This window comes from Aspergillus undulatus, assembly GCF_047715775.1.
Source record: "Aspergillus undulatus strain CBS 261.88 unplaced genomic scaffold BDV17scaffold_37, whole genome shotgun sequence".
Taxonomy (NCBI): domain Eukaryota; kingdom Fungi; phylum Ascomycota; class Eurotiomycetes; order Eurotiales; family Aspergillaceae; genus Aspergillus; species Aspergillus undulatus.
This window is the reverse complement of record NW_027396641.1, coordinates 1-254,604: the sequence shown is the minus strand read 5'-3', so window position 1 is coordinate 254,604 and position 254,604 is coordinate 1. Positions and strand designations below refer to the sequence as shown.

Genomic DNA, 254,604 nt, shown 5'->3' with positions numbered 1-254,604 from the left:
ACCAGAGGAAAAGGGTAACCGGAAGTTCCAATTGTATAGCAACGTCGCGCCATTTCTTCGAGCTGTTAGTGAAGATACTAGCAACCAGATTGATAGGGCCAGGCAAAAGTTTAGCAACAATCTGTTATCACACGTAAGCTTATGCGCATAGCACAGAATGATCATGAGGATGAGCAAGGCGTTGTAAAACATACTCTTCCAGCCCACAATGTCAACCAGACGATTTCCAACCAAACCGAGAACCAGAGTAGCTCGACACCACCAACACTTGCGTCTGGATAAGCCAGTGCACCCACGAGAAGTGGGATAAGTAGGAGCAAAACGAGGGGCACAATGTAGGTAAAGTAGCGAACGATGAAGCTAGATTCGTGTAGTTTCTTGATGAATTTGGAGACACCAGTGGAGGGATTGTCAGGAGGATTGTAAACAGCAGCCTTCTCGTGCAATGGATTTGTGGCCTCGTCGAACTCATCGATGTCTTCGTTCCTGCGCGAACGGGAGCGATTTAACTTCAGGGAGTGACCATCGCCTCCGCTCCGAGCGTCCTTCTCGGTTTGTTGAGTAGAGCGCGAAGCTACTCGTTCAGCTTCGAGGACCGCGAGATCATCTTCCAGTCGCATACGTTGTTCGCGCGCAGCTGACGGTGAGCGGCTATGCTTGTCAAAATCTTGGAAAGTGGTATCAACTTGGAGGTGATGGGTATGACCCTCATTGTGAGGTCGCGAGCCATCATGGGTGTAGTTGTCCTCGTCGATGGTCGGAGAAGAATCACTACCAGACCTGCCCCTCCTCTCAGGCTCCGGACATGACGGTTCGCGTATTTCCTTCACAAAAGTCGACATGATGGCACCAGGCCAGGCGAGCCGACAGAAGGTGGTGAGGAGAGCTGTCTATGACCGAGGAAGACGGCGGCTTGTAAGATGATTAGTGGTGGAGAAATATAGGAAAGTGAGTAAGACTATGGAAAGAAGATATGGAAAAAGGAGAGAATGAATGAGGGAGGCAGAAAAGAGAAGAGGAACAAAGAAGATACAAAGGACTGAGAGGATGATGCAGGGAGAGATGCAGGAGAAGAGATTGACACAGCGCAAAGCAGAGCAGAGGCGAGACAAACGGAGATGAGGGTGGGGAAGCTCCCGAAAGTGTGGCTCGTATACTTACTCGTCTGTCGAAGTCTCGGCTTCTTGGTCGATGGCTCAAGCTCCGTTTCGACCAGAAAAAGACTGAGAAGGGCATGGGAAAAGGTTCTGCTTCCTGCAGAAGAGGGGTTCCTTGCGTGATATGAAGTTCAGGGATCGGACTGCCACGACTCGCAACTGCGCGGACTGAAGATGGAGGCGAGCGGCCGAGGAGACAGCCGATCGCCATCAGGAGGTGAAGCATTGGCCCAGTTTAATCTGGTGGAGACTAGGCCGAGATTTTCGGTTCCAGAACGTTTAATATTATTTGATAGCCTCTGCTATAAGCACCTTGGATCTGGCTTCCCATGGATTGGGACCCTCGATTGGTCTAGGCTTTGCATCGTCCGGTTCTGTGGAAGCTGTGCAGTCACTCTGTCGGCTCGTACTCGGGCCACGCAAGTGGTTCTCTGTGAGACTGAGGTTCTCGCCCATCGACGTAATGGTGCTGCGATCTGGAGCCAATTGAACGGTCTATCTCAAACGATCGTACGCGGCGTCTCAGAAGTGGCGAACGCCAAGCAACGCCACCTCAGGCACTCCCGGCTTTTCTCGACGGCTGCTCTCTCCCACGCGCTGTCAAAGTCGTACGGAATCTCGAGGTATGAACGGTGTAGAAGGTAGTATGAATGCCCGTTATTGAACCGGGTTGTTCTCGAATGAATTGTCCTCGGTGAAGAGAAATCAAAGTAGGGGGAAAAAGAATGTTTAAGCTCAATGTCTTGGCGCCAGGGTTACATCACTGCACATATACAGTAAGCATACAGCACAAGTCAGCTGCATAATTTTTCGATCCACACCAATTCTGGGACCCTGACTCATTTACAGCGTGGGCCGCGAGATTGCTTCCTTGACTAATTATAGTTTCGTCTACATACGTATACAAAATATAGCAAACAGAAAGGATAGTAATCTCGATCCCGATAGTTCTAACTCTCAGAGATGCGGTAGATTGGTCCGTGAGCAATCGTCTTTCGGCTCACAAGTGTGTGCCTCACAGGCGCTAAGGCTGCCAAGCAGGACCTCTACTCTGTACTTCGTAGTTACTCCGTACTGATGCGACAACGAGGTCCAATAGACCATGAACAATTATAATTATAAGACAGCCCCAACGTCCAACGTCAAATTAAACCTGGTATTCTGTTCTTGGTCTTCTACTGTCCCCAACCTTTACCTGTGGCCTATGGCCTATGCGGACGCAGTGACACTGGATCGAGTCCCGCATTCCACGGTAAATCGCACGTGGTGGAGCTCAACAACAAAGTAAGGTTACAGAGTCGTAACGGCCGTTCCAAAGATGGGATGAAGACATGAGTAGAGCAGTTCTGTCAAAAGTCGTCGTTACATGCGAAGCTTGGAAAGTGCAAGACGGCAGCCACAGTAGCGTGATGATTGGCGGTGCAATCCCTTCTCTTTGAGGCTAGTGACGAACCCCTACTAAGATGATCCCGACTCCGACCCTCTCTTCCTTTCTCCTCCTTCCCATCTCCCCATCCACCAACAACATCCTCCCCCAACTTCTCCCGTTTGTCTAATTGAAGACTCTCCGGGAACCTTTCGTCTTCTCGAGTGTTACTACTACCGTCGGATCTATCATCCATAATGAGAGGCGAGGTACGAATGATCCCCTGCTGCTTTATTTACCTTTTGTTTCCCCCGCACTACGTGTTGGCAGCCCCTCCCCTGAATATCGGGTCGGCGGATACACGCTCTTTGCCCAACTTCAGCCCTATCGCGACCGGTCGCGCTTTTGCTGAATTGAACTCATGATATATACGGCTACTGACTATGATTTAGATTTGTCACGTTCACATCGGCCAGGCTGGTACTCAGTTGGGTAACAGTGCTTGGGAGCTGTAAGTCCTCACCGCTTTTTACCCCAACATCAACACAACGAAAGGCGCTCATCACTTTTGCGTCAACTCTTTAGGTATCTCCTTGAGCACGGCCTTGGTGCAGATGGTCGTCTAGACCCCGAGAAGGCCGAGGAAATCAACCAGGGCGGTTCTTTCGAGACCTTCTTCACCGAGACGGGCAACGGCAAATACGTCCCCCGATCTATCTTTGTTGATCTGGATCCGTCGGTAGGGGAATCTTGGACCTAATATTCTCAAAGAAGAGTTGATTCTTACTGATATTGTGGTAGCCGATTGACGAGATCCGTACCGGAAACTACCGCCAGCTTTTCCACCCCGAACAGCTCATCAGCGGCAAGGAAGATGCCGCTAACAACTGTATGTCCTTGATATTGAACGCCAGTCTGAGCCGCGAACGAACACTAACGAAATTACCACAGATGCCCGTGGTCACTACACGATTGGAAAGGAGCTTGTTGAAACTGTTGTTGACCGCATTCGTCGCCTTGCCGGTAGGTCTCAATAAGCTCAAAAACAATATCAACGGCTTATATTGACACACATCAGACAACTGCAGCTCGCTTCAGGGATTTTTGATCTTCCACTCCTTCGGCGGTGGTACTGGTTCCGGTTTCGGTGCCCTTCTGCTTGAGCGTCTCTCCACCGAATATGGTAAGAAGTCCAAGCTGGAATTCTCCGTATATCCCTCGCCCCGTGTTGCCACCGCTGTCGTGGAGCCCTACAACGCCGTTCTCTCCACTCACAGCACCATTGAGAACTCCGACTGCACATTCTTGGTGGACAACGAGGCTGTTTACGATATCTGCCGCCGTAACCTGGATATCCCTCGCCCTGGCTACGAGCACCTCAACCGCCTGATTGCCCAGGTTGTCAGCTCCATCACTTCTAGTCTTCGGTTCGATGGTGCCCTCAATGTGGACTTGAACGAATTCCAGACCAACCTGGTGCCATTCCCTCGTATTCACTACCCCCTTATCTCGTATGCCCCGGTCATTTCGAGCAACCGCAGTTCTCACGAGAGCTTCAGGGTCCAGGATCTTACACTCCAGTGTATGTGTTGCATTCTCCTACTTCCCATTTACGCCTTGAGTGCAGGTTCAAGATGACTGACAACAAAATTCAGGTGCCGAGCCTAACAACCAGATGGTTGTCTGCGACCCTCGTAACGGCAAATACATGGCCGTGGCTCTTCTGTACCGTGGTGATTGCGTGCCTCATGACTGCTCTCAAGCCATCGCTTCGCTTAAGGCCAAGGCTTCCTTCAACCTTGTTGAATGGTGTCCTACTGGCTTCAAGTTGGGTATCAACTACCAGAAGCCTGAGCGCGTCCCGGGAAGCGAGCTTGCCCCCGTCGACCGTTCCGTCAGCATGCTTTCCAACACAACCGCCATCTCCGAAGCATGGGGCCGTCTCGACCACAAGTTCGACCTCATGTACTCCAAGCGTGCCTTCGTGCACTGGTACGTTGGTGAGGGTATGGAGGAAGGTGAATTTTCCGAGGCTCGCGAGGACTTGGCTGCGCTTGAGAAGGACTACGAGGAAGTCGCCGGCGACAACTTTGACGGAGACCTCGAGGAGGAACCCGAGTATTAGGCAGCAGGTGCTTTCCGCCTTACCTTGTCTGGTTCAATTCTTGGTATGCCTGATGTCTCTTTGTCAAACCCCAGTTTTATTGCGTTATTCTGCTTGCGACAACCCCCTTCTTTTATGCCTAGCGTTCGTTGATTGCTCGTCCTTTTTTAATTCTCCCAATAGCCAAAACGCTAGATTCTTGACGGACAACCGTGAATTACAAATGAATATAATTTCCATTATTGTGTTCAAGCAAGGCGCCAAACGCCGAACCGTAGAATCTCCGTGTCCCCACCCATTTGGTCTAGATATACGAGGAGATCTATGATTCTATCTGTCTAATTCTATCCAGTAGAGTCTGCAGCCACTTCATACTCTTGAAGCAACTTTAATGCCCTCTCGTAAGTCCACATGGTCACCGCACTCGCCGGAGCCGCCTTGAAAAGGCTCACAGTCAAACCACGGTACAGTCCACGCACGCCTTGTGTCCTGGATATCATCCGCATGGTATTAAAAACACCCCGATACTCAGGAATGTTCCGATGCACATATAACGCACGCGTAGGCCCTTGAACCTGTAGCCGTTTCCGCACAAGGTCAAGCGGGAAAACACCCGTTTTCGCAAGGACACTCGCAACCACACCAGCCGCTGCGTCTCCAGAACCCGGTAATAGCGGGATGGGCGCGAGGTCCGGTGCAGAAGCCATCACAGGCCGGAGAGTCTCATACGTTGCAAAAAACAACCCCATATACGGCACAATCTGCCCCACAGCAGCACTGCACCCGCGGAAAAACCCAGCAGCCCCTTCATGCCTGGCAATATCCTTAACGGACGACAAAAGCGACCCGTAAACGCGATGCTCGCCGGACCCCTGCGCCGCGAACCGCGTGCGCAGCAAATCAAGCGGGTATGTCGACGCCGTCGCAATGCCACCCGCCACGGCACCTGATATAAACGACTCAACGGGCTGCGGGAATCGATGCGGATCGAGCTGGGCCAGGAGCTGCGTTGTCGTGCGGTACGCCGTGAATTGCATCGCGCCGTAGCAGACGTACATTAATTCTGCGGGTATGTTGCCCTTCCATAATCCCGTGAGGCCTTCTTCGCGCAGGATGGTCTTTATTGTGGATAGGGTGCCTTTGTAGACGGGACCGCGGACGTGGGCGTGGGAGGTTGGGTCGGAGAGGGAGTGGATTTGGAGTTGGAGGCGGATTTTCACGACGTCGAGGGGGGCTATGCAGAAGCTGTTAGGGGAGCGACATGTTAGCTGGGTTTCAATGAGAAGGAAGAGAGCAGGCAGACTCACCGTGAGATAAGACCGGCTACCCCGCCCGCCAGGACGACTTGTCGCCGTGTGCCCTAGGACTGTCAGTATAGATATTATTAAAAAGTAGAATGATTGGGGCACGTACTTCATCCTTGAGATGCTCGCCCCCGGCAGACATGCATGTGATAGGCGTGAAAAAGACGTGGGAGGTCGGGGGTTATCGGGGAAGGGCGGTTAGATGTTGCGCACAGCTGCCTCGGTCATCGAGTAAGGACTCAGGACTCAACTGAAGAGCGAATGTCGATGTGTCAGACTGTCGAAGGGTGTGACAAGTGTGTTTGTACCCTGTCCAAAGAAATTTGGGGTGCCAGATACAATATATAGTGGTATTTGTGTGACAATACAGAATTACACGATTGCCTCGGTTGGAAGGAGGGATGAACCGCGCTTAGGTGGCTTGGCTCCGCGTTGGACGGTCTCGAAGCTCCAGCTCCATGAGTTTCCCCTGATAGACAACCCCGCCATTGGGACTCATGAGTCTCACTCTTCACTCTTCACTCTTCGCCATGGCCCGCGCCCTACTTCGCGCTCGACTGCCCTTCCGCGGAGTGACTGTACCCAGAGTCCCCGTGCTATATGGCCGAATCCCCGTTAGCCCATCGGCCAACTACGCCAACCTACGGTCGTTCATGCATTCGCGCAGATTCAACCAGGAACTTTCAGCCGCAACGGAGTTGAATATAGATATGGACGAAGAGAAAGTTACATTCACGGGCTGGGGGCTGAAGCCAGTGGTAGTGTCATATATTGAACTGCGTGACCGCTGCAAATGTCCGCTTTGTGTGGACAGGTATTCCAAGCAACGAAACTTCCGGTTGTCTGATATCCCGCTCGGGATCAAACCCAGATCAATTACACCGAACGGAGATGTCTTCGAGGTAACCTGGAAAAGCGACGTGCCGGGATATGACTCTTCTCACGTGTCGAGGTTTTCGAGAGAGCAGCTCAAAAAGCCTTGGAAGCATTCCAGTGCACGTAGCACGACCTATGTAAAAAGACATCGCTATCTATGGAACCGAGATCTTTTGGAATATATGCAGCCTTGGATTTCATATGAGGACTACATGCACGACGATACGAAATTCACACGGGCTATGCGCTACCTTTCTTGTCTGGGAATTCTATTTCTGCGCGATATCCCCGACTCACGAGAAATGGTTGAGAAGATTGCCACGCGTATAGGGCCGCTTCGAAACACCTTTTACGGACCGACATGGGACGTCCGCACAATTCCCAAGGCTAAGAACGTAGCCTACACCAACCAGTTCCTTGGTTTTCACATGGATCTCATGTATATGAATGAAGCACCAGGCTATCAACTGTTGCACTGTCTTCGGAATTCATGTGATGGTGGAGAGTCGCTGTTTGCAGACACATTTAAGACTGCTGACTATATGTGGCGCAACCAAAAGCGCTACTTTGAAGCCCTCTCAAATTTATATATCCCATACGAGTACATGCACCCGGATCACCAATACTCGAAATGGCGACCAGTTTTCGAGAAAGGGCCGTTTTCTACCGATGGCGACGTCAAGGCTGTCAATTACTCCCCTCCTTTCCAAGGTCCCTTACAGTCGGTGACTACAGGCTCGAAATTAGAGATTGCACAACAAAAACTGGAGATGGAAGCCCTAAATTTTTTTGCCAACAGTCTTGAACGCAAAGACCAGGTATTTGAATTGAAACTCGAACCCGGCGAATGTGTCATTTTCGAGAATCGTCGCGTTGTCCATGCCCGCCGGCAGTTCAATACTGCATCCGGGGAGCGGTGGCTTGCTGGTGCCTATCTTGACAGCGATGAACTTTTATCTCGTTTCCGTGTGTTGGAGGATGCGAACCCAGACGCGTGGGCTTGCGGTCTTGGACAGTCTATTTCTGTCACCAAAAGGAACGCCCGGGAAAATGTACGTTCTCAAGTGAACCGGAACCTGAGATGAGCACTGATTGTTTGTTGAAAAGGCTCCTAGGAAAGCCAGGGAAGTCATGGAACCCGGCGAAGTACCTCAATAGCACTTCAGGTTCAAGCCCGACTATACGTACAGAGCGGCGGGGAATTATGAAGAAGCCAGGAAGTATCAACTACTTTCAGAGAGCTCTGAAAAAGTCAAATGAGGACATTGGGAAACCAAGAGGGGGCCTGAGATCTGACGCGTTTCATAAATTCAAACGGGGCAGGATGTTCCAAGGCAGACCGGGAATTTATAATAGCTGGGGAATCCGTAGAAATTAGCGAACCTGGAGAAGTCAGGGAACTGAGTGAAGTTAAGGGGCCTGGGGAAGTTAGGGAAACCGGGGAGGTTAGGGGAGCTAGCCAGCCTTGATCCTGAGCACTCCGACATCACTGGTAGGGTCGAGCATTGCTAGGGCTTAGTGCATGGGCTTAGTCTGCTTGGTTGATTTACGTATGATGTGCTTGCATATTACCCGTTCATTTTATATAGCGTCTGCTTAGCACTAGCCACGTAAATAAGACACCTGAAAGCGTGGTAGGATGATCCCTAAAAGTCATCGCTCGGTTCTGTAAATCTAAGTAACAATTGGAAGGAAGTGAGCTAAGCCCATAAATTGCCCCATGAGTCTTTTGAATCAGCTGTCTGCACTCAAGCAGCAGCAGTTGCCTTGTTAACGGAGTAGCTATCGAGGAAATTGGGGTCATTCTCGAGTTCTTCCTTGACCTGTATCAGAAACAAATTAGTCACGACGAACTTGATTAAATGCGGTACGGGAAGGGGAAGCGCCGATAGTTAAGGGATACATACGATATCTAACCCACCAACCAGCTCCCCACTAACCCACAACTGCGGGAAAGTCGGCCACTCCGCATACTCCTTCAGCCCCTGTCGTACATCCTCATCGGCCAGAATGTTAAAGAACCCATACTTCACGCTCCGCTCACGCAAGATACCAACCAACTGCCGACTAAACCCGCATTGGGGCGCACTAGGCGTTCCCTTCATAAACAGCATAACCGGCGCAGCCTTAACCAGATGCTCAAGCCGAGCAAACAGCGCCTCCTTGCTCTGCTCGGGCGTCAAGGCCGGCGCAGCAGCACCCGCGCCAGCTCCACCAGCCACAGGCGCCTGCGTAGCCGTCGCCGGCGCATCCTCCCTCGGCACAGCAGTCAAAGCAGGCGGGATCGTAGTCGGGCCCGCGCCATTCGCAGCTCCACCACCAGTCCCGGACCCGGCGTATCGCTCCACAGCATCGCGCACCTTCGTCGCCTCGCTGCCGCTGATGGATTCGAGGACTTGACCTTCCTTGAGCAGGACGACGTAGGGGACGGCTGTGACGTCGTACTCTTCGGAGATATCGGGAAGTTCTTCGGCGTTGACGCTAATGAAGGAGACGGTTGGCGGGGAGGTAATGGGGTATTGGGAGGCGAGGGCGGATAGGACGGCTCGCATTTGCGCGCAGGGGGCGGCCCATGGTGCGTGGAAGTAGAGGACGATGAGGGTTGAGGAGGGGATAGAGGCGAGGTGAGGGCCGAAGCTCTCCTCTGAGGTTATTTCGAGAAGCGTCGACATCGTGTGACTGAGGGAGGTGACTCTGCTCTGATGTGGGGTGGGTTGGAGAGCGGCGGGGGAAAACGGAACGATGGAAAAGCGAGAGGGGTCGTTCTCGAACGGCTGTTGGGGGGTGGTGAGCGAAGTAATATAAGAGGAAAGAACAAAAGAAGGAGGGTAAATACGCAAGAGAGGCGACAGGAATTGATGAGTTAAGACTCGAGACAATGAAGTAGGAGAAGACGAGAGGAGAAAGCGAAATGACGATTCGATCTGATAAGCGGCCAAACTCGCCTCCGGTCGCGGATCCGAACTTTTTTTCGCCTGGGACGTATTCCGATTACACAATTTCTTACACTCAGCCAACCATTACGCTGGGAAATCAAGGGACATTGCCACAGTCCGCGGAATTGGCGGTCTGCTTAGACGCAAGACCACATATTGGGCTTACGGAGCAAAAGATCACGGAGAGCTCCCGTGGTGATTGATCGAGGATCGCTGTCAGTCGTGGGGGTTCAGCCCAGCTGCCCAGGATCAGATAACGAGCACAGGATGCATACGACATGTTACCATATTGATACAGGTCGATCAATCTGACACTGTCACGTGAACGCCGCAAAAGTTGCCCGACCGGTCCTCTCACCATTCACCATTCAGAGTGCCTCGCATTGAAAGAACTCCCGACAGGCACAATTGAGCCGCTTCCCTCTCAGAGATGCCAAAGCGCAAGCACACAGAACCTGGGTACTCAGACGATCCGGACCCGGTCATGACGAACCCTGACTCACAAGGATTTGGTTTAGGCCAGACTCTCTCGCTGCTGTCGAAGAACGAGGCCGCGCAGGATGGCAGCAGTAATCCAGCAGCTGCGCAGCCGGATAACGGCCGTCATAGCCCGCTTAATGACGCCGATGACGGTATAGATGATAAACGCCCCGCGAAGAAGAAACGGCTAAACGGCGAGAAGGTCAAATATCCCGCCCTCACTTTTGTCGAAGGCCGACAATTGCAGTCCCCAGTTCGCATCGCCGACCTCCAGCATTTGCTCCTCTTTTGCTTCGCAGATGGCATCGCGCCCCAATGGGTTGCTGTGAAGAATGTGACTCGTTTCCGGAAGGCTGTATATATGATGGTCCCTGGGCTGGAGTTGGGGATGTTTGATGGAACGATTTCGTTTAATGCGTCGCAAGCCAAAGAAGTCGCCCAGGATACAGCTGGCGAAGATACGGTATATACGAAGGCAGCAGATTTCGCTAGATGGAAAGAAGGGCTTCCGCTTGAGGACCGGTCTCACCTACACAAACCTCGCCCTCTGTCCCGCAGTGACGTTCCTGAGCCGTTGCAGCCATTAGCCGACATGTTCCCCCATGCTTGGCCTATCCGGGCCCCTGGTGACTCAAAGTATAACAAAGTTCACTCCCCTCTGCAAGCCATTCTCATGGCACCCTTGCCCAAAAACAAAGAAAAAAGCGCGAAAGGCCCGAAACCGCCTCGAGTTGACAAGAGCCTTGTCTTCAAGCGAACGCCTATTACGAATTATATCAGTACTGCTATGGAATTGCGGGAAAATGAGTATCCTCTACACCCCGCTCTTTCAACATCTGAAGACGAGAAGCTGGCCCTAGAAGAGACTCGCAAACGGCTGGGCCAAAATGTGAGTGATGGATGGGTAGACACTCGTGTAAAAAGCCTGGAAGATGGCACTGTCCCTGATGCCGAGATTGAGCAAGGGAGCATGACAGCAGGACGTGATGTATTTGCTCTAGACTGTGAGATGTGCATCACCGAGGGCGGAAATTCAGAACTTACCCGCATCAGCGTGGTCCGCTGGGACGGGGAGGTTGTGCTTGACGAGCTCGTAAAGCCTAAGCTTCCCGTCATTGACTACTTGACTCGCTTCTCGGGAATCACTCAGGAGATGTTAGATCCTGTCACCACTACCCTCGCCGACATCCAGCAAAAACTCCTCACCATCTTCACTCCTCGCTCCATCCTCACCGGCCACTCAATCAACTCAGACCTCAACGCCCTCAAACTCACCCACCCCTTCATCGTCGACACTACCTTTCTCTACCCTCACCCCCGCGGTCCACCACTCAGAGCTAGCCTAAAATGGCTCTGCCAGAAATACCTCGGCAGGGAAATCCAAAAAGGCACGACAGGCCACAACTCCATCGAAGACGCCCGCGCCGTCCTCGAACTCGTCAAGCAGAAATGCGAAAAGGGCGAACAATGGGGCACAAGCGACGCCTCTAACGAGAGCATCTTCAAACGCCTAGCCCGGCATACCGCCCCCGGGCAACCTGTGTCAAATGGCGAAGGGACAGGAACAGGGCGCACCGGTGCCGTCGTCGATTGGGGCGCTCCCGAGCGTGGCCTCGGCGCCCACGCGACCGTCGCGATCGGCTGCAGCAATGACGAAGCCGTCGCAAAGGGCGTCGCGGCCGCTGTAAACGGCAAGGGAAGCAACCCCTCCATCCCCGGCCCCGGAGTCGACTTCGTCTGGGCACGCATGCGTGAGCTCGAGATCCACCGCGGCTGGTGCAATCGGCTTCCCGATCCCAAGAACGCGAATGAGTCCACGGCTGTTCCTGAGAATGAAAACGAGCGGTCGACGAAGACACTATCGGACGTCGTCTCACAAACTGTCTCGCGCATAAAAGAGGTCTACGAGTCTCTTCCGCCGTGCACGCTGTTTGTCGTGTATTCGGGGACTGGAGACCCGAGGGAAGTCAGCCGGCTTCAGTCGATGCAGAAGGTCTTCCGTGATGAGTATCAGTCTAAGAAGCCTTGGGATGAGTTGACTGTTAAATGGACGGATACGGAAGAGCAGGCGTTGAAGAAGGCTTGTGAGAAGGCTAGGGAGGGGTGTGGGTTTATGTGTGTGAAGTAATGCCGCTCACCGTCTGGGTGGTTGTTAAAACCGGATGCATGTTCTAATTGATGTTGATGTTGATGTTGACGTTGATGTATGTGTAGATAGCCTAGTCTACCTCTTACGCATGTCTAGGATACCCTATGTGAAGCTACCTTATACTACAGCCAGCTACTCGAAACCTATCCTGAAAAAAGGTGTTATATCAACTTCAACATATCGTCAAAGCTAGCCAAATTCATCATTCAAGTACTTATACATCGTAGAAGTAAATGTGGTCTGTATATGGCATACGGCACTTTTTTCCCTTTCTCTAAAAGTTCAAGATACCTATCGTGTCTCGGTATCCATAGCCTCTTCGCGCTGCATGGCTAGCTTGGCCATGTTATCCCGCGCAGCGGATTGCGCTTTTCTTTTCTCGTTCATTTCGACCTTGTTTCCATTCTCGGCATTTGTATTTTCTTTACCGAGTTCGACGATAGGGTGAGTGGTTGATTCTGCGGAGGTGTTCTTGCCTTGCTGTGGTTTTTCTGCGCTCGACTCCGCATTGCCGATTGATACTCTGTGTCTTGTGTTTATAGATGTGGCGCGCGAACGGCCGCGTTTACTGCGTGAGCGGGTGGGACGGTTCTCGAGCGTTATCTGCTGGTCGTTAGGTGTGGAGTTTGGGTGGTTGCCGTTTTGTTCGTTTAGCGGAACTGTCTTGGTAGTTGAGGTGAGGTCGGGTTGTGTGGTCTGACTGATCAATTTCCGGGGAGGACGTCCCCTTGGCTTCTTATTGCCGCTCGAGGTTCCGCTTGATGAGAGACGCTGTCGTTTTGCAGCGGGTTCGTCAACAGAGAGATGGGGAGGTGTGTGGTGGAGTGAATGGCCGACTTCAATCTGAAGTCTCGGAGATTGCGAGGAGGGATCGTGAGATTCTGCTGGTATTCGATTGTCTTTCAATGGAATTTTGACGGAGGGTATGCTGGTCTCTGCCAGAGAGAAATCGATCATGCTGTCTCCGTCATCCCCCTCATCGAAAGAGTCTGGAACCGGTCGTTCGCGGTCACCTTGATCGTGCTCTGGAAAAGGGAACGGTCGTTTTCTGCTTCCCTGAAGCAGTCCTGGAGATGCAACTTCTGGAATAGGCGCTTCAACGGTCAACGTTGGGAGTGCGTGCCTTGCCGCCGTGTGTTCCTCCACATAACGGTTGCGGAACTTCAATGCCTCGATTTCAAGCTTCAACTTCTCAATCTCGTCCGCCTTCGATTTAAGCTCCTTCAGCACGGTCGAGACCATATTGAAATTGGGGTTTGCGAGATCATGTTCATTGGGGAGACGGCTGGGACCGTTCAACTCAATACGCATGGCGGTAAATGCGTTCTTCAACTCGTGCATCGTATCATGCAGATTACTGACAGAGCTGGAAATGTGGTCAAGGCTTACACCCTGTTGTTGAATTTGATGTTCCACAGAAACATCGTATGCGCCCATTTCGTTCGAGTCGGTTGGTACTAGAGCTCCGGGCTGAGTCGTAAATGGAAGCGTCTTGGGTCTGGGGAACAGGAGGTCTTCGAGCACGCCTTCTCCGTCTTTGAATGCGGCATCTACCGTGCGCATGGTGACGATCTCAAGTAAGGAAACTTTCGATAACTTCCAGAAAACATTGGGGCTAATCAATAAGCATCTTCTGAATAACCCTCCTTGAGGAAGACACCTTACCCATTATCCAAATCGCATATAACACCCAGTTTCTGTTTACATAGCTTGCACCCGATCTCTTGAACAATGCGTCCACGTATTAGGCTGAGCTCGGACGAGTGCGGAATCTGTTTCTTGTCGGGAGATATGGAGATTCGGTGAAGCTGTATACTCAGCCATCCAGCGACAACTGAGTATGAGTTCGAAAGCTTCACCCACTCGTTCTCGAGGACAGCGAGGGAGCTCAAGCATTGCGAACACTGGCAAAGAATGGCCGGGCGGGTAAGTTTGGAGAGATCCATGGTGGTCGACATGATGCTAGAGTGCAGGAAGGTTGCGGGTGCGGTGTGCGCCACCTGTCGTGGGGAGATTTGGGAGCATTCCAAGGTTGCTCGTTGCAGAGCGAAGATGTCTGCAAAGATTCCGGAGGGGGGTCTGGACTGCTGACTCAGCCACTTACTCGAACACGCTGGCGGCACTTTTCCGTTTGCGGCATATCGATAAGAGCTCAGGCGCGTGGTGGTACGGCGCTAGTCTGTATAGGACTAGGCAGTTTCTTTCCAAGTTCCAACGACCTCCCTGAACGGATTTAAGCCCGGAGGTGGAGAAATTGTTGCTGGCGCCTGGTCTTCCTCGGTTGACGCCATACTTTGATGTGCTTGACTCCTAGAAGAATGCTATTGTCAGTAGGTTCATAGTACAATGGTGCTACATTTGTAGGTGTGTCTCAGTAGGCATGTGCCATAATATCTCAATTTGTGCTGTCAAATAAGCCAGCGGAGAATCTCCGAGGTTCTTCGCGAAGCAAGAGAATACCCCACATCAGCTTCGATCATGAATGTGACTCCTGTTGACTCAACTTTTGATAGGAGTTTCTTTCTTAGATCAGAACCCCTCCCTCTCATCGAGTCTCAACCTTGAGATTGAACCTGAATGAAGCGCTTCGCTTGCCCTGTCATCCAATTTCCACGCTTGTTCCGACCGAGCGTGTCCGCTCTACAGACTAGGAACGGCTTGAGACCCATCGCGAACATGGCGACATCATTAAGTGCAGTTAATGGCAAGACATCATGGCATGGTGCAGGAACGGCGGAATTCGATCTAAGGAGTGAGTAAAAAAGCTCGCACCTTAGAAATAATGTCACTCATCTGCTAAACATCTCGTTGACAGGTGACACCATGACCAAGCCAACGCCGTCCATGCTCGAAGCGATCTGCCAGACAACACTGTTAGACGATGTCTTCGAGGAGGACCCGGTGACAAATGGCTTGCAAAATTATGTTGCGCAGCGCACAAACCACGAGGCTTCCCTCTTGGTCATGTCCGGTACAATGGGCAACCAAGTCGCCATCCGCACCCACTTGGTCGAGCCTCCATACTCAGTCGTCTGCGACTACCGCTCTCATATCATCTGCTACGAGGCCGGGGGCATCAGTGCCTGGACCGGGGCTACAGTCATACCCATCGTTCCCAAGAATAACACCTACCTTACGCTCGAAGATGTCCAGAAGAAAGTCGTGATTAGCGATAACGTCCACACATGCCCTACGAAATTGATAAGCCTCGAGAATACTCTAGACGGAATGATTATGCCGCTGGAAGAAGCTCGCAGAATTACAGAGTGGGCGCACAAGAACGGAATCAAGGTACATTTGGATGGCGCTAGGTTGTGGGAAGCCGTCGTCTCCGGGGCAGGGAGTTTGGCAGATTATACTAGCCTCTTTGACAGCGTCAGCTTGTGCTTTTCGAAAGGTCTAGGTGCACCAATCGGCAGCATCATTGTTGGTTCGGAGGCTTTTATCAAAAAGGCGCGCTGGTTCCGCAAGTCAATAGGAGGTGGTACTCGTCAAAGTGGAGTGATAGCTGCAGCCGCGAGGGTCGCGCTGGACGAAACATTTGGGCCAGATGCTTACGGCCAGCAAGGGAAGCTGCGAGAGACTCATATCAAAGCAAAGCGCGTTGCAGATATGTGGACGGACCGTGGTGGTAAGCTAGCTTGCCCGGTCCATACCAACATGGTCTGGCTGGATATCGAAGAATCTGGCCTTGGTCCCAATGACCTGGCTGAAATCGGGAAGGAGAAAGGGTTGAAACTTCTGGGGAACCGAATTGTTGTCCATTACCGTAAGTCCTCCACGACCAACATTCGTGATTGTGTGCTTGGAAAGTTCTAACATATCCCAGAGGTATCGGATGATGCCATCAAGCGCCTAGAAGAGGTATTTGACTTGGCATTCAATGGCCAGTACCAGCAGAGTGCCGACACGAGTAAGCCTTATGGGAGCCGATAACCGCCCTCTGCATATCCTCTCGATTTCTGCAGCCTTTCCCTCAATGCATACATACAGATAGCCAACATAACAGACTAATTCTCATCAGAAGTTGAAAGAGGGATACAAAGAATGGACAATAGACATGAATACTCCGTAAGAACCAAAGCAATTATCCCATCTTCACGAGTAAGAGCAAGTGAATATAGAGTGAAGGCTGAGGCGCCCCGGAAAAACCTACGACCGACTGAGCTTCAACAAAGAAACCATGGGCCGCTCCCGTGAGCCCCATGGAGAGTTTGTCTGATTCGCTCTCGCCCATTGCTGTGGCCTCAGGAACCATAATTTGCTGCCTGATTTCTGCTTTGGGCTTTCGTCGAGACAAAGCTGAGCCATCTCCCGCGTCTTCCTGTGCGTTTCTCGGACGACGAGTCGGCGACTCGAAGACTCAGAACCAGACAGTCTCTTGTCTCGTCCCCGTCTATTCCGCCTGCCAAGCAGAACCCATCGTCGCAATCAGCCTCGCTGGTTTTGGGTGGCTGAGGCGGATTTGTCAACTGTGTACGTTCAAGCTTCCTTCATCTTCTGTGAATTGTGAAGCAGCGCATGGACTAACAGGCAACGACTCACTACAGAGATAATCATTTTCCTCCCTGAATTATTGTGTACAATACTACCGTCGTCGCTCCCTTTTTTGAATGACATTTCGCTGCCGTCGAAAAAAAAATAGTGTTTGGAAATAACGGATCATCGCCATTGTTGGAGTCAGTCAATTATCTTGGTGAACAAGTCCATTCATACCAAACCCCCGGCATCCTTGCTTGTACCCCCGACCTCTTGCGTCCTGCTTGGTGCATCGCAATTCCTCTCAAACTCGCTGGTGAACTCCCTCGACGTACCTTTGCGACTGGCTACAAGTAACTTTTGGCGTGGGGTGGACGTACCGCAGAACCTTTTTTTTGGTATTCCTAAAGGTAAAGTGACCGGCTGCCGGGGTCCTAGGAGCTATCTGCGTTGGTATCAAGATCTCGAACACTGATGCGTGGTCAGATCTATGATATGGACAACTAGTTGGATCAGAACATCCAGACTTATCTCAGGTCTACCCATATGTCAACAACCTTCCGTTTTGGAGCGTACATTTGGTTAATCTGCCGACTTGCGACCACTACCAGCCCAGAATGGAGGCAACTCAAGAATCGACTCAGCCATACACGGATCCTCGACGCGGGGGCCTAAATAATTCTGGTCTGCTAGAAGAAGACCTGACAGACGTCATCTGTATTCTTCACCCCACCTCCCATCTTGCTCTTGAAGCAGTAGCCGCAACCGCTCGTGCTGCGCCTTGGCATATTCTGCAGCAGGATGCATTAAAATATGGCATCTCCGGCATCGCTGCTCTAGACATCGCTCTTAGATTGTCATCCAAAGTGATCGACCCAAGCAAAGGATTTTGCTTTGGGCGTAACCTCGACCGTTCCGACATCCTTCTTGCAGCGGATCCCACATCCAGGCGTATCTCAAACACTCATTTCCGCATCTACTTCACCGATGACGGGATTCTCATGCTTGAGGATCTCTCGACCAACGGCACTGTTGTAGACGACTGCCGCCTCCGCAAGCGAGAGCAAGAAAGAAGCCGGATGCTAACAAATGGCTCCGTTATCTCAGTCGTCAATGGTAATGTTGCTTCAGAAGAGGTCAAGTTTGTGGTACGCATGCCCAATAGGGATGGGCTTACGGAACTATATGCCAAGAACCTCCAGAAACACATTGGTCAAACCCAGCCTGGCACTGTGCAACCCGGCAAAGGTCAATTGTCCGGTCCTGGTTTTCAGTCCTGGAATACCCACGGAATGCATTGGTCGGGTAGCCCAACCTACAATGTCACCGGGCAGATCGGGAAGGGTGCGTTTGCAGTGGTCTACAAACTAGCTACCAAGCAAACTGGAGCTGTCTATGCCGCCAAGGAACTTGATAAACGCAGATTCATGAAGAACGGCGTATTGGATCGAAAGGTAGACAACGAAATGAAGATCATGAAGGACCTCAAGCATGTAAGTGGATAGTTTCTCAAGGTGACCACTCATCCAGCTAATGCCATTACTTGACAGCCGAACATTGTTCAGTATATCGACCACCATGAGCATGACCGCTGGATCTATATTATCATGGAATTTGTTCCTTACGGGGAGCTGTCAACATACCTACAAAACATGGTCAAAATATCTGAGGATATGGTGAAGACTATCGCTCGGCAAGTACTTCATGCGCTGAAGTATCTTCATAAGCGAAACATCACACATCGCGATATCAAGCCCGACAACATATTGATCTCATCATATGAGCCTTTGAAAGTAAAGCTGTCAGATTTTGGTTTGTCCAAGGTCGTTCAAGAGGAGACATTCCTTAAAACATTTTGCGGCACACTTCTTTACTGCGCACCAGAAGTCTACCCCGAGTACGACATGTATCGCCGCGGCGAGGTGAGGAAGCGACGCAGGGTTGGCGATCCGTAAGTGACTCCGTAATTGCTGTTTTGTCGCCTTCTGACCATGATTAGGCAACCCAAAACTTCTCCGTATGATCAGTCAGTGGACATGTACTCGCTCGGTGCCGTTCTTTATCATCTGCTTGCTGGGATTCCTCCATACACTGGCCGGGGTGATGACCGAGGGGCGCAGATGTTGCGAACCATCATGACAACAGAGGCAGACTACGACATTCTCCGCGGCGAGGGCGTATCTGAAGAAGGCATTGACCTGATTTCGCAACTCTTGAATCGTGACCCTCACCTTCGTCCGAAAGAGCGGGACTGTCTGAGACATCCTTGGCTAGTCGACGTCCCTGATGTGGATGAATATGAAGATGATGATTTGAAGTCCGATTATTCAGACGGTCTTTCTGCTATCGGTGAAGACGCCGAGGACGATCTGGACGCCTCTCAACTCTCTCTAGAAGAAAACCAGGACTTCGACGGCGAGATTCCTGAGAATGACAGTGATCCGACTTTGTCAAAAAGGCCTAGGATTGATCCTCCCCCTGCAGAGATTCCATACCCTTCGCTTCCACCCCTTGAAGCTTCCCAGCATCCCCAACAAGTTCCCCAGTCCACAACCAGACGTCTATTCGGAGAGATCACTTCATCAGCTTTACGCAGCTCCCATGCCCTAGGCGCCAACATGGATGCATTCGAGGATGGCAATTACAGCATCCACGATTTCGTTTCTTCAACCGGTGAGTCGATGATCAGTTACGGCGACAGCCTCAACTCCGTCCTATCCCTTCCGGACAATCCCACCGCTGGATCGGCACTTAGCTTACTGGGGGCTGAGAATCTCGTCCGGCAGCTCAATATGAACTCGTGGCACCCTGGCACTTCCAGAAACCCGCTTCGCTCCACCGAGACAGCAGACCCTCAACCCAATGAAGGTTTCGAGGCTGCTGACGATAAAGCTCAGGAAGAAATTCCGCAGCCGAATTCTCTTACGACCCCCAAAGCAGCCAAATTCAGTCGACGAATTGAGTTGCCGTTGCCGGATACTGCTAGTGAACGTTCTAGCTCGGATGATAGTAACACACGATATGTAGGCGGCCAGCAACAACAACAACAGCAACATGAGAACAACACGGGCGAACCAGGAGAAATTTTCGACGTCGAACTTGCAACTACAATGGACGTCAAAACCGGTCAGCCGGTCTCCGATGATACAGATTCGAGGGGCTTCGAACCACCCGCCGACCCTACACAAATGGGTGGGCCTGTCGCAATCCCGAGGCCTCTGCCGCCGATACCTGGTCAGTCGCGCCCTCTATTAGGAAAATTAACTACTTTACCCGGATCTATTTTTGACCTTACCCTTCGACTGGAGGATCGCTTGACGTCTTGGGGTCGCGGTCCTCAAGCAAGTATCTGTTATCCCGAGCCATTGGATACTCGCATTCCTGCCTACGCCCTTGAGATTACTTTTTGGGCATCAAGACTTGAAGAGCGTATAGCTGCAGGCCAAGACTGGATGACCATTCCCGGGACGATGGCTCATCTCTCGACGAAGACGCGCAAGTGTATTTGGGTCAACGATATCGAGCTTCACAAAGGCCCTGAAGGAGGTATGCATTTCGGCAAGTTGTATACGGGCGATATCATCACGGTCTACCGCCACCGCAACAAGTTCTTGAGGTTCAGGTGCGAGTTCTACCATGGAGACAGCGTGCGCGAGCGACCAGAGCATGAGAAAGGATTCTCGGTGCGCAAAGTTCTCACTTCTAAAGACGCCGCGGCCAATCAACAACCGGTGCGGCGGAACACTGCCCTAAAGGAGTAATGCCATGCGCCTAAGAATTGGTTGAAGAAATCTCAGCATTAACTGGTCTGGATTTTTTTTTTGGCATATCCGCTTGGGTAAAGAAAGTAGGCGTCGGTGCCTTGGTTTGCTGCCGCCTTTTGGAGTTCCCCGCCCCGAACATGCAAATACAACAAAAACACGCAAACAAAAGAAATAAAAGGATAAAAAAGGCTCGGGAAAGCTAATTGTACCTTTACTCGTCATATCTATCTAGAATAATGTCAATGGCATGTGTATTGATAGGGTCGTCCATTTATGATGCCATTCTAAGTATAGCGCGTGTTATTCGCAAGCGGAAATCGACCATCCAGCTGGAGCCCGCGGCCCAAAGCTTGCTTCAAGCTTCATCTCTGCATTCTACAAAAGCCGCATGCGTGGAAAGGTCGCGAATCGGACCAAATGCGATGTTCGCAGGCTAATTCTGGCGTCTGGATTGTCCAATTGACTTGTCCAATATCGACGGCTGCCTATAGTCGTACAATCCTGGTTGTCCATTCGCTCGTTGTGATGACGATGTGAAGTTCCAGCCATCGCCGCTTCATTCCAACATTTACAAGAAGGCAGTAATGGCAGTCATCGAAAGTTACTTTAAATAGCTTCTCGACCCACAGGAGCTACGGCCTGGACCCTGAGTTCTGAGTCCCTGACCCCAGGCTCCATTCCTCCAGTGACGAAAGCGGGACATCCAACCGTTCGCGGCAAGCTCTCCCCAGATCCTCACGGCCTTTGCAACCGGCAACTTTCCTTGTTTCTGCTGCTGACTTTTTATCTCGCTTGTGTTTAGTTCAGCATGTCGCCGGGTCTGATTGCTTTTGAGCCACTACGGAGTACAAACATTCCTGCAGGTTGCTGCTCCCACGAGGACTGCAGATCGCTTTGATGATCTGCGATCTTGTTGTCTTCTGCATGCTCTGTATAGCTCGAGGAACTGAACTGCAGCACCTCTCATATTGCGCGCTCTCTAAGAGCGCTTGGTGACACTTTAGCGTGTCTTTTCCGGGGATCACGACTCGCCTCGCACCGGATCGCTTCCCTGCCGTTCGGACCTTTGCGATGAAGTACCTCCTCTCTCAAAACACCAGTATCACGAAGGATTGACTTCTTGGCTGACATTACCACGGATTTCGCCCTTGAACTTGAACCATGTCGCTGACCCGATTACCCTCTCCCCGTCCGGGTGGAGGGTGGTCTAGTCCTGGTTCGACACCGGGAAGTGACAGATCAACTTTTCACAAAGGCCTCTACCCACCCAGCGCAACTGATCCATGGCTATCTGCTAAAGCGAAAAGCGATGAGGTCCGGGGTTACCCATCCTTCTCTACGAGGAACAACGGATTCTTCTCGCGCTCCAAACGTCAGATCTCCACAATCCTTCCAAAGTCGCGTACTAGGTCTAAGTCGCCCAAGGGATATGCTGAGAAAAATCATATTGTATATGGGCGTGGACGGGGTTTGTGCTCATTATTGCCGGTGAAGATGGTTCCGCGACGTAGGAGGTCACGGCTCTTACTTGCCCTGGTGTTCTCATTCGTTGGGTATCTATTTCTTTGGCTCTGTAAGTGCCCCTATAACACTTCGAATTGCATTGGGTGCTGAGTATTCTCTATCTAGTCTTTGCCGAAACGTTCAGGCGATCTGCTCTCGGAGGCGGCCGTAAGTTTGTGATAATTGTGGAGTCGAACGTTGAGGGCGGGGTCATGGAGTGGAAAGGAGCCAGGGAATGGGCCATTGAACGAAACAGCATCACGAATAAGAAGGAGTACGCTAGGAGATGGGGATACGAACTGGAGACTGCCAATATGTTAGCAAAGAAACGCTATTCACATGAATGGCGCCAAGGCTGGGAGAAGGTCGACATTCTGCGTGAAGCCATGCGGAAGTATCCCAACGCGGAATGGTATGTGAAGTTGAAGAGTCAATGATGACAAGTACTAATGGTTTATAGGTTCTGGTGGCTTGATCTCAACACTTATATCATGGAGCACTCGTACTCCCTTCAGGGCCACTTGTTTAACCGCCTGGATGAGATTGTTTACCGCAATATTAACGAGTACAACCCTCTGAATATAACCCACCCACCAACCGAGCCATATCTGGATAAACTAACCAGGTCGGCCGAGGGCGACAACAAGCCATCATCAATCCATTTTCTGCTTTCACAAGACTGCGGCGGCTTCAACCTGGGCTCGTTTTTTGTCCATCGGTCTATATGGTCAGAGTGGCTGCTAGACATCTGGTGGGATCCTCTCATGTACGAACAAAGGCATATGCAATGGGAGCATAAAGAACAAGACGCTCTCGAATACCTCTACACCAACCAACCCTGGATCCGCAGCAGCGTCGCCTTCCTCCCCCAGCGGTACATAAACTCTTTCCCTCCTGGAGCCTGTGGAGACACACTCGACCCAGCGGTCCATTATACTGAGGATGCGCGAGACTTTGTTGTCAATATGGCTGGTTGCGATTATGGTCGAGACTGCTGGAACGAGATGTACCAGTATCGCGAATACAGCAAGTGGCTGAACCGGACAGCGTGGGAACGTATACGAGACAACTTGACTGCCTTGTATTATGTATTATTTGGGGGAGAAAGCTCCCAGTATTTCGCTGAAGCGCCGCAGGAGTAATGTTGCATTTGTTGCTTGTTTTACCAGCGCGATATGGCGTTGTTTCGTTTAATTTTTCTCATTGGCATGGTGTTGGGGCTTGTATTGTAACAGCTACAGCTGCCCTCTTGCATACGATTATAGAGATGAGGCATTGCAATCATTTGAACGCTTACCACCCTTAGAACCGGATTAATTCTCTGCTTGTTACCTCAAGGCTATTTACATGTCTATAAGTCACGTGATAGCATGGAAAGGCCTGCAATTGTGGATTACTCCGCCCACCGTACGCACCGACCGCCAAACGCCCACCCAATCAAATCACCCCAATTGCACATGTAACCCGCGGGCATCACCAACCTTACCTACCTGTCTCCGGCAAAAGCCTGGCTCGAGCAGCTCACCTCCATCTCAAGCTCCAAGCTCAATCCACCACAGAAAACCCCCAATCGAACGTCCTTTACATCCACAAATCCCACTCGCAACCAAAATGCCTACCCCCGAATCCGCCTCCTTCCTCGCCAAAAAGCCCACGGTGGCCCCGACCTACGACGGCGTCGACTTCGAGGACAACGTTGCCGTGCACAATGCCCGCGACGCTATCATCCGGGAGCAGTGGGTGCGCAGCATGATGAGCCGGCTTGTTGGCGAGGAGCTGGGCAAGTGTTATGCGCGCGAGGGGGTTAACCATTTGGAGAAGTGTGGGAAGTTGAGGGGTATGTTTTGTAACTTTATCCTTAACCTGGTCTTGTGGGAGGGTTGGTTTGGTGGGAATTGGAGGATGGGCTGTGCAAGAATGTGGTATGCTAATTGGTTTTTTTTTACGTGCAGAAAAGTACTTTGAGTTGTTGAGCGAGAGGAAGGTCAAGGGTTTCTTGTTTGAGGAGAAGAATTACTTTGCTTCGAAGTCGACGTAAGGGACGGATTGTCGAAAGAGAGGAGGGAAAGTCTGGGTAAATTTGGAGGAGGAATTGGGGGTCGGTTGACTAAAGAGGATAGACCGGGTTTTTCTTACATTTTCCTTGTGTGCATTATTTGAATGATATTGTGTTTTTAGCAGTTGATGTACTATCAATGTACTCTTTTACATTTCTATTTGTGGGCGCACCTTATTGGGAATATATGAATCGAATACGGTGCTTTGAGTACACCTGTCTCTGGCCAATGCAGCTGTTGTAGACTTCGGCTTATGTATATCCAATATACAAGAACTATCAACCAACATAACAAATTAAACCAGAAACTAGATATCCAGAATAATAGGATCGGTTATCAATAGTAAGCACTGTCCGTCCGCTCGGGAAAGCCGCCGGGTGCGTCCCCAGCTACGGGGCTTTCAACATCACTGTCCTCGATATCACTACCGAGACTCAGTTCAAGCTCCGTTGGCGGGGCCTGCATCCGGCTGAGATGCTCCTCGTCCAGGACGGGAAGCTTGAACGGCGGTTGAGCCGGAAGGATGTCTCTGCCTGAAGGCAGATTGGCAACGTGATCCGCTGAGGAGGGCACCAATTGCGTGTTTATCTTGTGTCCAGGTTAGTCAATGTATACCGGGAGTATCGTCGACTAGTTGAACTTACAGTATCGTTCATCCGCACCCACTTCGCCTCCAGCATATCAATTACATGCCTTTCTTCTTCTCGGCCGGCATTATCTCCAGGTCCAAGCTCTCCCTTCTTCAACCGCTCATCTGCCGCCCCAGCACCCTTCTCCATCCGGCGCTCCTCACGCCTGTCTCGGAGTCCTTGTTTCAGTCTCGACAGTCCTCGGCTTTTCGCGGGCTCTTCTGTAGATGTAGACCCTGCAGCTCTCAAGCCGAGGGCCCCTTTGGCCGCTCTCAGCCACGCAATGCCCTCTCCAATCTTCCCCGCGAGTTCCGCATCGACCCCGAAAAACCGACACGCTCTCGCACGCGCAACGAGCCCAAGGACACCAGCATAATTGACAATGTCTTCATCAACCCCTGCTCTCCGGCCTTCTCCACCAACACCTACAGAGCCCAGCCCTGTAGCCGCTTGCTCAGCGTACTCCGCGGCGCGGATACACAACCGCGCAAAGAGGTGCGCGCGGACCTTCGGGATCTCCGGCGCCCGCACCATCCAGTCCTTATCATTGGGGTTCCGAGCTTGGATGCACGCGATAACGTACGAGTCATCTTTCAGGACAGCGAGTAGAGTCGCCTCCGCTAAAGCAAGTGACGAGAGCGCCGCCTGCGTGGCGGGCGCTAGATCCGGGGCGATTGCGCCTTCTAAGCCAACTGTGAAATAGGACGAGGACGAGAGGAGTCTGTGTATGGAGCTCGCTTGGAGGAGGTGCTTAGTCGCCGTTTGAGTGGCAGCTGTGCGTTGTTCTGCGCTGGGTGTCGAGCTAGCGTAGAGAGTGCGGGTGACGCCTGAGCGGGCGAGGGAGGAAAGTACATACCCGAGTGTTGTGAGAGTGAAGGCAAGTTCGTAGGGAATCTCTGGTCCGCGGGTTCGGTTGCTTGTTGGACGAGCCGATTTCGACTTGAGAGATAAGGAGCTTGAAGCTAATGTTACGCGCCACTCGGGTCGAAGCTCGGCGGTTTGCGTGACTTCGATCTCCTCAAACTGAGAATTCACGGTGGGCGCGCTGATATCAATTGGTTTCCTGTTGAGTCCTTGGGCTATTGCGACTAGGTATGGGAGGTAGTCGTTGAGTGCGGAGAGGACGGCGTTCAGATGGGAGTCGCGTTGGGGGCCGCGGGGTAAGCGGTTGTGGGCTTTGAGCGCGAGACGGAAGGCATGGCGAGCTGTCGTAGCTGATTGCGGAAGAGATGGATGTGTGCGAGAGGACAGGGCAGTCTGAAAAGAGAGATGTGAGGTTGTAGGAAGGTCGAAGGAGTAGACCATATCGACGGGTGAAGTTGAGGTAGTTAAGAGAGGGGAGGGAAGTACTTGGTTACGGAGTACGGAGATATCGATGTCACCCAGCCCGCAGCCAAGAACGCACTATCAGCTCAGTTTGAATAAATACGCCTATTTGTGCATTTCGCTTTGAAGACATGACCCAGATCTGTCTATACGCGCCTTATAGCTCAACACTACGCTCGTCAAACTTCCCAGTCCTGTATCCCCCACACCCAACGCCGCCTCCGCAGCCACCCCGTCCTGAAAGCCTCGGCTCAACACAGGCATGCCCCGGTGAGGCTTTTGGTCATGCTCGCCGTATATTCGCGGGAAGTGCTTGGTTTGGGTGCGATTGTTGGGTTGGGTATGTGCTCTGCATGCCCGACTTCGAAGCCTAGCCAAACATACGCATCGACGTACTCGAACGCTGAGGAACGGTCTATCGGCGAGCGAAATAGATGCGTCTGATAAAAAGCGACCTGCGCTTTGTGCCTCGCATAGTCTCGTGTATATTGAACAGGCCTCTCACACTGTGAGACAGCGCGTACTCTCCAATCACACGTCCATGCCTTCGGTGTCGGATAAGTTGCTCGGGGCACTGCTGACGCCCGATGAGTCGCTGTCCGCCATATACGGCGCTCGCGACCGCATTTGCGAGCTCCAGTCCTGGATCGTAGGAGCACCGCCTTCGATAATAACCGGGTGCTCCTCGGCATTCTTCCCAAGAATCGTCCCCGCGTATCGAGACTCTTCTCCCGTTTTACTATGTTTCTTCTTCAGAGCCATAAGGAAATCCTCTTTCTCGAGTGAATCAGCGTCGACAACATCGCCTTCGCTGGGGACGAATCCAGCAATACGCCGAATTTCACGATTGGCTGGGCCAGTGAACCACGATAGAAATCCCTCTAGACCCCGTATATCCTCCTGGCCTTCCCACCATTCCTCCCACTCTCGTAGTTGCGGTCGCAATGCACCAGCATCTTGTAGCGCTTGGTAAACGTCTTCTAGCACGGGTACTGGGTCCTGTGGGTGGGCGTTTGCGGCGTGATCTGACGTTGAGGAGGCGAGAAGCATTATGTAACGGGCAGTGAGGTCCGCGATCGTATCAAGAACCGATGGACGCGTGGAATGGAAGCCTGTTGCGCGTAGGATCTGGATGATCGGTGGACGGAGAAGAGCGTTGTGGAGGTTCGCGCCGGACATGGTGAGAAAGGGCTCTGTAGCCCGTAATTCAAGGAAACAATGAAATAGTGACTGGAAACCGAGCGGCGGCTCTCGAGCAGAGAAGGGAATAGAGAGTGAGATAATGGTCAGTTGTGGTGAAATAAAGTTGAAGTGAAGAAAAGGCGGACCCCGAACTTGGACCTCTGCTCCGGGATCAAGGCTCCTGCCTTCCTTGGTCTGCCGCCTGCATTATCCTCTTGAGTCTTCAACACTCTGCTGCACCACACCAACGCCGTCCACTCCTTTCTCATATATTACTGACACGCAAGTTATTACGCTTGCGACCATCAGAACAACATGTCAGACGCGCCTCGGCCGTCTCTCAAGCTCACGTTTGGCAAGAAAAAGGCGCCTGAGCCGCCGCAGAGCCGACCACCACCACCACCACCTCCTCCTTCATCAGATCAACCTCCTCCACCTCAACGCAAACTCACGCTGAAGATCGCCCGAAAGCCCACCGAACCTGTACCAGAAGAAAAGCCAAAGAAAGCACCAAAGATCACTATAAAGAAGAAGAAGCGACCAGCAGATGAAGCCGCTCCAAACGAACCGTCCGCCGCTGGCGCGTCAGCACCGACTGGACCGAAGCGACTGAAGCTAAATCCATCCAAGAAACCGGGCCTACAGTCGATCAGAATAAAGAACAAAGGGTCTGTACCAGTTAGGCCAGTCGGTGTTGGCTATGACTCCGAGGCATCCGATACGGAAGCCGACCCTGCAATTGAAGAACAGTTCATCCTACGTATGTTACCTGGAGACGACTGCGAGTATCTCCGTCGCGCTATCAACGAGCGCCGGTTTGACAAATCCGAATTTTGTTTCAAACCACTATCTCGCGATGGCCGACGATCTATCTTGAAAATCCGAGATAAGCAATATGCCGCGGTGTTGGTGGACTTGCCGTGTATTATCGAGGGAATGAAAAGTTGGGATAGGCGAGGCTGGTATAAATCAGCGGATATATGTCAGATGCTTCTAATCCTAGGGCTTGTCAACTCGGAATCAGAAGCTCTGGAGTACCCACTACCTACTGAAGTTCAACGCCTCGATGACCAGACCTTGCAGTACCCTCATGGTCTAACGCCTCCTCTCCGGTGGGTGAGGAAACGGCGTTTTCGGGACCGAGTCAGCACGCGAAGCATCGAGCAGGTGGAAAAGGCTGTTGAGGACTTGATAGCTCAGGACGAAGCTGCTATCGAGCCCCCTCGTTATGAGCTAGTGGATAAGACATCGCTCGACCGTGCCGAGGGGCTCGTTCAAAGCGGGGAGTATGACGACTATGAGTACGATGATGAGCAAGACGCTGAAGGCGAAGTGGACGAAGCCATGGACGAGGTCGACGGTATGTTTGAGGATCTGGAGGACACTCTTGCTGCCGAGATGGAGGCCGCTCTTGCTGCAGGAGCAGATGGGACAGAACTTGAGGCCGAAGTCGTGGAGGAAGCGCCTGACTCCGGTGTCTATCAAGCTGGTACGCCCATGGCGACCAAGCCCTCAACTCCAGCACCCGACGCAGGTGCAGAATCATCGGGCGACGAAAGCGAAGGGTCAGGCGATGATGAAACGCCCGAAGATGAGCTCGACGAAGAACAGCTCGAACAACAGCGGCTGGTACAGCAAACCCGTGAAGAGATTGCAGAGTTGGAGGCCCTTATTCGCACAGAGACCGCGAAATGGGAGATGCAAAAGAACCAGATTCTTAAAGGCAAGCTTGCCAAACGTATCCATGACCTGAAGACAGAAGTATCTCTCAAGAAGGTCTCGATCGGCGAAGGGGATGATGCCGATAGCTGAGTCTACTGAAATCGACTATACTCGTTCTGATACCCAATATGAATAATGTCTTGACTTCGTTTAGGATTCCATATCTGTATAATACATTCAAATCATATACCAGCCCCTCGAACTCTCCCTTCTACTCCTAGTAGTGATCCATCCCTTACCTCCCAACAACCGGCTCGCCCGTCGCCTCCCTCACCACATCCCCAGGATGCAACCTCCGATCCTGCTCCAACTTCCTCTCCCTCACCTTCTCATTCTCGACGCTCACCCCATCAGGCACAGGCGGACTACGCCCGACCCGATCCCCCAAAATCTGTTCATGCAAAGTCGTCTTCTCCTCCAAATTCTGCAAGTTACTCTCCCCTTCACCCTTCGGCGGCGCCCCAGGACCCTGCGGACTCCCTACGGCACCAGCATGCGCACCCGCCTGGACTCGGTGCCTACTTCGGCCTTCGACCGCTTGCGCGATTGAGCCTTCAGAGGGCTGTTCCTCGACGCCGTACTCTGTGTCGACTTCGTGGTCTTGCATGGATTTCTGGGAGTCGGTGTGTTTTTGGTGTGTTGCTGAGAGGGAGGAATCGTTGGATGGTTGCGAGGATGCGCCGCGAGTTATTGAGGCGGGGGGTGTGCCGTATGAAGAGCCGGAGTTTTGGGAGCGTTGCTCTTGCTCGCCCAGGGCGGTTTCGGCAGGGTTGTGTGAGACTGGGTTGTTGGGTTGGGTGTAGGCGGAGGATTTATCGGGTTGAGGGGGTTGTTGAGTTTGGGTTGCGGCTTGGGAGCGGGTTGTTGGTGCCATTCTAGATGTCGAGCTTCGTTTGTTCTTCTTGCGTGACTTGGTTGGTTTCAATGGATAGTTGTAATAGTAGATTGGTTTGTATGATTGCTGAGCGTAGTGCTGGTGGTTTATATGATGGTGATGACGTCAAGCAGGCAGGTCAGGGCTACGACGGATCAACCGCGTTGGGGGAATGGAAGAGGGCAAAAGTGAAGTCATCTTCTCTTATCGCTTTGTGGTTGGTCATTGTTATCAGTAATCATGGATTCCTTTTCCTTTTCGAAGTCTGGTGGTATTGAGTTGAGAGTTTTTTACTATATATCTACATGACTAGATAGATCTACAAAGTATATAAACGTTACATGCCACCAGGCATGGCCATGGCCAGTCCTACCTCTCAAAGAACTCCTTCAAAATAGCATTGACCTCATCCATAGCCTCCAACTGCACCCAATGCCCTGAAGTACTCACTCTTTTGAAACTGAGATCCCGAGCAACCTGTTTCATCTGCTTTTCGACACCCGGTAACTCCAGCTGCGTTGGCTGCGGGCAGATCATAAGAACGGGCATTGAGAGCACCGGCTTGATTTTCGCTTCGATTTCTTCTTGCACGCTTATATTTCGTACCAGAGCTTGGTACCATTTTAGCGCTGAACCGTGGCTGTTTTGCATGATGGCTTGGTGGATCTGTCGTTCCTGGTTTGTTTGGGTGATTAGTTCTCATTGACTGAATAATAAAATAGGCGCAAGTAGGACTTTTTTTTTTCTTACAGTCTCTTCAACGTACTCCGGCTCAGGGCCTTTGCCGTTCCGAAGAAGCCATATCTCCATGGCACCCGTCAGGCCCACGTTTTCTACCCACAGGCTGGGATCTCGGGGATAGAAGAGGGTGAAGAATGAGTCGGACTATGGCCGTTAGCGGACACCCAAAGTGATACCAACAATCAACCCCAACCGACATGGTAAACTCACATGCTGATCAAGAATGTCTCCAGCACCCTCCCTAGCAAAGAACTCAAGGTATCCGAACCTCTCATAGCCCAGAAACTGCTTCGTGAGTGCATTCACAACCGCAAGATCAAAGTGCTCTCCTGGTTTGGAATAGGGCACGTCCAAGAAGGTCGCCGACAGAAGACGGGCTGGAAAGTAATCCGCAAGTCGAGAGAGCAGGGTACATCCTGTATCGTGGCCGACTGCATGGACTTTATCGATGCCTTCGTGATCTAGTAGCTCGATGATCTCAGAAGCCATCTTCTTACTTTTGTACTCTTCCAGCGCGGCGGGCTTGGCTGTATCGCCGTACCCTAGGAGGTCGGGTGCCAGCACGCCGTATCCTTGCGAGGAGAAGAAGTGGATCTGGTGTCGCCAGTCGTAGCATGAGGATGGGAAGCCATGGAGGAAGAGGATTGTGGGAAGAGAAGTCTTAGATGGAAATTGGTAGGCGTAGCCGTAGGTATGGAAGGTCGAGAGAGTATGGCTCTTTGCCAGACTGGGGAACGCGATACTTGCCATGTTTATGCAGTAAATGGAGAGATGCTGGTATTTCTCAGTAATAAGCAGCGGTCATACCGGTATTTATGCATTCCTGCGTGATACGGAGACTTTCGGAAACTTTCTTTCCTGGTGGCGTTGGCATCCATGATGGCTGCTTGGCCTTCCTTTCGAGACCGTGCCTGATTCCATTTTGATTTCCACAATAAGCAGCATACAGGCTGTATTTCCGTTCCAGAAAGTCGATGACCAATTTCATGCTTTCTGCCCTTGAGTATGAGCCAAGACTGAGCTCAATACAAACGTCTGCCCCAACTTCTGGCTGCAACTGAATGCGAATAACAGAAGCTAAGGTGAGGAAATCCAAGCCAGCGCTGCTAGGTAAATAGAGAAGCAAGCGACGTAAGTAGCCCAAAACAGGAAGCGCCATATAGGACTTGGGAACCATGACTGCTACTGATACCGGCATCTTGCATATGCTCCCAATCAGTGGGTGAGCGTTCATGACAGACGGATAACCTCGTTTCATCTGTAGCTCAAATTGAACCCATGCGGCTCATAATAAGGCATAGAGCTTTCGGTGTTATTGGCCCGTCGTGGTCCGACGATGTTTAAACATCGCGCTTCGAGGTCTTCGGCATGGAGGTTCGGCTATATCGCTAGTATAGACAGTGCCGCGAGGATGACGCTGGCCAGCTCACTATGAACAGATGAGGACATGGTTTTAGTCGCGTACGATGATTGTTTATAGTCAGCAGATTGTGGGTTATCTGATTCATGGTTCCGTTTAAGATGGAACACTCCAGTGGTGTGAATGGAGGACGGTAGTATATTAGTATATTTCTGGCTTTGCTTCCTGTCATAAAGCCTGAAAACTGCATAATCATACGGAACGCTGGCTACAAGGTACTGATGGTCTGCATGAGGTGAGGGAAAGAAGTTGAAAAATGAAGCTCATTTGGTACCAGTTCCTTCCACAGGGATTGGTGATCAGGTGCCGGGTATCTTGGAATCTCTCACTTTCTTCCTTTTTTTTTTATTCCTACATAATTAAACCACGGCGCTCATCATCAATCTCAGGACATAATTTGTCCAATACTTCACTCTGCCATTGATCGCGTTCAAGGATAGACATCGTTGACAAAACCGATCCATTGACCACTCACGAGAATCTTGATGAAATGAAGCTTCCCAAGACTGGAGACGAGGATCTTGATTATGCTTGGTTTTGGCTTCTTGTTCTTGGCTTTGGTTTCCCACGTAGCACGCAAGCTCTCCCGTGTACTCTAAGATTGTATCTGACGAGTAGGCCAATAGCAAAGACGCTTACCGCGACGATGCAGATGAACCTGATTTTTGCTCCTCAAATGGGCCTTTTCCTACACCTTATTTCCACCTCGAGTCGTGTTCTCGACTCAAGCTCTCCAAATGTTGTTCCGAAAACAAGAACGCCGGTGGTGGATTGGTGTGGTTCGCCATAGCGTTCTCCTGGCACGCAATCCCACTCCCTCATTGCTCACCTCGAGGCACTTCCATGAGAGCCAATCTCCAACAAATCTGAGAGCAATGTATCCACTCACAGAGACATCTCCGCGAATTGATCTTGGTCTAATCCTGATTCTCTATTTCTCGGCCGGGTCCCGCATAACGCGATATCAAACTTATACTGCGTGACAGCTCCAGCTCCAACATACTAGCAAAGGCGTTTCGGATTGCATCAGAGAGGCATTCAGCTTACCCATTCAGCCATGTGCTCTGTCCAATATAAATTTAGCCTTTTCCTCCGAGATTTGCGATTCCTGTGCTTTTCAGAAATTGACAGCCAATCTTTTGGACGCCCGTTAGAGCTCTTTGACAAGTACATTGTCACCTCATTTGAGCACCATGTCTACTGCGGGCCATGAGATTGACCTTATCTCGCAGGGAACAGCCTATGGCCTGCTTATCGGCCTAGGCGTCCTCTTCTGTGGTGTGATTCTCATCGCCATCAAGGTGCAGAAGGCCTACCTGTCCGAAGATTCGGCAACCTCAGAGATGTTTATGGTCGCCAACAGATCTGTTGGAACAGGGCTAACAGCATCGGCGGTGTTTTCGTCATGGATGTGGATCAATGAGACGGTCCTCTCGGCTGCTATGTGCTACAGATATGGATTGGCCGTGCCGTTGGTACGTTGCTGTCTTCGCTGCATATAAAGAACCGAACTAACAGGAACAGTGGTGGGGGTCAGGTCTCTGCTTTCAGATTGCCCTGATGGCTGCTCTTGGGGTTATGGCTAAAATACGAGTCCCTTATGCGCATACCTCACTGGAAATTATCCGGATGCGATATGGCACCGTTGGACATCTTGTCTTCATTGTTTTGAACTTGACCAACAACGTCTTCGGCTGTGCTTCCATGATTCTTGTAGGGTCTCAACTGGTGTCTGGAATTTCTCACATGCATTTCGTGGCTGCCACCATTTTAATCCCGTTGGGAGGTGGGTATTTCTTCAGTCTGTTCTGGGGTACATAGCTAACCAGCCTAGTGGTATTGTACACTGCCGTCGGAGGTCTCAAAGCCACCTTCCTGACCGATTTCCTGCACACTGCCGTCGCATTAATTCTGATCATCTACTTTACAATGTCTGTTTTAACCAACGAACATGTCGGAGGACTGAGTGGTCTATATGACAAGGTTATGGCTACAGCTAGCGAGAACTACATTTCTGGTAATTACGAGGGATCGTTGCTTACAATGAAGTCTAAGGAGGCTATTATCTGGGGACTGATCTTGAAGTTCGGTAACCTTGCTCTAGTTGTCATGGTATGGGCCAATGAACAGTAACCGTCAATAACGTGTATGGCTAACTTTAGCAGGACACTGCGTTCTGGCAAAAGTCTTTCGCCAGCGAGGTCAACTCGACTGTGCCGGCTTACAATCTCGCTGCAGTTGCCGTCTTTGGTATCCCATGGGGCCTTGGAACAGTCATCGGATTAGCAGCTAGGGCACTCCACCACACGCCTATCTTCCCAACCTACCCTGGTGATATCACCGCCTCGGAAGTGAGCACAGGCTTGGTGATGCCATATCTCGTCAAAGCTCTCATTGGAAACGGCGGTATCGTTGCATTCTTTGTGCTTCTGTTCATGGCCTTGACCAGCACGGTCTCGTCCTCTATGATCGCTGTTAGCAGTATCTTGTCCTTCGACATCTACAAGACGTACTTCAATCCCAAGGCAACGGACAAGAAGCTGCTCAAAGCGAGCCACATTACCGTGGTATTCCATGCATTTTTTATCACCGGCATCTCGATTGCTTTGAACTACGGTGGTGCCAATATGACCTGGATCGGCTACTTCCGGCCAATCCTAACATGTCCTGGAATCATACCACTTGGACACACTCTCTTCTGGAGCGGCCAGACTAAACTGGCCGCGGTCGTTTCTCCTGTGCTGGGCTTTTTCACAGGGCTTGCTATATGGCTGGGCACTGCCCACGCGCTGTACGGGGAAGTAAATATGACAACTACAGGAGAAGGCCTGCCCGCTTTATACGGAGCAATCGGTTCCTTTTTCTCCCCGGCCATCTACTCAGTCGTGCTCTCTCATTACAAACCTTACAGATTCGACTGGCGCATCTTCCTCCGCATCGAGCTCGCAGACGAAGCGCAAATCCACGGCGACGACCGATCATCCATCATCGAAGCTAACACCGAGAAACCCGGCACCGAAATACCCAAGACCGACATCTCCGCAACCACAACCTCAACCGCAGACCCCGAGCATACTGGCGCCCACGATAAGCCGATCGCTGTGGCTACAACGGCATCAAAGCCTCCATCTGAGCTCAGCCTAGATGATATCCGTCACCCATTTGACGAGGAAACGCTGAAGGAACTCAACCGCTGGATGAAGATTGCGTGGGCTGTATTTGTTGTCCTTGTCCTGGTTACCTTTGTTGCCTGGCCGATGCCGCTGTATCGCAACTATATTTTCACCAAATCGTTCTTCTCGGGTTGGGTATCTGTTGCTATTGTTTGGCAATTCTTTGCCTTCTTTGCTGTTGTTGTATATCCGCTGTATGACGGTCGGCATGAGATTGACAAGGGTGCAAGAGGAATGTGGAGGTCGACAAAGGAGTTTTTGGGGAGGAAAAACTCGAAGCCCCCGCCTTGAACAAGATATGATAGAAGCTGGAACATACAGTCGACAACCTGGATATAGACAATAGATCTTTTCTCACTGAAACCATATCCTCCCATCCAACAGCCAATCAGCAGAACGGAAGTTTGCTCCGTAGAACCTTATTATTAGGTAGGAATAATGACACGAATTTTTCTTCAGGATTCTCTTACTATATTATCCTGCTCCCTGTTGTCACGAACTCCATATGATATACCTAGACTGAGCCCGGGCGCCCGCAGAAGGTGCCTCTTCCCAATTCAGGGCAAAGCACCTCGCCCCCTCGGTCTTGTCTGTAGTAGCAAAAAACACCCACAGCCTGGTCGTCTAATCCCGCGAACAAATCGTCCTCATTTCCTTCCAAGGCGAAGTAAGAGATGAAAGAGGCCTCCAACATGGAGTGCGGGAGGTGCAACCATCAAATGCACCGTAGCAGAGGCTGATACTGCAGTCCGTGACCCCGTCTGCCCATTTAGATGTCAATCTGTCGATGGTGACAGTAGTTCTGCTTCAAGATACAATATCTGAAGAAGTTAGGGTTGATGAACTTCCAGCTAGCGTCGGCTACGAATGGAATGGCACTATGCGCCAATTGCCACTATGAATATGACAACCATTACGACCCGCAGCTTATTTTCTACCCATGTGACATTCAATTCTTTATCCGCTTCGAGCTACGCGATAGACAAAGACGCAAGAACGATGGATCGGCTCGTAGAGCACCAACCTCTGCCCAGTACGTGCAATGGTGCGGCCTATATAACCGCATACATTTCAACGACGATGGAAAGGGCAAGGTTGTAGTACACGAGTCGGCCGAGTGGAAAGGTGCGCCTATGGCAGCCTTTCAAAGGACATTCGGCATCATGGGCGGTGTCAGGGCAGCGGGGATCCCGGAATCAGATATGGAGGACCTGCGAATGCTGTGGAACCTTTATTCGACGTGGAATGATGACGATGGGAGTCTGCCCAGTAGTTGGGTAACGGATCGATTCCCTCCCGGAACAGACGGTCTTTCGCATTGGGCGATGATTTTGACGAGAGACACGGAGAAGAGCGTGATGGCGGCAACGATTCTGAGAATGGGTGAGCTCAAGATGTCACAGAGAGGGGCCAGATTGATTTGGAGGCTGTCGAGGATGAGAATGACGAAGACAAGATGCCGCCTCGGAGGAGGCAGGCTATGTCAGGGACCTAGAAGATATCCTGTTTTGACTATATGCACTGGAGATGGAACTTTGGGCCCTAGGCAACGTCCAACGACAAGGCCAGGCGACGTCCTTAAGAGACAGACCATGACGTCTGATTCACCTTGCCCAGAATAGCCACCTCTAGGTACTTCATTCGCAATGCATATCCATATTTACTATCACTTGTCTCTTTTTGGTCCTCTTGAAAGAGCGAGCTGGGTGCCGCTCAAATTCGAAGTGTTGAACTCAAAAATCCAGAGAGGGCAAATGACAGACAAGGTGAAACTTATATTTAACCAAACTTAGATCAGGTGACACTAATGCTAATAATGCCATGCTCCACGAGGCGATCTTGACCTATAATGCCCTAAGGATATAAAGTAATATTAAGATCAAGTATGTTAAAAGCCTATATATATGAGGACGCCAATGCTGACACCAAGGCCTCATAAGGTCATCGTTCCCTCACGGCAAGTTAGAGCTGATTGACATGATTCCAGTCGTGTTGGTGGAAAGTAGATAAGCATCGCCCGAGCCTGTCGTCATAAGCTCTTACACATCCTGAGCCGAGGCATTTCCATTTTGGAATTCTAATCAACGACCTCCAACCTTTATTCTCTAAACTGTACCCACGTGGAATTCGCAAAGAAAATACTACATATACTCCTTTGTTCCACAATTTCACTTCTCTCAACTGCTCAGAAGAATTGTATCTCAATCAACCACAAAATGGCAACCACCCTCTTCACCGTCCCCATCCCCCCGCCCAACCCGGCCAAAGAGGGAAACCCACGAGGCTCTATCACAGTCACAAACCCTCCATCATCAGATTCCAAACTCGACACAAAGAAGATCTACATACTAACATTTACCTCACCACCCGACAACCGCCTCACACCCTCATTCATAACAACCTTCCTCCTAGCCCTCGATATCCTCGAGCACCGCTACCCGAGGGGCGTCCTGATCACAACATCCGGCATCGGAAAGTTCTACAGTAATGGCCTGGATTTACAGCTTGCGAATGAGACGGAGGGATTTCTAGAGAAATACCTATGGAGGATCTTTAGGCGGTTGATTACGTATGGACTGCCCCTTTCCTTCTCTACTGACCGCACCTTATGATTCTATAGATGCAGTACTAACGATATCAGGTATCCGATGCCCACAATCTCCCTGCTAAACGGCCACGCCTTTGCAGGAGGCTTCATGCTTGCCATGTACCACGACTACCGAATAATGAATCCCACCCGGGGCTTCCTATGCATCAACGAGATTGAATTCGGGGTTCCGTTGCAGGGGCCCATGATGAAAGTCTTTACTGAGAAACTGTCCGCTTCTACGGCTCGAGACCTCGTGCTTGAGGCGAAGAGGGTTGGTGGCGTTGAGGCTTTGCAGAGGGGGGTTGTTGATGGGGTTGGTGGGGTAGATGAGGTTTTGGCGTTTGTTAAGGAGCGCGGGTTGACGGGGAAGGTTAAGAGTGGGATTTATGGTGTTATGAAGGAGGAGATGTATAGAGGGATTTTGGGTGTTTTGGATGATCATGAGGGGAATTTGAAGTGGAGGGGGGGAGTTGAGGAGGGGAAGGTCCGTGAGGAGAGGGAGGGCGCCAGGCGGGTTGAGGAGTGGGAGAGGCAGAGTGGGAGGGGCGGAAAGTCAAATCTTTGAGAAATGGAAGTGAGGAAGTGTTTGTGAGACTACGCCAAAGGTGATCTAGAACTGTTGGTGGCTTGGGCAAGTTGAAGTAATATAGGGCTTTCATAGCGGACTCATTTACACCTAACTAGTCAATCTATGCATGAGCCTCTTAAGATTTAGGTGAAATGTATATAAGGTGCTGTATAGAAAGCCTCTTCATCCACCAAAGCACTCCCAAGTCCCAAGTATAAAAGTGAATGAACTTCAGTGTCCCTCACCAAACATGTTATGAACCCAAACATATCCATATTTGAAACATGTCCCATTCACTCTTTAAATATACTCTTTGTGTATTCACCAATCTGGGCCTGAATCAAGCTCTCAACACAACTAGCTCTCTAAACCCTAACTCTAAACCTAGCCTGCCAGTTCTGGACCTCACATTTATGGACATGCTGGGCCTTAGAAGACCCAAAACAAGGCAAATATACCGATACTGTCGGTAGTAACACGAATGTTCTTATTCCGAAACTATCTCTATTCGAGTCTCGATACAATCCTCGTCAACTCCATCAATCCCGTCCACAACCTACCTAACCACTCTATACCCTCGACATCACCATTATCTTTCTCCTAGCAACACAACCACTGTCAATAATCATTTTTTCTTTGGGTTTCATCTGCCTATTCCCAAAATCATACGTCATAAAGCCTGCTCTCTCCGTCTCTTCTGAATCTTTTCTACGTTGTCTCTTTATATAATACTCTTCCGCTCTATTGCCTCCAATATACCCTTCCCTCAATCAACACAACATAATCCACATATCTTATCTGATATACACCATTACTGAAATAAAAAAAAAAAAAGAAAATTTGAAAGAGAAAACAACATACAAAAACAAACAATGAACCACCACCTTCCCCGTCAAGCACCAGCACCAGCACCACCCATCCGCCGCAAGCGCACCAGCCCCCGCCGCCTCTACACAAGCAGCTGCATGCCCGTAAAGCGAGGCCACTCAGTCCTCGACGTCTGTACCTCGTCATCCCCTCCAGATTCGCCCTTGAAAATCGATATTATCTATGATCCCGAAGAAGTGCATCCTGGCCCTGCCCATGCCCACAAGGTTAGGCGGGTTGCAACTGCAACGGAACACAATATCGATATCAAGCAGAACTGGAACTGGAAGCATAAGACGTATGCGCAGCGGTATCAGGAGCGGCTGGCTGTGTATTGGGATGCTGAGGATGAGAAGAAGAAGGAGGAGGAGAGGAGGTTAGGGAGTCCGTTTGAGTCGGATCTGGAGCGATCTGAGGCTGATACTGAGGATGAGTGTGAGGGTGATTTCGATATGGAGATTACGGAGGTGGAAATGGAGGATTTGGATGCAGATGAGGATGATGAGATGCTACTGTTGCCTTGTGGCTACGAGGGCAAACAGGATGGATATGGATGTGGCAAACCCAATTCCAAGGATAAGAATGATAAGATTGGTGATGCTGTGAGTCCGTTCATATTCTGCTTTGTTGCATTATCCGAGGCCATGGCTAGACGTGGCCGGCGGCGCCCGGGGTACTAACACGGCTCCCATGTCGAGATACAGAACGAAGATCGCCAGGCCCAGCCCCAGCTTCAACCAAAACCCCCACAACCAACCCATTCACGACCTCGAATCGCTCCATACCCACTAACACAACATCATGCGCCTCTCTCCAACGACACAATATCAAACATCTTGCTCCAGTGCAAGCCACAATCACCACAAGCACAGACGTGGATTGCCACGCATGAGGCGAACAAAGCAGCCCAGACCCAGGCGGCAATGGACAGGGAGAGGATGCGAGTGAGAGGGCGCCATGGGCTGCGGAGACAAGTATTGCAGTTAAGGCCGAAGAGTGAGTGGAATGTTTGGCGGAATCGGAATATCAAAGTCGAGGACAAGGAGGTGTTGGATGATGGTGAGAATCAGGTAGCCAGCGCCAGTGTCGAGGAGACTAAGTCGGCGGCGAGGGACGAAGGACAGGATCATGATGCGGTTTGGAACCAGGTGCATCCGGGCAATGCCTGTATCCCAGCAGCAGTCAATGGGGGAGGGGCCCGGGGCCAGAAGCAGAGCCAGCCGAAAGCCGCCCTTTCCATGGCTGGATTTAGTCACCGCGGAGCGCCCTATTTCTTGAACGACCAAGATAGAAAGACGCTCGGGGTGCTGAAGACCAGTGCGAGGTTGCAAGTCGCGGCGAGTGATCGTGAGGAATATGACGATATTTCTGGACGCGTGAAACAAGAACTGCGAACGCAGTTTGGTATCCCCGGTGGGTAAGAGACTAAGATCATGGATCCAGCTGGTGTTGGTTGTCTGTTGCCCAAAAGATACTTGCTGCCTTTCTGAGTTCGCCCTTGAATAGCGAGGATATGTCTATGTTTTTAACACTTCTGAGGGCTGTATCGTAGATAGTACACTTCTAACAGTCAACCTGAACCTTTTTTATCCTTGCTAGCCCCCTTGGCTTTCGTGGGACTCTCCAGTTTATCTACCAGGGGCCGGTATGGCGACGCAAGCATGTATTCTGGCGCCGGCGCCTCATCCCTTCTCGGCTCACCAAGAGAAGGACGACGCAGCTGTTCCTCGTGCATCTTGTCCAGACTGTCCCCAACGACCTGGTACTTCGCCCAGTTAACAGGGGGCATACGAACGACGTTCTGAGCCGTCGGAAGGGTCCCTAGCCCTGAGCCGTTTCGATCCTCATTCTCAGCTCCACCCCCACTCTCACCCTCGTCGTCCTCGTCGTGATTAAAGTCAAGAAACCCACCCTGCTCCTTCCTCGTCAACTTCCCCTCCGCAAGATCCCTCACAAACCTCTCCGGATCCTCAGCTGCAGCAATCTTCATCTTCTCAAGCGTCCGTATATCCCGCAGACTCTGCTGCTTCTGTAGCTGGAGTATAGAAATCGCCGAGCGCAGCGCAATGGCATCCGGATTCTCGCTCTCGGAGATCGGAACCGGCGATGGCTCCGGCGCGAAAGTGGGTGGTATGGGTGCGGGGCGAGACGGAGGTATTGAGCTTGAGTTCAAATGTGAAGGGGCATTGTAGGAAGGAGGAGCTTGTGATGTCGGCGAGGGCGACGTCGCTGGCGGGACGATTGGGTGTGAGGTGCCGTTTGTGGTGGGGTGGACGGGCGTGAGATGAGCGAAGACGGGCGTAACGGGGGAATAAGGCGGTTGAGGGGGTGTTCCTGGGCGGGAGGGTTCATTGTTCGTGTTTTCTTCTCCTGGTTGCATGCTGTTGAATCTGTAGGGGCTGTGTTGGTGTTGTCGGTTCCTGGGTGGCGTATCTTTGTTGATAGCTGACGCGATGACGTTTGTCCGTCGCGCAGGTTATGGAAGTGATATGAGCTCAGATGGGACTGAGAATGAGTTCTTCGCAGAAATAGAAAAGAGCTGTAGAGCTTGCGGACCAAATCAAAGACGTATTTCACTGACAGAGGAAGACGAAGGTGCTAGAGGGTGGCTGATGTGATGTGACGGGGGTGGAGGCCGGTCCTTATCGGGAGCCCGATAGTGATAGCAAATCAATCGGCGATCGCGGCCGTTCTCCGCGATTTTAGATAACCGTGGAGGTCAACACGGTGGGCTTTGGAGATAACCTATGTCTAGGCTCTAGATTTAGATATTAGTGTAATCGATTCCTTTAGTCCATTTAACTATGAATATGAATCAGGTTAATTCCTGAATCAAGTTCTGCAATAGCTCTATATGGCCTGATTGCTCTCTCACCGCCCGGGAAAAAATCGCCAGCAGCCAAATTTTCTGGGATTTCTCAATTGTCCTCTAACCAACTAATCACAATTCAAGCAAAATGAAACGCAAGACTGATAGCAGAGAATCACTGAACGGCAATGGCCAGCCTGACACCAAGAAACGGGCTCTGTCGAGCGAGGAGGTCGCATTGCGCTTCCGCGACGGTCTCTTCGAGCCCTCCGTTCAACAGAACTATACCAAGGCCTATGCCCAATCGCAGCCGTATGTGATTTTCGATTTTCATTCTGTGGCCTGGGAATGCTAATCGAATTAGATACCTGCACGGCGTCATCCACCCTCTGATTGAAGACTCTCTCCTGCGCTCCGTCCGCGACGAAATCCAGGCGCATCTCCACTTCACCGAGAAGGAGACCGACATCTACAAAATCTTCCAGTCCGGCGATCTCGCAAACTTGGACGGCTTAGATGACGGGTCGTTATCGCGGTTACCTTCGATCCTCAAGCTCCGCGATGCTTTATACTCTGCCCGCTTCCGCGAGTTCCTGTCCGCGGTCACGGGCTCGGGGAAACTGAGTGGGCAGAAGACCGACATGGCAATCAACGTCTACAACGAGGGATGTCATCTCCTCTGCCACGACGACGTCATTGGGAGTAGACGTCTCAGCTACATCCTATATCTGACCGACCCCGACACTCCATGGCAGGCGGAGTGGGGTGGTGCACTGCGCCTCTACCCCACGGCGACGAAGAAAGACGCCAAGGGTGAAGACGTCAAGGTTCCCAGCCCGGACTTCAGCCGTAGCATTCCTCCGGCTTTCAACCAGCTCAGCTTTTTCACTGTCCAGCCCGGAGAGAGTTTCCACGATGTCGAGGAAGTCTATCACCCCGCGGACAACGACGACAAGTCCAAGAAGCGTGTCCGAATGGCCATCAGCGGCTGGTTCCATATCCCCCAGAAGGGCGAGGACGGGTACGAAGAGGGTTTAGAGGAGAAGCTCGCCGAGCGCAGCAGTCTTTCTCAGCTCCAGGGCCGCGCGGATATCTACGACCTCCCCCAGCCAAAGACAGTCGTCTGCGACGACGATGACAACGCCCAGGACGATAAAAAGGATCAGACCGAAGACGTCAAAGGCAAGGGCAAAGCCAAGGCCGAACAAGAAGAAGAAACCAGCGCGGTCTTCACCGAATCAGACCTCAACTTCCTAATCCAATACATCGCCCCATCTTATCTCACCCCGGACATCGCCGATGAAATGTCCGACGCATTCCTCAACGACTCCTCCCTCAACCTCGAACACTTCCTCTCCAAAAAATACGCCGCCAAAGTCCGCGCTTATATCGAAGAGCAAGAAAAGGCCCCACTTCCCGCCTCATCCGACGAAATCCAGTCCAAGTCAGACTGGACCGTCGCTCGCCCCCCTCATAAACACCGCTACCTCTACCAGGAGCATAACCCCGAGGCTCAGGCTCAGGCTCAGGTCTCAGCAGGCAAAGAGAAAACGCCCATCCAAGAACTTATCAACGACCTCTTCCCCTCTAAACCTTTCCGCAAATGGCTTGCCCTCATCACCGGCTCGGACCGCATTACCAGCTACAACTTCCTTGCTCGTCGCTTCCGTAGGGGCCAGGACTATACCCTCGCTCACAGTTACGAGGGCGAGGAGCCCCGTCTTGAATTCACTTTGTGTCTAACACCAACACCAGGCTGGGAGAAGGAAGACCCCGAAGACGAAGATGAAGGTGAGGGCGAGGGCGAGGGCGAGGAAGCCGCTAAGTCCAGCGAAGCGAACGGCAACACCAATAATTCAACCTCCAAGCCGGAACCCTCCTCCTCCAAACCGCCCGCCACCGAAGAACCCGAAGTCTCTGTCGGTGGCTACGAAATCTACATGGCAGGCGAAGAAGATGACAAGCAAGACGCAGCAATCTACCAATCCGCAGCGGACGACGAAGATGACGGGATCCTATTCAGTACCGCGGCGGGCTGGAACAGACTGAGTATTGTGCTGAGGGACAGCAACACGCTCAAGTTCGTTAAGTATGTTAGTGCCGCGGCGAAGGGGGACCGGTGGGATGTTACGGGGGAGATGGGGGTTGTGTTTAGTGAAGGGGATGATGAGGATGATGATGAGGGTGATGAGGATGATGGGGAGGAGGACGATGGTATGGAGGAGGATTAAGATGATATAAAATAACATCAGCGCTGAGATTGTATTGCAGGCTTTTTTGCTCTTGATATATAACGACCCGTATCTAACAATTATTCATGAATGGATGGTTCTCGAGATACCTGATTGGTCTACCTACCTGACCTATCTACCATCTAGCGCTTGGCTTCGCCTGGTAGGTAGGTAATAATATGTTTAGTTAGCTTAGTATAGTCAGTATTTTGCACATGGGTGTGGTCCAAGGTCGCCTAGCCCAAACAAACACATTCAACACTTCTCCAGCATAAGACCCTTCCCAGCTCCTGGAGCTCTCAGCTCCACCTCTAGCTCCTGCGCGGTCTGCTCCATATGACTCACAGTAGCGTGACTATCATCCCCGCTGGTCAGGCCATCCAAGCCATGGAACAGCACAGCCAGAAGCGATGTTCCCAGCAGCCGCAACCGTTGACGTCGATTTGTAACAATAGTTAACAGCAGGAAAGACACGCTGAGTACCATCGGTGCTGCTGGTAGGATAATCCAGAGCCAGTTCACGGAAACGTAGACCTATGCTGAGGACACAGTGCCGTTGACCGTGGTGCTGCTGCGCGCCATTGCTGACCTAGTAAACGAGGCAACGAGTCTCTCTGTTGCGTCCTCTAGTTCTATTTTGGGGATTTGGAGAATTTTTGGATCTGGCTCTTCAGATCCGGGGGACTGTTAATGAATCCTGATGGATTTGTACTTGTGACTCGGCGTTACCCTCGATGTATTTCCAAATTTTGCCATCGCGGGCAGTCGAAACGCGAATTCAGGCGCATTCACCCAAGTTGATGTTGTGTTGGTCAACGTCGTGTTCATAAGAGTCCCTGGGGTCCTATTGACTTGGTTCCCAGGCAAGTCCAGTAGTGCTTATAGATTTGCCACCGGGGTAGTCGTAATAGACGCTTCCATTGGTAGTGTTGACATAGAATACTTCACCATAGTCAACCGAAATGACGTCGGATGAAACAGCGCCGTTCGAAATAGAGATGTTGTGTGTTTGAAGGCAGAATGACAGGGCACATTGCGTGGCTTTTTGGATCTTGATTCCTTCCGCATGTCCAACCGGGGCAAAGAATTCATTGTGGCATTCGTGATGAGACTGAGTTCCGCGTGGGAGTTCACCGTCTGAGGATTAGATACCCCAGCATAGGTATAGTTGTTGAATGAAGAACCTAGCCCATATTCAAGACCGAAAGGAGACCACACCGTGTGTTGAGGAACCATTACCTGAAACCACAGCTCACCACGCTTGTCAAGCACCGGTATGCCATTACTTGTAGTAGATCTATAAGTGATAGTAAGACCGGAAGATATCCCTCTAGTGCTGTAACCGAGCTTGATTGCTCCTCCGAAATAATCGCGCTCGAGACTACGGAGACTGACTCACAGCTGACCCTGGTCGAAGCAGTAATGTCTTCACATTTGCGGCACAGCCCAACTGATTCAAAGGGCGGCCATGTGCAGTTCCCCGTTAGGCATGCTGGAGTTGGGATGTCGCCAGCACCCTCAGACCATTGTGCTTCAAAAATGATGGACCGAGGCAAGTCTCCAGACTCAAATTGGGGAATGTAGGTTGCCTTCTTCGCTGCAGCAGAGCGAGAATCCTCGACATTGACAGTGGTTCGAATCGGATAAGTCAGGATTTGTTGAATGAAAGTGAAGGTCAACGCGAGAAGTGTAATGAGTGCACCAAGGGGCACGAGGGATTGTCCCCTGTGCTGAAATATGACGATGAGTGATCCAACTGGCCCTCTGCTGGCGCTGTCAAACAACTGCATGCCTGCAAGCTGCTTCGGCTTCTTGTAGAACTAGACCCATTTCAGTTGCTCGATGCATTCTCCAATAACGAATATCAGTGAGGACTTTGGCGACGTGGCTAATGTTGAGATAATCGCGTTGAGTGTCAGCCCGTATGAGAGGCTAGGGGCTGGTTTCTGGTTAAACACCAGATGAACACAGACAATAGAAACAAAGCAGACCAAACTGAATACTACCGCCAGGATTTCGTAGAACCAGGTGCCAAGAATTTGGGATAGACGGTCTATGGGCTCGACGGTTGGTTTCACTATCGGCTCGAGGCTGTCAGCGTCAGGCTCTTCCACCTCCAGAGGGCTTACAGATCGAGGAAGGAGCTCTTGATCAAAGCCGTGGTACTGATTGGCTGAAGGTTCCTCGTTGTTTCCAGGTTCGTGAGACATCTTGGGGCAGTGACTTCTCGATTCTTGCGTGAAGTAGGCCTACGAAAAGAGGCAAGAGGAAGTGATCGCGGGTAAGCAATCAATATTGGTACTTTCCTGGGCTCGGTCCATGATGCCCAGCTGTGAATGTGAAGTAGCCCGACTCTTAAAGACCGGGCTGCCACGAGAGACATCTCTGAACTCTGGAGGGGATGAGGCTGATTCTAGCCATAGTAGCGCTCCAGCCTTTATGGTTCATCCCCCCCCCCCCCCCCCCCCCCCCGGGCCCGAGTGTCCTGCCAATGCTGACACGAACTTGGCCCGATGATCTGTGCCCTCTCGTCTTATCCTATGCTGTACCTATCTATCAGCTATAGTATATAAAAACAGACTCTCATTATGATACTCTTATGGAGCAGTCCATGTTTGGTGCGGCTCACAGTCACGCCCAATACTCGCCGGCCATCTTGAGTCTCTTGGGAGGTTTACGTAGGTGTATACTAGTATGGTGTATAGGCTTCCATGCATAAAGAAAAAGTCATGTATTGTTTCTGATTGCAGCAAGTGAAATGAGATGCTTCCTCTATATGGATTATCATTACTCCGTAGTTTATACCGTACAACTCCAAACATGCACGCAATATGTATACATCAAGGGCAAAAGCACTGTATCAAACAGCCTCAACCCAATTAACCCACTCACAGCCACACCCCCCAGAACCCCCATCATACCCGCCATGCTCCTCTTTATCCTCATCCTCATGTTCCCCATCATCATCACCCGTCGAATTCGGGTTCGAGCCCGAGCTAAAAATCCCCGGCGCCTGATTAACAATCTCCCCACCCCAGCCCCGATCTTCAACCTGCAACATCTTTTCCGTCCCGTTAATGCGCATTCCTTCTTCCATCCCGTAGCAGTACACCATTTTCTTCGAGACGTCGCCGCCGTGTCGGTCTAGCGATATGCTCACGGGGTACGGGAAGGAGCCGGGGGATGTGAAGTCTGTTGCGGAGGATGTTGGTTCCCATGCGGAGGATGTGTCGTTTCCGGACTTGGTGCTGGTACTTGTACTTGTACTCGTACTGTTCCCGGCGATCTTTGTTGAGTTCGTCTCGCGATCAATAAGCCTCCTCCCAATCCTATCCTCCCTCGTCCAAACCGCAACCTTAAATCTCGTCTGCGCCCACGTACACCTAACCCTCGCATCCTCCTTCGTAGATCCACCAATCAAATCAGACTCTTTATTCTTGCTCCCCTGCGTGAGCGGCGCATCCGAGGCCAGGAAAATCGATTTGTCAAAGTAGCTGTAGAACCCGTAGTGCTCGTCGTCTTTGCCGCGGTTGTAGAGGCGGAGTGGTTGGGAGATGGGTAGCGGGTGTAGGATTGCAGGGGCGGCGGTGCCGTCGGAGTCGATGGGGGGTGTAGGGATTAGGGAGGAGATGTCTGGGAATGTTGAGGTGTCGTTTTTGTTGTCTGTATCGCTATCGCGTTTGTGGAGATTTGATGACGAGGAGAGATGTTCCGTCGAGAGGAAAGTGATATAGAACGGCGTCTCTTCGCCGTCGTACGGCTCGCTTGTATTATCGGTGGTTTTCCCCATGAAGACCTGGTCATCTGAACTCGGCGGTTCTGGGCTCGGATTAAAGAGCTGGTTCGTCCCGCGTTCAAACAGTTGCACTTCCCTCTTATCCAGAGAACCCGAAGCATTCACAGGCACAGTACTATGCTCATAACTCCCATTCTGGAACCGAATTTCAACCCGAAAGTTCGGGCGGTCCGCATCATACGGCTGATTGGCACCCTGCTGCTCCCTGGGCAACGCACAAGACCAAAGACTCGACGGCTGTATACAACCAGATTTTTGCACCTGCGCTTCGGGCCCCGCGATTGTGGATATCCCCGTCGGGATGGGCGGGTAGCCCGTGAGATTCAGCCACTGCGATTGCACTGGAGTGCCGTCGCCTTTCCTTGTCAAAAAGACAGCGAGGAGGATCGCTCCTACGACGATGGCGATGAAAAAGAGCGCTATAGCGGCGTACCAGCGGCGGCGGAGGCGACCTTCTCTCCCTGATCGCCCGAAACACCCCTTGTTGGAAAAAGGGCCGCGGCCGCGCCAGAACCCGCCGGCTTTGTGGGCGGCCGCGTCTTCGCGCTCGTAGCGCCGGCGCCGGGCTTCGATGTGGGTTCTTGTGTTGTAGGGGTGGGAGATGTCGTCGGTGGTTATGGGGGCTGCGCGGATGCGCGGTGGGAGGGGTTCGTTCGGATAATAGGAGGAGGCGGCGTTGTCGTGGGGTGTGTAGGCTGGTGCTGGGCCGGCGGGCATGCTCACGTTGGACATCCGGATTGCGCCTCTGTCCGTGGATGATTGGAGGCTTTCTGGAGAGCGCGGGTAGGGCGAGTATGCCTGGGCGCCGTAGTTTGGGGGAGGGGTCTGTTCTGGGGATGGCATCGTGATAGGAGCGGGGGCTGTGCGGGTAGCCTGTGCTGGAGGATCTGGCGTGGGAGTTCCAGATCTTTCGAGTGGGTTATGCGAAGCCATGGAACCCCGAGGCGCCTCATAGAGTCTGGGATTGTCGAAGGGGTTAGGGGAGGGCGCGGGACCCCTAGACGCTCCATAAGGATCTGGAGCATCGAGCGCCATAGGCTGAGCAGGAGGCGCAGGTGCTTCATAATGATAGTTCGAGGGTTGAGCGGTCGGTGCCTCGATGTGGATGTTCGCCGGTGGTGGAGCAGCGACACTCTCAACATGAATATTGTTAGGTGCGGGCTGAGCCGGAGGGGGGTATTCTCTAGGCTGCTCAAGGTAGGGATTCGTTTGGACCGGTGTGGGGGGTCCTCTGGCGCCCCCGTACGCATCTGCCCCGGGAGAGTTGATAGCTGGACTCCCACCTGCCCGTTCACTAGGTGTCGCTCGCGAGCCATTCAACGACGCAGATAACCTGCCTGCATCATCTGAGGGACTCGAGTTGATCGAAGTGATCCCGGACGCCGGCGACTCAAGGTTATTAGAGCGAGGCATGTCGTCGACGTCGATGAGCAGGTTTCTGTTCCCTTCCCCGGTATCCTCAAACGATGGCTCACCACCAGCAACAGCGATCTTATCCTTCAGCGTAATCGAACAGACGTGTCCCTCGCATTCGAAATACGGCGTCCCGCTGAAGAGTTCATGTGCGCAGGCCTGGTAGTACTCAGCCGCAGCACCCTGGATCCTCTGACCCGAGAACATCATCGACACACCCCGGTCTTGATCCTGCTCCCCAGGGTTCTGTCCCTGAGATTCCCTCTTCGCCTGCCCCTGTTCGTCGATGCTCCAGTCAAAGTCAGCAAAGGGGTTGGTACCATTCATACCCCTCTGCCAGCTTGATATTCGCATCGTGGCCTCGGGTGTATCCGGTGAAAAGTAAGATCTCTCAATCCCTTTATCCTTCTCCTTCTCGACCCATTCTCGCTTTTCCTCCCACCATTCATCCGTCAAACCCGTTGAGCTGGTCGAGATGGTGGGCAGTTGGGGCCGGATCTTGGTTGTCGTTGGGGTCTTAGGGCTCAGAAGGGAGCTGGCGCTTAGTAGAGGTGAGAGCAGGTAATTCCACCACCCTTGCGACGCGCGGGCGTTGAGCGCCGTGTTAATCGTGAGTCTCTCAGACGGTTTGGAGAACTTCGTCTTCTTAGAGTCGATTGAATTAGATCGGGGTCGTCCGGCGGGTTTCTCATCTTCCGCATCATAGTCGACCTTCTCGTTGACGACACTTGCGGACATCGAGCGGCGCTTTCGAACGGTGTTCGTGATTCCTGGACGGGCAGTACTTGCTAAAGTTGAGCTGTCATTCCCGGTAGAGTACAACGCTGGGAGCGCAGGGACGGGAGGCGCATCAAATGGAGCATGCCCTAGGTGCGGCGACGGCTGCGAATAAACGCTCGATGCAGCCCTTGGGCGCCGTGGCTGTATATCCTCCGGACTGAGATGGTTCCAGAAACCACCGTCTTCGCCGTCCTCTTTCGCGGGCGTAACTATAATCGACGGCGTCGGCGGAGTAAAGGTAAACTGTGTCCCTGCGCTATTCAGCTCCTTCTCCTTTGGCTTCTCGTGCCCGTTCTCGTCTTCACCGTTCATCAGTTCGGGAGAGTCATATGGTACGGAGAATCCGATTACGATAGGTCGGTCTGTAGGTGAGATGCCGTCTGCCCGATCCGTGACTTTCCTCTTTGCTCCCCTGGAGCCCGAAGCCAAGACGTCGAGAAGCGAGGCCCTCTTCCTGCTTTCTCCCATATCTGCTGCATCATCCTGTAATTGCTGGAAACCGCGCGTATCGCCTTTTGCCTTCTTTGTGTCTCCCTTCTTCAAAATCCCCTTGAGCTTTGCGGCAGTGCGCTCCTCCTCTCGCGCCTTGGAAAGGACCTTGAGATCGTTTAGGTCGATAAACGGCCCGGTTGTCTGTTTCGTTTGCGGCGTCGACCTGGGAATGTCCAGATTCAAACCGACTGGTCGCCTCGAGCTTCCTTCTCTTCCTTCCGTACTTGTAGTCGTCGTTGTAGCACTGCTCGTGGACGCTGTATGTGTATGTGTAGTCGCCTGCCCAACTCCAACAACCTGGACCCTCCGGGCAGCAGTACAGTCCCAATCCCGATCCCTATTCTTGTCTGACATCTTTGCGAGAAAGTCAAACGGTCTATTCCTTTCCATCTCGTGGTCTCGACTTTGGTCCCGCTCGCGCTCGCGCTCCTCCTCATCTGATTCACTCGGACTGGCAATCTCATCTGTTATCGGCGACGAGAGAGGGAATTTGGGGACAAGGGGGATGGTCAGTTGTGCGCACGGCCGCGGCCTCTCCCTCTCCCTATCTGGGCCTGAGGCAAGCGGCATCCCTATACCGATTCTTCTCTTCAGGCGTCTGAGCTGGATGCTCTCGTTTTTTCTGGGCATGGTGAATTAACATCAGTATTAGTTCTGTTAGTCAACAATTCAGGGTTGAGGGAAATGTCGATCATATGGAGAAAAGAAATAAAAGACCAACCTACAAAAGGAAAGAAAGTCAAGAGTTGCACTCAATAAAGTCCCCTCAGACAAAAAGAGTAAGGGCTCTCGAGATAGATCTAGATCTAGACTCTTCACTCCGACTCTACAACTCGCAGTGCAGATGACGCAAAGAAAAGGACCCTGAAATGCACGGGTTCTATACCGGGTGACGAAGGAAACGGTTGATTGATGGCGAATAAAGGATTGAAAATGGGAAGAAAGAATGGATGAAAGGACTGGAGTGGATTAATGCCAACCATGAAACAGAGCAACCCTCCTATACAAGGCCAGTCCGAACCCAGACCCAAGACAAATCCAGACCCAAGCCCAAGCCCAAGCTCACCTGCAACAGAACCAGCTATTGTCATTCAGGTGTGAGGGCCATGAGTCATAGTCCAGTAGGTTGAGGAGGTTGGATTGGATGAGGAGATGTAAGAAGTGCTCAAGGAAGTAAAGAAATAGAAAGAAAACGAGCAACTCCAGAGCTACTCCCGTAAAACTCAAGAACAAGAAAAGCCAACAACAAAAGATAGTAGAAGAAAGAAGACGCACAGAAAGCAGCGGCACGCGCCCGTTTTGTTGGCTGTCTGGCCATGCCATCTTCACCAGCAAGCTGCAAGTCAAGCACTCTCGACGCAACCTGCCAGTGAGATGCCATCTCGGTAACAAACTCTGCAGATTCAAATCTCCGGAACCCACGATCCCTGAAGACAGACTAAACACGACCCGATCATTGGACATGGTCTGAAGATGGAAGACGGTTGTCCTGTGGCAGGAGACGCAGATTGGCTGGTGGTGAGTGTGTAAGCGCCGGGTTTCGGGAGCGACGCAACTAAGAATGGCGGCGCCGTCGCAGAGCTATTTTTGTTACGATGTACTTGATTGGTTAAGACTGCGTTTCAGGTTCAATCGGATTGTGGATTATTGTCAAGCTGGAGGAACTCTGGAGCTATGGTATACGGTCGTTGGGATATCTGAAGAATCTATTTATGTTGTTGCTGCTGATAAAAAATGGTCTCAACGGCGCCTACCCAAACCCTTCCAATCCCAAGTGCCCACCGTGGAGCTCCAGCCTAAGCCTAACGCCTCGACCCCATCCGTTCTGCTGAAAAAAAAAAAAAAAAAAAAAAAACCATAGCCAGTATATACAAACCCCGAAACGAACAGATAGATCTTCTTTGAGAGAAACCCCAAAAACCCCAGCTCCAATACATCCAGTTCCCAGTTCCCAGTTCCCAGTTCCCAGTTCCCAGTTCCACAGCGTTTCCTGCCCGACAAAAGTACACTAGTACAACGCAGCCCCGTCAAAATGAGAAGTGAGAAGATATGTAAGTAGGTTAGGTGTATAATAACAGTCGTGGCTTAACTCATCAACTTGAAACCGCCACGCACACAAATACAGCGCTTGTTGAAGAAACTGCCACATTTCAAATGTACAAGAAGCGTCAAACTGGAACAAAATAGGTATCAATGTCGTAACTGATGGACCGTAACGGTTGACGTAAGTCGATCGTGGATGCATTCCGAAGAGTTTATCAAGACAGCCAGTGATGCTGCAGCTACCGAGAATTATCAGTATACTGCACGCCTTGCATCGGTGCAACAGAGCCATTCATTAATGGAGGTAACGTCCGCGGCTGCTCCTGTCCCATCGCCGGGCCTGCATTATAATTCGTGAATACTGGCGGATGTGCCTGGCCATTCGTCGGTGGGGGAATTGCATGATGCTCAAATATGGATGGTCGAGGCTGGCCATTCGGTTGTTGCTGATTGAACTGCTTCCGCATTTCCTCAATTTCATGTTGAAGCAGCTCATTGTCTCTGCGCTGTTGTTTGATTGTTGTCTCCAGTTGCGAGATGTACTCGATTGCTGTCAAGCATCAGCCACTGCTCATATTCTCAAAACGTAAAAATCGACATACCTCTTGTAAGCGTCTCCCATTTACTAGACTTGTTGGTCTGGCCCTGTGGAAGACGGAGTCGCAAGGACTCGAAGCAGTCCTTCATCTCACTGCGGCGCTTTCTTTCCGCCAATTTATGCGTGACTCTGAGCTCGGGCGTTCTGCTATAAGGAGTGCTGCCGGCATGCGGATCCGCATCAATGATATTGCGGACCTGTTTGTGTTGCAGGCTGTGATGGTGTACGCTAGGAGGAAGTTCTACAGTCAATTAGTTCGCGTCCAACCGTACAGCTTGATCTGGAACTTACCATGCTGACCGTGGGGTAATCGAGATTCCGAGTACGCACTATTCAAAGATTCAGTAGCACTAGGTTTACGAGAAAAGGAAGACCTGTTAAAGGAATCTGAGCGCGTCGAGACGTCCGGATCAGGAAAGGCATAAGCTAAACCTGCAGTGGGAGCTTCCGCATTGTAGATCTCGGACCGTGGGTTCGAAGAAATCGCAGGCGCAGTGCGACCAGCCGCAAATCCACGATTTTCCCGCGACGACATCGGAGACAAAGGCGAAGTCCCTGAGAATCGAGGCCCTCGGTAGTTGTTGTCCCCCGGAATCCCTCGTTCTCTTTGCAAGCTTGATACGATGGACGTTTGGGAAGCGTTCGTGCTGTGGTATGGAGAAACAGGATTAAGCGCTAATGAGCTCAGGCCCTGGTTCACCCTACTGTCGACACTGCTCCGTCGCGATTCCACCGGCTCTGCGACACTACTCCGATGAGAGGGGGCCTCGTAGTTCTGATTAATCGATGGCAACGCGGGAGGCTGTGACGAGGCAAAGTTTGGGGACGGTTGTGCTCCTGCTGATGGGGGCGTCGTCGTATTCGATTGGTCACCTGGGTATGGCGATCGGTCGGACAGGTATGAGCCGCGTTGCGGCGACGGTTGCGATGATGTGAGGAAGGAGATGTTTGGCTGATTCCCGGTGCCATTCGTTGCTGTTGAATAAGTCGAGGACCCTAAAACCCACTGATTAGAATCTAAGGCGGTTAATTTCCCGGGTATTGTTCGCCCGAGTGAGGCATGACCTACTTGTACTTTGAGGCATGGACCAATTGCCCGAGTCACGCTCAATTGTATTCAGAGAGGCGTTTCCAGGCGACTTCTCCGCCGGGACCGGGGTATGGCCCATGCTAGCCGTCAGGGTAGATATCGAAGGCAGAGTTTGCGCTGAGCCTGTGGTTGGAGGATACGGCGCCCCCCATGGCCGGTTGTTCATATTCGGGTCCATTGTAACGTAGGTAGGTAAATGAGCGTCGAGATTGAGTAACGAAAGATCCAAGTTTCCACGGCGAATACACTATTTCATGTTCCGGGAACGCGATAGCGAGTATGAGGATTCTTTGTCGAACCCGTTTCGTTGCAAATTTTACGATGGGTTTGTAGCGTCGGTGCGGCTTTCGTTTTTGTTTAAGCGTGCAAATCGTCAAGATAGCAGCCACGTGGGTATATTTTGAGAGACGCAGATCCCATGCAAACGCGGAATCAATCACAAGCTCCCCTTTCAAAGGGCCGAATCGTGTTTCCTCGAGTAGATGTCCCAAATCGTAATGCGCCTATCGAGATATCCCTTCCGGCGGACCACGGAGGTCAACGTTGACGGACGGCGATGTGCAGGTCGAAAATCACCGGGGAACGAACAATACTCCGTAGCAAGGACGGGGAAGTGGTGATCAGGTCAGGCCGGAGATAGAGTCTGCAAGGGAGGAAGGGTGCATGAACGAGAGAACGCGCATCGATGAGCGTCGGGTAGCGGAGGGCGACGAGTGAAAAGAATTCGACAGGTCAAATGGTGCTAAATGTCGACTAACAGCAAGAACGAACGAGAGCAAAAGAAGGTGGGGGAAGGGAAACTGTTCGAATCGAGTAGGGGCGGATGTTAGTGTACGACAGTACGGCAGGATAGAAAAGAAATGAGACTAGGGATCATCTTCGAGATCTTGGGCGGGTTCGGAGGTACAGAGAGCGGGTCGCTTACCTGTGGCAATAATTAGTGCAAACGTTTCGGGGGCAGAACGTGGCACGAGATCTAGAAGGACGAACAATTGGGCAGGGCGACTGGTTAGGGCAAAGACTCCGAAAAGCAGAGACAAGCCAGGCTGAGGTGCGGGGAGCGAGACTTGGTCTAGGAGACTTAGTCTAGTCGAAGAGAATCAGAGAAGGAGTGCGAGTAGTGGAAATTGCAGAGTCGCACTTGGTCAGAGTGTCAGTGACAAATTTCCGTTCTGGCCCTTCTGGGCTCCGGTCCGCCTCTGCAAGAAGTTTGGCACGAGGCTAGTTGTGAAGACACGAGTTATGACGCTTGTGCAGATAACAATCTTTGGGATATTGAGAATCCAGGATTCCTGGCTCTGGATCTGCAATTTGTAGTCTGAGTGCAATAATAATGACCAGAGAAATTCTCAGAGCCTGTTGCACGAGAGTCGAGAGAGTCGAGAGATAAATGACAGGACCGATCGAGGGCGGAGTCACCTTTTCTTTTTCCCTTCCCTTCTTTTAAATAATCGGGGTAGGATTTTCGTTCTTTTAAGATTTATTACGGCCGAAATGAATCTGATGCAGAGTGGCTCCTGCTTCAATTCCGTCTCTCAAGCCACGATAGAGTCCAGAGTCCAGGCGTTTCTGGGCCGGTAGGTTGATGGCTCGTTCTGTGGTGAAGTTTATCTAACTACTCGATGGCCTGTGTCCTACATATGTAGTCACTGGCATTGAGAGAAGACGTGACACTGACTGCGGCAATAAGAAATCCCACTACCGCCGTAGCCAGGCACCTTCCCGAGAGATAGTACTTTACAGCCCTTACTAGTAGATGCATAGATACACCCCAATTTGAGCAGGCACAAAACTGATAGGTTTTCCTTGGCGTCTCCAAGCTTGCCTCGTGGGCTCGTGAGTTGAGAGTCGTGGCCTGTCCATCATTCAGACTCTTCCCTAGTTGAGTTTATTGCTAACCACGCCTATACTTCCCAGCCAACAAACCTAGTGGTCTGTACGGCTCAATCCGAGGACGACAAACCCGTGGTGGTCCGGATTTCCTGTCGAACCGTGAAAGACAAGTACTACGTAAGCGGCCAAGCATCCGAACTGTCACTCCTGCGGATTGAAAATTATAGAATAAATTCGACAGCCCACCGCCACGAGGCAGTTTTTCTGGGTTGGAATTGGGCTCGTATCCAGCCTCCGCTGGTGGGTTGACTCGTTCCAAAGTCTCCAACGGGACGAGTGACAAGGACAAGGATAACCTGGATCGCTGATCACCGCAAATGCCAGGCACCAGAATTCGGGACTAGAATTTGGCTCCGTTTGACTGACTGAGCCTTCCATGGAGTCCACATGGGAACGGATCGACAGACAAAGAATGTGCACTGCCATGTTCTTTATCCAAAGCAGAATACTCCGGAATCCCGTACAATTTGGGGTTTTATGCGCCGAGCATCATCGTCGTGGATTGGCGGTAATCTTCACAACTAGTAGGGGGGCTTTGCCCCGTAGGGCCCGTCTTCCTGATCCTCAGATCCTTAGCAGATGTGGGTGGGACGAGCCGTTGAACAGAGGTCATCAGGCTGTCTTCTATCTTGATCACATCGACATCGTCAAGCTAGAGTGGAAGAGACTTGCCGGACTTGGGTAATCGTGAGGACTGACTTGGGCAATCGCAACGCCGATCTGCCAAGGGAAGCTCGCATCATCCGTGGACCGTGGCAGGGACAGGGTTGCCATGCTCTGCGCTGACACTGTTCTGCTGCCTGTATCCTTTAAGCCACACCCCACACCCATCTGGATGCAGCATGTGGGCGCGAGCGAACGGAGGCAAAGAAGGCGAATAATGCTCCTCGAAGTCGGGAACAGATCCTTGACCCTTGTGCGACCGGCGAGCTGCGACCAGATGGTTTTGCCTCTTGACTCTTCAAAGAGCAGAACACTTGAATTTGATCCCAGCTAGCGCGATGGAGGAGCTAGCATCGGGCGTCGGGCTGACCCGCTTTCTGACTTTGAGTCTGGAACAGACGAATAACGATCTGAGCTCGAGATAGAGCATGGGATGGGTCAACTTGGCCAAGGCTCAAGCACTGGTCGAGGCCATCTTAGTCATAGTAGGTGTTGCCTAATTAGGGAGGTGCTACGAATGGAACGTCAACGTCGCTCCCCCGAGCTGAGCTGGACTGCTGAAGCCTCTTGAGTCTATCTCGTCCGGAGCTGAGAGAACAGGCACGCAGTTTGCGCAGTCAGACGGGAAATGGGACTCTAGGAGGATCGGGGCGATCTCCAGAGTACGTTAAGGTTTTCCAGCTTTCCAAGCCAGTCAAACCGCTCACGATGCTGAAGCTATCTCTATGGACGTTGATAGCTGAATTCCGAAGAAGTGCAACCATGGGCGGCAGATGAGGGGGGGACCACGTTCAACGTCTCCTGCCATAAAGCCACCTGCAGGGATGGACTCCCGCTAACAAGGTTGGAGCGGAACGCATGTGCTAGCTCAGTTCAAGGTTGGATGGAATTGGAGTATGGTACAACTGCGGACTGCACCTTTGGAATCGACCTTTGGGTCCAAAGAATGGTACGGGCCCGCATGATCAGGATTTATCATTCGCCTCTTAAACTCTACTCTGTAGAGTGCCGTCGTATTGAGTCTATCGATGATGGCATCATTGATGACGTGAAAGGCTTGGGCTCGTGGAGGCCATCCGCGACCGGCACGATCTCGATACAGGCTACATTCACGTGGCCAGACTGGGCGATCGGCTCCAGGGGTTCAAGCACTCCAAGGGATGCGAATAATGCGAACTGCCACTTCGTCAGCCACGTAATCGGGTAACGGTGTTGCTCCGGCATGGCCTCCTTGCAGGTGCAGGTAAGACAAGACAGTGCGTAGTGCCAGTCGCAGTCAGACCGTCAGACGCCTGAAGAATGGCCGATCAGTTCGCATCCCACTGTTATCCATCAATACCCAAGTGGAGGCCATGCTGCTGGGACTGGGTCCAGCGCTATTGACGCGGGTGGTCAATAGATGGATACGTCGCTGTCGTTTTGACGGAAGAACTATTCCAAACTTTGGTTGCAAACATTATCTACCGTGATGGTGTTCACTGTCGATCACCTCATTAATTTGACTTTTTGTGCAGCGGCACATGGCAGTGGCAACCGTGGCATCCATCCATTCCAGCATCCGTCCGTGGGAGGAAAAGGTGGAATGATCGCCCACTAGGAATGATGGCTCTGATGACGCTAGCCGCCCGGGCCAGTAGCACTGCTTTCCCAATTCTTTCCCAAGGGTCGATTACGGGTGACGCTGCAAAGTCCTCTGTCGGAGACGAGGAACTCGCCCTTGCTTTTGAGCCTTATGCCCACGGCAGCACTCTTACTCACACTGCTCTCATGTCCCGCCCTCCAGGAAGTGACCCAAAGACCAGGTCGTGATGCATCTTCTCAGGATTTTCCCCTTCATGTCTGAGACCTTCGATGCCGGCGCCGCCTCATGACTGTCCGGAGAACCCCCCTTTTACCACTGTTCTACATCATTTGCGACTGGCGCTCGTTGATCGACCTACGGAGGAGACTTGCCCTTACTTGCCTTTGTCCGCGGCTATGCTACCCTGCACTAGAACCCTACGGTACGAGTCAGGAACTCCAGACTCGAGTCATAACAAAGACCAAATAAGGTTCGAAGATCAGTGATGGCACTGATGGGACCTCGAGACAAACACGAAGATCCTGATTCACACTCTTGCCATTTTGCTTCTGTCACTGGCCAAGGGTCTGATCGGGAAAAGCACAATCATCAAGCTTCTTTTGCCTTCTGGCCACTCCAGTCGCCAAGTATGACAGCGAGACCCAATCAGCCTGGCTTTAATAAAAACTCCGCGTTTGCCTCCTTCGAGAATGAAATCCGACGGATTTCCTGTTCAGCGAGATCAGACGGATATGTACTGTGACTGTCATTTGTGGCCGAGACGCCACTGCATGGGACTGGAGTGACACAACTCGCAGGGCATGGCAAACCAACAATATGACTGATCCTGACGATCCCCACTACTGCCTCATTATTCAAGCGGCCATTGAATTGTGCGTCCATAGTCTCGACGATCAACAAGGGTTTCCCCGGCCGCGTGTTTGCCCGCCTCAAATTTGGGCTAACGGCCAATCTTCGGCTGCTTCCAGGCATTTACTTCAATCAAGGAGACAATCTTTGGCCGTATACGACACAGCGGATACAGCAACGGAGTGTTCTTCGGAGAAGAACATTCGCCGAGCAGTGTCCACGCAACACCCGCTACTGTGTATTGTGAGAGCAACGACATGATAAGCAGCCAATGGACACAAACAGACTCCAGCTGTCTGATTCGGATCACAACCAGTCCCGTCCCTTCCATTCCAGGGGATTTTCGAAAAGAACAAGCGAATCAATGTTCTGCCGTTTCTTTTCCCGCTCCGCATGGAGTGGAGAGGTTCTGGCTGGGTGATACAGAGTACCGTGTCACCACAACGAGGCCGGGGTCATACAGACACAGGGTACACGATGCATACATACATAGTCGGCCGCATGCACTGCAGCGGTGTGACGGGGCCGGGGAGGGCCCTGTTTATGTCGAACTCTATCTACAATAAGTAGGACTGCCAATTGCTGAAGTGCATGTCGTGTTCCGGATCGCATTTCAGCCGAAGCTCCGAGCCAGAAATACGGGGGAGGCCGCACAAGTCAACTGACAAGGCTTATGGCGAGCCAAGAATGGCGGGGAAGTGCCGTCGTTGAACAGCTGGAGATCCGGAGTACTTGAGCGGAGATAGCTCTGGGCTTAGAAGATGGAACAAAAATAGATAGTCACGCTTCTATTGTTATCTCGTCGACATAATGCGGCAGCTCTCGGGTATAGATCGAGCCCGGGGCGAGCTCCCATCGCTTTTTCTTTCCCGCTCACAATCAGGTTCAGGTTCAGGGCATTATTGCGTGGCTTCACAGCCGCGCAGCTGCTAGGAGGATGCGACTGCCTAGAAGGAGTACGTTGCAAGTTACACAGCAATATCGGAATTTGGATTCTGGTCCAGTCCCGCTTGCAATCGTTTGTCATCGCCTCCGGCGGGTCCGGTTTGGTTTACAATATACCTAGGTAATTGATCCGAGCGCCCGCGTTGGAGGCTGGAGGCTGGAAGCGGGCTAGAGGCTGGGCCCGTGGGTGACCCTTCGTAACCGTCCACATTGGAACTTCATCAATCGAGCTATGGATTGTCTATCGAAATGTCTACGGAATATCTACAGCTGGATACGTAGACTTATGGCAGGGGTACCATTCCTCTACCTAAAATAAATATCTAAAGCACGGGCATCTGGATATACCCCCGTAGTGTCGGGCTCGGCATCCGCAGTATATACCTTGTAAATATTGACTCCGAGTCTGAAGTCTTTGTCCTGAGGTTACATTATATACTCTGAAAGTACAGCCACCACGCAATCGCAATAGTAATCTGATAGATCAACTCCACTTCATCCCAAAAACTAGACAGCATTATTTCGTTTTTGGCGTTGATTGCAGGGGCCTCGTAAGATATTACTAACCCGTAGAACAAACACACTGTATATATGTATTATGTGATTACCAGGGGCGGACGGCCCGAGGCAAGGCTCGAAGACCTGACTGGTACGTACCCCGGTGTCTCTTAGGGACTTTTTTGGGTGGTTCATGATGCTGACGGAAGGTCGTCTGGCCGCTCAGGTACAGGTATAGGCTTAGGTGAGATACAACCTCAAGGTGAGGTGAAATGAGATGAGGTCGCTCCCATCTGATGGGTATCATATCTCATTTTCTGACTGACTGGCTGACTGGTATACCCCGTACTACTACGGAGTAGTACTCATCATTCTAGTCAATATAACTCGACTACCTAACCTGTAGTCCCCACACTATGGACTAGATGTATATAGTTAACTAAAGCTCTACTTTTCTCTGAAAGACATGATCAATCCACATATGTTCTCGCCAGACTTTAACTCTCGAGCCCTGGTATTAACTATCCATAACCTCTAAGAGGCAAGGCAAGGTGAGGCTTGGCTTGCTTGTTCTTTTATTCTTATCTCTCTTTCTGTCTAGCCGTAGGGCTCGGTCTTGATGTCTTGGACCGGGTCGGACGTAACGTTTCTCTGTAGCTAACCGGTTAGTTACTCGGCTGGCTAGGTGCTTTGAATACTGTAGGAGACTATCTATCCACTGAATTGAATAGAATCAGACCAGGTAGACGGAGTAGATGGGTAATGCCAATGATATATGTTCACTAGCGTAGCTCAGTCGAGTGATATGATTACTGTACGCTTGTATCTCCATTACATTTGAATGTCTAGGTATATATAGATGTATCTTTTGCAAGGTCTCATACGGTTTATATACTTCTTTACGGGATAGATAGACATTAAGGTATTAACTGACATGCTAGGGGGATGGCAACAAATTATAGTCTTACTTGACTGGGTAATTGTTACGACGATATATATACACACATATGTATTCGCCTGACTAATGACGAAAGCGAATTTGCAGATGGATTAAAACGTAAATGAATACTCCATTATGCCACTGCGTATGATGAACTCAAGGTAGATATTAATATTAGACGCGGACAAATCGCAATGGAACCAAAACCAGCCATACGCCGTTCCCATTCTCACGGGGTCAACAAGACAAAGTATATATCCATATGGTCGAACATGTAACACAGTACTCAACCGGTCAAAATCAAGCCATGTAAATCAAGCCCATCGCCACACCAGCCAACGTAGCTAGGCCGGGAATAACCAGCTTAGAGCCCGGATTGGTAAGGTCGTCAGTGGGCTCTGGCGCAGGCGAGATATCGTCTTCTTCATCCTGCTTGCTGTCCTCGTGCGAGGAGGTCGAGGTAGGTTTGTGCTGAGTCGAGGACTTGTGCGCCGACGAGCTAGGCACAGTCTTCGAGGCTGCGGGCGTGGACTTGATGAGCGGCGTGCTTGTCGCAGCGGGTGCGCTCGAGGGGATAACGGGGGCGCTGGATGCAGCGGGGCTGGCGCTCGGAATCTGGCTCTGGCTCTGGGCAGGAGCACTGGATGCAGAAGCAGATGCAGGACCCTTGTATGCGGGAGCGCTCGACTTGACGACGGGGATGCTGACACTAGGCTGCTTAGCTGCGCCGCTGGGGTGAGCGGCACTAGACTGAGGCTGAGGCTGAGGTTGAGCGGGATTGCTGTGCTGAGGGCTAGGGCTGGGGTAAGGTACAACCGCCGGGGTGGAGGTGTGCTTCTCGGCGCAGGAAGACTTCTCGCAGACGGTGGTGGTTGTGATGACCCAGGTGGTGTGAGAGGCATAGACTGTCTCTATCTTCTCGGGGACGGTCGTGATGGCAGGAGAGACACTTGTGTGAACCACCTTCGAAGGTGCAGAGGTAGTGGCAGCGGAGGCCTCAATGGTGGTGCTCTCATCAGCAGCCTCAACCTTCTCCGAGGCATGGCCGCTGGCAGAGCCTGCCGCGAGGGCCAATGCCATCAGGGTATAGGATTTGGATAGATGCATGTCGGTTCTTTTCTTGAGGGGGGTAAACGTGGCCAACGGCTTGTTGACTTGTTGACTCGGATGTATGAAGAACCAAATGAATGAAGACGATAAAGCGCTCGAATCCTGGGCGAGCCCTTTGGCCTTTATTTATAGACATGACACTATATCTTGATGCCGAAAACGACCTTGGTTCTTCAGGCTGTATTTCCGTGTTTATCGACATCGAGCGCTCCGTTCGTCAGTCGTTGGCGCGTCGTTTGGAACCGGAACAATGCATTGATGGGGTGGAGCCGTCAATCTCGCACTGCATCCGGGTTCCAGCATTGTGCGCAAACACCTTGAGGCTCCTTATTGTCATTTTATCGAGGTCGATTTTGACAGCTGCAGAGCCTTGCCCATTCCGAATACCAACATTCCAGCAAGAAGCAGGACCGGAATCACGTGATATCCGATTTCAGCAGTCCAAGAGCTCAAAAACAGCGAGCCGTAGCGGAGCTGCATGAGTGCAATCAGAAGCTAACAGTATGCTTCCGGCCATGCTGTTCAATAGCACAAGTCCGTGCGTGAAGACGACGTTCATCCTATGTTGAGTGCGGACATTGAAGCAGCTTGGCGGCATTTCAAGGAGCCGCGGGAAGGAGGCTGCAAAACTGAGCATTAGCACTTTTCTTTACTACGTTCTATCTGTACGCATTTCGCGGCTGTGCAGTGTGTAGAAGATTCGTAGATATAGATTGTTACAGCGTCAACCATGATGCCGAGCCTGTTTGAAAATAATAACCCATTTCATGAGCAGTTATGGCTGTATATAGATGGACCTTGTTGGTGAAGGAAGAGGAAGAAGGAGTTAGGGATCCTGATGGGTGGTCGTGTACACGATGGTGCTGGATATCATTTCTTGGCAAGCCACACCTCCGCCGGTCGAGACTCTGACCAGGATCCCTGTCCATCTTTCGACACACTCTCTTCTCCTCGATCATGCCCGCTGTCCTCGCCGATGCCGTCGAAACGTGAACTCCTTTCCCCGCGCGACTACGATGACGACGCCGAGTCGTTACGGTCGCCGCACTCAGAGCAAGACTCTGACAGCGAGGACGATGAATTCCTAGCCCGGTCACGCACCACCCTAGAGCTCGCCGAACACGATCGCACCGTCCTCGACGACGAAGAGGAGCTCGAAAAACTACTCACCCGTTCCGGTCCCACTCATGATATCCGTCGACTCTTCAGCCCGAACAGAAGTAATGTCAGAATCGGCAAGAGGGAAGAAGCTCGGCGGCAACGGAGGAAGGAAAAGAGGGATGCTCGCAGGGCGCGCCGCGAGAAGCGACACGACCTTGACGATGAGGAGATGTATGAAATGGAGGAGGGACACCCGGGTGATGAGACTTCTCTGCTGAGTGCTTCGTCATCTGATCTAGATGAGCGGATCAAGGAGCAGTATGCCGATATTCAGGTATGTTCGCGCCATTTACTTGGTCCTCTGTCGTCTGTTCTAACTTTGTCTAGGACCGCCAAAAAGTCTCCTGGCGGAGATTGGCCCTCATTTTCTCTGGCATCTTCGTTCTCTTTTTCATTCTCCTTCTTGGAGCCTACAAAGCCTCAGCCGGTTTCCGCGCCTCTCATTCTCCCAAAACACTACTGTCCAACGGAACGGCTTTGTTCGCGCCTACGACTATCGTAATATCGCTCGATGGATTCCGCGCCGACTTTCTCAACCGCGGGTTGACACCTACCCTTAACGCCTTTATAGCCGAGGGGGTCTCTCCCCGCTATATGTTGCCCAGTTTCCCCAGTGTCACCTTTCCCAACCACTTCACCCTGGTTACTGGGCTGTATCCGGAGAGTCATGGAGTCGTCGGAAATACTTTCTGGGACCCAGAGATAGAGGAGCAATTCTACTACACTCATCCGACCATCAGCATGCAGCCAAAATGGTGGAACGCGGAGCCTCTTTGGATGACCGCCGAGAACCAGAATGTGAAGAGTGCTATTCACATGTGGCCTGGATCGGAAGCGCATATTGGAGGTATAGAACCAACGTATCTTGATCAATACAACGGCTCCGAGGTGCTCTCTAGGAAGACACAGCGCATCCTGGAGTTGTTGGACTTGCCTGGGCTCGAGCAGGAAACGGCATCCGGCCCCCAGCGACCGCAATTTATTGCTGCATATGTTCCGAACGTCGATGCAGACGGCCACAAATATGGTCCAAACAGCACCGAAATACGGAGCACCATCTCGAAAGCAGACGATATGCTAGCGAACCTTTTTGCTGGTCTTCAGGAGCGAAACCTCACTGAGGTCGTCAACATTGTGGTCGTATCCGACCATGGCATGGCGACGACTTCTACTGAGCGTCTGGTTCAGCTTGACGATTTGATCGACCTGGACTTGACTAGCCATATCGACGGCTGGCCATTACGCGGGATCCGCCCCAAGCGCCCTGAAGATCTCCAAACACTACAAGACCAGCTTGAGCTTGTTGCTTCCAAATATGCAGATGCAATTGAGATATACACACGCGAGAACATGCCGGAGCGATATCACTTCAAGAACAACGATCGCATCGCACCGCTTTGGGTAATTCCAAAGACAGGCTGGGCTATCGTTGAGCGACCGGAATTTGACGTCCAAGCAGCGCTCGAGACGGGTGAAGTCTACCACCCGAAAGGTATTCATGGATACGATCATGAGCATCCGTTGATGCGGGCAATCTTCATAGCTCGAGGCCCTGCATTCCCGCATGCCCCTAACAGCCGGCTTGATGTTTTCCGTAAGTGTTATCTCTATAGATTGGATTGGTCACATACTAATAGCGCAGAAAACATCAATGTCTACAACATTCTGTGCGACTCTCTCGGAATCGAGCCGCACCCAAACAACGGGACACTGCGCCTTCCGCTGAAGCCAAGCGGCCTTCACTCGGATGAAGATGCGCCAGCTCTCGACAGTCCATCAGATCCTCCAACCACACAGACTGCAGCGGGCACCGCTCCCGGCTCGACCGCCGTTACGGCCCCATCGGCGTCAGCCTCACCTAGCGCTAAACCCCACGAGACTAAACCCGAAGGATCCGCCGAAGACGAACCAGGCACAAGCTGGTGGGGAGATCTCTGGGACAAAGTAGAGGATTTTGCGGAAGATACAAAAGATTGGGCGAGCGATCTGTTTGAAGACGTCAAGGACGGCTTCTCAGACAGCCGGCGCGGCTAATTGTTGTGCTGTGGCGAAGTCAGCCTTAGCGTTCCTGTTCAACTTGTAAACCCAAACCAACCATAGTCATCATCGTTAGAGATACCCCTGTCACAATTGCATTTATTGGATAATCGTTGGAGGCGTTGATTCTTTTGCTGAGTCCTTAGCCACTTTTGCGAATCCAGCCACTTACTCGGTCCGTGTGTTGTCAATCTCAGCTGAAAGAACCGCATCAGCGAGTTAGCCTCATGCACCAGCGCTGTGACTCAGAAAGAGGTGGAGAGATGATTCACCCCCAACGCTGTCGGTCTGTCAGAGCTTTTCATGCAGCCAATACTGGGTATGCTGAACCTTGGCTGCCTGAATGCGGGGAACAGATGCAGTAGCCATGCCTGCCTGATCAGCCATGAGCTTCTTCGAGTATAAAGAAACCCTCGACAGAACCTCACCAGCTCTCTCCGACAACACAACAACTCCAATAAGAGAAGCTCTGCCTTTCTCTGTCCCTCGCATGCCTTTTACACAGAAAACGAGAATCCAATAATATTTACACCGCAATGGCATCGCCCATAACAAACCCAATGGGCAACGCCACCCTAGACACAGCCCTACTGGAAACCTTCATCCCGGGGTACTCCATGGCCTCCAAATTTCTAACAACATACCTCCAAATCGATCTCTCCCTATACCTCCCCTACCTCCTTGTCGCCGCCGCGCTCGGCGCAGCCCTCCGCTACATCTACTACCAGCTCCGCGGCCTCTTCCAAGAACACTGCATCTCGACGGCCGAAATCCGACACGATGATGAAGTATACAATTACCTCATGTACTGGCTCGCGCAGCAACCATTCACGAACCGGACGACGCATTTCGTCGCGGGGACGCGCATTTCGGGGTCCTCGCGGTACTACGATTCAGACGATGAGGATGAGTGGGGTGAGGCCGATGAAATCGACGAGCACGGGAATGTAATCGTTGACTTTGACGAGTACTGGGCGAAAGCGACGGCGCGGGACAAGCACAAGAAGTTGAGGTTTACGCCGTCCGACGGGACGCACTATTTTTGGTTTCATGGAAGGCCGTTGGCGTTTATACGTGAGAGGGAGGATAACAAGCAGAGTGGGAATTACTATGGGTATGGGAAGATGGCGAACGAGAGGCTTTATATTAGTTGTGTGGGGAGGGATCCGACGGTGCTTAAGGAGTTGCTGCTTGAGGCGCAGAGGGCCTACGTGGGCAAGGATAGCAATAACACTGTTATCTACCGCGGGCAGAAGAGTGGTGGGTACACGGAGTGGTCCAGGTGTATGGCGCGGTCGCCTAGGGCACTGTCTACGGTCGTGCTGGATCAGGAGCAGAAGCAGGGCTTCATCGATGATATCAAGGAGTACCTGCATCCCCGAACGAGGAGGTGGTATTCGAACCGCGGAATCCCATACCGACGAGGCTACCTACTGCATGGCCCGCCCGGAACAGGGAAGACAAGTCTCTGCTTCGCTGCGTCCGGCTTACTAAGTCTCGAACTATACCTGCTAAATTTAAGCTCAAAAAGCCTAGACGAGGACGAACTCATGGCTCTCTTCTCCGAGCTTCCGAGGCGCTGCATCGTCCTTCTCGAGGACGTCGACTGCGCCGGCATGTCCCAGAAACGAACAGCCGACTCCCCATCCCCATCCACCGAAACCACCGACGAATCCACCGAAGACATTAACAACAACAATGTAGCCGGCCCCACCCCCGGCCCTCTGGAAAAACAAGGCGTCTCCCTCTCGGGTCTCCTAAACGTCATCGACGGCGTCGCAGCCTGCGAAGGCCGCATCCTCGTCATGACAACCAACCACCCCGAGAAACTAGACCCGGCTCTCGTCCGCCCTGGGCGAATCGATATGTCCGTTGCCTTTGGCTACTCGACTGCCGCAGACATCAAGGAGCTTTTCTCGGCGATCTACTCTACCCTGGAGGGTGACTTGCGCGCGTCGCGCGTGGAGCGTGAGAACCCGAAGCTGCAGAGGAAGTTGCAGTCTGGGTCAGCGACTAAGGTGAACACAATCGTCTCTCTCAACCCGAAGATGGCCAAGTTCTCGGAGGAGCAGGTCAGGCGCTTCGCGGAGAGATTTGCGGACAGGGTTCCCGAGGGCGAGTTCACGCCTGCGGAGATCCAGGGGTTCTTGTTGAATCATAAGACGGATCCTGAGGGGGCGATTGAGGGTGCTGAGAGGTGGATTGTTGAGACGAGGGAGAAGAAAGCGAAGCTTGCGAATGTCAAGGTTGAGGAGAAGGATGAAGGCAAGAAGGAGTCGAATGAGACGAAGAAAGAGGAAGTAAACGGGGTGAACGGAGTGAACGAGGTGAAGGTCGAGGAGAAGGACATCGTGACGACCAAGACCGAGACCAACGGAGACACTGCCCCTGTGGTCAATGGGACTAATTAACGACTCGTATGCCATATCACATCATATCATATCATAGAATACTTGCATGTTGCATGAAGATTAATACCCACTTTGCATAGTCTGTCAGATAGAAAACAAATCTCACTTTTATACGATATATCCAAGTTTCCTCCCATATCAAACTCCTAGGCATATATGGGACAAGGCCACAGGGTGCTTGAAAGTCTAACCAGCTGGTTCTTATTTGATCGCAATTGCAGCCGAGTTAAGACGCATCATCAACGATTTTCTAGGGCTGGGCTCTGTATGTACGTTTATGGCAGACCTCGCAACCAAACGGAGCTGAACTCAGGTTGGCATAACACAATGAAGGTAGGAGACCCAGAAGAAACTGTTCATATCGAAGGGGCCTGGCTCCGGGCAATTCTATCGTAGAACGTCACATCATCATATACAGCCCCTAAAAACCCGATCCAAACGCCAGCCCATATATACCCTCATATATCATAACACCATGCAAAACCCATTTCCAGATTGAAACCCTTGCCTATCCCATCCCAAGAACCCAATCAGCAAAAGCCACCCCCCTCTTCACCCTCACCCCCTTCCCCTTCCCACTTTCCTTCTTACCAGTAGTCCTCTCAACCTCAAGCAAAGGCTCAAACCCACTAACCCCCCCATAAGCCCGAACCAAAGCCCTCCAATAACAACTCTCCGCCGCAGGGCTCAAATACCTCTCCCCGAACGTAGCGAAGGCATTCACCGCAATCCGCTCCGCAACCTCCGGGTTATCCAATAGATGCTCGATCTTGCGCTCCAGATCACTAAAGTCCCGCTCGACCTGTACGTAGTTCGCCTCCGGACCCGAGGAAATCAGTGCGCCGTGGTGCATCTCCGCCCATAGTGGTTTATGTGCGATGACGACGCTGCCGCAGCTGAGGAGGTATTTTCCGCGCCCCGAGAACGAGCGGCCTTCAGTGTGAGCGAGGAATTGGTATGTGCAGTGGGATTCCATGGGGAGTATGCCGTTGTCGGCATCCTCTTGGCTGGAAGTGTCCCAGTTTATTTCGCGCGTCGAGGACCATGGTTTCCCGCGCGTTGCGGAAAGTAAAGCACCCCTGATCTCGGGATTCGAGGCGACGCTGCCCCGCCAGAGGAGTTGTTTCTTCTTATTTTTGAAGCGGAGCCCGCCGTCAACATCTGCTATGCGTCGCCGTATATCACTGTACGAGCCGACCTTGACTTCAGGCCAGGACCAGTACCCAAAGTCAGGCATTAACCAGATGCCGCTAGCACTGCCGCTGCTGCTAGTCTGTTCGTTCCAATCTCCATTTCCAACTTCATCCCCATACCGCCTCGAATACGACCAAATCGGCCCCTGCTCCTGATCCGGTACGAAGTCATCCGTCGACAGGACGAACTCGATATTCGGCAGTGTACGCCTACCCGCGTACGCCGTAAGAGCCCGATTAAGCGAATGGAGCGTCGCCTTCCCTCTAGAGAATGTGAATGGCTGCGGGCCAAAATCGAGAATGTATAATTTCCCGTCCACTATCGCAGCCCTGACAAGCCCGTTGCCGTTCCCGTCTATTCCGCCGCGTCTATGGACATCGTCCACGTCCTGAAATGTAATCAGTTGGTTTTTGGTGAGGTATTTCTGTGCAACACGATCGATTTCCCCAAAGAGTTTTGGGAATGCAAGTAGGCATTGTGCCTCGGATAACCCGTGGTTATTGGCGTCGCGGTGGGGGGTGAAGGACCATTCCTTACCCTGTCCCCATTCTGTCTGGTTGGAGGTGTTTGTTTGTGTGACAGTGTTTAATTCTGAGGCTGTATTCCCGCAATGTGAAGAGCTCTTCAGGGTATATGGTCCCGGTTGTGCATCTCCACCTAATCCTTCAAAGCCTAAAGACGACCCGCGCCCGAGGCCGAAAACGAGGAATGTAAGGAGGAGGGAGAAGATTGCACCCGCGAAGAGGAAGCGGAGGGAAGAGTGGTGGAGGATGTTGAGCATGGTTCAATTGAGTTGAGTGGTGTGTGGAATGGAGGGGAGGGTTGTTGCACGAGTATGTATGCAGGATGTAGCTATGTTTGTGGTTGGTATTTCGTCGCTGGTGCTGCAGCTTGGTTGGTTAGGGAATTGCGGTTAAGGGAGCATGCGCTGCCATGTCTATATTTTTCTGAAAAGCGTTATAATTGACTGATAAATCGCGGCGTTCTTGAAGAGTCATGGTCAGTAGTATTCCGTAAGGTGCGACTTGGTTGTGGTGGTGAGTCGGTTCCCATGGCAACAATCAGGCGCGACTCGACAGTCACAATTTACAAAGCTGAGCAACGTCCATACTACAGAGTCGCATACTCGATCTTCTGAAGGAGTATAGAGATTACAGACAGGAATGGAATTATCAGTCGTCAACCATTGATCTATGCGTGGGTTCCACTCCCGAATATGTACATGGGGAGGTCAAGTGCTATATAAGTAGGACAGGGCAGGTGTATTCGGGGTATCTCAAAGCCAATCAACATGTAGGTAGGTATGTAGAGAACGAAAGTCGGGCATTATCAAAGCCCGTCGAGTTAACGAATGAAAAGGTATGGTAGCATAGCTTAGCCTCCAGCTCCAAAACTGACAAGATCCAGAGCGGGTTCTGACTTGAAGAGAAGAATGGGGATGGCGAATCCAATCAGTCGGTATATCGCAAGCAAGCAGGCGCGCAAATTCGTGCATATCTTCACCGTCGATTAGTTGTAATATTAGACAGGTAGGCATGTAGGCAGCAGGCAGGTAATCATCTTCCGGTGCCAGGACCGGATCCAGACCCGTTAGTCGTCGCGCGAGGGGCATTATTGCTGAAATAGCTCTCGTCAATCTTCAAGATCCACTCGACCTTCTGGGCCTCAGTTCGCGCGGCGAAAAGGAAACTATTTTGCGGGCCATACACAGCAAACACGTTCGGTCGACCTCTCGCCGACCCATCGGCACCAGGGCCGTCAAGGAGTCTGGCGAAATCAGGCGCATGGTCCACGCGCGCATTGCGCAGGTTGATGGCGTTGATCTCGTCGCCATCTGGGACTGAGTAGATGTGGAGGTACGGTAGGCGGAGTTCGACGAAGCGCCGCGCCCAGTGGGTATAAGTATCGTCAGGGGCCAACAGGTATCCAGTCTTGGACGTGGACGGGTTCTTCGGAAGCGTTTGAACGGTAGCGTAGAACCGCGGAGTCAGAGATTCCTGCTCTTGACCATAGTTGGCACCATCCCCTGTTTGTATCTTCCCGCGAGAGGCAAATGCTGCACCACGCTCTGGAGGCTCAGTGTTGCCTCGAACGAGGATAGCATCGACGGGATCCGTCCGGGCAGTCCAGAGGTCAACGTATTTTTGCAGCAATCTGACCCTGCGATCGGGTTCTGTGTTGCGGAGAGGCGTCGATCTCCCACTCCGTGGCGGCGAAGCGACATTAAGACTGTTGGCACTAAGGGCTCCTTTGGCGGCGTGCAGGTCGGCAATACGCCGGCGCCGCTTGCGAGAGCTGATATAGTCGCGCACAAGTGAAACTTTTCTCGGGGCCCACTTGGCCAGAAACTCCTCGCCTTTGACATAATCATTCTGCGTATTCATGCGCCAGAGATCGGCGGCACGCTTTGCAGATACTGGGCGAACTGCGACAGAGTACATGCGAACGGTGGAGTGTACCACGCGCGTCGTGCTGAAGAAGTTCTTGAACATAGACTGTGGGCGTATATACGTCCGCCCTTGTACTTGGAGCGTCAAATCGATCTCAAACGAGACAGGATCCTGCAAGCGGGACGACTGAAGATCCCAACGAACCGTTACCTGTACCCGGTACTTCTCCGCAGTCACTCGGTCCAGAAGAAGCGACCCGTGTAAGCTAGAGTCCCACTGGCCTACGAGGGTGATGTTGGACGTTCCATCGGCATTGTCCTTGACCATGGGCTCTTGAATAAACTTCAGAGGGACGTCCGGGGTTTGAAGGTCCTGGTCAGGTATCTTGCCCCAAGGGTCTAGCAACCGCACAGAACCCACACGGATGTTGGTGAGGTCATCCCAGGGAAGGGTTTCCGTAGAGCTGTAAGTAAGGTTCACAGAGACCCGGCGCTGAAGTCCTTGGTGGAGCTGATATGTGCCGATGTCAGTGACGCTGCTTTGTACGACCTCCACGGGCTTGTAATCTCCCGTCTCAGTCATCTCCAGCACCTGCACTCTCGCAAAGACGTCATGCCTCTCCTCCGAGAAGTACTCGGACTCAGCGATGCGTGGCGTCTTGGGGTCCTGAAGCCCTTGCTCCGCGGAGTCACGCATATCATCCCAGCTAAGAAGCTTGTCGAGATGCATATGGGTCACACAGGCATAGACACATATTTTCAGAGCTGCATTTCGCGGGCTAGATAGCGGCAGGCTCATGCTGTGGACGCTTTCGAATCGCACCGGCGTTTCCTCGAAGCCGTTGATCATCTGGGTTGTCGTAGCTCCACCCTCTTCAGAGATTCCTGGCACAAAAAGCTGGGCGTGCACGTCTGTCCCCTCCCATTCGGCAAAGCCGGCCATGTCTCGCATGACAACATTGAACTTGAGGGTTGATGACGGCGCCTGCGCCAAAGATGGCTCCAATGATAATCGGATGATGCCAACTACATCCTGTGTGTAGGGCGAGATCACATCGACTGAGAAGTCCTGCACTCGAGTCTCAAAAACCGCAGTCAGCGGAATATCGGCGTCACCAACAAGAGAGTACTGGGGCGAGCACGGCTCGGAGAACGGGTTCTCAAGCTTGAAATGTTGAATGTAGTCCGGTCGGTCAATGTATTGGTGCAGTTGGCGCATAGCTTGAACGCGACGTTGAAGTTTCTCGATAGACCAGAGGTGGATGACGCACTGCTTGAAATCAATGACACGAACCGCAACGCACGGCTTCTTCGCATCATCAAGAATGATGTCTTCATCCCCAGATATCCCGTTCAGCACAAGATCGTAAGAAGAAGCCATGTTGTGACCGTGGTCAACGATCGCAAACTGGAACACAACGTTCTTGTCCATTATATGACTCATTACCTGAGCCTCTTTGATCAGTGAAGCATGCTGTAAGACTTTCTCTGCCATGCGGACGTAGTTCTGTTGAGACCAGTGTCGTATAACTGAGCGCGCGATCTCTAGCTCCCTAGGATCCAATTTGGGATAGCCATTTTCGTAGATCCTAGGTATCGGCTGGCCAATTTCCTTCATATGAGTCTCAAAAGCTTCTTTTTGCTTCCTGAGTTGCTCTTCGTACTCATTCTTCGCCGCTTGAAGGGCTTCCTCCATCCGGACCTTCTCAGAGCGGAGATCCTCGATTCCTTGACTCGGAGACGCTTCCGAGTCCCGCAACTTATCCAAGTACTGCTCCTTTTGTCGCTCTAGCTGTCGCTGCATGTCCTGGCGTACAGACTGAAGAGTAGAATAGCCGTTTTGACCATCTTCTTCACCTTGGCGAGGCGTCCCTGGCATAGTGATAGCGGTGTCCAGAGAGAAATTGTCGATAGTGCCATTTGACATGTACTTGTCGCGGACCGGGTATGAACTGAGAGAGTCGGTGTCTTCTTCATTGTCCATCAAACCACGACGAGTGGCCCTGACTTTCTGCACGTCCTCGAAAAGTGCATCCAATTCATCATCAGGCATATGAGAGATATGGTCCGGTCCCAGCACCGCACTCACAGCTTCGCGACGCGCTTGGAACCAATCTGATTCCCTTCCTCGTTGCGAGGGCATGGGCGAGTCAGCTCTACTTGAGTCCCAATCCAAGTCTGAAGCTTTACTCAGGTTTCTCTGGTGGTCTTTTCCAGGCGCAGGAGAGCCAAGCTGGCTCGTTGTGACTGAGTGGCGAAGTAAGCTCTGTTCTACTCGCTCAGCCCGTGCTTCCTGCGGGTGGTTGAATCGGAAGATATGAAAGTCACCCAGAATGATGCGGAAACCACTCTTCAACCGCTTGGGCTTGTCAACGCGAACTCCGTTAACCATAACCGCAGCACCCTCGCTAGGTAAGATTGTAACGACATTATCGACGTTCTCAAATTTGCAGTGGTCGGCCATGATTTTCGAACCGTTCAATCTGATCTCAACGTGACTTCCCTGATCCATGTTGCCAACTTGAGTGACTCCTGGTTTGATGTTGTACACGAGACATTCTGCAAGTAGTGGGTCATCACTCAAGTTGACCAAGTGAGGCATCTTCTTGGGTGTACTGAGACCAATAAAGCCTTTCTCAATACTGATACCGAGTTCTTCCAGTGCCGCTTCACGCTCTTTGTGAATCTGTTCGGTCTTGACCAGTTTCTCTTCCCACGTTTGATTCAAATCCTTGTAGAGTTTCTCACTCTGATTGAGCTGTTCCACAATCTCGGCTTTGCTCACTTTTGTCACGGTGCCGTCAGGTTGCTGAATAGAGACCATCTGCTTCTCCATAGGTGTGTCCGGTGGATATTCTTCTGCGACGATGCCACCACCACCTCCCCCGGCTGCACCACCTGCTGCTGCTCCACCACCAAGTTTGGCTCGAAGCTGTGCTAATTCATCCTTGAGTTCTCTGATCATTCGCGCGTTGGGATCTTCGTTCACAACGGCGTGGTTCTTGATTCGCTTTGCAGAGTCGGCATAACGCAGGGTACCGAGAGTCTCGTCAAAGTTGATATCGGCGGGTGAGATTGCAGCAATCATTGCCGTCATCGAGTTACCTCCAAGGGAGTCTTTCAGCAACCATGTGAGAACTGAATCACGATATGGCACCATCGACGCGGCCTTTTTCTTTGTGGTCTTTCCAGCGGCCAAATCAGCCAGGGCTGCAATGACACGACCAAGTGTCGAAAGTGATCTGTTAATTTCAGCTCCTTCCTTCAACCTAGCTCCAGTAGCTCCAGTCGACGTCGCTCGCTCGGAACCCGCAAGATCGACCAAACTAATCCGCGACGCCTTCTCCGTGTCCATTGACGTCTCGGCATCGTGTCGTTTCTGTGTAAGCGTCAACGTAAAGACAGCATGTGATCGACTAGACGTCTCGTTCATGTTTGTTGCAGCAACCGTTCGAGCTTTGTTACCCTCGTCCATAAGGTTCTCAATTTCTTCGAATGAGCGAACCGCAAGCTTGGCGAGATCCTCAACGTATGGACCTGTGGACGGGTGTTCACGAACTTTCAAATTTCCTTTATTGGAGGGGTTGAGCAAGTCACGAACCCGCTCATTGTAGATTTCGAGATACGAAACTTCCACCGTGCAACTAAGGTTCTTATCCTGCTGTATCGTATTGATACGCTGAAACATATCCTGACAGATTCGCGGGATCACACCATACTCCTTGCCGTATCCCATCATCGAATACGACTTTCCCGAACCAGTTTGGCCGTACGCGAAGATACAGTTGTTGTAACCCTGGAAGGCATTATCCAGAAGCGGCACACCCAGATCCGTAAAGAGGTTATCCTGGTCCGCATAGTTCGGAGCCTTCTTGTCGAAAGACCAGTACGACCTATCGAAGGCGAAAGTCTTGGGCCCTTCAACGGCACCCTTGCCTCCACCTTTTCGCGACGATTTCTCTTCGGCTCCCGGCGGCGGCGTGAGGACCGTCTGGTTGCCGTTCATAGACACAATACATTTTGCACCTCGTTCGATTTCTAGGTTACATCGTGATCCGTCAGTCAACCAAGTCGTCCGAGGCCGTCAGGGCCACCCTGTTCCAATTTCAAACGCAAAAACTCACCTCGACTGTTGAACGGCCGCACTCTCACCACCACCTTAATATTTCCACCACCTCCTGGCGCCATATTGACCTATGCCCCATGCACTCGGGGGTCCTGGTCGTGGCTGGCTCGGGTTCTAGGCGCTGATGCCGATAGCCAGGGGTGGAGCGGAGGCGGACAACAAAAGTTGCGAGCGCCGCAGGAGCGCCGCCTAATGTTTCGCAAGCTGACTGTTCCCAGAGCTCTCTCGCCAACCTCTAATGATGTTATCCCTTATTCTGTGAATATTCCCTCGAAATTCAACGGTTCGTGGTGGGGTGTCAACAAAGACGTCATGTAGCGGTATCACTATCGTGTGTTGACAGGAATGTGGCGCGTCGAGGGGGTAGATAGTAAATTTCGTGATGGGGGGTAGGGCTCGATACGTTCAGCGGCGTCGGTCGCGCGACAATACCGAGATCCGCGGGGTTTGCGAGAGTCTGATTGAAAAGGGAAGGGTGGGAATTGGGAGTGTAGACCTCGTAGAGCGCGGACCCTCCTTCCCCAGGCACCGCCGGAAGGCCACCTGAGATATCGCGGGATATTATGTAAGCCGCTGTCCCCGTCCACCGCAATGTGCACGTGCCTCCGCGGGCTTTCTCTCGCGGACTACAGTTACGGTGGATGATTGAATCTTTTAGGCTGGTAATGAGGCTTCATTATATTGAGGGTCGGGTCTTCGCTACTGTATAGAACCCTTTCTGTCCTCTTGAAACCCCTTGGGCGTTTGACAAGACATTGTCGAACCCCAAACACTGTTCTTCATCCATCAAGACGTGGATACAATATCCGCATGAGCCTTTTCCTGCCCACAGCTCCAAAATATCCATAATTTCTCTACTGTACCCTACCTTTTGGTTGTGACCAAAGGTCTGAGCATAGGAGCTCGCCAGATCTAGGCACATATAAACACGCCGATCCCTCTAATCGCATGCATGCGGTACCTCAAGTGCTCTGCTGCATGCCCCAGGGTATACACCAGGCTCACCATCCACAAAGCAAGCCAAAGTGAATTTGATCAACCTCCAGCTTTGCCATGCACAGATTGCCATTAATGTCATCTTGCCGATCTCCTTCCCTTCAACCAGTATCAGGGTGTAACAAGTATCTCAAGTAGGTAGTCGCGCTGCCGTCACCTTGAGACCGGGAGCTCGTTCATCAATTAACAGACGTGTCCTTGCGTGTCCACGCCTCGCTAAATATCAGTCGTAGCCGCTTCTATGGTTGGAAGTATGCATGTGACTCGTAGGCGCTAATATATCGGAAGGGGTCGTCGCGGCGTCAAGCTTCGCTCGCCGAAGTCGAATGCAGGGTAGGAACCGACATTCGTCCCGTCGAGGCCGTGGCTCTTTGTTTCTGAGACTAAATGTACCTCGTAGTATGGAAACTCTCCTAATCATCATCGATATCATTAATACGGTCAGTCATCATCGCTTTGGCCCCGCGTGCAGTCCCCTTATCAAAATAGTAGCATACCTATCGAGAACAAACAATCACATTCTAACCGGAGCAGCACCTGAGAATTTTCTAAGATAAATTAGGGTGCTCGAAGGCCGTCATGGTCGTTGACTGTCCTGTTCCTGGCCGCTTCACAGTTTGTTGGCCTCCGTCAACGCGTTGAGGGAGGATTGGCTCCGCTGTGCACAGCGGTACCCATATTGGATGAGAAGAAGAAGCATGGTTGTCTTTCCTTCATCTTCCTTCCTCTATCCTACCATTCAAGGTTCGTATTTCTCCTTCAGCCAGGTCAGGTTGGGAGAGACAAAGGTTGATGAAAGAGACGATGCTCGTCCTCTTGTCTTTTCATCGTCTCGCCCGTAGTCAACTATCCTCCCTCCTCAGCACAAACAGACCAGGGAGATGGAAAAACCACATAAGAGTGGGAACCTAGGAATGAGATGCCAGAAGTCAAAGGAGAGCGAGGCATCGAGCATCGAGGTAGCTTCGATGGAGTTGTTTGTCAGCTAACGGGTCCATACAGAGTTCGTTCATGCCATCATCCAGCGTCCACTCAGTTGGGCTGCTGCCTCTCAAGTCTCCCGCCTCCTCGTAGCAAATAAATGCAATGCCGACATGCAGTATGCATCGTGCAAATACTACTAGTAACTACGCAGCAGACTCTCAAGCCTGGATTTCCAGGGCAGGCTGCCTAATGGATGGAATACGCAGCTCGTGGACATCCTAAGCCTCCATCTAAACCGATGGGGTAGCCACGATTATCAAATCCCAGACACCGTGACTAGAGACTACCAAATCCCTCGCTTCATGCCCATGTCCTACCACGTGTTGCACAATCTCTACGGAGTACGGAGGACTTGAAAGCCTCAGCAGGACAACCAACCCAGCCTCACACCGTCTGTCGTCACAGCCGGCCAGTTGGGATGCCATCGCATCGTCGTACTCATCGCAGGCTAGCAGGCATGCAGCCTGTGAGCGACGAACAAGTAGTCCAGTCCGGTCCAGTCTAGTCTAGGCCAGCAATGCATGCATTGCATCGACGGGTATAATTCGCCTCATTATACCGTGAAGCGTCGACAAGGCGTCGAGGGGACGCGGGATCGAGGCAGGATTTGAAATCTGGGATTAAATTTCTGGTTGAATCAGGAATGACGATGTGCAGGATGATCTGTAGATACGACAGACGAGACTCGAGAGACTGGGAGTTTGATCCACACTCATGCAGAAGAATGGGGAGTCCAGCAGCCGCGGGATTTGATGCCCAACAGTCGGTTAAGCAGGTGCGAGTGCTAAGGGTTCAGCCCTCAGACACGGCACGCTGGAATCGAGGTACCAGTCTTCTGGGTGACTTTTCTGCAAAGCAGAGGTTGTTTCGTAGTTACTTTGATCTATCTAGTTTGTATGCATGTCACAGATGTGTTTCGTACTTCTAAGTTTGATGGGGCTAAAAGCCCACGATTGTTGGACACGGCCCCCATGACGGGCATGCACCCACATAGTCCACGGGTATGCCCATCTGGAGCGCCTGTTGAAATTGCTTACAGCGGTGGGTCCAATCACTGAAGAATAGAAAAGTTGATAGATAGACGCTAGAGTGTCGCAGCTCCTTCCTGAACAAGGAATAGGGGACAGAGCATACTCCGTACAGTCAGTTCTTATGCAGCAGTTGCAAGGGTGCGCAAGTGCGCTGCATGACACACAAGGTATGATGTCGACTAGCGAAAGTCTCTGGCTATCCGTCTTCACTCAAGCGAGTTTCAGAGTCCTGCATAATCGCTAGGCACGTTCTCACTCGTGAGGTTGTGACTTGTGATAAGATGGCGGCTGGGGTTGAAGCTCCTTTCACTAGTAAGACAGGGGTTATCGGTATCAGATTCAGAAGGCGCCTCCACAGAGGGTCAATTTCCTGAGTACTCTGTATATCTCCTGAAGTCTAGCCTTGATCATCAGGGCTAGCAGCCTCAAGGATACTCTATAGATAGTCCTCATACCCGAGACCTATAGCGATTCACGGTTGGAATCTTCAGCTCTGAGCAAACTTCGACGACCCCGTTCCAGTCGTCTGCGTAAACGTGTGATAGTGACGACTGATACTACCCAGATGAGATGGCCCAGAAGAGCTAGGGTGAGTAGCAGTCACTCTCGAGTCTCGAGGCACGCCTGCTTCAGGCGGCAAGAGACCAATGGGGCGGTTGTTCTGTAGGCTCCACACCCCGCGCTGACCCATCGCAGCCCGAAGAGCTGCATGGCAAGTCCGATTGGGTATCCGGTTCAAGTGACGAGATCCTGCGCATACTCAAATAGGCCTTTAGTTGCCTCATAGTGTCGGACTCGGCCCCCCTGAGCCGACCTCCAAGTTTGAAGATGTGACAGAATAGCAAGAGCAAGATAACAAGCGTAATACGATTTCGCAAGCTGGTAGGGGGTACTTGATCGTGAGCACGTACGTTATCAGCCTAGGTAGGCCCGGCCTGGCCTCAGCCACGTCACGAAAGGAGCTGCTTCCATCGAATGATATTGCAGGGATTGAATACTAAGCATGACAATTGCTGCGTGTCCGCACTTCTCGATGCATCTTGTGCTCCCCACTGAGCAAATCTGGCTTGTCAATCTTGCTCTTGTGTTTCATATGGAAAGCTGGCATTCGAGCGATTGGTCGTCAACTCGGCGTCTTGAGTTTCGCGATCTTGTCCGCATAGAAATGGAACGAAGCCCATAATCACGACTCCGCCATCATCGGCCAGAGCTAGGGCTTCCAGGCGGAACCTTGTCCGCGTTAGGAGAATGCATAGGCTCGGACAATAGACTTGATGTTCATGTCCAGTCCTTACGCAGCGATGGCCCTCGAGAAGAGTCACGCAGACGGTCGTAGCCCCCAACTAGCAGCAGATGTGAAACTTCCATCGATCTCAGTAGCAATCTTAGACTGGAGGGCCGGATTCGAAGTCTATCTGTCAAAAAGTCAGTCTAACCTACGTAAGACTCGATCTTGGGAGTGGACTTGATATGGCGGATGAGTTTCAGTTACCACCGTTGTGTGACCTTTGCCACGGAAACACGGGGAGTCCGAGTCCAAGTCATCATCCTCGCATCAAAAGCCCTTCCGTATAATGAGACGATTTAGGTGGTGCTCATTTCCGATCTCAAAGTTCGGCTCTAATGTTGAGAGTTTTGGCCAGAAGGTTTGGCCAGAAGGTAGACCTCACCGCCATGTAGCGAAAGCCGATACTCAATACTGGAACCGGCCAGAGTTGCTCTAGAGAGTACTCTGGAAGATGGTCGATGAGATTGTACTCCATCGAGAGCCATGACGTAGTGGAGTAATCCAAACAAGTGAACCGTGCACCAGTGATTACGGAGGAAAAATCTCGGAGGTTGATGTTTGCAGCAAGAGCCACGAGTATGTTCAGAGTACATGGCTTGACGAGAAGGGAATAACGCTGTTGGTAGAGCACCCGCGCGCTCACTTGAGCTACCAGTAGCAAGCCAATTCTGGCCAAGGAGCTTTGCACGGCAATCGGCAACTGGTAAAACTAATGAATCGAAAAAAAAAAAAAAAAATGGAGGCTGGCAGTTGGAGATCCTCGCGATTTCTTTTTCTGTGAAGAGCGGACTCGGCAAGTTCGCACCTGAGGCTCCACTTTCCAGATCTATGACAGGCGCCATCAGTACGGACAAAGAGAGCGCAGGCGCCTTGACGACGGCTGAAGACATTTCCCCTGAGGTGTTTGAGTTGAAGTCAAAACGACAGAGAAACAAAGTATCAGGCACTCGAGCAAGAATCAGGATTTCCTCCGGCTTTCTATTTCGAGCAAAACAAAACTTAAACCACATCTATGCAGCGCGCACAGGGGCAATTGATGGAGCGGTGTGATGGTCGGAGATGATTCAACGTGACGTCAAAGATCTGAGCACGTTCAACTCGCTATACCCGCAATAAGATACAGAGTACAGAGTAGATACGCCAGTATACAGGGTACAACAACCTGGTGGAAGACAGTGGTCAATCCCGCACGTGGTGTGGCACACCTTATATCAAGTCAGATATGCTACTGGGTTCCTGTTCCATGGCAAATATCTACACCTCGTGTCCTCTTTTCCTCCAGAATATAGTCTCGGCAGCCTGGAGGACAGGACAGTATCAAACTACGTCGCGGAATCACAGCGCCAACATCAACTTCATAAGATATTCCAAATCAGTTCAATTGGTATCTGCGTGGCTGGGGTTCAGATAATGGCCTAATCGCCGAAGGTGTGCTGGCTTTTCAGTTTGCTCGTATTGAGACTCAGTTGCACATAGCAAGGATCTTTTGACAACTTGAGACCCGATTTCAAACCGCGACACCATCTGGAAAGGGTGTCCATGCCTCGTGTCAGCCGGCTCTGGCCCCCTTGAACCATCCTCTTCGCCCCAGACGGCATATTTCACGGTTTTCACCGCTCTGCTCTTCCCAGCTGAATAAACGGACAGGGGAGATAAAAGTTACTGTCGATATACATCGGCATATTCTTTGGCTGCCCGACGTTGACAAGGCTGCAATCCACGGTTCTCCCTAACAAGGAATATAACCGAAAGCGCGCACTGGTTACCGCAAGTTTAGTCCGCCTCCCGATTTCCAAGCTCAATACGGAGCATATGTCCGTGGAACAAACTTGCAGTGCTCTTGGCCGCACAGTCCTGGTTATGCTCGCCGTGCAGCAGAGCGGAAATTCATACTCAGCACGGTTGGCTAGATGGCAAGGCTCGAGCATGGAGCCCGATCACGCCTCGTGTTACACATTCTAGCTGGGGAGAGCGCTATTACCGCTGTAGGGCCAGTCACAAAATGAGGTTGCGAAATTGAACTGTGATTCGCAAACAGGCGAGCCGCCGATGGCTTTTTGTTTTGCCAGCCTCCAGCTCCAGGGCCTCCACGGGCTCCAGGTGCCAGTGGTGCCAGTGGTTTTCCTCGCGGCGGCTAGAGAGCGTCACAATTTCGGAACTGCCGGACTTCCCGCAGGTAAGCGTCAGAGCAGGGTAAAACAGGGGAATGAAAAAGAAGCACCCATACTTGAAGTCTCTGGCTGACTATTGTCTTACTGCCTTACTTCCTCCGGATTATCCCGTATCAATCTGACAGCTCGATTTGAGGGAGCTGTGCTGACGGAATATCAATGCTGGTGGTTGGTATGGCTCGTGAAGTCTCAGGTGTAAGTGTAGCAGGTTACAGTACGATACCGTATTAAAGGCTCCACCGGTACGGCGATACCGCGGCATGCCTGGCTATATCTCGCAAGAACTCATGGACTTATCCAGAACGCGCAATGATCCTTACTGTGAATCTAAGGAGTTAATTTGCCTCATAAGACAATTTAACTCGCAATATAAAGAAAATAATGGGTGTGTTGAGTGACCAGAGTTTATGTCGCAGTCTCGCAGTCGTAGACTCAAGTGGGGCGCAATACACACAGTGATTCATGGAACAAATCACTGCCACTGCGCTCGCTCGTACAAATATTAGCCCCATCCCGCCCCCTTCGTCGCTGCGGCTTCTTCCCTCTGCTCCCTCTCGTTGGTCATCCAGCCTCCAGTCCTTGCGTTCCCTCCAGTCATCGACTCTGTCCTCCGCACCACACTGCCCATTGGCCTTGCTCTGCTGTCTTTTTTTCCTACTCGCTCGCGCTGGCCACCCCTTAAGACCGCTGCCCAACCGCATCACTGCCTCGCTTCCCACCCCATCTGCTGTCCCTCTCCGTGATTGCTCACTTTCCACGGTTTGTGGTCGAATCACCATCTCCAGGTACGTCAAAATAACCCCCTTGCTCGACCACCGTGCTTCCTGTGGTATTTTTGCTCCTTGTGCTCCAATATCGACACCTTAATTTGGCCGTGCCCAATCCCGTTGCATCCTGTCTCCCCTCGAGGCCTTCCCCAGCAAATCCCATCACTTTCCAACTGCTCTGCTGTGTCTGCATTCCCCCGCTGCAGTCTTTCGTTGGCTTCCAAACCGTCGGTTGTTTCCCTTCCACAAATCACATTACTTTGACCTCATCCCTGAACCCTCCATCCTCCACATTTACCGCCGACTGTCCTGTTACTCGCGCGTGCTATCGCCTGCCTAGCTTGTCGCGGTCCCTGCCCGGCGAGTCCTGACATCAGCGACAGCCCGCTGTCGCGCAAGAGCCGTGCTTTGGTTGGCACAGCGAGCGCGCGCTGCGGAATTGGCTTTTGCGACCAAGCATTGTGGTCAGTTTTACCGCGCTTTTTTGGCTACGTCCATTGTTCTGCACTCTGCGCGATCGCTCTGCCAGTCGCGGAGAATAACTAGTTGCCTGACAACGTCGCTGAATTGACAGTCGGTGCTGACTTGGCTTCCACCACCACCGCGGTCCGGGAACACCGCGACGGCGCTTGCACTCCCTCTCCCTCTAGACACACACCTCCCTCCCACTTGGACAGCATTGCAATCTTGAGTCAAGTGTGCAACAAGTGCGCACGGCGCTCCATTTTTACTTTTTCTCTCTCACATTTGCATCTCCTCTGGTTCTCGTGCTTGTGAAAACTTGAGTTTCTGCGGTCTCTCTCTGCACTGTTGTTTTCTGTCGCGTCCCGCCGCTCTGCGACCCAATCACCACGCGTCAACCTTCATAGTTTTCTGCTTCTGACATATCTCTTCTACTAGCCAGCAATTCGTCTTGAATTGGCGCGATCGCTCTTCTGTGCATCCGCGCGCAGTCTGAGAATTGACAGTTTACTCTGGTTGGGCGCTGCATCCCCATTGTGACGAGGTATGTCATCGCCTGCATCATAATTCCCGCTTGCCAACGCATACATTCCTCAGCCCTGGAGAAACTAAACCATGACCATCTTGGCCTTTTCCCTTTCCCCCCGCCACCTTGCCCACTCTCTTCACCATGACAACGCACAATTTCAGTGCCAAAAATAAATCTCTTTGTAGAAAATACAGCTGACGATCCTTTACAGTTGCCGCTTGCCGTTAACGCTCTTTGAGGGCGTCTTCTGACATCAGTCTTCGCGGACCTGTCTACTGCGGGCTGCATTGAAATCGACTCCAGCGCCTCAGGGAACACGCTGTTTGCACCGCCTCAAGATCTCTGACTCCTGCCGTGTCTCTGCCTCGTACGGACTTCACCTGGCAGCCTAATTGATTCGGAATCTGGACGAAGGTAGCCTGCCTGCCACCTGGCCTCTCAGATAAACTGTGTAGCTCCCACGTCCCCGGCCTTTCGCCTGTTCATCTTTGTGGCGGCGATAAGCAGTAGTGCGTTTCCATCAAGCGATCGCGCTTTGTCTGACAACACATCGAGGACGAGCCTAGTCGAGGGCACCCTGGCTAGCTGCATCCGAGCCCAACCACGTTACACTTCGAGGTGAATGTAAAAAAAAGGCGGACCCTCCGAAAGATCTTGCTAGAAGTGAATTTGTGGAACAAGCATCTCCTCGGACTGATCTTATTGACCCTGGAAGTTGAGAAGCTCAAGAGGACGTGCGAACGGAATCAAAGGTAAGCGCCCAAGTCAAGCGCACTCTGACCCCATTCAACCCCACCAGTTGATCCAGTGACCGTTCGCTCCTGCGCTCCAAGTCCACTAGCTAACTACCGTCTGCAGTCCTTGCACATTTGATCTACAAATCATAAGTTACAAGCGGCGCCTGCTCTGTAACTGCCCCCCAGCCTTCCCGATTACCTTAAAGCGGCACAGTTTTTATATCCTATCATACTGCCGCGCTTTTCTGTCTCTCTATCTTACTGGGACATCTATCTACCAATCATCCACCTTTATCACTACCTATTGGATCTGGTTGGCCGGTTCCTGACAGTTGAGATTCACTAACAAGACTAACTAGGAAGCGTGACGGACGCGTCTCTCCGCCGCGACTTTACCATGGAATACTCCCCACAATATCAACAACAACATGGCCAACATCCGCACCCATCTGCTCATATTACCGGTCCCTATCAGACGGCGCCGCAGAACGCCGGGCCAGCTGTGGGATCAATGACGTCCCCGACCAACCCTCAAGCACACATGCAACAAACCCATTCAACCCATCAGGCCTCCCCTGTCGTCCCAGCACAATCGCATTATCAGCAGGCGCAAAATGCCCCAGGCGCGATGCACCAGCAGATGAACTTTCCGCAGTCATATGGCGTCACAACAGCTATTCCGCCGCAACCTTATGGCGTATCCCCCGCCCAGGCTGCTGCCATGGCAACTGCGGCAGCTTCCGGACAATTTTACCCTGTACATGGTGACTCGATGGCTGGTCAGATGCAACCAGGCCCGCGCGGCTCGCCACGCATGGCAGGAGTACCGGTAAAGGCTGACAGGAATCCCCGGTCACCGCCTCAAATGCCTGGTCAGATACCGCCGATGGGTTCGCAGGTGCCGCTTACTCCAACCGCCCAAATGCAGCAGCGTCGTATGAGCCACGTTGGTAGCCCACACGTGCAGAACGCCCAGCCCGTCCTCAATCACGTCGGTAGACCTTCGGTAGCTCCTCCGATGCCGCCTCCTCAACACCCTGTCCAGCAGACTCAAGCTTCACCGGATATGGTCCCTAGTGGTGCTGAAGAGTCTCCGCTGTACGTGAATGCGAAACAATTCCACCGCATCTTGAAGCGACGCGTTGCCCGGCAAAAGTTGGAAGAGCAGTTACGACTTACCTCCAAAGGTCGCAAGCCCTATCTCCATGAGTCGCGCCACAATCATGCCATGCGACGTCCTCGCGGCCCCGGTGGTCGCTTCCTTACTGCAGATGAAGTGGCGGCCATGGAGAAGAAAGGACTCGGTATGGGCCAGGAGAATGCGGATCCGAACGCACCGAAATCGCTCAGTGACAACTCTTCTCCCTCCCAAAAACGCAAAGCGAACGATTTGAGTAATGACAATTCCAACTCGGCTAAGAAAACAAAGACCGGTGCGCGGAAGCCTAGTACCACTGCCGATGACAGTGACCAGGAATCCGGTTTGCCTTCGGATGAGGATGGTTGAACGTTCAACAATCCGCCTCTCTGATTCTGCCATCTACTGTGGATTTCGTCCATAGAAATTTGTATCTTTCCCCCTGTCGTTTCACTATCCCTGTTTATATTGTTATGCCTCGATGAAGTCCGATATCACATTCTCCACGATTATCAGCCCCCTCGGCTGACGATTGCATGTATCATGTGTTGATGGTTTTACTCTTTTTCTTTTTTTGTTTTCTCTTAGCGTGGTGGATGAGCTTGATTCCTGGTTGGGTGACATGGCCGATACCCCCTATCATTTTCTGTACTTGGACCGAGCCTCGTAACCGGCTTGGTATTGAAATGCAGATATATCGCTGATACTACTCTCGCCCTCGCGGGCATCGTAGGTGCTACCCCTGTGTGGCATCGCGTCTTTTCCTTGTACTGTCTCTTATTTGGTTATTATCATGTTGTTCCGGTCGTATGAGGTATAGAAGGAGGTTCTACTAGAGGGAAATTGTCATGATGATTCCTTTGTCTTGCGCGAGTTCGATTTCGCTTGGGATCTTAGTGTTCGTTCGACCAGGCTCCTTTTGGTTGGGATGAGGATTTGTTGTTCTGTGGATTTGTTCTTGATGCGTTGGTTTCATGTTTTAATCTAATGATTCCCCTTCGTTTTCTTGTTGTCGTTGTATAGTACATTGAATTGAGTTGGGCTATTCTTGAAATGACTACAAGTGTTTTCAACGTAGCTGATTGGAGACTAGTTTTGTAGTGGCTAGGGCTTTTGTGGCGAGAGTGATAATATGGCCCCGAGTTGTATGCCTTGTTTGACATATCTATTGGGGTGCTCAACAAACATATCTTCGGATACAAGTGGGCGTCGTGCTGCGAGAGTGAATATACATTTTGGTTTGTCGTAAACCACTTACCCTAGACTATGAGCCCTTGTCCTACTAATCTCTAGGTGCTGCACATGAGCTTCTATAGGCATTTTTAGAGCCTCATCAGTGCAAACATTTCCTCACGGAGGACCGTACTACACAGTAACCAGAGTCAGGGTGGTGTTGCCGGCGGTGTCCCGTGACCTGCCATCCCCAAGCAGTGCAGTTCCAATGCCTAACCAGCCGGGGTCAAACAACGCTAATCCAGCCTGGGCCTAGCTCTCCCATCAGCTCAGGCTCTGGAACTTCCAATGATCGGATTCTCTCCTCTTGCTCCCGTTGATCTCTCTGCTTTTAACTGTCACTCCATCTGACTTTTGTCGGACTGGACTTTTTAGAGATTGATTCGACAACTTTCATTCTCTTTCAAGGCTTCTTGTAGGTTGCCTGCCTTTGCTCAAATCCTCATTGCGTTCTCCCGAGTCATCATTACCCGCCCTTGTCTCTCTGCTTCCCCTGCCCTGCCAGACTTGTCACTTTCACTCGAAATAGCCCAGCCATTCTATCATTCTTGACCCAGCTATACTCTTCAATATTTTCGCTAGCTGCTGTTCTTCTTATACTCTCTCTCGTCCGCCTCCTTGGAGTCATCAGTGCATTGTCGTGCCGTCCGTGGCCCTCGAGACCTCCGGATTCTTGTCACTTTGTCCTCACTACTTGCTCTCTTTCTTCTGGCTCTCATGAGCGTCTTGTCTTTTATACCTCATTTATTCCTAATGCCGCCATGGGCATCTTTTCGATTTACTCTTCTGACGCTTTGCGGTCGTCGCTCTTCCTCTTACCTACCTTCCGCCCCTTGCACCCAACGATCAGATGAACACAGTTCATCAAACGATCTTCAAGAACATCCTCTAATGTGATGGTCTCAGGTTCTAGCCTATCTCTCGCCCTCTTTCTCTTACCAGAATCGCAAAACTGCCACTCGGAATATTGTCGCCGACGTTCGCATAACACAACCGTTCTGGAGTGCTTGGGTACTAACCTGCAATTGAAGTCCGGCATCGCGATTCCTGTTAACGATGGATTCGCTCGATACTTACGGATCACCGGGGAGGAGCCGCGATGGAGGAGACCCATATATGTCCCGGGCGTCAATTGATTCGTATAGACGCAGATCTCCTGGTGAGCTGCTTTCCCAACTGATTTCAAACTAATACCGGCTAACTAGTCCCTTAACATAGTATCCCAAGACCGGCGGCGCGGACGCGGGCGCTCGCGCTCTCCGGTCATGATCGATCGGTACGAACCTTCAGATCGCAGAGCATCCCGGGATGACTACTACTCCGCTTCGCGCGAACACACCGCTCGAGAACGTGAAGACCGCCGACGCCCTCCTTCGCCAATGGCTGCGAATATTGACCGCTATGTGCCGGGACAGGACGGAGGAAAGCGACCGATTCCATCTAACCCTTTACCGAATCCCCTAAACCTTGACTTTCAAGTTGGGTTCAATTGGTTTGCGGAATGGTGGCGAGCTGAGCAATCTATCAAAGAAGAGAAGGAACGCGCAAAACATGGTGGACGCCGGCCATCCGACCGTGTGAAAGGAGAACGTGAAGCACGTGAAGACAGGGACAGGGAAAGAGCCCAGATCCAGGCAGCGTACGACACCTACAAAGTAGATCTTCAGGTCAAAATGGCCAGGACGTTTGTCCAGCACCATAAGAACGAGGAATGGTTCAAAGAGCGATACGTTCCTGAAGTGCGAGATCCTCTTCGTCGGTCACTTATGGACTTCCGTGTGGGTGCTTATCAGCAATGGGAGCGCGACCTCGAAGGAGGTCTCTTTGATGACTTCACATTGGAGGGCATTTACAAGAGCGAAAGCGATGGCGCTGGCGGTGTGATAGAGAAAGAGGAAGGCGAAACGACAGCTGTTGGCGAGACGCTTGGTGTTTTGGACTTGCTTCCAGCCAGGGGCGGTGAATTGCGTGATGAAGCCTTATCTCAACCGGCCTTGCTCATCAAGACGTTAGCACCAAACGTTAGCCGTGAAAAGATTGAGGAGTTCTGCAAGGAACATCTAGGAGAACATGATGGTGGCTTCAAATGGCTCAGCTTGAGCGATCCGAACCCGTCAAAGAAGTATCACCGGATGGGATGGATTATGCTGCACCCTGCCTCAGAACATACAGTTGTCGAGAGAGGAGACGGGCGTGAGGAAGAGGGAGAGGAGATGGACCAAGACAACGAAGCCAATGGGTCAGGGACTGTTAGCGTCGCTGAAAAGGCTCTTGAGGCGACCAACGACAAGACAATCCATGACCCAGTCCATGGGGATTTCGTCTGTCATGTTGGTGTTCACGCACCGCCTTCTCATCTCCGAAAGAAGGCGCTTTGGGATTTATTCTCTTCGCCTGACCGTGTTGACCGCGACCTCGAGCTGGCTAGGAGACTAGTCTCAAAGCTTGACTCTGAGATGGGTCGCGGTGTCGATGGATATGCCAAGGTTGAAGACCGCGTTGAAGAGCTTCGCGGGAAGGGCTGGCTACAGCCGCCAGTCACTGGGCCTGTCAGTGTCAAGAGAGGGAAGCCCGACTTTGACACAGACGATATTGATGAAGGCGAGGCTGAGGAAGGCGAGGAGCAGGAAGAATGGACAGACGATGATATCGATGATGAAGAACTCCTTTCAAAGAAGAAGAAATTGGATTTGATGGTGGAATACCTCCGCAGGGTCTATAACTTTTGCTTCTTCTGCGTTTTCGAGTGCGACTCCCTTCATGAGCTGACCCGGAAATGCCCTGGCGGGCATCTTCGTCGCCCGCGAACCGGTCTCACCACACAGGCAAAGGCTGTCGCTAGAGCCAGCGCTCTTGGACAACCTTTCCCCGTTAAGAAGAGAGACCCCAGTGAAGAAGGAGAGGAGCAAGCACCCCCCAGCGAGAAAGAGAAACGCTCCCACAAATTTACCTCCAAATCAGAGCAGCAACTTCAGCGTGCTTTTAATTGGGTCAAGACATTTGAGGACAAACTCCTGCAGCTCCTCGAGCCAGAAAGCGTGGACATTATCAGACTTGGTGGAAAGCCTGTTGACGAGGCCTTAGAAGAGGAATTGCAAAAACATGTCAAGCAGGAGGATGAGTCGAAGTACCGGTGCAAGGTACCCGAGTGTACCAAATTGTTTAAGGCGGAGAACTTCTGGCGCAAGCACATTGAAAAACGGCATGCGGATTGGTACGAGCGAGTCAAGAATGATGTAAGTTGATATTGACTTTGACCTGATATTGCTCAAGCTAATCCTTCCCACCAGCTCTCCTTGGTCAACGCTTATGTTCTCGACCCTGCCCGCATCGCACCTTCGCGCTCAGACGCCAATAGCAATGGCCACTTCCCACTTAACTCTGGCCAGAATCAGACCGGCACTCCTCGTGGATTCAGCTTAGCGGCAATGCCTCCCTACGTCGCCAACGGACCGAACGTTCCCCCTGGCTTCCAAGGAGTGCCAGGAGGTCTTCCAGGCTTCATCGGAATGAGCAATCAATCCTCCTGGGCTGCGAATGGCATGGCCGACCATCCTCTGCACCAACCCGGCGTCATGCGTCGTGGAGGAGGTCGCTTCAACAACCGATCCGGACCCTACGACCGACGTGGCAACCGGCATGGACAGGGCGCTGGCCGCCTAAGCCCAGGCCGTGGCATGCCCGGTATGCACGGGCCCGGTGGTCGTCCCCCGCCGGCTGCAGGCGCTCCCTACATTCCCGCTGGCCATCCCGCTGCCGCAGCTTTCGCTGGTGCGGGTGGATTCCTCGATGTTGGCCCTGCTCAGCAAGCCATGGGGCCGCGCGAAGCCGTTCAGGGCCGTAGCTTGAAGAGCTACGAGGATCTCGATGCCGTTGGCGGCGCGGGGAGTGGCGAGTTGAACTACTAAACAGTTCGTAGGCTCTCAATTGATCTTTCGAGCCCGTCAATCATTTTCAAAGCAAACCTTCCCTTCGGCTTCAACCGGCCAGCACTGCTAGACAATTCTTCCCTGAATTAAGCACAAGCAATCTCTGTATACCGGGATCAAACCGGATCAGCCTCAGCATTCATTTTCCGTTTCTCGTCTTCCGTTTCTTATTTCTTTCCCGCTCTTTGTTTGTACCGTTCAATCTGCCCGGCGATTTCAGTCTCTTCTAAGGCGCGCAAAAGACTAGCTTCTGAGTTCTGAACTGTTCTTTTTTTTATTTTTATTTTTTTTTTTCTCTCTTCGTCGTTGTCTACATTTTCGACTCTATTAGCTCAAGCAATTCTCCACCGTTGTATTACAACCATACATTTTACATCTTATTCTATCTTCCGTGCGTCTTCTTTCCGCCCAGACCCAGCACTGAAAACAGACAGACAGGGATCTCAATCGCAGATGAATGTACCATACATACATAATTTTCTTTTCCTTAATTTTTTTCTCCAAAGCAGTACGTACAGACTTAAGAGCTCGAGCTAGCTTGGGTTAATGGAGTTTAGTTTCAACTTCCAATTGTTCATACAATACAGTATTTAAATCAGTTCCAATTTCGACAGAGTCGTAAGTTATATACAAGACTACATGCTATATACATTCATTCTTGTCCCTAGACGCGGACTCGAGTCGAAAGTAGGTAGTCCAAGGGTCCAATGAGGCTAGTTCTCTCTGAATGAACAACAATGGAGATGGACGGAATGCACCCACCTATGGCATCTGAATAACCACCGCATCACGCGCATCACGCCACTGCGCGCCCATTGTGCGCACCCGGCGGTCGCTTGCTAGGAAGAGGAGGAGGTATATATGGCAGGCGATTTCACCCCAGGCGTAGACTTTTAAGGAGAGGGGTTGGGATTGGAGTTCCTTGGATTCGGGGTGTTCTGTTGATACAGATTTATCTGTGTTTATACCTGTGCCTGTGCCTATGCCTCTGTCCGCGGCTGCTTCTTGAGGGTTCTGTATCTGTGTCTCATCTTCGAAGATACACCAGACACCCCAGCCAGCTCGGCCTTCTTTTGAGATGAAATTTGTAAGGAAGGTCCTGAATTTGGTGAAGAGGGCGATGTCCCAGGATGTGGGACTCGAGGGCTTGGTTTTGGGTCCTGTCTCTGAGCCTGGCTCTGGCCCCGAGGCACGGGAGACCAAAGTGAAGCGGAGGTACCAGTATCCCCGTTCGAGGGGATCAAGGGCCCTGGTTTGAGTAGTGGGGTTGTAGGTTCGGTTTGATTTGAGACGCTTTGTTAGCATCTCAAGGGTTGGTGTGATGTGAGTTGTGAACGGAGACTGTGAGATTGGGGGAGGGGGTGGTTTGATCTCTATGGGAAGGGAGAGGGAAAAGAAGGCTGATGCTGATGGACTTGGCTTTTCTTCTGGTGGTGCTGTATGTGTTTGCTTTTCTTCCTTTCCTGAAGGGTCGTTGGCGGTGATAGGGCTGGCAGTGACATGTGTAGAGATGGCTTTGCTGTCCTCTGTTCCATCATGTCGTACTTCATCACGCTCACGAGAAAGATCAAGGGGTGGCGGAGACCTTACTCGAGGTCGCTTGGAAGGAATAGTAGGAGAATAATGATTGATCTCCGGCAGCAGGCTCAAGTTTTCAGCCGCAAGAACTGGCTGTACTGATGGCTGCGAGTCCGGGATACAACTAACAGGAGACTCAAGCGAGTCTTTCTGGGAGGCATGTCGTTTGGGGACCCGGTGTGATGGAACTGGAAGCGCTGGGACTGGGGGCGGCTGATCGATAGTGCCAGTTGGCTGCAGAAGTCGTGGACCCGGTGATGTGTTTGGATTTGCTTCGTGATGTTCAGGTTCGCCGGTCCTCAGCGTGATGGTCTCACGGGAGTGGGCCTGGAAATTCAAGATGGCCTTGACCTGAGCGCGATAGCGGGCGTCATCGACGGCGCCGCTGGGGGCAGAGATGTGAACGAGAATTTCCGATTTGTTCATGTGTGAATGTTCATTATTTTAGCGGATGATCATGGTATATAGTATATGGATATATGATAAAGTGAATTGAAGCCGGAGTTCACAATCCGCCTCTGGGTCCGCACGCTGTCAACAGTGAAACAGTCAGAGTGAAACCTCGGGAACTCCGGAGGGGCGTGACTCCCCGCTTGGGTCGTGCAGTGTGCCTGAGGATCGCGATTCACCTCTCAGTTCTCAACCACACCGTGTCAATAATCAATGAATCAACAACCCAGTTGAGAAAGGTCTGAGCTTCTCGCATCCTCCAGAGTAAGCAGGCCTCGGCTCTTCCCGAAACAAGAGCAGTGATTCTCTCTTGGCTTACCTATCTTATTGTTATGCTTACTTTTGGAAGTTCGGAGGAGTCCGTTCAATCGAGATCTGCCCGCAGTGATTTGGAATTCATTTCCATCGACTGCGACGATCACCCGCTAAGGCTTCAACTTTCATCCGCTGCCCGTTCTTGTCGACTTCGCCTGCTCTCATTGGTGTCCTGGTCATGATCGAGACTCTCATGGAGGATTCTCGCCCACCCGCGAACCCATCGATGTTCATGCGCACTGTGATGACCTCCTGAATGATGAGCTGATGATTTGGTTACTATCCTTGCTCTAGAGTCCACGACAGAAAAGAGCAGAGAATCTGAGGAAGACAAATGCTCATGACCCTACGAGCGTGTGAAATAGTGCGGTTGCTCCACCTGTTTAGTGAGTCTCTTTTCGGTCCCTGGAATGGCGCGAAACCCCCAACTAAGTAATGAGTAACAAACAGGTGCTAGCCTGAGATTGGTCGTCGAGCCCAATGACATTTTGCTTTTGGAGCTAGCCTTGATTCGCCTATGGCGCTATCTAGTATGCACTTACCGAGTGCTGCTGCGTATTCTCGCATTTTCTTATACGAAGCATCATGAAAGTTCGCAAGGACGAAAGAAACGCATCGGCGGGTATCTATATGAGTTCTGACAGCTGACAGCACTGTGGCTCTCGACCGTTGTGACCACGGCAGGGGCGACACGCCGGGTGCGTTAGACTGAGTCCAGGCTCCGATGAGTCGAGAGATCTTCATTACCTACGGACAAGGCAGGGTGACCAATCCAAATGCCAATTCTTCCAGGTCTACATCACTCACAGCGTCGAGACAGCATATTCAGATACACTCAGAATAAGACGTGGACTTAGACTTCCTTTTTACCTATCTACGCCACTACGGAGTACCAAAGGTAGCCGTTGACGTCGTTCGAAGACGAGAGGGCTCGGTGGAGCTAACAGCTGCAAGCACCGTCATCGCTTCCTGTACTGGCAGAGAAGATGCGGAATAGCTTACGGGGCTTTACCCGCTGCAAGCCAATTGTCCATCATTTGGGCACGTCTATATTATAGACGAGATAAGAACGTTCTTTCCAGGAGAAAAGGAGTTTCTTCAAAGAAGGCCCCGCGCGGGTGTTGTGATCACCCAAGAAGAAATTATTAGGGTTTGTGGGTTTCTTCCGTTTCCTCTAGCCCCAACAAATGCCTTGGAGGGTCATGGATGCGTGAAGTATTGGATCTGCTGGGGTTTTGTACGCGCCTTCACTGGCGATAGCATCATTGCTTTTTCTCTCTCTAGGGCATGACCTCGGCATAACCTGGTTCGTAGCATGTCAAGAAAAGATCCTGATAGATACTCTTTAAAAATATTATTGACGGACTCGTCAATTTTAGAATCATCGTGCACTCAGCCACTCGTTTATAGACAGGCCGAGGCGGCAAATGCGACTCCACGGGGTATCTGGACCCAAACTTGGTTCATCGTCGCAGTTGATCCGTGATCGTCTACGCTGACTCGCCCCTCTTCGTCCTCCCATCACCACTCAACTAATCGCAATCTTGCCCGTTCTCAACTCTTGACTCAGTGACGGTGTAGTACTTTTGCCTCGTTCTTCGCTTTGTTCTCCCTTCGCGCTACGGACTAGCGGGCGGCAGAGGATCAGTCCATCCAAAGCCTCTCACGCCCAATCGACGGGAATAACCGGGCTAATCCGTCGAAATCGTCGCTAGCCAAGCCATCTCATCGAGATTCTATCGAAGCCAGACAACTGGGTCCTGAAGAACGCCGCAGGGACCCAGTGCTCTGCCGTGCTTTTGGGTGCAATTCGGGGAACTGGGACTGGGACCACCCGCTGGGCTGACCTCGATCATTAATTATAACGCCGCGCTCGTCTTCCAAGTCCAACCTTGAAGTTTCTACCTTTGCTGCTCTTCGTTGCGACTCTTGCAATCTACCCTGAACCTCCACTTAACCCTGCCGCTGGCCTGTTGACGACGGTTGCTTTGACTACGTCTGCATCTTCTGCGGCCTTGACTTTCTTTGTTACCCTTGCGAAGGGGAAAGGGCCCGTGTTCTGGCTTAGCGGGTGCGTATATTGATCGATCCTGAGTTCCTAACGGCCAGACGCTTGGACGATGGGAACCCACATGTTTCAAGTTCTTTTATTTCGAGGCTGACAGCTTTTTGATCTGTAGAATATTACGTCGTCCCCAGAAACATTTTTTCGAGTACCGCGCCTCTCCCTAATTGCTGCGTTCGCCTCTCATCGCTCTCGATCCTACCGGTCGCATTCCACCCTTTCTCCCCTTCCTCGCCATCTACAACACCGCCATCATGACTTCCGTCAGTAGTGGGCCTATACGCCTAAATCTGGATGCGATGGATGCAATGAATCGGCAAAGTATGGGGCACAGTGCTTCACCTGGTAAGGCAAAAACACCACCTGTCATACCATTACCCTCTCTAGTTCTGCGACGGGAGCAAGGCCCAATCATGCGAGAAAGTGCTTTACCGGCCGTCCCGTCTTTCGGGTATCGCCGTTCGACGGACCGCAGTGATGACGGCCCCTTGCATTGCTGGCTCTCGCCCCTCTTTACCCCGTCGTGGCCGTTGGTGATCAATCCCTAGTCGCTAACCTTCCCGCAGTGGCCCAAGATTCGCCCGCGATGAGAGGCTCAATAAGTACGGAATTCTTCAAGTTCTTCAACAGTGGTGGTGCTCAGACAAAGAAAACTACACGTGGTCCGTTCTGCCTTGCATAAATGTGCGACGTGGGCTAATTTAACGCAGATGGACAACCTGCCAAACGAAGAGGACCGAAGCCCGACAGCAAACCAGCTCTCACAAGACGACAAGAGCTAAACCGCCAAGCGCAGAGGTATGGCTTAATTTGTCTTTTCGAGGTCGGTGGTGCTCATCCATTTTCATAGGACACATCGTGAGCGCAAGGAGCAATACATCCGAGCTTTAGAGAGCGAAGTGGCACGGCTGCGGGAAGCATACACACAAGAGATATCAGCTGCCAATCTTGCCGTCCACCAACACCGAGAGATGATCACTTCAGTATCGGAAGAGAACAATATGTTGAAGGAGATTCTCGCGGCTCACAATATCAACGTCGAGGCCGAGTTGGAACGTCGCAAAGCCGAGCGTCCAATGCCGGTGATTCACTCCAGCCCTGGCGCAGGCGGCAGTGTTGGATCACAGACAGGCGTTCCCTCGATGACAGGTCACACCTACAGCACACCACCGACTACAGTTTCGTCATCTGGGATGAGCCCGAAGGCCGTTGGGACAGATAAGGTGGACTTCTCGTCTACACCAGACCTTTCAAACGCCCAGGCAGTCTCCATGATGCCGTGCGATGCACTCGCCGCTATTGATCGCCGGCCGCCAGCTGCTGTTGGGGGTATATTTGAAGACAACCCCCAGCTTCAGGTTGATTTCATCTTGGCGTATGTTACCTACCTATACTTTGCATACAGTGGTTCTAACTTACATAGGCTGGAATCACCTTGTCGAGAACACACGGACTATCTCTGCCGGCGAGCAGTTAATGAAGCAGACGACGAAGAAATGCCGTTTTCAGGTCACGCTCTGATGGCAACATGTCCACCACCGAGCTACATCGCCAATACAACGAGCGAACAGGCCTACCCTCATAAGACCTACGACCTTCCGCACGCCAATCTGTCGACCCTCCTCAATCTCAGCCGGCAGCTAGTCACAGAAGGACAAGTCACCCCGATCATGGCGCTCCAGGCCCTCAAGAGCCACGAGATGTACACCAAGTTGACTCGCGACGACGTGAAGCTGATCGTGGACACGCTCGAGAACAAAGTGCGCTGCTACGGCTTCGGCGCGGTGCTAGAAGACTTTGAGCTCATGGACTGCTTTAGTAGCGTCCTGGGGTCAAAGATCGAGGGCGCGTTCTCCCAGCCTGCCGATGAGATTTATTCATGACCTGCCTGCTCTTCTTCTTTCACGCGTTTGATTCCCTGATTCCCTGATTCCCCATTTCCTAATATTCCGTGACTTGTATATATATAAAGCTTTGCCAGCGTTTTCTTTTCTCCTTCTATCCTTTCGATCGATCACTATACATCTTCTCGATTTTAAAGCAATATATACCGAGCACGACGTCGCTCATACTATATACCAAACGGATATCAATATCGAAATTTTTGACCAAGCCAAGCTAAGCTGTCTAGCCATCCCACCTGTTCCCTCAAATCTCCCAAGCCTCAAGCCTCAACACTCCCAGTCCCTATTCCATGTGGAATACTCCTTCGAACCCCTGCAACTGCAACCCCAAGCACATCCCCAACCTCCTCACCGGCCCTAATCCTCCCCACAACCTCCCTAACCTCTTCCATCTCACCACCCCTCAAAACACTCCAGAACGCCTCTAATGCTTCCCTCTCCTTGTCCTCTTCCTCCTCCACCGTCCAATCCTGAACCCGCTCAAACCCACCTCTTCCACTCCCACTACCCGAATAACCATGAGGATTTTGAGAAGTGAGGGCAGTTTTCCTTGCAACTTGGTTTTGCAACTTATTCCTCGCCCCTCTCAACTCGGCAATCAGATCGGCTGCTGCGATCGCCGAGCGGTCTTCGTCTGTGCTGGCGTATGTACACTCGCCCGGCTGGTTTCGGGCGATGCAGGCGGCGCAGGGGTGCGCTTTGTTGCACTGTTGGTTTTGATTGTTAGCGGGTTTTGGGTTTGGGTAATAGGGGTTGGGAATGGGATGTGATGGGGTTTGATGTGGTATGTCAAGGACTATGGTGGTAATGGTGGGGCTTCAACAGAACTGGGCAGAATAGGTAGGGTAGGGTAGGGTAGGGTAGGGTAGGGCAGGGCAGGGCAGGGCAGGAGGCATAACTATATACTTCGATTCCCGGTTGGTGAATGAATGAGGAGGTACGTTATATATAGAAACGAAGTGATCAAAATGCATCCACTAAAGAACACATATCCTTGCGGCCACCAAATAGAAAGACGTAGTAAGATAAGTAGGTACATACCTTAACCTTCCGTACACGACAACCAGCGCACGATGTAATGGGGCGGAGCTTGGATGACTTTTCGCCTGCCGAATGGGGCTTTTCTTTCAAGGTGTCGGGCCTTTGAGGCTGGGTGTTGGCGCTGGCGGTTTCTGACGGTGCGAGGCTTGGGCTTGGGCTTGAGTGTGGTGCGGGGATCGGGACGGTGGTGGCATTGATAGGTCGGGAGTCTGGAGGCATTGTTTTGTCTAGTGTAGTCGAATTGATATGTTGAATTGGGAGGTAAAGAGATAGCGATCCCCTACACTTGAATTGAATTGAAGTGAAGTGAAGTGGGGGTAAGCACGGTGGAGCGGAGGTGAGGATAGCCGTTATGGTAAACGGTCCAGATCGAGATGTCCGTCTTGGCTGCGCAATATAGTCAAACATAACTTCAGAAGAATGACGGGAGAAAGAGTAATCATGATCATATATAAATTCAAATATACAAGCGAACATAGTCTAGTAAATCTAGTTTCACCGTGTGCCCTTCGTGATCCATTCTCAGGACCTTCCCTGCGTAACTCATTCTATGTCATATGACCAGCATATCCCACGTAGGACGACAATAAAAATCAGCTAGCCGTCGACAGAAGTTAGTGGCAATTGGCCGCTTAGTTGCTGCTGAGCTTTCCCTCGAGGAACTTGGCAGCGTCGCCAGTGTTCATAGTGTAGGTGAAGTGCGCGGCAGTAACGATGAGCGTTCCATCGCAGACCAAGTCTCCCATAGCGCAGTAGATCTTGATCTTGTCCTTGGGGAAGTTCTTGATCTGGCCGCCGTCCTGCGTCTTACGGGTGTCGCCGAAGAGCACAACACCCTTGATCTTGTCCTTGATCTCGTCGGACAGGTCGGGGATGGCGCCGTGCATAACAGCCGTTCCTTGACTATATGGCCAGTTAGTTCTTGCAACGGCATGCGGTCATTGAGACTTATATGTAAAGACGTACCTATAGCCACCAGCCACGATCTGGGTATCAGGGCACTTAGAAACAGCCATCTCGAAGAGCTCCTGAGCCTCTTTGATGGCCGCGCTGGAGGTTCCCTGGGGCAGGGCATTCTCGGCCAATCCAGCTGTGTACTTGGGTCCAACACCCTGGCAGGCCACGCCGCCGAGATTGCCGGACTTGAGGTCGTTGCAGACCGCCGGACCGGTCGAGATACCTAGAAGGCCGGGCTCGGTGGAGGCACGCGCGAAGATGAAAGTAACCGGCTTGCATTCTCCGCTTCGAAGGTCATTGCCGCTCGAGCCAACTGTATGGGGTCAGTACTTCGATATCTCGGCATTAAAAAATGGAGGAACAGGCACATACACAATTGGCGTTCCTCAAGAGCCACGGGGTTGGCAATAGACAGACCGGCGAGGGCAGCGAGAGACAAAAGTTTGAAATGCATAATGTTGATTAATGATAAAGAGCGACTCGTAAAGAGTAAATGAGAGAAGATGTCAATGAGGAACCCAAGTCTGGCTTGCGAGCTGCTGTGCTGGCTTTTTCTTCAGCGGTATGATTGTCCAGCTTTATATAGTTTCCGTCTGATTCTTCCTACCTCGGCGACAAGATCCAGTAAAACAGCCGGCATGAATTCATGATTCATGATCCCGTATTTCAAATCTGGGTCGAACGTGTCCCCTAAGCTTACGGGGCTATCGACTAGAGGAGATGGTTCGTCCGGGCGTTTTACAAAAAGAATAGAAGTATGCCCCGTTGCCCTGCAGATCATGAAACAGCGCCTTCTGATTGATATGCCGGACCTCGGTTTAGATTCGAATTGATCAATCAATGCTGGGATTTTAGGCTGTTAACAGGTGATTGTTTCCATGCTTGATTACCGGCGGCCTCGTGGTGCTGGAAAGTGAAACTGTACTTTGCCTGAAGGAGTATCCTGCCGGGGATACAACGTTGGGACCGTTCAAGTCTGAAGCAACGGTGGGACTTGGTGTCAAGTCGAGCCTTACAAGCGTGGCCACAAACAAGGATTTCAAAGTTTGGACTGATCTGGAATAAGCGTTTGGCGCATGGGCTTCTCCCCGAGCCCCTCAGTTTCTCCCAAAAATTGGCTATCAGCCCGGCGATACCACCCAACAAAGCGGAAGAACCGAGTCCGGTAGAGCGCGGCTGCAGTATCGCCGAACTTGTTTGAATGCAAGATGAAGGGCTAAAAGTCGGTTGAGCACAAACATCGATCATCCGCAATTCCCAGCAAATTGGTTCGATATGTCAAATGCCGGGAACGGGCCAAGATCTAGAAATCGGATCTTACAGATTTTGTGCCGCCGATACTGCTGCAGCGGAGGCCATGGCTGTCTGATTTAGATTAATCTGAGATCACTGAACCCTGGGCCTGTAGATTTGGACCCTTCAAGAATCAAAATCCTGGTGTGGATGAACATGTGCCGCAAGATTTGCAACTCCTTGAAACGCCGGAAGTAGCGGATACCCCATATGGAGTCATGGTTAACCCAAACAGGCAACATCGCCTGACCCAACTCAATCGTCCAATTTGTGGGACATGCTAGTAGGGGTCATGGCCATCTTTTGCTTCCGCATAGACTTTATTGAGGGTTCTGATGAAGAAGCCCGCAAAGCCACAGAAAGGGCCACGGTGAAGAAGATTAGAAGAGATACTGAGGTAGAGCTGTAAGAGGTTGGCAGGCGGGGCCAGGCCTTCAACCACAGGAACCAGGGCCAACTCGTATTTCGTACTCCGTATTATTGTGCATTCGCTCTGGTCCTCGACTTCTTTGTGCAGTGTGGGGTTTGTAGAGGTTGACCATTATCGGAAGCCTGAGCTCGGTAGCCGCTTCATCCTTGCCTTCTCCGACGGGCTCTGAACCTTTGATACGTACCAAGCGAAGGCTTTCATTTGTCTCGGTTAGGCAGGATAAGTAAAAATGGCGAGGCGGAAATATTGCAACGAAGACCTATGGGACGTCAAGCAATCGTTCTGCGCTGGGGCCTATGAACGAGTCAACAGGGAATTGTCCGCATTTCCCACCCTAGTCTTAGGTGTATTGTGTTCAAAACCTCAGAAACATGTCTGCCAAATGCATTGTGCGGCTCTTACCTGTTGCCATGAGTCCGAGGGGCATCTCGGTATTGACAGATTGTTTCAACACATTTGAAGAGTCGTTCTCTTGACGTCATTCCTTGTATTTGGCGCCAGAAGTCAATTGGAAAAGAGATGTTGAAGTAGCAAACAACATGAGATGGGAGTAGAGATGGGAGACGTGATGTTGGCAGAAGCGGTGGTTTGAGCAAGAAAATACGGTTGCTACTTCGAACATCGGCAGAGGGCTGGTTACGGGTTGAGGAATTTAGAGATGCCCAGCATACGCGATTACAAAGTGTGCAGTGTCCAAAAGATCGTCTTAAACTCGTGACCTAGTACTTTTAAATATGCACAAACTTAGGAATCTAAAAACATAGCATCTCATCATTCGCAACGAAAAAGCATTCATTACTTCATGCCTCCTCCTCGTCCTCACCCTTGACCTCCTCCTCAGCAGCCTCGGCCTCATCATCCTCCTCAAACGTGTTGGCAGGGATCTTGTAGAGACGAAGGACAGGACGGTTGGGGTCCTTGACCAAGATGTACTTGACAACCTGGTCCTCATCTTCGTTCGCATCCAGAGCACGGATGCGGTCCACGATCGTGCGGACGATACCCCAACCGTTGCCCAAATTGAGGTTCATCTGAGCAGCGAACTCACGAGGCTTGTATCCAGCGACACCCAAGACAACATGGCCGGCGGCAGAACGGGGGTTGGCACGAGACACGAAACCAAGCTTCATGCCGTCGGCCTTGGCGAGGATGGCCTGCGTTGTCCAGCGGGCAAGCTTGATGCTGTTGTTCTTCATCTCAGTAGCGACGACAGCACCACGCTGAGAGTACAACTTGCTGCGCCAGTCGAGAGATCCTCCAGATCCTTGAGCCTTGCTGTCAAACTCGTTGAGAGCCTTGACAACCAACTGCTGATCCTCACCGCTCACGGGGTTCTTAACGAGAGCATCGATCTCGGCACGGACAACCAAGTTGAGAGGCTCCTCATCGCCCTCCAGGGAGAGGTCGAAGCGGCGGTACTTGTAACCCTTAGAGGCGAGGGGCTCGGTTTCCTCCTCGGCGTTGTAGAAGGGGTTGGCATTGCTGAAGTCCACCTTGGCGGCGTTGTTCTCCACAACGGTCTGCAGAGCAAAGTTGTGGTTGATGATTGTGGCTTCCATGGCAAGAGCGCTGGGAGTGTTGATCGACTCCTGCTTGCCAGAGGACTCGGCGATCTCGAGGGGCGCATCGGCGGCGTTCTCGTTGACAGTCACTAGATCCAGAGAAGAGCCCTCGCGCTTGTCAAAGTAGATCTTCTTGCCCTGGTGGACGATGACAATATCCCACGAGTACACACTGCGAGGAGCACACATGAGCATGGAAAGAATGTCGGAGGTAGCGAAGATGGTGGCCTCGTTTTTCTCGGCCAATTCCTGGATGACGGGGTCTTGTGAGGTGGTAACATTGTACGCAAGGCGCTCGAGAGACTGCAGCCGGCGCTCGGCGTTCTTGACCGGGGCCTTGTCGTAGGAGCGGTCGTAGTAGTAGAGGAAGCCGTACGTGTCGACATCCTCGCCCTCGGGGGCCACAAGGTTCAGCTTAGAAAGACGGTTGAAGTCAACTTCCTCCAGCATATCCCAGTCAGGGCGGATGTTGACCGAAGGCTCCCGGGTCCTCTGGGGCTTGTCGTAGTCCTTCCAACCGAAGCGACGGCCCCTGTTACCGCGGCCGCCACGGTTGTCGTAGTAGCGGTCACCACCCTGACCACGGCCAGCACCAACACGCTGGAAGCCAGCCCGACCGCCCCTCTGTCCTGGGCCACCGCGCTGGCCACGACCACGGAAGACAGTACCACCGCCCCGACCAAAGGTACGCTTAGCTGAAGTGCGAGTGTTGTCAACTACGGAGAAGGAGGATTCATCTTCAGCAACCTGAACAGCGAAGAGACTAGAAGCACCGGCGCCGTATACTTGCTGATCTATTTTAAAGCATCGGTTAGAGCCTGCTTAGCAATGATTTCTGAAAGCTCAAAACGTACCTCTGTAGTTGCGGTTGTACGCCTGGCGACCGCCACGCTCACGGTCCTTGGAGTCGCCAGTCCAGTCGGCCATGCGGCCTAGCTTATCACCCTTCGAGAAAGGGGCGTAAGGGACACCCTCAAGCATGTTGTCCGTCGAGGTGGCCGGGCCCCAAGTGTCCTCTGCGGGGAGGGCCGCGACGATATCTGCGATCGAGATGGGGGCCATGGTGTTCGATCTTCTTGGTTAAACCACGAAAAATAAACTCAAATGACCTGAGTAGTTCAAACAAGCCCCTCACAAATTGATAAAGCCTTCAGAAAATCTGGAGACGGTGGGCTCACGGGCGGCGGGATATCGAGAATCCAAAGAAAGGCAATTTTTTGTGTCGCGAGTGGTGGTGTGGCTGGTGGACTTGGCACTACGCTTAGTGGCATTGTACCGCCACATCGCCTTTTGAGGAAGGCACGCTTGACCTGCACGAGTTGGCCAGACCAGACGTCGCTGTCGAAGGAGCCTCTGACATGAAACGCCTGATGGCGCAACCCCCATAATGAAATTCGTGAACCTGAATTGGACGTTAATACGGACAGGCGGCCGTTATTGCATCCATCCCGAAGAACCATGCGGTCAAGCATATTGTTCAACCAAATAGCTTGGTTCTACTTTCGCTTTGAATGCCATTGATAACGCATGCTCAGGACTGCGCCTTCATTTACGTAAAGCATCTCATATCTCGCGAAGAGAATGGAGAAAATGACGATCTATAGGTCCTTTTCTGCTTACCGGATTCCCTGAAAGCCGAAACTCTTATCACAATTAGCCTATGCTGCCTCTTTTCCGCACTCCGGATGGAGGAAGGGTTCTAGCCATTCTCAACGTGGGATCCCTTCATACTAGATATGGGCAAGAAATGAGGAAACTTGAGAATATGGCTGCGCCTCTGACGACGATCTCGCGCTTAATGGAAAAGATTTCTGAGCTGTCAGCCTGATCACCGCTCACTGCCGTCTGGTCCCTCGAGACACAGCTTATCAGTTTCTGTTTCTCAGAGGATAAGCATGTCCCTATCTTCCCCTATCCGGTGCATTCACCGCAATTGCCGCACAGCCATGCTTAGACCTTAGTGGCGGAGGCTTGAGCTAATGCTTCGTTTCTTTTTTTCCGGCGACTAGCCTCCAGTGATCATCGCTCTCGGAGTATGCACTGGACGGTTACTCCGGAGTTTGTGATGGTTGACTCAGTGACTGCATTTGAACAGTACTGACACTGGAGATCTTCGCCTTGCTTGTCGATCTGATTTGATACCAGATCAGCCCGCGCACTTGGACGAGGTTCCACTGATAAGGATCTCGCGGCTCACGGGTTGAAGGGAACCACTGGTCTTAATCCACCCCAACCACAACCCAGCTGCCCTGTCGCATGCTCTCATCAAACGAGCCCTGGGTTTCCTCCCTGTTCCTTCTAGTGCCATGGCTGGCCCGCTGAGGCCTCTGGTTCGTCCGAGCCCGCTCTGTCGGCTTGTTTAGGAGGTTATCCATCGAATCACAGCATACCGATCCGTATCAAACCGCGAACTACATTTGATCGATCAAATACGCATGCTCCAACCCCATTGGCTTTTTTTAGGCTGTTCCTGCAGGCTGCAGGAGTTGATCGGCTGTTTGCCAAGGCTCAGCTATTTGGTTCTCTCGGAATCAAGGCATTATCGCATCCCTCTACGAGGCCAGTTGGAGAGTCATGATTTTGATGCACCCCATTTTGGGTGGTACCAAGAGCCCGGACTGCCTTATTTACGTGGCGACAGATCTGCAGTTCTCTCTTTTGGGAGATGAGTGGGTTCTCCGACCACAGTCAGTCGATTGAGACTGAGCTCTATCCCGGACCCTGGATTTACTCCTGGATCCCGGGATAAGGATACTGGAAATTGTCATTACTGGCAGCTCATCCCTGCTTGTTCAGGAAAGGGGCATGATGATCAGGTAAGCCCTCAAGCAGCTCTGCATTGAGTCCTGCATCACGGCCATCCAGGTCGTACATATAAAGGATTCTGGATGTCCCCACAGCAACTTCAATCCCAACAGCATCAGTCTCAATCTCAAAGACCAAAGTCTCTCATTTGCCTAGCATCTTAGCAATCAATCTTTAGAGTCTTCGCTTCTTCAAACCCAACCGTCGAAATGAAGTTCGCCGCTGCTCTCTCTATCGTCGCCCTTGCCGGCTCTGCCCTGGCCACTGCCGTTCCCACCACCAACGAGCAGGAGCTCACTGCTATGGTCTACGATGCTGCTCGCCAGATCGACGCTGCCAACGCCCAGAAGCGGGACACCAGCGAGTGCATTGCTCCTCTTCTGTGCTGTGGTACCCTCACCACTCCTCTCGAGTCCACCGTCGACCCCATCCTCCTCGGCCTCGGTATCGACGCCGCTGAGATTGTTGGCTCCATTGGTCTTCTCTGTACGTTGATCCCTGAGAGCTTGGGTAGCTAGACCGGGGCTACCGCTATCCCCGCAACCTACTAAACTCAATAGGCCACGCCTACGACGACTCTTGCGACTCCGAGCCCCAGTGCTGCACTGAGGTCAACCTCTTAGTAAGTCTATGATTCTGTTATTGCTTGCATATAACTTAACCCAAATCAGGGCGGTACTCTCGCTGTTGGCTGCAGCCCCCTCGAGCACCACGGGCACCACTAGATTTCTGATCGATCGTGTTGATGCCGGAGCAGCCGTGTGTAACTATTTGCATGGGTCAGTACAGGAATGAAGGGGATTATGCTATTGGGGTTATTACTTCTCGACGGGTGCAGCCTCGTCTAGATACTTCTACTTACACTCTTTAATGTATCTATACTTTCAGACGATCATGTTTCCTTTGCCCTAGCGAGACTGATTTGGCTGGCTGCACCTCCATCAGCTTTGGTGTCTATTTGAAGAATATATTAATTATATATATCTATACTCTCGTACTGGCTTTGCAGTCGGTAACTATAAGTTATCTGGATAAAGTTTGAGCGTTAATTTATACTTCAAGGTTGCAGCCCAGTAAGAACAGGTAAATACTACTCATCGCCTCTGAAAAGTAAGCTGTATGACACAGAAGAGTAGTGAAACAGGAACTGCTCAGTGAACGCAAATCATTTAATCTCAATTATCATAGCCCTAACGTATCTGTCTTCCACTATTTGCTGCATTGACCATGTTGATCAGGCACAAATGACAGCTCTCCGCTTTCCGGTTGCTGGGGCAGAATCCAAAACAAACGCGATAAGAAAAAGTGGCGGTTCAGGGTTCCACCCAACTCATCTCACGAACACTGACCTCGACACCAATCTCGGCTTGTGCACTTCAAACGCGAACGACCAGATGGATGACTAGATTATCTAAAACTCGACAAGCTTAGAGGACCGCCTTTTTCTATGCTTTCCTCGCGACAAGCACGACACTTCCGGCTAGACGACAACGAAATAACGAATAACAACACAAGCACTGGATCAACCGAGCAGAATGGCACGAGAAAGCAATGCTCCAGTTGACCTCACCACTCCGGTGAAGCCAAAGGAACAGAAGAGCCGGCCTATGACTCATCAGCCAGAGTTCGGGGTGCCATCACCACTGGGCCGCCCAACGTACCCTCAGAGCCACGGCACCAGCAACAGCAACCCCTTCAACATCCCCAAGCAGAACCGCCCAAGGCCTGAACACCACAGATCCCAGCAGCACCAGAACCCACAGCAATCACGGCCTCACGCTCCGAACGCATTCCACTACAATGCGAACCGACCCAACATGCCTCCGCAAGTTGCGGCAACACCGAAGCGTCGCGAGCCCTTCGATCCCTTCAAACCTGTTCGGCCCTCTGCCTACAATAACAACCGGATGTCCCGTCCAGTCGAAGCTGACGTCGTGGAGATCCGCCGCCCCGAGAACTTTACGTTCAGCACTCCTAAAGCCCCGAAGATGTTCTATGCCAACAAGAATTCTCCGCTGAAGCAGTCGACTGCTGCTAAGAACTTGCAGAACTTTGTCGATTTGACGCAGGGGACTCCTGGTGGCGGATTTTCTACTTCTAGGCCCCGGGGCCTAGGGTTTGGCGCGGCCAGTGCGAGTGATTGGGTTGATACGGCGAAGGCTAATGAGAATATCAAGGCGCTTCTAGAAGGAGCATTCGAAGACGAAGATGAAAAGCAACTGAAGCCAAATCGCAAGAAGAACAAGAACAGTAAGAACAAGTCAAAGAAGACGAAGAAGAAGGAAAGCCAGATCGAGCCGAAGCCAGCCGACGAGAGTTTGGATATGGACGATCTAGCTGCTCAGCTTCAAGGAGTGAGTGTTAATGAGAAGCGTGAAGAGGACAACGATTCGACCGCGAAGAACAGCGATGGAGAAACGGAAGAACGTGTTCTCAAGGATGAGAAGGCGGCAAGTGATGCTGGGTCTGATACCGAGGAAGACGAGGAAGAAGAAGATGAAGACAATGATGATGATGATGGCATTGTCGAGGGACTGAAAGTGCAGCTTCTTCCCCACCAGCGGCAGGGACTCAAATGGATGTGCGAGAAGGAGATTGGCTCAGCAAAGGGCAAAAAGGAAGGGAAGGGCGTTATTCCGAAGGGAGGAATTCTTGCGGATGACATGGGTCTTGGAAAGACGGTTCAGGCCATCGCTCTGATGCTCACCAATTCAAAACCCAAAAACGGGACTAGACGACGACCGGCATTGTTCGACTACGACCAAGAATCTGACGACAGTGACGAAGACGATGCCGAGTCACGAAATCTTCCTGAAGGATTGAGCAAATCCACCCTGGTCGTCGCCCCTCTTGCCTTGATCAAGCAATGGGAGTCCGAGATCAAGACCAAGGTTGAGTCCTCTCGAAGGCTCAAAGTGTTTGTCTACCACGGCAATGCAAGAGCTAAGTCGACTGATCGACTTGACGATTACGATGTAGTCATCACCACCTACGGAACCCTAACGTCCGAGCACACTGCTGTCTCCAAGAACGACAAGAAGGCGGGTGTTTTCTCTGTTCACTGGTACCGCATCATTCTCGACGAGGCCCACACCATTAAGAATCGCAACGCAAAAGCTACGCAGGCCGCGTATTCATTGAATGCTGAGTACCGCTGGTGCTTATCGGGCACACCCATGCAGAACAATCTCGACGAGCTGCAGAGTTTGATTCGGTTCCTGCAAATCAAACCATATAACGATTTGGCCAACTGGAAGGATCAGATTACAAGACCGTTGGCGAATGGGCGCGGCGGACTCGCAATCGAACGTCTACAGGTCGTGCTCAAGGCGTTTATGAAACGTCGAACCAAAGATGTCCTGAAGTTAAACGCCAATCTCAAATCTGGCGAAGGAAACGGAAATAGGGAGAAGAAGAACCCTGGTTTCCAAATCACCAAGCGTGAGGTCATCAAAGTGGCACCGGAGTTCATGCCGGGTGAGCGCAATTTCTACCAGAGGCTGGAACAGCGAACGGAGAACAGTCTCGAGAAAATGATGGGTGATTCTAAGCTCGATTACGCTGGGGCGTTGGTTCTGCTGTTGCGACTTCGGCAGTGCTGTAACCACCCCGACCTAGTGAAGAGCGATCTCGCAAAGGACAAAGACATCCTCCTACAGACTGGTACTTCGAACAGTCAATCGTCTGGAAAGCGGGATGAGTCGGATGCGCTGGCAGACCTCTTTGGAGGGCTCAGTGTCGTGTCGAAGAAATGTGACATCTGTCAGATGGACCTGAGCCAGGCCGAGTCGGCGGGCGGTGGTAGCAAATGCAGTGAGTGCGAAAAGGATTTCAACACACCCTTTGCTGCAGATGGGGCGAAGAAGAAAGGATCCAAAAATACTGTTGATCTTACTGCATCTCCATCTCCATCAGACCGCCGCTCTGATGACCGCTTGGCGCGTGCCCGCAGAAATAGGAAGGTAGTCATGGATAGCGACGACGACGACGACGAAGAAGAAGAAGAAGAAGAGGACGGCGAGTGGCTGGTTCCCGAGGATCAACGTGCAGGACTGTACCTGGGCAAAGCCGGAGGTTCTGACGATGAAGACGCAGAAGGAGGTGGCGAATGGATCAGATCTGATGATTCCGAGAATGATGATGAACCTGAATCGCCCAGTCAGGGGAAGCGTCGCCAGGCACCTCAGGTCGACGAGGACTCCGAGGACGATATCTATTTGAACCCTGGCGACGACGAGAACCAGGTCCTTCCGTCGACGAAGGTTCGTGAATTGATGAAGATTCTCCGACGCGAGGCGCCAGACTTTAAGTTTATCGTGTTCTCTGTCTTTACATCGATGCTTGACAAAGTAGAGCCATTCCTGAAACGCGCCGGGATCGGATATGCTCGATACGATGGAAGCATGCGCAATGACCTTCGCGAGGCGAGCCTAGACAAACTCCGGAACAACCAGGCAACCCGCGTGCTGCTTTGTAGTCTCCGCGCTGGGGCGCTGGGGCTGAATCTCACTGCAGCAAGTCGCGTAGTCATCCTAGAACCATTCTGGAACCCCGTAAGCTTACTATTCCTGGCACGTTTTGAGTTTAACAATAGGCTAACTCTTATTTCTCTCCAGTTCGTCGAAGAACAGGCGATTGATCGGGTGCACCGACTCAACCAGACCCTGGACGTCAAGATCTACAAGATGATTATCAAGAATACGGTCGAAGAGCGCATTCTCGATCTACAAGACCGAAAGCGCGAGCTGGCCAACGTCACGATCGAGGGTAAGACGGCGGCGGCAAAACTTACAATGAACGACATGATGGCGCTCTTCGGGAAGGACGCCGAGTCGCGGTATACGGGCGGTCAAAGCACGCTTGAGTTCTCGCCGCAGAAGGGAACTCTACTAAGATCGAGCGACGAGTCGGCGTCGGCGAGCGCGAGCCAAGGCCGGTCAGACAGCGGATCGGACGTCTCTCGTGAGCGCAAAGGCAAACAAGAAAAGCGGGCGCCTTCGACTGAACATTCCGTTTATGGGAGACGGTGGTAGAAGACATAGTCTAAGACAGGAGTTTGATAATGAGACAATGGGCTGGAAATAGCATACAATTGGGTTTCTGGCGTCGGATGGGAGTAATGATGGTTTGAATTATGCACATTGCATTTTCCGAATTTTGTCTTTATTTGATGGTTTGAGTCGGCAGCATTTACTCCTTGGGAGACAGAGCATCTTTGATTCTTTGGCAGGATGCAGAATTGTACATGTCATGTCGAGCCGGTCTGTGACAGCGTCTGAGCGTAGTGGAAGTGGACGTAGTTAGTGGCTGTCACTGCGGTGGAGATAACGGTGGGCAACTCCATGAGAGCCCTGCCCTTAGTCGTAGCCCCTGAACGGAAGGATCACAAACACAAGACAGTGGACACGGCTTCTAGAAGTCTCAGAGAAGGCAGGGAACAAATAATTGTCGTGGTCAGGGAAAAAAGAAAGCATGCACGCCACCAGCAGGGGACAGTTTCGAGCGCATTCCGGATTGCAGAGTTTGCGAGGAGTCTGATTAGAAGGCCGAGAGCGACAGGTCTCTGGTTAGTGGTTAGTGGTGACTGGTTGCTGGTAGACTAGAGATGGTGAGCAAGATGAAACGCGATCTGCAGCTCTCAGCCTGCGAACAAAATGAACCAAAAAACGTGGCGGCCACGAGTTCGCGATGGGTGGTGAAAGAAAGAATGGCCCGTTATACCAGGGATACGGTAGCCCAGGAGAAGAGGATAATAGTTAACCATTAAACTTCTTCTGTCTTGTCATTGTTGAGGTTCAGGTGTTCTGCAGAAATCTTGACTTTGCGCAAGCTGGAGTCTTAACTCTAACGACATCCACCAGACCTCAAGCTAGCGGCCCGCCTCCATCGCCATCCTGGAAACTCAACTCGCACGTCTCCTTTTCACCACTCGCTCCTTTTCCTCCAGCTTCTCTCCTCCCCTTCCACTCCCTCTTCAAGCAAAACTATAGTCATTATCTTGGCTTTCTTGTTCTTCATTCCGGTACGTCACGCCCTCCCAGCCCTGCCATCGCCACGTCTCCCTGCTTTGATCCGTCCGCTCTCCCTGCACATGCCCGTCCTCAACTCAGACAGCTCTTTGTCTACATGAGACCTCAATTAAACAATCGCATTCTCTCTGACTTATCTCTCCCCGTCTAGGTCTGCATGCCGTGAATTCTGAATTTCCTAATAAACTCGTCCTCCGCCCCTCCCTCTTTTCCTCCCATCGGCCTCTATCTTCTCCTCTCCGCCCTCATCTCATCCATCTGCGAACGGCCTCCATCAACGTCCAGCTGTCGACCAGCTCCGACCACACTACTCCGTCGTTTCATCTCGGCAACACAAACAACGAATTAGCACACGCTCGAATGGGATGCTCGCGCAGGTGACGCAAACAACGATCCCAGACTCTCTTGTTACACGGATTTTTCTAGATGGGAAATTCCCAAGGGAGACAGGTGGCCTCCGACAATGAGGGTACGTACACACAACATACCCATCAACTTTGATATCTCGAGCCGGTGGTCGGTCCAAGCTTCGTCATGGGCGCTGGCGCGGACGGGCACGGACACGGATCGGGAGCAAACTACATCGGATTTTGAGACTTGGGAAATGCTGATAGTGGAGTAGTGAACTTGAATCAGTTTCGGCTGCTTCGAGTTGTCGGGAAGGGCGCCTTTGGTAAAGTCCGTATCGTGGAGAAGAAGGATACGGGGTTGACTTTCGCGTTGAAGTATATTCGGAAGGAGGAAGGTGTGTTTGCATTATTTTCTTTAATTGAACTTTTAATTTGCTTCGTGAATGGCTAACTGACGTGTTTTGCTTGATAGTGGTACGTTCGGAAAGCGTACGGAATATCATTCGCGAACGGCGAATGCTCGAGCATCTCAACCATCCTTTCCTCTGCAACTTGCGGTACAGCTTTCAAGACATAGAATACATGTGCGTTTGTCTCTCGATCTAGAATTTCGACTCCGCCATTGCTGACTTGATAAGTTACATCGTGGTGGATTTAATGAATGGTGGTGATTTGCGGTTTCATATCTCGCGAAAATGTTTTACGGAGGACGCGGTGCGCTTCTGGCTCGCTGAATTAGGCTGCGCTTTGAGGTACATTCACTCTCAGGGCATCATTCATCGGGACGTCAAGCCGGACAATGTGCTTCTGGACTCAGAAGGACACGTTCATTTGGCAGATTTTGTAGGTTTTCTGCTCCATCTTATCGCGGGCTTGCTCTAACATTGGCAGAATGTTGCGTCTGACTTCCGACCTGGAAAACCTCTTACGAGTAAATCGGGCACACTGGCATATCTCGCTCCCGAGGTGTACGGAGGCGGAGGTTACTATTGCGAAGTCGATTGGTGGTCGTTAGGTGTTACTTTCTACGAGTGCATCTACAACAAGGTTCGAAATCTGTCACCTGCAAGAAACATCTGTTATCAGGCTAACGAAAGTACAGAGACCATTTGAAGGCCGGTCCCAGGATACTCTCAGCGAGAACATCAAGAAAGCGCAGCCCAAATACTTTGTCACGAACCCCGCGGTTTCTATTCCTTGCTTGCGAGCCATGTCGGCGTTGATGGAGAAGGACCGGAGCAAACGAATTGGTGCCGCCAGCTTTGAGAGCTTCATGTCGCACCAGTTTTTTGCCGATATTGACTTTGCTGCTTTAGAGCGAAAAGAGATTCTCCCCGTCTTCCGCCCATCAAGCGACAAGACCAACTTCGATGCTACGTACGATTTGGAGGAACTGCTTTTGGAAGAAGCTCCGCTCGAAGCCAGAGCCCGGAGACAAAAGCCCAGGGCAGAGCTGAGGGAGGATGCGACTGCGAAGGAGATTCGCGAAGACGAGCTTCATCGACTCATCGAAACTATGTTTGAGCCTTTCGACTACACCGTCATGAATTACCGCGGAAATGCAGCTGAAGCGATCGCCGCCTCTACGAACCCTGAAGACTGTATCCAAACAACGACCTCTTCAATTCATTCGCGACACTATTCCCAGCCTGACTCGACACGAGGCTCACCTGCCCGTCCAGAGGGATCACCCTCGCCCTCCCGCCTGCCTATTCCCGACAACCAGTCTTCGATCGGTGAGGCCCTCGAAACCACGGCCAGCCAGCCCCCATTGAGCCCCTCAACACAGCCCACTCCACCCCCACCTGCTCCAAACTTTCACCGTCCTTTCGTCCCACCGCCATCACAACGACCTCGACCCACAGCGCGCAAGACGAGCAAGGGCGGCGGTGTCCAAATGGTTCTCGAAGAAGCGGGCAGCTGGAGCGAGCTTGCCGACCAGAGCACCACACTCCCCGCCGAGGGCTTCGATGCTGGCAGCAAGGGCAAGTCTAGCAACAGTGGTATGCTTTCCTTCCTCAGTCGCAAAAAGGGTCGCGATAGGAGTCCGAAGCCCCAGGAACCTGGTGTTCTTGGCAAGGAGGGAGCGCGACAGATCATCAGTTGAACGACTCGGAACTCTCAGGGATAACGCATCCCTCAATCATTCGCTTAGCGTAGCTAGCTGGATTAATCAATTGTCCAACACCATAGGAAACAATGGCGTGATTCGATCCATATCAGCTGGCGACAATAATCTTGGTCTACACGATAGCTGTGATCCCTGGCGACGGTCTCAAACAAGACAGGGGAACCCTGCTCCTCGGCAATTCAGCGCAATCACGTTGACAAGAAAAACAACAACCTGAATCTATATGAAACAGGCTGCTCGGATACATCGAAAGCCAACTTTTGGATCTAACGTTGACTGATCCTCGAAATCAATTCATAATCAATTTTCACTTTTTTTTTTCTTCTTCAATATTTTCATATTTCTGATACCTGATCTGATTGATTGATTCCCCTGGCTTCAGCGCTGACCTATCTGTCTCCATTTCATCTCATGTTTGCTTTTCATTTCTTTAATCTTATTCCATTTCATTCCATCTCATTCGCTTCTCATCTCTTCGTTTTCTGGGTGGCTCCGGAGTTAACAGAACTGGGTGGCAAACTGATCCTTATTGATTCACTGACTCTGACTCTGACTGTGACTGACACTTAACACTGACATATGATGCCCGGATATACAATACGTACACAGTCTCTCTTATACTTATACATCTCATTCTGTTTCATTGCCCAGCCCAGCCCAGCCCAGCCCAGCATATTGCCTTGCGTTGTTTTCTGATTCAATTGGATCGGATATGTGTGTAAAGCCAGGCCGTACATATTCCCGCATTCCAGTTTCTCTCATCATGTGCGTCTACATATAGCTGGACCACGAGGCGAGGCGGAAGTTGAAGCAAAGTCGGATATGATTATGCACTGAGGTCGACCTGCCCTGCATTCTGGTCGGCATTTCTTTGGGCGTTGATACCAATCTCATTTTACAAACGCATACTCATCTTGTGGTCTTCGGTCGATAGTTATATGAGGTTTACCGTAATAGTACATATAGTAGTAGCTGGGCCTGGAAAAGCACTTCCGCTGCGACTGGACCCTCCGAGAGCACGGCATGTCTATAGCTGTGGATCTTCTCTAGTCTCTACCTAGTAGTTACTGGGCGAGTTATTCATAATCATCGGCGAGGTGAGCGAAGACAGTTGCAAATTCCCTGGAACAAAATGATGTCCTACCTTGGGACTGGAATTGCCCGACTTATTTATAGAACCATCATAGGTTAATTTGGGAACGAGAGCGTTGTTTTGAACTCAGAAGAGAACAAGTCTTTGAGTAAGTAGTGAGGATAAAGTAACTGTGCCTTAACCGACTACTTTCTAGATGCTAAACAAAACACAAATAAAGGTTGAAGCAATGGAGAACTTGAGATCACCAACGCCAACACCGGATGCTCTAAAGGACTGATAGCTACCTGGTCCAAACAGACAGGGCCAATTAAGACCTCCCAGAATACAAAGCCGCGATTGTCGGCCCATCATCCGCACTGTAATGGATGGGCGTGAAGCCAGCCCCGTCAGCTAGAGTGGGATCACAGCCTGCCTGGACGAGTATTTTGACGACCTGCGCAGCCGTCTTATGGGCCGCAACATGCAGCAGATACTTCGAGTCCTGCTTGCCGAGCTCCTTGTCTGCACCGCGGTCAAGGAGGAGCTGGACGGTTGCACCATTGACCCCCCATACAGCAGCAGCCAGGGCTGCGCAACCCGAAAAAGTGTCATAGGTTTTGGCAAACTCTCTAAAGACATCTGGGCTCCTTTCCCCGGCCCAGGATATTGAATGCTTATTTACACAATCAGATGCGTTGATCTGGGCTCCTTGGCCGAGCAACAATTTGGCGACCTCGGTATGGCCTCTAACGCACGCCTAGAGCAAGGTAGTGCAGCCGCCTATGTCAACTTTGTGGATGTTTGCATCGTGGTCAAGTAGCACGCGGACTGTGTCTGCGTGACCATTCCTCGCGACAGACATAAGCGCTGTCCCCTGCCGCTCTGGTTCAGAGTTGACATCAATATCTAGATCTAAGAGGACCGCAACAATGTCCTCGTAGCCAACAGAAGCTGGCCATATCAATACGAGTTCCTTGGAGGCTTCCGAGCGTCCAGTTGGTCGCTCAACAGGCACAGCGACGTTCGCTCCTGCCTCCACTAGCAGTCTAAGATTCTCAGCCCGATTTTTGAACATCGCCGCAGAAACTGCTGGCGTACCTTGAAAATCAACGACATTCAAATCTATACCTTTCCTTATGAGAACTTGCAGGAAGCTGGCCTTTGGACTCTTTGCAGCTTCTATCAGGGATTCGGGGCTTGCGGGGGGCAAACCAGAGTCAATCAGCTTCAGGCAAACTTGCTCCGTTTTGTCCGACCAGATCCCGTTCTCGATTGCCTTGGGAAGTGGCCTCCCGTGGGTGTCCGGGAACGGCTTTCCGTTTGCCTCTAGGATTACCTTGAAGCGGTCAAGTAATCTAATAGGACGTCAATTACCTGCGGAATATTCTGAAAGGATAAGGGCAGCTCTATACTCTCCAATATGGCTTGGGTCAGTTCACTCAGGTCATCTGGAAAGGCCAGCATCCGTTCCATTACCATCGCAAGGACATGAGAAGGTTGACGCTCAATTGAAATTGCCAACGGTGTCGTCCTGGAATCTTGCAAATCTGACTCGAGGAGGGTATGGACATCAACCCGAGGGAGACTTGGAATTGCCAGACATAGCCAAATGGAGTGCGGTGAGACCACGTTGATCACGAGCACTGAGGTCAGGAACAAAAGGGAGCAGGAATTCGAGGGCACATTCGGGGAGATGCCAGCGTCAAGCAATAGTCTCACGGTTTTGATGAAGCCCGCCGCATAGGCGTTCATCAAGCTATCCCACTGTAGCACCGGCCTCTGCATAATAATTATCTTCATGCTCCTCTCAACGAGATATGACGTTCTTTCGTCCGCCCCATTCTTGGAAATGCATTCAATTGCCCTCGTCCACTGTTTCTCGGTCGCGCTCGAAAGGCTGAAGAGGACCCGAGAGGCAGCTTTCTTGGCCTTCTTGGAGGTGAGGGAAAATGCCACCAGGTCACGAGGCGATAGGTTTTTTATCACATCTAGGATCAGCTCGAATGGGAGGCAGTCGAGGAGCGAGGGGTAGTGCCATGGTTCTGTTTTTTGACTTGGTAAGTTGATCAGTTGGTGAATTGGTTGATAACCGTCATGATTCGACAAGTCCCTGGGGCATGAGCCTGCTTTTGAATGATGATTCACGATACAGATGCTCTTTCGGCTTTGACGCTGGAGAAGAGTGAAAGAAAAAATGTTAGTCTCAAAGGAGAGTCAAACAATGACTGTGAAGTGCAAACAAAATGGAAGCTTCTTTCTGTTCGATCCGCAAGCACAATGACGGGCTTGAAAGCCACTCCCTAGCGGGCAGACCAACCCGTCGACCAAAACTGCAATTGCTCGATGGTATCATGTACGGCAAAGAAAATTATACCCAGAATAAGTAAGCAAAGAGGGAAGCCACGAATTCTTTTAAAGACATAAAGTTGAGTAAGGGGTAATATCGTATATTAGAAGGCATATGGAAGTTAAGTAAACACGAATAAAGAAAAGGAGTTCTCAGAACGAGTCTCATCGAGGCGTCACTTGGTATAAGTTTAAACTCTTAATCTGACTCCCAACGCCCGATAGCCCTTGATCATTGATCTTCGTCAACTGTTCGGCGGCGGCGATAGGTCAAGGCCAGATTGGAACGGCCTTTGTTGAGTAAACCGGGAAACCTAATGCCCAGGCAACTCCTGGAACCTGGACTGAACACCAACTCCAACGTTCGCAGCATCAACCTCACTCGGTGCCGACAACCTCGTCCAGTCTGGTTTGGCGCCCATTTCCGAGACTGGAGGGGTTTGACCCGTATATCCGGCGCCATACCCTGCTGTCCCTGGCGGAAGCTGCGGCGGTTGTTGCTGAGCCTGAAGTGCCGCATTGGCCTTGGAGCGACGACCGAGGTAAAAGACTGCTGCGCCGGCGAGAGCGAGGGCTGGAACACCTAGGCCAATGCCAACACCGAGACCAACCTTGGCGTTTGGGTCGAGACCGCCGTCGTCCTCTTCCCCGGAGCTTGAGGGTTCGTCTGTCTGTGGACCGGACGTAGGGCTTGATGTGGGGTCGGGGGTTGAACTTGGGGTGGTTGATGTGGAGGGATCGGAATCTGAAACGTTGATGCGGAAGTATGAGCTTGAAAAGTATGGGTCTCCTCCTTCGGTTTCACGATTCTCGTTCCAGAGGGTGAGGAAAAAGACGTCGTTCCAAGTGTAATTGACGCTGGGATTCATGTCGTATTTGAATGAGCTTGACCCGTTTTCCTGGTTCTCTGCATCATTCTTAGTACATATGCATGATATTCTTGTTGGGTCTTAGCCGTGCATACCGAAAAGCGCGATGAAAGAAGCGTTCTCGTTTTGGTACATAATGAGACTAACTGTTGTCCAGTTGGTTGTCCAGCTTATGAGGGTCTCATCGTGCTGTTGATAGATGGGATAGGCCTCTGTCCTATTTCCGTTGTTGAGCTGAGCCTGGTAAGAGCCAGGGCTGAGGAAGAAGTTCGTCGACTGAGCGTAGCAAAGACTGACGCCACAGACGGCGATAAGAGAGCTGAAAGGCTTCATTCTTCTCACGCATGCCTGGCTCTAAGACGAACAGAGTAGTTGTTATAGAGCCCTGGCGGTTGAGTATCGTAAGACGCGGCTGATGGACGAGACAGCGCAACCGTCACGACTTCATCCCCAGGACGCAAAGCCAGAGGACTCGAAGAAAAAGCCCGGGCCATTCAGCTTTTAACCTTTGACAAGAGGCTAAGCCTGGCCTGCTCGTGCAAGTGCATTCTGCAGATCGAGGCTCGACGTGGACCACACGCTCTATGGTCATACAAGAGTAGACCTTGGTCGATAAGGCCACGCGCTATTAGCGTCATTTGGCCCCCAGCTTGTAGGTGCAGCCACTGCATGGAAACAAGGCTGAGGTCCTGACACAAGCCATAAGATAGCCGTCGTACAGCACCCATTTGTCAACGGGAGAGACTCATTTCAACCCTGAAGTGCTCCAACGGTGCAGGTATTACCGGCAAGGAGTCTGCGATGGGTCTTGCAGTCCCGGACGGCAAGTTGCGTGAAGAATAAAGACGACAGGTTGTCCAGCCGCATTGGCATGCAGTAATCTGCGTCATGTTGGCTGGACCATTCCAATGAAGAGAGGCAGGTTATCGCCGTGGCTTTGTTGCCGGCTGATCTGATCATATACGGGGGCTCCTGTGCGGTGACGGGACAAGAGTGAGTGGAGTTGGCGGGCGAGTGTCAGAGGCTGTTAGAGGCTGTCAGTGGCAGTCTAGGCAGTGGTAGTGGGTATTGGCGCAGTGATTGGCAGCTTAGGGTCGCAAGCTAAAACCAGAGTCGGACGCCTGAAACTCGACGAACGATGTGGCCTTGAATCTGAACCAAGTGGGATCAGTTCATGAATTAATTGCACTGCCTGGTGGACTGTGGACTGTGGGGAGTGTCTTAAGACTACGTAGAATTGAAAGAGAGAAAGACAGGAGAAGCGTTGTTCCATGTCTGACTCAGACACCAACCCGGAAGTAGTCGTCATCGTCAGATGCTTCGATCAGAACTCTTGATCTTCAGTCCTTTCCGCTCGTTGGCTTTCACACTATCGTTTCTAACCTTTTATCCTTTCCTCATGCGACCACCGGATTCGTGGCTGAATGTCAAGCCCCGAAAGACCGTGTGGGTGGCGCTGGCCGCCATCTGCCTGGCCTGCACGTCCTTGCTGCTCTTCTACCAGTACGAGGACATCCCACTCTCAGCAAATCAGCCAGTAAGCCCGATACTGGACGCCAGTAATAGCACAAGCACAAACTTCAATAACAACGCCGCTGAGGCCGTCACCGAAGACACAAGCAACAACGGGAATGCAAATGCAAGCAATAATATCACTCAGTATAACCCCAGCAATGCCGTGCAAGGCGACCGCCGCTGTCAAGCCTTTTCGGACCCCGGCAACATCGTCTTCGTGATCAAAACCGGTGCGACCGAAGTCTACGAGAAGCTCCCCACCCAACTCCTCACAACTCTCGGTTGCGTCCAGGACTTCCTCCTCTTTTCTGATCTCGACGAGCAAATCGGTCCCTACCGCATCCGCGATACCCTCGCCGACTTCAATGCAACCCTCAAAGAAACCCTCCCCGACTTCGAGCTGTACCGACTACAGCATGAGTTCCGACGCACGAATCAGGACATGGCCAGTCTGAAGGGCGATAAAGCGTGGAAGCTGGACAAGTATAAATTCCTGCACCTTGTTGAGAAGGCGTGGCTGGAGCGGCCCAATCGCGATTGGTACTTTTTCTTCGAGACGGATACATACATTGTCTGGACAAATCTTATCCTCTGGATGCAACGCATCTCCCCGCCAACGGAGGCGCTTTATCTAGGTTCGATCGCCTACTTCATGAATGACCCGTTCGCGCACGGCGGGAGCGGGTTCCTTATCTCCGGCGAGCTTCTGAAGCAGTTTATCGGCGATGGCGGGCTCGCCAATAAATACGATGACTCCTTCACGCAGAATTGCTGCGGCGACTCCGTGCTCGCAAATACCATCCAGAAAGAGCTAGATCTTCAAGTTCAGCAGATGTTCCCACAGATCAATGGCGAGAAACCATCTACGCTTCCCTTTGGCCCGACGCACTGGTGCCAGCCCGTCGTGACGATGCACCACCTCCACCCCCGAGAGCGCACTGCCATCTTTGACTTTGAGCAGGCTCGGCCTGATTTAACTGTACGTCCTTTCCGTCTATCTCCCTCTGCATCAACCTAACAATATCATCGAAACAGAAACCCCTAACCTTCGCCGAACTCTCGCATCTCCCCTTCCCCAGCAACAGCACCAGCACAAATAGCACATCCACATCCACATCCACAATGCGCACCTACGAAGAAGACTGGGACAACATGTCCAACATCCGAATCTCCTTCGCCGGCTCCCTCTCCGCCTCCCTCGAAACCTGCCGCGACGCCTGCGCCGGTCTCGAGCAGTGCTTCCAGTGGCGGTACAACACAGACGGCGAATGCGAGGTCTCGACGCAGGCGTTCCGGATGGGCGGGAAGAAGATGCCCGATGAAGATGGGAAGCGGTGGTTCTCGGGTTGGAATACAGAGTTGATTGAGCGGTGGCGAGAGGATCATCCTTGTGAGGAGGTGCTCTGGGTTGAGCCGAAGCCTGTGGCGGAGTGAGTGGGTGAGTGAGTGATTGAGGTAGGTAGGTAGGTGAATGCAGTGCTAGCTGGGTTACGGGACAGCTAAGGTGTTTGCATTGCGTGGGTGTTATTCCTTTGGGTATGGCTATTGTTTCGCTATTGCCATCGCTTTGCTCTTTCTCAGGCGGGCACTTGAGAGGGGGTATTTTTCTCCATGTATGCCCGGTTGTCTATCTGCGGTGCAGGCAGGCGGCCGCTGTGACGATTTGGTATCGGTTTTGCCTCGTTTCTCGCTCTTTACTTATTTTATATTTGGTCATTTCCCCGCCTTTTGAATGCATGCCTGGACAGGAGTTAAGGTTGGTTTACCGGTCAATTTGGGATATTTCTTTCTCTGGGAAAATTAGGTATTTCATGCCGGTATATAGATAGTAGCTATTCTTATGTACAACCTGTAAATACATGCGTCCAATCATTCATATCCAACGCGTAAACAATCCGGACCCGACCGATTGGTGAATATGATTAGGGGAAACGGTAGCGAGAAATGGGAAGAATAAAGAGGTGAAAGTGGGAAGGCTAAAGGAGTTAAAGTAAAGAAGTGAAGTGAGGCTAAGAGAGTAGAAGGAAAAGTAGTAGGAAGAGAAAGGAAGTAGTGGGAAGAGAAAAGGAGAGAAGAGAAAGGTCAGGAAGTATGAAGAAATGAAGATCATGAAGAGGACTCCTTTTCGGAAGTCTCGGCCGACGCGGTTTCTTTCGGTTGAGGAGCATTCACACCCTCCTCACCACCGGCGTCGTTCTTCCAGGAGCCGGAGTAATGATGTGATACGAGGTAGGGGCCCTGGTCTTTCGGCATACCACCCTGCAGCGCGGCAAAGGCAGCCTGCGGAAGAACAAGGATATCACCAATAAGCCTCGGCTCCTTGAGACCGCGAATCTCATCTTTAGGGACAGTTTGCTGTGTTTCTTCTCCGACACTCTTCAGCAGAGCCATTGTGATAGCCTGGGGGCCCGTGACGGCGACAACGTCGGGAATCATGGGTTTCGTGAGCGCGGATAGAGAGACGTGGTTCTCGATAGCCTGTGTCTTGAGTTGCTTGACGACGTACTCGATGACAGTTTTGAAATGTTTCAGGTGCGGCTTCACCATGACCGTCCAACTTGAGAACTGCCATCCATCGAACTCAATACCCACGACGACGTTGACGGGGCGTGTTGTATCTTTCTTATATTTCTCCGGAATCCATTCGCTCACGGGCACTTCGCAGGAGACGTCAAGATCGCTCCAGATACCGCCATCGGCGTAGAGGATGAGGACGCGGAGGAAGTCGGCTTTCAAGATGGGCACGCTCAGGGACATGTATGTTTCGAGGACGTCGGGCCAGTCGGCGTAGTTTTCGCGGACATATTGGTCGGCGCTCTCGTCGGTAAGAAGTTCGTGGCGGAAGTTGGGGTTCTTCTCGAGCCATAAATCCATCAACTTCTGGGCCTTTTCGGTGACGCCCTTAGAACCACATTTGTGCCAGATCTTCGCAGGGAATGTAGGGGATGCTTGATGCGCGAGGAGAGGCTTGATGACCGAGCCGGAGTCGTTTTCATCTTGTGACTGAAGGTTTGGTGTTTTCGGAGGATTTTGAGCGTCTGCGGTCTTCTCGGGAATCACGGTTTTTGTAGCTGTCACGGTGCTAGTGACCGTCACGGTAGCGGGGTCTATTTTGGAGGTAATCGCGGCGGGAATAGAGGTTTGTAGAGACATTTCGAGGTTTTGATTTTCGGCGTTGAGGTGCATGTTTCGATTGAAAGTCCACATGTTGAAGAGAACAAGGAAGAAGACAACGCCCGCTACCCAGCGACTCGGGCTCACCATGAGGCCCGCCATCGTGAAACGAGGGTATAGAGCGCAAGAAAATCGAGATCGAAAGGTTCGTCAAAAGGTTGGGAAGAAAAGAGCGTGGAAAACGGTCCGAGTCGGAAAATGCGATGAACAAAGACTTTTAGCAGAAGCGCATGGCTGAGATTGTTGACCAGAAAAGTGGTGAAAGACGTCGGACGAGGCTTTGGGAGGCTTTCCAGAGCTGAAGAAGGGAAAGAGAGGCTTATGCAGGGGCCACTCTGTCGCTCATTAAAAGTTGCCGGATACGCAATCTCGAGTCTCGACGCGGGAGTAATGAACAGTCCAACTGATATGTACCCTGCAAAATGCAAACATTCGAAGCCGACGGCTCAAAAGGTGACGAGGGGGGTGAAGAGAGATCGCCTTCACTATGTGGAAGCCTGAATCGTGAAGGAAATCAGCCCGCCAGCGAGAAGGGCTATATTTGGCGATTGATCTCTGGATCAGGAGAAACTTTGACAGGAAGGAGGCTAAGCTCCAGTCACTGTTATTGGAGTGGCGACGCCTGTCTGGATTAAAAAGACCCTGCTGGAAAAGACGCGGCCTCAGTGGCTTTGACTCTCATGAAGAGGGTCAGATGTGCATCCACTGCGCCTCCACTGGCCCCGCCACGGTCTAATTGAGTTTCTGTCATTGGGCAATAGGCAGATATAAGGCCAATTGGATCATTCGGGGCGTCAAAAGAATGCGCTGTTGGCCCATTGCGGGCCTCGGCCGATTCATGCTGTTGTGGCGGAAGTACAATGATCCGGTCGCTTACCTAACACCGGTGTTTGCAAGCCACATGCGATCAACGTCTGACAAGGACTATTGCCGGCCTAAAAGAAATCAAAATAACCTGGTTAGAGCCTCGATTATAATTATAGTTCTGATGGATGCTATATAAAATTTAACCTTCTCTCCATCTTCCATGGTATCGCTCGACTTGAACTTAGGATGTGAGTTCAAATGATTCATGGTTGGCACGTGCCAGCATCACGCTATCCCGATCAGGAAAACCAGAAACATCCAGGCATCAAATCAAGACAATAATAACCCAGGAGCTCCTTGGCCATTCTCGTCGACCACTTGGCGAAGCAAACCTGCTGGCGACCTGAAATTCGCGCTCGGGTTCATTCACTCCTCAAGTTCCTTCCACAGCTTCAGTGCCCCATCTCCGTTCAGATCTCGGTAGAGCTCCGTGGGGCACAAACATTCCCGCTAACAATCGCCCACGAGTTCCACACATTCTCCGATAATAGCATTGCATGCCCAGTCAATCCCGTAGTCGTGACCGATACGGTCGCGACCATGACCGAGACCGGTCCCGTGTCCAATCCCGACGAAGATACCAGGAGGATGAATCCGACTCTGAGGACTTCGAGGACAGCCCGCGCGACCGGCGCTACAGACGAGGCGGCTACCGTCGCACACGGGGCGTTTCACGAGACTACGATTCTTACGACAATTACGAAATAGAACGACGAGATGATGAACGACGACGGGAACGAGCGAGGGCTTCGCCGGCCACCTCTCCCCGCAAACGAGAACGTACACGCGATCGAGACGGTGGACACCGACGACGGAGAACCGACGACGAAGCCAGCCCCGCACCGGGAGCACACCGGGAGCGAGGATCGCGGACAAGAGATGCAGGGCGGAATCGTGACCGGAACCTGGAGGATGAGGAACTGGCAGAAGCACGAAGGCACCGCCGCCGAGAACGAGAGCGCGAGCGGGAAAGGCGTTCTGCGACCTTCAAGCATCAAAGCACGGAGTCCTCAGGCAGCGCTGCTGGCTTGCTTAATGCAGACGCATTAGCCAAGCTCAGAGCACAGCATGAAGAGCAAGACCGTTTGGAGCAACGCCAGGCAGAAAAGGATGCAAAAGCGGAGAGAAAAAGAAGGCGCAAACGCGCAGCGGTTGAAGGACGGATGCAGACTCTCGAGCCGTTCCCTGATGAGGTACCCCGTGGTCAGTCCAAAGGACGCATTGTGTCAGGAGCATATCTGGAAGAAGGCAGGGCCGCGGGAGAAGTCAGATTGCGCGGGGGTGGAAGAGGGCTGCCAACGGAAAAGCACTGGGAGGAAGATAGTGCTGGTTCGGCTGCGAAGCCACCGTTCTGGAAGCGAAGAAGATGGTGGTGGATAGGCGCCCTTGCCGTTATTGCCATTATCATAATCATAGTCGTCGCCGTTGTCGTATCGAAGAACAAGAACAGCGGCTCAGACTCCGCCTCAGACTCGTCAGGCTCGTCGGAGTCTAGCGGCGGTGGTGATACCTCCGCGCTGGATGGCCTAGATCGTGACAGTATTCCAGTATGTTTGGCTTTCTACTTTTGTGCGTCTAAGTGATACTGACCCTCTTCAGAAATCCGCGCAAGGAACAGTTCTGGATCCATGGACATGGTACGAAACAACAGACTTTAACGTGACATATACAAGCGAAACCGTTGGTGGCCTCTCTATCATGGGCCTGAACTCCACCTGGGACGATTCTGCACGGCCGAACGAGAACGTACCTCCACTTAACAAGCCATTCCCTTACGGGTCACAGCCTATCCGCGGGGTGAACATTGGAGGATTGTTGTATCTCGAGCCTTGGATCACGCCGTCATTCTTCGAAGGTTATTCTTCAGATGTGATTGATGAATACACTCTCAGCAAGCAACTAGGTGATAAGACCGCCGCAAAGCTCGAGAAGCACTATGCAACCTTTATCACCGAGCAAGATTTCAAAGATATCCGCGATGCTGGGCTTGACCACGTTCGGATCCCATTCAACTACTGGGCAGCGACTCCTATTGATGGCGAGCCGTACGTTCCTCGAATCGCGTGGCGTTATCTCTTGCGCGCTATTGAATACTGTCGCAAGTACGGGCTACGAGTGAAGCTCGACCCGCACGGTCTTCCCGGCAGCCAAAACGGTTTCAACCATAGTGGAAGACAAGGCGCCATAAATTGGCTAAACGGAGACGATGGTGACAAAAATGCCCAACTTTCCCTCGACTTTCACGACAAGATCTCCAAGTTCTTTGCCCAGGATCGCTACAAAAATATCGTTGCTATCTATGGCCTTGCCAACGAACCGTACATGCTCTCTCTGGACATCGAGAAAGTCCTCAACTGGACTATAAAAGCCACCGAGATGGTACAGAAGAACGGCATTACAGCCTTTGTCGCACTCCATGACGGCTTCCTCAACCTCAGCAAGTGGAAGACCATGCTCAAGAACGGTCCCTCGAACAATATGGTCCTCGATACCCACCAGTACACCATCTTCAACACCGCCCAGATCGTCCTTAACCACACCGCCAAGGTCAACCTCGTCTGCAACGACTGGCACGCCATGATTGGTGAGATCAACACTACATCTGCAGGGTGCGTATTTCCACTTCTCCTCCCTCTCATCTGTTTCTCATTCAGACGTAGAGATATACTGACAAACACAAAGCTGGGGCCCGACAATCTGCGGCGAATGGTCCCAAGCCGACACTGACTGCGCCACGAACCTCAACAACGTCGGCCGCGGGACCCGCTGGGAAGGCACTTACTTCGGCGAAGAAGATACAACACAGTACTGCCCAACCGCCGACCAGGACAACGCTCCCGCATGTAGCTGCCAGTCCGCAAACGCCGACCCCGCTGATTACTCCGACGACTACAAGAAGTTCCTGCAGACCTACGCGGAGGCCCAAATGAGTGCGTTCGAGACTGCCCAGGGCTGGTTCTATTGGACTTGGGCGACGGAGTCTGCGTCGCAGTGGAGTTATCGTGATGGGTGGAAGAATGGGTACATGCCGGCTAAGGCTTACGCGCCGGAGTTCAAGTGTGGGGATGAGCTGCCGAGTTTTGGCAATTTGGCGGAGTACTATTGAAGAAAGGGTGTATATTGCATGGCAGGGCTTTTTGTTGGCTTGTTAGGCTTGCAGATATGTCTTATTGGATTTGTGTACATATGGTCCTTCTGCATTTTGCCTCATGGTATGTTTGATGATATAATGTCAATTGTTTTTACTACATACGAGCAATGGTGAAACTATCTAGGTTGGCCAATAAAACAAGCAATCGAACTATGTCCTCAACAGCACAAATCTTACGTTGGACCACGGCCACATCTTTCTTCGCCTCCTTAAACCATGCTCCAAACTCTGCTCCAGAGCTACGAAATCTTCATTTCGAGTTCCTCGTTCCGTACACCATTCAATGTCCCCTCTAGATAGTCGTTACGGAAGGGGCCCCGAAACCTGCCATCGAACTGATAGCTTAACGAATTTTGTCGTCGGTATGGTCTGTATCGGGAGAATGACCGGATGACTCTGACTCTGGGCGAGTTGTTGCTGAAGAATCACCTTCTTCGGAAGGCGAGGGCGAGTCGCTATCTGGCTGTAGTAGCGGCTTGGATTCTGTCCGATCTTTCGCCTCCTTTTTGATGAACTTGCGACGCTCTTTTGCTTTCTGTTCTTCTTTTCGTTCTTGTTTGCGTTCTTCATCGGTTTTCGGGCAGTCGGCGCCCCACCATTCGTCGTAATCGTGACCCATTCTAGAACGCAGCAAGATGGACAATAGACCCGTGGAATGGCTTGATTAATGTTGGATGGATAGTCCTGTTTAGATAATGGTCCATGGTCAGAATTCGCCTATACAGACCATAATGTATCGGACCGTCCTGGATAAACACTGACCGTGCTAGATATTGATGACCGAGGTACTGAGCTTCTGAGGGTATGGAATGATGGATGATATTGGAGTAAATAACGCTCGAAAGAGTGTATGTAGCTTTCAACTGTCTTGATAAAAGTTCTAGAAAGCACAGAGTGTGTGACACTACATTGAGCTTGGAGTTTTTGCCTTAGGAGTGCACAATGGGCCCTTAGAAGGAAGCTGCGATTCTGCCAGGACAGTTTTTGCCATACGGATGGGCAGTAACCTTCGGCTGACTGAAATGTCGCAAGCATTATTGCCCATCACTGCATTCCTGGTTACGAAGTTTGATATCTCTGGCGTGCCGGTGGGTGGTACTATCTGAAGGCTTAGAAGTATATATATCGTGGCCATTGTTTGACTAGATTGGTCGCCTCGGAAGTAGTTCTCCTCCCCCCCACCAACTTTGAATATTGTCATATGAAGTCCTCCAAGGCTCCTAATCGATGGTTTCTCCAGAGTGGAACGATTCTTTTGAGTATGGTCGACTGCAACCTGGATGGAGTCACGTGAGCGTGCATTCTCCAAGCGACCAGTTGCAACCATCTATTCTCTCCACCGTTTCATCTTGGCTTTACTTCTTGAAGCTGAATATCCTCAGTCCTCAATAACCCATGCGGTAATTGTGACTTTGAAGCCCAGAGCTCCTGACACCCCGAGCGTCTTAGAATCCGACTGCCAGATTCGGGAGATGCATCCCACTCTGTCGGACTCGTCTGAACGCGACTATGAAGGTAGCCAAATCGTGCCGTCAATGCCGCTCAGCTAAGCGAAAATGCGTCTTGGACAAGTCTTCCTGCGTGGCCTGCACCTTATGCGTCCAGAGAAGTCTTGACTGCTCCTTGCTAGCCGGGTTAAAATCGAATCGGCCGCAATTCATAGCCCCAGCCGTGACGGTGTCGGGAGGCTCCGCGATATTGGACAACAGAGTTCGGAACCAGCTCGTTGATACCTACCTGCGGCTCATTCATGATAAGCCTCATACTCTGTTCCACCCAACTACCTTGAGATCTCGAGTGCACACTGGCTCGTTGCCCACTGCAACTCTCTTCAGCATTCTAGCTTTGGCTGCCCGCTTCTCAAACGACCAATCGGTACAGAACCAAGCGAAAGAATTCTTTCAGACTGCAAAAGAGTCTTTCAAGAGAACCCTGGACGAAGTGAGCCTGGATAACGTTCATGCTGCTGCCCTTATAGGCAATATCTGCGGAGTGGAAGGGGATGCGGAAGGGGAGTCTCTGTTCTTCGGTGGGTGTGGACATGCCATTACAAGCGAGTGGTTCTTTGACTATTGTATCAGGCATATCTTTTCGCATGCTCAGATTCTTCGCCTTCCAGAACCGAGCCCGAAGGATGATCGGATCCTACGAGAAACCAAGATTCGAACGTATTGGTCTCTGTACATGATCGACCAGTGGTCATCGGCTGGCTTAGACATACCGCGCCAAATCCCAGACACAAGTCGCACCCTTTTCCTATGCCGGAGTTGGAGTTCTGGCGCCTAAGTCCGGGAGAGCAGCACGCTGGCGCTAATATACAGAACCCAGGCCTCTGGGGATATATGGCCTTTCTCGCACGGATCTTCGGAAAAATACATGAACTGCATCGTCAGCTTGCTGATGGGCAACTGACCGATACACAGACGGAAGAACAGACTAGTCAGTTAGCGCTGCAACTTGAAGAATTTGTTCAGAGCCTTCCATGCCACATACAGCATACGAGGGACAACCTGGAACAGCACGCTAGGCTAGGTCTAGGAGCGATCTTCGTTGCTCTCCATCTGGGCTACCACCATTATTCGACCCTGTTATACTTCCATTACTTGGACACGACCCAGTTTCAAGTCCATAATCAACACTTCTTTGCAGCGCGCTGCAAGTATCATGCGACAGCCTTCAGTGACCTGTTAAGCTCCTCTGACAAAGTGCCCGGCTGCGATGCTGTCTACTTTATTGTTTCTCACATGACGGTAATATCATCATCAGCTTTGCTACACACTTTATTGTTCGGTGAAGTCGCCGAATTGCCAGACACACGGAGACGACTATACTCCAATTTTCAGGCTCTTCTCAAACTCAAACAGTATTGGCCTGATGTGGACATGATGGTGAGTCTTCGAGCCATTGGCAGATGGATTGGGTTCTTCCACTAAATATATTTAGATAACACGCTTGTTCACATTCCAAGAGGCATGCATGCGATCCACAGATCGAGTCTATGTGGTCGACAAATGGATAGTAAAATTCCTCCTCCAACATGCTTTACCAATAGAGGAAGGGCTTCGTCCGCCTACTACCGAAAACCTCGCAGAACGCGACAAATTCGCCGAAGATGCGCTTTCTATCCTCCGTCCAGCATAACCAGGGTAGCTTGGCTGCATATACCCATTTCTGTATGCAAGCGATCTGATTTCCTTGTCAGCTGTCACCGCCGCTGAACAAATACCTAGCTCTTCTGGGTTTGAAACATTTGCCTTGTCGTCATTGAACAAGGCTGCAACCTCCTCCAATGTTGGTCCCTTGGTTTCAACGAAGAGGAAGTAGATGCAGACATTCGATGACGAGGATTGCGACGTAAACGAAGTAGAACCGTCACTGCAAATCCTCGAGCCCAATCGGATTCACGTACTGGTTAAAGACCGACGACAAAGCAGTCAGCGCTAGGTTAAAAGCGATACCCTTAGCCCTGATGTTGAAAGGCAAGATCTCTGCGCAGTATGCGACTGTGAGGCCCGGCCATGCGAATCCGGCGACCCCATAGTAGAGGAAGATCATTGCGATCACTGCGCTTCCGGCTCCTGAGTCGCCGTTCTGGCCGTACACAGCCGAGCAACTATCAGCAGTCGATTAGCTTGGAGAGCTCTGCAGTGAGATTGGATCTATCGCCATACCCGGTCCAGACACTGAAGGTAATTAGCATTCCTACCGCGGCAATCATGAAGAGCTTCCTTCGCCCTAGGACATCAACAAGGAAAGCCGAGAACCCAATTGCCACAAGAAAGGACCATATTTGCAATCCCCCATTGATGATTGCCTGGTCGCTGGAAGAAGTGATACCCACTGACTGAAGAATCGAATGGATGTAATAGGACACAAGCCCATTTCCTGAACATTGAGAGAAGAACGACACCAGCGCAATGAGGAGCAGCCGTTTTCGATTGCCCGGAGTTCTGACGAGAAGTGCCCAACCGTTCCCAGAATTCTCTTTCTCGAATCTGATCGTGGTTTGAATTTCATGGAACTCCCATTCACAGAACTTATCGTTCCGGTCCCCATTACCATGATACTATACCTACTTTGTCAATTCGGATCTGGAATACTCAGAAGGAAGCAGAATGAGCGTGATGGGCAAATTTACCTTGACCAGTGTGCTAAATGCATCTTCGGCTTTGCCTTTCGCGCAAAGCCAACGAGGACTCTCTGGCAGCAGCCAGACGCCCACGAACTGAACCAAGGGCATTGCCGCCTGCAATGCGACGGATATTCTCCATGAAGAATCCGAAGTGTACTTGGTTGTGCCAAATACCGTCCAAGCAGCAATTATAGAGCCAATATACCATAGTGTATTGTACATGGTCGTCAATGTTCCTCGGTGCTGAGGACGTGCGAGCTCAGTCACCAACAACGGAGCCGAACCTTGGCTGACATTCGATCTGCTTCAATCAATATACATGCTATTTTGGAGAATGTTCTGCGTGGTAATCTTACCCCAAACCCACCAAGAACCTCCCTCCGATGAACATGCTCCGATTGACGGAGGGAACGGACTGAACGATAACGCCGACAAAGATCACTATGATACCCACGGCTACCCCTGCTCGGCGACCCAGGAGATCAGCGATATACGAAGCTAATTCAGATCAGATACAATCAGCGCTCTGTATGTATGCTTAGCATGTACGGGACTGGAGTCGCAACATACAGAAAAGCAAAGCGCAAATACCTCCGATGTTATGGATTGCGGTCAATAACCCCAGGTCTGAGCCGGTAGGATTGCCAGAGTCTGTTACCCTGTCAGCGAAGCTGGCCGAGTAAGGGGTAGACGAAACCCGCTCACAGTCTCGCCATGGTGGCATTGCCTGCAGTCCATTCAGAAGCGAACCATCGTACCCATTGATTGTCGAACCTATGAAACCATACTCAGCAAGCTCGAGCCTTTATGGGAAATGAGATATGCAACGAACCGAGAAACAGAATGGGCATCATGATGTACAACCTTCGCAACCCAAAATGCTTCCACCAGGTAACCTCTGGGATCTCGAATGCTGAATAAGATTGTGTGGGAAGCTCTACATGTTCTGTGGAGGACTCGTTTCCCTCTTTGATGTCCTTCGAAGTATCCATGATGGAATGTGGACGCTTCAGGCTTCTTGAGTGGAAGTCCCTTATTGTAAGAAGAAACAATCTGAGAAATGGACCAGTCGAAGGCCATGGCGCGAGATTTTATACTTGCCCCTAGCAACTTTGGCGACTGTTCATACCTTCCGATGGCCTGATATCACGGGCCTTCTTTCATTTTCCCTGAAGGGCATACTTCGTCACATCTTGGCTTGAATCTGGGGTTAATTTCGCGGGGAACCAAGCCTTGCTGGAGCCTATTCCCATTCTTCCAGGCATCCCAAAGTTGAACCCGAACTGCTGGATCGAGCCTCATTGGTCCAGTGTCCTTCTAAATGAAAGAGTGGGATATCAGCCAGTCAGCAGTGGTCTTTGTCCGCTTCCCCGCAAAATGAAAACATGCCAAGCGATTTGCGCTGCTTTCTATGCCGAGGGTTCGAGGTACGCAGGTATGCATCGTATGACGACGATCTCATGCCACTTGAGATCTATGTCGCTGTATGACCCAATAGACTGCCTCCAATCCCGAAAAATGCATACGATGTCATTGTGCATACTGAAATGTCTCCGGCGGGGGAGGGGAGGCCCCGCTTGCAGCTGGCTATTTATTGTCGACACTGCAATTTTGACTGGGAAGACATCGATCAACAAAATCTTTTCTTTATCTATTCTGTTACTATGTCTCCGACAAGCACGATACTACCTCATCTTCGGACCACGGATGGTGGAAAGGAGCTAGTTGTTGATGGACGACCTTACCTTATCCTTGGCGGCGAGCTCCAGAATTCTTCTCTCACTTCTGCTGAGTATATGGATACGGCATGGCAGAAGCTGGTCGACACTCACTACAATACCGTTCTTGGATGCGTTACCTGGGAGTTGATCGAGCCCGTCGAAGGCCAATTCTTCTTTGAAGAGCTGGACAAAGCCATACTTGGTGCTCGAAAGCATGGACTTCGTCTAGTTCTACTATGGTTCGGCTCATTTAAGAATGGCATTTCCACTTATGTTCCTACGTGGGTTAAGACAAACCCAAACGGTTTCCTCGTGCAAAACTGAGAAAAGCTCGCGGTGTCCTTGAGACGGGGGACGTTCTTTCGATCTTTCATGACGAAGCCCCCAAAAGCGATGCTCGAGCTTTTACTCAGCTTATGCGGCACCTGAAGGAGTTTGATGAGAAGCACTCGACCGTCATCATGGTGCAGGTGGAAAACGAGACCGGGCTGCTGGGTGACTCGCGAGATGCCAGTGAAACAGCCGAGAAACGCTTCTCCGAGACTGTGCCGCAAGATTTGATCGCTTTTCTTGCAAATGATTGGAACCACCTGCATGTTGACTTGCGAAGTAATCTCGCCCACTTCAAAGCGCAGAGCCAGCCCAAAGGCTCCTGGGTCGAGGTATTCGGCAAGGGACCACGCACCGACGAGCTCTTCATGGCCTACCACTACGCCCACTACCTCAACCAGGTAGCCTCAGCAGGCAAAGCCGAGTACCCCATCCCACTATACACAAACGTCTGGCAGAACTACGTCGGTGAAGACGGCGACAACGACTTCCCCATCATTGCCGGCGGCGGCTGTCTACCAGGCGATTACCCCTCAGGCGGAGGCACGACAACCGTGCTCGACATCTGGCGAAAGTTCGCCCCCTCACTAGACTTCATCGCCCCAGACGTCTACCTAAACGACTACTCCATCTCCTGCGCCAAATACCGCCACCGCAACCAGCCCCTCTTCATCCCCGAACAGCGCCGCGACGAGTACGGTGTCCGCCGCATCTGGGCCGCCTATGGCTCCTATCAGGCTCTCGGCGTCTCGCCCTTCGGCATCGACACCCAAGAGCCAGAGACCAACCCCTTCGCAAAACACTATGCTCTCCTCGACTCCGTCTCGGCCATCATCCTCGCCGCATACCGCAACCCAGGCTCCTCAGTAGGGTTTTACTTCGATGACATTCTTCCCGACGGTACAGACCCATCAAAGCCCATTATAAAACACTTCGCAAACTACGAAATTACCATCGAGCGCTGCTTCGTCTTCGGAAAACCCTCCCCAGGCTGTGGAATAGTCATCCACATCGGTGAACCCTCTAAGCCAAAATTCCTCCTCATAGGCTGGGGCTTCCAAGTCCGCGCGCGCTCTCTCTCACCTACATCCGCGTTCACGGGGATTTTGACATTTGAAGAGAAACTCGTTACGAATAAAGGAACTGGTGAACTTAGGACGCTGAGAACACTTAATGGTGATGAGACGAGGAGTGGGGCTTTCGCGATGATGCCGAGTGAGGAGCCGGATTACGGCGGCTTTCCGATTTGCGTTACTATTCCGGCCAACACTGGGATTGCGGAGGTGGAGTTTTATGTGATTGAGGAATGATGTGGGGGATATTTGGGTTTTGGACTTGTTTTTTGTAAAGGGGCTGGGTAGGTGTGAGTTGTGTTTGGTAGGATGCCTTTGATGACTTGAAGCGGCCGGTCTATGATCTGGATGCCTAGTCTAGAGTGCTCATGATCAGTCAAATCAGTAGGCACGATAGGGTATGGAGCATGTAGTATGCCAATGCATATTCATTTCCTGGCTACTAAGTTTGCGTGTTTCGATACCATTTTCGCCTGTCGAGGCATAGGCCAGAGGGCCGATGGTAGGCATCAAATATAGACGAAAGTAGCCAAGCCCAAACTGGAATCGATAACAAATTCCGCCTAGGCCATGTAATGAACGTATATTAGACATAAGTAGATACTAGGGAGGGGCATCAGAGGCTTTTCTCCAAGACACGTGTTATATTTTGAACTAAAAATCAGCTGGGTATCTTCACAGCGAAGACTAGACCATATCTCAATAGAACTATGACAACATAAAGATGGGATAACATGCTCATTAGGTCAATCACACCTAAAAAAACATATTGTAATAAGAAGAAAAGAGAAAAACGCAGAGCCAATTATGGCTATCTTGCGTCTAGCGCAGTGAACACACGCAGCATCTCCCGCCACTCAAATTATACTCCGCCAGCATTGAACCATAGTCGCACCGGATATCAACTATCGAAGTCGAAAGACGATCATGATCATACTAATGAGCGGTTGAAGGAGAAGTAAGAGCTCCATCCGCGAGGTTTGGTCTCTGAGCTCTTTGACGATTCGTCTATCTCGAGAATCGCGTCCTTTTCGACGTCTGTCGGCTTTGGCCTCTGAGGTTGCCTGGTGGCCCTATCCCGGTCCCCAATTGCAGTCGGTGGCCGTTGGCTCCTCGGGAACCTGGGTGTAAGAGGCGTCTTGACGACTTTGACGACTTGTTTGGCGGAGCGACGGAGCTTTTCACGCATCGCCCATTGACGCTTCTTGGCTATGAAGAAGAGCGCCGCTGAGCCAACTATAAAGATGAGATCTTGTTAATGTCCAAGTATATACCTGAAACAGTGACGGTACTGGGAAACGGACATCCAATTACCACGACGACACCAACAATCACGCACAGCGCGATCATTCCACTGCTTGACATGCCCCCACCTCCTGACTTTCCAGACGCACCGGCTTCATTCAGGGCTTCGACATCGTTGGGATCCCACTCGCCCTGGGCGGCTGACTGAGCGACAAGAATTGAGGCTAGGAGAGAGCCGTATAGATACGTAGAGACCATGGCTCGCTTATAACTGCATAATCGGACTGAACGGGAGTAGTGAGATATTCAAAGCCCCGTCTATCACAGTAGAAAGCTTCAATCGCGGTACAAAAATCACTTACGCGGCGTAAAAATCAATGAAGGGAGGGTGCCCAAAGAAGGGCCATGGGCGGTTTCTATAAACGACCCAAGGATTAGAGTCACACAAACATCCAATCTTCAGAACTCTGCAGGATCGAATCGCATGGAGAAGGAACTTGATAGGCTCACACAAGCCCGGCCGAAAGTCTGATTCGAGCAATCGGAAGAATCAACATCCTGGGCTGGCATCAAGGCTCGTTTCACAGCGCAGGGGGAAACTACAGGGACCAATCCGGAGCGCTGGATGGCTTGTCACTCTGTGATGCAGGCGCTGGGGGTTGTGACGAGGGTCTTGGCCTGTCCTGGCTGCTCTTGGGTGGCCGAGCGTTGCAGCCAATGATGCGCTTGTCTGTACCGCCGGCGCCGATCGATCCTTTCGATTTAAAATAGTAACAGTACTCGAAGGCCAAGGGTTCAATCGCGACGAGCCGATTGCCTCATAAACTGGAGTAGTCAGTCCCTGTTTGTCAATTAAGGAGCCGTGTTTTCCACCGCTGTCTAAGGCAACGGTGCAGACAAGTGGAACTGCTTACCTGAAACATCGCATGCCCCAGTCCTGCTCGTAGAATAAATACGCCCGGAGCACATGCAACCCTCATCGCCGGCTTTGACGACTTTCGGTCTGATATTGCCAATTTTTCAGAAGAAGAGAATTTTTCTAGACAGAGTCTCCATCAGAGCAGGAATGGCTGACGCTGTAGTCAGGGATTGAGTAGCGCAAAACGGGATGCCAAGCGTGTTTGACTGGCCGTGACCGATGGTTGTCATCGAAGTAAATACCTAGATGTGTGCTGAGAGGCCGTTGCGATGTAGACGAAGTCATGGAGAGTCGTGGAGGAGAGTTGCGGTTGGCAAGATGTGTTCCTTCCTTTCTCGGCAGTCGAGGTCTCAGGCCACGCTTTCCAACTTGAATGCGCTCGCTGGGGAGTTGCAAGTCTTCATCTTCCGCACCCCACACACTATCGACGTGGTTCCTGCCCCAAGATTCCTGCGCAAATTGTCGCTGCATCTCCGTTGACTTGTTACTAATGTATGATATCTAACTTACTCCCCCCACCGGGCTGATAAGTACCTAACTGACTGAGCAGCTGATCACGGCAATCAATAAAGACCGGCAATCATGGACAACAATTCCAGCGACGTCTTATCGGCCGGCGACCCGCTGTACGGTCCGGACTTTGATGGGAGTGGGTTCGATGCCGACGAGGAGGTTTTGCTCTTGCAGATGACGGAGACAGGCAATGGTGCTGATTCGCCAAGCCTTCAAGCCTTGCTCGACGACCAACCCGACTTTGCATGTCCCTTACCACAGAGACAGCAGTCTCCGCTGTTTATTGAGCGCCCGAGAAGCCCCGGAACCGAGACTGAAGTTTTCAGCTGGGCGAAGCCTGCACACAAACCCTTCTTGCTTCAGCCGATATTGAGGCGTTCGTCTTCTAACACAAATCAAGACAAGCCGCATCGGGATGGGAATACGATGGTCAACAGTCCGGTTGAGGGGCAGTGTGGTCAGGATCAGTGCGCACCTTCCCATCTATTTGCTGAATGAAGCTAAGGAATTGCAGGACTGCTGTGAATTCTAATACCGGAAAGGCCGAAAGACCAACAAGCCCAGAGAAGGTTGACAGCCCTTCCGAATCACCTGAACAGAGAGAGGATCAGAACCAGCAAGATTCATTTTCCACAACGTTGAACACAGACGCAAGACCTGGTTCGCGGGCCAGTGTCGACGGCCACATCGAACAGGCGCTGCCGCCTCAACTAGCGCTACGATACAATGAGCAGCAAGCTTGGCATGGGGCTGCTATACATGGTACGTGATTTATTACAAGTATGTTGTCAAATGTTAAAACTATGACTAGACACGGAGTCTCTGGCTTTCTCTGGAGCAATAGTAAGTTGACCATTCAACCCAGTTCGGCAACCCAAAGTTGATGTTGAGAAGCACGCCCCCCCAGATGAGTTGAGGAACAACGAAAGAACGCTCGACGTAATGGAATTGCCTGGACCTCCGGACTCCGGTCAAGAGCGCGCCTGTGAGCCGCAACCAGACAGTAATCGATGGAAAGTTACGAAACGGCGACACAACGACAAGAAGAAAACCGCAAAACGAGTATCATATGCACCTTCAGATATTGGTATGGAGGTACCAGAAGAGGCTTTATTTCGGCAGCTTATTGGCCGACTGAGGGCTCGAGAAGAAAGTGAAGCAGTGGCTTCGAACATGCAGAAAGAGATGGAGGCAAATTTGGCGAACTTGAGAGAAGAGAATGCCATCCTGAAAGAGGATCTCGAGCTACTGAGCTCCAAGTTGCAGAAACGAACAGCCGAAGCCAGAGACTACAAATCTCAGACAGATTCATGGAAACCAAAACTGGCAAAGGTCAAACTCTTCCTCAACGAGATCGAAACTGGCTACCAGAACCTCCGCGGAGAAGCTATCCATTTCAAGGCAACTCGAAAGACGCTGGATAAGGAACGCAAGGAGATAGCTGAAAGCATTGAGGATGTCAAAGCACGAATGAGCCAGATAACCGAAGCTTCTGGTGAAAGACGGAGTTGTCTTTCAGATGCTGAGAGTCTCATTGCTTCGTTGGGGCAGGAGCTAAAGCACACAAGGGAAAGGGTGCAATATTCTCAGAATCAGTTGGTCGACGAAAAGAAGAGGACCCGATTACTCGAGCTGTATATACAAAACTGTTCACGTGCACAAGACAGAAAGCTGGATTTGATGAAAACTAACCAAATGGAAGTGATGAAAAAGCTGGAGTCCGCATTTGAAGCAACAAACAAGAACTACGAATCATCTCGTACCATTATTAGTGATGGCTTTGACCGCAAATTTCACGACTTCCTCACTCAGGTTGGAGCCGCCACCAAGAGTCTCTCGGATGGTAAGATGGATGTGCAACGATGCAGAGAAACCATCTGCGTATTTGAGTCGCGGTAAGCCAACAACTCCAAGCTTTCGGCAATAGATTTTTTCTAATTTGATGACAAGCATGGATGCGACGATACGGCAATTGGAAGCTGGTACTGAAAACCATACGAAGAATGCTGAAGGATTTATCCAGAACCTGGAAGAGCAGATCAAAAAATTCAAGGATAGTGTAAGCGACGGATCAACTCTAATCGAGCAGCTATCCTCCAGCAATGACCGGTGCCGGGACCTTCAAACACTGCTTGAGGAGACTGTGCCGACTTTCAATAATCTCGATCGTTGTATCGATGGCCTGCAGGAAAAAGAGGTAGATTTAGGACAACGAATGCAGAGTCTGGAAACGAAACTGTCAGAAGTTAGATTACCGGAGCGGTTCAAGGACGACTACGTTCATATTTCGGAGAAGCTGAGGCTCGAAAACGAGATAAAGCAACTGACTTCGACGTTGAAATCAACGGAAGAGAAATTGGATGCTCAGAAGACTAATAACACGCAGAAGCAGGAACAGTTACGTGAGCTCACCGCACGAGCACAGGCTGCAGAGAGCAATGCCACCAAGCTTGAGTCGAATTCACAGAAGCAGGCCGACGCAATGGTTCTGGAAAAGCAGAGGCTTGAGAGCGAGATACAACGGCTGAAAACCGAGGCTGAGTCAGCCGAAGAGAGATTGAAAGTGCAACAACTTGACAGCGCACAGAAACAAGATGAGATACGTGAGTTGGCAGCAAGAGCACACCAAGCAGAGACAAGTGTGGCAAGCCTGGAAACACACGCAGCAAACTTGGAGCAGAAGATCGAGGAGACACGACAATCGGCCCAAGAAAATATTGAAAATGCAGTTACAAACTCCAAATATCAATGCCAAGCGGATTTTGAACGGCAGCTGCAAGAGCAGTTGACCGAGAAGGCAAAATTTGAGGCGGACAAGCAAAGAGTGAAGGTCCAGCTGGATGAGCTGCAACGCAAACTGGTAAGGTTCCGGAGGTCACCTGGCGCAGTATGACGCTCATCAAAAATAGATGGAGGCCGAGAACTCGGCCCGGGAACAACGCAAAGACCTGGAGATATTGGTGTGTCATCTGCTCTAAACCCACGGGCTCCGCTAACGAAGTACTCAGTTGGTGGAGCGGCAACAGCGAATACAAGATCTCGAAGCATCACGAGTGGACCAAGCTTCCAGTATAGCGAGACAAGCAACCGAGATTGAGCAGATGAAAGCTCGGGAGGCAACTCTTGCGGCACAGCATACTGCTCTCCTAGGAAAGTTTGACGAAGTTCACGGGAGGCTAAATGGCTTCCAAGTTGATTTGCTGAAAACCATAGGGGAAAACCACTTGTCTAGGAAGACACAGGAAGATTACTTCTCCACAATTCAGGCCGAGTTGAGGAAGAAGAGAGAGGATTGCCTAGCATTGCAAGATAGTCTCTCTTCTCTCCAAGATCAACTCGTGAGAAAGGTGCAAGAGTGTCAAGGCTTGCAAGATAGCCTCAATGCAACCGAAGACGAACTGGCGGCAACCAAAAACGAATGCAAGGAACTGCAGGGTAGCCTCTCATCGCTCCGGAGCAAGGTCGGCGAGAATGAAGAGGCACGCCAAGCTCTACAAACAACACTGTCAACTATTGAGAGCAGACTGACAAAGAAGGAAGAAGAGTGTCAAGCAGTGAGTAAGGAGCTCGAGGATGCCAACAATGCACGATCAAGCCTCGAATCTGGCAAGTCGAAGGCCAAGGCAGAAATGTTTGCTTTGCTCAAACGGGTGCAAGTTTCAGAGTTGGAGGTGAAAAAGATCACGGAAACCCTGCATCGATTGAATGTTGCACAGCCTGGCCAGTCCTTGACGGAGAGCTTGGAACAGCTGGAGAGCGCTTTGCAAGCGGCGACTGCAACCGGACTTGCTTCTGATGGACAGGGCCTGGTGCAGGTCAGAACGCCTGAGATATCGGTACGAGGCAGAAACACTCGCGTCCTGAATGAATCCTATGATTCTGGAGAAGCGGACATGCAGACGGGTGCGGACGGTCGAAAGGAGCCGATCAATTATTTCGACGAGTCTTCGCCGTCTAAACAAGCGGGAACTATAGTTCCGTTCTCCAGCATTCTCGAGGGACTATCGCCTGCTCATTTCTCAGTCAATGACAACGAACCCTTTGACCTCTCATGCGTGCTTACGCAGACACCGCGAAAAGCATCCACGTCGCAAGAACCCACTATTCCAGCAAGACCCGAGAAGAACAACCTGTTGGACAGAAGCGCCGGTGGAGCCGAGAGACAAGAGGTAAATGGTTCATCCAAGATCGAGCGCGTTGTCAATACTCTGCAGACGACTTCAACGTGCACACAGGAACGGCCCCATCAAAGTGCCCCTGTTGAACGAGGTCTCACCAAGCCACAGACTCTCCCCACTACCCGCAAAGTCTCATTCGTGACGCAGAGATCAACTGCAGAGACAGACAATCTTCAAGTACCGGACTCGCAAGAGAAAAGTGTGCAGAGAAATACCTTGGAGCCATTGCTCGACGAGGCTCATCCAACAAGGACAAATCGTTGGACGTACAGTAAACGCCAGCGGGAGACATCGACTAAGCAACAGGAAACAACGCCGGTTGAGAAGGTGTCTTCTCAGAACGAAGATCAGCAAATGCACAGCAAGAAGGCGAAGACCGCCTCGACGGCATCCGTTGTTGATCAAACGAAAACTCCATCTGAGCTCTGTGGGCGCCGCAAAAGCCCTGCCAGGCTAGCCTCTGGGAGCAGCCGTGCTTCGTCAAGCGCACTACTCCCGGGCCAATCGGGCGCAACGGGAGGCAGGAGAAGATCGGGGCAAAGGGCACGAGGTCAGTCAGCCTTCTCACGTTTGTACGGTTTCTGATTCCATAGGTGACAAATACAATGCTCGGTTCAGCCAAGGCGCCTAGGCGCGAACAGCTGTGAAAGCCAACGACTTACCGCAGATTTGGTACCATATAAATAACGTGAAGGTATAAAATGAAGTATCTGATGCTGAGTGTTCTGTGGAAAATCTGCAATGCAAACCGAACACAATGGTGGACAAATATATATGGTAGAACATATTGATTGACCAAGATTGTCTGCTATAACGCCAGAATGAAACACCGTGTGCCTATACATCCCCCATATTGATAGCAGCCAAAGGCAGCTTAAGAAGCGCCCTGAATGCAGTGTCTAATGTACATGATCGTCGTGCAATGGAAACAAGAGAACAGGAGCCGAGAGCCGAGCGCGAGAGTGAGGTTGGTATGATTGATCACATGATCTAGGTGGGAAATCTCGCTTCGTCGAGTCAGGCAGTCAAGCTGTGGTGAAATGTCGTTTCGACGGGCCCTGAGCGCAAAAACGAAACCGAAGAATCGACAAGTCGGCAATAAATCACGACGAATACTTCTATTTCGCCTTCCCACCCTTCGTCGCCTCCAGGAACAGAACCTGCTTCTTCACGACGGGATCGTACTTCATCATACTGAGAGGGCGGTGCGTACGGGGGCGCGTCATTGTGCGGTAGTAGCCCGTCATGGCCATGGAGATGAGGCGGACGGCCATGGTGCGTGATTTGTCTGCGAATTGAGCGAGTAATGTTAGCATGGAGCGCAAGGAGATGGTAAGTGGAGGTTTGAGATTGGGTGGATTGATGTAAGGCGGGAAAAAGAGATGAGATTAGGACGCACTTTTCTTGGCCATTTTGACGGCTGTGATGAGATGTGAAGGGAAGGGAATTGAGGCTTTTGGGATGTTCTTGGGGAAGTTCTTCGGAGGTGAGGCGGAAGAGGTTTGGTTGACACGTGATCTGAATTTCTTGGAAAAGGTTAGCGCTATCGTTATCGTTATCAGAATTATCGTTATCAGTCTTATCGGCTGATAACGCGACTTGGGGTTCTGGACTGAAACCATCGAACCCAAGCCATCAAGGCTAATAGCTATGGCAAAGAATGGAGTAGGTAGTGTCCGAAAGCGATAGAAATCTAGTTGGCCGGCTGATCTTTGAACGACGATAGAGCTAACTAGGAGGGACGAGGCCGTACAGGAAGTAGGCGAGCAATCTATCACGTGGTTCACCTTCCTCACAAAACCACCGGGTGCTCCTGTGTCAAACCTCCAACACTTTACTCATGTGGGGGCCTTTGGAGGTAATGTTATTTTCGAGAATGTCGACGGGAATGCACGAACTTGCCTGCTTATCTTTCAGGGTCCATGGCCTTCTGCGCCAAGAGACTGGTATTCGGCCGACTGCTCACACAAGGCTCGGGTTCATGGGTGGCTTCCCTGCTTGAGATCGAGCCTTGCTTACCCAGGCGGAAGGCCGTGCCACGACGCGGGTGAGCTGAACTGGGAGATATTTGCTTTTCCCTTTGCAAAATCACTCAAACTAGGGACCTAATTGCCATGACCGTGTTACTATGCTTTCTTCTTTTGGCCCCGTACGGAGTACAGCCTTCGTATATGTGCTGCATAATAGCAAACTGAATATTTAAGCAGCCACTCCTCTGCCCAAACATACTTGTCGCGAACTTTCATGGAAATTCCTCGAGGCTTCTAACGTTGCGTCTCATTATAGATACCGGCGTGTTTCGAGATGGAAGCGGCCGGTTTCATGGACAGTCTTCCATCGCTTGTTGTTCGGGGAATATCAGACTATGCGAACTCCCACAAACACAAGGACTGGCAGCCTTATGCCGCTCTCGCAGCTGCTGCATATGCCAAGGAATTGCTACCGGTAGTACCTCCTCACTTGCCAGTAGAAGAGGATCTTTTCAGGACAGCAATAAATGACCTCTTCGTCACCAATCCAGAGGACGACAGGAGTAATCTGGCTGATCGAAAAGGAAAGAGGCTTGAGGGTACCTGTGAATGGCTTATCGATGATCCCCAATACTTGGAGTGGTTATCGAGCACTACCAGTAAGGTTTTGGTGGTCTCCGGTGGAACTGCGACAGGGAAATCAATGCTGGCCCTCTATATCACTGAGATCCTGCAAGAGGCTACCACAAACACTGGTGATGCACTTCTGTATCACTTTTTGCGCCAGCTGTGATGACCGCAATATAGGAACCATAATCTCACGGGGCCTCTTGTTCCAGCTTCTCAGACGAGATTCCCGACTTTTCAGTCTTGTCCGCGACGATTTCGTGACACCCAAAATACGAACGAATATCATTACCCAGATCAGTCCTCTTTGGAGGATATTTGTCACTCTACTTCGTGGACGTAGGATTGGCCCGGTCCATTGCGTGATAGACAGTCTGAACGAGTGCGATGGAGAATCTACACAGCAACTGCTCACGAAGATCGGTTACTTTTCGGAGAAAATAGAGGAGACATCGAATCTGGGATGAATATGTTACTCTTCTGCAGAAATGGCGTGATTTGGGTAGAAAAGCCGCTCGAGGCATTTCCCCGCGTTGATTTGGTTGCACATCCAGGCAACAGAAATAGCATTGCCATGGAAAAATATATATCACACAGGATGCATCACACAGGCTCAGTCAGCTCTCTAGCGATATATCGTTTTCTAGCCACACCTGGGATAGGGTCGGGGCAACGTTGCGAATCGGAGCCCCTGGGAGCTTTCCATGGGTGGATCTGGTCACCCAAGGTCTCAACGGGAAACCCGAGCTGGAAGTGAAGTTTAGTCTGAAAGATATTCCGACATGATCGACAGGCATGTACCGACGGATTCTGTCCGACATCAGAGACGACCTGAATGTTGCTCCGATCATTCACTAGGTTGCCCTATCCCGCGAACTATGCATATAGACCGACTTGCAGCAGCAATTGGTGTCCATGAATCAAAAACGCAAAGCCCTACGTGGTCATACAGGACCTGGGGGGCAAGCAATTTGAAGAAAAGTTGTTGAAGATCTGGGTGGAAAAAATTCAAGACCTTCTTATGGCGAACTCAGATCCCGAACTATAGACGCCATCACATCGAGCTTTCAGGACGAGGTGTCTTATAGACTCGCATGCGGGGAAGTTGATCACATCTCACGCCACATTGGCTCGGCTTTTCTCATGGCAGAGCTAGGGGATAAGGCATTCGCGGACTCTTGGGCTAATTTCATGGTAGCCGTCATGGGTGATTTGATCACCGTCTCTGGGATTGAAAGGATCCTGAAAGACGGCGTCACGGAGTGGATGTCTGAGATGACCGCTTGGCGATCGCAAGTTCTGGTTGAGACTTTGCTTCAAATGAAGGAATCACGGAGGTTGCTGTCGGTATCTCCGATAGATGATGTGCGGGGGATAATTAGGATTGCCAACCTGAGAGAGATGGGAGGGGAGCTGAAGATGGAGGACTTTTGCTTTGGACCAGGAGTATGAGTTATGGCACGACCATCTGTGTAATACTCTATACTTTTGCTCATGGAACCCCCAGTTGATAGCTCTGTTGATGAGCGTTTCTGGTTCTCTCCATGCAGACTACATACACCCTGGCTGCGCTAAACTTCAATAGCCACAGCACGCAGAGACACAGGTAGGTAACGTTGATCTGGGTAAGAGAGACAAGGCTAAGTTGCTTACAGGAAACCTTTCTCGACATGGAGAAATATAGCAGTGCTTATCGAACATGTCCAAATCAACTCACTGTGGCGCCTATTAGAGAGAGGCTTATCATAAGCTCAGAGACTGCAGTACGGCTGACCTAGTCACCTCGCCCGGCGACCCACTGCCGATAATCAGCCATACTCATAGATTCTCGCGGACTCTCGTCACCTTGACTGCCATCGCTCAGACTAGGTCCTCGAACCTCAATTGGAGCGACATCGAAAACGCCAGCAAGCACCTTCCCCTTCCTGTCCTGGACCTTGAACTTGACTTCCAATTCATGTACAGTACACGCGATATTCAGAGTGGCGGACTAGGCTACCGCGTCGCTAATAAGAATTGGTTGACTCTGAACCAGCTGTGGCCGGCCAATCGCGAGATCCTCTTTCCCTTCCCAAACCATGAACTTATCCACCTATAAAGCGGCGCCGGTGCTCTCGCGCAGAAACGAACTACGTCCGCGGATGGCATAGCTCGTCGAGAGCTTCGCCTTGAGCGAGACCAGCGCAAATCCCTCGACGTCGACTTTGAAATGAATCGGGAACATCTCCCGCTGTGTAAGGACGGTGGGAATCTTGACTGACGCAGTTGCACCATGATGCTTCCCCGTGAGCGGCCGCGACAAGTTCGTCCACTTCGTTTGCTCTGCCGAAACCCTCGCGGCAGCCGGAGCCCCCATCGTGAGCTTCTGGATGTGAGATGGCTTCAACCATTCCTTAAGGTTGCTCTGCACCTTCCCCGAAACTCTCAGCTCATACTCAATATGAGCCTAATTCCCCAGCCTAGCAAAGCGCTGTCTTTACAGCTACACTAGGCGGAAGCGGATGCGCACCCTCCACGCCAACAAAAGCCGCTACTTTTGGGCCCTCGCGCCACGCCTTCTTCCTTCTCCCCCTACCCGTGTCGGGAATCACGATCTCCGCCCTTGTCGGGGACCTTCATTGAGAACGGAACCTGGTGAGTCTGACCGGGTGCAAGGGTAGTCGCCCCGTCATTTAAAACCAGGTCCCTCTCGCAGTACGTCGCTTCGCTTTTCCACCGGCCCTGGAGGGACATGACAGCGATAGTGAGTTCGCGGAAGGGGCGGGTCGATCCGTGGCCGTGGAAGGCGAGCGTTAATACTGTGAGAGCTTGAGGCCCGAATGTTTGGTTCTCCACATGCACGGTTCCTTGGATGTTGCTGCCGGGGTGGATTTCGTTGGATGTTCCCGAGATCCAGCCTTACGGAGTAGATACGAGAGCCAACCTGTATCGCCCTTCCAGTCTGAGGCTCCCTGCCAAAATGGAAATACGAGATCGCCTCTATACTTAGTACGTCTGCGACAAAGATTGGGGAGAGATACGGGGCTTGGGGTATATGAGGCCGTAATGGGCTACATATTGCATGTGAATGCTACATGGGGCTTCGAGAGATCCTGCCCTCATATGTCCTGGCCCGGAAGTTAGTTGGTGTGTGGTATGTTATACCAACCACCAAACATCCCTTCGCATTGTTACCATACCATTATAGAGAGAAAAAAAAATCAGGAATATCGATTTGATGCCCAAGTAAGCTACACTACGCATAATAACAGTAAAGGAAGATATTGTTTACCTACACTTTTAGTGTACTATGGATAGTGTCTTCATTATGGTCTTATAAGCTGCAGGTGTCATATAAACACCTTCCTAGCTCCACTAATGAACTGTATATGTATCTAAACTATCCGTAATCCAGCGCACTACAGCACACTACACTTTTAACCCTTAGCCTCAGCAGCAACAGTCTCAGGGATATAATCCTCCAACTTCCCCTTAACCGACTCCCACCCAAGCAGATTCCTAGCCCTTAATGCCCTCGCGCGAGCATTCGTAGCCAGAAATACTACGCCACCGGGAATAACGCTGTCGGATTCTTGGGGTGGAATAGACCGGATGGAATCCGGTTTGTCGACGTAGCCTAGTTTGTAAGCCTCGTTGGCCACTTGGGTTGCAATTTCTTTGAAGGTCTGGATGAGTGGTTAGTTAGGCATATAATTCTATCTGTGGAAGGGTAGCAGGAGTAGCAGGGCAGATGATGACTTACCTCCTCTCCAGCCTCAGCAAAGTAAAGCCCATTCTCATCCCAGACATCAGAATCACTCTCACCACCGTTCGCGGCCCTCTCAACAAGCTTGACAAACAACCCCGCAAGATCCGCAACATGGATTGCACTCCACCGACCAAGGCCCCTCCCAACATAAGCCGCCTGCCGTTCCTTTAGCGCATTCTTCGCTATAGACGGGACCTGAATACTCCGCTGGTTGCCGGGTCCCTGACCAGCGCCAAAGATGATAGGCGGGAAGATAATTGCCGTTCTGGGGCCGCTGCCTGCGAGGTTAAGAATGTAGTTGTCTACGATGCGCCGGGAGGGGTATGCCCGGATTAAGTCGCGGACAGCTTGGATCCCGTCAAGGTCGTTGTAGACGGAGTCGGAGGGCTCGCCGTAGGTGCTGGAGTCGATCTCGGGGCTGCTTAGCACGCTGGCGCCTGTTACTTGGATGTAGTATGCTAAGGATTTTCTGCATCAGCTCGTGAAGTCGGTATTGATAAAGACAGGATGTAGGTGAGTGCGTAGGGGCTTACCGTCGCGCCGACCTTTCAGACCCCGTGTAATGGCCTCTACGCTAGCGATATGTTTGTTACTCGCGGCATCTGCACCAATTGATATTAATATCGGACTTCCAATAAAGTAAATCAGTGCTGGGACTTACGGATAACCACATCGCTCTTGCCAGCTTCATCCTCTATGATGTCCATGTTATCTAGATCACCATCGACCACGCGGACTCGCGGGTAAGCAGCGACCACCTTCTTCGCCTTCTCTGGGTTTCGGACAAGGGCAACAATTTCATAGTCTGGGTGAGAGGCGTGCAGTTCGTGGAGGACTTCGCCTCCGACGTATCCTGTCGCGCCAAGTCTTTGGGAGTTAGGGCTTGCGAGGGGCGTTCTTTGGCTGGATTTGGGACTTACAGGAAGATGCGTGTCATTGTGGTCAAGAGATAGAGATCCTGGTGTAGAGAGAGCTCGAGGAGTTGCAAATGGTTCTACAGGAATCGAGAGTGAGGGGGGTGTTTATTGTTGTAGAGGGGCTGATTTCGTCATTTTCTCATTTGGGCAGGTAGTTCCGATCTCTAGCTCGGGCTGGATCCAGCAGCTCCAGCTCCAGTCTCGGAGTCACCTAACGAATGCGTGTATAGCCAATTAATGAAATTGCTGTTCTTGATGCTACTTGTGTCTTAGCAAGCGAGTCTACACTTGGCCACTTCCATTGCACCTGGTGGAACATACTCGATTTGGGCCAAGTGGGAAGAAACTTAGGGCATGGATCGGCTCAGGTAGAATTTTGATCTGGCCCTGCAGTATCACCTCAAACTAGAAGAGCATTTTTATCGAAATTTAAGAGATAGTTTCAACGCCAGCCAGAGGCCGGATATTAACATATAGGTTCTCGTCAAAACGCTAATAAGTAGGAATCGCGTGTAAACGCAGATGCTGTTCAGGTGCATAGTAATCTGACCACATTAGCGGATGAACATTTGTATACTAAGACGAAGAGCCTACCTTCTCAATATGTCTTATCCCCACCTGGATACCATTTTCATCATCGAACTCACTCTCATCACCAAAGTCAGCATTCCCCAAGTCCAGACTCGTTAGGCACGTTTCAACCATTTCGGAGTATAAAGTCCCCATGCAACTTCGCAGTTCTGACCTCGCTAAAGCAATAAACAGGCTCTTTAACAGATTTTGTTTGTCGTCCTCGAAGGCAGATGAACCTGGGCTCGCAGTCCCGTCTTCGTCGTATGCAACAAACGGTGTCCACAGCCCTAGCTCGAGCAGGCAGGCGCCCAGACTGTAAATATCATGTTGCATCACGTAGGCCTCTGAGGCTGTGGAGCCGATGCGGTTTGAATGCTGGTATATACAGCGCTGCCATGCTAGGTTTCCTCGGCGCAGGGTTTGACCTTCTGCTGCGCGAAAGTCTCCAAATCCAATGAAGACCGCGGAGCCAAGTGAACATTCTTCCTCTTTTTTTTTTTTTTTTTTTTTTTTTTTTTTTTTTTTTTTTTTTTTTTTTTTTTTTTTTTTTTTTTTTAAGCAGTAGGACGGTCTCAGGGCAGATATTCTTATGGACAAATCCGAAGGCATGAACATAGACTGCCGATTTTGCAAGCTTGCATGCAAATTTGAACCTGTCCGCTAAGGGAGTCGGGTCTCCTGGTATTCTGCAGAAAGAAAAGCAAAAGGGGATGGGATGAGGAAACCTTAGGGGGTGTTAATAAGTTGTAAGACGAGGCTGTCGACAGCCTTGATGCGCGATGATTAGCCTATGCCTTGAACTGATAACCTACACCGCCACATACCGATTGGGGTTTGAGCTGGAATCTTTGTCCTTCTTGATCCTGACAAAGAATCATGCCTGGACGGCGTATGACTCCGAGATTGCGGAGATTATGCCGAGCTACTAGGTGAATTTTGTGAATACGGGCAATCCAAACTACTCGGTTTCTCAGCCGAGACCTGGCTTCAGAAACCTTGCATAATTCCGCAACGTGGTGGACCCTATCTACGCGTAGTTTATCTGGTCTTTACCTTTATATACACTAGACTTTGCCGTAACCCGAACTGTGTCGCAGCCGATAATTAACTGGTACACGTTAAATGGCATATTCCAAGAAGACGAGCTGACCATGCAATGCTGCTACTCCAAGACTCTGGATGCCTCCCCGATTACCGAGGAAGCCCTATTTCGCAAACCTCAGGCCCTCTACTACCTCAGAAGATCTCAAGAGCCCTATGAAGTTCACAAAGTGCTCAGCAAGGAGTATTTAAACAACACCACTGCTAAGAGCGAGTGCGATCTGGCCGCTGCGCGACTCGCGGAGCAGCAGGGTGACAAGTACACTTGAGCTGCCTGGTGGCACATAATCAAAGACTTGCCAGTAGGCCGATCCATGGCCCACTACGCAGCAACCACACGGGTTCCGACGGATATATTCACATCGGACGATGGCGCCGACGCGCAGGAACCCAGAACATGCCTCTGAAGCGCTATCGGCCGCGCGGTTGCGGCGCTGCAGCAGTTCCAAGTTCGACCCCCCGGCGGATGACGCGGTAGGATATTCGGGCCCATGACAATTTCCGTACCAACCTTTCCGGAACAGTCAGGAAAGATGGAAACGGTGGAAAGACTGGAAGAAAAGAAAAGCGGGCAAGTCAGGAAGCCCAAGCCAAGGCACGCGAGCTCTATGCATCGTCTAACCCCTCGCCATTCGAATTCTTCTCGCAATTTATAAAGACTCCAAGACAACAGGAGAAGCCATCCGTGTCACAGAGTCCACCTAGCAGATACAGATGGATACCCCTCGCAGGGCGCTCTGCCACCTTCAAAATACCAACCTCCCCCGAACCTTCCGCCAGTAGCGAAGGATCTCGGATACGCCAACAGGTGCAGCCCTAGAACAGGCCTCTACACTACTGAAGCCATGGGCACGTCACGCGGCCCGAGCAAACTTGATCCGAATAACTTATCCCCCGTACCCGTGGGCGACCCCTCGGTCACCGCCAGCTCGCTATCGACGGGGCGTGGTTGAAGTTGGGAGTGAGAGGGAGAATGGTCCGATATTGCCGCATCGGCAGATATAGGTTTTTCGCAGGCTTGGTAAATTGTGGGTGCGGTTGGCAATAAAGTAGATATGGCTTGTGGCCATGGCCGCAACCGGCGTCAAATGGGTGTGCGCTGGAGATTTTGGCCGTCAATTATGCTTGAGACTTGATGATAATTGGCGCTGAGCTTTCCTGTCGTATGAGCTGAACTTTGACGGGTGGTGGGGGCTGTTTAATATGGACCAGGGTTCCTTCGTTGTTTTTATCATATTCAATTGCCAACTTATATCAGAGCGTACTGGGTTCTCACATGTAACAGAAATCAGATGGCAGAATCGATCACCGAGCATCAACCAGGACTTGAATTTGAAACAGATAGTTGCTCGATCCTTCGGCATCATTGAGCCCAAACTACCATTATCATACCAAAAAACTCAACTTCCTCCAGCAAAACAATCCAACCCTCAAGCACTCCTCTCCGCAACCCTAACAACAATCTTTCCCCTCGCCCTCCCACTCCCCAGAATCCCATACGCCTTCTTCACATCCTCAAACTCATGCACACTATCAACCACAACCCTAACCCTCCCGTCTCTCAACATCTCCCCAACCTCAACAAGATCCCCCTTACTATTCTCCAGCATAAGCGGCCAAAACCACCTCCGCCCACCGCCCAACCACCTCGGCGTAAATAATCTCCACACAGCAGTCATAATACTCCCACTGCCGACCTGTACCCACGTACACCCCGGTTTCAGGAAATGGTGGCATTCCGCGTAGAGGTTTGAGGGGAGCCCGATGTGGTCGATTACGTGGTCGAAGATTAACCCCTTCTCTTTGAGGGTAGATGTTACGTCGGTGGTCGTATAATCGATCACTTCGTCTGCGCCTAGCGATTTCACGAGGTTGATGTTCCGTGTTGAGCAGGTCGTTGTTACGTGTGCGCCGAGGAGTTTTGCGAACTGGATTGCGAAGACGCCGCACCCGCCTGAGCCGCCGTTTATGAAGACCTTCTTTTGCTTCCCACTTTGCTTTCCTGGACTCTCATTCGGGGTGTTGGATGGTGGTTGCAGGTAATACTTCACACTCTGCCAAGCCGTCCTCATCGCAACCCCAACACAAGCCGCATCATCAACACCCACACCCTCCGGCAAGGGCGCACAATCGTTCTCGTCAACAAGGATATACTCCCCCGTTGTTCCGAACTCCCTCGGACGCGCAAGACACCCGTAGACAAGCGTTCCTGGTTTAAACTCATCCTTCACATACCGGGGATGAAGCGCAACGACTTCACCCGCAAAGTCGAGACCCGGTGAGGCTGGGAGTGCGCAGATTAGCGTTTTACCGAGGATGGTCGATTGTTCGGGGACTTTGCAGTCTGCGGGGTTCAGGGAGGTTGAAAGGATTTTTATTAGGAGTTGCGAGGGATGAGAAGGTAAGGGAGGGGTGCGGGTGCTGGGGTGGAATGTTAGGTTTGACTGCACAGAGGAGATTGTGTTATTGTAGAGCCAGGCGCGCATTGTTTTTGGGTTAGTCATTTTGTTTTTCCCAAATAGAGCGGGTGTAGATAGATTGTATTTGATGACTGGGGTGATGAAGCGCGGTTGTTGGAGATGTGGAGATGTGGTGTTGACTGTTGGACAGAGCGATTATGGACACTGGAGCGGCACTGGAGTAGATATCGGCTAAATCTGTCTCTAGCTATCCTTTGTAATTTCGGCCTTGGTCTTTTTGCTGAGTTGAATGATAGAATAGATAGAAACGGAGAGGTGTAGAGAGGAAGATGCGATAGTCGCGGCTGAAGTATCTAGCGTTGCTATTTCGACTGTTCCATTCATCCACTAACCCAAAGCGGACTAGCTCATCTCCCGCCCTGTCCACACATCACTATCTAATCCTTGGTCCTCAAGGTCCTAAGGTCCTCAAGAAAGTCAACGCGCCAACCGCCGCCGCATCAACAGCAGTGGCCAAAGTCGGCTCAATTACAGGCGCAAAGAAGGGACTATGGTTACCTGGTAACTCATCCACCTTATCTTCCCTCACAGCACGATCCCAGATCTCCGCATCCACCCCACCAAACAACCACATCACATACGGCGCCCCGACGGCCCGTGCAAGGAGCGAAAAGTCCTCGCTTGCGGCTGCGGGTTCGGTGTCTACGAGGTTCTCCTCGAAATAAGACCCGAATGTTCTTAGGAGGGTACGGACGGTTTTCTCGTCGTTAATCGTTGCGGGGGCCGTGAAGGTGTGCTTTATATCTGGTTTCTGAGGCGCTCCTGACGCCGCGCATTCCGACTCGATGATGCGCTTTATTGCGCTGTTGAGTCGCGCCCGAATCTTAGGGTCGTAGGAGCGCACGCTGAGTTTTAGCTCGCATTTATCTGGAATGACGTTCCCCGCGTGCCCGGCTTGGATACTCCCGCATGTAACGATCGCCAACTCACCCGGCGTGATTTCGCGGGCGACGATGCTCTGCAAGCGTGTGATTATAGCCGCGCCGATAACTATAGGATCAACGCAAGTCTGTGGTGCGGAGCCGTGCCCGCCTCGACCGAAGATAGTCACGTCGAAGGCGTCGGTTGCTGTTAAGAGTCTGCCGGACCGGATACTCACGGTCCCGGCCTTCATGCGCATGACGTGCTGCGCGAGGACGACGTCCGGCTTGGGGACTTTATCGTAGAGCCCGTCATCGAGCATGGCTTGTGCACCGGAGAGCTCTTCCTCCGCTGGTTGGAATATAATTAGGAGGGTCCCGCTCCAGTGCTCCCGAGCAGAATACAGCAGCTCGGCGGCGCCCATCATGCTCGTGACATGTGTATCGTGTCCGCAGGCGTGCATAACAGGGACCTTTACGCCAGCTTTGTTCTTGACCGTTCGGTGGCTGGCGTAGGGGAGGCCGGTCTTTTCCTCTAGGGGGAGGGCGTCCATGTCTGCGCGGAGGAGCACTGTTGGGCCCTGGCCGTTGCGTAGGACGCCCGCGACGCCGTGGCCGCCTATGTTTGTGTGGACTTCATAGCCTAGGTGTTGGAGGTGATTTGCGACGAGCGAGGATGTTTCTTTTTCTTGGCCGGAGAGCTCGGGGGTGCTGTGAAGTTCACGATAGGTGGACTCGTAAGGTTTCAGGTCTGGTCGGTATTGGTTGATTATATCCTGGATGGTATTACTCTGAGTTCCTGTGTCTCTTAGCTTTTGGTCCCCAGGTATTTTAGTGTTGCTCACCTAGTAGTTGCATGGTGAATACCGGGTGAGAGATTACATTCTGTATACAATGAATCTGGGGCTATGCTACTCTTAAATCTAGTCTAGAAAGTTTACTCCAGTTCACCCCGCCTTTTTAATATAGATAACGAGATAATCAGAAGGCGCATTGAGTGGCGCGTTGGAGACAGCTCGGCAAACTCCAAGGCAGCTCGGCAACTGGTCCACTCGGAACTCCGCGCCGTTTAACTAGTACAACTGGATGATGCTGTTCCTGGGGAACCGATAGTCCTTCGTCCTCACTTCCACGACTTCCCTAATCTGTTCGTCAGATTCGCTCCACCGTCTGTACTTGCTGTGGGCCTCGTCGATTAAATTTGGCTGTTCTTGCGGGGATGAAAATGTAGGAATGATGCTGGCCACCCCACCCCACCACCAAGTGCTCGCTCGCGCAACTGGGCGCTGGACTAAATGTCGAAGTTCCTGAATATTCGGAGGCTGCATGATCTCCATCAGCTGCGGTAGATCGAGATATCGAATTTTGTCTTCGTTGACTTCATCAATTTCTGTCTCGGTTCTGTATAGATAGACCGTGGTCTCTACGTGGTCGGTACACTCGACAAGAAACAAAATCTCAGGGTCTGCTCCGAACTGTAGGAACTTCTCAACGACACGCCAGAAGGGGCAATCCCCTTGAAGTCTCCCGATTCTTCGTACGGTATATGACCCGACAACCGCCAGCCAGACCGAGACTATCAATTCCTGGACTCGGCCATCTTCGAGTAGCCATACATTTGTCTTAGAGGTCGGTTTGACACCTTTCTCCATGAAATATGGCAGGAATTCTTCCTCGTATCCATAAGCGGCCAGCGCGACTAGAGTATCGGCCAAATTGGAACTAGAGTATTTCGAGTTTGGGTGCTCCGTGATTGTGTCTTTGATATAATCGGAAGTGACTGGAGCCCAAGCGGCCATGAAACTGAGAAATGAGAGTGGGCGTAGCGCTGGTGTTTTTTCCAGATCAGCCCAGTTGTCGCCTATGATTCTTCTGCATCGTATTGATGGACCAAGAACGGGGGCGCTTGCTAGATCGCCTTGTCGGTTCGGTAATGAGGAGTTCAAGAGCTCCTCATAACCATCAAACACGATTTCAATCTCCTTGCAAATCTCAATGGACAGGAGAAGCTCATCCTCCTTCAACCAAGATAAGAGCTGGGTAAGAGCACCTAGGTTCTGGAAGCCACCAGATTGATAAAATTGCATGCTGCAAGAAAACTTGACCTCAGCTAAAGCTAATCCCACATAGGTTTCAACAGTCGGGACCGGTACATCACGCCAACGAGCCAGTAAGTAATCTCGAAATGCGCGATGGAAGAAATGTACCTCGTATTTGAAAAAGGGATGGACATCCTTGTTTTCCTGGATTGGGTGACTGAGGCGACGACGATTTCTGTAACGGCGAGTTCTCTGCGGCAACGGTTTAACCTCTAGCATCCCTTTAGTCAAGTCTCTAACCTGCGTCTTCACCAGCTCCAGCCGGCGCCCAATCTCATCATCGGAATAGCAGCACACGGGGCTTTCGAAGGGAAATCTCCAGTTTCTCAGCTCTTCTATCCAAGAATACCATATAGCATTGAGGCTACCTCCGAGGGGATTGCATGCGGTGATAAGAAGAAACTCCTGCGTTTGTTTTTGGGTTAATGGATCAACCTTCCCCAGCATTTGGTCAAAGGAAGTATCCAAGTCCCGCGGTGTGTTACGCAGCATTTCATGTAGCTGATTGACGGAGTATGTTTGCAACTTCTGGCTGAGGGATCGCACAATTAGATAAGCCCAGAGAAAGACCCCTTCTGCCAGGCCGGCAATTTCATGAGCCAGTCTTATAAGACTGAAGCTTGAATGAGATGGGTATGATTCAATGGAGTCTTGAAATATTGTCAAGGCATACTCGAGGATATCTCCTTTGGTAAAAATGTGAAGCTGTAGATGCCTTTCTTGGTTGGTGAAGATCTGCATGTATTCTTGGTGCGGACGTGCACTGCAGATAATTTTGACATTGCTCCGCTGACCCCAGCTGTAGATGACTTTAACCAATTGAACTTGGTCATACGTGTCGCCCTCATATTCGTCGAGACCGTCGATGAAGACACAAAGCTTGTGCTGGCCAGGATCCAAAATCTGCATCAGCTTATTGATCGCCTTTTCAAGCAGAGGCAGTCGGATTTCCTGCCAACCCGCTGCCCCGGAGTTGTCTTCAAACAAATCAGTCATCAGCTCTGGAAGCTCTCCGAGTGTTTGATAAAGAATTGAACGGTAAAAGCCCTCGAGAGACTTTTGCAAGCTCTCGCCGGCGCTCCAGAAAAAGACGGATATACGTATCAGGCGGCAGCTTCCTTTCCACGCCAGTAAACTCCGTCTGACGGCGAGGTTATCGGTATCCGTAAGATACTTCATGAGCGTAGACTTCCCAGACCCTGGCTTGCCATGTATGAAGAATACGGAATGCTCACAACCCAAAAACTGTCTGAACCCCCTTGCGGCCTCCTGTCTCGACAATTTCTCTTTCTTGTAATCCCATCCCGCAAGGTGAGATACAAGTCCACTCTCCGGAACCCGAGTAACGATGTTGTTTTCCTGCATGTCTCCCGTATTTGGCTTTTCATGAGAAGGGATGGTGCTGATCTCCTGTGGTCCTTGGCCCTTCTGGTCTTCAAACTCCCTACCGTCCTTGAAATCGGTATCCGCAGCTTCAGGGTCATGGCCAATACTCGAATTGGTGTTGAAATCATCGTGGCCACTCTCCTCGACGTCGCTGGTGTAGCCTAAGCTTTCAGGCTCCGACTCCTCCATACTTCGAGGTGACCTCTCAATCTCAACAAGCCAGCGGTAGGTCCCGCCGACGGTCGAGCTGATAGCATCCTCCCTGCGGAACATACTCGGAAAGTATAGCGCACGGAGGACGCCATTCTCACGTGGTATCTCCTTAGCGATCAAGTGCAATGTCGCCAGCGATGCTTGCAAATCGTGAATGGCTGCGAGGCACGCTGTCAAGCTTGAAGAAGTGGCGCTGTCAAAATCCCCAACGTTCAACCGTTGAAGGATTTTCCTCAACTGATCACGCTGCTCCTGCATTTGTGCGCCATGTTGGTTTCCTAAGTCCATAGCTTGTTACTCGATGCGCTTGAGATGACCCTTCATCGGCGATTGCTCGTCACTGGAGATTTATCAGTCAGGTTCGAAAAAGGCGCAGTTCTTCGGTGGAACTCACTAAAGTAGAAGGTTGAGATGCAGGATAAGCTGAGCGCGATAATTTGCCAGCCTGTTCTCGATTGAAGCGATCTTCTTCTCCTTCAGCGTGCTCTTCCATGCCGTGCGAATGCTGGCCCATAGACGGTCGCCCTTTTTTATTTTCAACTTCGGAAGAATGTCCCCAAGCTCTACTGACAGAGCTTTACAGCGTCCAGCTAGCTGAATGATCTCGACTTCATGCTTGCTGTTGCCCTTGACACTCGCCGAAAGTCCATCTGTTGCAGACCTCAAATCCTCAACGACGATCCCAATGTGCGCAATCTCCTGCGTCGAGCCAGTCGCTGAACTGGCGACTTCGTGAATCTTTCCACACAAGCTTGCCCCAAACTCGATAAACTGAAGGATGTTTGAGGCCAGTCCTATAGCCGATAACGGGTCCATTCCGAGGCGCTTCGGGTACTCACCGATTCTAGGTTCGAGCTCAAGTGTCGGTCGTCAGTAAAGCTAAGATCAGTAAAGCTAAGATAGTTCAATGCTATGATGGACTGCTAGGCGCGAAGGGGGTTTAAAACTGGCGATGAGGACATGCAGCTGCCCGGCGCGTAGCTCTGCACCTGGCGGACGGCGATTGGTCTGCAGCCTCGATTCTCCTTTTTGTGCCTCGTTGGACCGTATATTTTAGGCTCTGGTATATACAGTGTCCCGGAAATATAATATATTAATAAATATTGATAAATTGACTGAAAACAGACAACAAGTTGCGAGGTTGAAGACGTGATGGGGTCCGGGCGTCTCAAAGAAACAACATTTCTGCGCCACGGCTTCCTGTATACACACTATGCAGGCAAGAATCCTACCTAGTTTGTTTAGCAGAATCCAATGGAAGGATCCATAAGGGCAAATAGTACAAGTATCTTCTTCCTCCCTTTCCAGAATTAATATCGAGAAGCACTATCATATCAATTATTTATCCCACCAGCTATCGTTACCTCCCACCTCTACCATACTATAGCCATCCTGTCAATCATTTGTGTTCTTCATCCTCTAGAACTCGTATCCCGCCAATAAGCCGTCTCAAAAATTTATCACCGTCTCCGCAATTGTCCGTCCAGTCCACCAATCTAGTCAGAATGTCAGCCCTCGAAGCCCTCTGCTGGTTCTTCACCGGATGCGCCTCGTAAGCGCATCCTATCCCAGCACTAACACGATATCCCAGACGCAACAAAGGCTAATAACTTTCCTCTTCCTTTTTTAGGTATACTTCATCATTATCCGGAAAATCGAGCTCTGGCGCGCCACCACCGACTCGTTTAGCCAGGCTACCAAGACTCTTGATGTCGGACACGGCAACCACCAGCACCCGTACCGCAGAAGGCGCAGGTTATCGGGCGAGACAGAACACGAACAGCCATATTTCAGCCAAATCTATCCGTAGGGGGACGTGGAAGTTCGCAGATATATATAGAATCATCCTTGATATAATCCTTGAGTATGTAGCTTACTCTGAGCGGCGGGTACGTCCGCGGCTTGTCGAGCTCATATCCAACGAAATAATTGTTATCGTAAGTAAGATCATTGGTGATTAGCCTCGAAGCCGAATCGATAGTTCTTATACTAGGTAGTTATAAGGTTGCTCGTAGAGTTTATCCAAAGCTGGTTACGTTCAGCACGAGGCGTGAGGGACCTAATTTCGTTTATGACAAAGGCTCAAGGAAAATCACCACCAGAAACAACTCGATGCTTTCGAGGCGCAGGGCGGAGATATATCAAACAATAGATTGTTTGCTTGTCACGTCAACACTGCCCCGTGGTTGAGGGTTCTGATGATGGGTAGGGCTGCAGGTGGGCCCCGTGGTCAGGCCCGGACTGCGGAATGTCGTATCCACTATCCACCACCCCAAACCATTTCCCGGGCCGCAGAAAAAAAAAAATTTGGAACCACCCAAACGTCCAGATGAACGCGTGGGTGCAAAAAGTTAGCCCAACGCGGGGCTCGAACCCGCAGCCTTGAGATTAAGAGTCTCACGCTCTACCGATTGAGCTAGCCGGGCTAGCTGTTGAAGTACGCTTAAAGAGTATGTACCAGATAACAGGGGCCTTTTTTTTGCGCTGGGGCCACGCTGTAGCTTGCGGCACGCGAGCAGGATGTGGAAGGCTGCAAGGAGGCCGAAGACCCTGCGGCGAGCATAATCTCGCTGCCTAGATACCTTGGATAAACACGGCACTTAGTCGAGAGTTGATCAGAGAAGGGGAAAGAGGACAGACGTCAACTGCTCAGTGGTTCAGCAGTATATTTCTAAATGGGGACACTGGCCAGATTGCACTAACGCCCCAAGAGGCGCCGAACACGAGGTGAACAGGATTCTGTGTCCCAGGGCAGTTCATAGCGAGGATCGTCCTGCGACAAGCGTAACCCTTCAGGGGTGGCAGGAGGATATATTTGTCGGCGCTTGATGAAGCCTCAGGGGAGTTTCAGTCGTGAAGGACTGTGGCATGAAGGATTGGATCTCAGGGACCTGCAAGAAATACTAAAACTTCTCGGCGCTAGGAGCTTGGTTCGACCAGAGGGACTGAAGCAGGCGTTTTGCTTCGCGCGCGTCAAGCCTGACGTATTGCAGGAACAGGTACAGGACCTTGCGACTGGGGAATTGTGGTGACGTGCATGATGAGATTGTATGCATTGGATCGGCTGTAAGCGAAAGAGGCTTTGCTCTCCTGGATACAAGGACAACATTGGACAAGCCGTAAGCAAGACTGTGGCTGGTGCTGTCAACTGGGGGGAGTTGGAGTTGGCGAGACAGGGACTGACATGATAGCGGGGGCGCAGTCGTGGCCGCTAGCCGGTTGGGGCTTGAGGCTGAACTCGGGGCTGGAAAGAGAGGGGGAGGGGTCCGTTCACGGTTCCTGTCAACTCCCAACTCCGACCGTCGAGTCTGGACTCCAACTGTTCGACTTTGGCGCCCAGGCCAATTCCAACAGTTCGCAGCGACAATTCCTTTTGGATTTAGCGACATATCCTTAGCAGGAACCGAAATAGATGCAACGTGCTGGTCCCGACAGAATGGTTCTGACAGTCAACGTCTCAGGTTGCTGGTCGCGCCTAGGGAAGCGCTTAGAGCATGAACTGCAGGGAGACTCAAGAGCCAACCGATTTCGATGACATCATTCGAGTTTATGGACGAAAACAGACGATGTCAACAATGGAGAAGGGTATGGGTGCAGATTACGACAGCGCAAGTTGGACAACAGGGAGGGCTTGAGGGTGTGGCTTAGTAGGGTAACGCAAACAAGGAAGGCGCGAGGCGCAGATACGAGCTCAAGCCACAGCAGTTATTGACAGTCCAGTGAGTCGTCAACGCCGACATCTGCAATGGGACTAGGCTGACAAGAGCAGAAGACGAGTTGACCGACAGAAAACAGCTGCAGCGCCAATCACAGGGGCGGCAGACCCTCCAAAGAGCGAATGGAGAGCACAGCCTGCAGCTAAAGTAGCGCATCGAGTCATCCGCCCCAGGCAGCCATCCGCCGCCGCTACTGTAGGAACTAATACTACGACTGGCCATCAGCTGTCCCTCCTTCATGGCGTTTCTGGTGACCAATGCCGTCATTCTATTCTGAGTCTCCGACACCGTTCGTGGATGCCTCCACTCCTCAGGATCTATATAGTCTCCCTTCTCCCTCTCCATCTTCACTCTCATACCAGCACAACAACACGAACTCTCATACAGACTACTCATATAACTTACTTCTCGGTCTACTCTCAACGTACATTCTCACTCTACTTTCCACTACCGTCACGCTGTCGCACCATATCTCGTCCCGTCTATCTTGGCCCCCGTTCTCCATAAAGGAGACTATACACCGTCCCAGTCTTCCCACTCCAAAGCCACCTCGCCTCCGACGAACCAACAGTATGCCGGGTCCTATCATTACCCGTGAGCACGTTCTGCCCGTGCGCGAGCTCGAGGCAGACGAGCTCTACGTGACAGAATGCTTCGAGCGCCATGTCAAGCACTGCGGAGATTGCCATCACTTCCTCCACCCACATCTCTACGAAAACGAAGAGGAAGAAAAAGACGAAGAGGCCTCACTCTGCAAGCGCGGAATCCAGTACGCCAGGGACGTCGATGCCTATCTGTACTGCAAGCGAGGAAGGCCGTACTCCGTCGTCGGCCGTGAACACAACCAGCCAACCCTCGTCAAGATCCCGCCACAAAAAGCCTCAACCCGTTCCCTCCTTCTCGAAATCGAAGACGGGCTTAGCCTAAAGCTCAAGGAAAAGAAGGAGGAGATACTCAAGCCCTTGCAGTCGGTCAAGTCCCGCTCTCGATCACCACTCATCAGCTACGACCGCACCTACCCCGTCGCCCCTCGCCGAGCGCAAACCTATACAGAAATTATCGAGCGCGAGCCTCGCAATGTCAAGAGCCGCCGCGTTATAATCTACCACTCCCCTTCCCGTTCTTCCCACCGCGGCTCCCCCAGCAGAGGATCGCTCTACGAGTCTGACGCAGCGGACCGTGTCGGACGATCTAGGACATCGCGCATCTACCGCCCTGCCGAGTACTACCGTTGAAAAAATGCGACTGCGGAATATCGCCGTATCCCGTTGCCTACTAGACTACCGTCGATCCGACCACCCGATTTGTCCCTGTCACACTGCAGCAGCCAGGTGCTCACACACATATACGGGTCGGGCATTGCCCAGACCCATTCAGCCCCAAGAGTGAACCGGATTCACTTCTATTCTGAGGGTTGCTATCCATGAGATACCTCACGGTACTCATCAAACTACCCGTTGGAAGAGGGGCTCCCTCTTTCCAACCTTATCGCAGTCTACTGCGTTTCGTTCAGCACGACCGCGAAAACGGCGTCGAAAACACCCGAAAAAAAGTCAGTAACACCAAAAGCGAACGAAAAAACATCCAGCTTTGCATTGTGAGCTCAGCTGAGCTTGGCTTGACTTTCGTGCTTGGCTTGATCATTATTGGATGATTCAGGTAGTGACTCATTGAGTCAACTGCCCTTATGCAAGACTTCTGCACGATGGATGCCCCCACGTCTGAAGGATCAGGGAAGGATTAGTTCTGCCTGCGATTATTGGATTGACTGAGTCGTGCTTCCTCATGACATTTATCTACCTTATCTACCTTTTCCTTTGTTCAAGTTATGTTACGTTTATGATATATATGCGAGCAATGAATGATATATTGATATACTCATGCTTCTTCCTCACTCTATACCTCCAGCCTTCGTAGTCCGTAGTCTACCTCAAGCACCCGGAAGCAGCGAGCCAAGGTTACCATAACTGAACAAGGCCTCCCGTCCCACACCACCTCTACTACCTATACCCAGAGTAGACTACAGAGTTCTCTACAGAGGCTAGATCGCCGGCCGCGACTCGCCACTTTGCTCCCCGCCCGCCGTCCGTCCAACAACCAAGACTCAAGACTCTCCTCCTGCATAGGCAAAAATGCTACTTCCTGAAGAAGACCCCTACGGCCCCCCTCACGAGCCGAGTGCCGATAGTGACTCACCTTACCTTACTACCAAACGAAGATCACCGGGTAGTGGGTGGACTCGGAAGCGGTTGACAATGACAAAATAAGGGAGAAATACGCCCTACATATGCACATGCGGCATGCACAAACCTACTCCGTTCAGTAATCGCTGAAGAAGTATGTGGTTCTGGATGCGGCTCAATAGGCAGACGAGACATTACTTGGGTTTGGATAGGTGGATGACTGGGTGGCTTGATCGGCGGAGGGGTGTGCATCACTACAACTAGGCAGGATCAGAGAATCAGTCAGATAGGCGCTGGTGGGGTGGGTGGAGTGAGAGAGAGGGAGGGGAACTTCAAAGTTCTGACTCTTATCTTTCACTTACCCTGAGCTCAGTCCTCACACAAAGGCCAGAGTTCAAATTCAAGCTAGCTCATTTCTTGATTACAATCCATGGTGTGTGTGTGTGTGTGTGTGTGTGTGGCACATCACTCTGCAAGAAAACCAAGCAAAGTGGGGCCTGAGGCGCAAGGCGGTTTCTGTTATGTGCGAGGGTTCAGCTGATGTCTCCTAGGCTGACTTGATTAAATCAATTCTTCACAGTCTGGATCTATCAATTGTATAGAAATTTGTCCAATAGGAATACATTATTGTTGTTGGATCTGTTGGATCTGTATAATATTTCCTTCTTTCTTGTCGACTGTTGTGGTGGGCCTGATGCCTAGCCAGGCTGCCTCGCCCTCGAGAGATCCGAGCTCCGCGATCTCGACTCTTCGACAAGTTTCGGATTCCGTCAAGGTAACTCCACGTATTGTTGGTTGTGGCTGTTTGTCCCGAAGGGTGCAGCGCTGATTTTAGCCTGTCGAAGTGCTAGAGATCAACTGGTTGCCTGGTTCCCGCGCGGGACGAAATACTTCGGTAGTTAGGGCTCGAAAAGCTTGTTCGACTTACCTCTATCTCCAGACCTCTATAAACTCATATTTATACAGAATGGAGTCAATTCACAAGATCTCATTGTCTGCGAGAAATGCGACCGTCAAAACAGCCCCTCAAGCACGGAAACTCGGACCCTCTGTAGCCTTAGGTAGGTAGTTACAAGCTTTAGGCATTGGGTATCACTGCATGCAGAACAGTCTCACAGAACGAACGGGTCGATCCTTGATATCAGAGTCGAGGGACCCCTGTCATGTTCGATCGAGGTTCACCGCATATGCTCTTGTGGAAGGTATCCTGGTCTCCTGGAATCCGGGAAGACACCCTTGACCTTGGTTGCATGAGTATGATCCTGGGGTTATGTATCGGCGGCCGAGGATGACACTGAATTAAGACATGAACGGGGAAGTTCAACTGTCGCGTTCCTATCTATCTCAATTGCCCCGTCGGAATACTATTACTTCGAGACGAATTTGTCCCTTGTTCATTGTTTCCGTCGATACCTTTAGATCTTCATTGACGACAATATCAAGATACTCGTGCTCCCAGGCTCGCTTATCGCGGCATATCGAAAGTCGCAACGAGCAGGGGGCTTCTTGGACACTTTAGAGGTCCGGGCAATGATGACTGCGGGAGTATCCGATGATGGTGTGCAGACTGTCTACGACGATAGGGAGGGAACACTACTTACCACCTTATGCAACAAGGACATGGCTACAAGGAAACAAAGACACAGTCAACACATCGCCTATCACAATACTGGTCTACAAAAGCAGACGTCCAAACAAGCGCACCCCAAGCCCACAAAAGCAGGGATATAACAAGCATCTCACGCACAGCAAACCTAGTCGCATACGCATACTCGACTCGATCCAACTGGACTGGACTCGGAGACCAGCGTCCGTCCGTCCCGAGCGATCAATGATGATGCATGCAACGATCGGGTTGGGTCGCCTGACGCCTACCAAGACGGGCCACGAACCCTGCTGCCTTGATGAACGGCTCCTAACGACCCCTCCCTGGTGCCGGAACCAGCCGACCCCGCACTCGTAGTGGATGGGTGTCTCAGCGTAGCTTGAACGTTAGGGATGCTAGGTGTCACCCGAGAGGGCCATGTGATCTGGTATACTGTCGATCAAGTCTTGTCGTGGAGGACGTGCGTCGAGGGGGAGTTTGGGTTGTGCGATTAGTGAAACGGGGTGTTGATAGGGTTCATTCTTGTATAACAACCGTTGAACTTTCTTCTATTTCTATTTGTGGTGCTGTACGTAGGTAGATGTAGTAAGTAGGCTCGGTGGTGACAAACAAGACGTGACCCGGCTTTGTACGTACTAAAACTTCCCTAGGTGACATTTTGTATCAACACCACTATCATGATAAATATTCCCCATATAAAGTGTACAAAGTATGGGAGAATGAAAGGCAGACTAGTATGATTTAGTCAGACCGAGATACGGGTCTGTCTGTTCGGTACGCGACTTCGAGCCAATAAGGGTCAAAATCCTTAGAATAGTCATTTAGGGCACGGAAGGGGGGTGTGACATGCGCGGTGCCGATCCAGCCGTTGACAGAGTTGGAAGATGTTGAGGTGAGTAAATGAACAGCTGGGTTTACAAAAGTGCTGATGCTTATATAGTGTTGATCTTCTATGGCCTCTGAATCTGATAGATGGTTCGGCAAGCGCGTACATCTGATACTGCACCCTTGCACTGCTCACAGAACTCCTACTTCTATAAGAGTATCTGAATCTTATGTAATTTTGCTGTTGATCACGGGGGCGTTGTCAAATGATATGAAGCTGAGTTTCAGTAACAAACTTTAGGAGTTTGTCGAGAGCTCTACGACACAGAGAGATGATAGAGAAACAGGGTTGATAAGATTAATTTGTGAAGAAGTCACCGCTATGAACTGACTCTGCTACTGGAATTCTAGGGACAGTAAGAAAGCAAGCTCCACTGCTGTGTCAAGTAATCGAATCCATCCCACGTAGATGGGAGCTCTGGTGCGCCTGCGAAGGCTTGATCTCAATAGATCTTGGTTTATTTACTAGAAACCATGACTAATGAAGACTTTTGGATCCAAAATATGTACACAGTGCGGCGATGTTTATCCTGCGTACGGGTCTCTTCGGGCAGTTTGACGAGGTCCGGCTGAATCCAGACCCCGCCGGAGAGGAGGACTCGGAGGAAGACTTTCTAAGGATCAAAGTCCTGAGTAATTGGACCCCGGAAGGGGTCAGGGCCCTTGGTGGAGGAAGGCCTCCAGGACCGTGAGCCGTTGGATCCTCTACAGTACCGCTGATATTAGGACTCAAGGAGAGTACTGCGCGCCGAAAACCCGGGGGACCAGCTAACTAGCTAGTCTACTAGCAACTAAATAATATAAAGCGCGGAATCCAAAGGGAACCCTCCAGGTACTAGGTAGCAAAAGCTAGGCATCTTGAATTCCTCCCAAGGCCTGAGGTTGATGGTGCGCAGAGGGCATGAATCATTAACAGCTAAACGAAAGACTAGTATTCTTGGAATCAAGCAAGAAGAGGTAGCATTGTGCAGTCTATATGACATAGAAAAAGCATATACTAAGAGGCAAGGCCAGATGGCGTCACAATCTACATACACTTGCAAAGCGTACCGATCGACTCGTACCAGCAATCGGCCCCGTCAAAGCTACACTATAATAACAAATTCTTAGTACACCTCACGACGGAATCCATATAAAGAGAGAGATTGAAGGAAAGGAAACGGGCGAGTGAGTGATCTTACGCCTCCAATGCATTTGCAAAACCCGGGGCCTCCACCCTGAGCCTCATATCGGCAAATCGGATCCCTGGTTGCCGACCCTGGTGTGCAAGTCTGCTCCATTAGCCGCATGAGTTAACCCGGATCAAGGCAAGTAGGCTCACTCCTTTATACTCGGCTCTTATAAGATCTGCTGGCTCCGTTGTCGAGTTGAACTGGGTCGGGGTCGCTGCCGCCCCGAGCATGAGCGAGAGCGCGAGTGTAATCGAGCAAATAGCTGTTGTTTTCATATTGAGAAGCGGGTGGCGAATGGGAAAATTTTGGCTAAGATGCTTCGTGAGGCCTCTCTGGGAAGAATGAGGTATCTAGGGCGTTACGCTTCAATCTTAAATGGGTAGAAATTGGTGTTAGATCGAGGGGGGATTTCTGTCACGAACATCCGTTGCGACTTGCTTAGGGCTCTCTCCAGATTACCGGTAATCGAGGATAATCAAGTAAGCAAGATTATTCCCACAGGATGAAAACCCAAGCGAGGAACAGAATGCTTATCCTGATAGCTGCCAGTGGGATCCAAATCAGCCTCGAGAAGCATTTATAGTCCAGAATCCATGTTTGTATTTGGATCAGCCACACACAAAAAATCCTAAACTTCTGAGATACTCCAGTCTATCCATCTTTCTATCTGACTTTCTGTATCCAAGAAATCCCCACAATGAAGTTCAACCTCCCTCTCGTTCTTTTGGCATTCCAGGCCCCCAGCGCCCTTTCCGCCGCAGCCTCAGCCGCCGCAGCCGAATGCGAAGGCATGGGCGGAGTCATGAAAGTCCCCGAAGGTGCCGATTCCACGACTGTGCGCACATGCAAAGAACACCCCCTCACCCCCTCGGACGGCGCCCCCTCCTATCCGAATCATCCGTGGAGCCCAACTCGACCGAGCGTGTTGAATCTCTGTTGACCCGCGGAAGCGACGATACCCAGAAATTCTACTTCGCTGCGCCGGATGGCTGCGACAATAAATACTGCTGGAAAGCGTGCGGTAGTGACGGGGACGGCAAAAGGTGTTGGCTTGCGTATAGCGGTGGTACGGGGCAGTGGACGCAGTGTAGGAGCTGGGAAGACTGCCAGCCCGACAATGTGGGCGATTAGGGCTGTGGTCAGGGCTGTGTTGGATCTTGTGGCTGCAGCTGCTGAAGCAAGTTCGGGAATGTGCGATGAATATACGTGAGGGGTCTTGTCGTGTACGCGTTTCTGTTGGTAGTTCTCGGAGCACACTTGATAAATCGTAGGTGGCTCTGATGTCTTTCTCTACCATACCAAGCCTATTGGAGTATTCGCTCGTTCCAATGTTACTCCTCAGTCATGTTTGTTTCTTATGGACACGGTATTCCAGCACACTAGTAAATGGCCTGTGCTAACTCCAGACAATATGGAGAGAGGGGACATAAGGTAAGACCTAGAGAGCTTGCATGACAATGCTTCTAAGATAACAACATAGATATGTTTCATTATCCAGTAGAATTCAGCTTGGCTCAAATAGCACCCTGCTACCACGGGGCATCATCTATCGTAGCTATGCGACGACTGTCAGGATGGTTCGTCACAAAGTCAACAAGACCCTGGATAGCCGCTTTGGGAACAATATCATCAGTGCAGTCTGCGTCCTGAAAGCCATAGATAATTCCATCCACCGTCGCGCTCTCCAGCAGCATATCTACCAGCTTCGTGTCGCCTTGCGTGCTCGTCCAGCCAAAAACCTTGCCCAACAGGCCCTTATCACAGTTGCCTTGTCTGATTCGCAGCTCAGCACAGGTGTAGGAGTCCGCTTCATGACAGTCGCTAAATCCCTGGTCCAGCTGCGAGTACCCGTAGTCCATGATCCTCTGCTCCACCGTGATACCAGAGTCGGGATCCCCGTATAGATTAAGCACTTCGCTCGCTTCTCGACTAAGACAGATGGCTTCATTGGCGCGAAGCGTCTCCTTCATGACCGCAAGTCCTCGACTTTTCTCAGTTTCGAAGAAGCCATATAGCGCCCTCACTCCGGCTGGGAGCAGAGATTCGCGCAGGGTTTCTACGGAGCAGCCGCGTTCCGGCTCCTTGCAGTAATCCGGATCCTTAATATCGAGCCAAAAAAAAAGGTGGTCGTCTGACACTTTCGGCGCTGCTCGGGTATGAACTGGAAGAGGCCGCGCGCGGTGGAACCAGCGCTGTTGTCCGTGCCATCGTGATCCGCCCACCATTCGGTATCCCATGGGGTAAGATCGACTTCAAGCGCATTGACGCTGTGGGAAAGTGCCGCGGTCACGGCTCCGGGTCTTAGGACGCGGTGCGCAATGGCGTACGTTGGTTGTTGTGTTGATGGAGACGCTGCTTCTGCTTCGGGATTCAGCTGGTCGACCGCGTAGAGAAGGTAGTGACCAAGCTTGAGAAAGATGCTATTTTCAACAACTTCATTATCTCAAAGGCAATAACTAAATTCTGGACGTGAGAGCCGGGGTGTGTGGGAAAGAGGTAGATTTCAGCACCCGACTTTGTCGGCATGACAGGCATCGAAGATATTGATTACGGCGATTATTATATATTTGCTTATGCTTATCTTGGACCTTGCAAAGTTGCGAGCTACGACTACGTTGTTGATAGACACAGCGCCAATAAATGGCATGGATGCTAAGCAGCGCTCGCCTTAAGGCCTCCAGTACCAGTAAGGTCACTACGAGCACCTGATCGCAAGCAATAACTTTGATTTGGAAAAAGACCAAGGGACTCCCGCGCCTGTTAGCTACGTAATGTGTCACAAGGCTGTGCTGGAGGCAAGATAGATCGACTCTTTAGGCAAATACTGATCAGAGGCGGGTGCACTACTAGTAGTGACTATGGGAGCATGAGGGAGCTTTGTCCGCCACTGGTAGACCTACCGTAGAGAGTGGCTGTATTCGGCTCCGGCAGGGTCTAAAACAAGCATTGCACGACCCTGCTGCCTGCCGACAGGCTGGAAGGGGGCGTGGACATTCGGCCTGGGATAGTGGAATCAAGGGACATGCCGATCCCGATACTTCATCACAGTCTAGAAATTTAGGGCTATTCCAGCAGCCAATGAGTAGACATATCAAATGTTAAGCGCTGTCTCGATGTCACATAATACCAGGCTATCCCGTTATCATATGCACTTCGGTTGTGCCGCATGCAAGATCCGCCGCTGTGGATCCTACAATGCGATTCTTGTTGGGGGACTCAGGGTTTAATACTGATATAGCCCCCGAGGCTACTTTAGACACGGAGAAGTCGTAGCACCAACAGCGAGAAGGGCGATGCTGCCAGGCCCTCGGCAGAAATTGTGTAAAGAGACCCATAAAGCTTCATGACGATTGTTGGTTCCCGCGTTCTGCGCCGTAGGCAGGGACCGGGTTGTCGGACAGAAGCCGCCCTTACAAAGTCCGCTGCTCGCTTGAAAACATGTCAAGAATGCCTTTATACGGGCGCTAGCCACCTTGGCTCTTAACGGTCGGTCTGATATTCGAGCATTCTCTCGGCCATTCCTCGAAAGACTATTCGGCAGAGCATGAATGGAGATATCAACACCACACCCAAAGGTTCTTCTCCCCGTGAGCCAGGAGCAAGCACGGGGGCAATGACTTCGCGGCGGAGGCTCCAAAATGGGGCGGCGCAGCGGAGATTCCGTAAGTCATGAGAACACTCTCTTACCTATCTTACGATCTATTTGCAAGGCTGAGGCAAACTTCTAGACGAGAATGCAAGATCGTTGAAAGAACAACAGCCCAAGCAAGCTCGGAAAGTCAATGAATCCCCTTCATTGCACGCTATCCCTCACGATCCACCCTATCCTCAGTCAGCCGCAACTCCCCCCGACTCGAACCCTACAGCATGTTGGGGTTCTGATATGGACTTTCCGAGTTTATTTACCAACGGCATCGACAAGTATAACATTCTTCCTTCCACAACCGACCTACGTTTGCTGCAGGAACCAGTGCAGTCTCCGAATCGAGCCTACCATGGATGGCAAACACCCAGTCTAGGGGCGAATCACACCGCACGAGTAAGGATCCTTGAGGGCAAACACGAACACCCGCTGATAAGCTTGCAAAAGAACCGACAGAGACGAGGTTCCACCCAAACCTCACAGATACAGGATCCTAGCCTGAGGAATGTTGCGTCGGGAACAATAGATTTCGGTGGATTGGATAAACAAACAATTGGAGCTCTTCGCCCCAGAGACAGTGAGTCAACAAAATGTACACGAGGTGAAGGCGGAGCCAGCTAATAGGGTTTTATAAGAATCAACACGAAGAAACTCAAACTAAAGCGCTCGCTAAGTTTGCAAGGCAAAAAGCAAGGTTTCGCGCCCAAGCAGAGGACTTATTTGATCAACTCGACGAGCTCCACCATCTTGGGGTATTACTCGAGTTACTGGAGGAGGATACGCAGTTTGCTGAGCTGCTTTCATCCGCTCGAAATCGATTCTCAGGTATTGTTCGGAGACAGACATCAGGACCAGGACAACAGGCGGCGCCTCCTGCTATCCAAGGCGGCCGGGTGGGTGTTGAACATAGTACAACGCACGACGAAGGTAGTTTTGAGACTGCTCGGATTCAACAGGGAACGTTCTGGGTGGACCTACCGTTCTTCGTGGAAGACGTGACAAATCTCTGGCTCGGGAATTGGGCGGTCATATGAGCCAGACAAGCGTGCGAACCTGGTGGGCTTTTTGGCTAAGCTTTCGGCTGCCGGAGCCTACGAGGATAGATCATGTCCTATACTGCCACGTGTCTTTCAAGAGAGTCTAGAGACTGTCCGGCCCCTAGTGCACCGTAGGTCCGAGAAATACGGAATCCAATCGGTTTCTGTGATGGACATGTTGCCAGCAGCGAAGGCAATTATTAAGGGGGCGAATATGAAAGTGCTACAACTCTGTGACCAGTCATGGAGAGGTGAGGGTACCTTGAATGAAAGGTTTGGGGGGTCCGAGCTGGGGAGGGAGCTACCGGCTGGATTCAGCCCAGAGCGTTGGCTATTCTGGGTCAAGCGTCTAGATGACATTGAGCAGGAGGCGCTGAAGACAGAGAAGGGAGGGTTGTAGAGTATACAACCTACTTGCTGGATCGATTGCAGCATGTCGTCCAGTCCAGGGACACTCGTGTTCGCGAAGCGTGGACGGCAGCAGGCGGCATTGATTTCATTGTACATCGCCAAACCGTGGTTTGGACGTAAGCTATGGGTTGGGCCGCAGCTGGAAAAAGCGAGCTAACGTATAGTGCTTACAGGCAGGCTGTTGATTAGGGTAAGCATTCGGATAAATTAGAATCGTTATCTCCACCAGGGCGTCTACCTGTAGATCATCGTTGCGCCACCAACTGATCAGCAACGTCCCGCAAACCTAGGTGGCGGCTACAACCTTCCATCCTTTGAGGATCAGGAACCAGCTAATCGTAATTTGATAGTGGGGGCCAGATGCCGCATCAATGGAACAGGGATGGTTCTCATGTCCCAATGTAATCAAAGCGTTCGCTTATTCCATTAGGGCATTGGGGTTATGAGCCCCCGCTACAGTATGATCGAGTGTCGGTACCCGGTCATCGGGATCTTATCAAAAGGATTAGACGATTATTCAGTGTACCTCATCTCGCCTGCCCTCTATCGGCGAAAAAGCAAGAGGCGGGAAAGCAGGAGGCACAACCTTTAAAGCCGGCCATTGCACCTATCCAGCTACCAGCATTATCCCCTCGATACGTCAACAAGCTTGGCCTCGAACTGTGACGATCAAGAAAATACCTCAGAGCTTGTTGCGTTTTCGACCGACCAAAGAACAATCTCTGTGCGTTTGCGCCCCGTTCTTGCTTTCCCCATATACAAATCAACAGCGCACTAACATGCACCACAGAAACCAGGACCAACCATGAAGCTTAACATCAACACCTTCCTCCTGGCAGGAATCAGCCTTCTCACCACAACCACCACTGCCTCGACAAGCGGCGCCATCGACACCGACACCGCCACCGTGGCGCGCGTGCGCACGCGGCCCACACCCAGCCGGACACCCGCCCCTCGGCCTAGGCAGAGCCCCGGAGAAGGATAAGGAGAAGCGAGCCGTGGATCAATGCTGGTACGAGAGCCCCAGTGGGTGCGAGCCGTGGGACGACGGGAAGAGTTACTGCTGGATGGCGTGCGACAAGAGCGACGACCTACAGGGGAACTGGTGCTGGACTGCATGGGGCCAGGGCGACAGGGCATGGAGGACTTGTCAGACTTATCATGATTGTACCTATGATCCTTTGCGTGCGGGAAGGGCGAGGACTGTCCTGCTTGTGGGTGTGTGGGGGTGTACTTGATTTCCGGACATTCTCTCTATGCGTAGACTGTCGCTCCCCCGGGGTATCAGTTCTGCCCAAGATGACGCATAGTCAGAGTTCGAGGATACCGTGAAAATTAAGAATGGATTAATTCTTTGGGGGCTCAGCCTCGGATGGCCCTTAAGAGAGACGGTTCGCGCATCATTGACCGGCGAATTCGGTGGCAGCTGTTTCCATCAAGACGAGATGGTCATGCAACATTTTCCGGCATTCATCCCGCTTCCTTTTGTGCTCATTTTCGAGCTCCTCGTCGCTAAGCTCGACGAACCCCATTGCTGTAACTGTTTCACGCACAATTCTTCTCGTCACCTCGTACACCGGGTACAGTAGCCATTCCACAATATCTGTGACCCCTCAACATTGCAAGCTCGAGTGCTGTTTGGCCTCGCCGGTTTCTGTGCCATAGATTACACAGAGTCTCGGGGACGGTGGACAACATCTCGAAGATTTCTACCTGCCAGTTTCAGCTACGTATAATATAGTGGTATGAAACCGCCAGAGTCGATCGGCACTTTTCTCCACATTCTCGCGGACAATCAACAATTTCACCAGCTCGTGTTTACCGTTGAGCACGGCAGCGCCAAAAGGCGTTGTATTGTATTCATCTCCATGGGTATTCGTGTTGATATTTGGGTGCGCCATTAACTCCGCAATAACATCCATATTTTGAATGTCCCACGATAACGAGGCAACCCAGTCAAGTACCGTTCCTTCTTCCTCGCATTGTACCACGTTCTTTGGTTGACATTTATGCGTGGATCCTCCAGAAGAGCTTTGACTTTGCCTACGTCCTCTGATTCCACGGCAGCTCGTAGAGCCGTTTTTTTCCATACATGGGATTTTTTCCCATACATAGTAATATAGTTTATATCCACTACACCGCGGGAGAGCAAGAGTCGAAGCATCTCCCCTGAGCCTCGATCGCGATGCGAACTAACTGTGTGTCGGTCTCGATCCGTTCCCAGCCTTCCAACACGCGAGGGATTTTGCCAAGGACAGTCCGCACAATATTTACGCTTTTGCCTTCAAAGGCGTCGTAAAGGATAAGATCGGGTACCTCGTCTGTTCGAGTGCCGAGCAAGAAGCGCTCGAAAGGTGGTTTCCTGACCAAGAACAGCGGCAAGCGATATGGGCGTTTCTGCGGCGTCTGTGGCTGGATCTTCGGTGTCCAAATTCAGGTCTGGAATCTTCCACAACTCAATGGCCACATCCTCATACCCTCGATCTATCGCCCAGAGTAAAGGTGCGCGACGCATCCAACCACCCGCACTGGTTCGGTCTCCTAGAGTGACTGCCTCCCTCGCGATAATCGAACAACATGCGCATGTCCTGCCGCAGCAGGCCACCGGAGCGGGCTCTCTCCAACTTCACAGCGCGTCGTCAAATCCTCAATACCTCGCAATATGAGGAAAATCTGCATTTTCTGGAATCAGACTCAGTCCTGCATTACCTGTCCATATCTATTGCCTGCGTCATTGATCTCCCTTGACCTCGAGTTCTATACTTCATACGGAGTACTGATGATATGGCCATGGTCATATCCTCCAGAAGCGTAGAATCTCCTCGATATTATCCCGTTCTACCTCTTGAGAGAAAGACCTGGAGTTGACTTGCCACCCCAAGACTGCATGTACCTGCAAAGCATACAATATACCTCCATTCATACAAACCCCTATCCATTCCCGTGCCCGCGCCCTAAAATCATTCCTTCTCAACAACCTCAACGTGCGCACTCCCCTCCCCATCCCCTTCTTTCACATCTTTCCCATCTTTATCCCCACTCGAAAGACCCAGCCTCCCCCGGATATCCGCCATCCTTAGCATATCCACCTCGCCCTGGTTCCCGCCAAAGATATTGTCCATCTGCTCCATGCGGACGTTTTTCGTTTCGGGGACGAAGAAGTACACCCATATAAAGAGGAAGATGCAGAATGCTGGTGTCATATGTTTATTAGTAATGATGGTGCGTGGAGGGGAATGGAAATGGGAAGACATACCAAGAAAGAAATAAAACGTCCCAAACTGAATGGTATCTAGCATTCTGGGTGTGATCAGAGCGACGATGAACTATGTCTGTTAGCAATCAACAGCCAATATAAGGACTGGGGGAGAAATACATTACTCAACCAATTAACCCCAATAGCAACCCCCACAGCCTGCGCCCTAACCCCCGGCGGAAAGATCTCAGACGGAATAATCCAATTAATGCACCCGATACTAAACGCAAAGCAGGCAATATACAACCAGATAAAGACCGCGGCCGCCCACCCCGCATCCGTATGCTGGGCCCAGGAGTCCCTGTAGACAGCGTAGATCGTCGCGACGATGAGCTGCGCGATTCCCATCCCTGTTGCACCCACGAGAAGGAGTGTTTTGCGGCCGTAGTAGTCGAGGAATAATATTGCGGGGATTGTGCAGAGGAAGTTTATTATCCCCACCACGCCTGTCGCGAGGAGGTTCACGGACTCCCCCCTGAGACCGATGTTGGTGAAGATTTGCGGCGCGTAGTAGATTATTGCGTTTATGCCGGTGAATTGCTGGATTAGTTGGAGAAGGCAGGCGATGGTCATTCGTTTGTTGAGGTAAGGTAGGACGAAGAGGGATTTGTAGCGCGCGTAACTGAGAAGTATTGGGGAGGTTATGTGTGGATATGTGGCTGCTGTTGTTTCGCGGTCGAAGAGGGCCGAAGCTTTGATTTCGAGGAGCTCGGTTTGCACGCGGTGGTCTGTTGCGCTGGCGCGGCGGATGCGTGAGAGGGTGTGGAGGGCTTCGTCTTCGCGGTCTATATGGTCTCGTTAGTCATTGCTCCTGAATATCGTTGTTGATAGGCTTGCCCTTCATAACCAGCCACCGAGGACTATACGGCAGCCAGAATGTCCCGCCCGCAAGAACAAGCGAGAACAGACACTGCAGTGCAAGCGGCAGCCTCCAAGCAGCAGACGACTGACCATCCCCCGTGCCTCCAATATACTGCGTCCCATAATTCAGCCAGAAAGAGATCATAATCCCCGCCGTGATGCCACCCTGCTGCAGGGCCGTAAGCCCACCGCGTAAATTCGGCGGCGCAATCTCACTAATATATAGCGGGACGACCATGGATAGCTGGCCGACTGCAAAGCCCGCGATGAACCGTGCGACGAAAAGCATGGGCGTGTTTACCGATGCAGCTTGGATGATTGAGCCGATGAGGAAGACCCCGTTCGCTAGGAGGATTGACCAGCGGCGGGAGAGGGAGTCGGCGATAGGGCCGTTTACTAGGGCGCCGAACATGGCGCCTAGAGTTAGTACAGAGACCATCCAGCCTTGGAGGGTTGCGTTGCCGGCGATGTCGGGGAACTGTTTCTCCTATATCGAGTTCAGGGTCAGATTCTGGGTGCCATGGTGGAGTGGGAGACGAACGAAGTTGTTCATGACTTGGACGCCGCTGATGACGCCTTGGTCGTAGCTGGATTTGATTAGTTGATGACAGGATGCTTGTCGACGAGGAGGCATACCCGAACAGCACACCTCCAAGACTGGCGAAGCATGCCAGGAAGAACAAGTAAGGTTCGTCGACGAGCCCTTTGAACCCTGCAAGCAATCAGTATGTGCCGGGCCATGCTGGCTGTGACTGTCTTACCAGGCTTCCCATAGGAGATTTCGACGTCCCCGGCCGGGGCCAGGTCACCAACGGCACCCATAATGTATACAAAGGAAGAGGGCAGTCTCGAAAGAGTAGTGGAGAAGGGCTTGGGTAGTCATGACACAAGTATAATACAGGGGTGGCGGACCGCTGATAGTTATACTCGGCGGGAGTATACAATGCCGGCGTCACCCGACATCTGGGGTCCGGGGTCTGGGGTGCGCCCGACGTATGACACTGCAGTAGGAGTCGGCAGTGAGAGCGCCGAAGACCATGCTAGTTTCCTTTCGGAGAACCGCCGTGAAGCTTGAATAGTCGACCATCGGCCAGCGGTGGTCCGGTATAGTAGAGGAGAGGCCACATCGGCCGACTGTCGACCGAAGGCCGATTCTCGCAAGACTTATTCTTCGAGGCCTTCGGTAGTTGTCCGCACGTATTCGTTCAAACTCAGAAATGGAACAAGTCTACCAGAGCCTGGTGGCTCGGGCTCTGCAAATATGCCATTACCATCAGAACTCGTCACCTTCGAAACGGATTATCATCGCACTCAGTGGCCCTCCAGGCTCGGGGAAGTCTACCATTGCTGCCACAGTCGTCGCTCGACTTAATGCCCTGGCCACCCGACCATTCGCCATTGCGCTCCCAATGGACGGATTCCACTATCCCCGGAAATACCTAGACACCCTTCCCAACCACGAAGAAGCATATGCCCGCCGCGGCGCCCATTGGACATTCGACGCAGCGGGAGTGCTACACTTGGTGAAAGCACTGCATCTCAGCAAGATGACTACGCAAGAAGTAATACAAGCGCCACAATTCGACCATGCTGTTGGCGATCCTGTTGAAGGAGGCATCCTTGTCTCTCATGAGGTGTCCCTTGTGATTCTGGAGGGCAACTACCTGGCCTATGACCTGCCTCCATGGTCTGAGATTGCGAGCTTTGTGGACGACACCTGGTTTGTGGAGGTGGATGTTGAGGTTATGAGGCAGCGCATTGCCAAGAGGCATTTGCAGAGTGGGATAGAGAAGAGCTGGGAAGATGCCTTGCGGAGAGCTGAATACAATGATATTCCTAATGGCATTGAGATCCAGAGGAACTTGATTCAGCCGGCTGTAGTTGTCCGAAGCCTCGATGAACCGTGAGCCTGATCAAGGTACGCAGAGCCAGCTTTATGGAATGGGGTCGACAAAATAGGCGGGTTCCCTATTGCAACTGAGCACTGAGAGATTGCCTTTTATTCTTGAGTGTCAGTAGTCTTACTCGAGCTTGAGATTGAAGCAAGGCGTGAACATTCAAATCGTATAGACACATATATATATCTTTGTCAGAGGAACTGATCCTGCATTTCCTAGAAGCCGAGTAGACAAAAATTATTGTTTGCACCTATTCATGGACCGGTCTTTTCCTTATCAGAACATGTCTAGAACACAATAATCGTACGAACCCCAAGGTGATGCAGGTAAGTAATTGTAGTGATCCCAGAATCACTGGTAGAGCAAGGCGCTGCTCATCATTGGTCCAATGGTATGTGGCCGTTGACAAGAAGAACATAAATGTCTGCCAGCCTCAGTTAAGTCTTGCTTAGACCCTAACAAGTTCTTTGAGTCAATTATGTTGTTCTTCACGTGGCGCGGGCCAGGCACTGAGAGGCACTCGGTCTTGGCACTCAGGGTCTAGGACTTCGTATTTCAATACGAGCAAGATACGAACCTGGAGTCAGACACAACCACAACCACGACCACAACACCCGAGAACTAGAGAGATGGCAACGTGATCAATTTCATTCCCAGTCATTCAAGCCATGGAACACAGTCAAAACCACCTTCTGATCGCAAACGGCCTCCCGCACAACCGCTGCAACCTCGGCGACGCGTGGGTCCAGGAGAAGGCTAAGCACAAAAATGACATCACATGCAGCCCCCCTTCTTCTCCTTATCTCCAATCGCCTGCCCTGCCTCTTCGCACTCCGCATAAGATGACGATGTCGTTCAAGTCCATCGATCGTTTCTTGAGATGACGCCCTCTGTTATCTTCCTGTTCCAGCTGCATACCCGCCCGTCCATCTCTATGCCATCTCTTCGCTCATGATCGTCTTTGTCATCCCTTAAGCTACCCGGTTCTCCAACCTCACCAACTTTTCGCTCTTGCTCATTCTTAGCAATGACTGAACACTCAACAACACAATGGCATTGAGCAGTCTTTCAATTGGGGTGGCCCTTACTCCGACAGTTGTATCAACTTTATTTTCTCATGTATGGACCTTATAACCTTATACTAATCCGGCCCTTCCGCAATTACTGACAGAGCAGTACCTGAACCGGAAAACCCTGCACAACAAGCCCAACGTTCACCTCTCCTACGATGAAGGAATCTCCGTCATCCGCGAGTTCATCAACTTCAGCTCAAAGCGCCCAATCGAGTATATCCAAGAATTCACAGCCCAACGCGTCCCCGCTCCGCACTGGGTGAAAATCGAGCGCGTCTCGGTACCAGAGGAATACTTGTCCTCGTCGGCAAGGGCAATCAGCAGACAGCTCGGGCCTGAGGGTATTGCGCAAGTGGGTGGTGAGAAGTGGTGGCAATGGCGCGGCCCGTCGGATGATAAAAATGGAGAATTGAGAGGAGAGTGGATTGAGATGCACAGCGATTACAATGAGCGGAAACGTCAGGGTAAGGGGCATTCTAGTAATAGGCGCATCATGCTGTACATCCATGGTGGTGCCTATTACTTTGGGAGTGTGCAGACGCATCGGTATCAGCTGCAGCGTCATGCGAGGAAGCTAAAGGGGAGAGTTTTTGCACGGTAAGTTCACCTGTTCCTATTCTATCAATACGTTGCTAACGGTTCGTAGTGAGTGTTTTCTCGAGGGAAAAAAAAAGTATACCAGCTAACCCATCAAAGCCGATTACCGTTTATCTCCGCAATTTCCGTTTCCATGCTCTCTGCAAGATTCATTGGCATCCTACCTATACCTCTTGCGAGACCATGCGCCTGAAGATATCATCTTCGCTGGAGATTCTGCTGGAGGTGGAATGATTCTCTCGTGAGTCAGCATTGGCCGTACTGAAGTCTCTGGCTAATTTGTAGGATGCTTGTTATTTGCCGCGATCAAGGTCTACCATTACCCGCTGGCGCTATACTGATATCTCCCTGGGTCGATCTCACGCATTCATTCCCAAGTATAGTGGCGGACAACCCCGGCGACTACATTCCTGGCCATGGTTTCTTGCATAAGCCGTCCATGGCATGGCCTCCACCGAACGAAGACGAAATCCGAGAGATCAAGGAAGTTCTGAAGCAGAGCCCGGAAACGGCAGACAAACCAGAGACTGCGCCTGGGACGGGCGAGGAGAACACTTTTGACGTCGATTTCTCCCAACCGACCACGGGACACGGGCACCGGCCGCCGTCTTTTGTGATGAATGGTAGAACGATCGAGGTCAAGGACCAGATTCACATGTACACGACGAACGAGCTCCTCTTCCACCCTCTTGTTTCGCCTATTTTCCAGCCTTCTCTAGGTGGTCTGCCCCCTATTCAAATCATCAGTGGCGGCGGCGAGATGCTCCGTGATGAGCAGTTCTATATTGCTCACAAGCTCGCCAACCCTCCGGCTTATCCGCCAAACAATACTTTCCTTGCCGAGTTAGACCCGCATGGCGAGACAGTCCACAAATACCCAGGAACGTATGTCCAGCTCCAAGTATGGGACGACCTCTGCCACGTTGCGCCGATTCTTAGTTTCACGCGCCCCGCCAAGTACATGTTTCGATCAATAGCTCAGTTCGGCGCGTGGGCGCTAGCGCGCGCACAAGATTCGACCGTCGAGATTATCAACGACGATGAGATCTCTCCTATATCAAGTGACTCGGACACATCTGAAGCTTCCGACAACGAGGGCAGAGACAAGGACGCGCACGATGCGCCAGGGGATACTGTGGGAAAGGCCGGCGATCCTCTACCAGCATTCAAAGACCGCATGATTCGCCAGGGAGTGAACAAAAGAGGCCACATCTACCCTCTTCCCCCTCCGCATGAATGTCCTACGCTCCAGTTACCGGCGTCTTCCGTCGGCACAATCAACCCAGGTCTTCTCACGAAATGGATGCTGGTAAAGGAAGAATGGGACGTGAAGTTCGCGAAAGAAAAGGCCCGCATACACCAACAACGACTCGAAGGGCTAGCGCACGGATTCCAGGACTTCGAAGGTGAAACCCCGCCACCTAGCGCGCTGGCCGCGAGAAGACTCGCGCCAGGCGCTCTCCCACCGAAGGGTCTCCGAACAAGTTACCCCATGGCCATGTGGAGCAAGTTCGCCAGCAAGCACGACAGGAGAACAATCAAGCGCGAGAAAGAAATGGACAGTCGGTCACAACGCTCTCAACGAACGAGCGTCGATGCCGGTCGAGCCGGAGCATCAATTGAGAAGCAGGAAAACAAAGACAAAGACAAACCCCTCTCTTTCCCTACCGACGCGCCCAACGGCGTCAAAACGAACGGACAAGGACAAGCCTCCGACTCAACCCCGACCCCCCAACTCCCCACAATCACCCCAGACGGGAAGCCATTCACCCCCCTCCTCGTCCTCCCAAACTACGAAGGAACCGACAAGTCCGAAAACGCAAGCACGCGAGCCCTCTTCCATGTCCCGGGAACAATCCGTCCAACAACGTCAACCTCCGACTCAAGACCGCCACATTTCGGCACAACGTCCAACGGCGATGCCATCACGAATCGCAGCGGGCTTACGTCTGCGCCAACTGACGACGCAAGTACCATCGGCGGAGATATCGATGACCGGTCTCTTGCCCCGACGGGTATGGGCGTTGAGGCTGCGAGTACGCGTGCTGTGCTTAATGCGGATGGCGTGCTGAGGCCGTCAACGGATACGTATTCGTATTCTGGTCCTCGCTCTGTTGAGAGTTTGCCGTTGGCGAATGGGGTGGGTCATTGAACTATCTTAACTATCTTTGACATAGATGTTTCGCCATTTATCTACCTGCCTCTCTTTATGTTCTGGTTTTGTTTTGTATAATATTTTTTTTTGCTTTTTTGGATTACTGATTGATACCTGATATCTATAATGCTGGCTCATCTGTTTTCTTTTGTTTTGTTGGTCTATGCTCTATGCTCCATACAAGATGTTGGATTTTTTATATTTGCCATATATCTGTCATTTACTCTTGCACTGCTACCTATACCCATGCGATCTGCGCCATGTTGAGATTTACGTACCCTTACCTATCAATTAATGACCTCAGGTCTTGTACATATCCATATCCAAACTATCAATTTTCTTTCTGAACCGGGTATATGCAACTAATATACAAACCCACCATAATCTACATACAAGTACAACATATGTAGTTAGTATCTACCACTCAATCCCAACCCCTCTGGCAACCTTCTCCGCAACAGCCATAAACGCATCCCTTCTCACACTCCTATCCTTCTCCTCCGAAACAACAGTCGGCATCCCCCGATCCGCATCCTCGCAAACCCTCGCATCAAGCGGGATATCACCTAGGAAGTCGACGCCAAGCCGTTTACATTCTGCAATGACGCCCCAATCACCCTCATTTCCATGCTCATGCCCATGCCCGTGCCCGTGCCCGTGTTCGTGTCCTTCATGATCATGTTGGTGTTGTTTACCCAACCCCGCCGAAAAAATCCTCGTCTCTTCACCACAAGCGGGACATGCGAAAAACGCCATATTCCTAACCATCCCAAGAACAGGAACATCCATGCGCTGAAACATCCCGATCCCGCGCACCGCATCGCGCAGCGCGATATCCTGAGGCGTGGAGACGATGACTGCACCGTCGAGGATGATCTCTTGGTTGATTGTTAATTGTACGTCGCCGGTTCCGGGGGGGAGATCGAGGAATAACACGTCTAGGGGGCCCCAAGACACGGAGTGGAGGAGTTGGTGCATTGCTTTTGTTACCATTAGGCCGCGCCAGGATATCGGGGTGGGGTCCATGGGCGGGCGGGCGTGGGAGGTTTCTGGGGATGGTGATGAGGTTGGGATTGGCGAGGAGGAGGGGAGGAGGTAGCCCATTGACATTGATTTCAGGCCGTAGTTAGTTAGGGGGATGAGGCAGTTTTCTGTAACGGAAGAAGAGGCGGAGTTAGCGGTTTGCTGGGAGTGAGGCGGCGGAGACGTAGACAATGTAATAAATATAGAGCGTATATGGTAGGCAAGGACATACTCTCATCAAGCCTCGGCTCCCCCGACAGATTAAGCAGCGTCGGAATCGACGGCCCAAAGATATCCGTATCTAGAATCCCCGTGCGAATGCCGCGGCGCGCGAATGCGAGTGCGAGGTTTACTGTTCAGCAATCATACCGTTAATTCAACTATCTGTTCCACTTGGAGCGAAGAGACAAGCTGCGCGTACCAGCAATCGTACTCTTCCCAACACCACCCTTCGCAGACGAAACCGCAACGACCTTCTTCACGTCGCGGATCTTGCGCTTCTCAGGGAGGCCGCGGCGGCTGGGGAATCGGGGCGGGGTGCCGGATCGGGGGAGGCCCTGCGCGCATTAACATTGCTAGCTCGGGGAAGTATCCTGAGGACAAACCAGCGGATTATCATGCTGCAAGCACCGAAACGTCGAGAATAGCCTCTTGTTTATCGTCATCTTAGTCAATGTCGTGAGTTGTGGGAGCGGAGATGCGGAGCTTGAGCCTGAGGCCGATGATCTATAATTCTGCCGAGAATACATTTCCACCGCCGGACGAGAACGCCAATGGGCAGCTACGTAATCCTGATGGGGCTTAGTGTAAACCCACCGCCTCCCTCATCGACAAAAAGAATCCCGCGGCAGAAAAATAATTTTTGCTACGAGCTGCAATCTACGTTTCAATCTTGAGAATAACAAAATGGCGCCGAAGTCATTGGCCGAACAGATTGCTGATCTGGAGGATCTTACGCCGAGAGGTACTACTCACCTATCCCTCCGGTATCTTCATGTTGGAGTGAGTGAGTAAAGCTAACTCTCGCGACTAGATTACGACCCCGAGGATATCGAGCGCGGCGGAAACTCTAGCGATGAGGAGGCCCCTGTGAAGGATGCTGATGCTGGACGGGAGCACTACCAGGCTGTTGGGTTAGTTTACTGATATTTTCTGTCTGAGCTGAAGTGAGGTTGGTGCTAATGGTTCGTTTACAGAAAAGCAAAACTCCGTAAAGAGGACCCGATCTCGCTCGGGAAACAGTACGCCGGGTCGCGTGTTAGCCGAGACGCGCTGGAGGAGGAAAGTGATGATGATCCGTTCGGGTTGAGGTCTAGCGATGAGGGGAGTGAGGATGGGGAAGAAGATGACGAGCTCGACATAGAGGATGTTTCTGAAGAGAGCGAAAATGACAAACCGGCGAAATCAAAGTCCGTCGGCAAGAAGAAGCGGGTAGAAGTGGATGGTATGGACACGGATGGGTCAGAAGAGAGCGAAGATGAGGAGAGCTTCGACGAGCACGAATACGACGACGATGACGGGTCGGACGAGGACGAGGACGAGGACGGTTCCGACGCGGAGGATGACGAAGACGAGGACGGTTCCGACGCGGAGGATGACGAAGACGAAGAAGACGAATCTGAATCCGAGTCTGAAGAAGAAACCGCGAAACCCAAACGCCGCGTCCAATTCTCCTCGACCACCTCCAAACCATTCGAATCAACATCCACCGACCGCGACGAACTCCGCCAACTGATGGCAAGCGACCAAAAAACAATCGCAGCAACAATCTCTCAAGCCGCCAAAGCGGACGCGACAAAAGGAAAAGCCGTGAAACAACAGCGCGCAACATTCGACGCCCTCCTCAACGCTCGAATTAAGCTCCAGAAGGGCCTCACGGCTTCCAACCAGCTCCTTACTACCCAGGCAGAAGACATCGACAGTGAAAGCGACGCCTTCAAATCCGCTGAATCCGCCGCGCTTACACTCTGGTCTACGCTTGAAGACCTCCGTCTTACCCTCGTCGACGCACAGAACCCGGACGAGTCCGAGTCCAAGAAGCGCAAGCGCCCCGCGCCTGCAACACAAGCTACATCGACATCCAGTCTCTGGGCGCGCATGGCAGACCTCGAGTCCTCGTCTCTCACGCACCGCCGCGCAATCCTCGATAAATGGTCTCTCAAGGTTCGCGGCACAGGAACCACACTCGCGAACTCGAAGACGAAATTACTTGGTTCTTCGGCAGCACAGCAGACTATCATTGCTGTTCTTGATGCGCATGTCGCAAGTGAAACCGCCGACGTCCGCAGCAACAAACGTCCCCGGACTACTTCCACCGTATCAAACCCAGAAAATGAACTCTACGACGACACCCCCTTCTACCAATCCCTCCTCCGGGACCTAGTCTCCCAACGAATGTCCTCCTCCGACGCAATAACAAACGGCCTGGATACACTGCACCTCCTGCCCTCCCGCAACGGTACAAACCTGCACCACATCACAGGAATGCGCAAAGATAAGGTCAAGCGTGACGTCGACACGCGCGCCAGCAAGGGCCGCAAAATGCGGTTCGATGTCCATGAGAAGTTGCAGAATTTTATGGCGCCTGAGGATCGGGGGAGTTGGACTGGACGGGCGAGGGAGGAGTTTTTTGCTAGTCTTCTTGGACGGAGTGCGGCGGGTTTATTGGGGGAGGATAGTGAGGATGAGGTAGATAGGGTCAATGGGGCAGATGGGGAGAGTGGGAGTGAGGATGAGGGGGAGGGAGGGCTGAGGTTGTTTAGGAGTTGAAGTGGACTGGACTGAGCGTGGATGTCATGGAATTGTTGTATAGATACTGGAGTCAGGGTTCAAAATAAAAATACGGTGTTAATATTGATGGATAATAGATAAATAGGTATTGTAAAGCGCAATCTGGTGCGGGAAAGGTATCTTAAAAAAAAAAAAAAAAAGTCGCATCGCAAAACGACATGAACAAAACAAAAGCCCGAGTACTGAAAGTCTGAAATCACCGCCGATGTCCCCGGAGTTTCGTTACTGGAAGGCGCTGCACAAAAGACTATACTGGCAAGCTGCTATTCCCTGCACCCGAAGGTTTCGAATGAGCACGCAGAACTCGAACCCTGCCTCTTCATGCCCAGTCGTCACTTATTCCCTCTTTTCACCCCTCCCCCGCCCGCGTGACCTCCCCCGAGTCAAGTGGTAAAGTCTAGACTCCATAGTCCAGAAGCTCATCTCTTCCCCGCGCCACCCCCTGAATCCGCCCCCGAGCGCATTCCCGCCCCCGCAAGCGGCGGCTCATACCTCGGCAACACCGGGCCCCCAGACGCATCCCAGCTGAACTCCGTTCTTCTAGGCAACCCCATCATGCGCTCGAGAACCGCTTGTTGCAACGTATCTTTTCGATCGGCTTCTTCCTGCGGCGTTAGGAACCGCGGGAACCCGTGTGCGTCGACGACGACTGCGCCGCTGACGTCGTTGTAGAGGGGTGGGTTCTGGCTGTCTGTGTTTGTGCTGTCGTGTGAAGTAGATGAGGGGTTCGGATGGAGGGGGTTGAGCATTGTTGATTCTGGTTGTGGTTCTGTATGTGATTGCGTAGGTGTTGAGTATGTTGAGAGTGTGGTTTGGGAGCGGTTCATGTAAACGAGGTATTCCGCTGGAGGTTCAATGTCTTCCCAGATGAATTGTGTTTCTGACTCGGAAGAGGATAGAGTGGAATGAGGACGAGAAGAATTAGGCGCTGGTGCGCCTGGTGCCTTATGCGCCGGCGCCTGAGGGGGTTGGTGCGGCATTCCGTTGAAGTATTCGCGAATTGGGCGCGATGTGGTGTCCACTTCTCGAGTTGTTGAGGGGGGTTGGGTGGGTGATGACGATGGTCTGCCGAGGAAAGGCATGGTGAAGAATGCGATTGTTCTTGTTTCTTGGTCTTGGCCCAAGCTTGATCCTTGGTTTCCTCTGGAGATCGAACTGCTGATCTGCGGAGCAACCTATAACGGTAGAAACCCTTCCGAAGTAAATGCAGAACAAGAGCTTCAGGCAGCAAAAGATAGACAGCTGAAGTCCTCCGGATACCGCTAAGAAGTCGAATGCTGACGCTTGGTCGAATGCGGGGGATATTTTCAACAACCCACTCCGCGTTGAACCAGAAACAAGAAACTGTGTTACTCGAGCTTGAGGCAGCCTTGATCCAAGCCGAATCACGATGTGAGCTCCGTGGGAACGTGCTTCAGTCCTGCAGGGTTCAGAGGAATGCGGAGTTGTGATAGGCACGTGTACTGCGAGGATGAGTTAGTCACGTTCACCGCTGCATTGGGATGAGTCAAACCTGAAAGAGAGATCCAAGACTGCAGAGAATGCGCGAAGGTGAAGGGGAAAGAGTCAGGAGGGAAGAAGTTAAGAAGTGAGCTGACGTTGGACTCCGGAGTATTGTTCGAGGAGCAAGAGTACGTATGGGCCCCAGACGGCACACCCGCGCCTTCCCCAATAGAGATACGGTACTCCACTTGAGCTGAGCATCAACAATTCTATAGACTCCACGCCCCCACTGCTATACTCACCTAATTTCCAGGCTATGGATACGCTGGGGACTAAATGGAGTCACCTGTTCATCCCGCACTCAAAACGGCTGCCGTTCCTCCCCGGTGCCACCTCGTGCACCCTTCATCCCACTCGCTCAGACCCCCACGAGACACTTACAGTCTGGCAGGAAACAAAATCAGCATAGTAGGAGGCAGATGCACTTACAGAGCTCAATACTTTGAAATCAGAAATATGGTTGGCGTTTCGTTCGCTCGTAGCAACGGCATCACGCAATGGGGGTTTGTCAACAAGGTGCTACCGAAGAAGCGCACAATATTGGCGTATTGGGAGACATTCCCTAAAAGAGTCCTTACTAGCACATGGCCCCAGGTAGTCAAATCTGGGCAATCTGATCCTGAGCTCATTGCTTTTCCCATCACCCCGCTAGCCCTAGCCCTAGTCCTAGCCCGATAGTACACTGTATGCACAGCTCACGCTTTGTGATGGAGGGCGCCGTACTTCAACTTGGGCAGCCTAAGCGGCAACTGTTCGGTGGAGTTCAAACAAAATGAAGTGAAAATGGGTAGTCCGTCAATGGAAGAATACTAGAGATATTAGCTGAGCAAGCTGATGTTCGCTTCGAGCAACAAACAAAAGAAAGGTTTCTGGATAGCACACCTCGCTTGCGGTGGCTTGAAGACGGATACGGCACACTAAATTTGGAGTCAAATGAGTGAGTGCTGAATTAGAAGTGTGCTTGCTTGGTGCTCCCGAAAGCCTCTATCCATGTTGTCTTCGGTGAAACCATAGTACGAAGGTCGCAGACGAGCGAGGCAACGTTGGCAACAAAAGAACCGGATGCCTTTGCTGAAGCCGCGTTCTACATAATGGCCAAGATAAGATAGCGTATACGAATAAGACGGCAAACCATGAAAGAAAAGTCTACTGGTTATCAAGAGCCCATGGGGCCGTAATAAAGAACAAATATACCTGGCCAGGCATGTCAATTGGTAAGACTGTAAAGACAGGGCAAGAGACTCGGTTCTCCTGAACCAGCAACATCATAATGTGATATCAAGTCTTTGCTCTAAGATGTGACATGAATAACGAGGGTCTCCGACGAAAACATTTGCATGACTCGATGGAGTTCGGAATATGTTACACTATCTACACTTGACTTGAAATTGAGATAATCATCTCCGTGAATACTGACAAGGGGAATGGTATTATCATGGGATACCTACAACCAGCCGTGTAGGACATGACACACTATTGCATGCGCAGTGCAGATCGTTGAGCTGGAGTCAGCTTATTGTATTGCTTTTGACAAGCCGTCCATGGTGGAGGGTAAGCCCTTGCGCTATCTAATTTTCAGTCCGGAGCCAACCGATCGACATAATGTATTCTGAAAGGAATAGTTCAGCGGAAGCGAGTAGAGACCGGAGCAACTATCGAGTTCCCATGCGTTGTATCCTGCAGAACTAGTACCTGCACGTAAGCAGATCCGATGGAGACTATGAGCGGGATATACTCCAGAGCTCAGGATCCAGACTGCCATTCGTCCATAGCGCGTGCTTTTGAGAGCGTAAGCACGGCTCTCTCCCCCGTCGGTCAAAGGAGATCTGTCAGGGATTCCACAGTATTTTTTTGCTGAGACACTCGTCCTTGGCTACACTCGTATCTTGCCAGTATTGAATACACAGGCATATAATCCATCCATTTACGAATCCTGTATACTGAGTTGACTAGATTGCCTAGAAGGGCCACGGGAATCATGGCCCTATTCATAGTTTTCATCAGTAGTCATTGGGCGTGCGGAATCGCGACGGTCGATTAGAATTGTGCCTATGCAAGCAGAAAACATCCATGAATTACAGTTGGTAAGAGAACAGCACCCGAGCATAGGTAAGATTCCATCTTGCAGGTAGCATGCATGATGAGATTGAAAGTGTATCTGCAAAGCAGACTGGACGCGGGGGTAGTAGTATGGGGTGCTGGATTCTGCAAGTGCAACTTGTTGATATAGTAGGATCGTCTTCTTTGAACACACAGATTAGATGGACGAAATCATCCGTTACACTGTCGAGAATTCCGTGTTGAAGCTAAAATTCGTTCTTTGGGCTGTGATTGATTGTACGATGGCCCAGGAATTATCTACCGTAGCCAACGTACTGGAAGTTCCATATTAAAGACTTTTAACAAAACCGTGGAGATGCACGAGTGAAGCGATTGGCGAGACTTCGTGTAGAATGTGTGTTTGACAATAAAAAACCTAGTTCGGCCAATAGCTGCGTACTTTCTCCCACCATACAACAATGGTCTTCTTCTTGAAGTATCAGTAACCTAGATATATCCCTACAACTGTCTTTCCCGTAAAGACCTATCTAGCCCCAAGGCACATAATAGCCCATACGTCATCGCTCTTGCCCTATTTTACAAACGACCTAGTCAGTCATCGCATACAACAGGTTTAAGGTGAGTGTCAATCAAGCGGAAATTCATCTGACTGACTCGTATGGTTGCTGGAGTAGGATCATTCTGTGTGATATCCTGTTAGCTCGCGAGCATCGACAACTGGGAATCATCCCACTCTTCCTTGACCAAAGTAAGGGGATGGTAAAAGTTAAACGTACGCCTGGTGGGCAGTTACAGAGCCTAAATGGCGAGCCGTCTAAAAAGACGGTAGCAATCTGCAATTTATAATGCTTTAGTTCACTGAATACTGCATGCGAGATGTTATGTCGAGAGGCTTACACTTCCGTATCCACCCTGGCAATCGTCAATTTGAGCAGTAGCTGAGATGCTGAAAAGACCTAAAGTCAACATAGAGGAGAGCTTCATCTTGTCGTTGCAGGTAATTCGATGCCCGGGTTATTGGGGAAAACGAGATAGAGATAAGTCGACGGGATACGGGGTTTGTGGCTACCCTTCACGAATACTTATACTTCTCTTAGTGTCCGAGCTGACATGCTCACTGCTGACCGTGAGAGGACAACCAAGGCACGAACCAGTCCTGAATGCAGCATGCAATGTGATATTGAATGACATCGAGGCCGGGAGCCCCCAGCGGGTAATACAGAGCTGATTGGGTCATGTAGTGCAGGTATCCATGCTCTTAGATTACGCGTGACGTAGGATAAGACAGGACGAAGAAGAGTCGCATCCTTGAACTCAGGGAATAAAAAACAAAATAAGAAAGGAAGCGCGAAGTCGTTGGCCATCAGCAGCACAAATGCACTTCCATCTTAATGAAGCGGGCCATGTCGGCAGTTTGGCAGGATGACATGAGATATCACGACGATTCCCTTCCAGGCAGCATGCACTGTGACGCATTACTAGATATCATTCTCAACTAGTCCAAAAAAAAAAAAAAAAAAAAAAAAAAAAAAAAAAAAAAAAAAAAAAAAAAAAAAAAAAAAAAAAAAAAAAAAAAAAAAAGAAGAAGAGAGAGAGCGGGACTTGAAGCCCGCCGAGAATGTCCGATCAATGGGTCGACACCCGGAGTCCCGAGATCTGCTCCCTCCCTTGCAACGCAGATGGTAGGGGCAGATCATCTGCAGGGTATGTAAATCCGATGCAGACTATTGTTTACCTGCAGGTCAGCATGAAAGGCCTTGACGGCTCTATTAAAATTACATTGCTAACCTGTCTGACACATCCAGGTAGCTACCAGACTCCGATCGATCTTTGTACTGCAGTGCACCGGAATGGCTTATCTAGATGCGGGGAATGTACTCGCTGGCATGATCTGGATGCATGTACATCACACCCTGCGTCAGTCGCTAGATTGCACCCATTGTTTACCATCCAGCTCTGATGGCGTTCCAGTATTGGCCATAAGAGCAGGGACCCTTTCCTCGGTTCGATTGGTTCGATTCTTACATGGATTCCCAGCCTTGGCTCGCTGTGCTGACAGTGGGAACTTGGAAGGCATGCATGCATCCAGAGAACTTTGATCTCTGGAACGATGCAACCCCGTGCTTAGTGCGACTTGGGATCCCCTCATTGAGTAGGTACCTCAGACAGCAAGAGAGTGTGCAGAACTTTTACCAGTCGTGCCGGTGCCCCGCTGTGCTAACCTACAGCCGAGGACTAGGACAAATGCATTTGCGGGGTTGCAGAGATTCAACATCTCATCTCATCATTGAAGGAAATTTGGCTCACAGTGGTATACACGTATCCTTGTTATATTGACAACGCAGCTTTGGCTGGCCTGTTAAGCTGGAAGAGTATCCTCGTTTCTTGAGAGCTGGTATGCTTGGCGAGCTATGGGGTGGAATGTACAGCTGTAAACTAACACAGCATATAGTAAATAGGACTGCTAGAAGCCTGACGGCTATTCTATAACTGTCATTTATGCTGGCACGAAGAGCTGGATAGCCTGCAGCTGGACGAGGCCCATCTCACCATGAACATGATACTTGAAGGGAGCCGAGTATGTGTTTTCAGGGACAAAAGGGCAGACTGTTAGTTGCACAGGAAGACGTATTATGTGTACTACTAGTACCTTATTTGCGCCCCTTCGTTCAGTGTATTATAATCCATTGACTCACATGGTAACCGGGCGTTGCGGCCCTTCACCTAGAGTACAACAGAACACTATCTATACAGCACCTCTTGCTCCAATTCACCGACGTCGCCTTGATCCTGGCCTCGCTCGACCAATCACAATTCATCCTACAAATTCCTGGCTACTCGCCACCCAGACACTATCGACGACAAAACAACCAAGCTAGTAAGCCGTCTGCTGAGCAAAGTACTCCAAGATCAACTCCACCTGCTCAGGCTTCGCAAGGTTCGTATCCTCAAATGCATTCCCAACATGGAAAACCGTCTCCCTCACCCCATCAACAGGCGCCCAATGAGTGAGGTTACCATACGGCCCCGAGTTCGGGTTCCCCGTCACAGCAAAGTTCAGCCAGTACCCAGACATCTTCGCCGCAACTTCATAATCGTACTCCGTCCACGCATGGTCCCCGCTATTTGCATACAGTGTATCCATGGTATAAAACACCTCGGATTCATGGTACGCCCCCTGGTTCTGTGACGGCGGGGCATGGTCCCAGTAGTACGTGTAGAACGGGCTGGCAGCAGACTTGATCCAGTCGCGGCCAAATGCCCACGATGAGACGAGCGATGTATCCCGGGCCGCGGCGTTCCAGGCGCTACTGGCTTCCGTAGTATTATGGCCTGAATAGAGAGTGAAGTACTCTGCCGAGAGGTTGCCATATTTGAGCGTGCAGTAGTCCTTGTATTCGGCGGCGGTGTAGTTCGTTGATGTTGAGGCGCCGCTCTCGTCTTTTGTGTTGCCCGTTATCAGGGGGACATCGTTGGCTGGGCCGTTTTGCAAGATGTCAATGTACTTCGCGGGCAGGACGTAGCCGTCAAGCACGGGCTTAAATTTAAGGGGGTACATGGCGGATAGGGCGGTTACCCACCAGATGTCGGCGTCTGTGACGCGGTCGCCGGAGCCGATGAGGATCTCTTCGAGGGGTAACTGGCGGAGCTCAGCGATGGAAGAGGCGTTGTGCCAGGCAGTATAGTTGAGCCCGTTCTCGAGGGCCTTGGGCATAGTTACATACGAGGTTGCGAGACCGGCAAGGAGGGTATCGCGGGGATAGCGCAAGCCGCTTTCAGCAATGGCGCCGTGGAAGAGACCGCTGAAGAGCTCGCTGTTGACGGCGTGGTAGACCTGCGCTGAACCGAATGATTGACCGGCGACCGTGACGCGATTTGGGTCACCACCGAACTGCTCGATGTTGCGCTGCACCCAGTTGAGAAGCTCCAGGAAGTCGAGGATACCGTAGTTACCGGACGAGCTGTGCCCGTTCTCGGACTGGGATTCAGCGTTCAGCTCGGGATGTGCGAGGTAGCCGAGGACGTCGTCGCGGCGGTTGAAGGTCACTGCGACGAGGCCCTTGCGGGCGAGACCGCCGCCGTAGTACGTGGGATCATTGCTTGGCTGGTCGCTGCCCTGGTTGTAGATAAAGACAGGCAGTTTATCAGAAGAGGAGTTGGCTCCAGTCCAGATGTTCACGCTAAGACAGTCTTCGCTGTAGTCGGTTGCGTAGCTGGTCGGGCATCCAGGACCCCAGGTATCCGCGACGTAAGTCTCATTCCAGGGCTCGCGCGGCTGCGGTGCCTTCCAGCGGTTCTCGTACGCGGTATCGGCTGCAAAGGGAATGCTCAGGAAGGCCGCGACATTGCTCTCAGACACGCCCCAGTTCCTTTCGAGGGTCGACTGATTAAAGTACTTGAACCCCTGAACAGGGCCGTACTCGGTCTGGATGACTGTGTCGTATAGCTGGGCGTGGGCTGGAATGACAGCGGCGGACAAGGCCAGTGCAAGCCCGGACCAGGTAAGAAAGGTCGCCATGAAAAATAATCGAGACAGTGAGTCAGAGTCGATGTCAAAGTCGATAAAGCATGTTTTCTAAAACCATGTGTTCCGCCAGATATATACGAGGCTTATATACGCCTTCGCCGGGTGGCCCTCGTGCTGCTTCGGATCGTTAGGCGTCGTCACTACTGGCGTATTGTAACCACGTAACTTGTTTCCAACTCAGACATCTCCTCTGAAGCCTCCGAAACAGTACCTACGGACCAATCTATCTCCTCTGACCGTTGAATTCTGCAATAATTACGTACGGGTTCCTGCTGATCTTCCCGCGGTCGTGGCTTAGGGCTATGGGCCTGGTTACTGTTAAGGCCGAGGTTGGCGGTGGATCCTCGGAGTTAAAAGGCCTCCATGTTTGAGGTTTGAGCATTAATGGCTCAACCGACGATATCCCGACTAGGAGCTAAGTTTGGCATCTTTCAAACCGAGTGGTCCGGCTGTTGAACTGCTAATTCCACATCCAGGAGGTCCCAGTGCGCACATTCCCATCCCAGACGTTGTAAGTTGGGAGTTGGACCTCACCCTCTCCTTATCTCTCTCAGCCATGGCTAGTACCACACAACTAGCCAAGCAATGAAACTCCCAACACTCGCAGAGCTTCTACCAGGAGCTCTTGAAGCCCTTAGTACAACCAATATAGCAGAGCCCCTCCAGAATGCAAATCACATCTTCAACGCCATTCACGATTCAATGAGGCAATTCGGCTCTTCACTGCACCACAACGGCATGTCTTTCTTCCTCGCCAGCGTCCCGGAAGGAATTCATCTATATCATGGAAACGCACGACCAGACCACCTTAAGGAGATTGGGTGGAAGGCGTTCGAGCCCGAGCATGCTATGGTTTTTGTGAAACCTTCAAGACGGTTGAAGGAGACTAGGGACGTGCGAAGTCTGAATTTGAAGAGAGCGCGGGCTCTAGAATTATCCGGGTACTGGCGTCCTTTGATAGTCCCGACGCCGAGGAATCCATCTCCCTCTGTGCAACACAGTTCCTCTCCGCGCCGGACGCGAATACGACTCTTGCGGGTCGGGCGATCTACGCAATCAGCCATAGGATCTGCTCGACACTCGTTAATCTACGGGGTGAGTCTGATGATCGAGTTGTACATGCTGCTGTTGGACAACTGGTCGAGTATCTCGATTGGACGGTGTGGAAGGAATTTCGCGGTTGCAGAGATGAAGAGTTCTGCGCCGTGCCTATTTCGCCGCAGGGGTCGAAGGAGGACTTTGGGCATCCGCGGTGTCGGAGGTTTGAGGAGGGTTGGAGAGGTGAAGGGGGGTATTTGGGGGGCTTTTTGGCATTGATTTAATAGCCATTGTTCGTCGAGACAGCTTTAGGACTGTGATCGATATATCAACCCTACCCCATACCATATAATATTGATATCTTGACATCCATCCCGCTACTATGTTTTATCCAACTATCGTTCAACCCGTACTCCGTATACTCCCGTATTCAGGTGAAGATCTAGACACTCAATAGAATAACATGAGACAATCTGATAGAATCTGCTACGAGCACTTCCACAATGGCTGTACACATATTCGCATCATTAATGCCCCTGGTCTCGAACGCCTCCGTTGAACAATCAACGACCCCCGCGGAGCCGAAAGTGGGCCTCGGAGATAAGATAATCAACATGCTCAAGTGGGTCCTCTCGCTCGCAAATCTACCCCCCTTTGGGGAAGGAACCGCCGAACTTTGTCCTTGCGCGACCCACCGAGTCCCGGCCCAAGAACCTAAATCACACACCAAGCCCGCATGCAAAACCATGGTTGATTCAATCGGCTCCAAATAACCCGTCAACTTTGTTACGCGATAGTCATCCGACATCCGCCTGTCACGGACTCGGTAGGGCTGCAGGTGCAGAGTCGGCCGGCTTCGGCTTCTTCATCCGTGGTTGACGCCACCCTCGGTGTGCCTTTGATCTGGCACGGGCTTTTCCTGGCCTGGATGTGATCAGGAACGACCCATGGTCGCATAGGAGTATCGCAAGCCTCAGTTGCAAAGCATAATCTGGTCATCCGATGCGAACTCGCACCCAGCGACAAGCGACATCGGCCAGAGGAGATTATACGGGACTCCGTGGCTGATTTCTGCGAACGGGTAGAAGGTACCGTTCTCGTCGAGGTTGCCGAGGATATCGAACTGCTGAGCAGATGATATTCAGAATCTCGAAAATCCGATGGTTTGACGGGATTGGAATCATTGTAAACAGAATCATCGATGGACAAGTTGTTCAAATGACCAAGGCTTTGGAAGTAGTAAAGAAGCAGACTGGCGTTTATGAGGGCCAAAAAAGCATGCTGTCCAGGTATTCTGATTGTATGGTTGATGATGGTGTTCGCGGTCCCCTTGTTTCGTATCGTGGAGCTGGCGTTTCGGCCAGCACAGATGGCGGATGACTGCCGAAAATCTATTTATGGGGTTCTGAAGGGTGGCTTTAGGGATGTTGAGTACTCTGAGGCGTTTTGGTGATGAGTGAAACCTAGGGTTAGTCAGTTTGGTCTGAGACCGGGAAACATAAACGGGAATGGCGGAGAAATGCTGGTGTGGTCCAACTTGAAATGTCTATCCTCTCAACTAAGCCTGCTGAGGAAATCTATCTGTTTCTTTCCATTGTCAGTCTCGGGCATAAAAGCTTAGATTGGAATAGCACACGTTTCAGCGAAATAAGCGTAGATCAAGGTAGATGCGAATTCACAAGATGTCACATCCTTCTTCTCCATGAGAGCTGCAATGAGTTGGGTTTTGGGTGAGCTGACGCATCATGTCCGCCTACGCTCAGGCATCATCAATTGGCAAGACAAGATGCTATATGTATCTTGTGCACCATCACAGAGAAATGGCGATCAGAGAGAAACGCATCTGTTGGGGCATTAAAGATCCCGACAGCCTCTGATGCCTGATGCAAGAAGATGTAACTGCGCCAGTTATCCACATTGCGATGTGAGATGATGGATCGGTCCGTCAGTGCCTTTCCTAGATAATCCTCCACCAAATAATCACAATGTATTACTTGCTGCTCAGCAACTCGGGCTGAAGACCGAGCTGGAGAGTCTTCGGCTGGTTATACTCCATCAGTACCGTTCCGAGGATGTAGACCAACGCCACGTTGCATTACATGCTACTCCCTCTGGAGTCCCCGCAATGAAACCCGTAGCCCCCAACTTATCGAATAGTAAGCTGCGTGGCTTCATTCGAGGGCCTTGTGACTCCTTAATTGTTCAACCTTTGTGGTCGTGTTAGGAAGAGCTTGTGTATGAGAAGGAAAGTTGGAGACTATTTTTGAGGGTATGGCTTGACCGAGTAGTGCAACCAGAATGTACTTATCAAGGTGCCAGTTGTAGAGGAGGGAGGGACTTGGTCTTTTTCCTACCCAAATAGACGCATAGACAAACGCTTTTGTTTATAGCATTGGGTCCTGCCATCGTTCACGTATATACCCGCAGGACCAGGACTAGACAGTCAAACTTGGGATATCCTGCACTGAGAAGAGGCCCTGCACCCTCTAGGGTAGCCGGCAAGGAAATCAGTGACGTTGATCCCCCCTGGGCTGAATATGTTGTACAGATTCAGGATCAATAACTATATATCCCTTTGGCTCGTGAGGCGCGATAATAGATGCAGTCTCAAAGAGTGAGTCCATGACGTTCTAGGCCAGGGCCAAGCTCCGTGAAAAGAACTCGGAAATTTTTTCTGGCTTTCTTGCAATGATCAACTGACATGATTTTACATTACATGCTGTATGCGGGGTTTTTTTTTTTTCGTTGTGCAACCCGGCCTAGTATGCTCGCTTTCCGGCCTCGTTTGAGCCACCTTCACCCTCGCGTGCTCTATACTATACCCCTTTGCATACCAGCTATAAGAATGGCCACGGGCCCTCTTATCATCTTCGAATCAGTCTATCTCAACTTCACATTCTGCCTTGAAACCCATTGAATCTCTTCTGTATTTGAAAACATGAAGCTCCTCTCAATCATTCCTCTGGCACTCTTGTGCGTCTCTACACGAGCTCAATATCTACCCGACTGTTATGGTATAGGAAGTGTAAGCATATGCCCTGTTCTCCATGCTCTCCTATATACAACCACGAAAGAAAAAAACACTCAGATAATCACCATCTTCTAGGTCGCAGGGTATTATCGAAATGGCGACATCGTCCCCATATGTTTCTGTCCACGGGGTGTACGTCAACTTCTCCCCGCCGGCATCTATTCTATATGTTCTTGAGCATTCAAAGGCTAATAGATGGTATTTGATTAATCTAGACCGACCCGGTTTACGGATATACAATTGTGAGTTGAGTCCAGGCCTGTATCTCCACTGGCGAATGACTCCAGTGGCATTTGGCGAAGCCGGATTTGGTAGAATGTCGTGTCTGACTAGCTGGCTAACCACCCATTCCATCTATCCAGAATGATGTTCGCTGGGGTGTTGTTTGCGCTCGCTCGCAGAATTATGCCTAGTTTAGTTGCTACTTGAATTGGACACCGCAGAGCGGCCTCAGCAAGTCTCTATCGGTGTCGGTGATGGGATGTGGTGGAGGACAGACAATCAACTTCTCTTTATGTCTCTATCTCTGATCCCAAAACAAGATATAATAATGTTCTTCCCTCTTTACTGCATCGTATTGTATTTTATAAACCCGGTCCCTTGGATACGCAATGGAATGCGGTCTATTGAGTCTAGGACCTATCCACGTGTATGTGGTTCTTTGCGATGAGTGACGGGGTGTTAGGGTATATAAATCCCGGTCTCGTGTAAGGTAACACCAAGCACTCGCGCACTCACATGAATTGCACCATCGAATAGGATCTTTTCCCTTCGCATACTTCAATCAGGTCATATGACCATGGATTGGCACCGGTGTGATTGTAGTGGGTTGTTTGCGAATTATCATGGCCGGGAAGAATAAAATGAACCCCATGCTCGACGGGGCTTTATTCACATACTTCCGCCTTGGAGTCTGGCCAGCTTGCACATTTACTGCTCTCGATGGCCGCTTCATATGCCACCTGCGTCAGGCGGGAGTTACTTCTTTAGTATCTGTTACGTTCAACGTTTCCCGCCGCGTTCATATGCCTATTCCCATCTCTATATCCCGTTGCAGGGTCGTATGCTTTAACGATAGCCCTAGATGGAATCTTCCGGCTTTCGAGTCCAACATCTGTCTCAAACTTGAGGGAATTAACGCCGCGACGTAATTATTTCATTTAGCCTTGAAAGTATAGAGAGAAGATATAGCTTAAGCTCTGGATTCAGGAAAATTCCCTGTCGCGGAACCAGCAGGAAACCGCATTTGCTACGTAACTTACTTCAAAGACTTGTCTAATACATACGACCACAGGGTGTGGAGAACAGGGCTTCCCGTCCGCTCAGCCGTACTTAAGCCACACGCCGGCTGGTTAGTAGTATGGTGGGTGACCACATGCGAATCCCAGCTGTTGTATGTTTTTTGTCGTTTTTATTTTTTTTTATACTTACTACTTTTTCACAGAGAGCAAGACTTCCCGTCCGCTTAGCCGTACTTGAGCCACTATTATCAACGTGGTTAGAAGTTCAATGAGCCCTGAGGACGCTGCTGCTTTTAAGGGTGATAAATACCAAGTCTTGGTTGAGTATAGGTGAGATAGGTACTAACATGGTGGGAATATTACCTACTTGGGTGAGTAGGGATAAGAAAGGGTAAGAAATAAGAGTTTATAGAACTTAAGGGCCTACTCTCCTAAGCTTAAGATAAATAGCAAGGCTTTCCTCACTTCTATTCGATACTTTTTGACCCTACTTTAGGTATATTTATCTTTACTATCTGTTGCAAGGCACCGTCATCGCCTGAGGTTCTAGTGACTACTGAGTGAGACGCCAGGTCAGTGGAGCAGACCAATAGGAGACCAGTATTCAATTGCAGGTAGTACCGGAATACAGGAATGGATCGCTGAAGACCCACGGGGGGTTTCGCGAGGAGCTATACAGGTGGTGATTCGGTGTCGAGGCGGAAGGGATCTCCGTGGATGTCAGTTCCGCGGAGGCTTCCTCCGCGGGATTCAGTTCCATTGCCCAATTAGGCAGAGGTGATGCTTGAGGATAGAAGAGTTCTATTGCTGACCTCCAGACAGAATCGCAATTGGACTCTCAGATTATAATACAAAGATTATTTAGCTTGAACGTCCTGCAGATACACAATGGCGTCCTCAGTGACTGCCGTAGAACCAGATATCTCCATAAGTATGCACCAAGCTTGGAGGAGAATCCACAGTTATACAGAATAGAGAAAGAGATGAAAGGCACAGAAAAGCAGCCCCCAGCCTCGTTTCCAAATTATCTCTCAGTTTGAGACCCGGCGACTGCGCAGGACGCGCAAACCTCACGCACTCGCTGTGATGGATCCTCCAGACGGCGTGGCTCGCCAGAGCTCTCACTCTGATATCCCGCATCGAACGCTACAGTAACGAAGCCCTGCTTGGCAAGAAGCAATCCGTAAAGCCCAGCTGTTTGTTCCTTGACACCGCCTGCAAGATGGCTTGACGACAATGGCCGCATGTCTTTTTGTTCCAGACAGAGTCTGTAGGGATGCGTAGATCGCCTACGATGCAGACACAGCAACTTTAGAATGCTGGCCGTTCGTTCCACAAGCATAGCGAAACACAGAGGACACCAAACTGTGCCATTAGCGGGAGGAGGGATGGAATGAGAGATGCTTCGACACACCACCTAGTAAGCCACCCACCGCGATGGTCCAACAGAGCCATGTGTATAAGGGAATGCCTTACCTGCTGACCATTTCCAGCCAGTTAACCATGTCTGGCTATCTCCGCCATGGTCAGCACTGTAGTGCTAGAACTGGGAACGCTCGAGGCAGCTGATACGTAGACGGTAGTATTATGGGGCTGGACCGAATGATACCGAAGTGGCGCCCCCAGCGCCAATTCCGAAACTTTTCGGGAATCAGCACAAAATTAATTTAGCCACCCAAAGGTGACCCGAAATCGTGTGCGTGAACCCGATGATGTGTCGACCCTGCACGGTGGAACGGACTCCATGACAATTTTCACAGAAGACTTGGGCTCTGCCACCTCATGTCAAGTTGCTCACAATGTGCCTGTCAACGGAAATATAAGCATGGCTGACAAAAGAGTTTCTCTATAAAGATGCACCTCCACCCTACCCTAGCAGCATAATCTGGTACAGGCCTCAATAACCCCCGATACTCGTTATTCACGTTTCTAGATCTTGATAGCGATCACCTTTTGAGCTTATTCTTCGATAAAGTCTACATATCATTGCCAGTAATCGACCACGTCAGGTTCGTGCAGGACAACTGGCAGCGGACCCCGTCGATGTTTGCCTTGCTGGCAATTCTTGCGAGCGCCGTTCCACATGCAACAGATGATTTGCTCAATAAGGCCTGGTTTTTAGACCGCGTAGCCGCACAGGAGACGTTTTTCACAAGGGCAAAGCTCTTGCATGACCTGGATGTAAAGCAGAGCCTGCTATAACGCCTACAGGGCTCTCTGATCATCGCCATTATCCATGTTTCACACTATATGCAACGCGATCATAGCTATTGGTTTTCGAATGCAACATGTATTGCGGTCAGGATGGGACTTTCAGCATCCAATCCTCCTCGCAAGCGGAACGATTCTCTTCAGGTGCCCGAGGAGCCATATCTTTAGTATTTTGAATCACTGAAGGTTTAGAGACCTTACTCTTGCCCTTTTTAGCTGAATTAAAGTCATTTTTTGAAGCTGTATATAGGCCTCCTTCCTAAAGTATGCGGAATATACTATATATATATAGGCCGTGAGCGGCTTCTCTGCAAGGTATGGGTAAGCATACTATTGAGATTCTCCTGCAGCCTTTCAACTTCATAAAACACTGCAACGCTACACCACAAGACCAGATCTTTAGAAGTAAAGAACTACCTCAGTCGAATCAACACGCCATAATCCTATCGTCTGCCACGTTGGATAAATCGTTCCTAGAGCACTAGAATGTTTAAACACTATTACATCTTTCAGTGACCATAATAATATCGCAAAAATGTAAATCAAAAAACCAAGACCAGTCTAACTTTCTGGGCCAGTGTAATATACCCATCCTCCCTAACCCCCCATTCATGGTAAATAGATATCATGACCCGTACCGCATTCACATACCTCCACCTAGAGATTCTTCTTGAAGAAAGCCACCAATTTAGGTCCTGATTCTGTAGTGTTGTCGTACAAATCTGCATGGGTCCTTCCACTATTGATGAATGCCTCTTTGGGATCCTTTGCGGCCGCGACACCATCCTCACTGAAGAATCGAGTTCCGGCTTCGGCTCCAGCAATCATCAATAGAGGGCGGGGCGAGATGAGTGAGTTGTAGGCATAGGCATCAAAATTGGCTAAGAGATCTGCACTTCGAGCAGCAAATAGACCAGGAGCGCGTTCATTCCTCCCCCGGGAGGTCAAATAGTACGAAGCAAGGTCTTTCACAATCGGAGGATACTCGGGAGGAATGGCGTCAAGAGAAGGGGAAAGAGCAGGGTTAACTGGGACCTCCTGCCCCTTGCCTTCAGTCAGTCGGGCCTCGTTGGCGGCCTTGACAGCTTGCTGCAAAGCCTCGGGGCCACCCATTCCCTTAACAAGACCTTCCCTAGTCATCCGGCCAGTGCAAACGGCGCTAACAGTGGCGACAGAAAAACCTTCGGGCTTCCATACCTAGCGACTGTGGATAGCCCATCGATATAATGAGTAAGTTGGGAAGTGGTGTTGGTCGAAACCGATGTTTCTGGGAAATCGTCATCATTTCCGATTCTGTATAGTTCTCTTGATCTGTGAATGTGGAAGATCTAATGGGAGTATTTGCCTAGTGGGCGGTCTCCCCGTAGGTTTTGGCCCAAATCTCTCGCATTTAAGTACACTGCGTCTTCCGGCTGATTGCACTTTAGAACTTTAGGGCTACAAAGTACCACTACTCTTATTGAATATTGTAGCTTCTATTACTATCTTTTCTAACATCCAACCCTCAAGCTACACACCAACGCTGCTATCCGTTGAAGTTATCCTATAAGGTATCCCCAGTGTGGCCATAGGCAAGATGGATAAAGTTCCACTGAATCCCAGGCCGAGTCAAATTCCCAATCATGTCTCTTCTAATTGCTGTTTCCGGCTAGATTGCTTATTATTATCTGTGTATTTAAACCGCCGTTTGCAGCTAGATTAAGAGAATCAGACCTTTATTCTTTAATATTATTAGTGTGCACTATCCATATGCTTGTGTAGAGACAATGCCCCGCAATGTACTGCAAATTTAGACAATCGGACGAATGGATTTTGGCAATCGCAAGGAGTCTTGTATCGTATTCTGTTTACAGCAGAGCCGTGACTCTTAACGAGCAATCTTGTTTAAACTGAGTAGAGTACCCAAATGGCCTCCGTCCGCTGGCTCACTCCGGAAGCCAAACAGCTACTTATAAAGTAGCAACCGGGTCCCCCAAAGCCTCTCACCTGGGCGTGATCCCCAATCAAGGTGCATTCGGCGCCTGTAGGGCCCCATCCCTTACTTGAAAGGACCTATCCGCCGTCTTCCCAATGCACATATCGCAATACTCCAGCACACACCCCAAATACTTGTCTGGAACTGTCTGGCCTAGATGCACAATCGCCGCAAAAGGCAATATCCGAGCCGCTTGTATCCTGAACGCTCATGATATACCCCGTCGCCAGACAGATATCCCGTACGCAACAGGCCCTTGTTAAAGCGCCAGGTATCGAAACCTTGAGCCTGGTCCTGTCGACTGCGTCGTCGGCTATGAACTGTGCAATGGAGGTCTCGTTCGACGCGAGCTCATCGGCAATAATGGGGACGTTGGTCTGGCGCCGGAGAGATAGAGTTTCCCGGTACGTGGCGCTCGGTGCTTCCAGGGCGATGTCCAATCCCGGGGGGAAGCGACTTGAGTATCAGCAGCACCGAATCAACAGTCATACCCCCATTCGCATGGATCAGGAAGACCTCGCCGAGTCCCTTATCAGCCAGTGCAGCCTTGACCCTTGCCGCATTATCAACAGGGTCTCGGCCAATCTTCACAGAAAACCCGGTATAACAGGGAGGTCATGTCCCGTCCTCCCACCAAGGAGATCACAAATGGGGAGCCCAACGGACTTGCCAGAGATATCCCAGCAGGTAATATCAATTACCGCCTTCGCAGACGCGTTACTCAGAAGCGCGGCGGCCATAGCATCATTTAACCGATCCACCCTGCGCGGGTCGCGGCCTATCAATCTCGGCGCGATCTCTGCAATTGCTGCGCGGAGTCCGAGCGCGTGCGTGGACACGTAATTGGGAAAGGGCGTGCTTTCGCCCCAGCCTTCGATTCCCGTGTTTGTGCTTACTTTATGAGGCGGTCGCCGGAGAGCTCGTATGTGCCGCCTTTGTGGGGGAGGTTGACTTCGTAGACGTCGATTTGGGTTATCTGAAGGGAGGACATATTGGGTTGGTATAGTATTGTTTGTAAAGAAGGGGTTCGGCTAATCAGGACCCGAAGGTGATGTCTTGCCGCTTGTTGATGTGCAAAATGACTCCAGACGGGGTCGATGGGGTCTCTGCAACCCCTTTATACTTGGATATCCAGGGTACAGTTATTGGGGAGTCATCGGGATCTTGGTCCTATCGCAGTTTACTAGGTGAGGGAGCCCTGGTTGGAGTTCGAGTCGATATTCCCCGCCTACCTATCTCCAAACCTACCCTACACCCCGGCTCGGCCGATCGGCCGGGCTACCCGATGCAGGGTTGTTATTGAAATGACCTTGACTACTACATTCGGTAGTATAATCCTCGGGCCTGCCGAGGAGTACCCTACGGCGTACGCCAACAATGGAGGGATCGGGGAGCCCGGGCTGCTAGCGGGGCAAGATCACTAAGCTTAGGTTCTCCAATGGACCCTCTGTGTTGTAACCTTCATTGGAAATCGTCGGGTAAGGACTAATATGGAAGGCAGAATGATATCTTGCGTGTATTAGGTTGGTTGGCTCCTCAAAAGTAAGTTGCAAGTATAATTTTACCTATAGTAATCACTGGGATTACTGCCAACAGGTGCAGGAATTGTCTAGAGAAAGTCCTGGCACGAACTAAGTCAGTAAAAAGCCCTTAGGCTACCCGTGATGGCCACACAACATGCCCCCGGGCTAAATCATCGAAATGCGGCAAGGGAGGCTCAGTAAGTTGGGAGTGCAAGACATTCAGTTTGTTGGCTACCTGCTGCTGCAAGGTTGTAATGGTGCGCGAGAAGAGTGAGCCCACACGGCTCTCAGACTCATTATGGCAGGAAATTCCCGCCTCTGGCCCTGCTCTTCCTCTCATCAGAATTGCACAGGGCTCTCAACCAGCCAAAACTGTCGCCAACAACTGCGGTGGTCTTGAGGCCGATAACGGTTGGTTGCCAATGCCTTTGCCCGCAGCTCAGTCCTCGAGCCTGTCCCCCAAGAGTCCGAAAACTACATACGGTCGTGGCAAACGGATGAGGAAAGCCTGCGCGCGATTGGTTTGAAAGCCAGATTATGAGGTCAGGGCATCATGAGGTTGAAAGATGATGGCTTTCACACGACGGAACACTGGAATGGCATAACTTAAAGCATGAAGAGCAGGCATCTCATCAGCGCGTCTCCTCCAAGTCACGCTATGACCGGCTTGCCCATTAGCTTACTGCGATTCTGAAGGTGGACAGACTCCGAGGGTTGACTTTGACCATCGTACTCGCAGCCAGTCGGGGTGAATAGCTTCTTTCCCAGGAATACTTAGGTATGCAGCCTTTCGCTCCGCAAATATCTCCGGCGCATACTTTTTATGCTCCGTGCTGCCGTGTCTACTACTCCGTGTCTTTTTTTGCTTTTCCGTCGTGGAGAAGACGTCGATATACAAATATACCTGCATATTTACAAGTCTTTTTACCCTCTTTTGAAGCTTGACTTGACAACCATTCCCTCATCTTGGTCTAACTCAAACATTACATTGCCAAAGTAATCACCCCAAGCCCCACAATGACTGCCTTACTCCTCCCCATCCCTACCATCCTCGCAGCCTTCACCCTCACCATCTCCCAAACCCAAACTCTAGTCCAAGCCCAAACATTCGGCCCCTATCCCATCGCCGGACAAGGCGTAATATTCGCCTACGAATTCAACGAGTCCTGGGCCAGCTACCCACCCTACAATATCCTAACCCCACCAGCCGAGTGCATCACCGACGGGGCCCAACTCTCCTGGACAGGATGCGGGTCGTGGGCATCGCACGGCAACAGCACGATCACGCTGCAGTCCGACAACAACAACACATGGCTCGATATCTACTGGAGCTTCGAGGCTGAGAACTACCTCCTTGGTGCGTTTGACGCGGAAAGTGACGTTGAGGGGGGCGATCCCGTTACTGTGGCGATTTGGTCTTTGCTTGGGGAGAATGGGGACGGGGTACGTCTTTCTATTTATTTTATTTATCTTACCTTTTACTTATCCATGCATTCGTGTGGAAGTATGTACTGACTGAACAAGACGGAGAGATCCCACCAGATTTTCCTGTCGCGCAGGCTCCGCATGCGGATTACAACTTTGATCTTGCGGCTGTCCAGACGGAGACGCACTCGGTTGGCCCGTTTGGGTTATGCCATATTCGGTTCGATGATGGGGATGAGGATGAGGATGATGAGGAAGAGGAAGAGGAAGAGGAAGAGGAAGAGGAAGAGGAAGAGGAAGAGGAAGAGGAAGAGGAAGAGCAGGAGGAATATGATACTGGGAGGGGGGAGGTTGGCTCTGAGGGAAATTGTGGGTGGTCCAGGTTTAGGGCTGTAGGGTGGGATTTATGTATATATTTTGCTTGCTTGTTGGCTTAGTGTCTATCTTCATAGCCCTCCGGCTAGTTTCCAAGGTTGATGTTTGATATAAGGTGGGTTCTGGTCGGCTCTGTTTTCTGCTCTGGCTCGACTTGCACAATCTTCCAAACATATCTTCTTTTTCAACCTCTCTTGATTATCGAGCCCTTACAACCATTCCAACAGCCTGAGTGCCTTTGCTTACTCCCAAAACCTACAAGCAACAGGTTGGTCTGCGCTTGCGGTGCCGCTCATTTGCATACGCACCTGCCTGATTCTCGCGGCCATGGTCGTGATTTCTTCCTATCCCTGAGTGTAGTCTTCTTGGGGGGGGTTTATTGCTGGTGCGTCGATTTTGTATCTATTCTGGCGTTATAAGAAGTGGAAGTGCTGGCATGAGCATGAGGTTCCAATTCTGATTTATTTCAGTCGTATATACAGGTGCTGTTGCGAATATATTCAGGCCATAATCTCCTTGGCATGTTAATCCCATTGTCCATCACTGCTTAGGCAGTAGCCTAACACAGTCGATGTCCAGGTCTTCGAACTCACCACCCTCCTCTTTGTCTTCCCCTGGCGAGCCACCGGCCTTGGCTACCGCAGCGCCGCCATCGCCTCTATAAACCCGCACCACCTCACCCGAGGCGCTCAATATCTACGTCGCAACCCTATCCGTAGGCGGCTCCGTCGCAGTCCACAGACTGTCCGCGGTATTCTTCTTCGCCCGCGTCTTCGGCCTCCAAGACCGACTTTTCATCCACTTATGCGCAGTCACAGCCTCAACAAGCGATTGGCTGCTCATGCTCGAACTCGTTATACAGATCTCTTCGTCATCAAACTTTTTCACGTAAGCAGAAATCAGATATTGGCTTTGTATTCTTTTGCGCTTCGTTATATCTTCTCAAGGAAAGTGGCATAGCTTCATGAGATCACCTGTCAACAACAACATTAAAGAACTTCTTTTAGATTACTCTCAGGACGAACGAGCAACTAGACAGTGCCCATCCCTCCATTGAGCTTAATACAAGAACAGTTGTGCCATTAAGCAAGACGCCTCTGACGATATCCTTGTCAACGCGGCGCTGCGAACTTCCCAGATTTGGTACCCTAGCTCGGAACAGCGGCAAGGGATAGCGGGACTCGCAGCCATGAACCTTTATATGAAAGACAAATAAAAAAAGACAAAAAACATACAACAGCTGGGATTCGCATGTGGTCACCCACCATACTACTAACCAGCCGGCGTGTGGCTCAAGTACGGCTAAGCGGACGGGAAGTCTTGCTCTCTGTGAAAAAGTAGTAAGTATAAAAAAAAATAAAAACGACAAAAAACATACAACAGCTGGGATTCGCATGTGGTCACCCACCATACTACTAACCAGCCGGCGTGTGGCTTAAGTACGGCTGAGCGGACGGGAAGCCCTGTTCTCCACACCCTGTGGTCGTATGTACTTAGTCAAACCAAAGTATAATTCATATAGAACGCAGTACATGTTAAAGGGTGACTAGGATAGGTTTCTAGATGATAATTAAGTACTTAATAATACAGGTAAATTAGAAAGTTGCCTTATATAATACTTGAGATAGTTAATAAGGCCTTTTTATAATACTAATATCTTTATATTCAAATACTGACTTGTTTAGGTGTTGGTGTTTTATGTTCTTCCTGCCGCTTGTACCGGCTAGACATTGGAATAGAGCTTTTGGATCGTATAGATTAGCAAAAGCACGATTAGATAGTAAGCAGCTCTACATGGAATGGCATACATATGCTCCTCGTGTTGATGTTTCGGTGCAAGTTGGCCGTTGCTTTGTCTAGTAGGTTGAAGGCAAGGGATCTGGCCATAACCATGGCCAGTATAGTTACTACTTCGACTGAGACCAAACATGGCCGCATTGACCCCTCCCCGCGCGCCCAGATCTCGGCCTGCTTCGACAAGTGCAATGTGGCGCTGTGCGTCTGGGATCATATAGTTGTTGAGCCGCAGGTTGAGGGCTTACATTGCTATGGGTACCTAAGGTAAATGTGATTGGGGGAGTCTACTCCTGGTGAGTTTCTGTTCTGTGGACGGGGTGAGGGGGAATTTTGGTTAATCATGAAGGAGGGAGGTTCATTCTCCTCCCGAGTCCTCTAGTCGAGCTATTCCATATTATAAATGACATTATCAGTCTAAGCTAGGACGGTAGCTCAAGCTCAAGCTCAAGCTCGACTCAATCCGAAGAATCGACAGCGGAAACGGAGTTTTCATTAGCTTGCAGGCTACACAATATTAACCACCAGCTCAGTAGACAAATCTAGCCCGAGGTAATGCAACAGCGCATGGGATTCAATGTTTGTATCACCGGAATGCATCTCATCGGGAGCCCTAAGAGCCCAAATGTCTTCGCGCGCGCGCAACTGGCTCTCGAACTCAGCCATGCTCCATAGGCAATCCAGATCGAGATGGGGCCTTTGTGTCTGCTGCGTTCCCTGTTGCAACTGCAACTGCAACATCGGTCCTGAGACTTCGATGAATCGCTCGTAATTACTGGCCCATTTGGTTGGAAGATGCAGACCGGGAAATCCTCCGGGACCGGACTGCCAGGCTTCACCAAGTAAGTTTGAGGTGTATTCGAAAACACCTAGAAGTTGTTCGGTGACCTGTGCCCATTTTCTGATTTCTGGTAGATGGGCGCGGAGTTTGTCGACCATTGGAGACCATTGAAGCTTCTGTGCCGCTTGCGCTGAATTCGTCGGTTGAAGGAAAGACCAACAGAATCGAGATAGATCCCAGGTATACGTGGATAGGTACTCAGTTCCGGAATGCTTGGCCATGGCCGAGGCTGGTCTGCTGTAGTTTATCTTATCCTCACCTGTTCGTTCTTCTGCGTCTAATTGATTGACTTCGAGCAGAAATTGCCAGATGGCTGATTGGTCGCGGAACATCCAGCCGAGCTCTTGGTTATACTTGAACCAGTCCACTCGTAGCCATTTTTCCATCCGGTTGATGATGGCATGGGAGAGCATTAGGAAGTTCAGAACCCTGGTCCGAATAGTTGCGGCGGGGATTTCGGGGACTGGGGACGGATCTAACCGCGAATACATCCGTTGGAGAGCGTTGTCATCCTCCGGGGTCAGTGGCGAGACGGTAAGTTGTTTTGTAGGACCCAGATGCCCTTGCCTCTGGTACCATGGGACGACGAGTTTCGACGTAGGGGAGCGTATTGAGAGAACGCATGCCGAAAGCAGAGTATAAGTGCCCCGGGCTTTTCCCTCTCTCAGAATAACCGGGTATTCATACCCTCTCAAGAGAAACAAACCGTCGCTTCCCCCAATGGTATAGTTTTGGTGTGGGATTGAAATGACAAAAGAGCCACTGGGACTTGATGGTAGTTCAACGTGGGTATAGTCCCGAAACTGAGTTAGGTTTCCTGATACCTCACACATCTTGAAACCTCTTAGCCGGATTGCTCCTGTAGCTGAGCTCACTTCGATATAGCAGTCATCAGCATTGACGCCACTAAACTTGATCCGTATAGCATTCTCTAGTAAGAAGTCATCTGTGTCATTTTTGCTGCTTTGCCGTGAAAAGGTGTCCATTGATGGTAATGACAAGTTCTGGGACCAGTCAGGCACCCAAGATGGGAGGTCAAAGACCCTGGTGTTCTGTCCTCCCAGTGCAAAAATGTCCATTGTGTGCCAGAATTTGATAAAGTATGCTGCAATGCCAGTATATATGCTCTCAATGGGGAGTCGGTAGTCCGGACGAATGAACTTCTCGCCCATCAAGCCGAGGACCGCAAACACTTTGTCTCTCGGATCAGTGCTTTGGTACGGCGACGCATTCACCAGAGCGTTTAGCAAGTCGCTGCCGGTGAACGCATACCATTTCGAGTCTCTGAACAACCATGACGGTATCCCGTCAGAGCAAGCCTCGCTAAACAGACGCTTGGGCCAGCGCGCAGAGACCTCGCCACAGACTATCTCCAGCTCCCGTGCCATGAGCGTTTCTTGAAGCACCCATATTCTGGAGAAGTACGGCTGTTTAAGCAACGTCGACAGACTGCTCCGAGTAACTTCGTCCAAGGCCACCGGCTTGTCGAGTGTTGGCTGATATGTCGTAATTTCCCGGAGGAAGCTTAACGCTGGGGCAAACTCTGGTTGCTCATCGCCTACGTAGGCCAATACTTTGGTCGCCCTCGAGTAAATCTCGCGGAGAATATGAACTTGGGCATTTTTCTCCTCCGGGTTTGCATGATCGATGCACAGGGCGTCCACCCAAAGGAATCTATCTCCCTTGTGGCGTCTTAGCCGTCGGAGAGCTTTTCCGCAGTTGCTTGACACATGTGCGACATCCCAATAGTTGCCTATGAATACCGGGCAAGGTTCGGACGAGTCAGCGGAGTCATCAACGGCGGTATACGATAGAGCTTCGTACAGCGGAAGGGGTATTTGGTTGATGTTCACAGTCTCCAAGTCAGCGTGGAGGGGCTCGCCGTCTCTGCCAGGCTCCAGTCGCAAAAGGCGTATACTGTCTTCGAACGGAAGCTCTGGTAACAACGGTTTCCGAGTCTCTGATGAAGGGGCATCAACAATATCCCAGTCATCCTGAAGCTCCTGGTCCTTGTTCTCCTTATCCCAGTTGCTGTAAGTAACGGCAGACGGCCATTTCAGGTTCATCCGCGTCCGATCTTGGAGCTGAGGTATTGACTGCGGGGTGGCGACATGGTCTACAAAGAGGGGGATCGCGAAGCAATAGCTGCAACAAGGAAGGCCGCTTGCTGCAGATACATCAGGTCGTCGACAACCGGATTCATGCCATCGGTACATGGTATATGGTATCAAAAATTATGAAGGATAACCTAGGGAGGAGTGTCGAGGACTGAGGAGGCTCAAGGCTGCCTAAGTACAACAGAGACCTAGGCAGCGAAAGTAGCCGCGGGCGGTCTGTGCTGCCTGTTCCTGGCCTGACTCACGGCTGCTCGGCTTCAGTCTCGTGCAAGAAGAGGCCATCCTCAGTAATCAAAGGATAAACAAGGCGGTTCCTCAGATTGGAGAAATTTTGGAAGGTTGACAAACTCGGGGGAGCTGGCGATGACGACCATGGTCACATTGTAGCCTGAGGCAGCACCCGGTATCATCCATTGTACCCTTGATTATTTCAACTACAAGTGCAATAAGTGAAGACATAAGACTCGCAATGCTTGTACCCATATAGGCGCCGGGAAATCAGATCTAAGAGACGGAGAATCTTGTCTCAAAGCGCGTTTGGCGTCAGAACCAGAGAAACACGGGATAGCGGCGTTTATTTATATCCACTCTCTCCCGTCCTCTATCGTACTCCCCGCATTCTCCCATCCTCCGCACCATTAAGGACACCGCAAAGGCGCCCATCTCGCATCTAGTCTATGCTCAATCGAACTTCGGGTCTTTTGCCCAGAATGATGGCCGTCCTCGGTTGCTTGATCAGCTGTTTCATCTCGACCGACAGAACTACCGTGATGACGAAACATGGCTGATGCTAAGCACGATCGACATCAACCCCCTCCTCCACTTATAACACCCCAGGTCCTCCGAGTCTGGCCAAATGTCTAGCTTCAACCAACATGCAATTCTATCTGACATCTGTCCTGGCAATACTCTTGCCCGCGACATCAGTATTTTCATTATCCCCTGAGAAGCACGATGCCGTCGACTATCGACCGACGCGCCCTCCATCATACCCGCTAGCCGTCAGAAGCCCGTATCTGTCTACATGGATGCCCAGCGACCAAGTGCAGGCCTTGCCCTTCGCCGAGTCCCAATTCTGGGCTGGTCAGAATCTGACCTGGTCTGTTATGGCGCGGGTTGATAACCAGGCATACAGTCTGATGGGCATCACCAATCCGGGAACCAAGATCCGCCCTGCTACCGTGCGCACCGCCGAGTATACTGCGACTCACTCGATATTTACGCTTACCGCTGGGTCGGTGATCTTTATGTTGGACTTCTTCTCTCCGATATCCCCGTCCAACTATTTGCGGCAGTCTCTTCCCTTCAGTAGGCTTCTTTCGATCTAAGTGGTGCTTCGGGCAGAGCTAATCGTTGATACAGGTTACTTGACTGTGACAGCTTGTAATGCTGATGAGGACAGAATACAGATATTCACCAGCATCGACGGCAGGTGGGCTGGAAATCCGCAGCATGCCGTTTCCAATTTCCATCGCCAAGACGACATCTTAGCATACGCCATCGGAGTAGACAACGCTGTGCCTTATGCAGAGAACAGTGATATGGCGACCTGGGGCGAAGCAATTCTTTCGTCGCGCGACAAGTCCCAGTCAAGGATTACTTATTCTTCAGGAAAGCGCGGGGAGGTGCGCGCACAGTTCGTCAACCACGGTAAACTAACCAGTAACAATGATACATGGGCACCTGGTGGGATCGTTGCGTTATCTCATGATCTTGGAACCGTTAGTGGAGAGCAATCCGCACATTTTGCTATTGGATATGTGAGGGAGGAGGCCATCAACTATCTCGGGAAGCCGTATACTGGATATTACAGGGCAGAGTACCCGGATACTCATAAGGCGTTATCGCATTTCTTTGATGACTACCCTGCTGCGGTTCTCGAGTCAAAGATTGTCGATGCTGAAATGACCATTCAAGCGGCTCTTGCGGGAGGCAACAAATATGCCGATATCGTGACGCTTTCGGCTCGTCAGGCTTGGGGTGGAATTGATCTGACTATACCCAACGACTCACTGGACACAAAAGACGTATTGGCCTTTGTCAAGGAACTTTCCAGTAACGGGAATCTCAATACGGTCGATGTGATTATGCCTGCATTCCCAATTTACTATGTTGCGGACCCAGACTATATCCGCCTTCTCCTGGAACCAATGATGCGCTATCTGGCCGCTGACCGCTGGCATCTGCCATATACTATTCACGACATGGGATCCCACTATCCCAATGCTACTGGTCACGATGACCAAAATGCAGAGCCGATGCCCATTGAGGAGTGCGGCAATCTTCTGGTCCTCGTGCTGGCATACGTGAGGGCAACGGATGATACAGCCTGGGCAGACCAGTACATGGACATTCTGAGAAAATATGCAGACTATCTGGTCGAAAACAGTATCGACATTGCGCTTCAGCTATCTTCGAATGACGCCGCGGGTCCTCTTGCCAACGAGACAAACCTCGCCATTAAAGCAGCGGTGGGCCTCAAGGCATTCGGGGAGCTAAGCGGACTCAGCAACTACTCTCGAATCGGCGAAGAGCACGCCGACCTCTTTTTCACCCAGGGTCTAGGGACCGACGAGTCAAAGTCACACTTCGTCCTGCAATACCCCGACGAACCGAACTCTTGGAAGACACCCTACAACCTCTACCCAGACGTGCTCCTCGATCTCGGAACCTTCCCAGAAGAAGCCTACCAAATGGGAGATACCTTCTTTCATGATGTCCGGGGTGATTACGGCGTCCCCTTGGATAACCGACAGGACTGGGCCAAGTCTGACTGGAACATGTGGCTGGCCGGCACGTTCGACGACACAAATACTCGCAGCGAGTTCATCGACGATCTATGGGCGTTCATGTCGAACGGCAAACACGGTTGGCCATTTTCCGATCGTTACGTCGCCACATCCGCCAAGGGCGGTGAGCCTGGAGTACCTGTCTTGTGTCGTGCGCGACCGACAGTTGGTGGGCATTTTGCTTTGATGGCGTTGCAGGGGCCCAAATCGTTACAAAATGCGGTGGCGCGAAAGCTTGAGGGGGCAAGTAGTGAAAGAGAGGACCTATAGTGGTATAGGGAAGTCGAACATTTACAGGAGAATCGAGCTCTGAATCTACACAGCTAGTATATAATTAACAAGCAGTGACGAAAACACACTAATTCATCCTATACTCCTCATTGTCATGAAGCGTATAGTGCTGTAGTGAAGTTGTAGACCCCTGGCTTACATAATCGCAGCTTCCCAGCCTGAGTTCCAGTCCGCTGCTTTTTTGCTGTTGCTCCTCCTCACCAACTGACGCTCGTGTCTCCCTCGTCACTCCTTCTCTTCTTACTTGCTTTTCATCTCTTTGTCCTCTTCTTCACCCGTTTTCTTGGCTGTTTACCTTGATCCTCCCCATGGCTTCTGTGAGTGCACCCCTCTGTTATTGTCGCCTCCGAACACCCCCGACCCCGTCGAGTGGGAGCTTCGCTGGCCAACGTCATTCTCCCACCCTTTGATACTCACGCGTCGGAGATGTCAAGCGCGCGCCAAACATCTCTTATCTTATTTTAGATGATGATGCTAACCTCTCGCGTCTTGGTGTAGCCCCGTCCCCCTCACAACTTCACTCCGCAAGGCTACCCGCTCCCCAATGGCGCCGCCGGTCCAGTCCCTGGAGCTGCCCCTCTACTCCCCAACAACGGACGAATTATCCAGAATGGGCCCGTAAGAGTGCTGTGTATTGCAGATGTGCGAGGTATGTTCCTGCGGAGATCGCTCCGAAGGCCCATCTCGACGGGAATCGGATAAGTGCATAGGCTAACGTAGCTGTATCTACTTTTTTTCGCCTACAGGAAACCTGAAGTCTCTCAATGAGTTGGCCAGACAAGCCCGCGCAGACCACATTATCCACACCGGTGACTTTGGTTTCTACGACGATACTTCGCTGGAGCGGATTGCGGACAAGTGAGTACCGAAAAGGGCCACAACAACCTTCGGCGGGCTGCGCATGATAGCCTTGATATAATTGGTTCGGCTCGCTAACAAGGTCTCTACCACTACAGGACCCTTAAGCACGTCGCTCAATACTCGCCTCTGCTACCGGAAGGCATTAAGCGCGCAATTGCTCAGACCCCGCCCCAGCAGTCGATCAAGTCCCGGTTCCCACCAGAACAATTACCCCTTTCAGAGCTTCCCCAACTGCTGAACAAGCAGCTGACACTCGACGTTCCTGTATACACTGTATGGGGTGCTTGTGAAGATGTTAGGGTGCTGGAGAAATTCCGATCCGGTGAATACAAGGTTGACAAGCTACACATCATCGATGAGGCCAACTCACGGTTGCTGGACATTGGTGGTGTTAAGCTGCGTCTGCTTGGATTGGGAGGTGCAGTGGTGATGCACAAGCTATTCGACAATGGCGAGGGCAAGACGACTATTGCTGGAGGCCAGGGAACTATGTGGACGACTCTGCTGCAGATGGGTGAGCTGATTGACACTGCCAATCGTGTGTACGACCCATCGGAAACCCGAATCTTCGTTACGCATGCCTCGCCCGCTCGTGAAGGTATGTTGAACCAGCTTTCCGTAACTCTCAAGGCCGATTTCTCCGTCTCCGCCGGACTTCACTTCCGCTACGGCTCGTCCTACAACGAGTTCTCCGTCAACCCCTCGCTCGACCACTACCGGGGCAAGCTCGCCGCTTCCAAGGCTTCTTTCAACGACGTATGGGAAACTGTTCGGGGTGAGGTCGAGTCCGCCATTTCTCAGAACGACGCTCAGAAGACGCTTCTTGAAAACGCCCTAAGTGTTGTCGAGAAGATGCCGTCGGTGGCGAATGGCGGAAACCCCTTCGGTGGACCTAGCAATCCTGGTAGTGCTAGCGGCCAAGTCGATGAAAGCGCTTTCAAGAACATGTGGAACTTCAACCTGGCGGATGCCGCTTTCGGCTTCTTGGTACTCGAGATCGAGTCTGGACGTATTGGCACGGAAATGCGCGCACAGGGATTCAACTTTGCCCACCGTACCGGCAAGCCCTCCGGAGCTCCCCAGCCTCAAATCGCCACCAGCGCTCCCGTCAACGTACCCTCGCCTGTCCCCGCCGCTCGTCCTAGTGTTGCTACTCCTCAGTTTGGTCAAGCTCAGGCTATTCCCACTCGCGCAGCGCCCCCTGCTCAGCAGCCCGCGCAGAAGGGACCCGCCGCTGCCGCTCGCACCTCTCCTGCCCCAGTCATCCCTAAGTCTGTAACCCCACAGCCGGCTGCTTCGCAGTCTGCAGAGCCCGCTGAAGCTTCGACCACTCTCGAGGCCAACGGCTCCGCACACCCTGAGAAGCAAGGCGAATTCCCCGCGCCAAAGACAGAACGAAAGCAGAGCAACGCCCTGTTTGTCTCGAACGTTGACAACGAGAAGGACGTGCGGGAGCTCTTCAGCGAGGAGGACAAGGCTAAGCTAATCAAGGTGGAGAAATGGGGCAAGTACAACCACGTTGCTACGTTTGCCAATGTAGAGGAAGCCAAGGCTGCTCTTGACCGTCTTCCCGCTGAGAACAAGAAGTCCACTCCTCCCGGCCAACCCCGAAAGCCCAACGTCAAGTTCTTCGAGGACCGTGGCAGCCACCGGGGGAACGCCGGCACATGGCAGAGCAGCAATCGAGGCGGTAGCAACACATCACAACGCGGAGGGTACCAGAGTGGAGGAGCTAGCGACAGCGAGACCGGGCGCGGACGAGGCTTCGGAGGCCGAGGCGGCGGCCGTGGGCGCGGTGACCGTGGACGCGGCGGACGAGGCGGTGGTCGCGGCGGGTTCAACAAGTCCGTCCCGTCGGATTCTGCGCCGTCAACGTCCGGTGACAAGCCAGCGGCATCTGGCGACGCCTAGGCCATGATTTTGAATTATTAGCCTGTTCTTTTTTGTCTCTAGTTCCTATCTTCCTTGTATTCCCTCTTCGCTTCAGTGTCAATTTACCTACTTCTTCTCGGCCGCCCTTGGTCTTTACTTACATTTTACCTCGCGGTCCATGTCCTGTGATGTGTTATATTCAATCACACAGCTTCAGTAGCTTAACTCATTCGTGTGTAATAAAATAATCTACGTTCACCTGATTATACTGCTAGTACTAATCCCGGCCATCGACGAGGAATAGGCGTATATATGTTGATCATCCTGACTTTTCATGCTCATGGGCTCTTGCCGAAGGGGCTGGATGCGAACAGCGAATACACCTACCCCTCCTATGATTCCTATTATTTTTAAACGTCAGCGTCGGATCCTCTGATTCTCCAACAAGGGGGCGCAGGAGATATTGAATTATGTGGTCAAGGGATCGGGGGATAGATAGGTTTGTAGGCTTTTGAATGTAAGATGATGGCCTTCCTGCTTTTCTCTAACTTACTTGTACGCCTAAATTGACCTATGCTGGGGCCGACAACAACATTACATGCTATTCGGCGGAAACAAAACTTCTTCTGGGCAGACGAATACTGTCCGATCTACAGGGCTTTTACCAGCCTACAACGAAAAGGAAAACCCTGGGCATCGCAGAGTAATGCCAGGCGTCTATCGAGCTCGGCTATTGAAGCTGCATAGACGACACACGAACATGCAAGGTTGATATAGGGAACTGAAGCATTCAAAGCGTGCAACGAGTTTCAATTGGGTTTGATAAAACCGGACGGCGTGCTTGCTTATGTGCTTTGCTACTACTACAAAACTCCCGAACACGAGCCTTGGCTTTGGGGCGGCGGTGCCTAAAGTGCACTGTTTTCTTCAAGACTAGGATTTGTCGTCAAGGCCCTTATGACGAGACGCATCACGGTAAGACAATATCAGACGAAAGGCTGGGTGACCTTGTGTCTGCGATTCAGCGTTGTACGACACCTGCTGCACCCCCGCTGCACCCCTGCTTCTGGACTTGAGTGTATCGTTGTGATCGTGATCACACGGCTCCGAATGTCGCATTTACTCCAATCAGTCTGTTCCTGGAGGTCCGATGTAGCACAGCAGAGCCTGTACTGTCCAATAAGCAAGACACGAAGTCGGCAAAGTCTGCTTTTACGAACTTGGCTGGGTGACAGCAATCATCCTGTCCGGGTCGATGAGCATGCTGCTGCCTCAGCGCTGTTCGATAATTTCTTCTTCTTGACGTGGCATTCGCATTCAGCTGAAGAGGATAGTAGGTAGTATCGTGTTTAGGGCTGGTGTAGCCTGTCGCTTCCTCGAGCCCTGAACAGGACTTGTTGGCAACCAATCAACATGTCTCATCTGCAGGTGCACAGCACCGGGCCTGGCCTGGTTAACAAAGCCTGGGATCATGAGAACAAATAGCATCGATCGGAATCCAAAGCCATATCTGTGGGACTCTCCCAGGCTTAACGCAGTCGGGCCCTGCCTTCTTCGTCGTCCGTATCTCTCTTTCCTCGCAGTCTCCAGGATCCGACCCTACTATCTCCAACAAGCCAGCAGAATGGTCGCCGACGCTGACAATGCCTTGTCGCCCTTCCACGTGCTGAACACGTATCTAACCTTCCCAAACAACTACCAGTCTCAATGGTGGACCAAGACCGGGCCCTTGCTATCCAAGATGCTCTCCTCTTCCGGCTACACCCTCGAGCAACAGTACACCTACCTAACCTTCTTCCAAAACCAACTGATTCCTCGGCTGGGCCCATACCCGACAGCATGGCACTCCACAATAACAGTCTCCGGCCTCCCGGTCGAATTCAGCGTCAACTACCAAGCAAAAGGCGGACACCCGACTGTCCGGATCTGCACAGAGCCTGCGAATTCCTTCTCCGGCACGGAGAAGGACCCCTTCAATCAGGGCCCACCAGCTGAGATGCTTTCTCACCTGTCGAGATCAGGGTTGAAGGGCTTCGACCCAACTCTCTTCGCCTACTTCACACCGAGACATACCCTCTCCCGCGAAGAGCAGAACAAACTCCCCACCGCTGTCCCCGGCGGCGCCAAGATCAAAACACAACATGCCTTCGGCTTCGACCTTAAGGACTCTGGTGTCGTGGTAAAGGGGTACTCGTACCCCGGATTGAAGGCCCACCTCGCCGACCCTGGGAATGAAAAAGGCAAAGACATCAAAACCCAACTCACCGAGGAAGTGACCGACCTGCAGCGCTCGGGCGTCATGGACGCCGTTAAGCCCTGGACCGTCATATCAGAATACATGACCGAGTGCTCAGGCTGGGGCTTCCATAACCTCTGGGCATGGGACTACATAACCCCCTCAAGTTCTCGTCTAAAATTTTACTCATTCGTCATGGACGTCCCTGACAAGACTAAACTCGCCGAACTCTGGACTTGCGGCGGCCGCGCAAATTCTCCTGCGCATCAGGAAGGCCTCAAACACCTCACCGCGCTCTGGGACATCATCGACCTGAAGAACTGCGGGAAGCGCGATCTGCCTAAGGACGCGCATCAGGTTCCGGAGGGGGTGGCGCCTATGCTCTGGAATTATGAGATGGTTCCGGGGCATGATTTGCCCATTGCGAAGCCTTATTTCCCGCTTCAGGGGCTTAATGATGCGGTTTGTGTTGGGAAGATCCAGAGGTATTTTGAGTTGCTGGGTTGGAAGGAGCTTGCAGCTGAATTTCCAAGGACGGTGCAGGGGTATTTGTATGTTCTCCTTCTCTTTTCTCGTTACATTTTTCTCTTCTCTTAAGTCTGTCTTGTCGTCTTTCGATAAGGCTTGATGAGCTCTCTCTTCTCTCTCTTATCCTCTCTCTCAATTGCTAACACGCGGTTAACTCACTGTCTAGCCCCGACTCCGACCTCGCCAAGACGACCAACCGCGTCTTCTGGATCTCATTTACGTACTCGGAGAAGACGGGTGTTTATCTAAGTGTTTATTATCATCCTTGTCCGGAGTAAGGTAAGAGTATAGTAATGTGGGGTTGCCGGACGGAAGAACGAACGACTGGGGTTTAGCTAGGGCTGGGGAAAACTTTTCCGATGGAGAGGATAGTCCTGTTGTAAGGGGCTGATTCTTCATTACCCCATGTTATATGTTTTGGACTTTACAGTGCTTTTATAGTCCGTCTCTATTAGGACTAAATACCAGTACTTTTAATCATGAAGCCCATTTGCTTCAGAAGTAGAGTAATCGGGTAATGCGTACGACTACATAGTCTGGTAATCAAGGAGTTGAGAGATATCTGATAATTAACTTGCTCAGAGAATATACACTTGCAGCCAAGTAAATATACGAGCACAGTATCTGTCTGGATCAAGTCAAGAAGAATGACTACATCGTATGTAAATACAAGCATATCAAGAAGGTAAGGGAAGCGAAGCGTAATATCGACTGCCAAAGCCCAAGCCAATGAATGTGAACACGTGAACAAGTTGATGTTAGTAAGTAAATGCATCATATAACGAACGCATAACTCGAGGCGCCATCCTGTTGAATTTTCATGTATCCATGACCGAGTCCGAATACTCCGGTTCCGTCCGTATGATTCGATTGATTGGAAGGTTCAAGTCGAGTCGAGTCGACATGATATGCGTTTGATGTACAGAGGTTTCGGCTCGATTGCACGTGAGTAACCGCCCGTTCGCCTTGCCGTGTAATGTAGAACAGAAAAGAGAGGGTAAGCATAAAAAGTGGCAAATTCAAGTCTCCATAAATCGTAAATTCGCACCAAGAGTTGCTTGCGATTGTGCATTCCCATATTCCATTGCAAATAGAAACAAAGCTGATAGTGTCATATCCCATTTACTCCAAATGTCATTGCTGTATCATATCGTGGGTATTGTGCTCGAAGTGAAAATAGACGATTCAATTGCATATGACTTGAGGCAAATCATACGCGGCCAATGATATCATCCACGTCCGACTGGTTCACGACTACACCGCCCTCAGAGCATCGAGCCTTTGTACGCAGCTCTGAGCACAGGTTGTCGACGTCGATTTCGCCGTTGCGGAACTTCTCCATGGATTGCAAACGGTCCCTAAAACGAGTTAGCAGGAACGCAGCGTGAGAGGTGAACAGTAGATCATACCAAATCTTGGTGCACGACAGCATCTGGGTTTTGTCTTCGCCAGGAACAACTTCTTCGTCCATCTTGTTATCCATCTGCTCGAGTATACTCTTCTTCGGTTGTTGCGTGTGAATGCCGGCTTCGGTGAGGTTGTGGGACGGGCTGCCCAGATCAGGCAAGGGGAATGCATCGTCAAAGAAGGTATTAAAATCCTGGGACAGGACTGCATCTTGAGGCTCCCGCCAGTCTCCAAACAGAAGTGGGTCAAACTGGCCGCCGTTTTGCTGAGCCATAAAGTCAATGCCCGGAATGTTCTCTGTGCCTTGTGGTTCATGGGGTGTATTTGTAGCGCTTTCACTCCGGTGTCTGACAGCTGGGACGGGGTTGTCGATGTTGCCGCACGCTAATCCAAGCTGCGCGCAGAAGGACTTCTCACCATCGATAGAGCAAGCGTGTGCATCGTGAGAGTCTTGGGTTTTGTTTTCGGGTGACTTCACGCTAGGCTCCGGAGATGTGCCATTGGACGAGAGGAATTGATGTGAGTCTGACGAAGACGAGGGGGAATCGGAGTTTAACGTATCGTGCCCTTGGCCAGATTGCCGTTGGTAGTTGTAGGTTGAGTAGTTGGGGGTTTGGTTCGAAGAAGCATTTGTGGTGATCGGAGATGCGGTGGCAGACTTGCGTGCAGCGTCTTTGGGAGAAGCGGTGTTGGCAGTCCTACCACTACTGGTCTGCAGACCAGGGTGTCTGAGAACACCAGGAATGTCGTTCTTTGGCTTGTTTTGGTTGCTCTTGGCCCGGTTGGCGTCAAAGATACGGACACCAGGTAGATCGCCGAACTTGGGGAAGTCAAACATGAACTCGTTGTTGTTGAGCCCAGACATGCGGTTAGTGTTACCAGGATACGAATTGATGGCTGAGAGGGCGTTGCCCTGCGTCACCCAGGAAAGACGCTTGCGGTATTCTCGAAGTTCGACCTGTAGACGCTCTACCTGAGCTTTAAGCAGGCCGTTTTCCTGGTTGGCGTCATCAGATGCCTTTTGCAGCTCGTCGACCTTCGTCTCCAGATCCTTCAAATGCTTCTCCTTGCGCTCCCGGAATGCCCGCTGAGCTGCGCGGTTTTGTGCCTTGCGTTTCTACGAAACGTCAGCGAATTAGCCCGCATCAATCATCATCTATACATACCGATGTCGGTTCTGACGTCAAAGGCTTCCTTCCTGGTTTCTTTGACGCCTTGTCATCGCTCTTATCGTCACTCTCCCTCCGCTTCTTTCCAGACACGTCACTACTACCCTCGGAGGACCGTTTCTCACCGACCTCGTACTCCTCCGATGGCGCACTGCCAGGAAGGTCGCCAATCAGATTCTCCTCCGATCCGGGAAAGTCCCATTCGAGTTCGGGGTTGAAGTCGAGGAAGGGGCTTTCATCGTAGTTGAGGTTGTCGAACTGGTGATTCCCATCGAAAGCCGGAGAGGCACTGAAGCTTCCGGTCGACGCTTGACCGGGGGTGTCGTTAGGATTTGATCCAGATTTCGGCTTCTGTCCGTTGGACTTCTGGTTGGAGGGCGGATTGTTGGAGGAAAGAGCGGCTAGGAGGAGGTCCTGCTCGCCAGGCGAGAGGTAAAGACCGTTCTGGTACAAGGTGTTGAAGTCGGCCATTGCGAAGAATTGATGAACGATGGAGAGAGGCTAAAAAAGACAACGAGGATCTAGATTGTAAGGGGCCGCCAAAGTTGCAGACGTCAAAGGTATTCGATCGATTGTCAGCTCGGGCTTCTCGCCCGTTTGCTGCGTCGTAACGGCAAGTCTAATTGCAGCTATCTGCCAGTCAACAAATTCGATGACGAACTGCAGAGACAAAGTAGTTGAGGGAAAAGTGAGGCAATATCAAGATCGAGAAATGGATGAACGTGTCTTCAATGAACAGAATAAGACAGTGTGGATGTTCAGAGATTACTCTCCAGATAGAGGCAAGGTAATGAAACACCAGGAGGGGCTGAATGAAGTCAGGAAAAGAATCGGCAGGGGACTAGTGCATTAGGCAAACCCCGATGGTTGGTCAAAGAGTCAAGCAGACGAAGAGCCACTTTCCAGGCCGATACTGCAAGAAGAGGAAGCCAGCGAGGCGTGGAGGCGATGAAGGCGAGAGCAGAGAGGGGACGCTCAATGCAGTCACGGGGTGTGGCAGGTCTAGAGCGGCAGCAGGCGTTGCACGTTTTTGGTTGGGTCTGCCGCTGGACAACCAATAAGAAGAATGACTCACAGGTGCTGCTTTAAGGGCAGCAAAACCGGACGATGTGCTTAGAAATCAGGCAGGACGATCGATTCTCTGACCTTCGAGATGCTCCGACCCTGCTCCGACCCTGAAGTCTCAAGACTGAAACTGCTAAGAATATCCCGCTTCAGCCTCACTCCGTTGTCGCACGTTTTCCTACTGTCGCAACCACACTGTCTACAGTTTACCAGGGTCTACCATCCAGGATATCCCTCTCTCCAATTCCCATCAGCTTATCAGTCCCCAGTTCTCGGATGCCGGCATGATTATTTTGTCCTGGTCACCCACATATTTCCAGCCTGTGCCAATCATGAGAGCGCAAGCCCGCCAAAACGGCCAGAAACAGTACGCGGGAAAATCGCCTTCTGATCAGCACGGGGAACCCAGGGAGCCAGTTTATTGGATCTGTGCATCTGACGTTCAGCATTTTAGAACCGTAACTCCGAGAATTGCCGTTTGCGGGCGTCCCAGACTCCCAACCTCCCAAGGGATCCTCGGTGAACCATCTCGATCGACCCCATTCAATGGTCGATGTCAGTCAGATTCTGGCCTCAGCTCTGAGTCATCGAGTCGATCTCACAATCTCTCAATTCCTCAAAATGGGGTCGGCAGCTTTACCTCCGGAGGGCGGGGGCAGGCAGGCGCATGTCACCCCATCCGGAGAGGCTTGAATCCTTCTTCCACATACGTCAAGGCAGCAGATGCTTCGTGTTTGCCTAGACTCGGGATTTGAGCTCGGGGATGGAGCCGCTTCGTATCCGTAGTCTGCCTATCATGAGAAACGTGTCCAGGCCTCGTGTCTTTTGAGAGAGTTCCGGTTTCATAATTGTAGGTTTCCGTTAAGAGTAGTCCAGACTGCCCGTGACATGTGGCGTCGCGAGATCACGTGCCTCTCCGCCGCGCCGCCAGAGTCAAGACTCTCCCGCATCCAGTGTCCCTGTTAGTGTTACGCCCACCCATCGAACACCCTGCGAGCTATCAGACCCACTCAAGCTTCGGATCTTACTTTCGCTCTCTTGAATAACCATCATGACAGACGTTGCGGCCCTGGAGGCTGAGGTCAAGGAGTTCAAGCTTCAGGTGAGTCGCCCGTCCGCTGCGCCTGCCATGAGCGCAACTAACCTGCCCAGCTTGAAACCATTCAATCAAGTTTGCAGGTAGACCCAGATAACACGGAATTGCAAAGTCTTCAAGCTGAGCTAGAAGAACTCATAAACCTCACTGAAACATCAATTGCCGAACTCAAACCTGCCACTCAACCATCCGCTGCCCCAGCCAGATCAAAGGGCAGAGACAGAGACGACTATGCCCTCAAACCTAGCTATCGCGCGCCCACGGCCGAACAAGCAGACGACAGTTACAATTCGACCCCAGCTTCATTCTCCGTGAATGAGCACGTGCTTGCCCGCTGGGTTTCCGGCGACAACTCCTTCTACCCTGCCCGTATCACATCCATCACCGGCTCCTCGAGCAACCCCGTCTACATTGTCTCGTTCAAGTCATATCAGACGGTGGAATCTCTAACTGCAAAAGACCTCAAACCCATCCAAAACAGTGACTCGCGGAAACGCAAGGCTGATGGAAGCCCAGGCAGTTCTTCAAGTTCCCCAGCTCCTCAACCGCCCCATGCGAGCGTCATCTCGGCCGCAGCAGACATCAACCCCGCGCTGGCTACGCAGGCGAGGAAAGAACCTAGCAAGGCCAGCGATGGGCCCGCGCGACCCAGCAAAGCGGCGCGGAAGGTCAAGGCAAACAAGGAGCTCGAGGCGGGTAAAAACAAGTGGAAGGATTTTGCCAACAAGACCAAGATCGGGAAGAAGGACAGCATGTTTAGGACGGGCGAGGGGGTGAATGCCAGAGGTATGTCACCACAGTCGTTACTAGAATCAATCACTAATTTTTTGTAGTGGGCTTTACAGGGTCCGGGCAACAGATGCGCAAAGATCCCACCCGGACGCGGCATGTTTATCAACAAGGCGATGAGGACAATTACTGAGGTCTATGTCGTGGTAGAGGACTCATGAATCACGGCCATATCTTCCTTCATCCATCTGTCTCAAGTCATGTTTCATCGCTAACCAGATATGGTAGCAGATAGTTTCTGATAACGGTTCAACTTCGTACATATACCATATTGTCACTGCTGTGAGCTCCTGCGAACCTGCCCAATGTAACTGCTAATGTAGAAAAATCTTTGTATCTGCAACGTAAAAGAGCAAAGATGTGACTAGGTTGGGCTTCTTGCACTGCGTAGACCACGTTCTAGACCTTTCAATAGCCGTCGCAGTATCCGCTTTTTGAGGTTCGGCGAGTTGACAAGATGCCGAGGGCGCCACCCGCCGAACTTCACCTCAAAAGTTGCACGGCAGACTGTCAGTGTCAGCCCTACAGCTCCATCACAATCCTACTCGGCGAACTAAGTCGAGTCTTATCCTCGGATAATCGATGAATCGAAAAAGACATAGTCGGGTTGCCGACTCTCCTAGCGAGGCACTGAAGCGGAAGAAGGTCGTCGCGTACGTGACCCAATCGATTCTCATCACCATTTTCTCAAACCTGTTTCATGTTTGACATAAACACCTGCCTGCTAGATGCGAGCGATGCCATTCCCATAAAATTAAGTGCTCTGGCCACCAACCCTGCACGAAATGCCGGCTCGTGGGCTGCGCCAATGAATGCCAGTACCCGGCACGCGACCGCCAGGTCAAAGTCAGCGAGAGGTACACATCAGTTTCTTATTCATATTTGGTCTAAAATGGACTAACTCTGTCTCTAGCTACCTCGAACAACTCCTATCCGAAAACCAGCGCCTAAAAGCGCAGTCACAATCACAGTCTGCATCCTCGGCCAACACCCCCGAGGCGCATCCCGGACCCAGCAGTAGTAGCGACCACCCCCGGCCACAGGGCGCACCAGGCCATGGGCAAGATGATCCCCCAAACGAAGAAGATGGCCAAGGCGAAAGCAACACCAGTATCCGCAACCCACTAATCGGCGACCGAGCCTGGTTCCAGCCCTACGACCCCTCCGCACCACCCATCTTCGTAGGCGAAGCAGCCTGCACAGCATTCGCAACGCGGTTCCGCCAGTTCCTAACAGGAACAAATAGCACCGCACACATCCGACGCACGCAGTACGTGAAAGAAGAGAACATCGCGCTCGCGAATGCCGGCGAATTCCGCTGGCCGAGTCTACAGCAGGCGCGGCTCCTGGTTAAAATTGCAATCCGCCAGATTACGTGCGTTTATCATGTTTTGCTTCGCAAGGCGACGCTGGATAAGTTGGAGGAGGTGTATCGTCTGGGAGAGAGTGAGTTCCTGGATACGGTGAACCAGTGTAAATTTTTTGCCCTGTTTGCGTTTGGCGAGGCGTATAGTATGCGCTCCGAGCCGGCGGAGGGGTCCCGCGTGCCGGGGACGAGGTACTTTGCTAGAGCGTTGAGTCTCGTGCAGGTTCTTCCTGAGAGGACAAGTATTACGCATTTGGAGACATTGTTGCTTCTGGTATGTCTCTAATCCACACAACTATGATGAGACTAACAATACAGTCCCTGTTCTCCTACTATCTAAACCGCCGACACTCCGCCTACGTCCTCATCGGCTCCGCAATGCGACTGGGCCTCTGCATAGGGCTAAACCACAACATTCCCGAATCGCAGCTCATCGACCCCGTGGAGCGACAACACCGCGTTCGAATCTGGTGGACAATCTACATCTTCGACCGGATGTGGGCGTCGAAGATGGGTCTTCCCTCTCAGATACTAGACGACGACATCCACCTCGACATGCCGTCAGCCATTGAACCAGCGAATGTATACGAAGAGCAGTTCACGGACGCGGAATTCATCAAGGCAAATATCAACCTCGCGCGGATCGTAGGCGAGACGACGGCGAAGGTTTACTCGAGAAGGAAGTACAACGAGACGTTTCTGCAGAGGGTTCAGAAGTTGCTTAAGGCGTTGAAGGAGTGGGTTGATACGTTGCCGGGACATTTAAGGTTGAATGTGAATGATCCCGAGATGAATACGAAGCAGGTTACTTCTATTCATCTTGCTTTTAATCAGGTATGTCAGCTCCTTACCACCCAGGAACCACAGAAGACGGAGTATAAGACTAACAGCTACGAACAGTGCGTCATCCTAACAACCCGCCCAACATTGCTACACCTTCTCAAACTTAACGAAACAAACACGAACATCCCCATTCCACCCCGCCACCCCAACCCCAAAGAACCCACCACCACGACCGAAAGCGACAAACACACCCAACCCCTCCTAACCCTCAGTGAAGCCTGCATCCACGCAGCCCGGCACAGCCACAGCCTAATCCTAACAAAATGGATAAACGTCTCCCTGCCCGTCTTCGGGTACTTCCACGCACATTACTTATTTTCAGCGTCCCTCGTCCTCGCCATGTCCAGTTTCGTGCCTGGGCCGACGGGGAGTAAGTCTGACTTGGGGGCCTTTGAGACGGGTCTGGAGGTGCTGGCGAGTATGTCTGAGAATGGAAATTTGGCGGCGAGTGAGTTTTTGAATAATCTTGAGCAGGTTAAGGTTTGTCTTGAGCGGTATCGAATTCAGAGGGGTGGCCGTGTTACTGGCCCTGAAGGGGTTGGGGGGACGGCAGGTGGCGTGAGTGAGAATCAGAATCAGGTTCAGGTTCAGGGCTCTGGAACGGGGACCGTGACCGGGACTGGGGCTGGGGCTGGGGCTGGGACGTCAGCGCCTTTCACACTGCCCAGGCAGCCGGTCCCACCTCCAAACCCGGCTTCGGCTTCAACGTCAACTTCAACACCCATTCCCGACTTCACTCCAACATACAACAGCCACAGATACACCCAGCCTCACCCAAGTAATACACAATATCCCAGCCTAAATCACCACCACCCTCAATCCCAATCTACCCCCGACCAAAGCCAACAAGGCCCCCAAGATCCCTCAGCCATATTCACAACCGCAATGGCATTCATGGAACCCACGATGCAAGATTTTCTCGCGCAGAGCGATATGGATTTGGGGCTGCTGTATCCTGTCGAGAGCTTTATGGACGAAGCGGAGAATTTGTATAGTGGGCATGAGTTTAGTTGATTGGACCTGAAGTGAATTTGTATCGGATTGTGCTTGGGTTTGAACCTGGATGGGATTGCAGATTGGTTGTGGAGGGGGTGTGGAGGGATAGGTGGGAATTGTTTTGCTTATTTGATGATGTGATACGGGATCCATTGAGATGTATTGTCTATCGTGGAAAGAGCTTTGTATTATTATCTCTTTGTGTCTATATACTTTTATCTGTTTAGTCCATATATGCATATCAATGTCAAACATGTATATATATGCTGTCCTGTAAGCGTGTATAGTATATGTCGAAGATGCAAAGGGGTATCACGCGCGCGATGTTGCAGTAAAGACCAAAGAGAGAGCAAGCAAGTAAATAAACCGTCGAAGTCTTCACGGTCGTGTGCAATGTCCAATATCATTTCATCAACCATCAACCTCCAAAACCAGACGAGCACCTGTAGCGCATGCATTAAGCACCACGGGCTCACCGCGGTAGTGATGGGCTGGGCTGGGCTCCCTTCCTCCCTCATTACCCCCATAATCAAGTAGGGTACCTAAGGCACCTGGAAAGAGGCTCTCGTAGTCTACCCACCTGGGTAGACGACTAGACCTTCTTCTCAACAGGAACCCTCCTCTCCACCCAGTGCTGCATATCGATTCCGAACCTCGCAATAATAAGAACCAGGACTGCACCCGTAAGCGTAAAGCACGCAGCTACCACATCACCAATTAGCCAACCCATCTAAACCAAACACACACATAAAAGGGATTCATTCAACTCACAAATCGTAAAAGTCCACCCCACCCCAATCTTGTCAATCAACGGAACAACAAGTGCACTCGCCCCTGCAGAAAAAATATACTGGATGATATACTTCCCACTAATAACCTCCTGTCTATATTTGGGAAGTGCCTCAGCAGCATACGTATTCAGCCCGTTGAAGCTCCCCATTAGCCCCGCGCCCCCAATGAATCCCGCGATAATGGGGACTGGCATCCCGCCGACGCCCTGATCGAGCGTCCATGCGTAGATTAGTATCGCGCCGGGGAGAAGGAGAGAGAGCATGATAAGCCCGCTGTTTAGGCGGTCTTGGGGGAGGCGGTAGCCGCGGCGTTGGGTGTATTTCTTTACGGTGTGGTCGGATAACCGCCCGCCTAGGACGCTTCCTACTAGAAATCCGGCGCCGGGGGCGAGGTAGAAGAGGCCGGAGACTAGAGCTGAAGTCAAGTTAAACCGTGGGTTGAAGATCGTTCGGGCGGACGAGAGGAGGGCGTAGAGGTATGTTGCTAGTAGGCCGCATGTTAAGTGTGAGAAGAAGATATTCGGGTACAGCCACATGCGGAAGACGCGAATTGGGTTGAAAACGGAGAGGGCGTAGCGGAGCGTGATCTTCTTCTTGTTGTTGGGTTTTTCATTGTCGAGACCGGTGTTTGAGACTTCTTGTTGGACTTCTGGGACGAAGATTAATGACAGTATCAGGCCAAACCCAGCCATGGCGGTTTGGAGCCAGTAGATGTAGCGCCAGCTAGCGAAGGTTACGATCACACCGCCGATGCAGGGGCCTGTATATCATCATTAGCATCTATCTGCATGGTCAAGATGGGTTGAAGAGAAGGAGGGGAAGAATACCAATGGCAGGCCCAGTGACAGAACCTAACATGAAGAATCCCACTGCTGTTCCTCGAACTTCCTGCACTCCCCAATGCCCATCAGTACCACACACTTCCCCACAATCCCTAGACCATGTACGATAAGAGAAAGAGAACCTACCGGCTCAAAAATATCCGCCAGCACAGTCTGTCCTGAAACCATAAAGCTCGTCCCCGTCCACCCGCCCAGCACGCGAAACGCCGTAAACATAGCCATATTCCTACTCCCCGCCGTAGCCCCCGAACACGCAACAAGAACAGCAACGGCAATATTATAACTAATCCTGCGTCCCAGTAACAAAGTGAGGGGTCCCCAAAGCAGGCTCGAGAACCCCATCGCAAGCAAAACGCCTGCATTCGTGATATTGAGTATCTCGGAGGTTGTGTTGAATTCAGTCGCGATTTCGGGCGTTGCGGGGAGGAGAGACGTTGAGCTGAATGTTACCGCTAGCGTCATCCAAGAGACGACGAAGAGGATTATGGCTTTTCGCCATTTGGGAAGGGCGAAGCCCGCGTGAATTGATTTTGTGGTTGGGGTTTTTTGGAGTTGCACATGGTCGGTATGTAGTGGTGTTGGTGTGGAGTTTCCCGAGGTTGATGTCGACGGGGAAGTATCTGGGGTGTCCGTGGTGGAGGGCCCGGTTGCGACGGGGTTCTTCTCAGGGTCGCGGTCCATGATTGGCATCTTGGATTGAATTAGATGCAGTTCGATGTGAACGAGAGGTTGCTTTATTTATAAATTGATTGGGCATTCTTGCGGCGATAGCGGATTCTTATCCGTTCGGTATGCCGGCTTTGTCGCCGAAGTACTTTGTCGCAGATTTGTTCGGGAGGTTGCATCCACGCCGAGGGACGGTGGGCTACGCCGAGGACTCGATTCTGGTTGTAGAACATGAAAAGAACACCAAGTATTCATTCTGAAAGGTCTAAAATAAAGTTAAGAACCGCGACATAATGACTATTTATGTACTAGAAGATAAATCATTGAAAATATGAATCAAAATAAAACATCGCCAAACATCACCAATCTACTTTACAGCAGAAGCATACCGGCACCGGCAATCATGCTAGTGAGGATGTAGGCACCCATCTGCCAGTTGCCAACAAAGACGGCCATCGGGCGAGGGCCGTTGCCTGCAGCGCCGTCAGAGGTCTCGGAGTCGGCAGAGCCAGAGGAGCCAGAGGAGTCGCCACCAAGACCCCCCTCGGGGGTGCTGACGTTGCCGGTACCATCGGTGCCAGCCTCGTCAAGGAGCGTGGAGCAGGAGTCGCTGGAGTCGGAGGCGTCAACAGTCTCACCACGGCCGTCAAAGTCGCAAGCGTCGTTGCTGTTCTGGGACTTGTAGTACTGGCTCATGACGAAGGAGAGCTGCTGCTTGGTGGTGCAGACACTGTAGGCACCGTACTTGCCCTTGACGGCATCGGCCTGCTGACCGGTACAGTACTTGCCGTCCTCAAGACCGCAGATGTAGCCGAAGATCTCGCCGTACTCCTCCTCGTCAACGTCGTCCTTGACCTTGCAGGTAAGAGTGTCCTCCATGCAAGAGCAGAGCTGGGCGTTGGGGGAAGGAGGGAGCTTGGAGTTGGCTTCCCAGTCCTTGCCAACGGAGGGACAGGTAGGGACAGCAGTGTTGCTAGCAGAGTAGCTGGCGCTGTTGACACCAGTAGCGGTAACCTTTTGCATCTGGGAAGAGAGGTAGGAGAAGTCGTCCTTGGTCTTGACGTCGTCGCCGTCAACGTTGACAAGACCGTAGTCGTTGGCCTCCTGGAAGTACATGTAGACGATACCACCGCTCCACACGTCGTTCATCTGGTCGCCGAACAGAACGGGAACGTCAGAGAACTTGCGGGGCTTGGGCTCAATGCAGCCATATTCGGAGAAGAAAGCAGGGACGGGGTAGTCCTTGAACTCCTCAGTGCGGGCCTTGTATCCGGAAGAGGCAAAGGTCGAGTCACCACACCATTCGTAGATGTTGTAACCGAACATGTCAATGCGGGCCTCCTCGTCACCGCAGATCAGGTAGTCCTTCAGGTCTTCACGGAGCTCAGCGTTGTCATCGGTGGCATAACCAACAACAAGAGAGTCACGGTGGTTCTTCTTGATGTAAGCCTTCATGTCACGCACAGCGGCCTTGACGAACGCGATCGAGTTGGTGTTGGTGTTGTTGTTGGCGACCTCATTACCGGCGAAGAAACCGATAACGTTGGTGTAGTTGGCAAAAGCATCAACGACGCTGGTGTAGCGGTTGTACAGGTCGACGTTCCACTGGGGGTCGGCACGGTTGATAGACTCCACGGGAGACGACAGATCGGTGATCAAGTAGATGCCAGCATCGGCCAGCAGACCCATGCAGCGGTCGTGGCTCTTCTCAGGGTTGACAGCGTAGGTACGGATGACGTTGGTGCGCAGCTCCTTCAGGTAAGGGATGTCGCGTTCGCAGTTGGAGTCATCAGCCAGAGGGTCGGTGTACTTGGCGTTGGAGGTGGTCGAGCCATTGGCGGAGTACTCCTGCTGGTAGGCGACACCGCGGATGAAGAACTCGGTGCCATTGTTGGAGTAGAAGAATTTGTTACCCTAGTGGGTGTCAGCGGCCGTCAGCAGCTGTCAGGGGCAGCGACCGTGCGCTTTAAGGCGCTTTGACTACTTACCTTGGAGACGATCTCGGGCAAGTCGGCCGCCAGGGCAGTGCTCGCGAGCGCACCGGCGAGGGCGAGAGAGAATTTCATTGTACGAGAGAACAGAAAACTGGGGAATGAGTGTCGAGAAACGGACGATCGGTAAATCAGCGGTTGATCACGAAGATCTTTCGAGATGTCAAGTCAACTCTTCCTGGAGCGCAAAGCAGGAAGAGGATTAGGAATAAATAGCTGAAGACAACGAGTGACTGACGGTACACATACGTAGCCGACTGATGGAAAGAATGAGGAAAAGGAAGAGAGGCAGGGGAGTGAGAGAGAGAAGATCAGAAGAAGAGGAAGAGAGAAGGTTGGGATAAAGGAGGCACAAGGAAGACGGTGGGCCTGGAGGCGACTGAAAGAGTGCTGTATTACAGGCATTGTACTGTACAGTTGATGTGGTTTGGTTCCTCACAGTCCACGGGCAGGACTCTAGGGTCAAGTCAGGGTCGCAGGGTCAAGTCCCTGAGGGTTCAGTCCCTGAATTCAGGGACTCAGGGTCTTACTTTTCTAACATTCTCAAATCCAGAATACCATGATACTTCTCACCAGATTCTTACTCGCATTGCAGCCTACATCATAGTACAACATCCTGTAGCAGCACATTATTCATGAATCAACCCAATTGCCACTCGACGTCAGGCACCTTCTAAGAATAGTCGGGAGAATCTGAAACAAGACCCAGGGGACCAGACCCTGATTCGCCAGATACCAGGGCCCTGTTACAAATTACCATACTTACTGTCAATACAATGTAAATACCAATATATTACAGCGCCCAGGGCTTGGGTCTGTCTTTACCTCGTCTTGTGCGGTCTTGTCTCGGTGCCAACCCACTGCCAATCCATTGCCAATGCCATTGCCAATGTTCTTGTCGTTGCTTGTTCAGTCAAGTCAGTCATTTCTAGAAAGATGTGCCTCTATCAATCAAAGTTGAAGTCTGGTACAGAGCACATGGAGGCGACCGACTCCTTAATCAAGGACCTCCTGGAGGAGATTGCAAGGTTCAGGATCCCGACCGTGGCAGTCAACCAGCACATGGACAACCACACTCCAAGAGTAAACCCAACTTACTTATAGCCCAATTATGCCAACAGATCTAATTGTCTACTTTTCTATTCCAAGAATTTCGAATGATATCAGTCCTGATCCCGATCTCAAGTTCTTCTGTCTGATCGAAGAATTGGCTTGTGATATCATGGACAACAGGCTGTGTGTGGACACTGCATAGCCACACTGAACAGCCAATGACGAGACCCCAATACTGCTTGTTATTTGAGCTAAATGGGCCAGGGGTTTGAAGGACCAGTCAAAGACCCAGACAAGCAGGGTGAAGTGCCCAGAACAAGCAAGCTCTGCCATCAAGTCTTAGCGGCGATCTTGCAGCTGATCGTCAGTTCTGCAGGCCAGCAAGCCAGACTGCAGACTCTGATACCTCGATGGTTTGATCAAAAACCAAGGTCACTGTGACGCGCTCTTCCGCCGCTGTCGTTCTTTACTCTGGTTCTTAAGATTCTTGACGTTCATTAATCCCGGCTATTATCCGCTTCTTTATTATCATCGGACGAACATTCCTTACAATAATAATCATCGGCTGCTGTTCCCCCTTTCCAGAACCACCACAACCATCACCAGCCTCATCTTCACCCACTCCAGGCAGCAACATATCCAGACACTAAGCGTCTATCAGCCACAGTTAAGGCCATCTGCAATTGATCTCAGCTGGAGCAGGTATGTCTGCAGTCGTTGATTCGTCCAATGCTTGTCTTTCTGCCCAAGCTTGATGTGCTGTCTTCGTGGCGCCGGCGTTGTCATACCCACCACGATGTGGCTAAACAGCTACTCTACATCAATACGAAGTACAGAATACGAGATGGACTCCCTCGCTCTAACATCACACAGATAATCATTGTCAACTTTCTATCATTATAACGCTATGCGTGAGCACCCTCTCCGTCTTTGACAGTCTTTCACCTTATCCCTTGCTAACGTACCACAGACAAATTCAAATCCCAAGCCAGAAGCCTGGCATGGTACGATCACGACGGCGAACCAACAACCCACAACCCCTTCAAGAAATTCAGACGATCCCCCCGACGCACAAATTCAATCCAACTCGAGAGCCGGCTAACGCAAGTTTCCTCCGCCGGGGCCGTGCGCGATGAAGAGATCCAGCGCAACAAGGAAATAAGAGAAGGCATGGGCGGCCCCATTCATCCGGATACATATCCCCCACCTGGCACAGCACACACATCGACAACGGTCGATTCAGGCGCGCGGCCGGCGAGTATGGAGAAGGCTGAGCCGGAGCGGTCGATGAGCAGTAATGAGCCGATTAATGTTTCGAATGCACCCCGAGGCCATTTTGGGGTTGAATCAGATGGGCCGAGGCAGCGGAGGGGCTTTCTGGGATTGGGCAAGCGTTCTGACGAGGATCGAAATGCTGCTGATGAGCCACGGGATAAGCAGAAGTTTACTGCGGTGGGTCAGTTCAAGGCTACTGTTTTGAACTCGTGGATAAATATCCTGCTTCTTGCTGCTCCTGCTGGAAGTAAGTCGATCGATGGGCAAGACTATCTAGAGTCCAAGCTAACAGTTTAGTTGCGATAAACTATGTCGACGGCGTCGACCCTGTGGCGATCTTCGTGGTCAACTTTATTGCTATCATGTATGTCTCAACTCAATACTGCTGTCCAAAAAAAAGTCTAACGAAATCAGCCCCCTCGCAGCCATGCTCAGTTTTGCAACCGAGGAGATCGCACTACGGTATGCCACCGAACCTCAACCTAGGTAGACGCACCAGTATTAACAAAGCACAGAACCGGCGAAACAATAGGTGGTCTCCTAAACGCAACATTTGGCAACGCTGTTGAACTAATCGTCGCCATCATTGCCCTCATCGACGGCGAAGTGCTCATCGTGCAAACCTCTTTAATCGGAAGCATGCTCTCGAACCTCCTCCTCGTAATGGGAATGTGCTTCTTCTTCGGTGGCCTCAATCGTCTAGAGCAACACTTTAACCCCGTCGTCGCCCAAACAGCAGCCAGTCTCCTTTCTCTCGCTGTAGGCGCCCTCATCATCCCAACAGCCTTCCACGCCTGGTCAGACGGCGATCAGGACTCCGTCGCGCCCCTGTCAAGGGGGACATCGGTGATTCTCCTCGTCGTCTACGGCTGCTACCTCTTCTTCCAGCTTCATTCGCATATTGAGATTTATAACGCGCCCAGCCAGAAATCTGAGAAGCGGCGTGTAAAGGTCGAGGAGGGAGATGCACACCGCGGCATCGCGCAGATCGGTCATATGTCTGCTGCGCTGGCTGGGTCGAATCAGCCGCCCATGTCGAATCCGGATGACGAGCAGGAGGAACCGCAGTTGCATATTTGGGTTGCGGTGCTGACACTCGCTATCTCGACGGCTTTTGTGGCGCTTTGTGCGGAGTTTATGGTATCCTACCTTTCATTCCTTCTCCTCAGGCATCTCATTGGATCAACACTAACAAGGATCCTATGCAACAGGTCGACTCAATCGACGACCTCACCTCCCGCGGCGGAATTTCCAAAACATTCGTTGGTCTCATCCTCCTCCCCATCGTCGGCAACGCCGCAGAGCACGCAACAGCCGTAACCGTCGCCATCAAGGACAAGATGGATTTGAGTATCGGCGTGGCCGTCGGGTCAAGCATGCAGATTGCGCTGCTGGTCTTGCCGCTCATTGTGGTGATTGGGTGGTGTAAGGGGAATGATGAGATGACACTCAACTTTGATGCGTTCCAGGTCATTCTTCTTTTTGTGAGCGTGTTGCTCGTCAATTATCTTATTGCTGATGGGAAATCCCATTGGCTTGAGGGGGTGTTGCTTATGATGATGTATTTGATTATTGCGGTTGCTGCTTGGTATGTTCCTCTCTCTTTTCTCGTTCTTCTCTTCTGGTTTTTTGCTTCCTCTTCCCTTCCGTTTCCATTTTCATATGGATCAAATACATTCCATATTCTAGTCATGGAGTGGGTGGAGATGAAGGCAGAAAGAAAGCAAAGGAGACTAGACGCGATGTGATTTAATGCTAACAAGTTCTGTTGTAGGTTCTACCCGAGCAAGGAAGCCTCGTCTGGCGCTAATACCAGTACTACCTAGTAGTGTGAATTGAGGAGTCTGGCTGGGTTGGTTTGATGCGACTCGATGCGTCGAGCTCTCTTGTCCCGGCTCATTTTCTTTCTTCCATCTATACGATCTTATATATATCATTTTGGTTCATTTGTTTCGGGTGGATGTTGATTTGATACCTAATTATTTAGTCGTTGATAATATTATATATTCATATATTTCTTGGCTTCTCTTGGCATCGGTGTGGTTTTGGCGTTCATCGGTAGAACTGTTAACCGCGTAAACAAGCGGTTGGCTTGGCCGACAAGCAATGCCATTATGGTAGCAATAGCCGACTTCGAATTCGACTCAATCCCAACCCTAGATCTTTCCCCTTTCAGTAGACTCTCAAAGTCGCTGGAATCGTAGCTGAATACAGCCCGGCTATTCTGCTGAACTCTTAACAATAATGCAGGCCTCTCCGCACGTTCTCACTTCTCCAAGTTCTCCGACGGCGGAATCCCCGACAGGAGTGGAGCTCTGCTAAACGGGGACGGGGTTAGGGCAACCACTGGCACCGTAACGTTAAGCTTGTTTTCGAGTCGAGAATGTAAAAATCGGGTAAATATTCTGGACCCGGACGGAGGGAGTACCACTTGTTTATTAGTCTTCATTTTCAGCGGGCTCGAAACAGTCGCCGACTCATCGCATGGAGATGATTCATGTCTCGGTGTCATCTTTACCGACGAGGCTGGCTTACCTCCATTAGGTACTCAGTGGCCTTTAGGTAAATTGACAACGCGAGGCTAGAAGGAATTGAGAAAGGTACCGGCAGGGCACAATCTCCGCGAATCAAATTCCGAACCGGCGAGACCATGCCATTGCCTGGACATACCGTGTCGAGCCCAGCTTTCAGCCGGCGGTACCGTCCAGCGTGGAAATTACCGGATTAGGAGAACTGAAGTAGAATCCCGGGGAAGACTAGCCTGCTACGTCGTTAGCAGTTAGCCTCCAGGCCAGGTCTGGTCTGACGTTCTCCAACAAAGCCAATCTCAACGGAGTGTTTTCCGATGGATGATGTATGCGATCACGAGGTAAGCAAGTGAATAGATATTCTCCATATTCTCCGATGCGAGGCTTTTCCGATGATAAGAGTTTTCGGTGCGATATCTGGAACGGTATGTGACCTTGGAACAATGAGGATGCGCTCCGCGATGATTTCAATGACATCGTACGGCCCCAGTAATACATTGCTCCCCTCAAAAATGACAGAAAACTGTGGCAACGCACTGACATGTCGGCTCTGTCAGACCTGGGGCCGTTTCAAGTTCTAGGCATGGTAATCGGCAATGAACGGGGCGTGATTGACGGATTGTCCACCTTGCCGGCCGATCTGTCCTCGTCTCCTCGGGGAAGTGGACGTCAGACTCAGCAGTAGTCGAACATCGCAACGGCAACATCAGCTTCACAAAAGGTAGCCTTGCGAGGGTTCATTTCACGTGCAATTGCCACAAGTCAGTTCTAACAGGCAGGGGAGGGCCATTCTCGCCCAAACCAACGTGACGAACGTAGACCGTGCATCGCGGACTCACGTATCCTGACACGAAACTCTGTCCAGCGTCCATTCAAGCTGGATCTTGCCCGCAGGTTCGTACCCCGCCTATAGCAGGCGAGATATTCCGGGGTGAGCACATGGATCCATGATGCAGACAAAGTGGCGGGGGCCAGGTTCAACTCCCGAGGATCTTTGTCCGTCCGCGGTTGGCATGCGAATCTGGTCTGGAAGGAGCGATGCTGCAGTCGCCTAGAGCCGGCACTACACAGGGGACAACCAGCTGGCCTGAACTACCATGAATGCTAATCTGCCCCGGATTCTTATCTCATTTTATGGTCCTTCCCCGGACGGATGATAAGAAGAGAGACGATAAGACGACAGTCTACTGGAGTCTGAGACGAGACCCGGGGAATGCAGGGGCAGGACTCGTATTTTCCGGAATCACATTCACCATTCAGCATCCTTCGGCCGGACTGTTTGGGCGGAAAGTGAAAGTACCACTACGTCGCCGACCAGGATCACCCTTAACATGGGGTTATATTTGTGTCACTTATTGGCTTGGTGGTGGCCGTGGCACAGTCAGCGTCTGTGCCATGTCGGCTCTGCATGTACCCGTGCCGACGAGAATGGTTTTCGTCTATTCTCGCTCGAGCCTTGCCTTACCCCTTTTCCATCCTTGCCTCTTCCCTTTGTTTTTCCCTGCTGGTCCGATGTTGAGAGGAAAGAGGTAGGCCTACAGAGTAGGTGAGAACTGCGGTTATTCTTACCAGAAAGAACAGCCGGGAAATCTCCGGGATAGCCCGAGGCCCCCATCGCGAGTGTAACGGTTGACGGCAGTTGCTCCATGTAGGCTCGCATCGGGGTTTGGGCTGGCACAGAGTGGGAATTAGGGCAGGGAAAAGTCCTCCTATGGCAGGCCAGACAATACACACTGCGGGGTCGGGCTTGCAGCCTCGGGACCGGTTAAATGCGCGGGGAACGTCCGTTGCCGGTCGTCTGGCAATTCCGATCTCTCGGTCGCACTCGGCTTGTGGGTTTCGCTGACTTGCCGCTCTGGGAAATTTAGCCAGCAGTTGGTGGTGACTGGTCCACTGCTGTCCACATGAGATGAAAAGTTGGAGATGTCATCTTTTAAGTACAAAGTTGTTGGGATGCCGTGTCGACGTGAGTCAATCAATCCCTGTCCAAGCAGCTGGAGCACTTGAACAGAATCTGCGACCTTCCCCGCGGGGTCATTTAATGCACCGGAAATCTTAATCCTCGATAGTAGAACGGGACAGTGATTGTAGAGAGACTGGAAAGGTCAGTCATGAGGATCGGAAGGAACAGTTATGTAATGAAAAGCTGGTCAAGTGACGTTCCACACGGCTGCTGCTAACCGGCTTCAGCTTCGGTCCGTACACTCACAGTCTGCAATTATTCGATGGGAATGGCACTCCGAGTAAACCTACGGGCACAGTCTCACCGCGTAGACCTGTAAATAACTTAGCTCTTCTGAACTCCTGAGTCCTGACTGCAAGGTGTCAAGTCCGACATCACATTCTCGGCACTCGGGTGAAGGCTCCACCAGCCACGCTCCGGCCGCTCGGTCTGGCTCTTCGCTTGTTGTTTTCTTAGTGTCTCTCATCTCCGGACTCAGTCGGGCCTCTCCGCAATTTGCTTCCCATCTCCACTCTGTCTCCAGACTGCCCATCCTTCCATCCTCCATCCCGCCTTTCTTTTTCGCTTCTTTATTATTCGCCCTTGCCCCAAACCTGCCCGGCTCTGCTCTCTTCTTCTTCTTCTTCTTTCCGCTCCTTTCGCCCTGGCCCCTTACTCCAGACCCGTGCCTGACTGGTCTCACTGGATCCCCGACCCTGGCCTCCCCCAACCTGACTCGCTCCCCCACACTCCGCTCCTTCAGCTCCAAGTCGAGTCAGTCTTACTCTGTAAGGTATTCCACTCCATTTCTGTCCGAAGGATTCTCCTCCTTCGTTGCCCGTCGCTTTCTTCTCGAGCCCTCCCCCCATCTTGTCTTCCCACCGCTCGTTCCTTGCGTGTTCCTGTCGCTCTCGCTTGTTTGCTCCATCCCTGTCTGTCGGTCTGCCTTGTACCCGGCACGGCTTAGGAGGGAGAAAAAAGCAATAAGCACAGAGTCCACAACGGCCCCCATGATCTGCTTCGCTCGCGCTCCTGATTGCCGTCAATGTGGTACTGCCTACTGACTGTGCTCACCGTCGGTTGAACAGCCTGTGGCGAGAACCTTCTTAATCGTACCATCCCCCTGCCTTGTCCCGTCCCCCCTTCCTCTGCTACCGACCGTCGTCCGACTCGTCCCTTTCGGAATCCCGGGGAATTTTACCGGAGAAATACGGCCGATACGGAAATCACTGCGGCCTGAGAACGAGACCACTGCTGCTCGTGTTGCGACTTGCGACCGCTGCCTGTCGTCGGCGCTGCACTCTGCCGTCTCCCCCTACCGCTTTCCCGTCGTTCGCCTCCCGTTCTGTCCTTCGATTCTGCTCGCTCCTTGCTGCCCGATCTTCGCCTTTACGCCTTGGGTCACTGGGTGAGACGGGCCCGTTTCCCCGTCTGAGCAACCGTCGACATAATGCGGTCCAGCATCGCCTGCACGCGCTGCCGCCGAAGCAAAATCAAGTGCGTCAACAACGGTATTGAAACCACTTGCCGCGCCTGCGAATCCTCCGGTCGAGAATGTTCTTACCCCACGCCCGCCATTGGCGTGGGCGGTGCCAAACGAGATATTGCGGCCTTGGCCGATGGGGAGGATCGTAATGGAGATTGGGATGGGCCCAAACGACAGCGCTCGCGTAAGACCGTTGGTCTTTCGGCGGCCAAAGATGGGAAAGCATCGCTGGACGTGCTTGACTCGGGGCTTCTGACCGTCAAGGTTTGGGAGACCATCCTCGACCTCTTCCAGTCGCACTATGCGACTCTTCTTCCGTTCCTCCACCCGCCATCCTTCATGAACCAGATTAGGCAGCTTTCTGGCAACCAGTCCTCTCCTTCTACCGTCCCTAACCCGCAAGAACCCCCACGCGATCAAAACTCAAACCCGTCGACACTACCCAACCCGCTGATCCCTCTAGGCGTGCTCGCGCTCACTGCTCGTTTCCACCCCCAGTTAGCCGCCTACCATTCTCCCTCATCTCCAGGGAACCCTCCAAATCCCATCATTGCGGCTGAATTCTATGCGACGGTGCTGCGCAGCCGGCTGGCCGGCGTCGATGGCGCCAGTCTCGCCGTGCCTGATTTGACCCGCATTCAAGCGTTGCTCATGCTTGCCCTACACGAATGGGGCATGTGTCGCGGAAAGAGTGCATGGATATACGTGGGAATGGCCATTCGCATGTCGCAGGCCATGGGGCTGCCGTATGAGTTAGAGAATGACGTACTTTCTCGCGAAGGCCCCAAGTCTCCGGCTCTGAAACTAGAGGCGGACATGTTTGGTATTCCGCGTCGTCCTGAACAAAAAGAGCAGACGGCAGACGATGTCGTTGCACAGGAGACAAAACGCCGTACATTCTGGGCCTGTTTCATTCTCGACCGTTCTTTGAGTAGCGGCAAGTATCGCCCTCGCATGATTCGCGTCAAGGAACTGGACATCCAGTTACCCAGTGACAACGCATTTGCGTTTGGTGAGCGAGTACGAACTTCCCGCTTGAGCGACCCGGTCGGTCGCCGCCCGCAAAGCTTCAGCTCTCAAGGCCCTCAGATTCCGAGCATCCGCCAGAGTATTGGAGGATTTGGCGAGGATAAATTGATTCACAACGGTGATAACCGTCCATGGTCGCCGGTTTCGAGACGCAAAGACTCCACCGAAGATGATATCGACCGGTGGGAAATCGGCGCCGAAGAGTCGGTCCTCAGTCGAGCCGTTCGTATCATTCGGGTGTGGGGAAGTATCGCCAAGTGGTCCTGCGCTGGAGGACGCCGCAACGAACAGTTGCCTCCATGGCATCCTGATTCACGTTTCTTCAAGTTTCGATCAATGCTAACAGAGTTCCGTGACGCGCTATCCCGGAACCTGCAATACTCTCCCCGCAACACCGATACCCATATCATGTTCAAAAATACTCTATACCCATATACCTTTATGCACTTGGTGTATTTCCTCTCAGTCATTATTCTTCATCGTGCCTACGTGCCCTTCCTTCCAGTGCGCTGTTCAGAGCCCATTGGGCCGCTTGACGAGCCCGTGGACAAGACCGGAATGCCGGAAGGTTTCTGGCGTGACAGTGCACGGGAACTCTTCTCAGCTGCCCGACAGTTGATGGACCTGGTAGTTACCTGCCAGGACCGCGGTGTGCTCATTGAGAATCCGCTCGTCGGGTTTGCCATCTACAATGCTACATTTGTGGGCATTTATGCGGCCCACTTCCCGCAGATGGACATTGATGGCGCCTTGGGCCCAACATACAGGGGCGACCCTCAAGGGCAGGTTCAGTCGCGTAAGACTTTGGACATTCTGCGCGAGATGCGACCTCGCCTAAAGATGGCTGCGGGCTGGTTCCGCACCCTGAACCGTCTGCATAGCTATTTCTCCAAGGTCAAGCGCGAGTTCCGGCGTAACTCGCGCAGAGATATGCTGCCTCCAGATATCATGGACCACAGCGGCAACGGAATCCGCCCAGTACGTGAAGGCGGAGCTGGTGGAGGATTGGAGGAGTTCAAGCTACTGGAGAAGTTATTCCTCGACTTTGGCATCATCGACGACCAACTTCCCGATGGCCCAGCTGCCGAGGAAGATGGCGATCGAGCGACAAACGTCAGCGAAACTGGAAGCAACCACATCCGCAGTGACCCCGGCGAGCTCGGCGAGGGTTCGATCGATGGAGCAGGCGGCCGGCGTGAATCCTGGGTGCCAGTCAACAGCCCCGGTCTACCCCTTCCTGGCCTCGATGGTGAACGGCGGCCCAGCCTCCCGCTCCCCCCAAGCCGGTCCCTACAATCGCAGTCTCCCTTCTCGCTACCATCCCTCCAGCACCACCCAGACGGCTCTCAATACAATAGCTGCTCTCCGACTCTGCCTTCTATTGCGCCCTCGAGCGCCTACGGCGGCCTACCCGCCACCTCAACTCCAGCTAATTCCGCACGCCTGCAACCCATCAACTCATGGCTCAACTCACGCTCTCAACCTGCACCAACTCCTTACTCGGCTTCTCTACCGCCTATCAGCACCGCCGCACCAACCCATCACCCCACAATGCTGCCTCTTCCGGGGTCCGTTGGCCACCCAGGCGCATCCCCGCCCGCAACAGTCGATGGCCTAGACAACTTGAACAGTCTATGGTCGACCAGTCTCGGTGGCGATGACGTACTCGCTTTCCTCGAGGGGACTGAGTACGCTCAATCTCAGTCGCCGGTTCTGTCCGAGGGCAGCGGCTGGTTACACACTGTTTGGGCGGATTTTCGGTGAAGATGACAGTGACGAGATGACCATGAGAATTTCCTTTTGTTTATTTTTTGCTTGATCTTGCTTTTCTATGTCAGTTTTTTGTTCTTCCAGTGTGTACTATTATATCCTTCCGCGCGATTGACATTGACTTTGATGTTTGTTCCTTTCTCTCTGGGTACGAATCAACGATTATGGGAACGGGAACGGAACGGACCTACTGGGAATGGCGGACTGGATCGGTTTTCAAAAGTTGGGATGGACGTACTTCTTTTTGACTCGATCTACTAAGCTTGAGGTCAATTTCGAGTTCGTTTCGGTGACGAATGGACGGAACGGATATGGATATGGAACTTTTCAGCGTGGCGTCTGGTGCTCTGTCTCTTCATGCTAGCTTTCTAGCTAGCTTTCTTTCTATTTGTGTTTGGTTTGGTTTGGTCTCGTCTTGTCTAGCTCTACTGCGTTTCTTGTGTCTTGTCCCTGCGTCAATAGGATAGGTACGATATCTCTATCTCTATCTCATTCCGGTTCGGCTTTCCTACTTGCTTTCCTCTCTTGTCTCGCCCTTTTCCTCCCCTCTTGGTAGATAGGCGCGCCTCCCGGGTGTTGTAGACTCCGGGGTTGGTGCCCGGTTTTCACTTAGACATGACCGATCATTATCGAATCGAAGTGCGTACATTTTCGATGTCCTCGGATATACATACCTAATCATCTTGAAGTACATCAAACCATCCATCAAAGGCCGATGACAGTGACGCCTACCTAACCTAACAACATGACTTGAGTAAAGCTGCTAGTCAGCTAGACAGTTAGCTATACTTAAGCGACTTTAGCAGTATAATCCGTTATATCAACAATCAACCAGACAGCTAGCTACGTAAGTCGCCAATTACTATCTGATTATCAATCCGCAATCCCCCGTACCTGTCCGCGGCTAGACTACTACTAGTAGCTAGGTCTGTATCTTATCTACCTACCTATCACTAGTAGTAGCCAGGCGGGGATAACCTGCAGTGGCCTAGATTAATAGGTAGAGCTCGGCCGACGCGAGGTCGTCTTGCGGCGGCTAATGCAATCAATCATCCATACCTTAATGTGATTGATCTGGGCTCAGACTCAGACCCTTGAATTAAACTACCAGCAGCAAGCAGCCTACGTACTATACTACCTGCTACTAGTAGTACTAGTTGGATAATGGTAGTACGAGCTAGCTGGCACTGTTAGGGCTCTGGGGCAAGTGCCGGTTAACTGAACCAACAAAGTCTATGGAGTTTCTGGACTCTTGATAGAGAGGACTTGATAGAACCAGACTTACTTGGAAGCGACGGGCACATAATTGCTCTAGGGTACGGCTCTGATGCTGACTAACTACTTTGCGTGTTGGATCCTTTCTTATAGGGTTTCGATCAGCCGTGATACATGACGATCAGCAAGCAGCCCTTAGCTTAACATGCTCTACCTAGCTAGCATGTAGACAAAATGTAGAAACTTCCTACCCAACCCTCGTAACCTTCACCCTCCTCTCCTCACCCCTCTCCCCCTCAACCTCAACACGAGCCACAACCTCCCCATCCTCACCAATAGCAACGTTCATAACACCAAGAACCTCATGCGTCTTTTCCGGGTTCACAATATCCACTTTGGCCTCTCCATCTCCATCCTTGGGCTTAGGAACCCCATTAACAAGGACCTCCAAGCCCTCCCACGGTTCATCCTCGGGTTTCTCAAGGACGTAATTCACGGCCGTCGCGGAGTTTGGTCTTATGAGGATGGGCAGTGTGCTGAAGTCGTGTGTTTCTGTGTACCACCGGCCGGGGGTGTATTTCTTGTTGTGGTTGAAATAGGAGGTCCAGTGGCCTGCGCCCTCGTCTTCGTCTGAAGAAACATTCGGGACGTAAAACGTCACAGTCCCCTCGTCATTAAAGACAGGAGCCACAAGTAAGTTCGAACCAAACATATACTGCGTATCGAGTGTCCATGTGTTGAGATCATTAGGAAACTCCACAAACATAGGTCTCATCAGCGGCGTGCCAGTTCGATGGCCATTGAGCGCCTCAGAGAGTAGATACGGCGTGAGCGAAATCTTCCGCTTAACGCAGTCCCGTAAAACATCAGAGCAATCCTCGCCGTAGATCCAGGGGACGCGGAAACTGCTACTCCCATGGAGCCTAGAGTGTGAAGACAGTAAACCGAATTGGACCCACCGCTTGTATAACGCTGGCGGAGGCGTCCCCTCGAACCCGCCTATATCGCTCGCCCAGAAGATGTAGCCTGCCAAGGACAGGGAGAGCCCGCCGCGCAGCGACTCGGCCATGGCTTCGTAGGTGGATTCACAGTCGCCGCCCCAGTGGACGGGGAACTTCTGTCCGCCGACGGAGGTGGAGCGGGCGAAGAGGAGGGAGTTTGATTTCCCCGAGATGGATGTCATTGCTTCATAGACGATGCGGTTGTATAGGAGGGCGTAGTAGTTGTGCATTCTTGTGGGGTCGGAGCCGTCGTGGTACTTGATGCCCTTGTAGGGGATTCGCTCCGCAAAGTCCGTTTTGAAGGTGTCGATGCCCATCTCCATCAATCTGTGCAGATGGCCAACGTACCACGCTGCCGCGGCGGGATTCGTAAAGTCTACCACGGCCATACCAGCTTGCCACAGGTCCCATTGCCAGACGGATCCGTCGACCCGCTTGATGAAGTATCCCTCTTTCTTTCCGATTTTGAAGAGCGGACTTGCTTGTCCGACGTAGGGGTTAATCCAGATACTCAGTTTCAGCCCGCGCTCTTTCAACCGCGCCAGGTACCCAGCTGCATCAGGGAACATCTCAGAGTCGAACTCAAAGTCGCACCATTGATACGACTTCATCCAGAAGCAATCGAAGTGGAAGACGCCGAGCGGTAAATCGCGGTCACGGAATCCATCCAGGAAACTAGTCACCGTATCCTCGGAGTAATTCGTCGTGAAGCTCGTCGTAAGCCAGAGATTGTAGCTCCACGCGGGTACGAGGCTCGGTTTCCCCGTGAGCGCCGTATACCGGGCTAATATCTCCTTTGGTGTATTTCCCTGGATGACAAAGTACTCCAGCTCCTCGCCCGCCGCGGAGACATTGACGCGCGTCGTGCGCTCAGACTGTAACTCCAGACTGACCTTTCCGGGATGGTTAACGAGAACCCCGTACCCGGCGGAACTAATATAGAAGGGGATATTCTTGTACGCGAGCTCCGAAGATGTCCCGCCATCCTCATTCCATATATCCACGCTCTGTCCGTTTTTGATGAACGGGCCGAACCGCTCGCCTAGCCCGTAGAGTTTCTCGCCGACGCCGAGGTCAAGCTCCGCGAGGGTGTATCCCTCTCGCTCGAAGAAGATGCCGTCTTCCCAGCGCGATTTGGGCGTTGTTTGGTCGGACACGTACCCGATTGAGCGCCACGAGTGGCCCGTGAGCTTTTTGCCAACAGGGTTGGTGAATGTGAAGGCTAGTTCGTTGGGGGTCGTGTTTATTTTGAGGTTTAGGGGGCCGCTGGTGTATTGGACTTTTTGGCCTGGAGAGTGCGTGATGCTCGCGTGGCCGGTTGACGAGGCGAGTTCGTAGTGAGGGCCGTTGTCGACTCCGCCGGCCCTGGAAACGTCAGTACCTGAGATGCAGATATAACGAGGCAGACATACCAATGAACAAGCTTAACACCAATAATACCCTCCAAAGGAGAGGTAACGCGAGCGGATACGGTAGCTGTCAACAAACCCGCCAATCAACATCGACTCGTTCTTTATAGAACCTGTAGGAGAAAGAAAACACACGAGAATTCAACGTATCCCCACGATGCCGCTGGAACTTGTTTAGCAGCAGATTCACCGTCTCCGTATTCTGCTGGACATCAACTCGCTCGACGTTGCTCATCCAGTCGATGCGGATGCCCTCCTGGATCCATTTAGCTGGCTCCTGTTTATATGTGCAGTTGAAATTGTGCTTACCCGTAGGAGCCACATGCCCTCTGTAAACTTCATCTTGGGTATAGAAAAACAAGTCGTGATATGTAATCAATGGCAATCGGCAATCAAAAGAGACACAGAACTAGGGGAACGTCCAGAGTCTGACAAGGGATTGCAAGCTCAGAGAAACCGGCAGACTATATCACTTTGAGGATTGAGGATTCCTCATCCGCAAAGGGTGAAACTCCGTCTCGTCCCACTTGATCTTGGCGATGTCTTCATTGATTCCGTTTCGCTCTCATTTGGCCTGATTGTTGACGGTGCATAAGGCGGGGCACCGGACTGTCTTGTTCGACTGATGAGGGGTAACCGGAGAGAGATACTATAGCTCGATGTTGGACGATGAAAGGGCGCTGTGATTGAAGCAATTTGGCCAGGCTGAGTATATCCACGAATCATGGAGCGGGATGGTAGATGCGTTGTTTGAGGTGGGGTGATGTCGACGGAGAGGAGAGAGGAAAGTAAGCTTGCTGTCTTCTGCCTAGATAATCCCGGATGGCCGGCTAAAAGCACTAAAAGCATCACTTTCATAACATTCATAAGACATACAATACATGATATAGTAGCCAGAACAGGAAGTATAGTATCACGCCCCACTCAGATTCAACGGCCGCAATCCACCACTTCTCGGACTCCCCCGACTGACCGAACTCTCATCGCGCTGCCGAACCCTAGGATCAATCAGGGGCAGATTATTCCCACCCACAGACCCAGAACCACACCCAGTACCACTAGAGCTCCCTCCCACCCCAGTCGTAGTCCGACTCGGCGTTCCCGGCGGCGGCGAAATATGATGCCCAATAACGGGCGCCGGCAATTCCAGCGACGGAATACTCGAGTCGATAAAACTCGCCGTCGTCGGCGCAGCCTTAGCAGAAGCCGGGTAGATGAAGGACTCCGAGTACAATTGCCCCAATCTTACGGGGTCGCTGCAGAACTCCTCGAACCCGCGCATGACGTGCTCCGGGGCGCGGTAGAGGTTTGCGCTGTCGAAGGAGGATTGCGCCAGCGGGCTTGCGGTGCCTGCTATATCGTGGATTGGGCGGATGGAGGGGGAGAGGCGAGGTGAGAGGTGGGTTATTGGGTCGTAGGTTCCGGCTCTGGCGCGATGGTGCTGGTGTTGGTGTGTGTGGTCTGGGCGGTTGTGTGTGTCCCGGGCGCTGGGGGTTGTGCGGGTGCTGACGAGGCGGTTTGCCAGGACGAGGAAGTCGCCGTTTTCTGTTATTTGCACGAGTAGATTGCCTGATTGATGGATGTACTGGGAGTAGCGGTAGTCTGGTCTTCCCCAGGAGTATTCCACATCGACGTCCGGGGGAAAGGCAGAGCGGGCCTCGAAATCAAGAACAAAGTCGAATTTCTTCAGAATGAGTTTCTGGAAATAGTGCGCGTCCGGGGCGTCTTGCTGGTTGAACGACGCTGCGTTGAAGATCGTCGAATTGGGGCCCTTGGGAGGCGGAATCCTAAGCTTGACCCTGTACGGCCGGCGGAAGGGCTGGGTCTGGTCAATGGCGCTGGCTTCGGCGATGGGTACTTGAACAAGTTTGAGGCCGAATTTCTCGGCTGTCCCAGCCCACGACTGCACGGTATCCTCGATTAGCTTGGGCGTGGTGTTCATCCAGCTGAGTTCGATGTGGAAGCAGTTGTCAGGGTTATGGAGCCGGTCATAATGAAGATCAATAACCTCCGGCCGGTTTGAGCGTTTGCGCGGGTCAACATCAAGCTTCAACGTCTTGGACAGCATAACAGAAGCTTTATTCTTCGTCCTGGATGGAGTTCCCGGTGTTTGAGAAGCCGCCTGGTCGAGACTCGCGTTTCGCGAGTGCGCACTCGTAGGAGAATCTCTCCAGTGGTCTGCCGTAGCAGGCGTCGACGGGACAGATTTGTCGGTTCTGATCTGAAACCAGCTATTCCTCGACTCGGGACGAGTAACGCGGTACTCGGTCGCGATTTGATAGAAGTAATTACCGTCCCTGAAGTTATGTCGCTTCTCGACGTGCTGGAACAAACCGAGTTCCCATAGCTTATTCCCAAAGCTCACGGCATCCTCGCGGTCATCGATATCCTTGAAATTCTGGCAAAGCCACGTTGTGAACTCAGATCCAATAAAGCAGTTGTAATGTAGTCTCCAATGCCATCGACGATCCATCATCCTCACGCCCTTCTCGCCCTGCACGATCTGAGCGAGCGCTGACAAACTGATACTAGACCGTTCGAGCAGTTCTGACTCCGGCAGGAGCTGTGCGGGATGGTTGTCCAGTCCCGGATCAGCAAGGAGATTCAGCTCTGCCGCAACAACTTCCGAAGGATTCCTCGTTTGGTACATAATATTCAGCGGGTTCGGGTCTCTGCTCTTGGTATTGCTAGTTGTCTCGATCCGTTTCTCTTCCGGAGGCACGTATTTATGCCGTTGCCAGGTCAAGGTAAGTTGATTGATACCGAGCAAATGAATCTCTTCTTCGTTATCTTCGTTGATGGGCGTCTGTCGTCGAGAATGGACATGCAGACGCACTGGGATAAGCACGTATCGCACGCGCCAGAAATGGAGCTGTTGCGCGGGGTTGAACAGGTAGTCCCGGTGGCCGGCGACATAGTTATCCGCGTAGTTCCAGTTATACTCCTCCGTTGACGAGCGCAGGTTTATCTGCTTCACGTCGTACTCTAGACTCATGATCGTGCGCATCGCGGCGGAGTACATGCTTGTAGACTCGAACCCGCTTTTCTTCTCGGGTGCTAGGTCTGAGAGACTCCTGTGCAGGAATCGCGTAACTTCGATCTCGGTGCCGCCGCTGCAGACGAGACGATGAATGGCATGGCCCTTTGACAAGAAGACAGTCGTGCCATCCCTTTCAAGAGTCTGTGTGTCGAAGACATTGGGTGACTCGAGTGTATACCGCCCTGACGCCTCAGCGACGTTCTTCCCGACGACGATTTGGAATCCGTGCGAAAGACGTAGCGAGATCATCTCGCGCAAAAGGAGGCCCGTGGTCTTTGGCGCCTCGATGCCCTCTGCGTCATCGTTCGGGAACACTCGGTACGGAGCCTGCAGGTAATCCGAGGCAAGCTCACTCGCTGTTGGAAATTCCTCCGTCGTGAGCGGCAAGATAGCAGGCGATTTCAAACTTTTCCACTTGACGACAGCGACATGAGGAGGCCGTGGATAAGCATGCTGCCAGCGACCAAACCAGCTGGTATCCCGCGATACCTCTCGGGGCAGGTTACAAGGGTTCACAGAGCGAACCCACGGGGCAAGAAGTCGGCTCTGAGAGCTCGAGTTCTTGCCAGACGGGTCTCGCCCATTACTCGGCGTCAGTTCGAATCTAGGAACCGCATTGTTATGCGACTGTTGCTCAAGACCGAGGCCGGGGCCAGCTTCTTCGGCAAGAGGATGCTGAGCACCTGCTGTCGAAAACGACTCTGCCACAGAGCGCGCTGGTTGCTCCGAGTCTTCGGCAGGAGTCTTCTGCGGGACCTTGATTGATATTGGCCGCGAAGGCGTGATACTAGGGCTTTTGTGCTGCTTTGGAGGCGTGCTTGGCGCGGGCGATGCTTCAACAACCGTTTTCGTCGACGCTGTGTCGGATGCGCTGAGAGACTCGATACTCTTCGATTCGCGAAGCGAACCCACGCTCTTCTTCGTTGTCGGTGTTTGCAGACCTGTAGCGTGCTCTATACTTACTTCCGCAGTACTCGCTTGAGCTCGCGGCGGCGCAACCCCCAGCCCTCTAAGCGCGAAACTAATTGTCCGCGATATCCGCGGCGCATTTGCTTTAGATGGTGCTTTCAATGCAGGCTTCCTAGGCGAAATGGCCTTGTTAGCTGGGCCTGAGCTCGAGCTTTTCGGAGTCGTTTCCCTGCGTGGCCATTCATTCGGATTGACTTCCTGTTCCCGCAGATGTGTCACCGACCGCGCAGAAAGCCGCTCGTGGGTATTCGACACCTGCACATCAGGTTCACTAGGCCGTTTCGGCTTATTATGTCTGCGGCGTTGGTGTCTTTTCGAAAAGGGCCGGAAGACCATATCGTCGTAGCTATCCATCCAATTCGCAGTCATGGATGTCTTCTGCGATTTAGTCATCATTTCTTTCGGTGTCCCCATGTGGCCGAGGAAGGATTCTGGCCGTAGAGTATCGCTCAATTGAGGCTTGTGGTTGAAAGTGCGTCGAAAGGAAGACCGGGACGGCGCAAGAGTCGCTGAGTTTAGACTTCTAGGGATCCCCTGGCCCTCTAGGAGATAAGGTATGGAGATGTTCGACTGCTCACTTTCCATAACACCCCCCATCTGGATCTCATACATGCGTACCCGCGGCGTAAACAGCTTCGACTTCTTGGTCACGGTAAATGGAATAGGCGCATTCGGATCCTTCTTCAATATCCGTCTAGATTCCCTATATGTCTCGGGATTCCAGTACGAGATATCCAGCCAATGCGGGATCCCATAACTCCAGTCATGCGCAGGCGTCCAACCCCCGCGAGGACCGCTGGCAGGAGGCGTACTCGAGACAGTTGACTTTGGCGAAAAATGCGTGCGGCTGGTCAAGCTCACAAACGAGTGCCGCATCTCAGGCGAATACCCACCACCCTGGATATCGCCGCCAAAGGCAGAGTTCGGTCGATTCCGGCTCGGCTCGCGGTATTTGAATAACGGGACAGAGTGCAGCGGCATAGGACTTAAACAGACCAGGTCTATGGCGATTCCGCGGTTCGTGAGCGCTTCGGTTGTGGATGCTAATGACTCGTATGAGACTTCGAAGACGCCGCTGCCGGGGGTAATGACGATTATGGACGTCCCCGTGTGCACCATATCGCGGTCGATGTGGTCGAACGATAGGTGCGAGGAGGCAAGGTGGACTGCTTCCAGGATATTACCGCGAAGAGCGGTACTGGGACGCCCGCCTATAGTTGCATTCGCCGTATTGGCACCAGTGACTGGATCCTCGGGCGTTTTCAGTATCGATACATCGCGCAGAAAAGTCCTGAAATCCTTCTTCAATTCATCAAGGATGGTCGTCCAATGCCCACTAGCCATATCGTTAACCACAACACGGTAAAAGTCCCTCGTGGGAACATGATTTGGCCCGCATGTGTTTCTTAAATTCTCCGAGTTCAATGATGACGAGAGCCCGCTAGTCGAAGCATCATACTCGACCCGTGTAAACAGCACAATCGTAACCAGATGCCTTGCGTCCGCATTCGCCCATCTCTTGAACAACTCCGGTAGAAACCCATTAATCACCCTGCTAAAGAGGATATCGCCGGTACCCTCGGAGTCAAAGTCCCACATCTCCCGGGACATCTGGATAAAGAGAACATATTTCGCCGCCTCGCTCCGGAAAACAGGAATCGTCTGCGGCGAGAAGAACCCGGAAAGCACTTTCTTCCCGCGGATAAAGATATTCTTCACAGTCGCCTTGATGTGCCCCATAAAGACAATCTTCTGCCCCTTGTACACGATCTTCCCTGCCAACTCGGACATGACAAGCCGCCACATATCAGAGCGGACGAGGAACTGGTCACGGAAGGAAATGTCCACGTGCGACGCCGCGCATTGAGCCCGTTCAACGATGGAGATGTACACCGTATCCCGGTTCTTGAACCCGAAGATATTCGCCACGCTGCCGGTCACGGAAACCTCTAGCTTTGGATGCCGGCTCCGTATCTCCTGCGGCAGCGGCTTCGCGACGAACAGACACCGCGTTTGCAGGGGGGTCTTGAACTTGCTCATTGCGTGGGATCGAGACGAGGAGCTGAATCCAGTCTGCTCATGGCCATGGCCATGGCCATGAGAAGCACCATCACGTATCGACCGCGACCGCATCTCACCCTTCACAAGAATGCCACCACCCCCCGCGCCCATCGACCCATCCCCCAGCGCCCGACTAGACAAAATCTCAACGACATCGCCATCGCGAATCCCCGTATCCGCAAAGGCAGCCTGATTGAACAGAATCTCCTCCTTGGAGAACGTCTCGTCATGCACCCAAAGCGAGCACTGTCGACGGTTCAACCCTGTGACCGAGAACCCGAGAGATCGCCCGTCCGAACTGGACGGGTGGTCTGGGTCTTCACTATGAGTCTCATGATCATGCCCGCCTCCGCCTGTCCTGAGAGAGTGGGACGTGGAGCTCCGTACGGAGACGGAGCCGGAGCCCAGACTTGCACTTGCTGCGCTGACCTGTCTTAGGTGCGAGCGTGGTCTGGTCGACCCCCGCATAGACATTCTAGCTGCCGGGGAGGGTCATTGCTTATTTTATTGCTGCCAGTCGACTTGGGCAGAAGCCGATGCGATTTGATTGGACTATTCGAGTGTCATTTGGAGTCAGACATTGTGAACTCAATAAGGTTGTGTCTTTCCCCACACGTGATGAGCGTTCCCTGTGGGAAGCGATGGATGTGTGTCTCATTGGGTGGCCGGTAGGCCGCCTATCTAA

The 254,604-nt window shown here is 51.6% G+C and overlaps 92 protein-coding genes and 1 non-coding gene across 93 annotated transcripts in view; 42 read left to right on the top strand and 51 right to left on the bottom strand.

The window, feature by feature from the left end:
* The window catches only part of BDV17DRAFT_137087 (Mechanosensitive ion channel family), a 3,249-nt gene extending 2,163 nt beyond the window's left edge, over nucleotides 1-1,086 (bottom strand). Inside the window, exons 1-2 of the mRNA XM_073754239.1 lie at nucleotides 195-1,086; nucleotides 1-121 (exon numbers count right to left, since the gene is read on the bottom strand). The exon at nucleotides 1-121 is cut by the window's left edge and continues 2,163 nt beyond it. Of these exons, the coding sequence (XP_073613928.1) occupies nucleotides 1-121; nucleotides 195-842 (769 nt within the window). The 5' untranslated portion in view covers nucleotides 843-1,086. The remainder of the gene's footprint in view (nucleotides 122-194) is intronic.
* Nucleotides 1,087-2,780: 1,694 nt separating this feature from the next.
* On the top strand, nucleotides 2,781-4,648 carry BDV17DRAFT_282900 (tubulin alpha chain; the record flags this gene model as incomplete). Its single annotated transcript, XM_073760275.1, has 7 exons — nucleotides 2,781-2,792; nucleotides 2,976-3,034; nucleotides 3,109-3,262; nucleotides 3,325-3,412; nucleotides 3,475-3,546; nucleotides 3,602-4,105; nucleotides 4,179-4,648. 7 exons carry the CDS (start codon nucleotides 2,781-2,783, stop codon nucleotides 4,646-4,648), a joined length of 1,359 nt encoding a protein of 452 aa, XP_073613927.1.
* Nucleotides 4,649-4,971: 323 nt separating this feature from the next.
* BDV17DRAFT_292977 (thiamine transporter TPC1) lies at nucleotides 4,972-6,073 on the bottom strand (the record flags this gene model as incomplete). Its single annotated transcript, XM_073762489.1, has 3 exons — nucleotides 4,972-5,872; nucleotides 5,935-5,987; nucleotides 6,041-6,073. The coding sequence occupies 3 exons, from the start codon at nucleotides 6,071-6,073 to the stop codon at nucleotides 4,972-4,974; spliced, it is 987 nt and encodes a 328-aa protein (XP_073613926.1).
* Nucleotides 6,074-6,461: 388 nt separating this feature from the next.
* On the top strand, nucleotides 6,462-7,965 carry BDV17DRAFT_292976 (putative Gamma-butyrobetaine hydroxylase subfamily; the record flags this gene model as incomplete). The annotated part of the gene is made up of 2 exons (XM_073762488.1): nucleotides 6,462-7,859; nucleotides 7,915-7,965. The coding sequence occupies 2 exons, from the start codon at nucleotides 6,462-6,464 to the stop codon at nucleotides 7,963-7,965; spliced, it is 1,449 nt and encodes a 482-aa protein (XP_073613925.1).
* A 590-nt stretch (nucleotides 7,966-8,555) lies between these two features.
* On the bottom strand, nucleotides 8,556-9,479 carry BDV17DRAFT_282897 (PICOT family protein; the record flags this gene model as incomplete). The annotated part of the gene is made up of 2 exons (XM_073760274.1): nucleotides 8,556-8,630; nucleotides 8,715-9,479. 2 exons carry the CDS (start codon nucleotides 9,477-9,479, stop codon nucleotides 8,556-8,558), a joined length of 840 nt encoding a protein of 279 aa, XP_073613924.1.
* A 580-nt stretch (nucleotides 9,480-10,059) lies between these two features.
* On the top strand, nucleotides 10,060-12,534 carry BDV17DRAFT_137007 (RNA exonuclease). The gene has a single exon (XM_073754238.1). The coding sequence runs from the start codon at nucleotides 10,174-10,176 to the stop codon at nucleotides 12,349-12,351; it is 2,178 nt and encodes a 725-aa protein (XP_073613923.1). The 5' UTR covers nucleotides 10,060-10,173; the 3' UTR covers nucleotides 12,352-12,534.
* Nucleotides 12,535-12,563: 29 nt separating this feature from the next.
* Nucleotides 12,564-14,664, bottom strand: BDV17DRAFT_268081 (uncharacterized protein). The gene is made up of 2 exons (XM_073758431.1): nucleotides 14,038-14,664; nucleotides 12,564-13,987 (listed from the first exon to the last, which is right to left on the bottom strand). The coding sequence occupies exons 1-2, from the start codon at nucleotides 14,328-14,330 to the stop codon at nucleotides 12,664-12,666; spliced, it is 1,617 nt and encodes a 538-aa protein (XP_073613922.1). The 5' UTR covers nucleotides 14,331-14,664; the 3' UTR covers nucleotides 12,564-12,663.
* Nucleotides 14,653-16,443, top strand: BDV17DRAFT_268077 (threonine aldolase GLY1). Its single transcript, XM_073758430.1, has 3 exons — nucleotides 14,653-15,124; nucleotides 15,188-16,141; nucleotides 16,202-16,443. The coding sequence occupies exons 1-3, from the start codon at nucleotides 14,950-14,952 to the stop codon at nucleotides 16,306-16,308; spliced, it is 1,236 nt and encodes a 411-aa protein (XP_073613921.1). The 5' UTR covers nucleotides 14,653-14,949; the 3' UTR covers nucleotides 16,309-16,443.
* A 715-nt stretch (nucleotides 16,444-17,158) lies between these two features.
* Nucleotides 17,159-20,631, top strand: BDV17DRAFT_136975 (serine/threonine-protein kinase). Its single transcript, XM_073754237.1, has 4 exons — nucleotides 17,159-17,261; nucleotides 17,338-18,344; nucleotides 18,402-18,802; nucleotides 18,851-20,631. Exons 2-4 carry the CDS (start codon nucleotides 17,469-17,471, stop codon nucleotides 20,610-20,612), a joined length of 3,039 nt encoding a protein of 1,012 aa, XP_073613920.1. The 5' UTR covers nucleotides 17,159-17,261; nucleotides 17,338-17,468; the 3' UTR covers nucleotides 20,613-20,631.
* A 1,478-nt stretch (nucleotides 20,632-22,109) lies between these two features.
* On the top strand, nucleotides 22,110-23,260 carry BDV17DRAFT_292970 (putative alpha-1,6-mannosyltransferase subunit; the record flags this gene model as incomplete). The annotated part of the gene is made up of 3 exons (XM_073762487.1): nucleotides 22,110-22,188; nucleotides 22,245-22,530; nucleotides 22,579-23,260. The coding sequence occupies 3 exons, from the start codon at nucleotides 22,110-22,112 to the stop codon at nucleotides 23,258-23,260; spliced, it is 1,047 nt and encodes a 348-aa protein (XP_073613919.1).
* Nucleotides 23,261-23,729: 469 nt separating this feature from the next.
* BDV17DRAFT_292969 (putative NADH-ubiquinone oxidoreductase 12 kda subunit) lies at nucleotides 23,730-24,156 on the top strand (the record flags this gene model as incomplete). Its single annotated transcript, XM_073762486.1, has 2 exons — nucleotides 23,730-23,955; nucleotides 24,071-24,156. The coding sequence occupies 2 exons, from the start codon at nucleotides 23,730-23,732 to the stop codon at nucleotides 24,154-24,156; spliced, it is 312 nt and encodes a 103-aa protein (XP_073613918.1).
* Nucleotides 24,157-24,364: 208 nt separating this feature from the next.
* BDV17DRAFT_136899 (pH-signaling protein PalC) lies at nucleotides 24,365-26,385 on the bottom strand. Its single transcript, XM_073754236.1, has 2 exons — nucleotides 24,820-26,385; nucleotides 24,365-24,763 (listed from the first exon to the last, which is right to left on the bottom strand). The coding sequence occupies exons 1-2, from the start codon at nucleotides 26,107-26,109 to the stop codon at nucleotides 24,512-24,514; spliced, it is 1,542 nt and encodes a 513-aa protein (XP_073613917.1). The 5' UTR covers nucleotides 26,110-26,385; the 3' UTR covers nucleotides 24,365-24,511.
* BDV17DRAFT_136898 (Bromodomain associated domain protein) lies at nucleotides 26,386-27,468 on the bottom strand. Its single transcript, XM_073754235.1, has one exon. The coding sequence runs from the start codon at nucleotides 27,307-27,309 to the stop codon at nucleotides 26,662-26,664; it is 648 nt and encodes a 215-aa protein (XP_073613916.1). The 5' UTR covers nucleotides 27,310-27,468; the 3' UTR covers nucleotides 26,386-26,661.
* On the top strand, nucleotides 27,469-29,197 carry BDV17DRAFT_136890 (transcription initiation factor TFIID subunit 7 family protein). The gene has a single exon (XM_073754233.1). The coding sequence runs from the start codon at nucleotides 27,628-27,630 to the stop codon at nucleotides 29,122-29,124; it is 1,497 nt and encodes a 498-aa protein (XP_073613915.1). The 5' UTR covers nucleotides 27,469-27,627; the 3' UTR covers nucleotides 29,125-29,197.
* Nucleotides 29,197-30,175, bottom strand: BDV17DRAFT_136896 (uncharacterized protein). The gene has a single exon (XM_073754234.1). The coding sequence runs from the start codon at nucleotides 29,906-29,908 to the stop codon at nucleotides 29,270-29,272; it is 639 nt and encodes a 212-aa protein (XP_073613914.1). The 5' UTR covers nucleotides 29,909-30,175; the 3' UTR covers nucleotides 29,197-29,269.
* Nucleotides 30,158-31,417, bottom strand: BDV17DRAFT_268070 (alpha/beta fold hydrolase). Its single transcript, XM_073758429.1, has 3 exons — nucleotides 30,860-31,417; nucleotides 30,659-30,793; nucleotides 30,158-30,583 (listed from the first exon to the last, which is right to left on the bottom strand). Exons 1-3 carry the CDS (start codon nucleotides 31,397-31,399, stop codon nucleotides 30,278-30,280), a joined length of 981 nt encoding a protein of 326 aa, XP_073613913.1. The 5' UTR covers nucleotides 31,400-31,417; the 3' UTR covers nucleotides 30,158-30,277.
* Nucleotides 31,418-33,262: 1,845 nt separating this feature from the next.
* BDV17DRAFT_299305 (sodium:solute symporter family protein) lies at nucleotides 33,263-35,533 on the top strand (the record flags this gene model as incomplete). The annotated part of the gene is made up of 4 exons (XM_073763849.1): nucleotides 33,263-33,544; nucleotides 33,594-33,855; nucleotides 33,904-34,181; nucleotides 34,235-35,533. 4 exons carry the CDS (start codon nucleotides 33,263-33,265, stop codon nucleotides 35,531-35,533), a joined length of 2,121 nt encoding a protein of 706 aa, XP_073613912.1.
* A 269-nt stretch (nucleotides 35,534-35,802) lies between these two features.
* BDV17DRAFT_268064 (uncharacterized protein) lies at nucleotides 35,803-36,955 on the top strand. Its single transcript, XM_073758428.1, has one exon. The coding sequence runs from the start codon at nucleotides 36,082-36,084 to the stop codon at nucleotides 36,862-36,864; it is 783 nt and encodes a 260-aa protein (XP_073613911.1). The 5' UTR covers nucleotides 35,803-36,081; the 3' UTR covers nucleotides 36,865-36,955.
* A 503-nt stretch (nucleotides 36,956-37,458) lies between these two features.
* Nucleotides 37,459-38,397, top strand: BDV17DRAFT_292962 (enoyl-CoA hydratase/isomerase family protein; the record flags this gene model as incomplete). Its single annotated transcript, XM_073762485.1, has 2 exons — nucleotides 37,459-37,811; nucleotides 37,884-38,397. 2 exons carry the CDS (start codon nucleotides 37,459-37,461, stop codon nucleotides 38,395-38,397), a joined length of 867 nt encoding a protein of 288 aa, XP_073613910.1.
* An 875-nt stretch (nucleotides 38,398-39,272) lies between these two features.
* BDV17DRAFT_292961 (uncharacterized protein) lies at nucleotides 39,273-40,688 on the top strand (the record flags this gene model as incomplete). Its single annotated transcript, XM_073762484.1, has 2 exons — nucleotides 39,273-39,869; nucleotides 39,972-40,688. The coding sequence occupies 2 exons, from the start codon at nucleotides 39,273-39,275 to the stop codon at nucleotides 40,686-40,688; spliced, it is 1,314 nt and encodes a 437-aa protein (XP_073613909.1).
* Nucleotides 40,689-40,762: 74 nt separating this feature from the next.
* BDV17DRAFT_136871 (uncharacterized protein) lies at nucleotides 40,763-42,023 on the bottom strand. The gene has a single exon (XM_073754232.1). It carries the CDS (start codon nucleotides 41,645-41,647, stop codon nucleotides 40,838-40,840), a length of 810 nt encoding a protein of 269 aa, XP_073613908.1. The 5' UTR covers nucleotides 41,648-42,023; the 3' UTR covers nucleotides 40,763-40,837.
* A 201-nt stretch (nucleotides 42,024-42,224) lies between these two features.
* On the top strand, nucleotides 42,225-44,307 carry BDV17DRAFT_282887 (oxidative DNA demethylase; the record flags this gene model as incomplete). The annotated part of the gene is made up of 2 exons (XM_073760273.1): nucleotides 42,225-42,388; nucleotides 42,441-44,307. The coding sequence occupies 2 exons, from the start codon at nucleotides 42,225-42,227 to the stop codon at nucleotides 44,305-44,307; spliced, it is 2,031 nt and encodes a 676-aa protein (XP_073613907.1).
* A 1,820-nt stretch (nucleotides 44,308-46,127) lies between these two features.
* On the bottom strand, nucleotides 46,128-46,517 carry BDV17DRAFT_292958 (DUF3176 domain-containing protein; the record flags this gene model as incomplete). Its single annotated transcript, XM_073762483.1, has 1 exon — nucleotides 46,128-46,517. The coding sequence occupies one exon, from the start codon at nucleotides 46,515-46,517 to the stop codon at nucleotides 46,128-46,130; it is 390 nt and encodes a 129-aa protein (XP_073613906.1).
* Nucleotides 46,518-47,119: 602 nt separating this feature from the next.
* On the bottom strand, nucleotides 47,120-51,653 carry BDV17DRAFT_136853 (uncharacterized protein). The gene is made up of 2 exons (XM_073754231.1): nucleotides 51,510-51,653; nucleotides 47,120-51,410 (listed from the first exon to the last, which is right to left on the bottom strand). Exon 2 carries the CDS (start codon nucleotides 51,356-51,358, stop codon nucleotides 47,168-47,170), a length of 4,191 nt encoding a protein of 1,396 aa, XP_073613905.1. The 5' UTR covers nucleotides 51,359-51,410; nucleotides 51,510-51,653; the 3' UTR covers nucleotides 47,120-47,167.
* Nucleotides 51,635-52,321, bottom strand: BDV17DRAFT_136849 (uncharacterized protein). The gene has a single exon (XM_073754229.1). The coding sequence runs from the start codon at nucleotides 52,250-52,252 to the stop codon at nucleotides 51,851-51,853; it is 402 nt and encodes a 133-aa protein (XP_073613904.1). The 5' UTR covers nucleotides 52,253-52,321; the 3' UTR covers nucleotides 51,635-51,850.
* A 538-nt stretch (nucleotides 52,322-52,859) lies between these two features.
* On the bottom strand, nucleotides 52,860-54,981 carry BDV17DRAFT_136760 (putative HLH transcription factor (Hpa3)). The gene is made up of 4 exons (XM_073754228.1): nucleotides 54,499-54,981; nucleotides 53,721-54,446; nucleotides 53,434-53,670; nucleotides 52,860-53,381 (listed from the first exon to the last, which is right to left on the bottom strand). The coding sequence occupies exons 1-4, from the start codon at nucleotides 54,695-54,697 to the stop codon at nucleotides 53,071-53,073; spliced, it is 1,473 nt and encodes a 490-aa protein (XP_073613903.1). The 5' UTR covers nucleotides 54,698-54,981; the 3' UTR covers nucleotides 52,860-53,070.
* Nucleotides 54,982-61,546: 6,565 nt separating this feature from the next.
* BDV17DRAFT_292955 (uncharacterized protein) lies at nucleotides 61,547-62,996 on the bottom strand (the record flags this gene model as incomplete). The annotated part of the gene is made up of 2 exons (XM_073762482.1): nucleotides 61,547-61,600; nucleotides 62,250-62,996. 2 exons carry the CDS (start codon nucleotides 62,994-62,996, stop codon nucleotides 61,547-61,549), a joined length of 801 nt encoding a protein of 266 aa, XP_073613902.1.
* A 979-nt stretch (nucleotides 62,997-63,975) lies between these two features.
* BDV17DRAFT_292954 (alkaline phosphatase family protein) lies at nucleotides 63,976-66,194 on the top strand (the record flags this gene model as incomplete). The annotated part of the gene is made up of 3 exons (XM_073762481.1): nucleotides 63,976-64,434; nucleotides 64,488-65,754; nucleotides 65,803-66,194. 3 exons carry the CDS (start codon nucleotides 63,976-63,978, stop codon nucleotides 66,192-66,194), a joined length of 2,118 nt encoding a protein of 705 aa, XP_073613901.1.
* Nucleotides 66,195-66,733: 539 nt separating this feature from the next.
* Nucleotides 66,734-68,608, top strand: BDV17DRAFT_292953 (BCS1 and AAA domain-containing protein; the record flags this gene model as incomplete). The annotated part of the gene is made up of 1 exon (XM_073762480.1): nucleotides 66,734-68,608. The coding sequence occupies one exon, from the start codon at nucleotides 66,734-66,736 to the stop codon at nucleotides 68,606-68,608; it is 1,875 nt and encodes a 624-aa protein (XP_073613900.1).
* A 421-nt stretch (nucleotides 68,609-69,029) lies between these two features.
* Nucleotides 69,030-70,583, bottom strand: BDV17DRAFT_292952 (DUF821 domain protein; the record flags this gene model as incomplete). The annotated part of the gene is made up of 2 exons (XM_073762479.1): nucleotides 69,030-69,116; nucleotides 69,171-70,583. 2 exons carry the CDS (start codon nucleotides 70,581-70,583, stop codon nucleotides 69,030-69,032), a joined length of 1,500 nt encoding a protein of 499 aa, XP_073613899.1.
* Nucleotides 70,584-70,986: 403 nt separating this feature from the next.
* On the bottom strand, nucleotides 70,987-76,812 carry BDV17DRAFT_136686 (kinesin-3 motor protein uncA). The gene is made up of 2 exons (XM_073754226.1): nucleotides 76,316-76,812; nucleotides 70,987-76,229 (listed from the first exon to the last, which is right to left on the bottom strand). Exons 1-2 carry the CDS (start codon nucleotides 76,377-76,379, stop codon nucleotides 71,359-71,361), a joined length of 4,935 nt encoding a protein of 1,644 aa, XP_073613898.1. The 5' UTR covers nucleotides 76,380-76,812; the 3' UTR covers nucleotides 70,987-71,358.
* Nucleotides 76,813-85,679: 8,867 nt separating this feature from the next.
* On the top strand, nucleotides 85,680-86,789 carry hapB (transcription activator HAP2; the record flags this gene model as incomplete). The annotated part of the gene is made up of 1 exon (XM_073762478.1): nucleotides 85,680-86,789. One exon carries the CDS (start codon nucleotides 85,680-85,682, stop codon nucleotides 86,787-86,789), a length of 1,110 nt encoding a protein of 369 aa, XP_073613897.1.
* A 1,920-nt stretch (nucleotides 86,790-88,709) lies between these two features.
* On the top strand, nucleotides 88,710-91,561 carry BDV17DRAFT_282880 (putative arsenite resistance protein Ars2; the record flags this gene model as incomplete). Its single annotated transcript, XM_073760272.1, has 3 exons — nucleotides 88,710-88,812; nucleotides 88,872-90,889; nucleotides 90,944-91,561. The coding sequence occupies 3 exons, from the start codon at nucleotides 88,710-88,712 to the stop codon at nucleotides 91,559-91,561; spliced, it is 2,739 nt and encodes a 912-aa protein (XP_073613896.1).
* Nucleotides 91,562-92,245: 684 nt separating this feature from the next.
* On the bottom strand, nucleotides 92,246-93,735 carry BDV17DRAFT_268019 (uncharacterized protein). The gene has a single exon (XM_073758427.1). The coding sequence runs from the start codon at nucleotides 93,584-93,586 to the stop codon at nucleotides 92,345-92,347; it is 1,242 nt and encodes a 413-aa protein (XP_073613895.1). The 5' UTR covers nucleotides 93,587-93,735; the 3' UTR covers nucleotides 92,246-92,344.
* Nucleotides 93,736-93,748: 13 nt separating this feature from the next.
* Nucleotides 93,749-95,343, bottom strand: BDV17DRAFT_268016 (uncharacterized protein). Its single transcript, XM_073758426.1, has 4 exons — nucleotides 94,746-95,343; nucleotides 94,376-94,688; nucleotides 93,960-94,311; nucleotides 93,749-93,874 (listed from the first exon to the last, which is right to left on the bottom strand). The coding sequence occupies exon 2, from the start codon at nucleotides 94,667-94,669 to the stop codon at nucleotides 94,379-94,381; it is 291 nt and encodes a 96-aa protein (XP_073613894.1). The 5' UTR covers nucleotides 94,670-94,688; nucleotides 94,746-95,343; the 3' UTR covers nucleotides 93,749-93,874; nucleotides 93,960-94,311; nucleotides 94,376-94,378.
* Nucleotides 95,344-96,244: 901 nt separating this feature from the next.
* Nucleotides 96,245-97,873, top strand: flbB (the record flags this gene model as incomplete). Its single annotated transcript, XM_073760271.1, has 5 exons — nucleotides 96,245-96,335; nucleotides 96,557-96,652; nucleotides 96,701-96,788; nucleotides 96,841-97,365; nucleotides 97,414-97,873. 5 exons carry the CDS (start codon nucleotides 96,245-96,247, stop codon nucleotides 97,871-97,873), a joined length of 1,260 nt encoding a protein of 419 aa, XP_073613893.1.
* A 281-nt stretch (nucleotides 97,874-98,154) lies between these two features.
* Nucleotides 98,155-99,154, bottom strand: BDV17DRAFT_292946 (Zn(II)2Cys6 transcription factor domain-containing protein; the record flags this gene model as incomplete). The annotated part of the gene is made up of 2 exons (XM_073762477.1): nucleotides 98,155-98,601; nucleotides 98,936-99,154. 2 exons carry the CDS (start codon nucleotides 99,152-99,154, stop codon nucleotides 98,155-98,157), a joined length of 666 nt encoding a protein of 221 aa, XP_073613892.1.
* A 413-nt stretch (nucleotides 99,155-99,567) lies between these two features.
* On the bottom strand, nucleotides 99,568-100,346 carry BDV17DRAFT_282878 (cutinase family protein; the record flags this gene model as incomplete). The annotated part of the gene is made up of 3 exons (XM_073760270.1): nucleotides 99,568-99,838; nucleotides 99,902-100,205; nucleotides 100,265-100,346. The coding sequence occupies 3 exons, from the start codon at nucleotides 100,344-100,346 to the stop codon at nucleotides 99,568-99,570; spliced, it is 657 nt and encodes a 218-aa protein (XP_073613891.1).
* Nucleotides 100,347-102,287: 1,941 nt separating this feature from the next.
* Nucleotides 102,288-104,383, bottom strand: BDV17DRAFT_136395 (eukaryotic translation initiation factor 3 subunit D). The gene is made up of 2 exons (XM_073754222.1): nucleotides 104,032-104,383; nucleotides 102,288-103,971 (listed from the first exon to the last, which is right to left on the bottom strand). Exons 1-2 carry the CDS (start codon nucleotides 104,237-104,239, stop codon nucleotides 102,416-102,418), a joined length of 1,764 nt encoding a protein of 587 aa, XP_073613890.1. The 5' UTR covers nucleotides 104,240-104,383; the 3' UTR covers nucleotides 102,288-102,415.
* Nucleotides 104,384-106,191: 1,808 nt separating this feature from the next.
* BDV17DRAFT_292943 (hydrophobin family protein) lies at nucleotides 106,192-106,707 on the top strand (the record flags this gene model as incomplete). The annotated part of the gene is made up of 3 exons (XM_073762476.1): nucleotides 106,192-106,468; nucleotides 106,543-106,604; nucleotides 106,654-106,707. The coding sequence occupies 3 exons, from the start codon at nucleotides 106,192-106,194 to the stop codon at nucleotides 106,705-106,707; spliced, it is 393 nt and encodes a 130-aa protein (XP_073613889.1).
* An 810-nt stretch (nucleotides 106,708-107,517) lies between these two features.
* On the top strand, nucleotides 107,518-111,015 carry BDV17DRAFT_282876 (putative SNF2 family helicase/ATPase; the record flags this gene model as incomplete). Its single annotated transcript, XM_073760269.1, has 2 exons — nucleotides 107,518-110,535; nucleotides 110,599-111,015. 2 exons carry the CDS (start codon nucleotides 107,518-107,520, stop codon nucleotides 111,013-111,015), a joined length of 3,435 nt encoding a protein of 1,144 aa, XP_073613888.1.
* Nucleotides 111,016-111,773: 758 nt separating this feature from the next.
* On the top strand, nucleotides 111,774-114,686 carry BDV17DRAFT_136232 (serine/threonine-protein kinase). Its single transcript, XM_073754220.1, has 6 exons — nucleotides 111,774-112,480; nucleotides 112,634-112,756; nucleotides 112,834-112,945; nucleotides 113,000-113,204; nucleotides 113,253-113,408; nucleotides 113,464-114,686. The coding sequence occupies exons 1-6, from the start codon at nucleotides 112,438-112,440 to the stop codon at nucleotides 114,466-114,468; spliced, it is 1,644 nt and encodes a 547-aa protein (XP_073613887.1). The 5' UTR covers nucleotides 111,774-112,437; the 3' UTR covers nucleotides 114,469-114,686.
* Nucleotides 114,687-116,442: 1,756 nt separating this feature from the next.
* Nucleotides 116,443-117,283, top strand: BDV17DRAFT_136222 (uncharacterized protein). The gene has a single exon (XM_073754219.1). It carries the CDS (start codon nucleotides 116,704-116,706, stop codon nucleotides 117,199-117,201), a length of 498 nt encoding a protein of 165 aa, XP_073613886.1. The 5' UTR covers nucleotides 116,443-116,703; the 3' UTR covers nucleotides 117,202-117,283.
* A 431-nt stretch (nucleotides 117,284-117,714) lies between these two features.
* BDV17DRAFT_136248 (uncharacterized protein) lies at nucleotides 117,715-119,195 on the bottom strand. The gene is made up of 2 exons (XM_073754221.1): nucleotides 118,878-119,195; nucleotides 117,715-118,820 (listed from the first exon to the last, which is right to left on the bottom strand). Exons 1-2 carry the CDS (start codon nucleotides 119,113-119,115, stop codon nucleotides 118,228-118,230), a joined length of 831 nt encoding a protein of 276 aa, XP_073613885.1. The 5' UTR covers nucleotides 119,116-119,195; the 3' UTR covers nucleotides 117,715-118,227.
* Nucleotides 119,196-120,181: 986 nt separating this feature from the next.
* Nucleotides 120,182-121,731, top strand: BDV17DRAFT_292940 (glycosyltransferase family 31 protein; the record flags this gene model as incomplete). Its single annotated transcript, XM_073762475.1, has 2 exons — nucleotides 120,182-121,276; nucleotides 121,333-121,731. The coding sequence occupies 2 exons, from the start codon at nucleotides 120,182-120,184 to the stop codon at nucleotides 121,729-121,731; spliced, it is 1,494 nt and encodes a 497-aa protein (XP_073613884.1).
* Nucleotides 121,732-122,077: 346 nt separating this feature from the next.
* On the bottom strand, nucleotides 122,078-124,089 carry BDV17DRAFT_268001 (glycosyltransferase family 32 protein). The gene has a single exon (XM_073758425.1). The coding sequence runs from the start codon at nucleotides 123,571-123,573 to the stop codon at nucleotides 122,404-122,406; it is 1,170 nt and encodes a 389-aa protein (XP_073613883.1). The 5' UTR covers nucleotides 123,574-124,089; the 3' UTR covers nucleotides 122,078-122,403.
* A 566-nt stretch (nucleotides 124,090-124,655) lies between these two features.
* On the top strand, nucleotides 124,656-127,825 carry exg2 (putative exo-beta-1,3-glucanase). Its single transcript, XM_073754218.1, has 3 exons — nucleotides 124,656-125,885; nucleotides 125,938-126,947; nucleotides 127,021-127,825. The coding sequence occupies exons 1-3, from the start codon at nucleotides 124,836-124,838 to the stop codon at nucleotides 127,442-127,444; spliced, it is 2,484 nt and encodes an 827-aa protein (XP_073613882.1). The 5' UTR covers nucleotides 124,656-124,835; the 3' UTR covers nucleotides 127,445-127,825.
* On the bottom strand, nucleotides 127,385-128,645 carry BDV17DRAFT_136184 (uncharacterized protein). Its single transcript, XM_073754217.1, has 2 exons — nucleotides 128,252-128,645; nucleotides 127,385-128,173 (listed from the first exon to the last, which is right to left on the bottom strand). The coding sequence occupies exons 1-2, from the start codon at nucleotides 128,522-128,524 to the stop codon at nucleotides 127,793-127,795; spliced, it is 654 nt and encodes a 217-aa protein (XP_073613881.1). The 5' UTR covers nucleotides 128,525-128,645; the 3' UTR covers nucleotides 127,385-127,792.
* Nucleotides 128,646-128,998: 353 nt separating this feature from the next.
* Nucleotides 128,999-130,936, top strand: BDV17DRAFT_299297 (uncharacterized protein; the record flags this gene model as incomplete). The annotated part of the gene is made up of 4 exons (XM_073763848.1): nucleotides 128,999-129,522; nucleotides 129,571-129,684; nucleotides 129,726-130,377; nucleotides 130,433-130,936. 4 exons carry the CDS (start codon nucleotides 128,999-129,001, stop codon nucleotides 130,628-130,630), a joined length of 1,488 nt encoding a protein of 495 aa, XP_073613880.1. The 3' UTR covers nucleotides 130,631-130,936.
* Nucleotides 130,447-132,613, bottom strand: BDV17DRAFT_299295 (general substrate transporter; the record flags this gene model as incomplete). Its single annotated transcript, XM_073763847.1, has 7 exons — nucleotides 130,447-131,102; nucleotides 131,161-131,555; nucleotides 131,628-131,922; nucleotides 131,978-132,119; nucleotides 132,192-132,272; nucleotides 132,327-132,395; nucleotides 132,454-132,613. The coding sequence occupies 7 exons, from the start codon at nucleotides 132,611-132,613 to the stop codon at nucleotides 130,862-130,864; spliced, it is 1,383 nt and encodes a 460-aa protein (XP_073613879.1). The 3' UTR covers nucleotides 130,447-130,861.
* Nucleotides 132,614-133,285: 672 nt separating this feature from the next.
* BDV17DRAFT_282869 (putative beta-galactosidase) lies at nucleotides 133,286-134,982 on the top strand (the record flags this gene model as incomplete). The annotated part of the gene is made up of 2 exons (XM_073760268.1): nucleotides 133,286-133,623; nucleotides 133,668-134,982. 2 exons carry the CDS (start codon nucleotides 133,286-133,288, stop codon nucleotides 134,980-134,982), a joined length of 1,653 nt encoding a protein of 550 aa, XP_073613878.1.
* A 694-nt stretch (nucleotides 134,983-135,676) lies between these two features.
* Nucleotides 135,677-136,248, bottom strand: BDV17DRAFT_292935 (uncharacterized protein; the record flags this gene model as incomplete). Its single annotated transcript, XM_073762474.1, has 2 exons — nucleotides 135,677-135,981; nucleotides 136,050-136,248. 2 exons carry the CDS (start codon nucleotides 136,246-136,248, stop codon nucleotides 135,677-135,679), a joined length of 504 nt encoding a protein of 167 aa, XP_073613877.1.
* Nucleotides 136,249-142,288: 6,040 nt separating this feature from the next.
* On the bottom strand, nucleotides 142,289-143,447 carry BDV17DRAFT_267982 (bL33 family ribosomal protein). The gene is made up of 2 exons (XM_073758424.1): nucleotides 143,354-143,447; nucleotides 142,289-143,126 (listed from the first exon to the last, which is right to left on the bottom strand). The coding sequence occupies exon 2, from the start codon at nucleotides 142,914-142,916 to the stop codon at nucleotides 142,719-142,721; it is 198 nt and encodes a 65-aa protein (XP_073613876.1). The 5' UTR covers nucleotides 142,917-143,126; nucleotides 143,354-143,447; the 3' UTR covers nucleotides 142,289-142,718.
* Nucleotides 143,448-143,904: 457 nt separating this feature from the next.
* On the top strand, nucleotides 143,905-144,363 carry BDV17DRAFT_292932 (uncharacterized protein; the record flags this gene model as incomplete). The annotated part of the gene is made up of 1 exon (XM_073762473.1): nucleotides 143,905-144,363. The coding sequence occupies one exon, from the start codon at nucleotides 143,905-143,907 to the stop codon at nucleotides 144,361-144,363; it is 459 nt and encodes a 152-aa protein (XP_073613875.1).
* Nucleotides 144,364-146,289: 1,926 nt separating this feature from the next.
* BDV17DRAFT_292931 (uncharacterized protein) lies at nucleotides 146,290-146,930 on the bottom strand (the record flags this gene model as incomplete). Its single annotated transcript, XM_073762472.1, has 2 exons — nucleotides 146,290-146,643; nucleotides 146,811-146,930. The coding sequence occupies 2 exons, from the start codon at nucleotides 146,928-146,930 to the stop codon at nucleotides 146,290-146,292; spliced, it is 474 nt and encodes a 157-aa protein (XP_073613874.1).
* Nucleotides 146,931-147,613: 683 nt separating this feature from the next.
* BDV17DRAFT_292930 (uncharacterized protein) lies at nucleotides 147,614-148,882 on the bottom strand (the record flags this gene model as incomplete). Its single annotated transcript, XM_073762471.1, has 5 exons — nucleotides 147,614-147,862; nucleotides 147,940-148,403; nucleotides 148,479-148,547; nucleotides 148,607-148,812; nucleotides 148,866-148,882. The coding sequence occupies 5 exons, from the start codon at nucleotides 148,880-148,882 to the stop codon at nucleotides 147,614-147,616; spliced, it is 1,005 nt and encodes a 334-aa protein (XP_073613873.1).
* A 2,722-nt stretch (nucleotides 148,883-151,604) lies between these two features.
* On the bottom strand, nucleotides 151,605-153,372 carry BDV17DRAFT_136035 (NAD(P)-dependent alcohol dehydrogenase). Its single transcript, XM_073754216.1, has one exon. The coding sequence runs from the start codon at nucleotides 153,038-153,040 to the stop codon at nucleotides 151,967-151,969; it is 1,074 nt and encodes a 357-aa protein (XP_073613872.1). The 5' UTR covers nucleotides 153,041-153,372; the 3' UTR covers nucleotides 151,605-151,966.
* A 35-nt stretch (nucleotides 153,373-153,407) lies between these two features.
* On the bottom strand, nucleotides 153,408-154,734 carry BDV17DRAFT_299290 (putative zinc metallopeptidase; the record flags this gene model as incomplete). The annotated part of the gene is made up of 2 exons (XM_073763846.1): nucleotides 153,408-154,675; nucleotides 154,722-154,734. The coding sequence occupies 2 exons, from the start codon at nucleotides 154,732-154,734 to the stop codon at nucleotides 153,408-153,410; spliced, it is 1,281 nt and encodes a 426-aa protein (XP_073613871.1).
* Nucleotides 154,735-154,949: 215 nt separating this feature from the next.
* BDV17DRAFT_292927 (uncharacterized protein) lies at nucleotides 154,950-157,832 on the bottom strand (the record flags this gene model as incomplete). The annotated part of the gene is made up of 1 exon (XM_073762470.1): nucleotides 154,950-157,832. One exon carries the CDS (start codon nucleotides 157,830-157,832, stop codon nucleotides 154,950-154,952), a length of 2,883 nt encoding a protein of 960 aa, XP_073613870.1.
* A 36-nt stretch (nucleotides 157,833-157,868) lies between these two features.
* Nucleotides 157,869-158,390, bottom strand: BDV17DRAFT_292926 (uncharacterized protein; the record flags this gene model as incomplete). Its single annotated transcript, XM_073762469.1, has 2 exons — nucleotides 157,869-157,914; nucleotides 157,969-158,390. The coding sequence occupies 2 exons, from the start codon at nucleotides 158,388-158,390 to the stop codon at nucleotides 157,869-157,871; spliced, it is 468 nt and encodes a 155-aa protein (XP_073613869.1).
* A 1,537-nt stretch (nucleotides 158,391-159,927) lies between these two features.
* Nucleotides 159,928-160,000, bottom strand: BDV17DRAFT_t102. Its single transcript has one exon. It is a non-coding gene; the product is annotated as a tRNA-Lys (tRNA).
* Nucleotides 160,001-161,229: 1,229 nt separating this feature from the next.
* Nucleotides 161,230-162,619, top strand: BDV17DRAFT_136011 (uncharacterized protein). Its single transcript, XM_073754215.1, has 2 exons — nucleotides 161,230-161,293; nucleotides 161,347-162,619. Exon 2 carries the CDS (start codon nucleotides 161,548-161,550, stop codon nucleotides 162,523-162,525), a length of 978 nt encoding a protein of 325 aa, XP_073613868.1. The 5' UTR covers nucleotides 161,230-161,293; nucleotides 161,347-161,547; the 3' UTR covers nucleotides 162,526-162,619.
* Nucleotides 162,620-167,833: 5,214 nt separating this feature from the next.
* On the top strand, nucleotides 167,834-168,267 carry BDV17DRAFT_292924 (uncharacterized protein; the record flags this gene model as incomplete). The annotated part of the gene is made up of 2 exons (XM_073762468.1): nucleotides 167,834-168,036; nucleotides 168,087-168,267. 2 exons carry the CDS (start codon nucleotides 167,834-167,836, stop codon nucleotides 168,265-168,267), a joined length of 384 nt encoding a protein of 127 aa, XP_073613867.1.
* Nucleotides 168,268-168,588: 321 nt separating this feature from the next.
* BDV17DRAFT_299288 (uncharacterized protein) lies at nucleotides 168,589-169,662 on the bottom strand (the record flags this gene model as incomplete). The annotated part of the gene is made up of 3 exons (XM_073763845.1): nucleotides 168,589-169,273; nucleotides 169,324-169,510; nucleotides 169,594-169,662. The coding sequence occupies 3 exons, from the start codon at nucleotides 169,660-169,662 to the stop codon at nucleotides 168,666-168,668; spliced, it is 864 nt and encodes a 287-aa protein (XP_073613866.1). The 3' UTR covers nucleotides 168,589-168,665.
* Nucleotides 169,663-170,714: 1,052 nt separating this feature from the next.
* On the top strand, nucleotides 170,715-171,455 carry BDV17DRAFT_135992 (uncharacterized protein). Its single transcript, XM_073754214.1, has 3 exons — nucleotides 170,715-170,798; nucleotides 170,865-171,175; nucleotides 171,227-171,455. The coding sequence occupies exons 1-3, from the start codon at nucleotides 170,750-170,752 to the stop codon at nucleotides 171,398-171,400; spliced, it is 534 nt and encodes a 177-aa protein (XP_073613865.1). The 5' UTR covers nucleotides 170,715-170,749; the 3' UTR covers nucleotides 171,401-171,455.
* A 1,802-nt stretch (nucleotides 171,456-173,257) lies between these two features.
* On the bottom strand, nucleotides 173,258-174,472 carry BDV17DRAFT_267967 (uncharacterized protein). Its single transcript, XM_073758423.1, has one exon. The coding sequence runs from the start codon at nucleotides 174,315-174,317 to the stop codon at nucleotides 173,937-173,939; it is 381 nt and encodes a 126-aa protein (XP_073613864.1). The 5' UTR covers nucleotides 174,318-174,472; the 3' UTR covers nucleotides 173,258-173,936.
* A 64-nt stretch (nucleotides 174,473-174,536) lies between these two features.
* BDV17DRAFT_267965 (sugar porter family MFS transporter) lies at nucleotides 174,537-177,333 on the bottom strand. The gene is made up of 7 exons (XM_073758422.1): nucleotides 177,106-177,333; nucleotides 176,981-177,056; nucleotides 176,886-176,931; nucleotides 176,321-176,831; nucleotides 175,604-176,268; nucleotides 175,484-175,553; nucleotides 174,537-175,420 (listed from the first exon to the last, which is right to left on the bottom strand). The coding sequence occupies exons 1-7, from the start codon at nucleotides 177,164-177,166 to the stop codon at nucleotides 175,188-175,190; spliced, it is 1,662 nt and encodes a 553-aa protein (XP_073613863.1). The 5' UTR covers nucleotides 177,167-177,333; the 3' UTR covers nucleotides 174,537-175,187.
* A 237-nt stretch (nucleotides 177,334-177,570) lies between these two features.
* BDV17DRAFT_267963 (uncharacterized protein) lies at nucleotides 177,571-178,439 on the top strand. The gene has a single exon (XM_073758421.1). It carries the CDS (start codon nucleotides 177,754-177,756, stop codon nucleotides 178,249-178,251), a length of 498 nt encoding a protein of 165 aa, XP_073613862.1. The 5' UTR covers nucleotides 177,571-177,753; the 3' UTR covers nucleotides 178,252-178,439.
* A 558-nt stretch (nucleotides 178,440-178,997) lies between these two features.
* Nucleotides 178,998-182,408, top strand: BDV17DRAFT_267962 (lipase/esterase family protein). Its single transcript, XM_073758420.1, has 4 exons — nucleotides 178,998-179,361; nucleotides 179,419-179,911; nucleotides 180,012-180,153; nucleotides 180,198-182,408. Exons 1-4 carry the CDS (start codon nucleotides 179,293-179,295, stop codon nucleotides 182,062-182,064), a joined length of 2,571 nt encoding a protein of 856 aa, XP_073613861.1. The 5' UTR covers nucleotides 178,998-179,292; the 3' UTR covers nucleotides 182,065-182,408.
* Nucleotides 182,409-182,445: 37 nt separating this feature from the next.
* BDV17DRAFT_299281 (Mrp/NBP35 family ATP-binding protein) lies at nucleotides 182,446-183,755 on the bottom strand (the record flags this gene model as incomplete). The annotated part of the gene is made up of 4 exons (XM_073763844.1): nucleotides 182,446-183,218; nucleotides 183,323-183,442; nucleotides 183,512-183,647; nucleotides 183,696-183,755. 4 exons carry the CDS (start codon nucleotides 183,753-183,755, stop codon nucleotides 182,485-182,487), a joined length of 1,050 nt encoding a protein of 349 aa, XP_073613860.1. The 3' UTR covers nucleotides 182,446-182,484.
* A 241-nt stretch (nucleotides 183,756-183,996) lies between these two features.
* Nucleotides 183,997-185,859, top strand: BDV17DRAFT_282862 (AATF family protein; the record flags this gene model as incomplete). Its single annotated transcript, XM_073760267.1, has 3 exons — nucleotides 183,997-184,054; nucleotides 184,124-184,223; nucleotides 184,287-185,859. 3 exons carry the CDS (start codon nucleotides 183,997-183,999, stop codon nucleotides 185,857-185,859), a joined length of 1,731 nt encoding a protein of 576 aa, XP_073613859.1.
* A 440-nt stretch (nucleotides 185,860-186,299) lies between these two features.
* On the bottom strand, nucleotides 186,300-186,962 carry BDV17DRAFT_292916 (uncharacterized protein; the record flags this gene model as incomplete). The annotated part of the gene is made up of 1 exon (XM_073762467.1): nucleotides 186,300-186,962. One exon carries the CDS (start codon nucleotides 186,960-186,962, stop codon nucleotides 186,300-186,302), a length of 663 nt encoding a protein of 220 aa, XP_073613858.1.
* A 3,041-nt stretch (nucleotides 186,963-190,003) lies between these two features.
* Nucleotides 190,004-190,484, bottom strand: BDV17DRAFT_267954 (uncharacterized protein). Its single transcript, XM_073758419.1, has 3 exons — nucleotides 190,342-190,484; nucleotides 190,221-190,277; nucleotides 190,004-190,125 (listed from the first exon to the last, which is right to left on the bottom strand). The coding sequence occupies exons 1-3, from the start codon at nucleotides 190,426-190,428 to the stop codon at nucleotides 190,036-190,038; spliced, it is 234 nt and encodes a 77-aa protein (XP_073613857.1). The 5' UTR covers nucleotides 190,429-190,484; the 3' UTR covers nucleotides 190,004-190,035.
* On the bottom strand, nucleotides 190,485-190,916 carry BDV17DRAFT_267953 (uncharacterized protein). Its single transcript, XM_073758418.1, has 2 exons — nucleotides 190,596-190,916; nucleotides 190,485-190,525 (listed from the first exon to the last, which is right to left on the bottom strand). Exons 1-2 carry the CDS (start codon nucleotides 190,806-190,808, stop codon nucleotides 190,517-190,519), a joined length of 222 nt encoding a protein of 73 aa, XP_073613856.1. The 5' UTR covers nucleotides 190,809-190,916; the 3' UTR covers nucleotides 190,485-190,516.
* A 1,403-nt stretch (nucleotides 190,917-192,319) lies between these two features.
* Nucleotides 192,320-193,963, bottom strand: BDV17DRAFT_299278 (carboxylesterase/lipase family protein; the record flags this gene model as incomplete). Its single annotated transcript, XM_073763843.1, has 1 exon — nucleotides 192,320-193,963. One exon carries the CDS (start codon nucleotides 193,961-193,963, stop codon nucleotides 192,320-192,322), a length of 1,644 nt encoding a protein of 547 aa, XP_073613855.1.
* A 594-nt stretch (nucleotides 193,964-194,557) lies between these two features.
* Nucleotides 194,558-195,294, top strand: BDV17DRAFT_292914 (uncharacterized protein; the record flags this gene model as incomplete). The annotated part of the gene is made up of 2 exons (XM_073762466.1): nucleotides 194,558-194,824; nucleotides 194,875-195,294. 2 exons carry the CDS (start codon nucleotides 194,558-194,560, stop codon nucleotides 195,292-195,294), a joined length of 687 nt encoding a protein of 228 aa, XP_073613854.1.
* A 2,649-nt stretch (nucleotides 195,295-197,943) lies between these two features.
* Nucleotides 197,944-198,496, top strand: BDV17DRAFT_267950 (uncharacterized protein). Its single transcript, XM_073758417.1, has 4 exons — nucleotides 197,944-198,035; nucleotides 198,117-198,173; nucleotides 198,257-198,283; nucleotides 198,404-198,496. Exons 1-4 carry the CDS (start codon nucleotides 197,949-197,951, stop codon nucleotides 198,452-198,454), a joined length of 222 nt encoding a protein of 73 aa, XP_073613853.1. The 5' UTR covers nucleotides 197,944-197,948; the 3' UTR covers nucleotides 198,455-198,496.
* A 1,520-nt stretch (nucleotides 198,497-200,016) lies between these two features.
* On the bottom strand, nucleotides 200,017-200,708 carry BDV17DRAFT_267949 (uncharacterized protein). Its single transcript, XM_073758416.1, has one exon. The coding sequence runs from the start codon at nucleotides 200,622-200,624 to the stop codon at nucleotides 200,307-200,309; it is 318 nt and encodes a 105-aa protein (XP_073613852.1). The 5' UTR covers nucleotides 200,625-200,708; the 3' UTR covers nucleotides 200,017-200,306.
* A 1,442-nt stretch (nucleotides 200,709-202,150) lies between these two features.
* Nucleotides 202,151-204,459, bottom strand: BDV17DRAFT_292913 (uncharacterized protein; the record flags this gene model as incomplete). Its single annotated transcript, XM_073762465.1, has 2 exons — nucleotides 202,151-202,625; nucleotides 204,365-204,459. The coding sequence occupies 2 exons, from the start codon at nucleotides 204,457-204,459 to the stop codon at nucleotides 202,151-202,153; spliced, it is 570 nt and encodes a 189-aa protein (XP_073613851.1).
* Nucleotides 204,460-208,624: 4,165 nt separating this feature from the next.
* On the bottom strand, nucleotides 208,625-211,885 carry BDV17DRAFT_267947 (heterokaryon incompatibility protein-domain-containing protein). The gene has a single exon (XM_073758415.1). It carries the CDS (start codon nucleotides 211,640-211,642, stop codon nucleotides 209,093-209,095), a length of 2,550 nt encoding a protein of 849 aa, XP_073613850.1. The 5' UTR covers nucleotides 211,643-211,885; the 3' UTR covers nucleotides 208,625-209,092.
* Nucleotides 211,886-212,180: 295 nt separating this feature from the next.
* On the top strand, nucleotides 212,181-214,640 carry BDV17DRAFT_267945 (putative glutaminase). The gene is made up of 2 exons (XM_073758414.1): nucleotides 212,181-212,851; nucleotides 212,906-214,640. The coding sequence occupies exons 1-2, from the start codon at nucleotides 212,419-212,421 to the stop codon at nucleotides 214,600-214,602; spliced, it is 2,130 nt and encodes a 709-aa protein (XP_073613849.1). The 5' UTR covers nucleotides 212,181-212,418; the 3' UTR covers nucleotides 214,603-214,640.
* Nucleotides 214,641-214,664: 24 nt separating this feature from the next.
* BDV17DRAFT_135430 (uncharacterized protein) lies at nucleotides 214,665-217,698 on the top strand. The gene is made up of 5 exons (XM_073754209.1): nucleotides 214,665-214,940; nucleotides 215,122-215,272; nucleotides 215,370-215,481; nucleotides 215,580-217,588; nucleotides 217,661-217,698. Exons 1-4 carry the CDS (start codon nucleotides 214,932-214,934, stop codon nucleotides 217,393-217,395), a joined length of 2,088 nt encoding a protein of 695 aa, XP_073613848.1. The 5' UTR covers nucleotides 214,665-214,931; the 3' UTR covers nucleotides 217,396-217,588; nucleotides 217,661-217,698.
* A 1,282-nt stretch (nucleotides 217,699-218,980) lies between these two features.
* On the top strand, nucleotides 218,981-220,398 carry BDV17DRAFT_282857 (aromatic prenyltransferase; the record flags this gene model as incomplete). Its single annotated transcript, XM_073760266.1, has 2 exons — nucleotides 218,981-220,143; nucleotides 220,287-220,398. 2 exons carry the CDS (start codon nucleotides 218,981-218,983, stop codon nucleotides 220,396-220,398), a joined length of 1,275 nt encoding a protein of 424 aa, XP_073613847.1.
* A 716-nt stretch (nucleotides 220,399-221,114) lies between these two features.
* yap1 (putative bZIP transcription factor AP-1/Yap1) lies at nucleotides 221,115-223,257 on the bottom strand. Its single transcript, XM_073754211.1, has 3 exons — nucleotides 222,694-223,257; nucleotides 221,530-222,644; nucleotides 221,115-221,478 (listed from the first exon to the last, which is right to left on the bottom strand). The coding sequence occupies exons 1-3, from the start codon at nucleotides 223,165-223,167 to the stop codon at nucleotides 221,331-221,333; spliced, it is 1,737 nt and encodes a 578-aa protein (XP_073613846.1). The 5' UTR covers nucleotides 223,168-223,257; the 3' UTR covers nucleotides 221,115-221,330.
* A 1,407-nt stretch (nucleotides 223,258-224,664) lies between these two features.
* Nucleotides 224,665-226,004, top strand: BDV17DRAFT_135703 (uncharacterized protein). The gene is made up of 3 exons (XM_073754213.1): nucleotides 224,665-224,863; nucleotides 224,914-225,643; nucleotides 225,691-226,004. The coding sequence occupies exons 1-3, from the start codon at nucleotides 224,813-224,815 to the stop codon at nucleotides 225,777-225,779; spliced, it is 870 nt and encodes a 289-aa protein (XP_073613845.1). The 5' UTR covers nucleotides 224,665-224,812; the 3' UTR covers nucleotides 225,780-226,004.
* On the top strand, nucleotides 225,988-228,977 carry BDV17DRAFT_135508 (transcription factor domain-containing protein). The gene is made up of 5 exons (XM_073754210.1): nucleotides 225,988-226,299; nucleotides 226,375-226,503; nucleotides 226,560-227,286; nucleotides 227,331-227,846; nucleotides 227,913-228,977. The coding sequence occupies exons 1-5, from the start codon at nucleotides 226,229-226,231 to the stop codon at nucleotides 228,867-228,869; spliced, it is 2,400 nt and encodes a 799-aa protein (XP_073613844.1). The 5' UTR covers nucleotides 225,988-226,228; the 3' UTR covers nucleotides 228,870-228,977.
* Nucleotides 228,978-229,415: 438 nt separating this feature from the next.
* On the bottom strand, nucleotides 229,416-231,364 carry BDV17DRAFT_135635 (putative MFS transporter). Its single transcript, XM_073754212.1, has 4 exons — nucleotides 230,611-231,364; nucleotides 230,470-230,530; nucleotides 229,623-230,402; nucleotides 229,416-229,553 (listed from the first exon to the last, which is right to left on the bottom strand). The coding sequence occupies exons 1-4, from the start codon at nucleotides 231,172-231,174 to the stop codon at nucleotides 229,444-229,446; spliced, it is 1,515 nt and encodes a 504-aa protein (XP_073613843.1). The 5' UTR covers nucleotides 231,175-231,364; the 3' UTR covers nucleotides 229,416-229,443.
* Nucleotide 231,365: 1 nt separating this feature from the next.
* Nucleotides 231,366-233,388, bottom strand: BDV17DRAFT_135424 (glycoside hydrolase family 72 protein). The gene is made up of 2 exons (XM_073754208.1): nucleotides 233,139-233,388; nucleotides 231,366-233,064 (listed from the first exon to the last, which is right to left on the bottom strand). Exons 1-2 carry the CDS (start codon nucleotides 233,214-233,216, stop codon nucleotides 231,523-231,525), a joined length of 1,620 nt encoding a protein of 539 aa, XP_073613842.1. The 5' UTR covers nucleotides 233,217-233,388; the 3' UTR covers nucleotides 231,366-231,522.
* Nucleotides 233,389-234,814: 1,426 nt separating this feature from the next.
* Nucleotides 234,815-237,475, top strand: BDV17DRAFT_135355 (calcium/proton exchanger). The gene is made up of 6 exons (XM_073754206.1): nucleotides 234,815-235,105; nucleotides 235,165-235,716; nucleotides 235,767-235,833; nucleotides 235,884-235,931; nucleotides 235,985-236,609; nucleotides 236,681-237,475. The coding sequence occupies exons 1-6, from the start codon at nucleotides 235,102-235,104 to the stop codon at nucleotides 237,215-237,217; spliced, it is 1,833 nt and encodes a 610-aa protein (XP_073613841.1). The 5' UTR covers nucleotides 234,815-235,101; the 3' UTR covers nucleotides 237,218-237,475.
* A 3,621-nt stretch (nucleotides 237,476-241,096) lies between these two features.
* Nucleotides 241,097-244,369, top strand: BDV17DRAFT_135360 (putative C6 transcription factor). The gene has a single exon (XM_073754207.1). It carries the CDS (start codon nucleotides 241,390-241,392, stop codon nucleotides 244,216-244,218), a length of 2,829 nt encoding a protein of 942 aa, XP_073613840.1. The 5' UTR covers nucleotides 241,097-241,389; the 3' UTR covers nucleotides 244,219-244,369.
* Nucleotides 244,370-245,686: 1,317 nt separating this feature from the next.
* Nucleotides 245,687-248,594, bottom strand: BDV17DRAFT_299276 (putative sugar hydrolase; the record flags this gene model as incomplete). Its single annotated transcript, XM_073763842.1, has 4 exons — nucleotides 248,159-248,594; nucleotides 247,985-248,105; nucleotides 247,853-247,916; nucleotides 245,687-247,805 (listed from the first exon to the last, which is right to left on the bottom strand). Exons 1-4 carry the CDS (start codon nucleotides 248,189-248,191, stop codon nucleotides 245,687-245,689), a joined length of 2,337 nt encoding a protein of 778 aa, XP_073613838.1. The 5' UTR covers nucleotides 248,192-248,594.
* BDV17DRAFT_267908 (uncharacterized protein) lies at nucleotides 247,901-248,594 on the bottom strand. The gene is made up of 2 exons (XM_073758413.1): nucleotides 248,159-248,594; nucleotides 247,901-248,105 (listed from the first exon to the last, which is right to left on the bottom strand). Exon 1 carries the CDS (start codon nucleotides 248,573-248,575, stop codon nucleotides 248,342-248,344), a length of 234 nt encoding a protein of 77 aa, XP_073613839.1. The 5' UTR covers nucleotides 248,576-248,594; the 3' UTR covers nucleotides 247,901-248,105; nucleotides 248,159-248,341.
* Nucleotides 248,595-248,741: 147 nt separating this feature from the next.
* On the bottom strand, nucleotides 248,742-253,959 carry iml1 (GTPase-activating protein IML1). Its single transcript, XM_073758412.1, has one exon. The coding sequence runs from the start codon at nucleotides 253,896-253,898 to the stop codon at nucleotides 248,763-248,765; it is 5,136 nt and encodes a 1,711-aa protein (XP_073613837.1). The 5' UTR covers nucleotides 253,899-253,959; the 3' UTR covers nucleotides 248,742-248,762.
* Nucleotides 253,960-254,604: the final 645 nt, after the last annotated feature.

Coding starts and splice junctions, on each gene's coding strand:
- BDV17DRAFT_267953 (XM_073758418.1), bottom strand. CDS start 190,808: ATGGCCAACGACTTCGCGCTTCCTTTCTTATTTTGTTTTTTATTCCCT.
- BDV17DRAFT_267950 (XM_073758417.1), top strand. CDS start 197,949: ATGAAGCTCCTCTCAATCATTCCTCTGGCACTCTTGTGCGTCTCTACA. Junction 198,174..198,256: donor TATGTTTCTGTCCACGGGGT/GTACGTCAACTT, acceptor TGATTAATCTAG/ACCGACCCGGTTTACGGATA. Junction 198,284..198,403: donor CGGTTTACGGATATACAATT/GTGAGTTGAGTC, acceptor CCATCTATCCAG/AATGATGTTCGCTGGGGTGT.
- BDV17DRAFT_268070 (XM_073758429.1), bottom strand. CDS start 31,399: ATGGCAAGTATCGCGTTCCCCAGTCTGGCAAAGAGCCATACTCTCTCG. Junction 30,794..30,859: donor GAGACATTCTTGATCAGCAT/GTGAGTTTACCA, acceptor TAACGGCCATAG/TCCGACTCATTCTTCACCCT. Junction 30,584..30,658: donor CGGAGTACGTTGAAGAGACT/GTAAGAAAAAAA, acceptor CAAACAAACCAG/GAACGACAGATCCACCAAGC.
- BDV17DRAFT_136871 (XM_073754232.1), bottom strand. CDS start 41,647: ATGCAACCAGGAGAAGAAAACACGAACAATGAACCCTCCCGCCCAGGA.
- BDV17DRAFT_267963 (XM_073758421.1), top strand. CDS start 177,754: ATGGACGGATTCCACTATCCCCGGAAATACCTAGACACCCTTCCCAAC.
- BDV17DRAFT_135430 (XM_073754209.1), top strand. Junction 215,273..215,369: donor GTGTATTGCAGATGTGCGAG/GTATGTTCCTGC, acceptor TTTCGCCTACAG/GAAACCTGAAGTCTCTCAAT. Junction 215,482..215,579: donor CTGGAGCGGATTGCGGACAA/GTGAGTACCGAA, acceptor CTACCACTACAG/GACCCTTAAGCACGTCGCTC.
- exg2 (XM_073754218.1), top strand. CDS start 124,836: ATGCCCAGTCAATCCCGTAGTCGTGACCGATACGGTCGCGACCATGAC. Junction 125,886..125,937: donor TAGATCGTGACAGTATTCCA/GTATGTTTGGCT, acceptor GACCCTCTTCAG/AAATCCGCGCAAGGAACAGT. Junction 126,948..127,020: donor ATCAACACTACATCTGCAGG/GTGCGTATTTCC, acceptor ACAAACACAAAG/CTGGGGCCCGACAATCTGCG.
- BDV17DRAFT_135703 (XM_073754213.1), top strand. CDS start 224,813: ATGACAGACGTTGCGGCCCTGGAGGCTGAGGTCAAGGAGTTCAAGCTT. Junction 224,864..224,913: donor TCAAGGAGTTCAAGCTTCAG/GTGAGTCGCCCG, acceptor TAACCTGCCCAG/CTTGAAACCATTCAATCAAG. Junction 225,644..225,690: donor CGAGGGGGTGAATGCCAGAG/GTATGTCACCAC, acceptor AATTTTTTGTAG/TGGGCTTTACAGGGTCCGGG.
- BDV17DRAFT_267982 (XM_073758424.1), bottom strand. CDS start 142,916: ATGCTAACATTACTCGCTCAATTCGCAGACAAATCACGCACCATGGCC.
- BDV17DRAFT_136686 (XM_073754226.1), bottom strand. CDS start 76,379: ATGGCGCCAGGAGGTGGTGGAAATATTAAGGTGGTGGTGAGAGTGCGG. Junction 76,230..76,315: donor GCGGCCGTTCAACAGTCGAG/GTGAGTTTTTGC, acceptor GATGTAACCTAG/AAATCGAACGAGGTGCAAAA.
- BDV17DRAFT_135355 (XM_073754206.1), top strand. Junction 235,717..235,766: donor TCTTGCTGCTCCTGCTGGAA/GTAAGTCGATCG, acceptor CTAACAGTTTAG/TTGCGATAAACTATGTCGAC. Junction 236,610..236,680: donor CGCTTTGTGCGGAGTTTATG/GTATCCTACCTT, acceptor CCTATGCAACAG/GTCGACTCAATCGACGACCT.
- BDV17DRAFT_135635 (XM_073754212.1), bottom strand. CDS start 231,174: ATGCCAATCATGGACCGCGACCCTGAGAAGAACCCCGTCGCAACCGGG. Junction 230,531..230,610: donor TGGCGGATATTTTTGAGCCG/GTAGGTTCTCTT, acceptor TGGGGAGTGCAG/GAAGTTCGAGGAACAGCAGT. Junction 229,554..229,622: donor GGGGTGGACTTTTACGATTT/GTGAGTTGAATG, acceptor GTGATGTGGTAG/CTGCGTGCTTTACGCTTACG.
- BDV17DRAFT_135992 (XM_073754214.1), top strand. CDS start 170,750: ATGACTTCGCGGCGGAGGCTCCAAAATGGGGCGGCGCAGCGGAGATTC. Junction 170,799..170,864: donor GGCGGCGCAGCGGAGATTCC/GTAAGTCATGAG, acceptor GCAAACTTCTAG/ACGAGAATGCAAGATCGTTG. Junction 171,176..171,226: donor GGGCGAATCACACCGCACGA/GTAAGGATCCTT, acceptor AGCTTGCAAAAG/AACCGACAGAGACGAGGTTC.
- BDV17DRAFT_268081 (XM_073758431.1), bottom strand. CDS start 14,330: ATGTCGACCACCATGGATCTCTCCAAACTTACCCGCCCGGCCATTCTT. Junction 13,988..14,037: donor ATATGCGATTTGGATAATGG/GTAAGGTGTCTT, acceptor CTTATTGATTAG/CCCCAATGTTTTCTGGAAGT.
- BDV17DRAFT_135508 (XM_073754210.1), top strand. CDS start 226,229: ATGAATCGAAAAAGACATAGTCGGGTTGCCGACTCTCCTAGCGAGGCA. Junction 226,504..226,559: donor CAGGTCAAAGTCAGCGAGAG/GTACACATCAGT, acceptor CTCTGTCTCTAG/CTACCTCGAACAACTCCTAT. Junction 227,847..227,912: donor TTCATCTTGCTTTTAATCAG/GTATGTCAGCTC, acceptor AGCTACGAACAG/TGCGTCATCCTAACAACCCG.
- BDV17DRAFT_137007 (XM_073754238.1), top strand. CDS start 10,174: ATGCCAAAGCGCAAGCACACAGAACCTGGGTACTCAGACGATCCGGAC.
- BDV17DRAFT_267965 (XM_073758422.1), bottom strand. CDS start 177,166: ATGGGTGCCGTTGGTGACCTGGCCCCGGCCGGGGACGTCGAAATCTCC. Junction 176,269..176,320: donor TCGGTGGCTGGTTATGAAGG/GCAAGCCTATCA, acceptor GAGACCATATAG/ACCGCGAAGACGAAGCCCTC. Junction 175,554..175,603: donor GGGTTAATTGGTTGAGTAAT/GTATTTCTCCCC, acceptor TAACAGACATAG/TTCATCGTCGCTCTGATCAC.
- BDV17DRAFT_136975 (XM_073754237.1), top strand. CDS start 17,469: ATGGAGGCAACTCAAGAATCGACTCAGCCATACACGGATCCTCGACGC. Junction 18,345..18,401: donor TCATGAAGGACCTCAAGCAT/GTAAGTGGATAG, acceptor ATTACTTGACAG/CCGAACATTGTTCAGTATAT. Junction 18,803..18,850: donor CGACGCAGGGTTGGCGATCC/GTAAGTGACTCC, acceptor GACCATGATTAG/GCAACCCAAAACTTCTCCGT.
- BDV17DRAFT_268001 (XM_073758425.1), bottom strand. CDS start 123,573: ATGGCGGGCCTCATGGTGAGCCCGAGTCGCTGGGTAGCGGGCGTTGTC.
- BDV17DRAFT_136896 (XM_073754234.1), bottom strand. CDS start 29,908: ATGGCACCAACAACCCGCTCCCAAGCCGCAACCCAAACTCAACAACCC.
- yap1 (XM_073754211.1), bottom strand. CDS start 223,167: ATGGCCGACTTCAACACCTTGTACCAGAACGGTCTTTACCTCTCGCCT. Junction 222,645..222,693: donor TGACGTCAGAACCGACATCG/GTATGTATAGAT, acceptor GACGTTTCGTAG/AAACGCAAGGCACAAAACCG. Junction 221,479..221,529: donor CTGTCGTGCACCAAGATTTG/GTATGATCTACT, acceptor AACTCGTTTTAG/GGACCGTTTGCAATCCATGG.
- BDV17DRAFT_136853 (XM_073754231.1), bottom strand. CDS start 51,358: ATGCCGCTTGCCTCAGGCCCAGATAGGGAGAGGGAGAGGCCGCGGCCG.
- BDV17DRAFT_136248 (XM_073754221.1), bottom strand. CDS start 119,115: ATGAAGCCTTTCAGCTCTCTTATCGCCGTCTGTGGCGTCAGTCTTTGC. Junction 118,821..118,877: donor TTCTTTCATCGCGCTTTTCG/GTATGCACGGCT, acceptor AGAATGATGCAG/AGAACCAGGAAAACGGGTCA.
- BDV17DRAFT_267908 (XM_073758413.1), bottom strand. CDS start 248,575: ATGATTCGTGGATATACTCAGCCTGGCCAAATTGCTTCAATCACAGCG.
- BDV17DRAFT_268019 (XM_073758427.1), bottom strand. CDS start 93,586: ATGAACAAATCGGAAATTCTCGTTCACATCTCTGCCCCCAGCGGCGCC.
- BDV17DRAFT_136890 (XM_073754233.1), top strand. CDS start 27,628: ATGTCAGACGCGCCTCGGCCGTCTCTCAAGCTCACGTTTGGCAAGAAA.
- BDV17DRAFT_136395 (XM_073754222.1), bottom strand. CDS start 104,239: ATGGCCCCCATCTCGATCGCAGATATCGTCGCGGCCCTCCCCGCAGAG. Junction 103,972..104,031: donor GTACAACCGCAACTACAGAG/GTACGTTTTGAG, acceptor GCTTTAAAATAG/ATCAGCAAGTATACGGCGCC.
- BDV17DRAFT_136760 (XM_073754228.1), bottom strand. CDS start 54,697: ATGGACCCGAATATGAACAACCGGCCATGGGGGGCGCCGTATCCTCCA. Junction 53,671..53,720: donor ATTACCCCACGGTCAGCATG/GTAAGTTCCAGA, acceptor AATTGACTGTAG/AACTTCCTCCTAGCGTACAC. Junction 53,382..53,433: donor ATGGGAGACGCTTACAAGAG/GTATGTCGATTT, acceptor GATGCTTGACAG/CAATCGAGTACATCTCGCAA.
- BDV17DRAFT_267945 (XM_073758414.1), top strand. CDS start 212,419: ATGCAATTCTATCTGACATCTGTCCTGGCAATACTCTTGCCCGCGACA. Junction 212,852..212,905: donor GCGGCAGTCTCTTCCCTTCA/GTAGGCTTCTTT, acceptor TCGTTGATACAG/GTTACTTGACTGTGACAGCT.
- BDV17DRAFT_267962 (XM_073758420.1), top strand. CDS start 179,293: ATGGCATTGAGCAGTCTTTCAATTGGGGTGGCCCTTACTCCGACAGTT. Junction 179,362..179,418: donor TATCAACTTTATTTTCTCAT/GTATGGACCTTA, acceptor CTGACAGAGCAG/TACCTGAACCGGAAAACCCT. Junction 179,912..180,011: donor AAAGGGGAGAGTTTTTGCAC/GGTAAGTTCACC, acceptor AACCCATCAAAG/CCGATTACCGTTTATCTCCG.
- BDV17DRAFT_136011 (XM_073754215.1), top strand. CDS start 161,548: ATGCCGTCATTCTATTCTGAGTCTCCGACACCGTTCGTGGATGCCTCC.
- BDV17DRAFT_268064 (XM_073758428.1), top strand. CDS start 36,082: ATGAACTTCCAGCTAGCGTCGGCTACGAATGGAATGGCACTATGCGCC.
- BDV17DRAFT_268077 (XM_073758430.1), top strand. CDS start 14,950: ATGAAGCGCTTCGCTTGCCCTGTCATCCAATTTCCACGCTTGTTCCGA. Junction 15,125..15,187: donor GGCGGAATTCGATCTAAGGA/GTGAGTAAAAAA, acceptor TCTCGTTGACAG/GTGACACCATGACCAAGCCA. Junction 16,142..16,201: donor CCGAATTGTTGTCCATTACC/GTAAGTCCTCCA, acceptor AACATATCCCAG/AGGTATCGGATGATGCCATC.
- BDV17DRAFT_136849 (XM_073754229.1), bottom strand. CDS start 52,252: ATGTCCAATGATCGGGTCGTGTTTAGTCTGTCTTCAGGGATCGTGGGT.
- BDV17DRAFT_136222 (XM_073754219.1), top strand. CDS start 116,704: ATGAGAACTTGCAGGAAGCTGGCCTTTGGACTCTTTGCAGCTTCTATC.
- BDV17DRAFT_267954 (XM_073758419.1), bottom strand. CDS start 190,428: ATGAAGCTCTCCTCTATGTTGACTTTAGGTCTTTTCAGCATCTCAGCT. Junction 190,278..190,341: donor GCCAGGGTGGATACGGAAGT/GTAAGCCTCTCG, acceptor TATAAATTGCAG/ATTGCTACCGTCTTTTTAGA. Junction 190,126..190,220: donor TCTGTAACTGCCCACCAGGC/GTACGTTTAACT, acceptor GATATCACACAG/AATGATCCTACTCCAGCAAC.
- BDV17DRAFT_136184 (XM_073754217.1), bottom strand. CDS start 128,524: ATGCTTGCGACATTTCAGTCAGCCGAAGGTTACTGCCCATCCGTATGG. Junction 128,174..128,251: donor GGTCATCAATATCTAGCACG/GTCAGTGTTTAT, acceptor TTATCTAAACAG/GACTATCCATCCAACATTAA.
- BDV17DRAFT_267967 (XM_073758423.1), bottom strand. CDS start 174,317: ATGGAAAAAAACGGCTCTACGAGCTGCCGTGGAATCAGAGGACGTAGG.
- BDV17DRAFT_268016 (XM_073758426.1), bottom strand. CDS start 94,669: ATGAAGATCTCTCGACTCATCGGAGCCTGGACTCAGTCTAACGCACCC.
- BDV17DRAFT_135360 (XM_073754207.1), top strand. CDS start 241,390: ATGCGGTCCAGCATCGCCTGCACGCGCTGCCGCCGAAGCAAAATCAAG.
- BDV17DRAFT_136899 (XM_073754236.1), bottom strand. CDS start 26,109: ATGGTCTACTCCTTCGACCTTCCTACAACCTCACATCTCTCTTTTCAG. Junction 24,764..24,819: donor GGGTGCGGATGAACGATACT/GTAAGTTCAACT, acceptor CCTGGACACAAG/ATAAACACGCAATTGGTGCC.
- BDV17DRAFT_136898 (XM_073754235.1), bottom strand. CDS start 27,309: ATGTCCGGCGCGAACCTCCACAACGCTCTTCTCCGTCCACCGATCATC.
- iml1 (XM_073758412.1), bottom strand. CDS start 253,898: ATGAGCAAGTTCAAGACCCCCCTGCAAACGCGGTGTCTGTTCGTCGCG.
- BDV17DRAFT_136232 (XM_073754220.1), top strand. CDS start 112,438: ATGGGAAATTCCCAAGGGAGACAGGTGGCCTCCGACAATGAGG. Junction 112,481..112,633: donor GGTGGCCTCCGACAATGAGG/GTACGTACACAC, acceptor ATAGTGGAGTAG/TGAACTTGAATCAGTTTCGG. Junction 112,946..112,999: donor TTTCAAGACATAGAATACAT/GTGCGTTTGTCT, acceptor TGACTTGATAAG/TTACATCGTGGTGGATTTAA.
- BDV17DRAFT_135424 (XM_073754208.1), bottom strand. CDS start 233,216: ATGAAATTCTCTCTCGCCCTCGCCGGTGCGCTCGCGAGCACTGCCCTG. Junction 233,065..233,138: donor TGCCCGAGATCGTCTCCAAG/GTAAGTAGTCAA, acceptor GACACCCACTAG/GGTAACAAATTCTTCTACTC.
- BDV17DRAFT_136035 (XM_073754216.1), bottom strand. CDS start 153,040: ATGACTAACCCAAAAACAATGCGCGCCTGGCTCTACAATAACACAATC.
- BDV17DRAFT_267947 (XM_073758415.1), bottom strand. CDS start 211,642: ATGTACCGATGGCATGAATCCGGTTGTCGACGACCTGATGTATCTGCA.
- BDV17DRAFT_267949 (XM_073758416.1), bottom strand. CDS start 200,624: ATGCTTGTGGAACGAACGGCCAGCATTCTAAAGTTGCTGTGTCTGCAT.